Below are 275923 nucleotides of genomic sequence, written 5' to 3'. Positions count from 1 at the left end.
GCGAGCAAAGGTGCTCGCCCCACTGGTGCAGGACACCATCGGGGCTGATGGGAGGCAGCCTGCGGGAGGCTGGGCTACGAGTAGCTCATGAAACTGGGCAGGAGAAATACTGCAATCCTCATGGCAGCCGCTGTGAGCTGAGTCTGTGAGGTGTCAGGGCATGGCTAGGCTCCTAAGCAGCTTAGTTTCAGGAAAACAAAGTGAAATACAAAAACACCAGCCCTCACCCCAATCTCCACTTTTCGGGGTGGTGAGGGAATAAATGGACCATTTTCACAGTGCAGCAGGATTGTGGGAACAGCGTTGTTTTTTTTGTTTGTTTGGTTGGGTTTTTTTTTGCTTTTTTTTGTTTTTGTTTGTTTGTTTGTTTTTGAAACACAGCACCACCACGGCAGACATCCAGAAAGAGCAGCTGCGAGGACCAGAGGGGTAGAAAGCCACACTCCACCAGTTACAGCCCTGGCAGGGGTCAGATGTCCCCCAACTCCGTCCCTCAGTTTCCCCAGCTCTCAGAGAGGATTTAGGGGCAGACCATTGCTTTGCAAGGCTATGAGACCAGCACTGGGCACAAAGCGGTCTCCAGCAGGGGTTTAGGGCCTGCCCTACCTGGTCTCTGCTGCGGTTTACCCGCTCTGTCAGTAGCTCCACTGTGGTCCTCTCCTCGTCCAGCTCCACCTCCAGGCGCTTGGACTTTTCCTGCGAGCAGACAGGCCCAGGACAGGTCAGCACAAGCCTCGTGGTTACCCGTGGGCAAGGGGACAACGTGCTGGAGGGGGCTGGGCTGGCCAGGTACAGTGAGTGCTGCCTGTGAATAACACTGAGATACTGGAAGTAACAGTTTTGCACAAAGGGGCTGTTCAGCAGCCTCTGTTCCCAGCACCCTAAACTAGCCCAATTTTATATTCATAAATAGGAATATTAACAATAATACACACCTCTCAGTGCTGCCGCCCTGTGTCACATCTTTAGCAGCAGACCCCGGTTGGGCTTAGAGGGAGATTGCTGGGTGTGCTCTGCCCCTTGCTGTTAGCGCACAGCACTGCAGGTGCCAGGCTGAGTCGATGGCACAGTCACGGTGGGTACTGCGGCAGGTGTTGCACCAGGCGAAGGCTCTCGTCCACCCAGCTGGCCCCTCTCCCTCCCCAAGGGTCTCTTGTTGGCTTGTGCAAACCCGCTGCTTTTTTAGGGTACCACACTACGAACCTCCAGCATCTTGACCTGCCGCGAGCGGTCGTCCTGGGAGCGCTTCTTGGCGTCCACCTCCTGCTCGAGGTTGTGCAGGCGTTGGACCAGCACCTCCTTGTCCAGGAGTGCGCTCTCCCGCTCCGCCTGGCTGTCCTGCAGCGCTTGCTTCAGCCGGGCAACCTGGTGCATAGAGGGAAAGGGTGCCATGCTGTACATGGGGCTACAGGCTCCCTGGCCCTGTCTCTGAGCCACGGAGGGACAGAGAGGGAGGAAAGTTACCCCACAACCTGCCAGCCCCTTGATGGCCCTTGTGAGCGCCACACAGTACCTCATCCTGCAGCCGACCCATGCTGAACTGCATCTTCTCCACCTCAGCGCCCCGGTCCTTGGCCTGTTTCTGGGAGTCCGTGATCTCCTTTCGCGACTTCTCCTTGAACTCCTCCAGCTGTGACTTCAGCGTAGCTAGCGAGCTGTGTGACTCCTCTGTCATCTGCTCCAGCTAGGGTAGAGCAGGGAGAGCTCAGGAGCCCAGGACCAGCCCACATGCCCCGCCCTGAGCCACTGGGACCCAAGGCAGGAAAAGATGCCTGTGGGCATCGCGTTAAGGGGAATATTTCTGCCCCGTGTGTTCAGAAGCATCATGGCAAGGGGCATAAGCCCTGCCAGCACAGCCTGGATGATCCCCCTCTTCCTTTGAGCAAGCACTGGTGCCAGCTGGATGATGGCATTGGGTTTTTGCAAGATCCTGAGCCTCTAGGGGAGCAGAATTTGCCCTGCAGCTGCAGGACAACAGGTCCCTGGGATATCAGGTGATGCTGCCTGCAAAGGTTCCTGGGGACAAGGTGGTTTCATGGAGTTTGAGTGCAAAGAGAGAGCTCCCACGATATTGGGGAAGGATCTGTCCCAGCCGGCTCTGTAGGGAAATCAGATCCCTGCTCCATGCCCGAACTTGGAGGCAGAGCCCTGGAGTCCTGGTTCCCTCCCCTAATTTAGCTACCGGCGTCTCAGATAGATGTCTTGAGCCCGTGGCACAGAGACAGAGTGTCATGGTATGCAACACCCCATGGGATGGGGCCCCCTGGGGCACCCAGGCACCCCAACCTCTTTGCTCAGCTTCTCCGTGGTCCGGTCAAGCAGGCGCTTCTGCTCCTCCAGCTCATTCTTGGCGCGCTTCAGCTGCTCCTTCTGCCTCTGTTCGTCCTGGTAGGACACACTTAGCTCCTGGTGCTCCTGCGTCAGTCGGGCCAGGCTCCGCTGTGCCTCGTCCAAGCGGGTCTCCAGTGAGCGCTTGGCCATCAGCAGCTCCTGCTCCCGGTCTGTGGCTTCACCTAGCGACTCCTCCATTTGCCTGCGCTCGGTCTGCAAAGACAAGGTTCTTAAAACACGCAACTCCCTCCTCCCCAAAGCAGAGGAACAACTCTCAGGCCCCAGATGCCTTGGTCCTCCTCTGGCACTGGGCTGCTCCTGGCCTTCAGCCAAGAGGCGTGAGGGGGTGGCAAAGACAACTGCAGTCTCCATACCTCCAGTTTGGTGACCTTCTCCTTGAGCCGTGCCTGGGAACCCTCCCAGTTCTCGCCCAAGCGCTCATACTCCTTCAGCTGCGTCTCCAGGCCAAGGATCTTCCTCCGCAGGTCATCATTGTGTTCCTGCAGCTCCCGCAGGGTGGACTCCACCACCTTCCTTGCCTGCTCCACTGACTCCCTCTCACTCTCCAGGGAGGCCTTCGCCTGCAACACAGCCATGGCATGGGGTGGTCCTAGGGCCAGCTGAGGCACAGAGGGGCTCTGGGGGGCTTTTCGGGCTTGCATCCTTCAGCACAGCCTGGGAGCCACCTGTGGCAGGTGGATCTGGGGCTATGAGTCTGTCATATCACCCCACAGCTGCAAAACTTGTGGCTCCCACAAAGGTATGAAGAGTCCCATCAAAGCGAGCACAGGCCACAGTGGGGCTGGCTCCTTGGCTCATGGTTCAGTAGAGACAACCACCCTCCCCCAGCGCCATCACTCACCTTTGTAGCTTCATCACACTCCTCCTGGAGCTGTTGCAGGTCCTTCCGGTACTGCTCAAGTGCCTCGTCGTGGCTGGATGCCTCCTGCCGCATGGTGCCCTTCAGGGCTGCCAGCTCCTGCTCCTGCTGGCGCAGCAGCTCATCCTGAGCCTGCTTCTCCACTGTCAGCTCCTGCTGCATCTCCCGGGCCTGGTGCAGCTCCTGGATGGGAGAAGTGATGGGCAGGGACCCTTTGTATGGCCCAGGCTTGGGGCAAGAGACTGCATCCTCCTGGGTGTGATGTGGGATCGGCCCCCCAGGCTTTGCAGAGTGGGCAGGATTAGCCCAGGGTTAAGTAGGATGACTATGCTGGCTGTCTGGTTCGGGGTCTCCAGAGTTGTGTCTCCTCCCTCTGTCCGCTGTTACCTACCTTTCTAAGCGCCTCAAGCTCACTGGTGTCCACCGTGCTGCTCCGCACCTGGTCCACCTCCTCCCGCATGGCCAAGAAGCGCTCCCGAAGCTCCCGCAGCTCTTCCTCGAACTCCTCCCGCTCCAGTTTCACCTGCAACAGCCTGGAGGGGGCAGGATGAGGGCCATTTCCTCACAGGGGACACAGCTGACCCTTGGTCATCCCTGCCACCACCTTTGCACCCTGCACAAGCCGTTTGCCCACTGCCGTTCCCTGGGTCCCAGCATGCCACAACATGGGTGTTGCAATGCAATGTCTCTCCAGCCGTCTTCTTCCACCCCAGGTGCTCAGAGGAGGAAGAAGAGAGCCTGTCCCTTCCCAGCTGCTGACCCATTTCCACAGGGTTTGCAGGAAAGACGTTGGAGGGGCACAAGCCTCCTCCTCCTGCACTTACTCCTGCTTCGTAGTGCGAAGCTCGTCCTTGTTCTTCTGGAACATGTCCCGCCAGTGCCCCGTCTCCTCTGCACTCTCCTTCAGCTCCCGCTGCAAGTTCCTCACCACAGCATTGATTTTCTGCCTCTCTGTTTCCAGGTTGGCCTGATCCTGGCGGGCACGATCGAACGGTTGAGCGTTCGCCATCAGAGCAGAGGCGTTCGGGCAGGCTGTGCCTGGGGGCAGGAGCCCCAGAGCTCTGCATCTGCCCTCTAAGGATGCTCAGGTCCTGCCATGGTTAACACTGCCCAAACCAGCCCAGAGAAGCTGTGCAAGGACCTGGGGACCCTCCACACCTCCACAAACCTGTTGGAGAGCAATGCTTGCTTCTGTTCACCTCCCAGCTCCACTGCCTTGGGGCAGGGAGAGCCAGGGCAGATAGATGCTCCAAGGGACACTGGGGCAAGTTTGGGGCAGGAGGCAAAACCCATTTCCAGCTCAGGAACATTTAAAGGGGAGAATTTAGGGAAGGGTCTCCCTGGGCGCCCATCCCCGCAGCCGGACCTGCGACACGTCCTCCATGCTGCGCCTCAGCTGGTCCATGTCGCTCTGGTACTGCTGCCGCACGCGGTCGAGCTCTTTGTCATGACTGGCCACCTCTTCCTTGAGGGCTCCCTTCAGCGCCATCAGCTCCCGCTCCCGCAGCCGCAAGTGCTCCTCCTGCCGCTGCTTGGAGCTCAGCACCTCCTCCAGCTCCTCCCGGGTTTCCAGCAGCTCCTGGGTCACAGAGAGGCCCCCTGAGCTCAGCGTCGGAGCCCAGCGGAGACAGCGCAGCATGCATCCACTGCCTGGGATGTGGGGACAGTGCTCCAGTGCAAGCAGCATATACCTTGTATAAAGCCTCCCTGTCTGGAGATGTCCCAGAGCCCTTGTGCAGCTGGTCAAGCTCTGTGTGCATCATTATCAGCTGCTCTTCACAGTCCCCCAGACGGGTTTCCGCCTGCTCCTTGGCTATTTTCACGTCAGTCAACCTAAGGAAAGAGCGTGAAACTGTTCACAGTCCAGCAGGACCCCTTTTAAAAGGCAGGGAGACCCAGGCCACGTTTGTACCACAAAGGGCCAGGGCTCCAGCACCCACTTGTCACCATGCCCTGTCCCTGCAGCTTAGTATCTTCAAACATCCCCAGTGCCCTGACATCACCCTCCACCAGTGATTCCTGATCCCCCCCCCCCCCCCAGCATCTTGCTGTAAAGCCCCATCCTGGTAACCTGTAAGAGCACTTAGGGCAGTTTAGGTCCTCAGATCTGCCAAAAAAAAAAAAACCCTCACTGCAGAGTGATTACCATGTGGGGCCCCCTGCTGCATGATGCAGGTGAATATCCCCTGCCAGGCATGTTTGGTCCTGCAGATGCAGACCACAGCAGCAGATGAGCAAGCTGAGCATGTCCTGGCCCCAGAGCCCCCCCCCCAGGAGCAGCTCTTACTCTTGCAAACTGCTCTGCAGCTCCTGAGCTTTCTTCTCCAGGGCTGCCCGGAGCTGCTGGCTCTCCTCCTGTGCCTCCCGCAGCCGGGTCTCTAGTGCCCGAGCAGAGCCCATCCTTGCTGGATCCCTTGCCAGCTCAAGCTTCTGGCGGAGCTGTTGGAAGGGGGAAAGCAGTTATGTCCTTGCGGTGGAGGAAAGTGGCCAGTGACCCGTCCATCGCCCCAGCATCCTCGCCGGCTCCAGTGCAAAAGCCCCACTGCATGAGCTCCCCACGGGGATACAAACTGTCACCCTGAACACCCCAGTCACCTCGACCCTCTGCCTAGCCTCACCTTAGTTTCCTCATCGAGCTTCTCCTGCAGCTCCTCCACCTTCCTTGCCAGCTCGCTGTGCTGGGGCTGAGAGCAGGCCACATCCTTGGCAAGTGCCTGGAGAGACCCCTTGGGGAAAACAGGGCACATTCAGGGCACTGCCAGCCCCCCCAGCCATGGCTCAGCCGGGCTGGGATGGCGGTTCAATTCCCAGCTCTTTCTCGCTGAGGAGGGCTGGAGCAGCATGGGGATGCCCTAGCCATGTTTCCACCAGCGTCTCCAGTCCAACCCCTGCAAGACTATTCCTTCCCATGTTCAATCTCCAGCTAGTTTAAGAGAAGCACCTCGGCAGTGATGAGGTGCTCGGACAGCTCAGAGCACAGTGGCTCCCAGATTATGCAGCTCTGCACAGAGGGCTCGGGAGCATGCTGCCCTTCTCCTGCATCATTTCCCCCCTGCTAAGCCTGGCCAGGAAGCAGCTTCTGCCCAAATGCAGCTGCCTTCTCTGCCTGCTCCCCAGCCCCTTGAGACACTCTGGGAGATGCAGCACACAGAGGGGCAACGTGACCTCTAGAAAGGCCCCCACAGCCAGTAAGCTCCGCCAAGCATGCAGGGCAGCAGCACAGCTCCTGTGGGCTGCCAGGGGTTGAAGATCAGGAGGAAAAACCAGGCAGCAGCTCCACCCAGCAAAGCCTTGAGCCCAAGGCAGCTGGCAAGCTGTCACGTCGCAGCCCATCAAGGCTGGAGGGGAGCCGCAGCCGCCGAGAGCTCGGCGCAAGGAGCCCGCGAGGGCCTGCTCCACAGAGCAGCTGGCACATGGGGTCCCACAGCGGGGAAAGCCACAGGCGGAGCTCAGCTGTGGCAGGGAGCACCTTGCTGCAGGGCCCTGAGTTGAAGAACTCCTGGCCATGGCTTGTCCTTGGCCTGGCATGGCCAGGATCACTGTGTGTGGGGAGAGGGTGCCAGGAAGCCAGGGGAACAGAGAGTCCCCAGGAGGACTCAGGGACCAGCGTGCCCCAGAAGCAAGGTGCCACAGAGCGGATGAGGTGGGGATCAGCAGCGGGACTACTTCAACTCACTGCAAGTTCCTGGATCTTCTCAAACACCAGATTAGTTTTCCTCTTCAGGGATATTTCGCTGTCTCTGCTCCTGCAGACATCAGAGCAGAGGGAAAGTGCTGGGATAAGGCAGAGGGGATGGAACGGGAAGACAGAAAGGCCCAGGAAGGCAGGAACAACCCAACACTGCTACTGTCTTCCCCCAAACTCCTGGGCATCAACTGCCCTGCTCTGCACAGACGCTGGGACATGGGCAACCCGTATAGTGGCTACAAGAGCATCTCTGGTCCCTAACAGCCCTGCAACATCACAGCTTCAGCAGCTGATGCTTCCAGAAAAAAAAAGGGCAGGGAACGGTGGTGGTGGCCACTGGAGCCATAGGCCAGGGCGTTCAGCGGGACAGGCCGCTTGAGGGACAGGTCTAGGGGAGCTCACCCCTCCTTCAGGATGCCGTAGATGAGCTCCTTGGTGTGCTCACTGCTGCCAGGCTGGGCGACCTCCCGCTGGTCCCGCAGCAGGTCCGGGGTGGACTTGAACTACAGCAAGGAAAAAAAAGCTCAGCTGCAACAGCAGAACCAGGCTGAGCTCACCCTCCTCGCCCGGCTCTGGGGCCCCACCAGTCCCGGCACTCCGGAGGAGGTCGGCTCTTGGCTTAGCTGCTGGGGAGTCCCGTGGCTAAGGGCAAAGCGCCTTATCTGCCTGCTGGGAACGTAGTGCCAGAGGCTTTAGGTGTGTTTGTGAGGCCCCAAGTACCAGGGAGGGGAGACATTTGCCCAGAAACCCACTCTGGGGATGCAGAGGGCTTAGACAGCGGCCCGAGGGCTCACGGAACACAGATTTCAGGCCTGTGAGCAAGCCAAAAACCAGAGCAGGTGCCACCTTTGGCTGAGGAAGTGTCATGCCCCAGCATGAGCAAGGGACCCTGAACCCAGCCCACAGGCTGTGCACAGAGCCCTAATTAACAAGTGCACGACCCCCCCAGCAATGCCGATGGAGCGAAGGCCGCACGAATGCTGCTGAGGCCAGGGGGTGCCCAGCACCCAGCAGGAAGAGGCCATCCCCCCGCAGGATCTGTCCCCCAGCACCTGCAGTTTGCTTTGCAGCCGCTCAGTTGTGGGCTCCTCCACGCTCCGGCTCGCCTGCTGGCTCTGTGCCACGCCGTTCTCTGCCAGTCTGGCCCCGCTCGGCTGGCTCAGGCTGCCGGCGAGCGCCGAGGGCTGGGGGCGAACCTCCCTGCTGCTGGCCCGGCACTGGGCGCTGCTCAGCTCTCCGGCGTCTGGGGCGTCACGGTGGGAGACGCGGCCATCCAGGCTCTGCGAGCGCTTCCTCTCCTCTGAGGGGATCCGGCCCCTCCTGGCCATCCGGCCTCTCGGCTGCACCTTCCCATCGAATTTGCTGATAAGGGAGTCCACTGAGGACAGTGGCTTGGTGTCTATGTCGCTGCCGCTAGCGTCGCCTGGCCAGCAGGGCCCCGAGGCCTCCGAGTCCGAGGAGGGATGCTTGGCCACAGCCCTCAGACCGGAGACATTGCTCTGCTCCGGCCTCGGCCGGCCGGCAATGTTCAACATGCTGCTGCTCTTGGTGCCGGCCAGAGGCCGGGGCTGGCGGCTCCCATTGGCCTGCGCCCGCGGCGGCCCGGGGGCAAAGGGCTCCTCCGCCGTGCGGCTGAGCAGATTGCTGTGGGAGCGCGTCCTCCGCAGCTCCTCCCCGCGCGGCCGCTCGGGCTCATCACGGGAGAGCACCGGGGTGCCGCTCGGCTCCTCATCTGACGTGCTGTAGTGGGAGCCGGGTCGGGGCAGCCGGGCCGCATAGGGGTTCTCTGGCAAGTCCGAGTCGGAGCTGGCCGAGCCAGAGGGCAGGTCCAGGGGCCCCTGAGCAGCAGCAGGGTTTCCGTACATGCCCTCGCTCTTGATCTGCACCCCAAAGGAGTCGCCGCCCTTCTCGCCGCTGTTGAGGACCACGAAGGGCTGGCCGGCGATGCCCTGCACGCGCACCGCCACGCCATACGAGCCGGGCTTGCCCGCCTTGGCTCGCAGCTTGTGGGGTTTCTTGGGCTCCTGCAGGTCGTTTATGAAGCGGATCTGGACGCCGTAGTCCACAGGGCTCTGCTTCTCGGCCATGGCCGTGCTCGCGGGCCAGTCCATCTCCTGAGCTCAGTGCTGCCTTCCTACAGGGGAAGAGAGGGCAGAGTCTTCCTCAGCCCCGTGCTAGCACAAGGCAAGAGGCAGGAATTGAACCCAGGAGTGCTTAGCATGAACCCCCTTTAATTAACAGGGGTCTGCCCAAGGGCAAGATTTACTTTGCTGTGCACAGCTCGCAAGGGTTGGTCCCAAAGCCCTAAATTGCTCCCTTCCTGAGCTCAATCCAGCAGCACAGCAGCGTTTTCCCTCCCGTTCCTCTAGCAGCCGATCGCTGATGTGACCCTAGCAGAAGATGCAAGGAGAATGCCCAGGGTGGGGGGATGAGCAGCGTCTCCAGAACGGGCTGCGGGACCAGGGAGACTCGTTCTGCTGACAATGGCATCACTCAGCCGCTCCTCGCGGCGTCCTGGCATGGGGACGCTGGGGAGAGCAAAGCACACCACCCTGAGCAGAGCGACAGCAGACGCTTACCGGAGCGGCAGCGGAGCAGACGCTTCTCCTCCCACTCCCCCCTTGCGGTAGGATCCCGGTGAGACAGCGGATGAAGAGGTGGCACCCGGGCGAACTCTGCAGCTGGGATGCACTCCTGCCGCCTACAAGGCGCTGGCAGAGTGCTGCATCCTCACTGCAGCAAGAGCTCAGGAGTCCTCCGTCAGCATCACCCAGCACACCCAAAGCCCCCAGGAAAAGCCCTGCCAGAGCCAGTGTCCACAGCAACCCTCTGTTCCCATGGTGGGGTGGCCATGAGACTCCCACTGGGAGGGAATAGATATTAGCAGTGACATATTGAGAACAACGTGATGTAACACTCCCCCTCGGTCCCAGCGGCAGCCTGCACCCCGGGCTCTGCTTGTGCCGTGGACAAAAGGAGGCGGTGAGCTGAGCCAGTCCTGCAAGCCACCCGTGCGGCTCTGCCCCGAATTAACGGCAGTGGGGTGCAGAGCTGGCAGAGGCAGATGGGAGCAACAGCCTGCTGGGAACACCTCCAGCTCGCTACTGACTGCAGGTGGGATGTCGTTGGACAGAACCAGCCAGAGCAGCTATGCCGAGCAGGTACCGCGCTCCCTCAGTGCCCGCATGTACCTCCTGGCAAAAGGAGCCCCGAGAGCGGCATGGCAGCTCTTCACGCAGAAGGAAAGGGCTGCCAAGAGGCTCTTTTTGCAGCATGGAAGTGGCCACTGCCCAAGAGCTTTGTGCTTTGGGCAGCTCTGCAGTGCTCCTCTTCAAGAGCCAACAGGACAGTGATCTCTTCCCCCTAGGTGTCTTGAGGATTTAAGCGATAGAAAAGTGATAGGTCAGCCTTTGAGCCTCACGGCATTGTATTTCCAACCCCCCAAGACCACCAGGGAAAGGAGCTGGCACTCCTCTTCCTGTTTGAAATAAACAGGATCGCAGGAGCGGGCAATTCAAGATGCTGAGAGCCCAGCCTACGGCCACATCCCTGAGGGTGGCGCAAGGGACCCAGGGAGGGTAGCCCAGAACCAGGTAGGGTAATGTTTAAACATGTCTTGCATGTGGAAAAATAAAAAAATATTAAAAAAAAACAAAACATGCCCTCAGCTTTCAGTTCAGATCCTGATATCATTTCCAAAGTCATCATCCTGGCCCAAACCAGCAGAAATTGAGGGCCCATGCATGCCCAAGGTCCACAGGCTGCCAGAACGTGCATGGCAGGGCACACGGCCAAGCTCTCCTACAGCCTCATGTCAACCATGAGACCACATTTTCTCCCGCACTCACCCTGGGGAAGAGATTCCCCCCAGAGAAGAGAGGATGGGGAGAGCATCCCTGCTGCCAAGGATGCTGGCATGGGGCCAGGCTCCCCATGCCAAGGCCAAATCTCCCAGAGATCCCTAGCCCAGAGAAGATGCGTGGGCTGGAGGCAGGGTCAGATGCCATGCGGAGCATGCCAGGCATTGCCAGGAAGGACGAGCTCTTTTTGCGTCTCCCCTCTGCGCAGCATGCCCACCCGGCTCGTGCCAGCTCCCCATGGCCACCTTCTGCTCCCGTCCCCTGGCCAAGACCAGGCAGGAGCAATTCCTGCCAGGGCCGGCACCTCACCCCAGGGCCACAGGAGCACCCAGACCGTTCTCCAGCAGGAACACATCCCCGTTCAGCAATGCTGGGCTTAGGGGAAAGCTCGCCAGTGAGCGAAGCAAGGGTAATCTGTCTGCCTGCTCTAAGTGAGATGGAAAAAGTCTTAGCCGGAGATCTGCAGCACAGGGCAAAGAGGGAGCTGAAGACTTTTTACTGGGGTTATGATGAGCTTTTAGGTCTTTTGCATCCATCTCCGAGACCTAACAGTGAGCAGCAGCTCCCAGAAATTGTATAGAGCAGCAGGCAAGTGACAAGCGATTTGTTTCAAAGGCTGAAAAGCAGCCAGCTGGCACTTTCCTCTAATCAGAAGGGCAACACAGGCAAAGAATAAGGCCCCAAGCAGATGGCAGGTTATCACTGTCCTGCAGAGGGGTCATAAAACACACCTGACCCCACAAGGTGCCCCACACACCCGCTGGTCAGCCTTGCAGGAGCATCAACATAGGGAACAGACCAAGGGGATGGCCAAGGCGCCCAGGGGCAATTTGGCATAGAGAAGAGCCCCGGATGTGGCACAGAGCCTCAGCAGCCTGGAGGGACACAGTGGGCAGGGGTTCCCCAGGGTGACGCCCTGGAGACGCGGCCCCAAGCACCAGAGCGTGAGCTCCTTACCCCTGCCAAGCATCAAGATAATAAGATCAGCAACAGATATCAGTGTCTGTAAATACACCCTGAATGCAGCACCCACAGCAAGTTCGTAAACCAAATCCTATTATTCCAATGCTTCCTGGGGATGCCGGCACCAGCAAACCACTATCAGCAGAGCATCTCGCCAGCTGCCTGCCTTATCCCCTCTGAACTGTAGGGATGATCAATGGCTGGGGACTCTGGCTCGACTCTCAGGGAGTGCCTGCAAGAGCTGACAATAGCTCCTCTTGCTCGGGGATGGCCGGGCCAGGCACAGCCTTCGCGGGCACAGCAAGGGCTGATGCCTCAGAGCTCCACAGCTGCCCCGCTCGGTGGGGAACTGGAGCGGCTGGGAAGAGGACAGCCACCAGCGTGCAGCAGCAAGCCAGAGGGGGAAAGCCAGCTTTAGAAACAAACTTCAAATTTATCCACAGCAGCCAGTGTCCAAAGTGCAGCCAGCAACAAGCCACAGCCTGGGTGGGGAGCAGGTGTGTCCCTGACCTCTATCGGGGCAGTAACTGCAAACCCTGGGTGCAACACCCAGCTCAGCTTTGCAGGACCAACCTTCGGATGCAGAGGCAAGGGAGTACAGCCCATGCTGGCATGTGGGACAGCGTCATGGCATGGGTCCCGCTTGCTGGGGCATCGCTGGCAGTGACAAAGCCCACCAAAAGAAGCATTGGCTGTGCCACCAGTGCCACTGTCAGCAAAGGAAGGAGCTCCGCCCCACCTGTGGGTGGGCCATGCAAGGAATAAGGTGGCAGAAACCCATCTAGGTTACACAGTGCTGACAGTGCTTCTGGGCTCAGACCACTCGGCTCCCTGCACAGTCCCAGCTTGCAGCCAGGGAAAGAGGATTTGCTTTTTCCAAGGGAGCACCGGCATATTGGCATTTGCTGAGAGTGCATGCACTCGAGACGTGCAGAGTCCCCGGTTCGCACAGCTCCCGGCTCGGCACGGGTCTGTCCCAGGCTGCTGCCGGGTGCCCCTGCAGCTAGGGGCAGGGGAGGCTGGAGAAGCAGGTAAGTCACGACAAGCAGTTAATCTCCCAGGAATGCCTCATCCTGGAAGGGCTCCAGCTCACAGATAAAGGGACTTGGAGCCAGATTCCATTCCTGCAGGACAGCAATGCCAAGCCTGGGGCTATGTGCAGAGATTTCATTGGAAACCACAGAGAAGGAGCTTGGAGGCAAGAGGGACAAAGACTCAGAGCTAAAAATAGTCTGCTTGTTGTCCCTAGGCATGTGCTTTACTCCTTCGCCAAGCACGCAGGGACTTTGCTACACAAACACACCTTAACTCTGCCCTGGATCAGCCTCTCCCCTCCCCATGGGGGGCATTGCATCAAGCCAACGACAGCTGGGGTGGGGGCCCCGCTGCCAGGCTGGACCGTCCGCAAGCGGATGCGGCCGAGCGCTCCCACAGCAAGGGCTTTGGCGCAGGCGGGCGAGGCAGGAAAGGTCCCTCGGTGACGGTCACGCACCTCCAGCATCACGCTGTTTGCTGGCTGCTTTGGGGATGGCGGGCAGCCAGCTCCATTCGGGCTGATAGCAAGCACAATAGGCCCTTTGTGGACACATTAACCCAGAAAAGTTGTTTTGCAGTGTGCAGGCGGCACTGGGAAAACTCTCTCCTGCCAAGCAAGCATTGCTTTGGGTTCAAGGTGGCTCTCGGTCCCCTTGCTCTGCTAAAACAGCCCTATGGGAAAGGTGGTCCCTAGCACCACTTGTCCATCCCCTTCCCATCGAGGTCAGCCAGGTAACTCAAGTAAGGGCTGTTCAGTAGGAAATGCACCTCCTTCACCCAAATCCACAGCACCTTCACCCAAAGGGACCACGGTCACAGTGGGAATTGAGGGCTGCTCCAGGAAGGCAGGGGAAGTTGCATGCCGGGACCTCAGCAGGAAGCAATGCTGCTTCCCGGCAGCACAGAGCTTGTCTCAGAGTTATCTCTGTTTGAAGCAAGCAGGCTGCCATAAGCAGGTTAAATTTTGTAGCCTTTGCACCCCCTCCCCCTCGAGCATAACGAATTGCTTTAAGCAAAGCCTTGGGAGCTGCATTACCCCAAAGCACTCCACATCCAGACCAACATCACTGGAAAGGGGGCAGCAGAAATCAGACAAAAACAGTGTTCCCCTTGTCTCACCTATTTTCTTGGCTCCCACCACGTTTTAGGCTATTTCCACTGTAGGTTTCCCAAAAGCTTTGCTCTATCTGCAACACTGCTTCCTTAATCCTGTTTATATACAACTGCTTGTGTGACACAGGGACTGGTTCTGCTCAAGGCCAAAGTCTGCGGCCAATTTCAACAGGCACGGCACAAGGCCTGCACCCTGCCCACCGCCAGACGGCCCTGCCACAACACCAGAGGAGACCAGCTCCTCCTGCTGTGCCACCGTCACTCCTTCCTGGTGCAGCCTGAAAGCCCCAATAAATCCTCCGCCAAGCATGCCGACGGATGACATGACACCCGCTTGGAGAAACCTGAAACCAACACACCTGCATTTGCGTCACACGGCTGCTCCACAGGTGCGACCAGGAAAGAGTCTCTCCACACAACACCCAGCGGAGCCAGGCAAAGCCAGTGCCCCTGCAGCTACCCTGCAGCGCAATAAAACACCCCAGATTTAGGAAGAAGGGATTCACCCACACCAAGCATCTCTGCACTACCTTTGCACAGTCCTCAGGGGATACCTGCAGGGCAATTTTCTCCAGTTGTACCCACTAATTCATGCAGGATAAAGATCAGCCCGACAGGTCACAGCTCCAGGTTGGCATCCCCCTGCCCTGAATCAGCACGTAGCTCTCAGGGAGTCACCTCTCTCCCAGCCCCGCAGCCGCATGCCCCGCGTCTGCAGGCGCCAGCAGCTCTTAGCAGATCCCAAAGCAGCAGGTTCACTGATAAGAACCAGGCACAAGTTAGTTTCCAAATTCCTTTGCATCTAAAAGCCTCCCAACCCACCCACAAGGAGAGTCCTCAGGTTAAACATCAACCCAGATACTAGTAAATCCTGTTCTCTACCCTTTCGTCTCACTTGTAATATTCCCCTGTGTGCCAACACATCCCATACCAATTAATCATCCTTAATGTTCTTCCCCCGAGCAGGAGATAAACCAGAGGAGAGCCCACACTGAGCATGAACCGCTTCCTAATGCCATGGACGCAGGGGCCAGAGCGGCCGCTCCTTTGCAAGTCAACGGCTTTTAGTTGGGCAAAATATCCTCCTGCATTTGCATTGCCACTTCTCGGGCAGGCTGAACACCAGAGGCTTCTGCTGCAAGCCTGTCTCAGTTACCTGTGTATAATTTATGAAAGCAGAGGAAAAGGAGCAAACAGAGGTCAGATTTTTTTTCCCCCCCTTAGGTCAAATAAAACCCCTGGCAAAGGAGAGCTGAACAGACTTTACAGCAGAGATGATGGCTATAAGTCACTTGTTCCCATCCTCCCTCCTCACCCAGCTCCCTGAAACCGATGATGATAATAAGCCTTTAGCTGTCAGGATGAGGACGAAGCCCTCGGACACTGCCTGTCTAGGCAACACCTAGAAACTGCTTGAGATCTGTCCCGCTTGCCAGATCTTCCAAATAAAATAGTCAAATGGTTTAAAAAAAGCTACACCCTGAGACCACAAACACTGTGTGAGCAACACCACGATGCATTTATTACGGCCTCGATCAGATTAGACCCTGCTTACGGGTTTCCAAACAAATCACGCCCGTGAAAGCAGAATTATTCAGATTCACATGCTCACGTGGATAAATATTTCATGCAGGTTACTAATGGAGAGCAAGGAACAGCCCCTCAGGGCGTGAAAGGGATCTGCACCTGGATGTTGCTCTTGGTGAGGCTGCCAAGGGATTGCAGACACAAGTGAGTGCTCGGGCACGTGACATTCATTAGACCAAATTGCAAACAGGGACTTAACCCCTTCACCCTGCCATGACAGCAAACAGGGCAAAGATGAAGAGACACAGCTGGATGCATGTTGGGGTTGTGTCAGGGAATTCAGCCTCCCTCTCAGCCTTGTTTCCCGAGCCTTGGCCCATCTGAACGCACACATGGAAATCAGGGACCGCTGCCTCCCTGAGCACTCTCCCACCACTGTCCCGCTGCGATCCTCAGGGCCAGATTGGGCAGTGGGAGCACCAGTGTGGCAGGCAAAAACACAAATGTCAATGCTCTGGCATCTGGGGAAGAAGCCTGCTGGGGCACGGGCAAAGCCTCACAGCGTAATGCATCCTCTTTACTTGCTCCACTCTGCTCCAAGCAGCCAAGCATGGCACAGCACAGGAAAACCACCCACCCCAAGCACACCTGCCATCCCAGTGCAAACCCAGGGCAGCCAAAGCTGCAGCTCTCCCCCAGACCTCCTGCCCCCAAAGAGCCTCGAGGGAGATGCCACAAGGACCACAGCCACGCAGCTACCCATGTCCCCTGCAGCCAGGTGAGGAATTCCCATCAGCATGATCTCTCTGCAAACAGCACTTTATCGATGGGGACTGGAGGTAGAAACAGAAAGCCAGCCAACTCCAAACCCGCTCAACTGGTTGGGGTGGCAGTGAGAGGAAAGGGAGCCCAGAGCCATCTGCAAACATGCTCCGAAACAAAAGGTTGTGAGCACAGGCAGAGCTGCTGGATTATCGCTGGAGAAAGGTGCCCTGAGCCAGGCTACACAGAGAGGGGCAGAGGGACAGGAGAGCGTGCAAGGCCACCCAGCCCAGCTGCACCAGCCCAGAGGCGTCCCTGCAGGGCCGTACCCGCAAGGTGACAGCGGATGTGGAGGCCACGAAGAGAGAGCCAGGCCCAGGAGCCGCTCAGTGCCCCTGCACCCATGGGGAGGAGCCAATGTGCCCTTCAGCACACAAGGGGGCACAGCATGGCAGGAGTGGAGCTCAGCAGAGGCTCCGTGGTCAGTGGAGACAGGAGCAGCAACAGCCGCCGGCCTGGGGAAAAGCTCTTCTAAAGCAAGGCAAGGCAGTTTCTACAGCTGACATCAAAGGAAGACAACAACTTGTTGTCTCGGAAACAGGGAAACTGAGGCACGGCTCACGCAGACATACCTGCGGTCTCAGGCCAGGACACTCTCACTCAACCCAGCTTTAGTTTAAAGACAACGCCTTGAGCCTGGCTCTTGGGCTGGGACATGGGACTTGGGAGACATGGCCCGCAGCAAGTTTAGTGAAACCTGGCACAGCAGAGGAGGCAGTTCTCCATCACGCCGAGCATCCATCCACCACTCAGCCCACAGCAGCACGCCACCGAAACACCCTGTAGGCTCGGTTGACACAGCCCAAAAATCACCCAGAAGCCCCTCACCCATGCCAAGGGGGGAGCCAGCCTCCAGGCGAGTCCTTCTGGGAGGCAATGTTGTGTGGAGCGGCACAGCATGGGCAGATTGAGCAAGAGCAAGGCACGGAGCAACTCATCCTGCTGAAGGTCCCCAAGGGAGACCAATTGTTGGAGGAGTCCAAGACTTTCAGCCCAACATCCCAGCTCTGAGGTCCCCCCAGGGAGGGGGCAGGGCTGGGCTCCAAACCACTGGGTGGCTAAGACCGGCAGCTCCACGGCTGCCTTTTTATTTCACAGAGGAGATGAGGTATCTGCACCCCAGAGGGTCTTTTGAGAGAGAAATAAAACCACCACCAAAAAAAAAAAAACACAGCAGCACTCAATCTGCAAGACAAAGCGCTACACACGCTCACGACAAATAAATCAAACCGCAGCATCTTGCTCGTGTTTTAACCCCCTGCAGTTACCAGGGAAGACATCCAAGCCCTAGATTTTCTTTCCTATTTGAACCGGTGGCTAAAAATACCACCCTCGGAGCCCAATGTGAAGTAGGGCAGCTCCGCACCAGGCGTTGCACATTAAAGTTTCAGGAGGTGCTGTGTTACGGCCACTCCACAGCCAGAGGGGAAGGGTTTGAACCCATTCCACAGGCCTGAAGGAACACTTTTGCCCCAGGATAGAGTTTCCTGAGCATCCATGGGATCCAAGATGCTTTTTTTTTTTCCTCCCCCCTCCTGGATTTCACTCGTCCTTCTGCAATTTGAGGCCTTGGCTGAAACAAGACAGAGGCTGTGATTATCTCGATACTAGTAACAAGGTTCAGAGGGAAAAGACCCAGGATCTGGCTATTCCTCAAAGCAGGAGATTAAGTGGCTCCTATCTGCCTCTGTCCTGGCTACACATGGCCCCAACAGCTGGGCTGGGACTCAGCCTTTATCAGAGAGCTTCCTCAGCCAGAAATTAAGTCCAAGAGCCATAAACATACTAAATATTTACAGCGAGAGGAGCAAGGGAGTGACTGCACCAGCCTCTGCTCCGAGCAGAGCGAGAACTTCTCGGCAGCTTTTGCCAGCACCCCGGAAAAGCTTCTTTATACCCGAGATACCTCCCACAGAGGGCAAGGTACTCAGGAAGGAAAACATGCAGCAGGGTGTCATGTAGGGGGACCCCTACAGAGGGCCAGGCTCCACAGGGGAAAGGCAGCTCTCAGGGCAGAGGCCCTTTCCCAGAAGGGGTTCATAACATGGGAGGGCAGATCCCCACTGGAAAATGGCACCTGCTTTAGCAGGCCCAACAGAGGGATGCTTGCAGGGGGCAGGACCTACAGACTGCTCCTGTCAAAGAACAAGAACATCAGGGATGAGCTAAGGGAAGTGCAAATCCCCTACAGAAAGGGCAGTCTCAGTGGAGAGAGACCTTATAGGGGCAGGTAAAGGCAGCCCCTGGAGGCAGTATTGGGGAGAGGAGATCCCCAAGGGAGGAGAGTCTCTAGAGTAGGGCACATCCAGGCTAGAGGAGATCCCTTACAGGGGAGCAGCCTAGGCAGCTCCCTAGAAGATCTGCTATAGGGCAGGTCACACCCTGGGGAGAAAAGCCCCCATGGAGACTGCTATAGGACAGAGCACACCCCAAGGAGAAGGGTACCTGTAAAGCCAGCCCCTATAGGACCTGCTCTAGGGCAAGGTTCACCCCACAGAGGAAAGCACTTGCAGACCCAGCTCCTATAGGCTCTGCAAGAGATCAGGGAATGCTCAGGAAAGGACACCACCTCCAGCCCATGGGGCAGCACACATCCCAGGGATGACCACTTCTATGGTCCCAGCCCCTATGGGCTCTGCCACAGGGCAGGGCTCACCCGGGAGAGAACAGCTCCTATAGGACCCTCCATGGTATTTACCCAATGAAGGGGAGCCCTAGGGCCCATATAGGGCTGGCCGTGGGGCAGGGCTCACCCGGGGGAGGAGAGACCCTACGGCCCCATGGGATCTGCCATGGGGCAGGACCGGGAGCAGAGCCCCCGCAGCCGCCCGCCCGCCCGCCCGCCCGCACTCACCTCTCCTCTCCTCTCCTCTCCGCTCCGCTCCGCTCCACCCAGCCGCCGGCACCTCTCACCTCCGCTGCCCACCGCAACCTGTTACCTTCGCCGAGGCCCCGCCCCCGCCCCTGCCATTGGCCCGAGATCCGTACGGCCCCGCCCAGGCCCCGCCCCTTTCACCGCCCCTTTGGCTCGCGGCCAAAGTCACGTGAGAGCCGCCATTTTGGGGGAGCGGGGCGGGGCGGTGACGAGGGCGGTGTTTGGAGCAGGCGGAGCTCCCCGGCTCATGGGCGGCTCCGCAGGCTGCTCCACGGGCTGCCCCACAGGCAGCTCCCCCCCATAGGCTGCCCTACGGGCTGCCCTGCGCCCTCCTCCATGCCCCATAGGCTGCCCCACAGCCCCCCGTGCCCCACAGGCTGCCCTACGCCCTCCTCCATTCCAAGCAGGCTGCCACACACACCCCTCTGGGCTCCACGGGCTGCCCTACACTCTCCTCCATGCCCCACGGGCTGCCCCATGCCCCCCTGTGCCCTACAGGCTGCCCCACAGGCTGCCCTACACCCTCCTCCGTGCCTCACAGGCTGCCCTACACCCTCCTCCATGCCCCACGGGCTGCCCTACACCCTCCTCCGTGCCTCACGGGCTGCCCTACACCCTCCTCCATGCCCCACGGGCTGCCCTACACCCTCCTCCGTGCCTCACGGGCTGCCCTACACCCTCCTCCATGCCCCACGGGCTGCCCCATACCCCCCCGTGCCCCACAGGCTGCCCCACAGGCTGCCCTACACCCTCCTCCGTGCCTCACAGGCTGCCCTACACCCTCCTCCATGCCCCACAGGAGCTATGGGCTGTCCCCCACATGCTGTCTCCACACACTGCCACCCCACAGGCTGCCCCACGCACCCCCTGTCACTCCATGGGCTGTCACCCCATGCCCTGCCACTTGGACACCTTGCCAACCTGTCCCCGATGTCCCCAGGGACTGAACAATCTGCTCAACTAGCACCATCCATCTCCCAAATCCTTCCCAATGTAGCACCATCCGCCCCAGGAGCTTCACAGCTGCCCTGAAGTACAACCTCTCCAAGACTGGAGCGCTCTGCATCACTGGGAGGGATGGGATGTTCTGGGCAGTCACCTACACGCTCCTAAACCACCTCTCCGGCCCTGCTCCTCTCCTCACCCCATGCCCCAACAAGGACGTGGCATGGTGGGAATGGTCCCCGTTACACAGGTCAGTCCACCAAACAGTCTCTCCTGGCCTTAAAAATCTGTGAATGCAAAGTCTGAGGCCTTGCAGTTCTGTTTTTCAGTCCTTTCTTTTGCCGCCTCTTATTCCTAATCACCGCTCACACAATATTGGGGAGCTGCCCTGGTTCTTGGAGGCGAGGGTTTGAGCAAGATCATAGCTTTCATCTAAAGAGCACGCGTCTCACCTTGGGAATTGCAAGGAAAAGCTTTAAAATGTACCTTACCTTAAGCACTGAAAAAGCAGAACTGTAACTTAAAAGGCCACAAACACACATGGAAGGTGTGTGTTGTGCCTTAAATCTCTCTTTTTACCCATCCCGGTGGCACGATGGCCTGTGGTGTGGGGACAGATGTCACACAGTGTCAGAGATTGGCTGCGATTCATCCTCCCAACACTGACTTCTCTCCCACTCACAGGAAGGTTTCTCAGTGCTGTTAATGAGTGTTTTTTTTTTTTTGATCCTGCCATTTCAAAGTACTTTTCACACATTTTAGCAACACAATCAGATCAGCTAGTCCCCTCACTGGTACAGTGCTAAACAAACTGGGCCCTTGTGCCCTCCAAGCCCTGGGAGCAGCCAGGAGGATTCATCTCATTTTACAGGATCCAGATGGGGATCTGACAGTGGGATCTTGGCCAAGCCATTCAACCACTCTCCATGCCCTGTATTTTCAAGCCTGATGAGTAATTTGTGCTGCCACTTAACTCTGTGAAAACCAGCTTTTGAAGTCAAAGATGTCAATCAAAAATACCACTGCATCACCACACAAGCCCTGCAGCTCTGCATAGATGCTGATTTCGGAAACTGTACGTCTTTTTCAAGAGCTGTTCAAGCCCAGGCCCTGAGATGGTGGCTGTGCTGGGAGGCAGTCAGACGGCAGCATGTGATGAGCGTGCTGCGAAGATCCTGCAGCGAGCCGAACTGGGCAGTCCCTGGCTGATATGAAAGAGCAGCTCTGGGACAGCTTTGGGGCTGGGAAAGGTAGGCAGCAAATGTGACAATTAAGGGCTGCAAAAGTGCAGAGAAAACTGAAATGACCTCATAGAAATGAGGTGCTGAACCAGCAGGGCCAAACGTGGAAGCAGCAGGACTGCCCTTCTCTGCCTCTCCCCGGGTGTCTCAAAGTACTTTTTGAATTGAGGTTCCACGGCAGGGCTGGGGATGTGAGTCTCCTTTATCTCCTCTGCCGCTGATGTTTGCAAGCCATGAAGCCCCAGCATCACGGGTTGTGCAGAGGGAACCCTCTCCTTTCGCACGTGAAGCAGTCACAGCTCTGCACATGCAAAGGCTGGAGGGAGATGAGGAGCTCTGTGCACCTCTGAGCACCCAGCAGCGCAGGCAAAGCCGTTTCCTTCTGTTTGGTGATGGTCCTTGGAGGAAATGGAGGGGTGGGCAGGTAGAGTGGCTGGTTTAAGAATGAGGTGTCCAGACCTACTCCTGTTCCCTTTTCCAATGACGAGACTGATCTCCTCTGCACTGCCACAAGTCCCAGACCACAGAATGGATGTGGCTGTTATGAGTTCTGTAATGAGACCATTCCTTAATGAGCTGTTTTGTCTTCTCCTTGCTGTGTCTATCGCTCATTTGGCCAGCCTGGATGCTGCATCCAACAGCTCACATACTTCCGAAAGGACAGGGTGTTAGATCTGCTCTCCTCCACATGAAGTTCACTGCTTGTTCCCATAATGGAGGTCTGTAGGGACAAAGAATGTCTTTTATGAGACCAGCTGCTGCACCTGGGCACTCAAACCCTTCCCTGGGGTGAAAGAGGCTGGCTGTGCCCTGCTCCCCTGCGCTCTCCCTGCTCCGTGAGCCTGCGTGTGCTGAGGAAGTTGCTGCTTGGAAGAGTTGCCTGCTATCTGCCAAAAGATGCTCTCAGCTGCAGGGTGATGCCTCCCCCAGACACAAACAAGAAGTCACTTTTCACAGCTGAGTGTTACATTTTCCACACAACAGCAGCAGCCTAGCAAACTTTAGTGCATGCCTGGGGAACTGCAGGTTTTGCAACACCCAGATCCTGAGAAATTTCCCTCTGGCTTTACAAGAAAATCAGAATTTGCTCCGAGGACCCATACAGACAGGGAGGATCTTTCTTCCTGACTGCACCCAACTGTGCTGAGGCCGCCGCAGAGGTTTTTAGTCCAAGCTCCCCTGACTATCAGGGGAAGGAGCACGGATTAGTAGGTGCCACTGGAAGTGAAAACACAGCTGGAGAAGGAAGGGACAAGGAAAACCTGTATTTTAATTACCTAGCTGGAAATGTCTTATGCACCTGGCACATAGAGGCTGCTGGAGTTGCAGGAGCCATCCTCTTTCCAGCCCTTAATATGCTGCCAAAGTGGAAGAAAAACATCTGAAGGAGGCTGAGTCCAAAACAGGATTCTCAGTAGTGCACTTAGATTCTTCCCTCCTGACAGTGGAAACACCACTGTCTTCTGGTGCTCCGGGGAGGAGGCAACAGTGAACAGCAAAGCAAAGGTCGACCCTGCCTGGAAATATTTGTGTATTGTGCTGATATTGCAGCGATGACAACAGGCCAACCTGTGTGCTATTGCTCTGCGCGTGTTGGGAAGGTATTTTTGCTTTCCCCTGGTCTAAGCTGGGATCTCCAGAAGCTTTAGATCCGCTCCTGTTATCTGCTGTCTCCTGACCTCTCCTCACCTTGGGGATTCCAACGCAAGGCCACTGACCCTATCGTAGGACACAAGGACTCAAACAGTGGGCTGAGCTGGGGACTGCGTGGCCTTGCTGAAATCTGGGGAGAGGCCAACAGGAGATCCTAGGGCAGAAAGGTGAGGTTTAAATTCAATGCCTGCTACACTGTCATGTGGGTCCTCCCATGCAAGGGGGACAAATGCAAGCAGAGAGCTGCCCAAGTTGCGGCTGAGAAGAAGCATCTGCCATTGGGGACTGCTAAAACAACACCACACCTTCTCCCAAATCTTCCAGGAGGCACAGGTTGCTATCATACACCTCTCCCATCATGGGTGAGTTAGCTCCTGCTTTGCTGCCAATTTTCTTTCAAAGGTAAACCCTAGATGAGGGGTAGAAGCTTCATCTAGGGAGGATGCCTGCATAGGGGTATTGCTTTAATGGGGTACCAGCAAGATGGAGCTTTTAAATGAGCTCCATTCGTACAGGGATTTGCAGAGAGATTTTTGGACTTTAATCTAGGCCCCTGCTACAGCTCAAAGGTTGAAGAGCTCAAACTGAATCAATATCCTGCTCTTGCTGTGCTCTGGTTTCCCAACCCTCTGCATGTTTCCTTAACATAGCACTTGATTTCTTGTGGGGCAGGAACAAATGCATGCTCATATTTTGTACTGGAAAGAATTAAAGAAAAAAACCTCTAACTCTCCAAGTCCTCTTTCTTACTTAGGTGTAGGCCCTTTAATCCCACTGAATCCATCAGGCCTGCATGAAAAACCCACACTGTGATCCAGCAGGTGATCCAGAAACGCTCCCGGGAGCCACAGAAGTGATGTCGCTGCTCAGTCCACTGCGCAAGGGGAGCATTGCGTCTTGTATTGCTTTGGGAAGGCAAAAAATCCCACTGCAAAGGATTTTTTAGCCAGCTGGGGCAGGCCGGGCCCCCCGGGTCTCCACAGGGCAAGGGCGGACCCAGCGCGGCTCTCCCCGAGAACCAGCCAGCTGCCCGCACCGGGACTGGTGACGTGGGGAGGGTGACGGGGACACAGGTCCGAGCACAGCAGTTTTTAATTCGCTTGGCAGAGGGGCTCCTCCCACTCCGGGGCAGCCGGGGCCCTGCTAATGCCCCCGGGGCGCCTCACCCCGGCCCAGCGCCCCGGACAGCCCTGCTGCCACTCTTCCGCCACACACAAGATGGCGGCCCCGCCACCCCGCGTTGCTCCGGCCGCATCCGCCTCGCCTGGGCCTACGGCGGCCGAGAGCGGCCGCTCTTCCGGCGCGCCTAGGCAAGGCCGGCAGCACCGTGACTAAGATGGAGGTGTGGGAAGCGCGGGCGCCGCCGCCGTTCTGGGCCGGGGGCCCAGCCCCGGGGCAGATCTACAGCCCCGGCGGGCCCACGGCCGCCGCCGGCCTCCAGCCCCTCGCCAGGACGCTGTGAGTGCGGGGGGCTGAGGGTGGGAGGGCGCACGGGGATACTAGGAGTGGGGAGGCACTGGGAGGGGGGCGTAGGGGGCCCTGGGGAGGGGGATACAGGGGGAGTTGGAAGTGGGGGGCACTAGGGATGGGGTACAGCGGGGATGGGGGCTGAAGGCTTGGGGTGGGGAGCACTAAGAGAGCGGGGATGGGAGGTGAGGGCATGGGGGAGTGGGTGTAGGAACGCTGGGGATGGAGGACCGACTTGAGAGACACCGGGAATGGGGCCACGGGGTTTGGAGGAACTGGGGGACACTGGATTGTGAGGTACTGGAGGGACTGGGAGTGGGGGGGCTGGAACGGGCAAAGGGGCTGAGGATGCGGGGGAGAGGGGATAGGTCTGGGCCGAGGGAGTTTCAGGCCTCACTGGGTGCCAGAGCAGCACTGACATTTTATTGGTCTGCAGGACCCCCATGGTGACGGGCACCTCTGTGCTGGGAGTGAAGTTTGACGGGGGAGTGATCATTGCTGCAGACATGCTGGGCTCCTATGGCTCCCTCGCCCGCTTCCGCAACATTTCCAGGCTCCTGAAGGTGAATGACAACACCATGCTGGGGGCATCTGGGGACTATGCTGACTTCCAATACCTCAAGCAGATCATTGACCAGATGGTGTAAGTACCTCCTGCCCCAGGCTGCTGCAGTTGGGCCACAGGCTGGCTGGGCAAACCTCCACGGTGCCCTGCTTGATGCTAGGCCATCCTGCCAGGCCTCTCACTCTCCCCAGTCCTCAAACAATTAAAACACGTAATAAAAATGCATTCACTGAGCAAGAATAAAATGGGCCCAAACTGATCGTTGCACTTACGGACCAAATAATGTAGAATAAGTTAGTGTGGTTCAAGGAATGAGCTTCTATCCTTCAGAGTTTGTTTTACTGCTGCTGTGAATTGCTGCCAGTGAATCCCCTGCCATTAAGCCAGTTGAGGCAAATACAGTCTTTCCAATTCTTGAGCTGAAATCCTCCTTGTCCTCCAACTGAGTTCAGGCCCTTCAGTACAAGTGTATTTTCCACATTTTCTGCCGAACACGGTGAAGAACCAGTTTAAATGATCCGTTGTTTATCTGAGGCCTTTGGCTGATTCACCTCTTGCAAGTTCTTGCAGTTCTTCTGTTTCAAAACAGCCTTCAAGGAAGCTGCATGAGTGTATCCTGTCCTGTTCCTGGCCCAGCTGGAAGTGGGCTGCTGCTCTTGTATCCTGGTGATTTCCAGCCATTCTTAGTTGAGTGAAACTTCTCTCTAAATTAGAATCGATGAGGAGCTGTTGGGAGATGGTCACAGTTACAGTCCAAAAGCCATTCACTCCTGGCTGACAAGAGTCATGTACAACCGGAGGTCCAAGATAAATCCGCTCTGGAACACTGTTGTCATTGGAGGCTATTACAATGGTGAGAGGTAAGGACAAGCTACGTGGAATGTGCAATGGTTACTGCACATCCTCCCTAGAGCTGCTTCTGAAGATATTTTGTGCCATAAGAAGGGAACCTTACCAGTCCAGTTCCCTCTGGTCCAGCTTCCTAGATTGGATCTTAGGTCTTCTCCAAAAGGAGAAATATGTGATGGAACTGCTGGCCAGAGGGCGCTCTGGGCTTTCAGGTTCATCTGAGCAACAGACAAAAGTCCCCTTGGGTACTGTCCTTTATGGCTCGATAAAATAACGAGCCATTGAATCATCATTCATTTAATTCTTGTAGGCATATTCTCCTGCCCCTAGTCTCACACAGGGGCAGAAGGATACATCTGGCCTTTGTGGTCCCAGATGACCTGAAGGCCACATGAGCCTGTGTTTCCAGCAGGACAGCTGGACTCTCACTTTGTCAGCGTGAGTGTGTCTGCTCTGCTGACTTCTCTAGGGTTTTCAGAACTGCAAGCTGGATGTAGCTGCTCTGAAGCTGAGTCCCGCTACAATATGACACACTGCTGCTCGTGCAGTGGCTGCAGTAACAAGTCTGTCCCTTCAGTTTCCTAGGTTATGTTGACATGCTTGGTGTGGCCTATGAAGCCCCTACGCTTGCTACAGGTTATGGAGCATACCTAGCTCAGGTGAGTGTTTACAGGCAGGAGTGTAGAGTATGCACTTGATTAGCTGCTAAAGTGATCTCAGTGCTGAGTGACTGAGCTGATGGGGTTTTTTGCAGCCACTGATGAGAGAAGTCTTGGAGAAGAAACCCAGCCTTACAAAGGAGGAGGCCCGTGACCTGATTGAGCGGTGCATGAAAATCTTGTATTACAGAGATGCCCGCTCATTTAACAGAGTAAGTGCCCTGCTTTGGCTTGCCTTCACTGGAGAGCTGCTGTACCTGTTGTGCCCCTCAGACAGATGTTCCAGAGGCCAGTCTTCACCCCAGGTCATCTTAATATTTTTAGTCATTCTGTTTATGATCTCAGAAAAAAAACTCATAATACCTCTTGAGTTGGTGGAGGCAGGGTATATTAGGTTGTGTTAGCAAAGCTGTCAGACAAAGCAAGACTCTCCTTATCTCCTGCAGCCTCTGAACAGCAACGCGATTCTGAATGATGTTTGTCTTCAGCTGGCTGGTTAATACTTGTTCTTTCGTCTGATGCTACTTTTCCCCTCACCACAGCAGTCGTATCCAGAGGCTGCAGTCTGCTAGCTTTGAAAGTGTTTCTATTAACTATTAACTACTAAGGTTTATTATAGCTTGACTCGCTCACCAAGAAAGTAACGCACTACTGAACGCAAAGCCATGTTAAAACAAACATGTTTGAAGGACAGTACTTGTTATTGACTTATATTCATTAAAGCTTTCACAGGGGAGGGAGGGCCCATCTTGAATTCAAGTGTGGAAGTCAGGATTTACTGAAAAACTTTACGTGGTTCTTCTCCTTAGTATGAAGTTGCTATTGCCACGAAACAAGGAGTGGAAGTGGAAGGACCTCTGACCCTGGAAGCCAACTGGGACATAGCACACCTTGTCAGGTAATGCCTGTTAGAGTAAGTTCATTTTGAGCTCTTAATCTGTGAGTTGGCAGTTCAGCCTGAGGGCATAACATAAACTGTTGGAGGAGACCCAGAGGTGTAGATCTGGCTGGATGATACACAGCTCTACAGGTTACATCTCTGCCACATGCTTCAGTAGTAGCCACCTTGCTTCTCTCCTGGAACCAAATTTTATTGACTGGGGAGTGGTTCTGGCCAGCAGGAGAAAGCACTGGTTCCCTGCACCAAGGGAAGTGGCTTTTGGCTTGGTTCAGAACTGCTTGGCTGCTCTGCCCTTTAAAGTCAAGGTATGAAAGCATTTGGTGTGTGGTCCTTCTGGAACTGGAACGCTTTTTGTTCATCTACCTTCTTTGCTGCCTTTTGCTTGTTCAAAACAAGTGTCACTTACACGCAGTACCTGACAAAAGCTAACATGCCCTACTCTGATTTTCAGCAGTACAGATGTTGACCACATCCATGTTGTGTAATAGTCTGACTGTGTAAAACTGTCTTCTTGCAGTGGCTTTGAATGATCTCCGAAGAGCTGCTCCAGGCTGTTGTGTTCATGTTATCACCCTTTATATATGCTGTAACTCAGTTACTCCTTTTGAAGCGCTGATTTGTTATGGGAATTAAATAAACCTGTTAAGACAAGTGTGTGTGTGTGTGCTTGTGCTGATGGCTGGAAATTAGTTGGTGTGTTGCTCCAAAAGTATTTACTTCAGGAAGAGTCTCTTAGTTTGAAGCAGCGAGAAGCCAGAGCATTTCAGGAATTACTCTGAGCTGCCAGGTTGTCTTCTACAGAACAACCCACACTTCAAAAAAGTTGATAGCAGCTGCAAGCCCTCTTGGTGGAGAAAGACAGCAAAAGCATTTGCTTCTGTTGTTTTTTTTTGACTGGGGCTCTGGTAGGAACTATACTTCATTAAACATGTAAATACACTGCCCTCCTCCTTCCATATCTGAGTTGGCAGTTGTTTTAGCAGACAGGCATTGAAGTGGAACTGCGCGAACATGGGTCAAGGTGCTTCATAACTACCTCTAATTAGCACCCATGATCTCTTTTTCTACTTCTCCATTTTAGTAATGGTTTCTTAGTTGAAAGCTTGTGTTGCTATAAAGATTAGCAAGCAACTCAAGAGCAGTAGTTGAACTATTTACCTTGGGACTGCAGGATCAGTATTGGTTGGTACCTGTTTGCTTCCCATGTGCTGAGTCTAAAGCTAAACATGCAAGCCATTTCAAGATTGGGCCTATTTAAAGAGAAGGCTACTGGGCTTTGAAGTCTCTAATGGAAAGTGGAACATACTTTAACCCTGTACAGTATTTCAGCAACATAGACTTACATGCAGCATGTGCCATGTTCTGCCTGTGGTCATCCAAATCAACATGAATTCTGATCTGGACAAGTGAAAAGACTTAGGCAACCTGTAAAAACCACCTGTGGACAGAAGGAAAGCACATCTTTAAAGATGCTTTTGGTAAGAAGTATTTGCTAACAGTTCATGACTTAGAATTCAAAGGGGTCCTAGTGTAGTTTGAGATATTGATGGATCTCTCAGGCATCTTTAATTGGTGTATTATAGTGCTTCCTGGGTTTGTACAACCAAAGCACTGATGAATGCAGAAAAGGGCTGGAGTCTGTATGATGCACAGAGTGTTCAGTAGCCTTGTAAGGGACCAAACAAGAAGAAAGCGACACCATGAGGGTAAATAACATTTCTAGACTGAAATTTCAAACTTGTCTAGCTGTTGGTTCTGAAACTGCTCTCACACCACATGACAAAAACGCCTTTGACTGCTGTATTAACACCTCCAATCCCCTGTTGGTCTTCAGCTGATGGGATAGCTTTAAGATATAAAAAGATATTACCCCTAAGGTGCTATGTGCTAGGTCATTTTATTAACATGTAGATGTTTTTGAGAACATCTTGCTCACCCTACAGCTCTCAAAAGGCACTGTCAAAGCACTGAATAGTAAGTGTTTTGCTTGAAAGGACACAGGCAAAAACTGGAAGGAGAGGGAGTGACTGCATATTAGGATAATTAAGATCTCTGAATCTAGATCCCTATTGCTCTACTCTGCTGATGGTAGCTTTACTGGGATACAAAGACTCTGAAATTCAAAAACAAGACAATCGTCCTACAACACCGTGCAAGCAGTTAGAGATGCTGTGCTTCCTTTAAATCCCCCACTGGCTACCAGCCCAACAAGTGCTATAAGAGGATAGTAAAAAAATGGTGTTACATGTACTTCAGATGTTGATTGATGGCTGAACTGGGCATTTCTTAGCCTTATTATTTATGATTATTATTTCATTTAAGAGTATTTACTGCTACCTGAGATAAACAACTTGATCCATTAGGCTCTCAAGTAAGAGTAGGGAAGATCCCAAATAAAGATAAAATGCAATAAATATATTTATTCAGTAGAGTATTTTATTAATGACTTTTTCAGACTTTTTTTTTTTTTTAAATCTCAATCAGGAGAGTAGGTTGTTCCATTTAACCCACTATATAGTTAATAAAGGGCAATTAGGGTTGTAGAAATGTAAATTGGGCAGAATTCTACCTCAAGTGTTAATGACATGTAAACACATTTAATTACTATCCCATCTCTGGGTTTCTTCAGGACATGCTAAACAACTCTGTCTCCTCACAAACAGGATACAGATAATCCAGTCTGCAACCTAGCCACATCTCCAAAATATCGCTCCTGTGTCCAGTTCAGTTTCTTGCATGGTTCAGAGGAAGTCATTCTGCATTTTATATTAAGCATTAAGATATCACAAGAGTTAAATAGTTCTTCATAATAAAAACACATGTTTATAAATCCATTTCCCTGGTTTTATTAAATGTTCCACTTATGTACATTTTAAAGATGAACCATTTACAGGTCTGCACATGCTGCCTCCTGCTTTCCTTAGGTAATAGGGAAGGTTCACAAAACCTCTATGGAAACAGAAAGGTGCAGGTGCTTCTGATTTCTGTATGTCAAAATGCTTCCGTTTATACCATAATACATACAATTAAAAAACCCTCAAACATGCAAATTGTAGAAAAATTTAAGCTGGCAGTGAAAAATAAAAACAAATGTCTTCTTTTTGTGCACGTCACAGTTTGTTTCATTAAATCAGATTTCTAATTCTAAGGAACGTAGTGTCTGATGCCACTGGTTAAAGCATGTTTATCAACTACTAGTAGTTAAAAAGGTCAACGTTTAATGGTCCATACAGTTTTAACTGCCATCTACTGTACAGGAAGATCAAGACAGACTTGACTTTCCTCTTCCATCATGTACCCTCTGTCAGTAATTCTTTGGAGCAAGGTGGGTGTCAGATGGTTTCCTGGTTGGAGGAACAGAACCATCACACACTGTCAAGAAGGTCAACTCAAGAGGTTTGCTCTAGCACTGCACCTCACTCCCTAACTGTGGATCTCAGTTCAACCCCAGTTCAAATTCTAATGGCTCCCAAGAACCGCTGCTGGCATTGAACAGGCAAAATTCTTTCACTTGTGTTTCTATCCCGTGTCAAAATTCACAAGCAAAATAATTACTTGTTTAAAAACAAACAAACAAACAAAAAACCCCCAAGACTTAATGGCCAATTATAGAAGGTTCACACATTAAAGCAATAATTCGTATCTAAATTTACCACAGAAACCAAATCTGTGTCGTGTGTTTTAAAAAAAAAAAAAATTAATTACCTGTGTTAAGACAACCAAAAAGATTTATATACTGGTTCGTTAGCTACATATTTTTTTTCCTTTCTTTAGAAATGGTCACATTGACAATGTATAATTCAAAACATTTCTGCACAATAAAAACAGAAAACTATGATACAGTGAGGTAAAGAAAACGCAAAAATATTCACCCACAATATATTTTCAGAAAATACCAACACAGTGATTTTTCTTTTAAAAAAGCACAAAACTTATAAATGGAACAGCATAAATGGCTATTTATCTGAGTGATCGCCTACAAATTTCCTAAACCCACAAATCCACAGGGAAGTGTAATGGTCTCATCCAACATTTATTTAAAAAATAACCCTTTCTGGATCATGATTTGCAGATCAGTGCTCAGATTTCCATCAGATCCAAATCAGCATCTTCAAAGCCATAAAAGGATTCAGTCTCACTTTCCCCTTCAAAGAGCTGATGGAGGATTTCTGGGTCTGCTGATTCCTCGGCCTGGGTCCTGTCCTGGACCTCAGCCTCCTCATCCTGCTGCTCGTCACTCAGCTTCAGCTGCTCCTCCAGAGAGGCAATCAGCTCCTCCTGCATGTCAGCGTTGCGTGTGGGCGAGTTGGCTGTGCCATCTGGACCAGGCAGCACACTGGCCACGAGGAAGGATTGCTGCACAAGTTCAGGGGAATCACTAATGACTTCTAGGACCTCTGCCAGCCAGCATAAAACCAGCTGGAGAAGTATGTCCGAATCACACGTAGAGTCCGCCATTTCCTTGGCTTGCTCTTTCCACTTTTTATGCAAGAAATTTTTCACAGTCCTTTTTATACAAACATCTAGAGGTTGAATTTTGGAGCTGCAGCCAGCAGGGACAACAGCCGGCAGAGTGCTGGATGCACTCAGCAAAGAAAGTACTTCTTCTGATAGGTGGGTTCGGTGACAATCCAGCACTAGCATGCCCTTGCTGTTCTGACACTCTGTGTGCTTCTGCCACACTCTGGACGACCACAACTCCATGATTTCATCATCGCTGTATCCGTTTTCCTTTGCTTCCAACATGATAGATTCTGGCACATTGGCAGGCTGCTGTACATGACCCCTGTAAAAGACTAGTGTTGGGAGAACACTACCATCAGCAAGGATTGTGAGAACAACATCACACCAGGGTTCCCCAGTTCCCACTGTCTGCAAAGCATTCTCCTTTCTGTCATCACTGCTCAGCACCTCCACATCAAGGAAGAGAGAGATTTCATCAATGGCTGCAATCATGGAGAGAGGAAGGTCTTGAGTGTGGATTTGCCGCTGCACAAACTCAATGAAGCAACTGGCGTTTTCCTCTACATCTTTGGGGAGAGGGTGAGCTACTGCCCTTCGGGTATGTGTGCTGAGGTTATGCCGTAACATGAACCTCACTGCCCACTCATAAGAGATCTTGAAGCCACCTTCAAGGGATCGGCCAATCTTGGTCGCTTTCTGGAAGAGAGTCTCCTCATTTACAGGCAGCTGCTGCTCCCTCTGTGTTAGGACCCACTCTGCTAGTTTCTCTTCAGCCTCTAAACTGAGGTACTTGCCCTCTGACAGGGATGCTAAATTCTCTTCCTGGAAAGCTTGAAACCTTCGTAGCCAACGCTTGATCCGCCTCTGGGGATTTCGGAAGTGCTCTGCTGCCTGTTCAGTGTTGCAGCACAAAGCAAACAGTACAACTCTGAGCTTTTTCACTGACAGCTGCTCCTTTTTGCTTGCAGGTTCAGGCTCCTTTGTTGTCTGTTCATCCTCTTGAGCATCAATATTTAAGCACTCCTCTTCCTGGCAGACAAGAGGTCTGTTGTAGGCTGCTGGTGCCAGTTCAGGCTCCAGGTCATCTTTCGCAGGTAACATGGACTTTGTTTTCACAGTAGCAGCTTTACTTGGGGAATATGTGGGGCACGTATTCTTCATGTTTTTGTCCTGGGGCTGGATGTGCCTTGAAGGGAAAGAACACAACCTTCTTAAAAAAAGAAGGAAATAGAACTGTTGAGAAAAATAAAAAAAAATAGATGTTGACAGACAAGAGTGTTTACAAATAGTTTACCTGGAATGTGAAATCCAAGTAGGACCTGTTAAAAAAAAAAAAAAAAAAGAAAAGGGAAAAAAGAGAGAGAGAGAAAGAGATTTGGAGCTTAGCAAACAAACAAAAAGCACAAACAAAGAAAAAAAAGTCATCTTGGAGAGATGAGCCCAGTACCCTAGGCTGTCTGTTATTCAAAGTATCCCAATATGCTGCAAAAACAACCAATATTCATCCATCCGTTCAAACCCCCACCTCCTCCCATAGAGGACTTACACTTAAGTGAAGCCAAACTGGAAGTAGTACATGAAAACTTATCAGCGCAGAGCGGCACTAAACAGCAATCATTAGAGACAAATGGCAAAACTCCATGTGCCTTTGAAAACACACAAAGAGTTTAGGTAGGAAAGCTCAAGTTTGGCCAGATCATTGCAGGCAATGCCCCAAAGTTTTGCAAACTGCAGTAATGCACAAGAATGGCTGGAATGGCAGTTTTAGGCCCTATTCAAATCCCAATGTCAACAGCTGCTTAAGGCCTCTTAGTGTCGTGAAGGTACAATGATGTCTCAGAGAAACAGAGGAACTCACTGAAGCCCTCTCCCTGGGAGGATCTCATGAGAGTGAGGGACACAGCTGAACTCCAGAGTGAGTGTTATTTAAACCAAACTCTCAAATCTCCATAACAATTAAGACACATGGAGGCAGTTACAGAATGTCCATAGCACTACATTTTATAAACGTTCAGGATTCAGTAAGCACTCAGCCAAATGCTACACTTTGAAGTATTTGATTTGGAGTCTATGAACAGATGTATTATGTCCTACACTAATCTTAGATTTCAGATTATTTTAACTTTTCTGCTCCTTTTCAAACTCCTACCTCGGAAAATAATGTTACTAAACTCATGCGACGGATTGAAGACCAGATGTTTTGCCATTGCGTCACCTTCAGATGTCACAAAGAGGCAGGAGGAACAGGACAACTTTACACCACTGGAAAAAGGAAAAGAAGTGAGCTTAGTATAAGCGTCAGATATGAAAATATGTATAAACTCTGCCAACAATTACAAAAAAAATTCACCCTCCAGTGTATACAGGCAGTGCCCCCTCCCTGTAGGAACAAACTGGAAGGCAACGGGAGTCTCAGGCAATACATTGCTCTTAAATCAATGTATTTTCCTGTGTTGCAAAAATGAAGTGCAGCTTCTTAAGAAGCAGATCATGAAGGAAGATAACAGAACTGGGGGGGGGGAAGGGGGGAGCATATTAAATTCCCAGGTAATTAAAATAAGATGACAAGTTTTCCATTACCAGGCAGTATAGTTTTTAAACAAAGCCAAGTATTTTGGACTCTTCCGAGGAACATGATTACTGCAAGACAAAAGAGTTTATTAAATGTCAGAACTATTCTGCATATTTAAAGAGATACAAACACATGCAAAATATAGCACATCTACTCAAATAAACCCAGTGCTGGTTTTAATAATATTTTGTCTGCCAATTTTGCTTTCAGGGAAATGAAAAAATCTGTGCCTAAATGAAACTGCTCAGTATCATTTCAAAATGCACAGATTTTGGAGCAACTGTTCTGCTGTCCTGTTCTATGGTCTATGCGTGGTTCTGTACAGACACCACAGGCTTCTAAGAAGGAGGGCATGGTCACTTTTAATCTAAGATGAAAAATCTGCAAGACATCCTAGAAGCACTGAAAATGTCAGTTCTTTGCAGCAGCATAAAGTACACACATCATTAGCTATGATACTGGTAATTTAGAATGAGTGTTTCAGCTCTTGCACTCAGTTTTCCTCACCTCCTTTGAAAGCCGTGTCTGCTGTTAACAGAACACAACATGTCTATAGAGTGTCTTATAAGCCACTTGTAGTAAACTGGAATTTCACAATACTCCCTTCTTGTAGCATAGGGGACAGACATAGGGGTGCTGCTGCATTCAGGAAGGAGAAATTTCTACTATAGTGTTCAAAAAAATCTTTTTAAGACATACTTGATCATGTGGTTGGCGTAAGCTCTGGAGCAGCAAGTGCTATAACGACATAGCGAACAGTGAACGTAGGTGGGAAAATGGTTTGGGAAGTCAGGTATTTCGAAGCTGCACTCCAGACAAGTCTGCCTCCCCAAGACACTCCTGAAGATAAGAGGGGATATTTCCATCAGTGGCTGGACAGAGATCTTTGTAGTTAAAACAATTGTTAGCAAACAAAAAATAATTTAATAATACATATAAACTTCCAGAACAATCTTCAGTCAAACTGAAGAAGTCCCATCTTCAACCCTAGCTACCTGGGACACCTCAGTGCCAGACTTAACATTCCCTACTTGCTGCACTTGATTTAAGATTAGGTCAAAATTGCAGAGGGCCTCTAGATTGTGATTGAAGAAAAAAAAATTTTTTTTTAAGACAAGGTGGTAGAATATAGGGTGGGCAGAAAGCCCTTAAGGAGATTCCATTCTATCTATAAAAATATTTAGCTAAGTCTGTATTTCAGAATTTCATCTTAAGGGCTTTCATAACATGACTTAATCCTGTTTTTGTGGCAAGCTAAATTCTCCTAGCAAAAAGGCCGCTTGGCAACTGGCGAATTTGTCCAGTGCCAAGGAGTGAATTCCCCATCACTGTGGCATTTAAAAAAAAAAAAAAAAAAAAAAAAGATTAATGCGTTTCCTTTAACAACTTTTTGAAGCTTAGCAAAAAGTCCTGACATTTTCTTGACCGCTCTCTTCTGGATGTTCCTCTGGACAGGCGGGTACAAGAAGATGGGCTGGGGATCTGTAGAAGATGTCAGTGGAGTGGCTTCCTGCCCAGTACCCTGGGGCATATCATTTGAAGATATTGGCACTGTCCGTGGCTGTCCTCTAGATGCCCTGATTGTAACCTGCAGAGAACAGACACAGTCATGCCTCTTAACATAAGGGCAGAACTGATCCATCCAGATTCATACTCTTCCCTTTGAAGTAGTTGTTAAGAGTCTCAACTCTTAGAAGAGAATAAACAGGCACTCCTAGAACACAATTCATCACATCCAAGGAGAGCACAGGACACAACTTGAGCCCCAGAAGCGTCCATTTTTCCCTAGCAACTACAGAGGGAGTCCAGAGAACTAGTTCAGATGCAGATGCCTTCACCTGTAGACGTATTAGTTCAAAGAGTTTAATCTCTCTCTCTCATGTGCCACTTTCAGCTCCAGACTGTCTGGCTGACCCCTTCTGTGAAGAGACTGGTCAACTAAATGTATACCACATGGACAGAATACAAAGTGTTAACTTTGTCCTAGTGAGTGTGGCTTTTAAGTGAAGCAGATGCTGCAATCATCAGTTTTGCAGCTGTAGAAGCTGCTGGAGATTTTAGTAAATACACACTAATACTGAAGCCAAAGATGTTTCCCAAGGAAACAGAGGAGCACCACTGTTAATTTGGATTTCTTACCTTGGTTCCAGGTTTCAGTCCTTCTAGTTGTTTGGGCTTTCGGAAAGTTTTGTGGTGCTGCAGCTTGTGCTCAATTTTATCCTTGGCAAATAGGAACTGAAGTCTACACTTGTTGCAATGATAAACACTCTTCTTCTAAAGCAAATGCAAATGAAATATATTTCATTTTAGAAAAAGAGAAGTCACAACACAGCAGATTTGGGTGGAGATTTAAAAAAAAAAAAAAACCCACCCCAAAACCAAAAAAACCCCACTACTTTCCCCTCTTGAAACTAAATCCATCCCCGTTTCTTAAGCATCAGGAAAATTTTGTGTTAAAACAACTACAAGTTACACTAGTACCCAGTGATACTTCCAGTGTGGAAAGTGCTCCCATCACAACATCCCCCCATATCTTGATTTTTTGGATCAGCAGGCTCTGCAGAGACACCAAGACTGAAAGTGCCATAGAACAAGTCTTACCCAGCTTGTTTAAGCCAAAGTAAGGCATGCTAGCGGAGCAGTGTGTGGGGGCAGCATTCCTTCAAGTTGCCTTGCCTCTACCTCTTCTGGAAATCAATGAAGGACTTCAAGGGCAATCAATCCAGCACTTGCTAAGAGCGCTACATTTCTATATTCTGAAAGCATGCTCCAGCTACACCCACATAAAATATGTTGTCAATATAACCAACATATATGGTAACAGAACACTGAGCTATGAAAACACATTCATTTGTGTGCACATAGTATAATTTAATTTTTTGGAGATAGAAATTTTAAACCCCAAATTAACTCAGGACCCACTATTGGTTAATCATCACATGAAGCAAATGGTCCAGCAAAACATGCTTTTTTGTGCTAAGTAACAATAATCAGTGCTACTCCCAAATGGAGGTGGGGGAAGGGGCAATGCTTCTTTTCTTTAGCCCAATCCCTATGAAAAGTCTGGAATGAGAGCATGTAAATTGCATTTGTTATGGAGTGAATACAGCATCTATTTAAAATCCTCTTTCAGCCAAGTCTCCTACCTATCCCCCAGCACATGCTTAACTATAATCACGTGCTTAACATCCCCCGAATCTCTGTGGAAAGTGAACCACCTTAAAAAACAACAACAGCAAACACATACACAAAGAGACTGCAACCCTAACATAGTACCTGATGCCTCATGAAATGCTGTTGGAAGGCATTGCCATTTTTAAAGACTTTGAGACAGTAAGGACAAAGCAGGTGCCGCGTATCTTCATGGATCATTCGGAAATGGCTATCCACTTCAGAGTAGAGCGATGAACGATACTGACAGACCTATAGGAGCAGACAGAAACTATTAACAGTGAAGTAGCATAGGAATCTATCTCACATCTACTGTTTCAATATGAAGATCTTTACTGTTATGTCCAGATGCCCAAAGACACTTATCAATGGAATTTAGGAACCAGGTCCCAAAGAACCTGCTAGCTTATTCCAACGGTAAGATACCAAACCAAGCAGCACATATTCAAAGTAGTCTGGATTAAAAATTAAACAAACAAATAAACCTCCCAGAAACAACAACAAGAAAACAACCCTGACAGCACTCATACAAAAAAGAAAGAAGTAACAATTCAAATTCTGGATTCAAGGAGGAAAAAGAAAAAAAAAAAAAAAAAGGGAAGGAGGAAGTGGGGAATAGACCATCAATACAAAACAGTCAGAATATATTAAAGAACAATTTTTTCAAGCCCTATGTAAAATGCAGAATTTGAAACATAATCTGTATCAATATAACATATTTCAGAAGTTTACACTCTTCTGTGTTTTTTTTCTTTCAGTGGGACAGCACTAGGACATCTAGGTGGAAATGATATACTTAGAACCGATGCAAGCATAAATCTCCTGATAACAGAGTGACAAGAGAAGGTAAAAGACAAGCAGCATAATCTCATCTCCTCCAGAGTGACAACTTCTCTTTAAGGCACAGCAATTTGCTTGCAGGTCCCAGGAGAAGAACAAAAGAAAAAAAAGAGGTATTAGGTTCTGCTTCCAAAGCCTGGATGTCATTGGGACTACACAAAAGTTTATTGAGGTGATCCAGCTTCATGGTGCTGGGAACTGACAGCAAACACTCTGCTGCTCATGCTGCCCTAATAGCTGTTGGACTCCAAGACCATACTGGGGAGGGGAAGGAGAGAAAAAGCAGCAGGCTTCATAGCACTTTCCCATGGGCCAAGTCTATTATTTGGACCACTGTGAGCCACACAATTTGCTGAGAAGTGCCAGATTTCCTCTTACACTCTAGGATGCATTTATGAAGTCTAGCACTTTCAGTACCTGACAAACATAGGGCATCTCCCCAGGCTTGTGAGTGTCCTTCATGTGCTGTAGAAACATTGGTTCACTCTCAAAGGCCCATTCGCAAATCTTGCACTTCGCTGCAAGAGAAAGGGAAATCAAGTAACAACTGGAGGATGAGGAGTTAAGATGTATACTACAAGTTGCAACAAGTTGCTTTGATAACACAGTCCCTAGCATTACTAGCTCTCAGCACTTTGAACCGAGTATACAAAAAACCCACATTCCCTATGGATTTCCAGAAGGCAGCAAAAGTTCCACCTGTCATTTTATTTAAGAGAATAAGTAGCAAAAGGTCCTGCTGAGGCAACTGCAAGTGATTTTAAATTAGGTGTCAAATTTCACTTTTATCATCAGGTTCACCATAAAATTGTTATGGAGTTCATTCTTTAAAATATTCTTGACAATTAAAATTAATTTGAATAAATATTATAGAATAGATGGATCTTTCTACTGGCCTACAAAACAAATGCACTACAACAGCAAGACAGAACAGACATATCCTTTCTCTAAAGACTTAAAACAATACAGGATACCCTTAAATCTAAGCGCACAACAGCAAAATCAACTTACTTGTCGATTCATAGGGACTGTGAACATTCTCTAAATGACACTGTAGTTGGAATGGAGTGGAAAACTGTCTGTAACAATGCTGACAGATGGTATGGACATCTACTTCTCCATTCTGCTGATCCAGTTCAACATGGTGCTTCATATGATTCATAAACCTTAAGGAGGTGAATAGAACGTGTGTGAGCATACATCTAAACATTGTGCATCTGTAACCCTGAAAGCCTCATGAACGCTACACCAGAAACTTTTTAATCCATATTAGCGTTATTTTTATCTGCACAAAGGATTTAACAATAAAACTAAAGTAACCTGTGGTTCCAAAACAGTGTTAGCATCTGTTTCCTTCTTGGCTCTTCCTACCAAAACCAAACAAAAACTCCTTCTATGCAGAGACCTCCTGCTCTTCAGAAGAAGCTAGAGAAGAGATCTGTCAGTACAAGGGCTGTAATAGTTGCTTTGGAGCATTTCCAGCCCTAACAGGGAATGCTATTCACTATGATAAGGCATTTCAACTTAACAGAAAAATCACTATTCCAGTTATTGCAGTAAGAAAACAGAGCGGATGGCTGGGAAGAATACACTCTATTTTTACAAAGAGATTTTCTCATCAGCTCCCTCTATTGAAACTGTATTGAAGGAAGATGAGGAGAGCAGTTCTTCATAGGAAATAAAATTCCTTATCACCTAGTAAGACTAGTGGCAAGCAAATGAAACTTCTCTGCTGAAGAATATAAACGCTATTATTCTAACCATGCAAACTTCCTACAAATTTTACCCTGACTCAACTGCGTGATAATAGACAACTCATCTCACCTTTTTCTGCTTCAGTTCTGGGCTTAACCTACTGCATGGGGGAGCTGTAAGACTTGACAGACTGATGCTCACAACTCACTGTAACTTCTGCAGATTAGAGGCATTCAGAACACTGTAGACTGTTTTTGTGGCACATCACGTTCCTCTTACCGTATGTTGTTCTTTAGCCTTTTGGTGCAGTGTGGACACCTGAAGGAAGTTGGAACCTTGGGGAAGTTCAGTAGCTGACTCACTTTGCCACCATCTCTGCCATAGTAGAAATCATCCACTAACATAATGAGCTTACTTTGGGATGAGTCAACTACATTTTCACTTGGCTCTGGAGCTTTAGCTGGTGGGGACAGTGCAGGGATAGGAGTAGAAGAGGGTGGTGAAGCAACAGCCGTAGTTTTTTCTGGAGAGGAAGGCTTTGTAGATTGAATACTTGGTTCAGGTTCTAGAGATTTTCCTTTCTTGAGGAATTCAACCATTTCAGGGCAGCAGTACTGAAAGAAAGAAAAGCCACATGAAACATCAGACTGTATCTAGGAAGAACTACATATACTATTAAGGGTAAACAGGCAAAAACTAACCAGAACTAAGAGACAGAGCAACTCTATGAAACTCTTAAGGAAAAAAGTAATGCAGACACAATATCACAATATTCAATTTTCTGTTTTGATTCTTTACTAGTAAGGTTAGAAAATAAATGTATCTCCTGGCACTAAAAGGATATAAAACTGAGGTCCTGCCTACTTGCAGTGAGGGGTGCTGGGGAAGATCTTCCATAGGCCTCTCCTTTGCCTCTCACTTTCCCCTAACCATATTCTTCCTTTTAACAGAAGTCCCTGATCTAGGGAGAAGAACTAGTCTTTGCACTCCACAGTCACGAGCAATTATGAATTAACTGCTCATCTTAGAATGGTTACTTACACACATATGTCCTCTTAAAGCTTCAGTGACTCGAAACTGGGCATTGCATCTTGGGCAGACCTTCCTGCCACCATCTTGCAAATCAAATGTGGGAATAGGAGATGAGCTGACTGTAGCAGGAAAAAAAAAAACCAAAACAAAAAAAATAGAATCCTTACACTTCATCTTAATGCCAGGTAATCTTTTTGGCGTACTGAAATACTTTAGTTTCTAGAGCTATGCTTTAACTGCTAACTAGTCTGGAAGAAGAGTCATGAAAAAGCAAAAGTATGCAAACTCTCAATAATCCATACGATGACATACACCCCCACTAGCTAGAATAACAGGAGTATCTCAAAACTAATTTAAAAAAGGAAAATCAGCTTAATTCATCTCCCCTTCTTCTTCAATCATTTCTTTGGTTTCCTGTCCCCATCCACCAGTTTAAATGCCTCATCTTCACCTCCAGCAGTGAGTAGAAAAATCAGAATCTGGATGATACAAAAAGGCACCTTAAAGCAACTTTTGGACTCCCAAACACCTTAAGGAGGTGCTTTCTTTGGAAGAAGAGAAGCAAAGTTTTTATCCTTTTGCCTCCTTGTATAGAGCATCTCTGGTGTGTGTATATATAACTTCCATGATATCAGGATGTGCAGCAATAGTTTTGAATGCAAAATAATATAAGCAAAGATTCACAAACAAAATACAGTCACAGAATAAAATGTACAGAGAGCAAACATGCAGAAACTAACAGCATAGCTCCCTTTTTGTTATGAAATCTCAGTAGTTATAAGTTAGTATTTTTTACTCCAGAAAATAAATGTTTGGACACCTGTATGTTTCTGGATTCTCAGCAGAATCAATCAAGTTATAAAACAGCTGCTGCAGACCATACCTTTTAATGATGAAGATGATGACGACGACTCTGAAACACTGGATCTCTGGGACCCATGCACAGGGCTGTTGTTAGAAACCACAAGTGGGCCAGGGCTCTGGCCTAATGAAGGAATGGTATTCAGGGTATTCACTAGCTTAGCAACCTCATTGCTGTTCTCACCAGTCACTCCAGGTCTCTTTACAGTCACAAAGCTTGCAATACTCACTGCCAAGAGAATGGATAATAGAGAAACAAATTAGGAACAAGTAAGATCCGATGCACTAGGCGAGACCCAACCCCATCTAGCACACCTCATCTCCTGTTCTTCTACCTTCAGTCTTCACCAAAGATGATAGCTAAGCCATCCATTTTGCTATCCAGTGACTTGACTGCTGGTGAGAGGGGTAAAGAACATTTCCCTAACCTTCCAGGTTACACTCTAAGATATGAGCCACGTCCCAAGACGCAAGATATTGATGATCACAAAAATTTTAATTTCTTTTCTAAACGCAGTTTTATATGATTATGACCACTTAAAGCTAAAAATAGCCTGACTGCTGTGTGAAGAAGTATTTTTCTTTCTCAATTTTGTTGCTATTCTTGAGCAATCATTTCACTCATGAATTCAGAAAAAAACCCAACAAAACCAAACAGTAAAATGGCTAGTTTCTGTATTTTTTTTGAAAGATGAAAATAAACAGATGATGAACACAAGCAGATGATTAACAAACAGTATTTTGCACTATGGGGACTTTTAATTGATGATGTCAGAGTACCCTGCAGAGCAGAATTTAACTAGTTTTCAAACCAAACTGGACACTCTGGCAGAATTATTTTCATTTTCCATGTCGGTACGAGATGAAGGGTGAGTCAGTCAGAGGCAAAAATAGAACCCAGGAGTTCTGACTCAACTTCTGTATTCTAGCTGCTAAGCCATATGTTTGAAGATCAAATTATAGACAGTGTTATACGCTTGAGTTCCCTTGCTTTTCCATGGCAAATCTTACCTAATTTGGGGTTAGTAGCTTGACTGGACTGCCCTGGCTGCTGCACAGTTAACTGTCCAAGTGTTGTTGGCTGCGTTGAAGTAGGAGTTGTGGAGGTGCTGGGAGTGGACTTACTTTGCTGTTGTGCCTGGGACTGTGGTACAGTGCTCCTGATGGTAAGCGTGGCCGGAATGACTGTTGTGAAAGTGTTGGTGGTGGGTCGGACCGGCATGGTTGTACCTGGTCTCACCTGGGCCATTTGAGAGAACACTTGAGGAACGCCAACTGTTGGCTTAACAAACTGGGTACCTGGGGCTTTAAAAACAAACAAGGTAGATCAAGTAATCAAACTCCATTCCTTGCTCAAAAATTTTCGAGTACAGTCTATTTTCCATCACTGTTGACCTCCTAAAATTCCCAGTATTTTCAGTGGAAGCTGTAGAAGTTCAGCACCTTAATTTTCCTTCCCAAGTGGAGTAAAATTGAACATGGATGCAGATACACTGAAAACTGTATTTATGGTGATTATTAGGTGGAATTTTCCAACAGGCACAACTTTCACAGGGCTCACAAGTCCTGGTTCCGAGGCCTAATGGAAGCTCATGGCCTTTTATGACAGGACAAGAGTCCTATAGATAGAAATTAAAGCTTGTGATGCGAGGCTTTGGAGATTCATTTTGGGGAGACTGAAAGGTGACTCGATCACTATGCATGGTTGCTTTGTTACGAGACAAGTATCCAGTGACATATGGATTCTTGACCTTGCTGATGGTGCATGACAGGATCTGGTAGCAGAAGTTAACATTAGAAAAATCATCCTCAGGGCGAGGCTTGGTTTACAGGCAATAAGGGGACATGGCTTGGGGAGATTTGGAAAAGAAGAAATAAGGGTGGTTAGAAGCTTGTCATAGTCTGGGATTTTAGAAGCAAGTCAAATGGCTTTTTGAAGAGGCTAGATTATATGAAACTGAGGCAGATATTCCTTCCAATTGGAAGTCCCCTAATCTGCAAAGCACTTCATTACTATGATCGAAGTGCCTACTCTCAGCTGTAAAACGACTAGTAGAATTGGTACCAGAGGATAAAGAAAATCCCAATTACTACAGACTTGGAAAATCCCCTCCTTCAGAGCTACCAGATAACCAGGTGAAATACAGACTTCAAATACAATGAAAAAAAATAAAAATCTTTGCTATTCTAAAAAGAAATATGACAAAAAACACAGCTTTAGTTTGTTTCAGGCCTTACCTGGGACTAGTGTAATGGGTCTAACTGTTTGACCTTGCTGTACATTCAGAACAATTCCAACTTGATTCATTGTGTTTTGTACAGGCCGCACATTTCTCACAGGAAATCCCTGCATTTAAACAGTAGAGTTATCATTAACATATTGAACATATTTCACTTCCAGTATGAGCTTTCTACACCTTAAACATCCCCTCCCCCAAACAAACAAAAAAACCCATGCAGCACTATCCTCTACAGGATCAATTGAACTATGAGGCTATACTGTTCTCAGTCACTCAGCAGACCAGCAACTCAAACAGTAGGGCCACCTTCCTTACCATAGCCTATAGCATTCTGATACACATCCTCCACTCTTAACCCTTCCTTCCCTAAGGACCTACAGAAATCATCTTCCAGGTCTTAAACAACTTACAAAGCCATACATGAAGCAGAAGTGGTTTTCTGGGATAGAAGATAGATTTCAAACAACAAAATAGATAATTTACCTATTTCGTTAATGATATTACATCAACAGTTGCAATATGCTAAAACAGAATTTCAACTTTCATCTTTGTGTTCCCTTACCCCCCCCCTTTTTTTCTCCAAAGCAGAAGCTCTAGTAAACGTGTGCATTCCTTTTATGGGAGTGCTTCCCTAGGCAAATGCTCAAAAAAAGTCAGTGGGCATTTTAAAATTTATGCTTCCCAGGAAAATAAAACAGAGACATCTATAAATAGTAAGCATTTAGCAAGGTCAAAGCCGTACAGAGTGGACAGACCCATCTCACCAGTAGGGAGTCAAGCCCTACTGGTAACACATGAGCGTGCTACAAGTGAGAGACAACACAAAGTCCCATCAGACCTGTGCTGGCTGCACAGAACCTGCTGAGATGTAGAACATGGCCAGTTTTCTCAAGTGAGATTTAACTAAAAAATGGTTAGGAACCAATCTACAAGCTCTTTTAAAACAAAGCTATTATTAAATCTACATAGGTTTAAAAACACAAGCCGATTTCACCTCAAGTGTAACATCCACCACAGTGCACAAGACAAACTGAAACAGGCATTTGACTATTTCTAAAGAGAGAATTGTCTTCCTGCACCAGATATCCCTTCTCAGCAATTCCAATGCACAGAAGTGGGGACTGCAAGGGCACTCACCTGGGTTGTTATGAAGATCGGCTGGCTGGTCACTGGAGAATTCGTAACATGATTGGCATTCTGCATGACCTGCACAGGCCGTAATACTGGCTGCGTTACCATTGTGCCCAAGCCTGAGGTTGGGTTCTGGGTAAGGATTAGCGGCTGCCCACTTTGCTGAACAAGCGGATTGCCAGCTGGAAGAAACACAGAAATATAACCAAGAGTCATGTTTGTCAAGTAAAAATCTGCACTTTCCTCACATACTCGGCTGGCAATTTTAGTCTTCAGAAGTTCATCAACTTATCCAGAGCATGCTTCAGAAATAAATTTTTGATAATATACAGCCCTTCTATATATTGTTTTAATATTCATATTTAGATTAGGATTTTCAAAGCTGCCTAGGAACTAGGTGTTCAAATCCCTTAGCTCAGAGCTTGATCATTCCTGCTCCTGCATATGCCCTTTGAACACATCTGCAGCTGCTAAAAATATATATATATTTTTCCTAGTCCCATTAACTACTAAGTGAAAATTCACCTGCTGGCTGACACTGGGAAAACTTATGCTGAACCACTACAAGCCCCTGCATAGGACGCGTACCAGAGGTAGAGCAACTGTGAAAGTTTCTGAACAGCATTACCAATCACAGATGGTCGGGGACATCAGTCTGCTGAGGACATCAGTTAACCAGAAACCAAGAGGTAACAATAATTCTGTGGTAACTTAAAAGTTATCTTCGAAAAGCCAGACAAACTTCAACTTTAACATATGAAGGGGGGAAAAAAGACCCAACCAACCAACCCCCCAAAAAATTCACATCTGAATCATGTTGAAGTCATGATGTGCAGTCTCTGTCACAAGAATATTTTATAATGGTTCAAAGTGTTTGTTCTCTTGATTCAAGAGTGAAATGTCCTGCTTAAAAACCCAAAGTTAAGGTGGAGAGGAGACAGTACCTTGTAACTGCTAAAGTCAACAGCCTTGATGTTGCACAATATATGAATTATTTCAACACAATTCCTTTGGTCTGAGAGTTGTTCACATAATTGCTAACCACGTGGTTATTGCAGCTTAGCCAGTTACCACGCATCAGCTGAGAGCTGCTAACTAACGGTGCAGGTGCTCCTACCTGGCTTCACTCGCAAGTAAAACCTCTTAGTTTAAAACATCTTCATAGTATTTTATACTAAGAGATTTTATTTAGTATTTGCTCATTTGATAATAACTTGCCTTATACTAAGCAGCAGTACATTCACTTCTTGCAATTGCACTGACATACCTATAGAATTCTAGCACTAGTGACACCAATCAATCATCACATCCAGAAGGATTTTCCTTGTAGACTTCTATTATGGACCCACTGCTTATAGATACAATTGTCTAACCCTTCTGTTATGAGATACTGTCCTCAGCTGCATGTCATTTTGTGATATGTTAACTGCTCAACTTAAAGCACCCCACGACTACTGTTAAAGTTACCTAAAGCCTTCCATTTCAGGCAGTCAAAAAAGTATCCTATAATTCTGTAAACTGCCAACTGCTTAGATCAAGTTTTCTATGACAGAGATCTGCCTGAATGATTTTTTGTGGTAGGCTGCAGAATTGTTCAGTCATTAAAAAAAGCAAGCTTTACTTTTTCTAGCACTTTTCTTCTTATTTAACATTTTCCTTATAAGTTCTAGAAGTTTTGCATTGGATCAGAGAGTCGGCAGTTGCCCAAGGGGCTTTCATGACCACCAGAAGAGTATCAGTGGCTGCCCCCCATAAAAAAAAAAACAACAAAAACAAACTTGATCACTTCAATCAGCCTCTGATTATCTCTGTTTGCATCAACTCAGCAGACACTTACTAGTGATTGGCTGTGTCCTTCAGTCAATATCCCACTTGTCCCACACGTGCTCTCAGTACCACAGGTTTTTACTTGCAAATCAGAGTAGATTTGCAATATTTGCACAGAATGAGGAAACAAACCCAGGAACGTTGCCCAATTTCTTCTGGCAACCTGGGGGCTAATGTAGCTCTAGAACAAAGATCAGAAGAATCTCCTGTCTACTGTCAATATTTGCTGACATCCAAGAGATAGAGAAGGAATTGAAAAGGAAGAGAGAATGACAGGAGGAGACTGAAGACACATGCTAGTGAAAGATGGGGGGAAGTGGTCTACCACCACCAAAACACTACTACCAACAAATACTAGTGATGCTCAGCAGAACACACTCCACCTCATTCCTCTTCAGTGGCCAGTCCACTGAAGGATGGCCACAGATCTCTGCTACTGGTCACCACGTTAACTCAAATCTGTGCTGTGGATCAAGGTACGAAGTAACTTTAAAGGTTGCCTATTGCAGCTGTCATGCCCCTCCAACAACAATTAATTCCATGATCATGCACCATATTTTCCACTAAATCTCCACCCCAGTGCACAGAATAGAAAACAGTCGGGGAATAAATTAAAGGTATGTAGAAAATGAGGAGATGTCTGCACATGCCCAACTCTTTCATTGTAAATGATGGGACGCATGTAGCAAAGGAAGCAAGGGACCATGGAAAAGAGGGGAGATTTGGTGCTTAAGGCTGTTGACTATCACCCAGAAAAAAAACAAACAAACATCTGTTGTGCCTCCTACCAAGCAATTTACCAAAAACTTTACTTTTTCCACTGGTAGTTACTATATCTTCATTTCCCAAATGCCTAGCACAGATGACATGGGCCTGGTCTAAAAAAAGCCAGAAGTACACAACAGCAAGTGATCTACACTATGAAACGTGTTCCTTCTTTTAAGTACCATGGAAAAAAAATCAGATCAAGAACATTCCAAGCTGAACGCTAAAAATGAGCAGGATACTTTGCCTTCCTTCTTCCTCTATACCATTCTTCCTTACAAAGTTAAGCTCATTACGTATTTATGTTTATGCACCACTCGAACTGTAGTGAGGAATGTCACATAACATCTCATAAGGAATTATAATACCATATCCAGGTATGAATGGCATGCAATAAAAAAGGCCAAGGGCCACACAGTGAATGCTGAAGATAAGAAGTTTTGAATAACTACCTATTTGGTCAGCCACATTGATCCTATGTACTGAATGAGGCAGAGGTCCTGTGAAAAAAAACAGTATATGATCACGTAAAGACTTATGTTTACACAAAAGGGGCCAAATTACGGCTGTGTGGCAAGTGCATCAATATGAATTCTCCAACAAAACGGTGCCACCCTCATCACCCAAATAAGTATTTCATGCAGTCATGTTGACAAATCTCTAAAGGGTCATCTTCAAATCATTACTTAAGCAGCATGGAGAGGTCTGTGCTGAGAAAAACAGAATCCTGACTATGCATAGCCACTAGAGATCCCCACGTACTGTTCATGCAAGAAGAATTAACTTTAGTTTGATGGCCAAAACCAGCTGGGCTACAACAATTACTTATCCTATGAGAACCCTAGGTCTCTACAATGTTTTGTCCTATTTTTTTTTCCAAAGCATCTATGACATCTTACGCACAAGACCAGAAGGATGAAGTTGCATATGGCTCAAGGAACCGTAAAGAAAAAAAAATAAATTCCTCAGTCCTGCTACTAATATAATAAGTGTCTTGAGGGCAAAGGACTTCCAAATTAGCAGAGAGAGAAAAGATAAAAGAAGCTCCACAGGAGTCTTCCCATTGTAGATTCTTAGTGCAGTATGACACAAGACTGACAGAATATCCAGATTATTTCAGGGCTACGAAATGTCCAACATTACTGAAATTACTGATGTTAAAAATGAAAGAGGCGCTATACCCAAACAGCAAGTGTTTTCTATGCAACTGTGTAAGTCCAGGAAAAGACCTCATGCTGCATGCCAAAGTGTTCTGACCCAGAAGCAAACAGCTTCTTTTAATGAAAGATTCTTTACACTGACAGTCTGGATGCTGCCTGACTAGCAATCCTCAGGGTATATGATCCAAATATTTTCATGAAGATTGCCCCACTGTTCCTGCCTAATACAATGGAAGAATACATCAAAAAGTTCAGATCCAAGCAACACAACTGCTTGGCCCATACTGCATTTTGCAAAGTTTTTTCAAGTGCCTTAGCAAGGGAACTGGTAAAAAAAAGGATGCATCGGTTCTCACTTCAGTTCCCACTTTCAGAGCATGAAAAAAAACATCCATCCGCAAGCATAACCTCAAATTGAGGCAGAGGATGGAAACATCGAGATGTCATAAAGGCTGACACAGCCTATCTTGGACCATTTTCTTCTTTAGGATCAAAAATAACGAGCACAAACCCCTCTATGTCTGAACTGAGCATGCCTCCTCCAGTTTCCCAGTTGAAAAAGAGGACATGCTTCTTGCCTTTGCAGTCTTATAAAGGTCTCTGAAGATGGACAGCAAAAAGATGGAAGGAGTGAGTGGAAACTAGAGACAAACAGACTGAATTTGCAATCTTTAAAATTCATGGATGTAATCCCTTCACGATATTCCTGAAAATAAAAAGATGATTATCAGAGAGAAGAGACAGAGCAGTTGAAAAAAAGAGAACTTTGGATAGTTGTATCAGGTTCTGAATATTTACAGCCCACCCAGTATCTGATGAAGGCCCAAATCCAGGGCATCAGCAGATCATTTTCTCCTCCTCAGTGGCACCAGGGTGGTATTTGGCTGACAAGGAGCACAGAGTCATCCCCAAATCTCTCAAGGAATGGAGACCTTGCCAAACGCTGAAAGTCTGTAACTGCAAACGAGAGGTCTTTCATTGTCCCTTGAACTTCCATGAGAAATCCTGAAGACTGAAGCTATGATGACCTCGTGGTTAGTACAGAGGCCACTGTGCGGCCTCAAGTGGAGCGTGACATTCAGGTTTCCAACTCCTTCTGGCACTCCTTGGGAGTTTACAAATCAACTGGGAGGATTTGCATCAGCTTAACAAAAGATGACATTGGGTTTAAGTCCATTTTAAAGCAGAGACCAGCTGACAAAGATCTTCTGGTCAAGTCAGTCCAATGATTTTTGATTCTTTTCTCTCAGCGTGGGCTTGGCAGGTCCCTGCCGTGTTGATCTCTCCTGAAACGCTATCATTACTAGACAAAACAATAGCAGAAGCATATATAAATACGCTAATTCCTTACCAGAAACTGCAGGTTCTTTTCAATGTGGCCAGGATGGGCACAGTTGCATGCCAAATTTTTTTCGGGCTTTGGTAGACTTTCATTAGTGAGACTGTTAAGCCTTCTGGAGTAGCATGTCCAAGAGCGTGCAGTACTTCTCTTAGATTGTTTCCAAGGAGATTTGTAAGGTTTCCACAGGTCCTGGAACACTTTAAACTCACCAGCCAAGACAGATGTGCATAGATTCACTATTTCATCTAGGGAGAATGAGGAGACCATGGCACAAATCAGCTGCTGGGAAAGAACAAATTATGTTCTTCTCTCTTCTCCTCCTGCCTCTCAAGTGTATGACTTTTCCAAGTAGCTTGCTGGAAACTGCTTAATTTGCTTCTTTGAGGAGGGCGATTTAGACCTAAATGCCCGTTGATGAAGCAAGCTTCCTGAAGTATGCCTGAACATTTAGTCCTGGACAAAGTGATCCTTGTGAATCCTAGGCCTCTTCCTACACTTCTCGAACTCCTCTTTGACTTCCAGTATGCTACCAGGAAGGGAGAACGTAGACATGTAGAAGAGGAGTTTCCTTATCCTCTCTCTCAACTAAGCATAGCAAAGATTCTCTCCTCTAACGGAGATGCCACTCTCATCAGATGTGGCCTGTCTGTTCACAGGAAAGGTTGCAACTGGCAAAACTTCTTTAACCTGACACTCCAGAAACCCCCACGTGGATGATCTGAACTTCACCACTGCTGAACCTTCCAAGAGAAGAACACTAGTGCTAGGCCCATCAATAAGTTACTTTGCAGTGCAAACAACAGAGGTGCCGAGACAGAGATCTCAAAGCAGAACTTACCAGGCTATTACTACAGAGGCCATCAGTGCCAAGGCTCCCATCACTGAGACAAACACCAGAATCAGTGATAAACGGTTAGGACTGAAGTCGGCATGCCACGATTTAAGGTTACCATACCTTTGGATTTAGCATCTAGCAATAACTGAGCATCAACAGAGGCCTTCTCAGGCTTACCCAGGGTAGATAGTAAGCCAGGGATTACTCATTTGTTTGATAACTTCGGTCTCAGAAAAACGGCCCTCATCAGCAGCCAATACTGATAGCTGATAAGACAAAAAGGAGCAATGTAGGGACACAACATTAATGCTTTAACAGCAGGTGATTTGGGTATCAAGTGGCGTCAGCTCACCAGGACATTCTCAGAGAAGTAAACGCATTACTGGGGCCTGGTGACAGACACTTCTAGGTATCTGAGGAGCCTTTCATCAGTCTTTGGAGAAACAGCTTCAGATGGCTTCTACACACTCTGAATCAATTTTGAGAAAGTATGACAGGTACAACACTGCTCTGGGACATATCCTTTAAGATACCGTAAGCACAGGGAAAAACACTAAGAGAAGCTTCTGCTGTACCACTACTGCCTACATGAAAAGCTAGCTGAACTCAAGGCAAACAAACATAATTCTCCCAACAAGCGTAAGAAGAAAAATAATACTAAATGTTACCTGAAGTTTACAGAAAAGAGGGGTCACAGGGCAGTAAGCAGAGTAGGCATACTTTGCAAGCATCCTGTCACATTGATACAGGCAGTAATTTTAACTGGACAAAGTCTTCTCAGTTCCCATCCTAAACTGACTTAACTATATACTGTTAGGCATTTGCTGCATATGAAATAGAAGCACAGCATTTCCTTATATAATTTATATATTTGCAACACAAAAGGGGCTTTGTGATTCTTGTGGCAAAAAGAATTGCAGGAATGTAAGTTATATTTTTATCTGATGGTGGAATTATTAAAAAGGAGTCAAGCTGTCAGGCTGATGTGCAGTGTGGTACCTATCTCATTTTCTTGTCAACAAGAACAGGCTTTTTGGGGTAAGAGGATGCTGTTGAAACTGAAATGACATAAATAGTATAACCAGCTAGCTAGGTAGGTATACATAACCCATAAGAAAGGACCACTTTGAGCAGGGCACAGGTATAGCTAAAAGCCATCAAAGGAAATTAAAAAAAGAAAAAATTAGGCCAAATGTCACTCTGAATATATTTAGCTTTCAGTAATTTTTCCTTTTATGTCCCAGTAATTTGAGACAATTTAAAAGTAAACTGTAGGGACCAATTCAGTTCCAGGAGAAAGACAGAAAAAGATAAATTAGAAGATATTTCCATCTTTAGCTTTGAAATGCTATTTCTTGATTTTTGGATACAAGTTCATTTAAATCCAGTACACTATGCTGTTCTGCACTGTTTGTTCAAAGGAGAACTGTTGTTTTGTGTATTTCAGCATTAAGTAGTATAATACCCCGCACAAGAAATTCTGGCACATGGTTTGTTAGTGTATGGTCAATTAGCTTTAAGGTTAGATATTTACCAACATGGATGCTGTTGTTCAAGGAAAGGATAAATTTTAGGCCTGCAGGCTTGCACATGGCAAATTATATCCTAGAGGGAAAACAAAACAAAACAAAAACACAACAAAACCTTACACTGAGAGCCGGATATGGTTTTTTTCAGCACTAACTCGGAATTCTTTTTAATTAACCTAAAACAAAATGCAAGACGACAGCCATGAGCATAAAAAAAACAGATTGCTGAAAGTTGGGATGACTCCAGACATGGCTCATTTCATGAGCATTCTACATAGTCACAACTTAAAAACTGGGATCTGACCCTCAGTTACTAGGCCAGCAAAGACTGCAGGGACTGAAGAGGTGACAGATGTCCCTGTGGCACTTTGCCACTCAAAATCCTCACCGGCAACATGCCAAAAATGATTCCCCTGCAAGTCAAAGTCATGCTGCATGAGATGGCAATGGCTTAACAAATACAACTACTCCAAAAAGAAAAGCATATGTTGTAGGCTGAAGAGTTTTGTTTGTATTGGTCCTGAAGTTAATGGGCCAAGCTATCCTCTACTGCATCAGTGTAATCACAAGGAGAATTTACTCCACCATAAAAATTAAAATGCTCCAGAGGTAATAGCAAAAACACGTTTCATGGTTTTTTTTTTCCCTCTCACTTAAAGATACATCCCAAAGCACTTAACGTCTATCACTAAATTAAAGAGAAAGGCCATGTGGAAACAACCAGGAATACCTAACATTATCAAGAGCGTGTTCCTAATACCTATAAAAGATTTCATCTCCACTCCAGTAGACAGAAAAAAAACAAAAATAACCCACATCATCAAGCTTATGCAGTAACATACAACCGTAACTGATATTGAATGCTTTGTTTCAACAATAGTAACAGAACTGACCAAGCTATGAAGTCATAAACTCTGTGCATTTGGAGAGTAATTTTGTCTTGAGGCTGTAAAGGTCATTTCACTGCAATGAATATCAATGCACACCCGAGATTTTCAGATTTTTTCAGTAATCTAAGTATGGTTTTCTGACCAAACATTGCCTAAGAAATTCTACAAACCCTAAGATGCTCCAATATACAGAACTGCACTGTGGGGCAGACAGAGATCCCACCGTGCAATATTACGTCATGATCTGAGAAGAGGGTAAATTAAACACAGTTCCTACAGTCCTAGAAGATGTCAATGGCCTACCCAACAGGGCAAATCCTGCATAAGCAAGAAAGATCAGCAAAACTGCACTCACTGCTCAATTCACTTCCACATCGGTAACTTATGACTAAATAACATTCTACAAGGTACACACAGAAGAAAAAGGACTGTCGAAAGTGATAGATTGATTCACACCAAACAACAATCCCTACTTGACTGATGTTTTTAAATCTACAGAGCAGAAATCTGAAGGTAGTATTTCCCCAACAACTACCACTAATTCTGTTTGCAAATCAGAATTAGGAAAAAAGAGAATTGTAGTAGCTATGCCTATTATTCGATTCCTCTAGTACAGGCTACAGTGACAAACGCCTAGAAACATAGTACCAGCTTTTCAGGGCAGGGACGCTACTAAGCATGGCAAGGAACTGAGCCACTAGGAAAACAATTCTACATACTTCTCTGAACTGTAACACACACACAAAAGGAATTTCTAGCTAGTTTGTAGCAGCAGTATACCAGCAATCCTTCTAAACCTCTAATTTTCTTGAAGTCCAAAGAGAACGCTGGGCATAATCAGACTATGCAGCAAGGGACTGAGAAAGGAAGACAAAAACATTAGGTTTTGTCCTTTTTTTCTAACCTTCCTAACTTCCTTTTTCAAATCAGATGCTGCAACTCTGGTTCCCAAGTTAAGAGTTTACCATGACTCTTATTTTTAAGACAACTAAAAATAAACAAACAGAAAGGAACAAATAAGAAAATTTGTTAGACTGTTGTGATTCAGTGCAATTCTTTCAAATTTAAGACATGACAAACGCCTACTGAAATTAGATTCCTGTATGAATCTCACTGGTTCTGAGGGGATTTGGGAAGCATTTGGATAGAAGCTTCTAAAGAGACATATTTGAACCTGCCAGAAGAGTATCAAAATATTTTCCTGATTAAAAAAAATTAATTGCTATTAGATTTTTTAATAGCCATGCTCATGTTGCTTTTTTAACTGTTAATCTAATTAGCACACTGGTATCATAAAGCCTTTATTCATTTCTTCTAAGTGATTTAGAACATCTCTCCATTTACTTTTATTAGAAAAGCTATGAAATATTCCTCACAAGTGTTTTACGTAGTGTTATCTGCACAACACTTGGAGTTAAAGATATTTTTAAGACATTTCCCACAAAGGTTCTTTTTACATTATTTGAAATGATGATACATTTCTCGTTACTTGTGTTTCTGATCAAATTGTATAAAAACGGTACGTGGCAACTTTTTAGTGAGTTTGACAAACGTACCTGTACAGACCTGTACAGCTTCTTAATCCCAAAGGATCTTAAAACATTTTATATTTCACTGTATTAAACTAGTAAGCTACAGAGAGATTGCTTATGCTAACTCTGAAATGAAACAAGACAACTCTAATGACAAAAAAACCCCAAAAACTCAAGAAACCAAATTATTCACCTTGGCATTTGGCCAACACACCAGTTTAACACATTCACTCTTGCAAAACACATCACAGTGCACCACAGTGACCACGAGTGGCCAGGACCTTGATTTTACATCTTGCCTAAAGGGTGATACTGCCAGCGTTAGTTTCCAGTAATACGTAAGGACACTGGATTTAATCTTGAACAGAAAGAAACCAACTGCTGCTCCCCATAATCCCTACAAGTTTTTGCAGGACTCCCGTCCAAATACTGACCTCACACCTTCCTGTTCAGCTTGTGAAAAAAATCACATGCTCGCAGCACAGGATAGGGTGACTACAAGTGAGCCTCACGTTTCCCTTCTGCACCCCAAAGCATTCTAAATACTGAAGGTTTTTCTGCTTACTACTGTTGCTCACAAATAGCATTGCTCACTAGTGACTTAGCACTGTCACTGTTTTGAACCCTACTACTACTGACTGACATGGCTGTACGGAGATTACCTCCTATGGATGCATGGGCAACAACTGGCAGAGGGACAGAAATGGGCTGCAGACTCACTGAAACTGCCAGAAAGGAATTGCATAATCATATTTAGAGAAAGATGGAGAGAGCGCACAATTCGTTTGTAGAGACACCATAACAGCCTGCTGCTTGGCTATAGGCCATACGATCACACTAAGTAAAATTTTTAGCTTCAGACAATAGCCCATAGCCACATCCAGCTTCCTTAAGCCTGTATTTTATACAAACAGCCCAAGCAAGACAAGCTATTCAACTAACTCAAAGACCATTGTCAGTTTTCTGCCTATTCAAACTCATCTACGAGTCAATCTCTTTCTCCTTACTAATATCCTTCTACCTTGGCATGTCTACTAATTTATCAAAGCAAACTCCTCCTTAAAATCTTTTTCTGGTAGGAAGAGCAAGAGGAAGCACATGGCAACAGCAAAGGCATATCCTTCCCTAAACAGAAACAGTCAAATTCTGCTCGTATCCAATTATCAACTAGCTTTTTAAAGCCCCAGATGTTGAATACTTCCACAAATACCGTTTGTTTACCACAAGACATGCAGAACAGCTACTGCTAAAAAAGCTAAAAACACTGACTACCAAGAATGCTTCCGGAGCACTTCATGCAAGGATCGACAGTTAGGATCGCTGCTGACAGAAATGCAAGAGAGAAACTGAGTCACTAGTGTTATCCCTGGGCCTACAACAAGATACAGCCCCTTCTCTGTTCCAGATATTAAGCTGATGCTTTACTTGACCTTGACCAAAGAAAAAGCAATTCAAATGGCTAAACAAAAGCCTAATTTATTAAACATGCCAGTCTACTTCACCCACACACGTAACTAGGATAAGAACTGTTTTTTCCAAACACCAGACTCAAGTACTTGGGAAGAATCAAAGGGATAGTGAATAAAATTCCTTCTGATTATAGTGATCCTTCATTTACTCCTGAATTTTAAATGGTCATTCTGAAGTTTTGATTTGTATAACACAGGTATATGCCCAATGGCCTGACTCATTGGGTTGATACCAACTGAAACTAACAGTCAGAAAATACCATTTTTATGTCCTTATTAGTTAGGGGTTCCATTACACACTGAATGATTAAATATTATCTGAAAACCAAAAAACCTCCAATTTATAAATTATTTCCTTTTATGAATCCAAATTTCTCATAAAAAAGCTTGTGAATAAGATATGCAGATCTACACATTAAATACTAACTCTGAACATCAAAATTCTTTCCACTTGCAGAAAATGGTCAAAAATATCAACTAAAACTCATTACTTCTTTAACATATGATTTGGTGTAACAATAAACTAGTTGTAATCTCACTAGCTTGACTACGTAAACTAGAGTTAGGGGAAATACAATTCATCATTAAATACCTGACTTCCTCCTTCATTTCAAAACTGCTGGAAGAATCAAACTGTTCATCACCACTGAACATCAATACATATTAAAGCACTTGTAAAACAAAAAGCACTACACTTTTTCTTTTATGTGTATTATAAATTCTGTATTTTTAAGGAACTACTACTTTGGCTGTATAACATAAGTACCTGTTAACCAAAGATTCCTCCTCATTTCTTAATAGGACGCCCTTTCTAACACCTATGAAAATCTTACTTCTCATGTACAGAGAAAGAACTCCTTTTCCCACCTCTCAGGCTACTTGTTAGCAGGACAGCTAGCCCACTGCGGTATCACCATGTCAGCTCTACTCAGCACACACAAAAGCTCTGTTCACAAATACAGAGATCAAAATTTGTTAAATTAGTCATTAACAGGGTTTTTTGTTTGTTTGTTTGTTTCAAATAAAATTACTTACTGGTTAGGATATAAGCCATCACTGCAGTTTCCCTTAAATATAACACCCATAACTTGAATAATTCTAAACTAAAATAGTTAATTACCTGTAGCAGTTTTATCAACCGAATTATAATCCTCAACAACAGAATCTTCAATCACATCACTGATTTTCTGCCATGGTTCCAGCTCCTCCTCCTCACATTCCATAAAAAGGTCTGTATCCGCCATCCTGTAAAGGGAAAAGGAAAACTTTTATTGGAAAAAACTGTGCTTTGTCAGGCAGCAAAACTCTCGTTATATAAATAATTCTAATGCTAGTACTACTTACAATGTTTGTATTTCCCAATATTCCAAAGAACAAATTTGAGCTGTGTATTTTCCAGTTCCTGTCTATTCCTCAGGTTATAGAGCTGAATCCACATTCTACTTTGATCAGTTGCGTTTCCTTTTCAGAAAGGGATCTAAGTTCCCTCCTGCAAACCCTTGTTTTCACCTTAAAATGTCAGTCTTTGTGCCTCTCGTAAAGCCAAACCTGACAGCCTGAAATCAGAAGTCACTGCCCCCAAACCCATTACCTTTAAATAAACAAATAAATAAATAAATAAAATCAGGCTGAAAGAAGGGAGAATCATGCTTTTGCTCCAGCTTTGGTTTGGAATATTCTAGGCCAATTACTGCCAACATGCATATGACAGAGATTGAAAATTCAAGCTTAGATGAGTAAAAAATGTGCACGCAAACGTGTGGGCAGTTCTTGGCTAAGCTCAGACTCCTCCTCCAACCAAACTTGCATATATTTCACCTCCTGAATGTTTCTACAGCCCTGTCTCAACAAACAATTTTCACTAGTGTCAAGTGTCCTACAGGACACGTCTTCTCAGAACATAAGAGAATTATCAGAGGTCTCCAAAAAGCTGCTTTCATCAATATTACTGATATCTAATCAATATACACGCATTTCCGATTGCACTTGGACAACTTTTAAGCCATCAAGCCAAGTAAACTGAAAGAAGCTTTCTTACAGAACTAGTTTTGTACTGTTTCATTTAAACAGGATTTGACTGTTTCTGAACTTCAATTCTAAATGAAGCTTATGCAAAATTTTAATTCTGCTTAATAATACACTTAGGAGTCTTTAACCAACACCAGTAGTTCCAAAAGCTCAACTGCTTTTTTAAAGAAACTAGGGATTATAATAAGACACCACAAAACCTGAATTTCCTCATTTCCCATACGGGTTATAGCAAAAAGAGAATCATTCTTTCCAACTACTATAGAATCACTAGAAAGGACTGAGAACTGAACAAGTTCTGTATTCTAAGTGAATGGGAATTAACACGTCTAGGAGGGATTTTGCTCTTCTTGATCACATTTTGGTGGCAGAAAAGACTGTTATAGGATTGCATTTTGTCATCTCTACTACCATTTGACAGCCATAAAATCTGATAAGAAATGTTCTGAGACAAACTGGCCAAAATAAACAGCTCATAATAAAGGACAAGCAATAAAATAATCCAACTCATTTTCAGACAATCTGTGTTTTCAATAGCCACATAAAACAGTGCTGACCAGAAGGCTTAAACACAGAACAACATTAAACTCCTGAAAAATTTAAAGACAAATAGTTTTAAAATATAAACTGGATTAAATAATCACAGAGCAATTAAATTAGAAGTATTATATCATTAAGCTGTGTCCACCCTTCTTATGCTAACACAATTATAATTCTGGGTAAACAAAAGCAGAGCCTGCTATAAACATCAGTTTGTAAACTAGTCTAAAGCTGGATTTATAAGAGTAGCTGCTAAGACTGCGTGCTACCACTTTGTGCAAATGCAGTCTTCAATTTCCATTTGTCTGTTGTGCCACAATACCTGTAAAACACAAAGCCATGCTCATCATGAATTTCTTGCAATCCAACATAAGCAAAAAAAAAAACAAAAAAACCCCTGACAAATAGTGATCTAAGGTTACTGCCTTAGCCAAGAAAGTTTAAAAACAATAAGAATCCTAAGCATTTGTTACCATTTGCAAAATCCAAAATTGCTAGTAACTTTTAAAGCAACCATATACAGTTCTTTGTGCTCCCTTCAGAAAGGAACACTCTTACACTGCCATTTTTCTGTGCTTTGTTTGGCTAAAAAGGATTTGCAGAACTTACATTGTTATGCTGTAGTAGCATTATGATATTTTATCAATACTCATTTCAGGTTTATGCTTGATTATACTAACACACATAATTCTCACTTTCCATTATAATTTTGAAACAAATATTTGTTTTAAGAATAATATAAAGAATGTTATTTAAAGGAAGCCCATCATGCCACTTATGTTCAATAGCTGACCTTCTGTTCCCCAATTCCTTCCACATTCATATCAATAAAATAGTAAAAGGTCATTCATCTCATTCTGCATGCAGCTCTGAATGACTAGTACTGCAATTACTTCTATGAACTATTAAAATACAAAGCAGCAGTTCTTTTTACTAAACTGGTTTGCATCTATTCGCATACTACCAATCTGAAACAAATAATATAAATACAAAAAATTGAGGCGTAGGGATAGCTATATTTACTGTCTAATTTAAGATTCTGCCTTGAAAACATTTATGTACAATTTCACTTGTGATCTCTATGGACCTGGATTTACCCTTCCTTTCTGCAGGCCTTGGGGGTGAGGGAGGTGAGGCCCAACCCAACTACCAAATAACTGCTATTATCAAAAACAGCTCTTTTACTTCTTTCTTTTTTTTGGACCTGAACAGTTTGCTCAAATTGAGGGTACTTGGGGGCTCCTTCAGCTAGCAGGAGAAACTCTTGGTAGAGAAACACCTCTGGTGCAGTCCTATTAATTTACAAGGAAAGTATATAGAATCTTGTTTCTCTGAACACGGGTGCAACAAAGATGATTTCTTTACTCGGCTCCAAGTCCTCTTCAGTCAACTTTTAACTCCAAAAAGCACTCTTTTGCAGGGTTTTTAGATGACCATCCTTCTTCCAGCTGTCTCCCTAGCTCTCTGCTCTTCTATTCTATCGAGGGGTGCAGGCACATCTCTATGGCTGTCTTCACTTTGCTCTTATCACCCTTTTGCAGCTTTCATTATGAGTTGAGAAAAAACCTTTAAGTGATGCGCAGGCCAGTAACAGCTCCAGCTCGTCATGTTGGCCTGTGGCATCCACTGAGTTATCAGCAAACAAAGGGACATTTAATGGTTCCTCATTTTAAATGAGGAGAATATGCTTTCTATGCCATAACACTGCCTCAAGCATAACACTAAGGCAGACACAGACCAAGCAGAGAGTCCAGAAGAGAGCTACAAAAATAATCAGGTCTAGAAAATGTGATCTTCAAGAAAAGATGGAATGACCTGGAGTTGTTTAATCTACAGAAAGAGATTACTGAAGTGTAATAATTATCTTCAGATTCATAAAAGACTGCTGTAAAGTGGAAGGAAATGATCTGTTCTCCACATCTGTGATGGAAACAAGAAATAAAGGGCTCAAATTAAGAGTAGACGATTCCAAGTTAGACATCCAAAAAGCTTCTAGGAATAAAGAACTGCAACAGATTGCCAGGGCAACTGATGAAATTTCTGCCTCTGGATGCCTCTGAAAACAGTCAGAACTGTAAAAAATGGTACACATAATATTGGGGAGGATTAAATGACTTCTTGGGGAGAGTCTTCTGACTCCATTTTTCTACAGTATTGTGTACTACTACAACACAGCATTACTACAACACAGCATTACTACAACACAGCATTACTACAACACAGCATTACTACAACACAGCATTACTACAACACAGCATTACTACAACACAGCATTACTACAACACAGCATTACTACAACACAGCATTACTACAACACAGCATTACTACAACACAGCATTACTACAACACAGCATTACTACAACACAGCAGGGTATACTTAAGTTGTTGCCACTGAGGTTTACACTAGTGAAAACAGTTAAATACTCCTAACAGTTAACTCTCTTCATCTTGCTGAATCTACAAAACATTACTAATAAATATAACAATTAGGCCAAATTATCCCAACTGAACACATCCAAACTCCTGTTCATGAATACTGTATAAAACAATAATTGTTTAAAGGTGAACTTTTCATACAAACATCTGCCTAAAACTGCTCTGTTTAGTAAAGAAAATTCCTTGTCACCAGTAAGGGGGGAAAAATAGCTGACTGATTAAAAAAAAAAAAAAGTTAAGTCTCTTACTTGTCAAACCAAATTATATTGTAATTCTAATATACAATTAATCAAGTGTATTACATTAGGCCTCAATACTCCATTAAAATGGATTAGACCTGTGTTTTCATAAAGCTAAGCAAGAAGCTATGAATGAGAAACCTCCATTATTACTTATATGGAGAAGGAGCACATTTATGAAGTAAATTATTTTCTTGAGGTATGTTACTAATTCTGTTTCTTAAAAATAAAATAAAAATACACTTATATTTTTCACAGTACCCATTCTATACTACCTGAATCCTGAATGCTTCAAATACATTACTAGCTTATTTATTTACATAAAACCTGCAGTATGTTAAAAATGTTATTAACCTCATCTTAAAGGTGGGAAATTGAGTTCAACAAAATTAAGCAACTTGCCCAAGATTCTACTAGAAGTGGGTGGCTTAGTCAGAAATAAGACTCAAGATGCCCAGCCCTCGTTCACTTAATTAACACAAACTCAAACATCTTCCTGTTAAAATTAAACAAACAAATCCAGATGACAGATGATATGACAATAGATTCCAAGAAATAAGGCTCTGAAATATAGGTTCATGCTAGAGATCTGTTTAGCAGGGAAAAGTAAGAATCAAAGAGCCTTATATATTATTTTCTCTGCCTGTTAGCACAAACTTTTTTATAATTACATGACCTTACCAAAAACAATCAAGAACTCTGATCTTGAGAGGATGATCATCAGAACTCACTGGTAACTACATATTCCTGCTTTTCAATAGTCCTCCCTCACAGAAACATCCAGAAAAAAAAAAAAATCTATGTAAAGCTTCTAGGACAAAGCTTCTCTTAGCTGGCAAAAGAATGGTGACACTTACAACAGTAACTGTTTGTCTGGAATCATATTACTTCATGCCAAACAAGTAACAGTGCCTTAATACTATAGTGATGGATAGTCTATAAATAGTTGGGATAACCAACCTGATCTATTAATTAAAGCATGCACATATGGCTATGTAGGAAGGTTAAAACGACAGAGGAAGTCTTTGCACACATTGCAAAAATATATTATTCAACACCTCATAATTATTCAAGAGACAAAGACAAAATGCTAAAGAGACTGTAGTTACAAGCTTCTTTTGACACTAACTTACATTATGCACATAGCATTTCATCTGTTCATATCAACTGAACTAAGAAAATGTCTTCTCTCTTCTATAATGTAACAGCTTTGTTTTTCAAAGCTTTGATCTTGAATATTTTTGTATGTAAGAAGCCTTTGCTCAATAAAATGATTAATCCCAATGGTAAATACTCTACATTTAGCTTTTCAGCACATAGTTGGCAGATGCTTGGTTGAAAATATGGATGCCAAAAAATTCAGAAAAAAATTACAAAGCATTCTAGACATACTGCAAGAAATAAAGCCTTTCAATTTGAAAGGTGTTTTCTTCCTCCTCTAGCTAGAAAATGGGAAAAGACCTTCAAGGAGTGAGCCAATATATTTTAACTATAAACAGATAACTGGCACAACTGCAAGATAGAGAGCCTTTATTTTTTGTCAGCTGATGTGGTTCATGCTCATTGTTACACATAGAGGGAAAAAAAGTTAACAGTCATTAAACTGTATTAAAAGGTTGGCCATTTGATTACACGTTTTGATCATGTTCTGATCAAAGTGATTACCATTAGTGGGAGAAATTCAATAATAAAGCAGCTAGAAAGGATAAAACATTTTACTCTGGTTAAAACATCACTGGTACTTTCAATCTTCAAAAACATCTCAATAAACAAAATACATATTTATTCCAAGTTCTCCATCTAAATGAGGTGGCAAGCAAAGGACTCAGTTTTCACAATACAAATTTTAACTCAGTAAATTCACTGACTTACAGCGATATAACTGGAGAGAATCAGGTCCCAAATGTTTTCTATTATCTAAAGCACCTGTGGATAGCAGGTTTTACATGACAGCTGCAGAATAAGGCAGCTGTGCCTCACTGAAGTGATCTCTGAAAGATGTGTGGTTATATATTTACGATTTCATTCACAGCTTGATATTATTTGACACAAAGCAAACAAGTTATGACATACATTTGCTGTGTGTGCTTATATCTACACACACTTCTTTTTAAAAAGGACTTCAGATTAATGAGTCGTTCACGGTGTTCTTCAGAATTCACATGATGGGATGTGCTATTCTTGCTGTTTAAGCTTCACTTTCTAAGGCTTTTAATTAAAAAAATATAAATAAATCAGTACTTGTCAGGGCACTGCTGGTGGCCCAATTTCTGCCTACTGGGTGAAATCATCTGCAACACAATCAGTCTTAAGGATGTAATAGCAGGTCATAAATAAGTATGTACTCCATTATGCAGGTGACTTGACAAACAAAAAGATGAATTTTGTTTAAAGACAGAATAAACAGGAGGGATAGAGACTATTATCCCAGAATTTCACAACCTTCTTCCTACCACACCAATGTTACCTGCAGAGGTATGAATATAGCCACTTCACTAATAGAAAAAACAGAAGGAATAATCTAAGGGTCTTGCTCAGATCAAATACAAAAAGTTTTATCAGAGCTACCTCTTAACAACTACCTCTAGCTCCCTAGTCTAGACTTCAGGTAGTTATATTGCCTTTTTATAGATAGGTATGAACCCAAGATGCAAAAACATTTGTACTCTATCACACACTAACCAGGCTGCAAATTAAGTCATTCTAATCAACAGATACCACCAATCCGTCACAAATCCTAATTTAAATCAAAGCTTTATTCACAAATACAGCTTCAAAAAAAGAATACACATCTTCATGTGAATTTACAATGTAAAAACAAGAGAACGTACAGTGAGAATCAATCTAAGTACTAGCACGTCACATTAACATGATAGTAGTTTTTTTTAAAAGACAAAAGTCCCAATTGACTTCATGGGAAACCCACTCACAGTTGACTATTAGTCATGAAGAACTAAATGAAAGTTGAAGAAATAAAGGTAGGCCAGGAACATGGTTTATGAACTCTAACTTTAAAGATGGGACTTACATTTCCAAAAGTCTATAGCTGACTAATTTCAATTTTAAGACCAGGGTAACTCCCAGAAGTACCCATGCAAAGCTTCCACTAAAGTCAATGGACCTTAATCACCAATGCTTTATATCAATTTTGAACAGAGTTGGCACAAAGAAGCCAGAGAACAAAATACAAGTCCCTGCAATATAGAGGCATAGGGAATCTTTGCAACAGCTCCTAGACAGAAAATATTGTGGGTTGGGGATTACAGGGGAAGGGGGAAATATACCCAACACAAACTGCATCCTGCTGACTCCTTTCAAACACAGAAAATGTAGCTGCCCTATGCTGCAATAAGAAGGCAGAAATAAGTTGTGCACTACCTGTTTTCCCAATCCATAGCCTAGATTAGCTATTGACGATTTCATTGTAGCATGGTCATAACGCTATCAAGATATCAACCCTTTTCCCAAAATTTGCTAAGGAAAAAAAAAATCAGTGTGAAAAATCTGTATTAAAAAGTAACCCTTAACTGACCCTTCAATTTTCTTGCCCACTTACTAGAAATCATCCCCCATTCCCTCCCTCCAGGGAGGAAATCCCCAAGGATAGTCCAGAAAAGAAAACTTAAAAAATAAAATTGAGATCTCTTTAAAAAAGACACACAAACAAGCTTAAGGAGATGTTTCATTGTACTCTTTAAGACAGAAATTAATACATAAATCATCTTCTCTTGTCCAAATTCTCCTTCAGAACGTCAACTTCTCTCTATTATGTCTTACTTTTATGAATGTGCAAGCTCAACTGAACTGCTGTCTTGTTTCTTATTTTTTCACTTAGTTTTGATTATATGCACTTAAAGGCAAGGCAGGTATCTTAACTTTTTAAGAACTAAAAAGCCTAATGAGGTTTTGTTAAATGTGAATGCAAATTAATCCTATGATGAAGGCTTCTGCTGTCAAGACATGCTGCAGTCCCTTCTTTGAAAAAAGGATAATGCTCTTCCGTGGCTGTAATGACTAACTGGTACAGTTTAAAACTGATAAAAATCTAACTGATGAAAATACATATTGGATGATGATTTCATTATTGTTTATATGGCTATTCATCATCAGCAACATCTCTGATAGAAGAGGGTAGGTAAAAAGAACTATGCAAGTTGAATGCCAGAATTGAACAGTTATATCCTTCAGGCGACGGTAAATTTATTTTTGTTGACTGATGTGGTTGACTTGACTTTGCTGGCTACTGAAATTATTTTAAAAGGCTTATTAAACTTTCTATGAATACTATCATCTTAAGTCTTATATGTCTTATTAAAGGCTTTGAAGTGTGCAATGCCTACTAATTAAAATGTATTATTATTACACACCCAATTATCATGATTATTATCTACCTTCATGTTTGAATTGCAGAACAATAAAAATGTACTGCTTTCCGATATTTGCCTCTGCAGACTGGCTTAACACTTTGGCACCTTTTGTGACCCTAGGACTACCCATAAGCTGCAAGCCTGTGCTTCTAGAGTCCAAGAGCATGCCTATAGCTATGTTTGTGCAACTGGCTCTTTTGTGAGTAGACACTATACAGCACTCTACTAATTTCAATCTGGACACAGGCTCTACTTGCATGAAGACAGTTGTACCTTCTGTGACAGTATCTAAGCAGCTGTGGGGATCACGCATACTAACAATGTAACCATATATAACCATAAACACAAGACCAACCACAAGTAACACTTGCAGAACCCTACCCGCAGCTAGAGCTTAAAGTAGCAAGGCAGAGGAAGTTCTTTGGGTGGGAAGATCCACTGGACAATTTTACCTATGTTAATAATCCACTGGACAATTTTACGTATGTTAATAATTCTACAATAGAAAAAAAGATGCGCATACAGTAAGCTAGACCTTACATTCAAAGATAAAATTTAACATCTGACAACCTCAAACTACTATACTGTATACACTGAGATCTAGGAAAGAGAGGATGCAATTTGTATATCCTTGCAAAGTATTTCCTAAAAGAAGCAACAGATTCCCCTTCCTCTACCCCCCACTTCCAATCACTCACTTGTGCCCCATTTGGCATGTCTTGGTGACAGCTGCAACTGCTGCCAAGTTAATAAAAATAAAGCTGTGTGTGTTGTCATGTGTTGCATGTTTTCTGCAAGGGTTTTGGGCAGCAGAATTCATGCCTCTCCCACATCTCCACACGTTTTATGTCACAGCATAGACAAGGGGAAGAAGAAAGGATGGCCTAATAGCAGCAGTCTAGGTTTCCCACATACTAGGGAGAGCAGTAGCATGGTAAGGACCAGGTAAAAGGAAGCAAATGCATTGAGCAGTAGCATGGTAAGGACCAGGTAAAAGGAAGCAAATGCATTGATGATACCAAACATCTAATTTTTAATACCTGTAGCCTGAGGAATCAGCTATGGGGTGTTTCCATACAGTCTTTCAGTGGACCAAATCTTTTGAGAAATGCAGGAGCCCACTAAACTGACTCCCCGACCCGGCACACCAAACTGTGTTACTATAGCCTAGCAAGAGGCCAGGCAAGCAGGTAGATCAAGGCATGCTGCTGACCAGGGAAAAAGTGCTGGCCAAGGGCAGCAAGGAATCCAAGATTTCAAGTACAGCAAGCAAGTACAGTACAAGGACCTGCAGCCTAACGCCAAACAAAAACAAAAAACAAACCTCCCCCTCTTTACATACTTAGAAGCTGATGTGCTTGGGAAGAGCCTTTTCCACTGGACACTGGGGACAAGGTGAAGAAGTAACTAACAGTCTAAAGAAGGCATGCTTGTGGGAAGGGGGGGAGGGGTCCAACACTGATGTGGTGGCACCTGTCTTGTCCTGAGGACAGGAAAGATGACACTGAAGGCACAGGTGAGCAACAAGTCAAGCAGTTCCTGTTCCTGAGCGGTCAGCTCCTGCGGAGAGGGTTATTAGGCAGGCAAACCCAGATCCCCTCAGCCAGGAAGGTAATGGAGCGGTGGAGAACAGGCAGGCCAAAAAGGGGTTCTCTCACCCTCCAGAGTAGACAGAGACTATCCTCACTGCTAACTTCCCTTAAGAAAGGCAGAAAGGACATTTATCCACAGGAAGAAAGCAAAACCCGTCCTCAGTTTATTGTGGCTGCTAAGAAAGAGAGAGAAAAATAATCCCTGTGCCCAACATGGCCGCCCACCCAGCACCAGCCGCGGGAAAGGTGGGGGGGGAGGTAAGATAGGGAGGATGCAGCCGTCCCCTCCCCCGGCGGGGGGGGGAGTGGGGGCCCTGTGTGAGCCGGGAAAAGGCACCGCTCGGCGCCGAGGTGTTTTGTTTGCGCGGTGGGGGGGGGGGGGGGAGCGCGAAGGGGAGGGGGGGAAGCGGAGGGAGCCACCAAGGCCGCTTCACCGCCTCCCCCCCTCCAGGAGGGTGCGGGGAGGGGTGCGCGGATCACTCCGCCTCCCCCAGCCCGGGCGGGCGAGCGGCGGCATTCCGCCGCCCAGCGGGAGCCGCGGCGGCTCCTCCCCCTCCTCCGCCTCGGCAGCCCCGAGCCCTCCCTCCCGCCGCCGCGGCGCTCGCGCTCCCTCCTCCCCGCCGCCAGCGTCTCGCGGCCGCTTTGTGTACGGCGCGCTGGCCCCGCCGCCGCCGCCCCCCCAGCAGCTCCCCCCTCCCCCAGACCCGGGCGGTTCGAACCGGTTCCAACGGTCACCGACCGCCACCCGCGCGGCCCCCTGCCCTCCTCCCGCCGCCCTCCCGCCCCCACATAACGGACTGGCGCCAACTCACCTTCCTCGCTCGCTCCCTCTTTCTGCCGCCGCCGCCTCCTCCGCCGAGGCTGCTCGCACACGCTCTTAAAGTGACACACACACGCCCCCCCGCACGGCGCCGCTTTCAGGGCGAAGCGAGAGGCAGGGGAGGGCAGGTGGCATGAGCTCCCCAACCCCCCCTCCCCGCGGGAACCTCTATTGTGATGATGCTGAGGAGGATTATTAATTTCTCTCTTCTATATATATTTTTTTTTTCGCGAAGGGGGCGACTCCCCGCTTTTCTCCCCCCCCCGCTCTGTCAGAAGGAAAAAAAAAGAGCCCTGCGGGCTGATACACACAAGAAGGCACCCACAGACACACACACACACACACATACACACACATACACACACACACAAAAAAAGGGGACCTGGCCGGCGGAGGGATACGGTGACGTCATTTCCTCCTGGGCCCCGGGGCGGCGGGCGGATTGGCGCGCGGCGGGATGACGTCACCGGGAGGCCGGCGCACCCTAGCCTGCCCCTGGCCAAGTTTGCGTGAGGCGCAAAGGCGGCGGGGCGGGCTCGGCTCCCCCTCCCCTCCCTCCCCTCCCTCCCCTCCCTCCCCGCCCCGCCCCGCCCCGCCCCGCCGGCGGCCGCCGCTGCCCCTGCGCCCCCGCGCCCCCGCCCCCGGGGAGCCGCCGCCGCCGCCGCCGCCGCCGCCGCGCGGGGCGCCTCGGGGCCCGGGCTTCCCCCGCGCCGAGGCCTTGCCCCGAGGCCCGCGTGGCGCGCCCTGCCCCGCCGGCGACGCCTGGCCTCCGTGCTGCCGGGCGGGCGCCCGCGGCGGGGCTGCCTGCGGCGGCCCCCAGGCCTGGCCGGCGCCCCCGGCGCCCGACCGCCTCCCGGGGCCGCCGCCGGAGCCTGGGGAGCTCAGCTGCGTGTAGGCAGGCTCCGGGGCAGGTGCCCTCGCGGGCCCTCAGGCCCTCGCGCCTTCCTTGGCTGCGCTCAGCCCCGCTGCGGTTGCTGGCCTTCAGCTAGCCCGATGGTGACGGCTCGCCGTAGGCGCAGCGACAACCAGGTGGTTCATGTTATGATTAGGACTGAAAGTTACAATGCAGAGTTTTATTTTGGTGGTTTTGGTGTGGCCAAGAGTCAAGCCAGCCTAGTAGCTGTCTTGGGAAAGATGGGAAGAGCTGCTGATGTGGTTACAGGGCTGAAACCCATCGGCCGCAAAGGGTAACTGGTTCAGTGGCTGGTGGCGTTGCTGGGATTCAGCTCCGTAGCATGGCTAGTAATGCCTCTCAGGTGGCTGGGTCTCAAAACAACCACCTCCAGAAGATAACTCTCAGTGGTTAGAGATGTCCAGGGCCCACAAAATTTGAGGCCTTTTTGATAGAAAGTAGAGATAAATAGTTGCATAGCCCTTCAAAAAAACTCAGTCACATCAAAAGTTGGCAGTGATTTCATCCCTCAGTGACAGCCTCAAGGAGGAGACAAAGGATTAAATTGTCATAAACTTCTACAGCTTCTGTAGAGATTGCAAGGAAGTCAGAACTGAGGCGCGTAGATATAGCAGTACAGACCAACCTTAGGAGCTGTCCACAGAGATAAAAAGGCTTTGCTTAAGTGGATACTTAAACCCGTACCTAACTTTAAGTATATAAACAATCCAAATATAATCAAAGCAACTATGTAAATGCTTAAAATTATGCATTTGCTTAAGTACCTTGCTGGATCAGTGCCATGTAAGTGTCCTGGGCTGTCAAGCCAACAGATAAAATCAGTGACTGTGTTTCTCCCTAACATAAATTTAAATGGTTTATATCCTTAGTAATAAACATATTATTGTGAATAATTTAGTAATGCTAGGACATACAGCTTTTAACTGCGTTCAGTACAGGCAGAATATTGAAGAGAATATGGTGAGGATAATTGAAGAGAATTGAGAATAATGTGTGGTTAGTATTAATAGTTAACGTATTTAACAAAAATACGTGTATAGATTTTAGAATTCTTTTAACCTGTTTTCAACATCCTTGAAATGTTAGCTTATTCATTCTTGAAAAAACTATTTAGGAATTTGGTAGGTAGTATATTTCCCAAATGGACCCCCTTGCTGTGATATCCATGTGTTGCTAGAATGTGATTTATTATTCTGCAGTTCATTAAGCAAGCACATTAATTTTCTTCTGTTGCTCTTCATGAGTTACCAGTCATTCTTCCTAGTTTGTACAGTACACCAGGCAACTTCACGTCATACTGAAGGGGGGAAGCATTTTCATTTAACTGTGTGTCATCTCTAAATCATATATATATATATATATATATATATATATGTATGTATATGTATATATATATGCAACATGAAGGGCCACATTCTCTTCTGTGGTTATGCCACTGATAATAATAACAAATACTATTATCAGTAGTTATACATTTGTATTCCTGACTGCACTTTGGAGCCTCTGCCTTGGATGAAGTATTATTTAATTATTTCATATAGTACTAGCAACTTTCACTGGCTTTTTCCAAAAATGTCATCTGGAGACAGAAGCTATGCATAAAAAGTAATTTTTCATTGAATAAAAAGGAAAACAGCCACTAATACTGGCATTGCTAGTGATGGAAAAAGTTAGTTTGTAATCGGAATTCCGATGTCAATAGCAACTAGGATTTACTGATGAAGTTTTACAGTACTGACTGATGAATAATGTTTGTGTTCACCAATGAAAATATCACTTACTGATCCCAAATTTGATTTCTTCCATGTAAATGCAATATTTCTTATACCTAAAGTGAAAAAAAGAATTGACCATGGTGATTTTGTCTTTATCCAGTGTGTGTACTGCAGATACCAAATTCAAATGAAATTAATGACAGAATGTAGCTGTTTTAAATCATGTCAGAACTGATGAGTTTTTTTGTTTTTCATTCACAAGTGGAACAGAAGGAAAGTTCTCTATTTGGGGGAGTACAATAAAATGAGATTTTTTCATTTGCTGTTGAAATGCATAAATTCACTAGGACAGTTAGACAGGAGTCTGATATTCTTGCTCCAAAAAGAAAGTTCCTTTTTATTTAGGAAAAAATTATTAGTTACATATATTTTACAGTATATAGGTGAACATTTGCATTTCATCCAATAAATAGCAACTGTACCTGCACCCTGGACATTTTACTAGATTTGCTGCACTACAGGTGCTTACATTGATGATCTGCAGCTAAAAAGAAAAAAATCTTGAAGTGCAAAGAAAGTAAATATCTGTGGGAAAAAAAAAACTATTTTCCTTACTACTCATTCACAAGAAAAACCGACTGTGTTTAGGTCAGCATCCATGAACCAATCTAAGTATGATGGTAAAGCAGGTCCAGATATGCATCCCAACATAATCCTTACACGTTTTCCTAATGTAATTTAAATTTTAGTAAAAAGTTTGATTGACACAGGAAAACTCAGTTGATAAATTACATATCTCAAAGAGAGTAAATTAGAATATTTTGTTTTGCTTCTGCAGGTTGCCAGTGTTTTGGACGTTTGCTGTGTAAGGCTTTTGCCAGGGGTCTAAGATTATAACCACCTGCAGCCTCCTTGGTGTCAAAGCAAAAAGTCAAAAGGTTTCACAATATGGTATTAGAATAGCTGAGAAACTCTTTGCAAGGATGTACTTTAGCTCTGAAAGTGGAACGAGATGTAGACATTTTCCAATTCTTAACTATATTCAGAAAAATTTAGTGCGGGGCTGGCCAGAAGAACAAATAAAGATATCAAGGGAGCATAAATTTCCACTCGAATATGTTTGAAAGAAACAAATGTTGAGAATGCAACTTACAATATGAAAACAAAATTTTATATATAATATATATTTAATATATAGTGTGTGTGTATGTACATGTTTTATATATATATGAGACTTCTTTTTTTCTTGTGGCAGATAGGTTGAGCCACATATGTGAAGGCAGACAGATGCTTATGCAGTGAGTCATGCTGGTGGCCCAAAACACTCGAGCTTACTACTTAATTGTCAAATTGTCAAATTTTCTCTGATTTTTTCAATTCATTTGTCTGCACTTCAAGTGTAGGACGTTTCATTGTTTCCTTTTGGTTACAGAACTGTCTTTCCATTTCACTTATACCACTGTATTCAAACTTAAATTTAAGGTTTAATTATTATTCCTTAGATCTGAAAGTTTAAAGCATCCACATGTTTTAACTTACATATAAAGTTTTGAACTTTTCTTTTTTCTCAAAAAAAAATTGAAATAAATGTCTCTAGATCTTCCTAAAATGCTTTTACCAATCTCCCCTGGAAACATCCATGAAGCAGAAATCAAGTGTGGTGTTTTATTTCAAAAGACTGGATGTGGGGAATCCTCCATTAAATATTTTTCCTTAATATTTTGCACAAATGGGTCACTGTGATGCCTGAGGATACCTATTAATTAGTTCCATGTTCAATTTAATTCTTAAATACATTGTTTCTCATGCATATTGGCAAGGTGTAACACAGAGTACAACATTTTCAGCTAAAGTTATTTAGTTTATAGCTATAAATTCTCCCTTCTCTCCAGAATTTCTTAATGATAACTAAATTTGTAGAGCATTTTTTTTCTTGGTCACTGTTGTTTCTGTACAACCTAGCGGATACAGTGAGATAGGAATGAGTAACTAGGGTTTCACTTAAGCCATTTTAAACTACATAGCTCCTAAATGTGCACGTTTCAGTTACCATTTCTGTATCTTTGAAAAGGTTATTAAAATCATTTTTAAAAATTTAAATTTCTATGTCTAGGGTGAAAATCTGCCAGGCTGTTTTAACATCTTGTAGAGAAGCAAAGAGCACAATTTATTTTGTTCCTTTTTTGAGGATCCTTTAAAGTTTGTTTGTTGGTTTGTTCGTTTTTAGTTAAATAAGCTATTACAATATGAGGTCCTAGGGGAATTGATTAACAGTTAGAGCTTTGCATTTGGAGTTACATTTATAAAGATATTTCCTCTTGAAAACAAATGAGCCCATGAACAAAGGATATTTTTAGAGTTCTTACTGAAGTTTTGGATCCCATTTGCCAAGAAGATATATCACAATTACAAGCTATTATTTGAATGCATATTTGTGCAATAAGGGTAAATACTGAGGTTTCAGATCAAACCTTAGGAGTTCTTTTTAAAAGGCACCAAACATTTAATCTAACAAATATGGGCACTAAAGATCATTGGGGTCCAGTTCTTCAGCTCATACAGGTCTCTCTTCCTTATTTCTGAGAGAGCCTAACTGAGCAACAAAAGTATTAATAAGGAGCAGAATGCCGTCTTTAAAAAGCTGCTAAGACATTGCAGTATTTACTGACAGCTAATAATACTAGTCTTGAAAGAATGCGAACATTATGCACAAAGTATGAGCTAATTACTCAGGCAAGTAACCTACCACTGTAGAAGTAACCCACTCAAGGGAGGGATTAATGAAAAATAAGAGTTAAAGGCCTGTGGCCTACAGGACTCTGAGATTTGGCCCAAGATCAAGATATTTCTCTGCAGGAAGCTGTTGTGGCTATAAAAATGTCTGTCTTTTTAATCATTGGTTTTGTTTGTCTTGTCAAGTCTCAGCTGAGATTTCCCTTTATCGTTTCACTAAACAGGTGGTTGTTGTCATTTCATTATTAGCAACCTTGAAGTAAAAAAATCAGGATCTTAAAGAATATGTATCTTCTTTGAATATTATGAAATTATTTACAAATAGTAAATGTATGAGAATTTGTACTTGCTTCAGTTTTTCATCTCTATGCTTTCATCCAGGTCACACTCAAGCTATGAGCTCTCCATAAGCATAAGGCTTTTAGAATATTACTTCTGTATAAAGAATATTACTACCCTAACCCTTCCCTTCCAAATTTCTCAATTTTTTCATAATCCCCTTTTAATAATGGCTACTCTTCCTTTGTTATTGTTTGTAAATTTAATGTGCGTGTTCTGTATTTCATCATATGACACGGTATTGAAAGTACGTACTAACTATACGTCTGTAGTAGACTTCTACAGAACTGCAGTGCAAACATCCTTCCAATTTGACCGTGAGTCATTTCATAGCTATTTTTGATTATATAGTTTTCTAAGTTCTTTAATGTCAAACTTACTGTTGTTTTATATAAGCTATGTGGTCATAGTTTAGTTAGCAGGAAGGTATGTGGCACAACATCAGGCTTTTCACTGTATCAAGATACATGTTCTCTATTGCTCTTCCCCTTTTCATCCAAGTGTTCTCTTATCATACAAAGAAATTAGTGTATTGTGATTTGTTCTTGATAATGCCATGCCATTTCTCTCCAAGGTATTTTCAGATGTTTTGTTGAACAACTTTCGAGGAAGTGAAATGAAGCTAAATGTTATATGTTTCTCCTTTTAAAGGTAGGTCATGATTGACTCTTTTTTTGGTCTTATGGAAACTAATTTTTCCTCTACAAATTTTAAAGATAATTTCTAGTGTCTCCAATGACTCTGAAATTGTTGGGGTTGAGTTGCTTAAACTACATGCTTTGTGTTTGGCCAGTAATTAGATGGTCTTCATTTTTGATTTCTCAGAAGGAAACATTTGCAGCCAAATTTGCAGAAGGGGTAATTGAGTGGCACATGTTGCTATAAATAGGCTAAATGCTTTTACTCTTTTGAAAATGGGCATTCAAATTTAGTAACTGTTTTTGACCAAGGTTAGCTGTAATTTTCCCATCTCTCAATTCAGCGACAGTCAAATAAGCTAACTGATGGGTGTTGCACAGGTAAATTTAATAGTGTTTATGAAATACTTGTATAACAAGGTACATCTGCAGTAATTAACAATTTTGCATTTTGTGCTTTGTTGGAATGGGGATTTTTTGCTCAAGTTGGGGTAATGCACTAAATATTAATGGTTAAAAAGTGCATTAACTAATCATGAATTGAATTAGATAGGTACTGGATGAAAATATTATTGCTTGTTATTTCATAAATTAAGATTTACAGTGCACGTACAAAGAGGGATTGAATTTAATTTATATTGACATCGTTAATTCTAGCATTTAATAAGCAGCGCTCAACTTTGCAAACTCAATTGCCACGTAATGTAGTTTCCTAATCATAATTCTGTACTGGGTCTTATTCTGCCCTCATCTCTACAGTGTTTGAAGGTTTTTCCAGCTGTCCATTGAAGGACCTGACTGTTGCTTGTCATCTATGTTCTCTTTCTCTCTCATCATTTGCAGAGGTGTTTGAATCTGTCTCCTGTGGATTGCTCTGCTTTGCTGGGCTTTTTGTTTTAGAGATGTTATTTTGTGTTGCTTTTGTTTGGATTTCTTTGCTTTTGTCCTTTGCTTTAATACCGTTTGCACAATTAAGAGAAAAAAGAAATAACATTGCTGATCTAAATCCAATAGTTTTTACTAAAGCAACATTCTCAATGACGTTTGCCTGAGGTTTGCAATATTTTGCCTATTTTGTAAATGTTCATTTAAATCGACACAATGTTTTATAAACATTAAAAGGACAAAACCCTGTTATTAAACTGCCTATTTAGCCAAACACACAAGGAATTCTTATTTGTCTATTCTTTGGCAGTGTTTTTTTCCCCCCTCCACATAGTCTCATTTTGGAGAGAGGGACAAATTATTTTGTTTGTATTATAGTTATATGACTATAATGAAAAATATGAGTGCAATTTAAAAGTCATGACCCTACTCCGGAAGAAGTTTCATACTTCATACAATTGTGGGTCAACTTATACAAACAAAACACATAACTTTTGGTTGCTTAATTCCGTAAACATATTATTGAGTTCAACAAGTTATCAGTAATAAGATGGACAGAACACTTGACAGATGGCCAGTTTGAATCTTGTCTGGGGCAGTGAAGAACAAAAATCCTTTCTGAGACTGCAACTATTTCATATCTCATTATATGAAATTTTTGATACGTGTCCAATACAAATTGTAATGGCTAAAAACTATAATTCATTCTTTTTATTGTGGTAATATATAAGGACTTTCAACACAAGATGAGGGTCCCAAAATCCTATCTACTATGCATACATAGTATACAAGACATTAGATACATTAGAGAGCTTGCAGCTTATTATTTCTATTCCACTTATGTTGACATAATTTGCATAATTGGTGGTAGACCCGGTGTAGACTCTAAAGATTGAAAATAAAGAATTTACACATTATATCCCCCTTGGAAGAATTATAGAGCAAACATTAGAAGAATGTTAGAGCAGAATATAAGAACGTTCACCATGTCATGTCGGCTGAGAATGAACCATACAAAATCTCACCGAGACTCTAAATAAAAATAAGAGCATTTGAAGCACTGTGCTTAATACCCACTCTTATTCCATATTGTACATGAAATCAGGTAATCTGTCTTTAGTGAAAAGTTAAAGTAGGACAGGTATTGAGTAGTCTTCCATGCTTGTTTTAATTATGAAGAAAAAATTTCTGTCACATGCAGCACTTAATGGTACATGGAGTAGGGGAGATAAGCTTTTGGAGAATCTTCAGTAAGAAGTTAGACTGTGAAGGACTAGATGAAAGTAGTCATTGCTACTGTTGTATTTTTTTTAATACCATCCTATTTTGCTTCATGGGTTTGATCTCAAGAGCTGTTTGTAGAATTGTCACCATGCTGTTCTGGGTGTGCCCTTTCACATGCTGTTCTTTTAATCTTTAGCTGCTCTTTTACAACTTCTCTGCTCAAGGCTGTGTCTGAGTGTTGTTCCAAAGCCTCCATATGTGGACAAAGTAATCATGGCCTTCCTCTAGTTCTGCGTTTATGATAGACACATCCCAAGGTGTGCAATAGATCCCAGTTCTTCCACAGTGGCATGAGATGTAAGCTAGGAGTACTAATGATTTAATATAATGCTATTTTGATACTGAACAATAATGTGTGTCTTGTTGAGTCAAATAATTTAAACATGAGTATAAAAAAATTAAGAATATTTTTGTTCTGAAGCAGTTAGCCGAGGTCAGCTCATCAAACAAGGAGAGCAAAACATGATTTAGATGGCCCATCATGCAGTTGAAATATCTGAATACAACTGTGGCATGCTTAAAAGAATACTTAGAGAAAAGCATTTTTGAGCAATGTTAGGTTAGGTTAGAATTTGTTTGCACAAAATATTTAGCAAGCAATCCAAAGTGGCAAACAAGTTAACAGACTGCATTTATCTAGTTCGTGTCCAGGAAAAAATGCTAAATACACTAAATAAATGGTTGGTTATAAGTTGTTTGTCAGCTCTCTCTGACGCTCCCTTGGCTTAAGAAATTGCTAAAATAGCTGTAGTGTTTCAGAAGCATTTAGTCTTCCAGCTGTTATTAGTGGCTTATATAAAAGGAGAGAGGAAGTGGAACAGGGTAGTAAAATGTAGTATCTGCTCTTGAGAATATTTTGAGGGAATAGCAGGTTAAGTTGCCTGCATTCCGGGGGGGAGGGGGTAGAGGGAACCGCCCCTGTTCTCTAGCAAATAAATGGAAAATAATAGACTCATTCTTAATAGGGACAGTTTAGCAGAACCCCAAATGGAATAGAGAGTGAAATGTTGATTTTTCAGATGCTCCAAGGCAGCAGTCAGTCTTGAAAGAATCCTCCACAAAAAGTAATTCTGTGAAATTTTTGTCGGGCAAATTCTCTTTCTGTAGCTGCCTTGCGTAGAGGATCTAAGGGCCATGAAAATGTTAACACGTAACTGCCTGCCAAACTAGGCACAACCGAGAGCTCTGATCTGGTCTGGCGTGCATTGCTTCCTGGAGAACTTGAAATATTGCCCAAAATGAAGAGTTTTTAAACAGAACTGTTTCCCTCTTTACTGCTAGAAAGCATGCAGGTTTTTTCTACATACAGGCAGTTACTTGGGCACAGAGCGGGCAGATCAACAACTCTAGCGTATAAGCAGGAGTGTGTGGAAAGGCCACCGGAATCGGAACCAGGTGCAGCTCCCAGGGCTGAGGAAAGGGGCTCGGGCTCAGGCAGAGCTTCAGGGCTCCCGCTGCTATTTCCCGGGGAGCAAACGCAGAATATCTGTCCCCGTCCTCCCGCGCTCAGGGCTGGGCTGGAGCCTCCCCTTGGCAGCTTCTCTCCCTCGTCTTGCCCGCCCTCTCACTCTTGTATATATGACCCCCTCAGAGCAGCGTTTGCTTTGTTAAATTCAGTCCAGACTGCTGTGTTTCCTGTTGTGGACACCTGGCAACCCTGAACTTCGGACCCAGCATGGGTAAGAGATCCCGCCAGCGGATCTAGCCTGGATCTGTTGGGATCCTGCTCTTGTTTGCTCCAGTTCTGCACTTTGAAACCCCCAAACGGCTTGTAAGCAGGGTTCAGGGGGTTTGTTACTGTGGTGGACTGGTAAGGAGTGGGGCTGAAGTTCAGCAATTCCTCAGACTAGTAAAAGGTTTTCTTTCTTTAATCAATTTAAAACCAGTGTGGTTTTAAATGAATAGCTTTAATGCTTTCAAAAAACAGTTTTAATGCTGTCATTAATTGTCTCTTTTATACCTCAGCATTTAGCAACTGAAATAAACACTGGGACTCACTATTCTGGTTGATTGTGGACGTGAAAGGCACTCTCAAACAGACTGGCAGGGATAATTTAACTTTTTGCTTATGTTTTTATGATAGTATAACTTGCATAAACTTTATTTTTGGATAGATAGACAGGAAACGGGGGGGAGGGGCTAAAACAGAACTTCTTTGAATGTGAATATATTCTTACATAATTTGCAGGGCAGACACTGTTACATTGTGATTCCACAACACAGGATAAAATTCCTTGAAAAAATGCCTTAGTAAAAAGACCCTAATTACAAAGACAAAAACAACAGTATTGACTCAGCAAAAGTGACTAGTCTGGTTTATCTGCCCAGGGTGAATGATTACCTTTTTGTACTTTTGTAAGTACTAATAGCACAAAATAAACTATTTTGCTTTAGTTTCTAACAGCCTGTAAGTTTCAGTTTATAACCTGTGGTAGGGATAGTTTTGTCTAAATGGTCATGACAGTCTGCAAGAAGGAACTAGGGGTGCGTAAAGAATAAGTAAATACTGTATCTTAAATTGAGGACTGGATTTTTCAATTCCCTTTGCTCTCCTCAAATGAGACTTGCTGTAGACAAGGGTAACTGAAAGAAGAGTGATATTTTATCAGCTTTTGGGGTGTGTGTGCATGAAAAACAACCGCATAAGAGCGATGAGGCTTAATGAGACTTTGTGAAAGAAGGAAAATTGTACACTGAAGCAGTTAAAGCTAAGTGCATATGCTCTTTAATTTACATGCAAGCAATTGTGTTGGAGCAATGTTCTGTGATGTAGAAAGATAGGGAAGGTGGACTTTGTGGAAGAGGGCTATCCACATGACAATTTGTCTTTAGAAGTGTAAGATAAACTGCAGGAAAAACTCTCAATGCTTTTCACCTAGTTGGAGTTTGCAAACCACCTCTATGTGATACAGTGTCCCACTTCTTGGTATTCAAAACATTTGGTCAGCTGCCAGATTAATGGGGGATCTGGAACGTAATGATAATATTAACATGTTTAAGCATGGATTATTAACGTAGCAATGTAAATATTATTGTTAACATGTTGCTACAAGATGGTACAAATCAATTTCATGAAAAAAACACTTTTTTTGTATTCACAAATGAGCTTGGCATCGTGTAACAGGGAAAGATTTGCATCATCTTCAGATATCTTGAGGCAGTTAGATACAATGGTTTAGAATAAAAGAGTATTTGAACAAGATCAGACAAAAGGAGAAAAAAATGTGTTTGAGAATAAAGGAGAAGAAATGTTCATCATCTTGCTACATGTTTTTGCTAGAAAATAATTTGGCACAAATAATCTTTTTCTCAAAATAATCTGCAGAACACTATATTTGCAATGCTAATTTAAGTTGTGGTCTAATGCATAGTGAGCTCCTGGTAGTTTAGGTGATTGAGAAAATTAGAATAAAGTTTAAATTATGGCTTTTTGTGGAACTTGGATGCAAATGGAGCAAAGCAAACTTCCTTATCTCTATTTTCAGATAAAATATTTCATAATGAGTGTGGAACTAAACCTAAAGTACTAAATTACTCTTTTAGAGAAGATCCTGTTTTTAATGTTCACAGAATCAACTCACAGAATGCAGTGAGTTGATTGCATGAAGCAATGACCAAGTCGTCTTTGCCTCCAAAGAAAGTCTCTATAATTAAATGGGCCATGGAACTGTCACTACCCCTATATCTCTACTTGCTATAAACTTCTATTTTTAAATACAGTGGTATCAGAGAAAATAATTATCTAGTTTGCTTATTTTTACACTTGAGGCACTCAGTGAGGCAACTGTACTATGTTTTTGCTCCTGTCAAAATGTATTTCACTTCATGTCATATTGAAAAAATATACTGGCATCCTGGTGCACAGCACTGCTAAATTTTTATGTTTTAAACAGCTGATTATATACTAGTTTCATTTAGGAATTCCACCTCCTACATGGTGGAGTGGATTCAACAGGCCTGAAGCTTTGTGATTGTAGAAAAGTAAAGATTTATATGCTTCACTTAAGCCTATAAACTTACAACATGTTTTAAATGCCTTTTAAAGAAATATTTCAAGGTATTTTTTTAAATTCTAGATGGTGATTTATTGATACAAGCCTGAACATATACGTTACGTTGATTCTATTAGAGTAGAGATTGCTGTATATGAGGCTGTTTTAGTATTTTTACGTAGCTATTGTTTAGGATCCAAACTGGTACAAAGGGAACTAAAACTCTTTAGAAGTAAGCTGGAACAGTTATAAAAAAAAATGCCAAGTAGTAGTTCTAGATGAATTAATTAGGGGTCCTTCTTTTTTTTGGAGGTGAACAGGTTGCTTTTCAGATAGAGAAGGTATATATGACAGCTGCTGCAGTTCCTATTCTCCATCCACATTTTGAGGTTTTACACAAAGAAGCACCCAGATTTAGTGGTTAGTTTTGACTCTCCCAGCACAGAAGAGCACTGCTTCTCAGTCTTCTGGCACTTCAAAATGTCTTGTTCTTCCCACCTAACACAGACCCCAGCCTTTAAACAGATAACATCCTTCCTTCTGCTTTTTGTGGGGTTCCCCTCTCTAACGAAGTTTAGATTGCCTTTCAAGTTTCCTGAAATTATGGGTTCCCCACCGAGCTGTCTTCCTTCTGCTGATTCATGGTGTAGATGCTGTTTTGGAAGCAGTAAACGATGAATGCAAGCTGGAGTTCAAGGAGGGTTTCTGGCAACTGGAATGCTGATGAGAAGGCAGAGGTGGGGAGCTGAGTTTCTAATAGAGAGGAGGTGGAACGGTTCATAATTCCCTTTCCTTGTGTCCTTTCTGGTCGTCTGCAGTATTACCTCTCACCCAGGTTGTAAACCCTTAAGAATAACCACTTCAAGAGTTTATATGCAGGAGAAGACTGGAGGCTTTCCAGTAATAATAAAAAGTATTCAATTTGGGCAATCTATCTACTTAGTCATCTGACAGTGCTGCAGCAGCCATCTCTAAACATTTAACACGATCAGTTTTCTTTAAATCCCAGACCCTTTTCATATATGAACGTGATGTTAAATTGCAAGGCTGAAATCTTTGAAACTAAGGCACAAATTTTCCATCATTTTTGAGTGTGGAGTGTCACATCTGGATTTCCAGAAACTGAACCTCAGCACTGGCTGGAGTCAGCGAAACTTACAGGGATTTGGCGGAATAAAATTGGATCTGAGATTTCTCAATCTATGAATGCAACGTCAATGTCCTGTTAAGACAAATGTTTTCAAATAACTTTGAGATTAAAACTTTCTTCTTTTTTTCTTCTCAAATCAGCAAAATGTGGAGCCTGTGGTCCAGGATATGCAACTCCTTTGGATGCCATGAAAGGCAAGTACGGTAACATCTTCAGAAGTCCAGGACATCAGTAAAAGAGTTATTTTCAAATTAAATGAAGATTAACTACATGTCTTCCAGAGAGGCTTATTGACTAGCAAGGCTGAGAAAACTTTAACTATTAAAGAGATTTTATTTCATTTTGGGCCCAACTCTGGGCAAAGCATACAAGCTGTGTTATCATGAGTTAACTGAATCGCAGTACTAAAACAAAGTAGAGCTAGGTTTAGATAAATGCAATCGAATAGAATGCTAACATGCAACAAACTGTTCTATTTATCTATTTTGCAAAATACAGCTTTGCTTTAAGAATACTGGGGGCAACTTACTGTAATTTAACCTGAAAAAAATGTTCCATTGGTGTTTTTGGCTGGAGACCTTTGTAGACTACCCTCTGAATCCCTCATAAAACAAGTGATTTTTTAGGATAGAAGAAAGGGAAAAAGAGGGAAGGGACTATGGGATATTGTGTGTGACCTGTCAAACTTTCTATCCACTGGTAGCTATTAAAAAGTTGCAGTCTGTTTTTCCCGGAGGTGTAGTATTGCTGGGCTAAATTCTGAACCTCACCAAAGCCATTGAGGCATTTTACTGTAGTTCTTAGTAACGTCAGAATGTCACTGTGAGTCTTAATATATTTTAAAAGCCTCCATTTTAGAGGCCATAGTGAGTAGAATGTTGGCATAGGTGGGCCCAAATCTGAGCCCTGGCAGTAAGGAGTCGCTAGTGTAACTGGAGAAAGGAGAAGTTTGACATAGCCTCACAGGTGGGAAGGTGGTCCCCAGCACTGTCCTTCTTCAGGAAAACAGTTGCATTCCCAGGACCTCTCATGTCAGTAGGGCAAGGGGAATGGAGAAGCCCCATAGTTGAATAAGAACTGTCTCCTGGCAATTTCTGAACTCTTCACTGCTCAAACTATATACTACTTGGAGTTTCTCCATAGAATAGAAATACTGAGGTCTAGCTTCCTAGTTAGTAATGAGGAAGAATCCCAATTTACAGACAGAGAAAGTAAATTCTGGGACAGATTCTTGTCAGGTTTACCATGGCTTGCTGTGAAAATAATGTCTTTTGACTCATTAAACATTTCTGCCTTCAAAGGTCCCCGGGAAGAGATTTTGTACCTGCCTTGTATCTACAGGAACACTGGGATAGAGAAGCCTGACTACTTGGCCACAGTGGATGTTGACCCCAAATCTCCACACTACTGTCAGGTACCTTTGTGTTGAATGACTCTAATGCTCCATATCCTAGAGTAGTGAATATTTGGGTTTGCATTCTCAGCTTCTACTCTTACTTCTTGTCACCTGATTTGTGACCCTTTCAGCCATGAACTTTGGATCCCAAACAATGTTTTCTTCTCTGCTCTGTATTTGACTTCATAGTTTCTTCTTTTTTCATAATCATTTTCAAATGGAAATTTCAGTGTTGAGTATCAATCAAACCCTGTACTGTTTTTCTTAGCTTTGTTACTCAAAGCTAATATTTATCTTGTTAGTCTCGAGACACTTTCAGAGCATTTTTATGGTTAGTGTTTTAATAGTTCTCTTTGTAGCACTATTGTTGATTTATATTAAGCGTGAGTATTAAGCTCTTGAAGGTTTTATTTCCTCGGGATGTGTCAATAATTTAGACAGAGTTTATACTGGAGGAGCTCTGATACCCTAGGAAATTCTGTATATTAGGCACTATGAAACCAATCCGTTTACATCATAAATGGAAAGCTGTAGCTAGCTAGCTAGCTACCAGTAGTACCAGATCCCAGTTATTGGTAAGATCCTTTCTTTAAGATGATTAGTTCATTATTACAAAAAGTATACTCTCAGCTGCGTTTAAACATTAAGTACTTTACAACTCAAATAACTCAAGATATTTTGGATGCTGATCTCTAGCCCTGCAGTGTCTTTAAGGAGCAGCAACTTGGGTTTGTCAACAAAGTCTTTCATAATTTGTTCTAGCTACTGTTTAGGTTTTTATTGTGGGGGAGTTGAGGAAACAAATTTCTTAAAACTTTGACAAAACTTAGCTCTGATCTTTCCACTTTTCTTAGCTATACAGAGAGGAAGTAAAGATATGATGCAAGAGTGCATATTAACATATCAGTTTGCTACAGTCGGTCCCGTTTATAATCAGGTAAATCTTGTAAAGCCAGAGACTAGTAGCAAATGGCCAATTGATGTATTTTTTTTCCGTATCATTGTTCCATGTCTCCTTAATTAGATGGGGTCTTTTAAAGATTTGGATGAATTCAACAGCATACTGCATTTTACAAATCCTATGCAATCATTATGTCCAACTTTCTTTTCCCACTTTACTGTTTTGGCTCTTCAGGTCTCAGGCTGAATTAGCTTCCTAAATAACAAATAGTAGTTTCCTACTGCTCTTTACTAATTTATGCTTGGACATAAGACTCATTTCTTTGCATACAGGAAAAGCTATCTCGCACCTGAATCTTAAGTCTTGTCTTTGACTTTGTAGGTGATCCATCGCTTGCCCATGCCCAACCTTAAAGATGAGCTCCATCACTCAGGGTGGAATGCCTGTAGCAGCTGCTTTGGGGATGCCACAAAGAGAAGAAATCGTCTGATTCTCCCAAGTCTGATCTCTTCTCGCATTTATGTGGTGGATGTGGGAACAGACTTACGAGCTCCTAGAATCCATAAGGTATGTTTAAATGACTTTAAGATGTCTTTTTATGTTTTTATTTTGACCAAGAGATAGAGATTTTATGGACTATAACATCAAATTAGAATATGAGAATCAGAACAGTTTTGGAAGCTTTTGTCAAATGTTAGGAACCTGTGGGAGTTTTGAGACTCTTAAAATTTATTGATAAATTACACACAAAAAACCTTGCGCTCAAGAAATATGAGTAATTGCGAACACTGAAAATTTAGGAGGTTCCAGAACTCAGTCTGCCTGTGCAATTTGAATTTCAATCCAAGCGTTTGTGCGCTATAATACTGTTTTTGAATGAGATCACAAAGCAAACTCCTGCCTGACACAGTCAACACGTTCAACTGAGCGTTTATGGATTGTATTTTTTTTTCAGAGATGCTAATGCGTTCAAATTTGATCGGATTTTCAGTGAGCAAAACCAGATCTTTTCCATAAAGGACAATGCCTCCTTGATTTGTAATCCCTAAATATGGTATAGCTACATCTTTTTTAAAGAAAAATGTAAAAAAAAATTTTAATATGGGGAAGTTAACATTTTTTGTTTTATCTTGTTCTTGGAAACAACAAAAATTTTCCCAAAACAAAGCTGCCACTGCAGTAATTCATTTGGCATAAATTTAGCTCTAATATAGACTTATACTTTGTACGTGTCTAATTTTTTATGTTCCCTTTACAGTCAGTGAAAAAAGAATAGACGTTGCTGAATTGAGATTTGCTGAAGGAACTGTGCCCTAAAAGTGTTTATTTCTTTTCACTGGCTATAAAGTAAGCTAGAGGATTACCTTAGATGTAAACATATATACTGTCAGTGGCTGTATTTGGTCAGATGAATCCCACCGCAATGTGTAAAACTTCACTACAAAGTTACAAGTTTGGCAGAGACAAATTTAGTCTACTGATTGAAAAAGTCTTTTGAAGACAGGTCATAACGTGGAATGTAAGGTAATTTAAAGGGCTCCCTTGTCTTACCCCTCCTACCTGTAAGTACTCTCATTGATAATCTTGCAGTTTTGAGTGGCAATGGTAACTAAGCAGTTCTTTAGAACCTTGCCAGACTTTAACTATTGATGCAATGAAATAAGCCCCGCTTCCTGCCCCCATCTCTTCTTATGCAGTGAATTTTGTTTCAAACTGGTCTCTGGCAAGTCTCAAAGATTTGGTTTTTTTCCCCTCTTCTGAACTGCTACTATTGCAAATGAGAGCTAACATCTGAAAATTGCACAGTGGATTTTTCCAGTGATACTAATTAAAGCATATAAAAATTGGGCAGAGTAGAAAGAGGGAGGTGCAAATACTCAAAAATCAAAGTGACAAAAGAAACAATTCCCCTCACACCCACAGCCTTACTACTCCTTCACCACTCTTTGGAACTTGAACTCTTAGACAGGGGTGGGATTGACATTCTGTACTAATCTGAGCGAAGGTCTGACTATGCGTATACTCATTTTAGATTGTTGAGCCAGTGGAGTTATTCTGGAAGGGTAATGTGGCTAATCCTCACACCTCTCACTGTCTGGGCAGTGGTGAGATTGTAATCAGCTGTTTGGGAGACCCTTCCGGCAATGGAAAAGGTATGAATCCCCTCACGATTCAAGAAAAGTATCCGCGGTAAGGAAGTATCAAGCTCCCAAAGTATAGGCTGCAGAGCTAGAAACTCTAGCAGTTTCTAGCAGAGCTAGAACTCACAGTTCTTTTGTGCATGTAACTCTATAGCAGCTGGGAACCTAAATTGTTTATTTAACTCTAGAGTAAATACTTCAGGTAACAGGTAAGCTGCATGGACGTTGCTCCACCATAGCAATTCAAACCTGATGTGGAAGAACCCGTTTGAGCTGTTCAGCTTCCCTGTCTCGGCCTTTCCAATACATTACTAAAGGAGACTAGCTCTAGTGTTCATAACAGGAGCAAGAGACCCATTAACACTTCGCTTGAGCCCCTTCAGCGCATAGCTGGAAAGAATTGCTTTTGAACATAGTCTGCCATTGGCTCAATACTTGTTGTTGGCAATTCCTGTTTAAAATTTGCATGTAAAGTTTGTTACGTATTCAGATGTAAAACACCTGACATCTAATAAAGAGAAATATTAGCTATTAGGAGGAATATACTTTAGATGATTAAGTAGTGAACCCTGCTCCTTTTCAGAGGGTTTTCTCTTCTGCATCGTGGGCAAATATGTCCATAAGATGTGTATTATGTGCCTGATTCAAGGATGCCAGTTGCAAACAGAGAAAAATTGAGGTGAATCCTTCAGGATCTTCTCTAAGATACTCCTTAGTTGAAATGTACTGTAGGAGAGTCAGTGGATCTACTGAAATGAGTTAAGCAAAAATAGAGCAAAACTGGAGCTTAGAAAATTCATAAAAAAGATGGTAATGTTCATGGAATTCCCTTTATAAATCCAACTTTTATTTCATTTAGTCCACCAAAGCAATACCAAAGGAATCGCAAAATTTCCTTGGAGCATGGGATAGCAATTTACAGAATGTTTGGGAAATAGATGTTTCAATATTAATATATTACTGACATTATTTAAAGCTGAAAATCTGTGTGCGAATCTCTGTTTTAAAATCAGGTGGCTTTATTTTGCTGGATGGAGAGACCTTTGAAGTGAAGGGAAATTGGGAGAAGGGGGAAAAAGTACCCTCGATGGGTTACGACTTCTGGTATCAGCCACGGCATAACGTCCTGATGAGCACTGAGTGGGGAACCCCAAAAATCCTTGCAGGAGGGTTTGACCCAGCTGATTTAGAGAAAGGTGAGGAAGTGTTTGTTTAAACTTCAAAAGTAAAAGTGATTTTTCTTTAAAGTTATAATGATCTCTTCTTTGCTTATTTTTGTTTGGTCTGACCTATTAGGGCATTATGGCCGCCACATTAATGTGTGGGACTGGAACTCTCATACCTACATTCAGTCAATTGACTTAGGGAAGAATTCTATTCCTTTGGAAATTCGATTCCTCCACAATCCAGATGCTGCGGAAGGGTTTGTTGGATGTGCTCTGAGTAGTGCAGTGCATCGTTTCTACAAGACTGAGGTAAGTAATGAAAGCCATGACAGAAATAAAAACCTAGTTGTTTCAGAAATCCAAATTATGGGGCTGATCTGTCAGTCCTACTCCCAAATCTCCTGCCCTCTTCAATAACTTTGGAACGTGTTGACCAATTTAATCAAAATTGGTGAATCATGAAAGTCTCAAAGAGTGAAAGTTCTTGCCAATGATAGGGAACACTGATGTTCAGGTAAACATGAGACTCCCTGATTAGTACTCACATGGAGGAAATGGCTGCAGCGTTACCTCAAAAGCTTTCTTTTTGGCCTGCAAGCTGGCCGAAAATATGTGGACTGGACAGCTAATCAGAACATAGTGTATAGCTTGTTACCAGTGACAATGAGTACTGCCTCTTACTCAGCCGTTATTTGGGAGCATAGGGAGGACCTTAAGGTAGAAGAGGGAAGAGAAAGTGATGGGGTCATGGACAGGGGAGTAAGAGTTATTGCAGTTTTAGAGGAAATGTGGGAGAAAAATAGGACACAAATTTGTAAGAGACTAGCATTCTTTAATTCTGCTGCTGATAAAGCAGTCTGTTTGAGATGTAGTTTCACAGTGTAATCATTAACACAGTTCATTCTCACTGGCTGTATACCTACCATCCTCACCCCTTGTTAACGCTTAATTGTAGTGTATATATCACCTCTATACAGGGCCAGTTAAATACATGGTAGTAATTGCTTCCCCTACTTCTGTCACGCAAAATTGAGCCCTCTTGGCTAGCATCAAGGCAATAATAGTGCTGTGTTCTTTCCTGTGCCTTCTATAGAAAGGAGACTGGGCAGCAGAGAAGGTAATTGAAGTACCCAGCAAGAAAGTGAGGGGATGGCTTCTGCCTGACATGCCCGGTTAGTGTGAGAATGTTTGGGGAAGAAATGACGTGTTTTCCTCTTCAGTTCCCTGGGGCACTGTAGCTTTTTGGAAAATCTAATCGTTAAGTATCAAATGTTTCCTGTGTAAAAGAGTAAGTTTTTGTTTGGGTTCTCTGTGTACCACTTCTGATGTAACCAAACTAGCCAAGTAGGAGATCTTGGCAGGCCTCTGCTTCCACGCTGGCTGCTCAGTGCTTAAAGTCAGTCTCTCTAGTAAAATACTTTGAGTTTTGGGCTTTCAGCATGAGCTCACACTGCTCAGGAATGGTCCTGGGAATGCTGGTAGAGTCTGAACCTCCTTTGAGCAGGTGCTGGGTTTCCAAGGGTGACTGTGTTTGTCCAACCCATATCTTAATATACTTTTCTGAGACTACTATGATGAGAATTTTGAAAAATACAGCAGCTTGTTTGCCATTACTCCTGTCCATTTCCTGACTCTTCTACTGAATGTTTTCTTGAAGGTCTTATTACTGATATTCTCATCTCGCTGGATGACAGATTCCTGTATTTCAGCAATTGGCTGCATGGAGACATCCGTCAGTACAATATCACCAACACCCGCAAACCCAAGCTGGTAGGACAGGTAAGCCAGCATCAGAAAAGCTGTTATGCACAAGGGCAATACAGTGTTCTTTTTATTTCCTTCTTTTCTTAAAGGAGGAAATGTCTGACAGTTACTCCTGAGTGAGAGTTGTCACTATATTGCTTTCATGTTACTTTGACGTCCAGAGATCCTGAGTTATCATTTCCTTGGTAACAGGTATTTCTGGGAGGCAGTATCACAAAAGGTGGACCTGTAACAGTAGTGGAAGACCAGGAGTTGCAGTGTCAGCCAGAGCCATTTGTGATCAAAGTAAGTTTCCTGACACACGTTATAATTTGTCAGTGCTCTGCTAATTCCCATCTGTTTTGAAATATGCCTACACCTCAGCCAAAGGTGAGAGTATAGCATGCATAGCCATATCTGAGCTAGCTTATGTCTTGGCTTATAACTTGGGCTGCAGGTGTCACATTTTAGTGTGGACTTGCGCTAGTATACCCTTGTAAGTGCTCTGGGTCCCTGATGGAATTGTACAAGCTGTTCAACTGTACTGAAATCTGTGTAATTACATCTTCCCTGCTGTTGTTAGCTGGCAAATTTAAAGCTGATACAGTGTGCATTCATCACACTGCCATTGTTCCTTCTGATATATTTCAACGATTTGATAATTGAAGCACTAAACCTACAGAAAGTCTTATGGAACATGCAAGAACGGAATGTGGTCATGAGTAAGATTCATTGGCCGCCCAAGACAGCTCCAGGAGGTTCCATATACTCCTTTTTTATATAGTGCGGGTTGTTACCTAATTGCAGTATAGACATATCCTTGTTTGCAGCAATGTTATGCCACCCACCTTAAGCTTGATTTTTGAGTCTTCCATCCAAGTACAGTAACCTGATCCCCTCATTCCTTATTTTCTGGCATTACCAGTTCTGTGAATTAAGCAGAATTCATCTGAATTGGCTTTGAGGCTTCCTGTTAATAAGGGTAAGATTCCTAATAAAACCTGTTCCTCATCAAGATAGGGTATTTGGGGCTCCTGTACCAAGGATTTCAGAGAGCTGAATGTTCCTCTGAGTAGCAGGAGTGCCATGCTGTTTTGTTTTTCCTTGCTATTGCATTTCCTTTGTTTGACCTCTGCGGCAGCTTGTCTTGTACACCTTGTTACCAGTTATAATTTTAGGGGAAGAAGATGCCAGGTGGACCTCAGATGATTCAGCTTAGTTTGGATGGGAAGAGATTGTATGTCACCTCCTCTCTCTACAGCAGCTGGGACAAGCAGTTCTACCCAGATCTCATCAAGTAAGAAAACTTGATGGGCTGTACAAGCCCACGTTCAAGATTTCCTTGTTAGAAACAGTAATGTATGTATACCACCTGGCAGATATAGCCCAGTTCCCAGCCAGGGACAGTGATTCCAGTAACTTATTATACTCAGTTCACCAACCTAGAGGTATCACCTGCTGGCCAGAATCTATCCTTACTTAATAAGCACAGAAAACTCTGGGGCTGCACACACTATTTGGTATTGTTGGTTGAAATCATGATCTGTTTGGAGGCAGGTAAGAATAGGAAGAAACCATTAAGCATGATCTAGCTTCCTGGAGTCCACAGTGCTTCCAAACTGCCCTTGAGTGTATCAGCATGATGGTTTATTTTTTGGAATTAAAGAAAGCAGAAGATGATCTTCCAGATGGCCACAGGAGGGCATAGTGCAGCTTGCCCATTACTTGATAAGTAACAACATCTATTAATTTTCACTCATTCATTGCTGATTTGAGGTTGCAGATTTCACTGAGGTGGTATAACTCACTTCGGAGAGCTGCTAAGGCCTATTTCGAATCTGGCTTTCATTTCCCTTCTATATTCAAGAAGAGCAATCCTGCCCATATACGGAAGAGAAGAGCAACAAACAAATATGAGTTCTTTTCCCAATGTGTATTTTCTTGTCCCTTTTTCAGGGAAGGCTCTCTCTTGCTGCAGATTGATGTGGATACTGAAAGAGGTGGATTGAAAGTGAATAAAAACTTCCTGGTAGATTTTGGGAAGGAACCTGATGGGCCTGTTCTAGCTCATGAGATTCGTTACCCTGGTGGAGATAGTACCTCTGATATCTGGATGTAATTGTTGTGTGGAGCTGTTTTCTTTATTTCATCTTCTTTTTTTTCCCCTCTCTCTCTCTCTCTCTCTCCTTCCTCCTTACCCTCTGCTTTCATTCTGAATATGCGAATCAGTTCAGCTGGACTTTTGTCCACTCTCTAAATTTAGACTTCAATTAGGGTGAGCCACAGAAGATCTGCTTTGTTCTGATTCTCTGAGGCAACCAAGTGGGTCTTTCTGAATCATGATATCGATCTCATTTATTTCTCCACTACTTCCCCTTTCATAAGGTCTTGTATAATCACTATTGACTGCATGTTTCTAGGTAGAGGTTTCCAGTCTTTTAAGGATTGTTTGCTCATTGATGGTGGAGAAGCTGTTCCTAAATAACACCATAAGGGTATATTCCGTGGGCTTGTCCTGGAGCAAGAGTGTTTTTTTCCTGCAAAGCTTAGTTACTGATAAAGTAATCGATGCTTTACAACACGCACAGCATATCTAATCTGAAGCCACATGTTTCCATAGCTGGGTTACATTTTAACTCTTATGCAGTGATGTTATAAAAAAATCAACAATAAAATTGTTTTGCAATTCAGGTGGAGCTGCACTTTTTTTTTTCTTATTAACATTTCTGCTGTTTTTGTTACTTTCTGAAGGGATCTTACATTTTGTGCTCTTTAAAATAATGTCGTTTGTCTAAAAATTCTTAGGTGAGGAATTTATTTTCACTGAAGCCACCTTTGTTCCCATTATTGCAAGCAGAGCTTCCTTCTATCCTCTTTTTTAAGACTGGAGAAGACTGCAAAAAACTCTTCTGCGCAGTGTGTCTAAGCCAGATGATGTGAACAACAGGTGCCTTTTAGATCTCTTGCTTTATGATCACAAATTATTGAAGAGACAAGAACTCACAAACCTACTCCTCCTTCTGTTGCCAGTTCCTGATGCATCTTCCTGAGCTGTTTCTTGGATCTGATTCTCTTTCCTGTCTAGAGCTGTTGCTTTCCCATCTGTGTCCATTGCCAGTCTCTACTGTTTCCTGCTGAGCTTTAGTGTTGCCAGTTGTAACATTAGACTCACATCAGCAGTGTCTGAGAAGCAGCATGTTAATGGGACTTCCTGCTAGAGCCTTTTGGCTGTTTCTTCTCACTTTCCCTGTGCTGCTAGAATGAAACCCCATCTATCTGACAGATCTTACTTTATAATCCAGACTTCTGTACATAGCTGCTCACAGTCTTGCCTAATATTATTTGGAACCAGGCTTTGAGAGTTCTGTTTTGTGTGCTTTTAATGTGGGGCAGCTGGATTGCAGCTTTCCTGAATGACAAGGGGGTGTAGCTACCCGTGTTTGCAATAAAAGCCCCTTTTCAGCAGCCTCTTAGAAATGGAGGATGTTTAAATCATCCTTCTGCAAGGACCCAGCGTTTTCTTTGTGAAAGGACTGATTTAAATAATGGACTATACAGTGCTAACCCATGTAAATGCTACTAATAGATATTCCATACTGAATGGGTACAGTGGGTGCTTAGTTTCTAAACAATCTCTTGTTGTCCAGCAAAGTCATTTATTTGATTTGTTAGGAAGCAGATGGATGGAAGAATACGTTTGCTAACAGCCAAAAATACTGGAGGCCTTATTTCTTCCTCGAATATTTCCAGCTATACCACTGTGAGTTTTTAAAATGACAAAAAGTGCATGATCTTCCGCGTGGCCACGTGAGGGCAGACGGCAACCTGTCTTCATGCAATACAGAAATACAGAGCAATACGAAGACTTGGTGTAGAACGCTTCTGAGGGTGGCCCTTGGCCTCTTCTGGATCCAGCAGTGTACTGCAGGATGACTGAGGTCTCTCACTCCAACTACAGTGGGCACTCCAGGCAAGGTCCTAAACTGAAATCCAAAGTTGAAATGCCCCTGAATGCAGGTGGGTACAACTATTGAAAGCAGGGCTTCTATTCTTTGTTAAGGGCTAATGTTAAATGCAAAAAGTTGCCTAGATAAGGAAGAGAAAAGCAAAATGTGGGAATCACTTGAATTAGAATATTATCCCGCTTTCCTAACATCTGCTAATCCAGGCACTGGAAAAGGTAAGATATGAGTAGAAGTATTCTAGTGATTCTGGGAAGAAATCCAATGGGCCTTGGCATGTTCATGTGATCTGTGTCCATAGCAGAGATTCTGCTTTTAGCATGCGTGCCTGTTTGGGTCTACTATATTGCAAGATGAACTTTACTGTGGACTCACTTGACTGTACTGACACCACCTCCATTGGCTATGAGGATGTCTCTGAGGCGATACCCGCATGGCAAATACACACAGTCAGACAGAGAAATCCTGCTCCAGATAACCCACAAACTTCAGCTAGGAGCAGTGTGTCACTGGAAATGCACCTTTGAATTTCAGACATTAGCCAAACACCTGCTTTTTGGAACATCTCCAAAAACGTTGTGAAACAGGTCAGCCTGTTAGCTGACCATCCTCTCTCTGATGCCTGTCAAAGTGGAAGTGAAACGTGAAAAAGCATGCAGTGAAACAAAATAAGTTGGAGGATGCAGACTAGGCCCATATCTCTGGTGGATCAGAAAAGACGTTAGGTGTTCATTCACTATTAAAGAGGTTTCACCCACTGGCCAGAATCCATCCTTATTCCACAGGCACTGAAACCTCTGGGTCTGCACACACTATTTGATGTTATTGGTTGAAATCATGGTCTGTTTGGAAGTAGGTAAGAATGAGAAGAAACCACTAAACATGACCTAGCTTCCTGGACTCCGTATTACTTCCAAACTGCCTTTGAGTATATGCCTTTTGAATTAAAGAAAGCAGAAGATAATCTTCCAGATGACCACAAGAGGGCATAGTGCAGCTTGCCTATTACTTGGTAGGTAACAAAACTGGTTTTCACTCATTGGTAACTGGAAGTTGCAGATTTCATTTGTTTTCCTGCTGCCAAGACAAGTGAACCAACAGAAGTGAAAAACGACTCCTTGGAGTGGAACCTGAAATGTTTAGGTAGGCTGCTCAGCACAGGTATTCCTTGTTTGCAAGGTATTCCATCGCCACCAGTGGAGAAGAGTGAAACATTTTTGTTTTGATTTGTTATAAGCTAGGAGTCTGATTCGTAGGGCACGTAGGAACTCTTGAAGGAAAGTTGCTAGTGCTTGCCTTTAGGCAGAAGCACAGAAGAGATCATTTTCAGAGTGCATCTACTGCAGTGTAAGTTGGCTGCCAGCAGAGAAAGCAAGTCCCGCTTGTCCTCCTTCCCCAGCTGCACGTTCCTGCCACTCTGCGTGTGTCAGATCTAGTGATTGTGCAGTTGCAGGAGGGGTTAGATAAACGAGCTGATCCGACAGAAAACTACGCTGCCTGAAAAGTGACTCACCCTCCGTTGGCGTGGCCGATTTCCCTGTGGTGGCACATGGCAGGGCCATTTGGTGGCAGCCTGAAGTTACTTCTCATTACTCGGTGCATGAAATCACAACCTAAGGATGGGGGTTTGTCCAGTTGTAGCTGTGGGCTGTAGTGGGGAGGGGTGGTCATGCTTCTGGTCACACAGTTCTGCCCCCTGCCCAGTGTCTACTGCTCCAACAGAAAACAACTCACTGGAGGGGAGAGGGTGGCTGAAATACCTGTGGAGGTAAAAGGCAGAAGAATGCTATTGAGGAGGAGAAATGTGTTTGTGCGCTGCTGACATTCCCTCCAGCAAACCTAGAAGCCTGTACAGTGTGCTGTTTTTTGAAGACATGTGCTGAAGGACACAGCATCTGCAAGTGTGAGTCTAGTAGCACTCTCACATTTGGTTTGTGTCCACTAGATGAGGTGATCAAGACCAGCAGCGTGGATCTTAGCTTTGCATAGTTTACCTGCTTTTAATAATATTTGCCTCTGCCCTGCTGGGTGTTGCGTCCTGCTAGTACCAAAGTTTTGGGCACTCTCTCCTTCCATGTTCTGAGCATCCTGAGTGGGCTCTTCTCCTCAGCTGCCTCCTGAGGCATTCGTGTCTTGCCACAGCCTATGAGCCAACTCTCCATGCATTGTGCTGCCTCAGATCTGCTTGTTGCTGCTCCCCTAGGGATCCACACCAGGCTGGGAGGCTGTCTGCCAGGAATCTCACCTTCCTGCTCCCTTGCTGTTGTCCCCTCTGTGCTGACATACAGTGAGCTCAGCTGGCTTTGCTCTGTCTTCACCTGAACCTACTGCTTCTCTGTGACTGAGGCTGGGGACAGTGTCCATGGTGCATGGTTCATGCTGTGTAAAGACTCAGGTGGTTATGGCATCCAGCAGCTTTTGCAGAGGGCACCATGTCCTGTAACGTCCAAGCTGTTGTGTTATGCACTCTGCCAACCTATCTGATCTCATCATAAATGGGAAATCAGTTTTGATCTCCGTAATGACGCTGCAAATCCAGTTTCTCTAGTCAAACTGTGCGTCGCTGAACTGATGAGCCTGCTCTTGCAAAGGGTATGCTATAAACCAATGTGTCTGTGGCAGGCTTCACGTCGCCCATCCTTAGACCAGGACAATCTGGAGCTGGATGCATGTGTAGTTGTCTACATTGCCTTTCTGCCTATAAGGAGAAAAGGGCATTTGGGGAGTATGCTTCAAGTCACTCAAAGCTAGCCTTTTAAAATAGGTCAGATGAATTACACCTAGAAGACCCATCCTCTATTTTGTGCGAAGCAGGTGTCATTAGAGCGATAGTTTGGATGTAGACAGCTACGGTGTGGTTGCGTAAAGCTGGGGAATTTATTCTGTCCTGAGAGCTGTGTGTGTGAAATGCTTCAAGGCATTGTAAGCTTTTGGGTCAAGTGTTGAGGGCACTGGAGGAGTCCTACCTCTGGCCTCAAAAGGCACATTTCCAGAGCGTATTTATTTAGATAGCTGTGGTTAAGACTTTCAATGGCATGGGCTGAGGAATCCAGTTCCTGAAAGAATGCCAGACTTCAACTTTGAGCTCTCCATGCTTTTTTTCAGCAGAGCTATACGTTATGTCATATCACAGTTCTGCTAGTATGTTCTATGTTTGTCTTTCTTTCCATCAGAAGTATAATTTTGTATTTCCATGTTTTTATGCTTAATTTTAGCTCTCCTCTTCTGCTGACTTTTCAAGGGGTTCTGGAGAAATTACAGCTCAGTCGGTCAGTCTTCAAAAAATAATTCTGTTTTCCTAGCTGGTCCATGTTCACTGCAGCCTGATAGATGCTGCAAAGGCAGAAGTGGCTCCTTGCATTAAGATTCCTTTTTCTCTCTGCTTCCACAGGGGAAATAATTGTGCCTTTGACTGTCTCAGTGATCCACCACCCATTATGAAAGATGAGCATCATCACTCAGGGCGTTAATGGTGGCATCGCATGTTTTGAAGATGTGTCAACAAGGAAGAGGAACAAGCTGATTCTTCTGTGTTTAATTTCTTCCTGAATTTGTGTTGTAGATATGAGAATAAGCCTCTGGGATCCCAAATTGTGTAAGGTATGCATGAGGTGACACCAAGACACGTTTCTGGGAAGAACACAGGAGTTGGTGCTTTTGGAAAATGATCCAAGGAAGACAGGTTTTTTTTGATTAACCCTCCACACTTATGTAAGCCAATATTAAACTAGGACTAATTCCTAGGGATTTGCAGTGTCTCCAAGATAGACTGGCAGCTGCCTGTAGGTAGACTCCTTGCAGGTCAGGCTCTTTAGTCAGTAAACGCTGAGCTTCAAGCTGGCACTCTTTCAGTCACATCTTGGAGAAGCTAACAGTGAACTTTGTTAACGTTCCTGTACCACGTCACCAACTTGCACGTTAACCTCCAACTCTTGTCTTGCCCTTGCCATTTGAGGTGGAAAATTGTGCCTGTTTTGGCAGAAGAGTTGGACAGTGTGTTTTTCGTCCTGCTCCTGAGGAGGGGAATGGACAAGTGTGGAGTTAAGCTCAGGAGGGATCTGGAGCAAGGGAAGGACCTGGACAATGTGCCTCTGCTAGCATTTTTTGCTGGGGCACTGGTGCTGACTACCCTCTTTGCAAGCCGTGCTGTTCTTGTGGTGCTAGTGCCTAGCTGAACCATTTGACTCTGGTAGAAGGCTGCAGAGAGCGTATAGAGGCCAGGTCAAAAGTATAGAAAAGAGATTTTTAAGAATCCAAGCTTGTGAGCAACCCGTAGATGCCCTGGGGTACCTCCAGTGTTACATGGGAGGGTCAGATGGGAAGAGATGGAACCTCCATCCTGGAGAAGCGAGGGAAGGTTAGACACTGCTCCTGCAGTCGAGGGAGTTGTAGTTTGGGTGTTTAGAGAAGTCTTAATGTCCTTACTGAAGCAAGGTCTTCTCCTGATGCACTTACTGTGTTGTGCCAGTCTACACCGGATTGCATAATATGGTCCTGCCCATGATCAAAATTATAGCATGTTCTTCCCCATCAGAGTTGGAAGTGATGGGCAGGAGGAGGGGAGTAGGTTCCACGTTGGTGCAAGCTGTAACATCAAGCCTCTTGATTGCTTTTCCATGGCATGGCTTCCCCTCTCTGCCTGCAGTAGGGAGCTTTTATCAGGCTGGGGACACACAATACTGATTTTGTCCTCCACTAGCCCTCGTTTTCTTTCTTGCTAGTGGTGCTGAGCCTGCTCTTATCCTTCCTACTATCCGTTTTAATTAGAAAATATTACACCCCACAGCTTGGGTTTGTGATGATGGATGCCGAGGACATCACCAAGGACCAAATAGGATGACCAGCAAACTCAGTTAATGAGTAGAAGGCTACTGATCTTTTTAGTTAGCAGCTGTGCAGGTGCAAGAAGAAGGTGCAGTGAGACATGCACATTGTGACAGCAAAAGCATACACAGAGGCAGCAGCTGAGCACCTGATTTGCCCCTAATGAAGCATGTGCTTTTTGTCCTTCCTTGGGCCTGGCTGTGCTTCATGCCAACCAGGCAGAAAAGGTCCACGTGAAATCAGGTACAACATCTGAAACTATTTTTTATTTTCAAGTGGGGAAATACGGCCTGTTCTGCCTAGCTCAGACCACTATGGGAGAGCAGTGTTGAGCTCTTTCCAGTGAAGCAGGGAACAGGGAAAGGGCAACTCTAGGTGCTTGGGTGGGATCTACAGGCCCTGCAAGAGACAAGCCCCAGGCTGATGGGAGCCCTGGGTGGGCAATACTGAAGGTCTCTGTGCTGCCTTTTACTGAAAAGGTAGAACCAGCTGTTGCCACATCTCTCTGCAGCTGAGGGGTGTCTAGAAAGCTTCCTCAGACCCATCTCAAATGATAACCTTTCCCTGCCTTCAGCCCCTGTGTCCCCTGCACATGCCAAGGCAGAGGAAGAACCATGGTTGTCTCTCTGGTTGCGATTACTGCTGCTGGGCTTGTAATTCTCATTGCTGGCCCTGAACAGCAGCTGCACTGTCCCATCAGGGCCTGAGTGTCTTTCAGTGGGCACTGTCCTCTAGTCCAAAAGGACATTGCAGTGCAGGCTAGTGCTGTGATTTTAGCTCGCGTGCTGTCATATTTGCTTCCCCAGTGCTGCAGGATAACAGGCCATCCTTGACTTTGGGCGCTACGACTTTTCTTTACAACACTTTTCTTGACCTCTATTTGCAGAGGACATCATTTCTTTCACTGTAGTCCCTGTTGCCCCAGGATCTCAACTCCTGAAAATAAGCCAAGACAATAAGGTTTCAAACCATTCCCTTGCATTCTTTCCCCTCTCCCCCATGATATTTTAACATCTTCTCCTTGTTTTGTAGAGAAACTTGACATACCATGTTCTTCCTACCAGCCTATTAAACATGTACTGCCTGTATGGAAGAGTCTGGCTGTAGTAGTAACCATGCCTTTTCTGGCTGGCTTTGCCCCTTGCCCTGCAAGATGCTAGATGGATTTCTGCTAAACAAATTGCGAGTTCTTCCAAGAGCCTGTTGGCACCAGAAAAGACCAAGCGTTTGGCTGCTCCCTGCGTCTGCTCGTCACATGTTCAGAGAGTTCTTTGGAAACCAGACAGCCATTAATTACAGCCCCAGTGAGATGGGTTAAGCTTTCCTCTCTTCTGATAGAGATCTCCTGAGGGCTTCTTTAATGGCTCTGTCAGATGATTCTGCATTCCTACATGGAGCAATTAATTACTCATCCCATGTAGTTTGCCCACTGATTGAGTGAGTTCTTCCACAAGATATGGCACTAGTTGATGTTCCACGATGCTTGACGTTTTCTTCCTGCTTTAGTTTGGCATCCGGCAGCAGCAAGGCTTATGGAGGTCTCAAGGAAGGACCCTTCTTTCCAAAGCACTTCTCTCCCACCCTTGAACCCCTTTAACTGAGGTCTCTGCTATTCCCACAGGTATTTTGTGGCAGTTGGTCCAGTTTGCATGTCATCCACCTGCACTGGTGCCGTGCGGTGTTAGTGTTTGCCATGGGCTTTGGATTTTTGTTGACCAGAATGGATAGCTGTGCGCTGTTAATAATTTGTCTGCTAGCTCTCATTGTCTAGGTACTGAGGCGTTCACTGATCATCTTGGAGTTGATTTCCCAAATTGAGATTTTGATGCCTTTCCTCTCTTCCAACTATCTTCCAGAATGCAATCTGCCCTCCAAGGCAAACCCTGGGTGCAGTTTCCCAGTGGCCTGATGGGAAGCCCACTCTCTGGATCCAGCTGTTCCTTGTAGGGTGTTCTGGCACCCAGTCAGGTCCATCTTGCAAGTACCCACCGGAGCTGCGCTTTGGGGCAACGGGCAAAGAGGGAAGATTACTGTGGCCAGCGGTCCTGAAGCAGACTGGCCATGTTCCTGTCGCTCAGAGCTGTCCAAGCAGCTGGGCATGGCATCTCTGTCATTAGTTTTCCATGGCATTGTTCTACTTCAGTGAGAGTAAGTGGCATATGCTTAGGCAAAGTTTGGCAGTGCTGAACTGCCCCCGATCCTGCAGGTCCCTATTTTTCACAGATGGACTAACTTCCCTATATGCAGATGCAAACTTGAGAGGCAGCAGTCATATCTTGACCTTGTAAGTGCTGCATCAGTATGGCAGAGACTACATTTCCTGAGGTGCCTGTTTCTAGCCTAATGTGTTTCCTAGGAGTTGTTTAGGAGATGTTGGCAGCTCCTCAGAAGCTCCTGACTTCTGACTGCAGTACTGTAGGAGCAACTTGCTACCCTGAGCCCTGCATCTGAGTCCCTGGTCCTTTGAAAGCTCAGAGAGTTTTTTCTGTAGGGGGCAGAGGAAACTCTGGGCCTGGCTTCCTGAGTTGATGGCGGGGGGAGGGGGTGTCCATGTCTGCAGCTGAGCTCTCAGGCAGAGACGTGGCTTCCGTCAGGGTCCAGATGTTGGAGATACTTTGGTGGCCTCTGTGTGTGCAAGCCTCATAATTTCCAGGAGGCTTCTGGTGGGGCCCATTATCTAGCTGGTCTTCTCATCCCTAGTGTGGAATTTGCAGCCACTGCAGCCTGGGTTTGGAGGATGGCTTTAATTGGCTTGTGCCTCAGCTGGGAGGCCTCTAGAGCGTGAAGAGGTTCCCCTTGCAAATCATCAGAGCACTAGAATCAGATATGGGTGGCCTGTGTTTAAGGAAAGGACCTGCATGGACCAGCAGATTTTTCCTCTAGATTGATAGTTAGCAAAGCGGAAACAAGCCACAGCGCTGGTCTGGCACCTCCCAAACGCTTAGGAGTGTTTGTTCCTCCCTTGGCAGCTTGCTTTCTCCTCCCCACCCCTAACACTGGTACATAAGGCCCCCTCAGAGCAGCCTCTGCACAGCGCATCCCGTTCCAGTGAGGCAGACAACAAGCTGCACCTCCAGTTCCAGCACCTTTGCTCTTGGTGAGAGTGAACCTGAAGACCTTCAGCATGGGTAAGAAATACTCTGCAGCCTCCACTCAGCCTCCAGCAGCTCAAAGCCATGTAGCTTTGATTTATGGCTCCATGCTGGATCCTGCTCTAGCCACTGTCTCAGGGCTGTAGACATCGCATCTTGAAACTTAGTCCCACTTGCGGACTGGTAGGTTTGTTCCTCTCCAGCATTGCAGGGAGGGAATGCTCCCTGCGAAGGCGAAGGGGAGGCTGAAGTTTAGCATTGTGTCTGACTGGTACAGAAGGTTCATTTCTTCTAGTTACTACCCTGGTTCTGGGAGCTTGTATGTGCCTTGAAAAGCTCCTTCCGTTTGGCCATAGCGTCTGTGCTGAGGGGAGCCTCACTTTCTTCTGGGGAAATGCAGCTCCCTCTTCAGGGAGACGAGATCCAAAACTTACTTTCCAAAACTTAGTTTCCCAGCTTTGCTTTCCAAAACTTCCTTTCCAGGCTAGACCTTTAGACCTGGTTATTAGTGTAAACTCTCTGTCCCTCACAGTCGATGGGGAGGGGATCGCTGAGGAGCTCAGAAGATGCAGAATGGAGCTGAGAAGTGTTTTTATCTGTGATACCCCTGGTGACTCTTTAGGGAGGATTTCTGTCTTTTGTCACTACCAAAACAAAGGTAGATGCTGGTCACAGAGGGCCCCCTTGAGAGCCAGGGTGGGAGAAGGTCCATCTGGCGGGACAGAACCTTCTGAAAAGGTATCCTTAAAGGAGGTGGAAATCTCATTTTCTTCTTCTCTTCTTCTCAAATCAGACCGATGCAGAGTTCAGTGCAAGGCATACACAAGCTGCCCAGAAGTTGTGAAAGGCAAGTCCTCTCAAGCATGTTTGGAAGGGGAGGGCATTTGGGAAAGAGCTTTTCTTTTCCCTTCTGGCTGATTCATGGCATGTCTTGACACAATTTTTTTATACACAAAGGTCCCAGAGAGGAGCTTGCATATGTGACCTGTACCTACAGGGAAACAGGTATCGACCAACCTGACTTCCTGGCCACCATCGATCTTAACCCCAGATCTCCATATTATTGCCAGGTACCTGTGATTAGACTCTGTTCTTCCTAGGCTGAGCACTAGCTGCTGGCTCCGTGCTCCGTAATGTCTCTGGATCCAGCACATTTCTGCTTTCTGCTGTTCCCTGTGTGCTTGGCTCCAGTTGAATTGGCTCCATCTCTGTGTCCCAGTGGACATGTCAGCTGTGACTCACTTCCCAACTCACTTCCAGAGGATCTTTGTAGTAGTGAGCATTAGAGCTCATGCCCTGAACCGTCCTCTCAGAAGCTGTTCAGCATGGATGGCCTCTAGTGATACATGGGGTCCAGAGCAACCAGCACTTTTGCAGAGTTGAGCATGTTTCTGTTTCAGAGGTGTTCTGTTATGCACTGTACCAGCCTGTCTGCTCTTATCCTAAATGGGGAATCAGCACCTGCCTGATCAGCCTACAAAGGCTGCAAGTCCAGGTTATCCACATCAACAGTATATCTCTGAACTGATTAGTCACATATAGGCTTTGACCTCTCCACAAATCTGCAGTGGTGCAGGGAGCAGTGTTATCCTCACTAAGTAATTGCTTGCATTAAGGTCCCCTTTTCTCCCTGCCTCCCTGAGTGACCTCTGTTTCTGCCTTCGGCTACCTAGGTGATCCACCGCCTGCCTATGCCCAACCTCAAAGACGAGCTGCATTGCTCAGGGTGGAATGCTGGAAGCACCTGCTTTGACAGTATCACAACAAGAAGGAACAAGCTGATTCTTCCCTGTTTGATTTCTTCCCGCATTTATGTGGTGGATGTGGGTACACAGTGCCGGGCTCCCAAACTGTGTAAGGTATGCCTGAGGTGACTCCAAGACAAGTTTCTGGAAAGGAGTTGCGAACTGGTGCTTCTGGAATAAGATACAGGGAAGAAGGGTTCTCTTCACCTTCTCTTCCATTCTGATTTGAAAGACCTGAGTCATGTTTCCCTCTCAGCTGTCTCCTTTCTAGACAAAGGATGCCTTACACAGGATCTGGTCCGTGGTTCTGATGATCATTTTCTTCCCTTCTCCATGCCTGCTGCATGCAGGGAATGTCTTCTAGCTGGAAGTCATATCATGCCCCTGCCTGACCCTGACTCGAATAGTGAGGTGGACAAACAAGCTGCCACAAGTTAGGTGTCGCTGCATTCATGTTTGTGTAAAGGAGAGCTTGGAGGTGTCTCTGCTCCTCTCTGAGAAGGAGCAGAGCCTGTCAGGTGTGAGTTCCTGGGCAGAAAGCACCTCCTGCAAGTATCACAGATTTTTCAGAAATCTGAGGTGGCCAAAGGCTCTGCCAGGGAGTGTGAAATGAGCTGAGCAGTCAGGGACTTAAGTGCGTGTGTGTGTACACTTTTTTCAGGTGATTGAGCCAGTGGATGTCTTCTGGAAGTGTAACAAGGGCCATCTCTGTATAGTTCATAGCCTGCCTAATGGTGATATCCTGATTTCCAACATGGGAGATCCAGCTGGCAATGGAAAAGGTATTTTTCCCTGTACTCATTCCAAGAATGTGATTCCTATTAGAAAAATAGCAACCCTAAAAACTGCAGACTTTCAAAATTGTCAGATAGCAAACACAGAAGACTTGTTAAGAACTCCCAGTCCTTCTGTGCTGATATAAGAACAAAACCCACCCACAAGCCTGAGGTCCAGAGTGGGGACATGAAAACAAGTGATGGAGAAAAATCTGGTCTCCTCCACATGTTCAGCCATTTAATCTACCATTCAGCCATTTAATCTTAGGGGTTCATCCATGACTGCTTGAGAACAAGGCAGTGGGTTGAGTCCTGCCAACACAGGTAACTTGGGCCACTGAATGCACACTTAAGTGAATACTAAGTTGGGATCATTTTTGGTTCCAAACCCTTGTACGTAGCCCATATGGGAAGCTGTAATACACATCCTTTTGCCCAACTAAATCCACTTGGTAGAGCTTTTGCAGCTGAGTATCTCAAGGCAGAAAATCTGTTGAAGATCATACTTGACTCTTTAAGTGAGGCTAATGCACAAAGCATGATACCACTTTGGAAGTGGAGTATGTGACCTGTTGTGCTTCTCCTTCTGTGCCACAGGTGGTTTTATTGTCCTGGATGGAGAGACCTTTGAACTGAAGGGGAACTGGGAGAACGAGTGTGGGGTCCCCCCCACTGGACATGACTTCTGGTTCCAGCCACGCCACAATGTTCTGATAAGCTCTGCTGGATTAGTCCCAAAACGTGCCGGACTTGGATTTAATCCAGATGACCTGAAGAAGGGTGAGGGAATATGGATGTAAATGCGGAGCCAGGACTCACTGAGGTGTTGGAAGGATGCCTTTGTGGTCAGGGAAAAAAGGGTTAGTGCTGGAGAAAGGGGGAAAGCTGAATTCTCCCAGAAAGGCCCATTTTACCGGCACTGGTACAGTGTCTATCCTTAAGAGCAGCCGGTCCCTGTCTTCCCCTACTGTTCCCTGAACTACTCAAATTCTTCTGCTTCTCCTGGCTGCAGCTGCTGTGGCTGTCTCTGTCTGTTAGCGTTCTTGGGAGAGATGAGTCTACAGGGCTAGTCCCACCTCTTCTGACTTGGTTTTTCCTTTGACCTGAACTCAGGGGTCTTTGGGCGCCGCCTGAATGTGTGGAACTTGTCCTGCCATACCCTCATCCAGTGCTTTGACCTGGGGGAGGACTCTCTGCCCTTGAGTGTTAAATTCCTCCACAACCCCGATGCTGCTGAGGGATACGTCAGCTGTGCCCTGAGTGGCATCGTCTATCGCTTCTACAAGAATGAGGCAAGTATTGTCCCAGCAGCCACAGGAAGTAACGTGAGACCCAGCCATCACGAGCTACAGGGTGATTTAGAAACTTCCAGGAAAAATTCAGGGTCGCATTCCTCCTGCTGTGTGTATGCTCTCCATGTGGCAGCTACGCTTCTCCCATTGACTCTGAAGGACATTGGCTGGGGTTCCTCTCACCTGATTTAGATGCTTAACTATTAGACAGCTGAGAGTGAGCTAGGGACCCTGAGTTCTGTCTGTATTCAGTGGAGAGAAAGGAGGAGACGTGGAGAGGTCAATGTCCAGGCCCTGCCTTGGACAGGATGCCTTATCCTAGGGTGAGAGGGGTCTCCTCCTGGAGGAGCCTGTTTCTGTCCATGGAATGTAAATGTTGTGACCAGCTTGGGCTTCTTGGTTGAACCTCTCCGAGATTATTTAGAGCAGTGAATCCCAGCCTTGCTGTTGGTGTCAGAGGGTGCTGTCCCTAACTCTGTCTCCTCTTAGTAGGTGGGCCTTGTGTGGTGGTAGCCTTCCTAATGCAGATTTGCCCACCTTGTATGTGTGTGTGCAGTGAATGTTTTTGCACAGAAATGCTCACAGTGTAGTGTTCCTGTTTCTTGAACAGAGAGACTGCTGGGCAGTAGAGGAGGTGATTCAGATCCCAGCCAAGGAGGTGAGGGGATGGATTCTCCCCAAAATGCCAGGTTAGTGTCCCTTGTTTTGTAAGAATTTTTTCCTCCCAGAAGCTTGTGGGAAAGCCCCTGGCAAAGCCCACTTGCTGACCCTCAAAGCCTTGCTGCATAAACATCGCGGAAGGGTTGTCAGAGTGGCTGAGTGGCTGTGCACACCTCCAAAAACATGGGCAGGTTTCCTGTAGTGGACTCAGTGCATACAGAATGGCAGGGAGAGGTGTGAGCTGTGGCTCCATGCGACACATTTTCTGCTGGTCCTGCCTTATCCTTAGCTCTTTGCTTCTCTGCCCTAGCTCTCACAGCCAACATTGTCATCTCGCTGGATGACAGGTTCCTGTATCTCAGCAACTGGCTGCATGGAGACATCCGCCAGTATGACATCTCCAATTCCTGCAAGCCCAAGCTGGTGGGACAGGTAAGCCATCACCAGAGAGGCTTCCACTGTTGGGTTCCTTAGCAGTATTCAGTGGTGGTTAGAAGACAAGACAACATGTCTCCCTGTCCCTTGCTTACAGGTGTTTGTGGGAGGCAGTATCCTCAGAGGTGGGCCTGTGACTGTGTGTAGAGATGAAGAGCTGAAGTGGCAGCCGGAGCCCTTGGTGATCAAGGTGAGTTATGTGGCCTCTTTCCCCTGATGTGCCCTCTGCAAATTGTCTCTGCTCTGCTAATTCTTTTCTCAGGGTTCCCGGGGGCAGGTCTCCATTGCAGCTGCCAGTGTGTTTGCAGCATTTAAAAGCCTGACCCGGATGGTTTTAACCCAGCAAGCGTGGAAAGCGTAGGAGGGCAATGCGGTCGCACAAGATTCAGCCCAGTGCTTTCTGAGTAAATATGCAGGTGCCCTGGCATGTGGCACAGTCCATGGTGAATTCTCTGTGCCTTGCTCGGGCTGAGTGGGTTGGAGCTAGCTGGGCTGTGGCTGCCGACGCTGTGATCGCACTGCCGGACCACAGTGAAGAGTTCCCTTGTGTCCCATCCAAGCACAACAGGGGTTTTGCTGGAGCATGGAGGAAACTTGTTCTCTGTCTGCAGCTGAAAGAGTTAACTTAGAGGCTGCAGGTTCTGTCTGTCAGGTGAACATACTCCTTGACCAGAGGAAAAGTTCAGCTCTCCTTGCATCAAGGAGAGGCCTGCTCCAGTCCCTGCTAGGAGGAGAGCCACCCTTTCTGCTCTGCTTCTCTGCTCCTGCTTTTGCTTCTCTGCTCAAAGAAAGAAGCCAGTAGAGTCACTGCTCTCTGTTGTGCCTTCAGTGCAAGAGAGTGTATGGCGGTCCTTATAAAATGCAGCTTAGTGTGGATGGCAAGAGGCTGTACGTCACCAACTCCTTCTACAGCACATGGGACAAGCAGTTCTACCCGGATGTGGTCAAGTAAGAAATCTTTGGGAGGAGGGAAGTTGCAGCATTGTCCCTCTGCACGTGCAGTCAAGGTCCATTTGCAGGGCCCCCATGTTAGCAAAGGGAGAAGTGCCTCATCCAAGGGGCTACAAGGACCCATTTGTGGTTGCATGGAGAAAGATTTTCTTAACCTCATACCCACAGCTTATTCATGTTGAACTACAAAGGCAACTGACTTGCACATCTCTCTGGCGGGACGAGGTGAACCTGCTCCCTGAGTGGAGCTGTGGTGTCATGGTTTTGCTTGGGAGAGTGTATGTTTCAATCTCCTCTGTGGCATGAAGCCATCCGTGGATCTCCATCTCCTAGAGCCAGGCCATGACTGTGCTGTAGCATCTCCCAGTGTATCCACGAGAGATGTCTGTCTTAGCAAAGACGATGATAATCGCCAACACAAAGGCAAGCTCCAGCCTATCTTCACAGCATGTCTAGTGGTTTACTCACATCCATTGCGAATTCAGTAAAACCCCTAAACGCTGGTGCCTGCAACTGCTAGAACTGGGCCTCAGCTGTGTTCTCTGTAGAAGACAAGGTGTTAAAGAGAAGGCCCCTGCCTAGATAGGGAAGAGAAGAGTGAAGTGCAGGGATGTTCTGAACAGGAGCATGGTTTCCTTGTCCATAATCTCTGCTTGTTTGTCCCTTTGCAGGGAAGGCTCTGTCATGCTGCAGATTGATGTGGACACTGAGAATGGTGGCCTGACCGTGAACAAGAACTTCCTGGTGGATTTGGGGAAGGAACCCTGTGGGCCTTGCCTTGCTCGTGATATCCACTTCCCTTGCGGAGATTCCACCTCTGATATCTCAGCCTAGGCACCATGTGAAAGATTCCCTTCTTCTCTCTCTCCTTTAGTGCAGATGTTAGGAAAAGAGTGTTGGTAACTGGGTCGGGGATCCCCATTCACTACTGGAAATCAAATTGCTGTTAACATGACCTACAGACGCTATGCCTTGTTGTGAGGGTTTGGTTCGAGTAGACCAGTGAATAAAGTCACGAGGCCTGGGATTAATCTTGCTGGACTGTGTATCTAAGCAGTGAGCCCAGGCACCCTTTGCGTTCAGTGCAAGGAAATAATCCCTGGGCATGGTTTAGAGATCAGAGGCCAGGGCACTTGCTCAGATATAGAGCTCTGTGGCACACACTGCCTTTTGGCATATGCCTGCATACCCACCATGCCTGCATACCTTCCTTGCTACAGGCCTGTCACATGGCTGCCCTGATGTTTCCAGCTTGTTAGCTGTTGCTCTCTAGTACCAGAGCCTGGTGGGAAACTGTTGATCACACTCTGTTGTGATTCAGAGCTTTTTCACATTTGAAAGCGAAGGCAAAAGAAAGTGAAGTGCCCACTTCATTGGAGTTACTGTTCTTCAGCCAGGTCATACCTGGATAGTCTTCTCCTGGCATGAGAGTGTTTTTGGCTCATGTGTCGAGAGGTTGGGCTGGTATGCGTTAGAGCTGAAGGAGGGTGTGCATGTATTCTGAAAAGAGGTGCCTGTTTCCTGACAGTGGTTTGTATGATTGCTTTTGTATTCTCCCGCTTTAAACACTAATAAAATTGTTCTTGGCATCAGCTGCTTCTTCCCATGTCTTGTTTCACTGAACCTTTCTATATTGTTTTCAGCAATGGTTAGTGATGAGGTCAGGGTTTTGGAACTCCCTGAGATAGGAATACTGATTGTGCAAGGGTGCCTGTTAGCCTGAAAATTTCTGGTAGAAATTGTCTTTTGCTCCAAAGCATATTTTTTGTGCATTCCTGCAGGCACATGTTTCATGGGGGAACTTTGCCACTATTGTTATGGTTTTGCCCCAAAGGAAAGTACTTTTTCAACGCAATGTAGCATTGTTATCACCCAAACCAACCATTCAGTTTGCATAGGGCTTTCCTTAAAAGGTTTGAGAGAACACATTTACTGGACACACTTACTAGACACTCCAGTGCAACCCCTGGTGTTTGTTACGAGGATGACTTGCTCCTGGGGAGAGTTTTGCTTTCAGCTTGATCAGTTCAGATGGATTGCATAGTCCCATGCAGTGCAGACAAAGTGGAGTTAGAGCTTTCAGCTGAGGTACCCTGCATACACCTTACACAGTTTAGGCAAAATGAGCTTAGTCCCATGGTAATGCTCAGTAGTCAATCCCCTCTCATGCTGAGATACACCAGTACAAATGAGATTGAGATTTTTCTCAAAGATGTAGTTATTGGAGTTATAGATTCTCCTTCTCCTTGTCATGCGCTCTGTAGGTCTTTCTCTGTGGGTATCAAATCCCAATCACACAGTGTAAGCTTGTTTGTTACGCAGGACAGCAAGCATTGGCCTCCAGGGGCTCTGCAGGACAAACCCTACTGCACACCCACACATCTTCCTGCTAGTTCCATTTTCCTTGAGCTTCTCCACAAGGGTGCAATCTGCAGAGAAAACTAAAATTAGCTTGACAGTTGCAAAAATTAGGATATAAAGAGGATCCTTTTGCGATTGAGCCTTGCTATTTACCGTGGAAGAAAACATCTTCATTTACTTCTTTCACACTTCACATGGACAAGCATTCTGCTACAGCTCTCCTGTGCACACTTAATGCTCCCAGGAGGAAAACAGGCCCTTCTGGGGAACAGTTTCATAGCTTCCTAAACAAGGTGTCAAAGAGGTCTGGGGGAAATGGCCCTCCAGGGTGCTCTTTTTTCCCCGTTGACTAGAGAGGACAAAGTCAGACAAGAGTTTCAGGTGATGAACTTTGGTTGAGCAGGATCCCAGGGCCATTGCTCTCTCTGATCCCACTCACATGAGTGTGACACCCCATTCGGATCCTCCAGGGCTCTCAGCGACTTCCTTGTTGAGGGGCTTCTCAGCTGATGTCCCTGGTGTTGGGGTGGCTTTGGAATGAGCTTCATCTCCCCTTCCTTTGAATGTCTACAAAGCATGCATCTCACTAGAGTTGTTGCTTTCTCTTCGTTGGCTGGAGGGAGCGTCTGGACAACAGACATCCCTATGCTGGCCTGCAGTCCAGATGGCAGGAGTTAAATGAGGTCAATCCACTCTGTAAAACTCTCCTTGTGGTCAGGCCAGGCCCTACACAAGTCCATACAGGGAAGTACTCACTTGCCCAGTGGCTGTGTTTTGGAGGTTGATGCAGAAGGTCTGCTGTGCCTCATGCTATTGACTGACTACCGTCTCTGACTTGCAGGTGGTCACACAGCCTAGCCTTGAGCTGCGGCTGAGCCAAGAAAATCTTCAGGTGCTCCTTCAGCAACACTGCAAAGGCAACTCAGCGCCTCCTTCAACAACACACAGTCAGGCTGTGCTCTGCCCAGGTTGAGATGGATGAGGGCCCATTTCTTCTGGTATGAGCAAACGCTTTCATCCCCTCAGTGGCCTGTTCCCAGGCTTTTGGGTCCTGGTTTCAGTATACCAAGGAGCATGGGCCTTTCCTTCCCCTTGTGCGTGAGTTGTCCTGAGGAATGTGAAAGGCAGGTGCAGCTGTAGCAGCGTGAATGTGCCTCACCTTGATAGGCAGTGCCTTTGGGTGGCTGAAGCGAGGCGCTTCACCTGGTCCCTCTAGTGGTTACTTGGAAGATGTGTGTGTCTCCCTGCTGCCTGCACCCTTTGGGTCCTTCGCAACTTTCGACTTAACTATGGGAACAGATACTGTTGACCTCATCCCTCTTCACCAAGGGAATAGCCCCATTACAGTCATCTTGCCTGAACTGCTGCAGAGACGTGGACTCCCCTTTCCAGTGCTGTCATAGTGGGCAAAACTGTGACTTGGCCAACCACTGGAAAGGTTTGAATGGAAATCAACTGCTCTCCCACAGTGGAAGGGATTCAGTCAGTGGACTTGTCTAGTACTTGGGAGCTGTGGATAGAGTGTGGATAGGAATCCACCTGGATCACTGCAAGGTCCTGTGCAGGTCAGATAAAAGTCACTAAGTTTTAGATGCCTAATAGGAGCGTGAGTCTATGGTTATTGTTTAAGTTCTCTTCATAAGCAACAAAGAGAAATAAGTACCTCCTCAGAGCACCTTGTCTGCTTGTTTAGCAGAGGGTGAATTGCTCTCCAAGTGCTTTTTTCTGTCCAGTGGCCACCAAGGGACAAGCTCAGAGGCAGGATGGAGATTCATGGGTACCTGAGGGCAACCTAAGTGTCCACTGCTGATAAATGCATTAGGTCAAGATAAGGTTTGTATATGCAGGGCTGGAAAATGATGACCTGAAAAACTGTTTTGACCTTGCAGCCACTGTGAGTCCTCTGGGCCTCCTTTTCCAATGAGCCTTCTATTTTCCCTCCCCATCCAGACAGCAGCAGAGATACGAAATAATCCCAGTCTATAGTCAACTCTTAGCAGTGGAAGGATCACACATTTGATCTGCTCCTCTGTTGTCGGCAGGATGCAGCTGATAAATCTTGAAATCTCCTTACCCTCTCCAGCTTTCTGCTATTTGAAATGTATACTCACAGTGAGTGGGAATATGAACCTTGTTTTCTTAAAGAGACATTGCCAGGGAGGTGAGGATGCTCTGGTTACTACTGAGCTACAATGTTTCTTAAAGCATTTTGTAGAGGAAACACAGATATTCCTGAGGGTGGAGAAGGAGACTGAGCAAGATGTTTTACCATAGATAAAAACAGTCTCCTCTGAGAAGACAACCCAATCACTGATATATTTTTCCTTTAACATTAGCACCAGGATGAACAGAGACTGACCAGAAAGCTACTATATACAGTGAATGAAAAACAACTCCTTGGAGTGGAACCTGAAATGTTTAGGTAGGCTGCTCAGCACAGGTATTCCTTGTTTGCAAGGTATTCCATCGCCACCAGTGGAGAAGAGTGAAACATTTTTGTTTTGATTTGTTATAAGCTAGGAGTCTGATTCGTAGGGCACGTAGGAACTCTTGAAGGAAAGTTGCTAGTGCTTGCCTTTAGGCAGAAGCACAGAAGAGATCATTTTCAGAGTGCATCTACTGCAGTGTAAGTTGGCTGCCAGCAGAGAAAGCAAGTCCCGCTTGTCCTCCTTCCCCAGCTGCACGTTCCTGCCACTCTGCGTGTGTCAGATCTAGTGATTGTGCAGTTGCAGGAGGGGTTAGATAAACGAGCTGATCCGACAGAAAACTACGCTGCCTGAAAAGTGACTCACCCTCCGTTGGCGTGGCCGATTTCCCTGTGGTGGCACATGGCAGGGCCATTTGGTGGCAGCCTGAAGTTACTTCTCATTACTCGGTGCATGAAATCACAACCTAAGGATGGGGGTTTGTCCAGTTGTAGCTGTGGGCTGTAGTGGGGAGGGGTGGTCATGCTTCTGGTCACACAGTTCTGCCCCCTTAACTATGGGAACAGACACCACTGGCTTCATCCCTCTTTACCAAGGGAATAGCCCTGTTACAGCCATCTTGCTTGAATTACAGCAGAGACATTTCTATGGAGGATGACTGGAAGATGCATACAGGGTCTAGGTCCAGCTAGGCTGTTGTTTAGGCATGCCTTGGCCTTTGTATTTGTGTCCTGGGGTCCCCAAGAGAAGAAGCCTTCCCTGGTCAGAGGCAAGGTGCAATACAGAGGGATGTAGTGACCCCGCGTAATGTGAATCTGTGGTCAACTGAACTCTACTGCGCTTGGGATGGTGTCGTGCACTGAACACAAACAAAAGAGCTGAAGCAAATGTGTGCAGGGCAGAGGAGGTATTGAACAAATGTCATCACTTTGTTTGCTGTCCATCTTCAGGTCCTATGGGCACCCAGCCTCCTGTGGGAGAGGGATTTACTCTTTGATCTGGCTGATTTCTGAGTCTACTGCTGGGGTGAGCACTAGATAGGTCAAGGCAGCAACTTGCATGCAAAGATGTGCCTATGAAGGCCAAGCATCCACTGCATAGCCCTTACATGTCAAACCAGCTGACTCTCAACTTTACAGCCAGAAGCAGTAGCCGACACTCTGACTAAGTTTGATGTTTCATGGGGAAAACTCTTACATTGCTTCTGCCCTCCTCCTAGCGAGCAGATTAACATCCCACAGTAAACATTAATCATGCAGTTAAAAGAAACCCAGTCCTCAGTTTTCATTTTCACGTATGATTAACATCTGCAGCCTCATAAAATTATCTTTGTGGTTGGGAATGTAAGCACGTGCCCATTTCTCAATAGGGATACCCCATCAGACCTATGGGAAACTCAAGATAGTGCTTCTAGTAAGGAATTAGAGAAGCAGAAGAGCCTGCTTTCTCTTTATGGCTAAAAGCATGTGCAAGAATGTTTGCGTTATGTAGTGCAGCCACAGCCACATCCCTTACCCTTCTGGGAGGGGAGGAGGCTCTGACAGCACTGCAATAGCTTCCCTCAATGTTTTCAGCGCTGTAAGAAGCTAAAAGGCTGTGTGGTACTTCCCACACCCTTAAGCATGTGGCTCCTCCCCTTGGCATCCTTCTTCCTCTGTCTCCCCATCCAGCTCCCTATATATTTGAACCCCTGCAGAGCTGCATCTTCTTGCTTGACTTGCTCCTACTAGGCACAATGCAGGCGGGACCATCTCTTTCCGCTTCTCATCAGCTGCTGAGACCCAGCCCGACCTCCAGCACAGGTAAGAAATCTCTCCCTTGACTGCAACCTGCTCTCAAGAGGAGAAGGCTTGGGACTGATCAGTGACTTGCTGTCTACTGGCTGTGGGCTCTGCTCTGGAGTCCTCATAAACGCTTCCTGAGCTGGGTCTTGTGATTGTGTTACTGTGACACCTAGACTGCATAAAATTAAAAAAAAAAAAAAAAAGTGGGGCTGAACGTGCTATTTTCTCTAGCCAGAAAAGGGTTTCTTTTCTCAAGCTACTAAAAGTGCCAGGAAGTGTTTAGGTAGCCTGAATATTAAAAGCGTTCTGAGCTATTCTCTCATTTATTTATCTAAAACTTGTACTCATTGTACAAGCTGTACTTGTTATACTCAAAGGTACCATGGCAGGGAGTCTTTGGTGTAGTTTCATTTTGATGGGTTTTTTTTTTTTTGCAGGAGTCATTTAAGGGGAAAGGAGAAGAAAGCTGGAGGGATGGTTTCTCAGTGCTTCAGGTGGTACATTTCCTTGAAGGAACCCACACCCACTGGTGTCTTGTGCCTTTCACAGAACATACTGTCCTCAAACACTGTGGGAGAAAAACCTTAAAAAAAAAAGTCATACAGTTTAACTGGGAGTTTTACTCCCTTCCCTCAGGCCTGCCATCAAAAATGGGGGAAAGTTACCCTTTTGGTGGTGGGGGTTGTTTTTTTAAGAAGCTCTCCCTTTCTTCTGTATTAAGGACGGTTTTCTCAGCAGCTGTAAAGTCCTTTGGAGAATGAGCCAGGCAGGGCTCAAAGCACCCCAGAGACACCCACAGCAGCATGATGGGGGTTCAAGAGCTTAAGGGACCCCCAGGACAGTATTAGGGGCTGGCAAGGAGGCTGAGACCTTGAGCACTGAATTACTTGGGTGGAGTCAGGCCTCTTCTTATGGGTTTTCTATGGGAAAGCTTTGCATTAATGTCCCCAAACCAAAGCACAGCAAAGTGTGGCTGTCCCCAAGACAGTCAGGAGGCGCTACAGAGCAGAGCCCAGGAGCCAGTTCTCTCCCTCCAGGCCCCTCAGTGAGGGGATGCTGTCTCCCCACCACAATGTGAGCACCTCGAAATAGCTGCTTTACATGCTCTCACAACATGGCCCTTGAAGCATGAGGCAGGCATTGCAGGGGTAGGACCCAAATTTCAGCAGATGAAGGTCAGATATCTGCATCTGAGCTCGATTCCTCATCAGTCCTGGTGAAGCCCAGGAAGGACTTGCCTTCTCTGACCATCGTTTGCTTTGCGTCTGTCTGTAGAGGGTTGGTCATGTTATGGATGTGGTGTTGGACAGTGGGGTTGAGCACTCGCTGAGCTAATCCAGAGTTCTCTCCATTTGGGGGTGCTCCCCTTTGGGAAGGGGGCTCCTTTCCACAGACCGGGAGCGTGTGTAGCTCTTACTGCAGCTATTAGGATGTGGGGCTACCACCTGGGCCTGCAGTGTCTCCAGCAAGGCACCCAAGGCCGGTGTTTTCTTTGCAAAATGGGCATTAAAATAACTTGGTGTCATCTAATTTTTGCTTGGTTTTGTTTTTCTCCATGCAGAAAAATGTGGAGCATGTGGTCCGGGCTTTGCCTCCCCTCTGGAAGCTATGAAAGGCAAGTCTGAAATCCAGGGCACCCAGGGAAGAGCCCTGAGCTGTCTGCAATTTAGTCAAAGATTAAAATAATGCATTCAAGAGGGCATTATCAGTTAACTCCACTCTTGAGGGGGGCTCCCTGCAAGTGTTAGGAAAAGGATGGTTTTGCATCTGGCCTGTCCTGGGGCTGAACATCAATTGCATAATGACAGCTTGGTGTCAGAGCAAACCCTTTTAGGTTTCATGATGGCTTGGGACGGGTCACAACCCGCAGCAAACTCACTTGTGGCTTCACTGCGCAAAACCATTGGGATTTTAAGCTTCTCACAGGCAGTGGTACCGTAACAGCCCTTTGACACCACCACTGGGAGCTAAACCCACTTGGATGTCCAGGGAATAGGCAGGGCTGGAGAGGAAGCGGAGACCATCCTAATTTCTCTGAGGTCCCTCAGGAACATAGCATTACACTCTGCTCCTGATGGCTGGAATCACAACATGACAGAGTCTCCTTTTATATAAACCAGCCTCACAGGCTGCTTCCTCAACCATTTGGGCTCTTTGCCTGAAAATACCTCTTGCTGCATTGCCAGAATACTAGTGCTGTAATGTCAAGAGATCAATAACTGCAACATCTCCCGCTACCCATCCCTTAATGAACTTCTCTGGGGTTTAGCAAACATGCCCTTGAAACACTTGCCTCTGGTCTTAGAAAGCTCTGGAGTTTTCTTGGAACTACTCCCAAACTTGCGTGATGAAGCACCTTTAAACGGTCCCCCTGGGGTTGAGGATGATGGGGAAAGGCAGCTTCCCATGCCTGCCTGCACTGCAGAATGGGCAGCCCACTCTTTTTGTGGCCACGTTTTCCCAAGCTCTTTCAGCATGTTCTTTCAGATCGATTCCTTCTTCTCTGGGGACCAGTCTCTTATGACCCGATTAGGTGACTCTTGCTCTGGGAGACTTTGTGCCTGTCCCAGGCAGAAGTTGCCTGGGGCTGAGCCTGCCCTGACATCTCCTTTTGGTCTCCCAGTGGTAGCAATACCATCCATTAGTCAAGGAAGCACCTCACACAGTGCTGCCTCGGTCTCAGCCAGACACATCCCAAGGCTCTTCACTGATGATCTCTGTGTTCCCAGCTGGCTCTGTTTTACGTATTTCACTTCTCAGTGCAGTCCTTCTGGCAGGTCCTTGCTCTGTTTGGAGGGTAGGGACCTAGTTGTGACCATGTCCTTGGGGCGAGCTGCCCTCTGCCAAGCAAAGCCCATTGTATTCCCTCAAAACCTCTTTGCACTTGCCTGCTGAGCTCATCCTGAGACATCCTGGTCCATGGTTCCTGTTCCTGAAATGTCACGAAGCAGGCAAATGACAGTGAACAGCTGAGTCTTTAAAACATCCCTGGGTGTTGGCAGGGCTGGACCACAATTTAAATTAATAGCAAATAGCACAAATTCCACTGACTCTGCTACTCTGACAAATTCCCTCAAGACTTTTGAGGTTCAGCCTCTATCTGGTTGTTTTGTGGCGCTGAGTAACTCTGGCATCCGTAAAGCTCTACCGCGCAGCCAGCTGTGGGATCAGCTTCCCAAGCAGGCGATGACAAGCTCCTCGGTGTCTGTCGAACACCTTAGGAAGGGGTCTGGGATGAGAGCTTTTATAAAGGCATCACGTCGAAAAGCCAGCTAATGGCTTTGCTCTGCTTCAGATCATATCTGAAGGTTCCAGTTCACCTCTCTCCTCCTCAGCACTTTTTAAACCAGATCTTCCCCCCTAGTTCTTGCTTTGGCAGTACTTCATCCCACATACATACACCCACGAGCAAATACCACCTCCCCAATGGCAAGGCAACCGTGGGAGACTGAATGCCCTTGCTGGAGGGCTGGGCAGTGCTTGGAGCAAAGCTATTTTGTAATACAAACTGCTAATCGTCCCTTCTATGGTCACCCAAACGGGAGGAGCGTGTGCAACGCTGCAGTGGCCGCTGTTCAGAGATGAAGGGCTGTGGTCAAGCAGGATCACAAGCAGAGCTCTCCTGCACTGCTGCCTTGTGGTAGATTTGCACCACTCAGTACAACAGTGCTGGAGTTATTGGGACTTTTTGCCTTTGACTTCAGTGCTGGCAAGCCTTTACCTTAGCCCTTCTCATGTATCTTTAAGGCTTCTCCTGGACCTGTGTAGACATGATGGAAGTAAGACATGACATGGTTTCATTTGTGGAACCAATAGGCTGGCATGTCCTCACAGTCACAGGGCAATCCCAAAGCTGTGGCTTTCTTAGAGACTTGGAGGAGATCTGGAGATCCAGGATCCGGAGATCCCTTCCAAGGGCAAGAACATCCTAAACCGAATGAGTCCAAATCCCCATGGGGCAGCCCCCTCCAAAGCAAGCATAGCCCAGTGCCTCTGGCGCAGTGCAGACCTACACATCCAAATGCCTCATGTGTGCCCAAGGGAGCCCACTGGCTCCCCGCAGGGAGATCTGGTCTGGCCAGTGACTCCTGCAAGACTTTTTTTTTCCTGCTGGACTTGGTTTCTGCTGATGTTCAGAGTTTCTATGTTGACAGGTCCCCGGGAGGAGATTGTGTATGTGCCCTGTATCTACAGGAACACCGGGAGGAAGAAACCAGACTTTCTGGCCACTGTGGATGTCAACCCTAAATCTCTGCACTATTGCCAGGTACCGAACCTCTTATCTCATTGCTAAACTAGCCTGGTCAGATGGCAGCACACCAGCAAAGGGAAATATTTCAGTGCTCATCCCTCACGTTCCCCAAAGTTGCTGGCTCAGTCCTGAAGCTGATGCCTGCCTTCCTCTTCCCAAGACTCTGAGCCTTCCTGTGCTTTGGAAATGTATGTAAAATCCCCTTTACAGCCCAAAGAGCCCTTGCGCACCACTGCTTACCTCCATAGGGTCAGGCTTGCCTGAGGCATCCTGATGCTTTGGCAGATGCCCTGAGCCCCCTGGCCAAGCTGCAAGCCAGCACTGTGCAGGAGAAAGCCCAACGTGTTTCTGGTGTAACTAGGACTTGGACTTTGCAGGTGATCCACCGCCTGCCCATGCCCAACGTGGGCGATGAGCTGCACCACTCAGGCTGGAATGCCTGTAGCAGCTGTTTCGGTGATGCCACCAAGACACGCAATCGCCTGATCCTTCCCAGTCTCATTTCCTCCCGCATTTACATAGTGGACGTGGGAACCAACCTGCGAGCTCCCAGGCTTTATAAGGTACCTTGGAGGTGGCACCAATGTGTGTTAATGGCTAGAGGATGGGGATTGTGGCTTCCCGCTGGGGTAATGGCTTGAAGAGGCTTTGGGGTACACCTAAGAGCTTGGCAGCATGCTGACATCTAAATGGCAGTACGTGAAGACTGGGGAAGGTGGTTGCTCTCCTGCTGATGTGCAAATGATTGAGTTCTCCATCGAATTCCTGGGGATAGCCCAGGCTGTGACAGTGCGTGTGAACTTTCCTGCAGGTCATCAACTCCGAGGATGTGTTCTGGAAGTGTGACCTGGGTTACCCGCACACATCCCACTGCCTGGGCAGCGGGGAGATCATGATCAGCACCCTGGGGGACCCAGCAGGCCGCGGAAAAGGTACCCTTCTTCCTACAATCCCGCAGAAGAGGATGCCGAGGCAGGAAAAACACCTGCACCCAGTGGCTGTCCTGGAGACCTCATGCAGGACTCCTTCTCCTGTTTTTCAGACTGCTCTGAAATGAGTCAATCTGTTTGTCTTACAGCACTTAAACTGTTAGTCCGCATGATTTCCTCACTGCCAAAAATGTTTTTGTTTTTGCATCAGGTGGTTTTATTCTGCTGGATGGAGAGACCTTTGAGATCAAGGGGAAGTGGGAGAAAGGAGACAAGACACCCCCGATGGGTTATGACTTCTGGTACCAGCCACGCCATAATGTCCTGATAAGCACTGAATGGGGAGTCCCAAAATACCTGGGATATGGGTTTGACCCAAATGATCTGAAGAAAGGTGAGAAAATATTTGTTTAAATACTCCAAGAGACAGATGCTGAGCAGGACTTCAGTAAGGCCAAACTTCAATCCACGGCCTTTTCTGTTGCTAGTGAAAGCTGAAAAACTAAAGGGTATAGATAAAATTGTCCAAGACTGTTTGCAAAACCAATTTCACGCTAGTTCCTAGAGATCACATAGATTTAAAAAAGAGAAGCCCAGCCCATTTACCATGAATATTTCAGTTGCAAACTCCAGTTCAACTCAAGACAGCCCATAAATGCTGCCATCGAGTTGCACTTGGTGTTGAATTTTGGCTGTAGTGATGAAGAATGGAGCCCCATCAAAGCCCAGCTCACCCCCAAAGTTATACTGCCTTTCCCAGCCCAAAAGTAACTGACTGTGCCAAGATGACAACTCTGCAGATGGCCTGGCCCTGTCCCCCGCTTGAGACCCTTCACCTTGCAGATCCCCTCTGACCCCACTCTGTCTTCCTCCCTTGCAGGGCGCTATGGCTGCCGCCTCAATGTGTGGGATTGGACCACCCACACCTACATCCAGGCCATCGACGTGGGGGAGGATGCAGCGCCCCTGGAGATCCGCTTTCTCCACAACCCTGATGCGGCTGAGGGCTTTGTGGGCTGTACCATCAGCAGTGCCATCCATCGCTTCTACAAGACCGAGGTACATGCTGTACATGCTCCCACAGGGAGACAATGGAGTTGGTTGAAAAAATCAAAAAGATGAAAAGGCAGGTCCACGCGGCAGTGGCTCCCGGTTACATGAGCCACACACCTCTGCAGAGCACCATATGTCCCACATTAACGTCTTCCATAGCCCTGCTCCTGTGCATACAGCCTCTCCGTCCCTTACAACAACCCATTGGCAGGTTGTTGTAAATGCACACAACCTTCAAAACTTTAGCTGGCTTGGGATAATCTCACCAGAGAACTTGTTCTGGTTGGCAGTGATTCATGCTGCAATGATTTCCTTGGAAAGAGATTTATATATACCTTTGTAGTGGGTTTATAACAGCTTAAGCAGTGTTGAGCCACTATTCTTCTAAAAGTCTGTTGTGTGTAATGACAAATCGTGTAGGCAGAGAAAATACCTTTCACCATACCAGCTAGGCTAGCTGGAAAATCAAGTTTTCAGCCTCCAAAGCCCTTTGTCAGGTCCTGGAGCCTCTGTTCCTGATGGCTCTTAAGAGATTAGGATTTCTGCAGCCAGCAAAGCAGCTGAGCTACAGCCCTGGTCACAAGCGGTGCTGACCATGGGGCAAGCAGCGTCTGCGCTGAGCATCGCGCCTCGTCCGGCCTTCATCCCCTGCACTGAGCTCTGTCTCATGCCTTCTGCAGCAAGGAGACTGGGCAGCAGAGAAGGTGATCCAGGTCCCCAGCAAGAAGGTGGAGGGGTGGCTTCTCCCAGACATGCCAGGTGCGGTGAGATGCGGTCCCTACCATTGCGGGCTTCATTTGCTGCCAGCTTGTTTTGTGACTCTGCCATGCCCTCCCGCAGGCTTCATCACGGACATCCTCATCTCACTGGATGACAAGTTCCTGTATTTCAGCAACTGGCTGCATGGGGACATCCGCCAGTATGACATCTCTGACACCTGCAAGCCTCGGCTGGTGGGACAGGTAGGCCAGCATCAGGCTGTCTCCTATTGCTTTTCCTCTTGCAGGAGGGTGTGATGAGCCCCGCTCCAATCTTCTGGCTGTCCTTTTGGCTGCCCAAACCTTGGCTCTGCTTCCAGGTCTTTGTGGGAGGCAGCATCAGTAAAGGTGGGCCAGTGACTGTGCATGAAGATGAAGAGCTGCAGAGCCAGCCGGAGCCATTTCTGATCAAGGTGAGTTGAGTTGCCCCTCCTCCAACAGCATGTTGCCATCCATGCCCTCCGCTCAATCCTGTCTCCCCTCCGATACATGAGCACCAACTCCGAGCCAGCACGTTGGGTGGTGACAATGCACAACGAAGACACCCTGCTGGGGTTTCTGCTGTGCCAGGTCCCCCAGGAAGACCATGCAGGCAGGTAATTGCGTGCTGGCAGCACATCTCATTCTCTATGTACTTCCAGGGCAAGAAGGTGGCTGGAGGACCTCAGATGATCCAGCTCAGCTTGGATGGGAAGAGGCTGTATGTCACGACATCCCTCTACAGCGCCTGGGACAAGCAGTTCTACCCCGACCTTGTCAGGTAGGAGACAGCGTGGGGAGCCGATATTTGGACGCTCATTAGATACAACCATGAGCGTTGACTGCCCAGGGCTAGTGGACATCTGACTTCAGACACCAGCATTTGGGCCACCCACTCTACACAGCTCGTCCCAAATCTGGGCTGAGATGTGGCAAGAGGAGCCATGCGGCCCTGATGGACCCAATTCCCCCCTCCATATGCGCTCTCTCGTCCCCACACAGGGAGGGCTCTGTCATGCTGCAGCTAGATGTGGACACGGAGCAGGGTGGCCTGGCCATCAACAAGAACTTCCTGGTGGATTTTGGGAAGGAGCCCGAGGGACCCTGCCTTGCTCACGAAATCCGCTACCCCGGCGGGGACTGCACCTCCGACATCTGGGTATGAGCACCCCAAGGACCGTGCAGGAAGGGGTGCCGGAGCCCTTAGAGCAGCAGCGTCCCGTGTCTCAAAAAATCTGAGAATTTGCATAGGCGCCAGGCAGTGACTTCAGGTTTCAAAATAAAACAGCCAAGCTGTCCTCTGCACTCATAGTTCACCTCATCTCTAGTTTCACTCGGTCCTATGTATTCAGGAGTCACAAAGCAACTGCGTGGGAAAATCAGAGCCGCTAAAATGACCTCAAAGGAAAAAAACATGGGGGGATGGGGAAGGGCAGCGGGAAAGAGGCCAGAGAGAGGGCTGGTGGGCATGGAGATGCTTTCCTCTGGCTGCCAGTTTTCCTCAGGCCATTGCAAGAGGCCAGTGACCACAGAGCAGGAGCCAAGAGAATGGGGAGCTGGAAACGCCACCAACCCTGGTCTCTGGCTTTTGGGGTGCCAGCAAGGGAGAGGCAGTGGCCGTTCCCATAGAGCCCGGTAGCGCGTGGCTGGAGGGGCCACGGCAAGAAATGGCCTCCCCAGCTCCTTCCCCAAGGCTGCGTGCCTCACCCACGTACACTGTTTATGCACACACACACGCTGCGTGCATGCTGCATGCACACAAGGCACACGCATACACAGGCACTGCAGGCCCACTCCACATGTTGCATACTACATGCACACACTGCTCGTGCAAGCACTGTGCATATACACTGCACACACATGCACACACGACACTGCATGCACATGTGCACATAGCACCCACACATTGTGTGCACACACTCTGCACACAAATACACTGCATGCAGATGCACGTGCACACACATACTGGGTGCACACACACAACTCCCTGCACACAACCACCTTGTGACCCATGCGCACACATACTACTGGCATGCGCGCACATTGCACACAGTCTACGCACACACGCCTACACTGCGCACTCACTGCACGCACACTGCACGCACACTGCACGCGCACACAGCCGTTTACACTTGCGCTTCCTCTTCCAGCCCCACCAATCAGGAGCCTGTTACTAGGCAGAGTTCAGCTGCCGTACGGCCAATCAGAAGCCTAGCCCCGCTTGTATCCGGGTAGGAAAGCCAACAGCCGCCAATCGCGTTACAGAAGAGCGGAGTATCCGGGCTGATCGGCGGCGCCGCACCCAATCAGAACGAAGCGGCGAGCGGGCGCCGCGGGCGCGTCCCGCCGGGGCACGGCACTTTCGGTTCCTGTTGCGCGTGGGGCAGCGGCGCGGAGCGGAGCGGCCTGGCCCGGCATGAGAGCGCGGCGGGCCAGGCCCCGGCTGTAGCCGCCCGCAGGTGGGTGCGGGGCAGGTCGCCTCGGTTCCCTCCGGCATGGTCGGGAGGGGCCGGGCCGGTCGGGGGGAGGGGGTCCGGCGTGTCCACAGCCGCTCCAGGGACTGCGCCCGCCTCGGGCCAGGCCGTCCCGGTGCCCTCCTCACCCCCCCTCCCCTATCGTGGTGCCCCCCAGCGTCCCTGTGCCCATGTCTGCGTGGGGACCCGCTGTGTCGGTACTCTTCAGCATCCCTGTCCCCCTATCTGTGGGGACCTGTTGCCCCTCAGCGTCCTTGTCCCCCTGTCCCTGTGGGGACCTGCTGCCCCCCAGCATCCCTGTACTCCTGCCCTTGGGGACTTGCCCTTCTGGTCCCCTTCTCAGCATCCCTGCCATGACCATGCTAGGCCCCTAGGACCTACTCTGGTTCCCCCCCCCCCCCCCAGCATCCTTATCTCTCACTTCTGGACACATTTGTCCCTTAGGACCTATGAGAACCTCTTCTTGCCTCCTCCAGCATCCCCATCCCTCTGCCCTGGGCTTGCTGGACCAGGACCTGCTCTCTAAGCCCCCTCAGCATCCCTGTCCCCTCTGGGTCCTGTCTGGGAACATGGTACCCAGAGTGGATTGAAGTCTTTGTTGCTGGAAGCACCCCTCCTGGGACCACCAGGGTCTTTTCCACAGCCTTGTCCATCAATGACTTGTGTCTGGCTGATACCCCAGCCTCTTGCTGGGATTTCAATCCATTCAGACATGGGTGGCATTCAGACCAGAAGGGACGTGGTTGAGGACAAGCAAACCTCAGGGCCCAGCTGAGCCATGCAGCTGCCTTGCTCTACCTATGCTCCTGAATGCTTCATTTGTTTCTCCCAGAGCCCTGGCCTGGGCTGTGGCTGGGAGGGCAAGTGGCTAGAGGCCAGCACTGTGGGTGCCTATTGGTGCGTCTATGACTCTGAAGGGTTTGTCTTCCCTTTTTTGTTGAGTTTTTGGTTTCCATCCCCCAACAGCAACCAAATGTCATGGCTGACGAAGAATCAAGTGCCCGATCCATCAAAAAGGGAAGCTTGTTACCTGACGACTCCCAGAGCAGCACAACTGAGTCCAGCATGCTGCTGCAGAAGCTGAAGAACGCTATCTCGTGAGGGCAGCACTCACCTTTCTTGGGACGGCTTTTCTGGTTAACCTGAGCACTAACAAATGCAGGCTAATTTAATAAGGTTGATTAATTTGCACCCTCAGGGACCAACAGGATACATGTGGTCCTGTGCTTGCAACTTCCTGTTATTAGCATTGGCTCTGCAGAGTGGCATGACCTCAGGCATGCCTTGTTCAGTCCTGTGCTAGGTGCTGTACAGACTGAACAGAGCCCCATGCTGCACTGCTGGTAGCTTGCTGCCCATTTTGGGTGCAAAATCAGCTTAGGGCTTTGCTGTAGCACAGAGAGGTCTGCCACAACCCAGCAGGATGTAGTTTTATGCCCACTGTGCTTTCACTGCATTGAGGTAGAGCTTGCAGTAGTCCTTGCAGACAGACAACTGGACTGTTGGAGGGAGGTTGTGGGTGCACAGTGAAACCCAGAGCATCAGGAGAATAGGGTTAGCGCCCAGCAAGCCACACTTACACATATGCACAGGTAGCTCTTGGTACTCTGTTATCCTCCTCTCAGCACTTGCTTCTGAGGCTCAGCTGACAGGCAGTAGCCTCCCGGATGCTGCTAACTCTGATTGCGTGTGGGTGTCCAGAAAGACCTTGGGGTAGAGCTGCCACATGTGAGCGCGTTCCCTGTCCTGCTGAGGAACCTGCCACAGTGGCTGTCCCAGGACAGTGTCCTTTCTGTGGCAGAGGAGCTGGGCTAGAGCAGATAGGTTGAGAAATTGCCCGTGGCTCTGTCCTGGGCACTGAGGCATCATCCTTCTCTGTGTTAATGGCTTTTTTGTCTGTCTCACACAGCAAATCCGTGCAGAACAAAGTCGACTCTATCCTGGTGAGTGCCTCTGTAGCGTGTTGTGCTGAGGGTGAGGGAACAACATGTCTCCACTTCCCTGACATGCTCCCACCCCTCTTCCAGTTAAACTGGGTGCTGTTTTTTACCCAATCCCGTTTCCCATCAGGTAAGGATCTGGCTGCAAGAGTTAGCACCAAGTAAGCCCTAATTGTCCTGCCCGGGGGACAGCACCCACTTTTCCCCAGCCCTTTGTGGGGGCCAGAGGAATGATGATCCTTTCCAGCCCCCTTGAGGGGCAGTCCCTGCCCTGCTCCATGTGATTTCACTTACCCTGTTCCCTTGTGTGTGTGTTAATGCTTACAAAGCTGCTTTGGCTTAAATGTCCCATCATTTACTGCCATTAGGAAGGTAACAAGACCACTCACTCCCTACATCAGCTGTTTCTTCTTTTGGATCCTTAACCTTTCTTTGTCTCTGGTCCGTTCTCCCTCTCCCTGTGGACCCTTTGACCATAGCAAGATGTGCAGAAGTTCTCTGACAATGACAAGCTCTACCTCTACCTCCAGCTGCCATCAGGGCCGAGCCTGGGAGAGAAAAGGTGGGTGCTGGGGTAAAACAGAGCTGTGTTTGGGAGCTTGGCCAGGAGAGCAGAGGCTCTCCGCATGATGGGTGGGAGATGCGGATTGCAAGAGGCCAGGAGGGAAGACTGCCACAGCCCTGTCTTCTCCTGTCCTGTTTACACTGCCTCTCTGCTAATTAAATGTTTGTCTTTTATTGGATTACCTGGCTTCCCTCTGGAGCAGCAGCAGCCTGGATCTGAGTTCGCTGAGCACAGCCGAGTACATGCACGCATGCAACTGGATCCGGAACCACCTGGAGGAGCACACTGACACCTGCCTACCCAAGCAGGACGTCTATGATGCCTACAAGTGAGTGCAGGGGCAGGAGCATCTCTCCCCTAGGGCTGGGCTTGGAATGGCAAAGCCCTGCAGGGAGGTCAGCTCAAAGAGCAATGAGCACCTGGGTTTGTTTGGGAAGGCTTTGCCCACTGTTGGGTACCTAAAATGAGCCACGTCAGCAGGGATAACTGGGTGCATCTGGAGGGCAATGAGAAGGGCTTGATGGTTGTAAACTGCAACTCTCTCTCCAACTTTGGCTCTCTGGCAGGCGATACTGCGATAACCTCTGCTGTCGCCCTCTCAGCGCTGCCAATTTTGGGAAGATCATCCGTGAGATCTTCCCAAACATCAAAGCCAGAAGATTGGGAGGCCGAGGACAATCGAAATATCCTTCCGCCCACACTGCTGGCCTGGGAAGCCATGGGAGCCAGTCCCCAAGGCAGTTGGCAGTTGGACAGGCAGGCAAGAGCTGCTGTTTATGAGATGGTGTTTTGTAGCTACTGGAGGGGGACCAGTTCCTGTTTTTTCAGCTCCTGAACTTTCAGCTTGGTTGTCTGAGCGAGGTTGTGAGTTGCAGGGTGTAGGGAGAGGACATAGCTGGACTTACCAGCAGCCTGGGTTTAGCTCACAGATACTGGGAAATGCAACAAGCAGGGAACAGCCCAGGTTGGCTTGAGGCTGGCTGCTGTCACCATCTCAAAGACAAGTCCAAACCCTTTAGCTGTAGCAGGTGGCGGTGCTGTGAGCCCTGCAGCCGCATCCTTTCAAGTTTTAACCTGTTGCCTCTTGTGGCTGGAAAGCATTGGCCGTGTTCGTGTGGCGCTGAAACACCTTAACCCTGCCAAACGTACTGCTACAGTGGGATCCGGAGGAAGACGGTGGTCAGCTTGCCACCCCTGCCTAGCCTGGATCTCAAAGTGACAGAGACCGTAAGTCCTCTGGTGCCTTGGCCGCTTGAGTTTCACCAGCTCCTTGTGCTATTGTTTAGGCAGGATAGCAGACCTTGCTGCTATGGGAAAGGTTTTGCTCGTTATATCTAATGAAAGCCAAGGTTGGTAGTGGGGAGCCCTCTTCATTCGTGTGTGCTCCTGGAGGCTAGTGAGGCCGGGAGCAGGTTGTGCTCTGCCCCGCTAGCTTTCCAGAACAGTGGATGGGGACATGCCTGCCCATCACACCTTGTATCACTGAAGTGCCCAGGCTTATGACTTGCTGGGGATAGCAGGATCAGGCCCTGTTTGCATCCAGGGAGTCCTGGTGGGTGCCGTAAGGGCTCACAGCTTGTCCTGCCAGCAGCAGTCAGAGCTGACGGATCTGGTGCAGTCCTACAACAGCGAGGTGATGGAGGCAGCCTGCGCCCTGACCTGTGATTGGGCCGAGAAGATCCTCAAACGCTCGTTCAACAACATTGTGGAAGTGGCCCAGTTCCTTATCCAGCAGCACATCATCAGCTCCCGCTCGGCCCGGGCTGACCTGGTCATGGCCATGGTGGTCTCAGGTGGGTCACCGGGGTGGGATGGAGCTGCAGGCCCCACAGGACGTGGTAAGTGAAGGCCCAGAGAACTCCCCGCATTATGTTCACTCGCTGCAGAGCCCGTTCGGTGTTCCAGAGGAGCATGGAGGGTTTGGGGCTGCAGGTGGACCCAGGCTGATGCCAGGGGACGTGATATTCCCCATCAGCTGCCCACGGGATGACTGAGTTGCTCTGACCCCTGTTTGGCTGAGCACAGAGGGGCTCAGGAAGGGGTTGTCTCCACTTGGTCACCTCCTGTGCTTTGACAGAGAGTGCAGAGAAGACTCACCGGGACAGTCGGTCTCTGCTAACAGCAAAGAAGAACGGCCTGGAAACCTCGGAGAGCAGTGACGGGAGCCAGGGGCAGGTGAGAGATGGCTCTACCGCCCAGAGAGCCCTCAGTTGGCCTGGCTGGATGCATTGGTGGTTGTTCTTCTGAGCCAGGGCAGGGCCTGTTGCCTAGAGAGGTAGGTTGGGAGCCCCAGGACTCATGGGTTTCTACCTCAGGACGGAGGCACTTGATCTTTAAACACAAGTAGGGAAAGCTTCAGGAGCAGCCTGGCACAGTGTGAGGCTCTGCCGGGCTGGATGGAGCCCAAGTGACATCTCTCCTGCCAACACCTCTCTTTGCCCGCAGAGCAAGAAGGAAAGTGGCTCCAAGCCTTCTGTCTCGCCCCGGACTGAGAAGAAGAAGCCCCCTGAAGCCCCCAAGCCCATGAGCAGCCCCCAAGTGAACGCCCTGGTTGCCCGCCTGCCCCTGCTCCTGCCTCGCATCCAGCCAAGGGACAGACTCGTGGCGCCTGGGGCTCCAGCTGTGCGCTTGTCCCCTCCTGTCCTGGCCCCCAAAATCACAGCCACCCCCCTCGGGGGCACCGTCAAAGTGGCTGCCCTGCCGCTCCCGGTGGGCACGACGTCGCCATCGCTGCCCCTGGGCCTGGCCCCGGCCCCGGGGGTGAACGGGGCAGCAGGGCTGGTGAGCCAGCAGGCTGCTGTGCCTGTCATCAACATGCTGCTGCCCAACGTGCCACCTGGCGTGGGCCTCCCTGTGGCTGAGAGCCCTGCCAACCCCCGGAGTGCGGGTGGTGAGGGCCAGGGCCCTGGCCTGCAGGACTCGCAGCACCCCAAGGCCACCAAGCGTCCCTTGGAGCCGCCCAGCGACGCCATGCCGCTGAAGCGGAGGCGCGGGCGGCCGCGGAAGAAGCTGGATGAGGGGGGTGCCCAGTCCCCAGAGGAGGCTCCGTCAGGCACTGAGGAGGCAGCAGGAGGGAGCGAAGCGCTCTGGCTGGACTCCGTGGACAGGGCAGAGCAGGAGCAGACTGTGACGCGAGGCTCAGACATTTCCACAGGTGGCCGAGGGGTGCACAACCCCTTGTCCAGAGAGACAGGAGACCATTGCCATGGAGCATATCCAGGTGCTGAGTCTGGGAGCAGCACACCTGGCAAAGGCACTGCTGCCAGCCACGTTGGGGACAGCCCAGCAAAAGCCTCCCTGCCCTCCCAGGTGAGCGTCATCCAGGACGGCAGGTCCAGCATGAAGGTCCACGCCAGAGCTGGCACCCAGGAGCTGGAGGAAGACGTGCAGACAAGCCCAGGCAAGGCTGGGTCCCCCCTGAGTGGTGCCATGTCTGCAGTGGGGTCCTGTGTGCCCCAGGAGAGGAGGGACCCCTCTCCTACCCCCTCGCACAGCGACAGACAGACAGAGGCTGGGAGAAGTCCACTCTTGCTGCCCCCTCCTGCGTTGCTGCCTGGGAGCAGCGCTGCCGCTGGCTCCCAGTGCTTGGACAGGTCCCCGTGTGCTCCAGCGCCCCGGGGTGGCTCGCAGGGGCTGCCGGAGCTCTGCGCCCGTGATGCCAGTTAGGAGCCTAGCAGTGCTGCCCCTCTGCAGTCCGGGACACCCAGAGCCTGCTGCCAAACCCCAGGCAGCCCGTGCCTAGCAGGCTTGGCCCCCCGCCACCCACGCTTGGAGTTTGCGCATGCCTCAGTCACCTCCGCAGTCCGTCACAGGCCAAATTCAGTGCCTCATAGGGCGAGGGGAATTGTGGCATAAAACTGCCTCTGCCACTTCCCAGCTTGCAAACACTGTGCCCCCCCCCCCCCCGGCTCCCTGGAATTAAAAACCAAACCAACCATGCCATCTGTGTGTCCATCTGTGCCCCCTGCGGGGTCAGCAGCCTCCCTCGCCGCTCCAGCAGAGGCAGTGTTGGGGACCACGCGCCTGGCAAAGGGCTTGCCAGGAACCACGCAGCGTCAGCCGAGCCCCGCGTCCTGGGGATGGGCACCAGGGGAGCTGTGGGGACGCATGAGCGCATCCCTGTGCATGTCCAGGCTCATGCCATGCTCCCAGGCATTGTACTCTCCTGGCAGCTCCTGGCACAGCCGCCTGCTCAGCCGGTTTTTCAGCCCAGGCTGGGGTGTCTCAGCTGGGGCCTGTTGCTGCGTGTGTCGTCGCTGTTGCACACACACATGCTGCAAATGCGACCGTGCAGCTGAACCCTCAGCATGGGCCCTTGTGCCCTTCTACGTGACACTGGCGATTGCACGGCTGTGTCCCCCTTCTCCTCTCTGTCCCCTCCCTGCCGCAGCCTGTCTGGGGGACTGCCATGTCCCTGCTCCCCTGAACGGTCCCAGGGCCAAACCCTGCTTTGTTTTCTGGCTGTGAGGACCTAAGCCCACTGCTGGGACAGAGCAGGAAGGGTGCCTGCACAACTGACCGGCAGTGGGAGCAGGGTAAACACTCACCTGACAGAGCCCTGGGGAGGTGAGAGCCCCTCTGCCATGGCCCCTGGCTGTGCCGCCCCCTGCGCCCCACGCTGCGTGGGTGCGGGTGCACACGCAGATCCCCATGTACAGCGCGTGTGTGTGTGTGCACGTGTCCCCGTTTGCTGAGGGGGTGCACAGATCCCTGTGCACGTGGTGTGTGTGTGTGTGTGTGCACACTCGGGTGTGTACAGATCCCTGCACAGTGTGTGTGTGTGCGCGCACAAGTGCATGCACACTCGGGTGTGTACAGATCCCTGTGTAGTGTGTCTGTGTGTGCATGGAGGTGTGTTTATGGATCCCTGTGCAAAGTGTGCGTGCGTGCGTGCCAAACTCTGTGCACAGCGTGTGCGTGTGTTTGCGCGCGCCCATCCGCTGCTCCTCGGCCGCGGTGGATCCCGACAGATCTCGCTGCATCCTGTTCCCGGCGGGCCCCGGTGCCCCCCAGCCGAGCTGAGCCAAGTCCCGCCGGGCCGGGCCGAGCCGAGCCCCGCCGGGCCAGGCCAAGCCGAGCCGAGCTGAGCCGAGCCGAACCCCCCGGGCCCCACCGAACTGAGCCGGGCCGGGCCGAGCTGAGCCGAGCCCCGCCGGGCCCCGCCGAACTGAGCCGAGCCGAGCCCCGCTGGGCCAGGCCAAGCCGGGCCGAGCCGAACCCCGCTGGGCCCCGCCGAACTGAGCCGAGCCGAGCCGAGCCGAGCCGAGCCCCGCCGAACTGAACCGGGCCGGGCCGAGCCGAGCCCCGCCGGGCCAGGCCAAGCCGAGCCGAGCCGAACCCCGCTGGGCCCCGCCGAACTGAGCCGAGCCGGGCCCCGCCGGGCCGAGCCGGGCCGGGCCGGGCCGAGCCGAGCCGAGCCGAGCCCCGCCGAACTGAGCCGGGCCGGGCCGGGCCGAGCCGAGCCGAGCCGAGCCCCGCCGAACTGAGCCGGGCCGGGCGGTGCCGGGTCCCGCCGGGCCGGGCGGGGGCGCGCGCGGGCGGCGGCCCGGCCCCGCCAGGCCCCGTCAGGCGGCGCCGCGGGCAGCCCGGGCGGCTGCGGCCTGCGCCTGCCGCGCCGCTGCTCTGCGCGGGGCCGCCCCGCTCGGCTCGGCTCGGCTCGGCTCGGCTCGGCTCCGGCACCGGCACCGCGCAGGTGAGGGCAGCGCCGTGACCGCCCGGGCTCGCCCTCCCCCCCCGGCCCGGACCCCCGGGCCGCCCCCAGCGCCCTCGACCCTGCCCCGCCGGCCGCTGCCGGGGCCGGGGCCGCCCCGGGGCGCCGGCACCGTGCGCCCCCCCCGACCCCCCGGCGCTCTCTCCCCTCCCCTCCCCTCCCGGCGCCCCGCGGCCGCTGCTGCCGCGGCTTCTTGCCGGCGCCGGCTGCGGCGGCCGCGCTGCTCGGGCCGCAGCGGCCGCGAGGGCGAGACAGCCCGGGGCGGCGGAGCCTTTCCTCCGGCTTCCTCGGCTCCCGCAGTTTCGGTTGGGATGATGCAGACTTGCAAACATCACTATTAATCGCGCAAACAGCTGCGGGTCAGCGGCTGCCAAGCGGACGGGGCTTTTTTCGTCTAAATTGCACCGATTTTTTTTTTTAATGCACGAAAAGCATCCTTTTCATTTTTTTCCCCCTCCTCCTCCCTTCCTTCGAGTAGCTGATACGGATCATCTCTGAGCACCCAGCCGAGCCCGTGTCGCTGAAGATGAACAGCCCGCTCAGCTTCACGCGTGTGCGCCCGGGCGGGGAGACGCTGCCGCGCGCGGTGGGATTGCGCCAGGTATGCCGCAGCGGGGCTCTGCCCGTCCTACCCTGCTCAGCCGGACCTTTCGGGTCGAGCACAGAACAACCTCCCCGCAGCGCCAGCGGCGGCGGCGGACCGCGGGTGTTAGTGCCCCCTGTCAAGCCCTTGGCGCAATACAAACCTTTTTGGCTTCAGCGTTGACCTAAAAGCACATCCCCTTTTAGGGAAAGGTGCAGCTTTACTGTGAAACCGCTCAGTTCCGGGGGGTAGGCTGTTTGGATAAGTTTTTTTTTTTAAGCTCATTTTCTCTACAATGTTAGATAATAGTTTTTGACCAGGTTTTACCAACCCACTGAGCCAGCTGATGCCCCTCATACTTTGCAGTTGCCTAAAAAAAAACTAATTAAAAACTGAAGACATTATATAATGTACTCAGTCAATGGGCTACAGAGCAGTAATTCTTCAGGATACAGAGGTTTTATGGTGGATTAGTAATCAGCCAGTGCTTTTTTTTTTTTTCCCTCTAAAACTTCTGTTTCAAGTTGATAGTGAATTCAGTCAGATGATTGATAAATTATATTTATAGCCAATTCACCAGCCCCTACTTCCTGTTAACATGCAGTGAAACTTTGAGAAACAGCACGGTGAAGTAACTTGGTACAAATGTGGGTGGAAATGCCGATTTCCAGCTCTTTCACGCAACTCTCTTGCTTTCCTTCTCTCAGTATTGCCTGGAAGAGCAGGGGTTTTTCACTGCCTCTGGTGTTTTGAGTTCTCCTTGGCAACTTTGTCACTCGCTGTGCAAACCGGAGGCCGTGTCCCGCAATGACCGCTGTCCTTGGTGCATGTGGGTGCCAGAGGATCTGCTCCTGCAAAATCAGCCATGGGATTGGGACTTCATCTGCTTGGTGGAGATAGTAGTCTCTGACTCCTTTTCCGCCTGGAAATCTGAATATGGTTCCAGTCAGGATCTCCTTAAATCACAGCCGATTTGTCATCATGCGTGTTTGGAACAGCAACAGATGAGCTGCTGCTGTCATCTGCTGGCTGCAGTTAGAGCAGGGACCAGGGAGGTACACTTCCAGGTCTTCTTGCTTTCCCATTAACTCTAAACAGCCAATCGCCACTGTTGCTTTAGATAAAGGCCCAGACATTACTGTGGGTAGCAACAGCATCTTTGAATTAAAATTGCAGGTTTACATACATAAACGAGTGTGGGACCGTTCAGGTGCAAAGTACCTTATGATCACTGGGAGGAGGAGGAAACTTCCCATGGTGGCTGTGCCAGGATTGCTTGTTTCAGGGTTTCTTCCTCAGGAGGATTTGGTGCTACTCACTGTCAGGAACTGGGAGAGGCTGGGTTTGCCCTGACCCCTTGAGCTTCTCCATGCATTTTGCTGGATTGTGATTAGCGATCCTCAGGCACTAGAGGTGAGAGAGCCATGGACAAGCTCAAAAGGTTGGCTGTGTTTTTTTTTTTTTTTTGATGGAATAATTGTTTGCTAAATAGATCACTGGATTTAACTCTTTCCCATGGGGTTATGTAATTTGTGCAGGAGAAAGGAACTAGGGAAACGCATGTGATATCGTTTTGGGGCTTGCAGGTTGTGGCCTTCCCCTTTCCTTCTGTGCTTTGGTCTCCTCCTGCAATGTGGAAACTAATGCTTTGCAGTTGGGAAGGCTGAACAAAAATTCTTAGGAAAGAGGCCACAAAGACAAAAGTATAAATAGTTTGCCATGAACATTTGGAGAAGGGAGTTAGTGGTAGGCTCTCTCTGAAGGAGCTAATGGGCCAAGTTATCAGAACTCAGCCTTTCATGTCATGTAATTTGTCATGGTTCCTGCCACATTTCTGCAGCATCATATCTATTTTATACCAAATTTAGGAGTAAGTCATTGTCCTGTTTGTGTGAGCCGCAGAGCTGTTGCTATTTCAGTCATGCAGAGTCAGCTGAATCCAACCAAATTAAACGATGCTTTATGAAAGCATGGAGGGATGTGCAGTCCTTTGAACAAGAGCGTCTTGGCGGGGCCAAACCCCAGAGCAAAGCACTTGCGCCCACTTCCTGAAGTGCCTGCGCTGTCATCCTGGAGTGGCGCGTTCTCATCACAGAGCTGCTGAAACCAGTGGCAGTGCTGGGGACTGGGATGGATTTTGTGAGCTGCCTGTATTTGTTCCCAGTGATCACTCTCTGTCTCTTCCTATCTCTGGCGCAGGTCTTCCCTTAGCCTTTTTCCTTGCAACTTCGCATTTTTGCCTTCCCTCTGCTGACTATTATGCTTGCTCTGCAGAACATCCGTCTTTCAGGAGGAGAGGGAAGCTGTACTTTTCTTTGGGAGAAAAGTCCAGAAACAGTTTTGTTGTACAACAGGGGCAGAGTCTGTCCTCAGGGGATGTCTGGCGCCTGCATGTTTTGTTTTGTTTTGTTTTGGAGGTGGAGTGAGACGCATATACCGTGCATAGGCTGAGTCTGGTTCAGTCAAGTGTGAAAAATGGGTTGCGATCTAGCTGTGTCGGTGCTGAGCTTCCCTTGGAAGGGGATTTCAGATATAATTCTTACTGGAGGATGCTTCTTCCTCTTTCACTTGTCCTTTCCTTGTTTCAGTGGAGCTCGTAGCATCTGGCTAGGTGCCCTGTGTGATCTGAGTCAATCATAGTCCCTTTGTGCCTCAGTTTCCTGACCCTTTAAGATAAATATCACCCACTAAGGGGCATTGAGTCGCTCCATTTGCAGAGGGACATTGAGCAATGCAGTAGCTCTCCCGTTATTGGAGTGAAGGAGAGCTGCAAATAAGTCTTCTTTCAGTCTTCAACACTGCTATGATATATTTTCACCCAGCCCCATCCTAACTTATGTGATTTTTTCAAAGGCAGAGCAAGATGTAGTAGGCTGTCAGTGCTGAGCAACACAAAAAGTAATGCAGTATAATAGAGACCAGACGTCTTAGTGAGTCTTCATCCTGTATTTTTGGTTGTTTGCCAGGGCTAATGTTTCTTATTCAAGCCAGGCAGGAGTGAGACTTTTTTTTTTTTTTCTGTAAAGCCACAAATTTGTTCCAGTAGATCTCCCTTTGCTTTTGTGACTTCTTGAAAGAGATGTGCGCTTGGGTTGCTTCACTGACATGTCACTGCTTCATCGGTGGTTTCTGTGCTAATAGGGGCTTCCCTTGATTTTGTATTTAATCACCAATTGCAGTGCAGTTCCACCAGAGAGAGAGAGAGAGAGAGAGAGAGAAACTTGGCCCATTATGGTTGTGGGTGTAGGATGAACCTCATGAATTCAGCTCAGCCTGTTTTCCAGACTGTATTGCTTCATTGTGTGTAGCTGATGGGTTTTTTTTATCCCTGGTGAGACCAGTGATTTGGAGCAGGGGAGTTATGCTGAGCCTCGAAGCTGCAAAGAGAGGTAAATAGTACATTGCAATGTGTTTGACAAATGATGATGCGAATCACAGAAAAATGTAGAGGTGCAGGAAGCGGGGAATGAATTCCCTCGCCGGGAATTTAGGGAGCACTAGGAGTAGAGACGTTTCCCCAGCAGGCTCCGCGCTGGCCCCATTGCCAGGATGTCACTGAAAAAGCTGGGTGCACGAGCGTTTGAGGGGGGCTGAAGAGCAAAAGCAATGCAGCACGCTAATTTCAGAGCTGTGTCTGCAGTGGAGAGGTAACCCTGCAGGCCTGCGGGTGGATTTATCTTGCGCAGTTCCTTGATCTTGGTTTAACCCACTCAGCAGTTGCAGGTCTCGGACTGCCTCTTCCTTTGGTGCAGAGGTAGCACTGTCGTGCACAGAGCCTCCTAATGCATTGCTCCCAAGGAGTCCTCGCTTTCCAGAGGAATGTGTTGAAGGGATTCGGGAGTCCGGGTTGTCTGCGAGGAATCACTGGTTGCATGACTGTGTTCTGAAGCGCAGGTGCCTAGAAATAATCTAGATAATTTGTACAAATCTGATTTAGATGACAGGTCGGATCCAGGCTTTCCTATGGATGTTAAGGAGATTTAGCTGTCTAGGACCTGGAGCATGCGCTTTCTCGCTACGTGAACAGTTGAGAGAAGAACTGGAAATTCCACTGCATTTTGAATAAATAATAAGACTCTAAATATTTTTTTCTCCTGGAATCGGTGATCTGGCCACCCATGCACCTCTCTCATCACTTCTGTAGCCTAAGGAGAATCTAAGGGGATGGGTGCTGTTGGGAGAGGAGGGAGAACAACATGGGAAGTCATTCCCTTTCACGGGCCTTTCACTAGATGTTTTATTGCTCCTGTTTTGCTTCTGATAAACATGTTTCAGAGCTAGTCTAGAAAAAACACCAGTTACTTGGCTGAGCTGAATAGCAATCTTCACTGCAAAAAGAAAAAAAAAGATTTACATCCTCACTGGTGTGCTGGACAAGAAAGAAGAATAAAAGGGTAAAATTGGTGAGACAGAGGCACAATTAGCTTCTTTCTCTTCCTTGCTGAAAAATGAAGCTAGAAGTGCTGAAGCATTTTACCCCAGGCCTTGCAACAAGGCTGTAGGAGCTGGGAACTGGCTGGAGGTTTCTTAAATGAGGAGGTCATGTTTCCTTCCTCACTTTGGGTAGCTGTTTCAAATGGGTGTTTATGGGGAAAGAGATTTAATAGGAACTCCCATGCCTCCCTGCCACCTCCCCTCCCCCCCACCCAAGCTTAAAAGAGAAGGTTGTTGAAAGCATTTCCGTGCATCAGACAAAACAGACTGGGACATCAAAAGCCCTCCATGATTGCACTGTTAGACTCTGATATTAGTGAGGGATGACTGAGCAGCTGGGTATAAAAGGTACTTTTGCACCCGGCATGTGGCTGCTGGTCCATGGTGGTGACTCCAACAGATGTCACAGCTGTTTTGTTTTGTTTTGTTTTGGTATTAGTCAGCATTTGCCAGTTGCTTTGATGCAAATACTTTTAAGGATTCCAGAATTGCTCAGATGAGCAAAGACCTCTTGCAACTCCTTCCTTCCTTCTTTCCTTGTACCCAGTTTCATAGTGGATTTCTCTTCAAATCTTGCTTTGCCGAATTTTGCTGAAGAACGTCCTTTTTTTTTGCTGGCATGGTGTTAATTTAAAAATTGGTGCATTTGGGATTTTGTGGAGCAAAGCAGGACTCACTAAGGAGGAAAAACAGCTTCCTTATGTTGCAGGATCTTTAGGATCTAATGACCACAAATATTTGAGGCATGCAGGATTTGTACCAAAGGGAATGGCAAACACAGAGGAAAATGTGTATTACTGCTGTACAGACAGAGTGAAAGATGCTATTCATATTAATTCAAACTGCTGAACTTTGGTCAGGCTTTTTTTACCTAGTAGTTAGAGCTTAAGTGCTTTTAAAGCAAGAGGAGGAAATCAGTCTTCAGAAACTGGCAGTCACCTCTGGACCTACCTATGTTTTTAGTCAGCTGTAGTATTTAAAAAAAAATGTCATGGGTATTCTTTCTCCTGTCTCAAGCTTTAGTAGTTGCCTTCTCTTTCTGGCTGGCAGACCTAGGCCAGCGTGGCGCGAACTGAGTTGTTAGTGCTGACAAAAACCCATAATAATAATAATAATAATAACCTGGTGCCTGAGGGATGGGGAGTCAAATCCCTCCTGGCTCCACCGTGACCTTGGAAATGTCCCTGGCGCCCAGGGCAGTGCCGGGCATTGATTGATACCTGAACTGACCCAGATAGTGGAAGCGATACGGTCCATTTATCCTGGGACTCTGCCTGGCCCAGTTAGCCCTGCGGAGCGGCAGGATGCAGCGCGGACACCTCCGCTCCCCGTTTGCAGATCTTGCCTATCTCAGAACAGTTGTCAAGGTAATTGCAGGTAAAATAAAATACTTCAATCCCATGATGTCAGCAGGAGGGAACCTGCTGCAGAGAGAGAAAATCATCCCATCAAATTTGGGTAAATAACCAGCTATTAAGGCAGAGAAAATAGGTCTTTTCTCCCAGTGCAGAAGCTTTTAGCCTGTAAGACAGAATTGTACAGTAAATCTGCTATTTTAAAACCGTTTCAGAAGTGCCCCTCATTAGTTTGTTCCAAGATTATCTCTGGAATTTGCAACCAAGCACTGTTTTCTGTCTTAAGCATCTGCGTTCAGGTGGAGGGTGGGGAGCACGTGTCTTCTGGAGAGCTGTGACTGTAGCCATATGCATGCTTGTCCTCAAAAGGTTTATGTTACAGGCTAGCAGCTGAACGTAGTATTCGCTCAGAAAAATAGAGAGATAAAACAGGTAATTAAATTAGCTGGGTAGTGTCTTGCTGCAAGCCTCGCGACCTGCTGGCGCAGGTTCTGCGGATGAAACGTGGGCTTGGGGTCACACGGAGAACAGAGAGGCACAAAATTGTTCAGTGAACTTCTTCTCCAAAGACAGTAATTTTTTCCACTGTGCTGGACATGAAAAGCGGGAGGGAATTGGCAATCTGCTTGCAGTGCTTAATATTTGTGAAAGGCATTGTGCCCTTATGCTGATCACGAGCTGCCTTGTTGTATCGTATGAGCAATAAAGGAAAGCAGTCAGGACTGCAGTAATGATGTTAGATTGAATAGAGGGCCTTATTTTGTTTTTAGAGGACAATTTCATTTGGCACTGGCCAGCCATAGAGATGCGCTGCTGTGCTTTTTATTGAGCTGGGAAACTAGGAAGCGTTTTCAATCCTCGATTTATCTGACATTTAAAAAAAGTCATTAAGTGCTAATCGTCGGAGAGGGCTACATAATCTGGGTGTTAGCATCTGTGCTTTCAAAAAAAGGGTCCTTATCACGACAAATTTGGGTTTTGCTCCAGAGCAGCATGCCGTGGCTCTCCAGCAGGAGCGTGGGCCAGTGCTTGCCTGCCTCCTGGGACCGTTGGGAGAGTTCACCTTCAGAGCGCTAAGTATTGATATCAGCATCAGTCCCAAAGGAAAGTTAAATGTATAAAAGCTGAGCACAGGGTATACTCGAGCAAGAAATAGAGCCCGCTGGGTCCCCCCAACTGAGTCTGTGAACCTCTAATCCCATTAGCCACCCTGGCATCGATCCTTTGGGGCAGTGAGCGGAAAGCAGCCTGGTTATTTTGCTCACTCTCATTCTCATTTTGGCTTGCTCAAATTTTTTTTTATTGTCATGGTAACAGGGGGTGAGTGGAAATCTTGTATAATGGCTGAGAGATGCTTACAGCTCTCTTTCAAGTCTGAGTGGAAGGGGCACCGAGGAGACCTTTTAGAGCCCAACGTGGCCACCTTGGCTTTGTGCTGGCACAGCTCGCATTGCATGTATTGGTGCGGCTGTGTGGGTCCATTCCCTGTCTAGACAGTGGCCTTTGGAAAAGGTTCGCACCAAACATCATTTCAGCTCTGTATATCTCTTGAGGTGTATTCCAGAGTGAATTCCTGCTTTCCCAGCTTCATATCAGTGGCCGGCTAGAAGTGCTCTCCTTCTCAGACTATGCCTCTAACTCCTTTCTGTGTTGCTTGCTTTGCAGCCTTGAAACGTGCAGACCTGTCACTGCTATGGGAGACTCTGTTGCAGACCCAGCCCTAGGGACAGGCTTGGATCAGGCGCCCAGCTCGGTGTCACAGGGGAATGGCGGGACATCTCTCAGCGTCATCGCGGAAGGAGTTGGGGAGCTGGTGGTTATCGACCCCGAGGTGGCAAAGAAAGCCTGCGAAGAAGTCCTGGAGAAGGTCAAGTTGATGCATGGTGTTTCCTCGGACAGCTTAGCAAAATCAGCCAATAGCAACAAGGCAGAGTGCACCCTGCGGACTCCTGCAGATTTGGCGAATGGAGACATTGGAGAAGGCTGTGAAATCAAGTGCTTGGACGACTCACCTGACACAGCCTCGAGGATCCAGGAGGAGGATGAGACCACGGCCAACACGGTGAAAGTTGCCCGGAGGCGGCAGAAGAATAACTCTGCTAAGCAGTCCTGGCTCCTCCGCCTCTTTGAATCCAAACTCTTTGATATCTCCATGGCCATTTCATACTTGTACAATTCAAAGGAGCCTGGGGTGCAGGCTTACATTGGGAATAGGTTGTTCTGCTTTAGGAACGAGGACGTGGATTTCTATCTGCCACAGCTGCTGAACATGTACATCCATATGGACGAGGACGTGGGCGATGCGATCAAGCCCTACATTGTGCATCGCTGCCGGCAGAGTATCAACTTCTCCCTGCAGTGTGCTCTGCTGCTGGGTGCCTACTCCTCAGACATGCACATCTCCACTCAGCGACACTCCCGCGGGACCAAGCTGCGGAAACTCATCCTTTCAGACGAGTTGAAGCCAGCCCACAAGAAGAGGGAGCTGCCATCTCTGAGCTCAGCACCTGATATGGGGCTGTCCCCTTCCAAAAGGACTCACCAGAGGTCCAAGTCAGACGCCACCGTTACCATCAGCCTGAGCAGCAATCTGAAGCGCACAGCCAGCAATCCCAAAGTCGAGAGCGAGGAAGAGGTAAAGTTGGGGCTCTCCAAAACCAGCCTACCTGGGAAGGCATGCCTGTGGGGACATGCTTGTGTGGTTTGTTCTCATCTCATATTTCCTTTGCTACAGAATTGTTATGCTAGTTACTACAAAGGGTAGAAGTTTTGCTTCCTCTGTCTCTAAGCAAACTGGTGTTAAAATTCCCATGAAGGACATCACACTAAGGAGAACTGGTAGTTCAACTCTAGTGATGTCTAGGTATAGGCCTGTGGTTTATACTTATATGTTGTTCTGTGCGGTTGTGTAACATTCCCTGCAGCCCCTTCACCCCCACATCCAGGGCATTTCACCTCCCCAGCTACTTCTTCCATGAAGCTTGCAAACCTTGACTCTGCCCCTCTGAGATATCTCCAGGAGGTTTATCAGGGAGGGATGTGTGGATGGGTGCACGCCAGCAGGGTTTCTCTTAAATCTCATTTCCATGGAAAGTCAGGTTCAAGGATATGTTGCTCTTGTCTGAGGCTTTTATCTGAAGGTGCTTTTTGAATGTGGGTGTGCCAATCCTCTGATTTTACTTGAGGAAGTTGAGGCTCCAGAAGGGGAATTTTCTTGGTGTTGAGGGGAAGGGAGGATACTGGATGGCTTCGCCGATAAGGCAGAAAGCTGGATTAGGAGAACCGAGTCGGTTCCTAAGCTGCTGAATTCCCACAGGATTTGGGTAACTAAGTAGGTGTCTTGGTGTTGCAATCTGCAGCCATCTGATCATCTGATCAGTGTTGAAAATCTCATTTCCTCCTTGTCCTGACTTGTTCAGATTTAGCAATGGGGAGGCTTATTAGCAGGTGGAAAAGGCCCTTGGCAGTTGTTGAGAGCAGGTTGCAGGTTCCTTTTCTGACCCCCAGGGCTTGCTCTCGCAGGGGGCAGGTGCTCTGAACTGGAGTAAACACACACAGAGATGCTGGTACCTGTTGATAGCTGCAGAGAGGTTGCAGCTGTTGCTAACGCTGACGTGATAAATAGGTTAATAAATATGATGAGCATATCTGGGGAAGATGAGCAGGGGGTCTCATCCTCACTGGAAGTTCTCCTTGCTGCATGGGAAAGCTGTCAGAGGGGGTGCAGAGGTGCAGCACGTAGAGTGGATTGGGTCTCTGCCAAAATTTTTCCTCTTATTTACCTCAAGGAAGGAGCTGCAGAGCAGTTCAGAGCCCGGCGAGGCTAATACATAAGATAGCTGGAGGGCACGAACACAGAGGTGAGGGGCAAAGCAACCGTTGCGGTCGCTGCCAAGGAGGAGAGGTCCCTCTGGGCGGGTAAAACCATCAGCTCTGCCCTGTCCCAAAGGAGTCTCTGCTGCAAACGCCCTTCCAGCTGTTGAGACCAGAGCTGCGGCCATAGCGTTTGTCCGAGCCTGACACCCTTGTACTGTGATGACCTTGCTTTTCAATTTTGACTTTTTGCATAGCTCCAAAACGGTGCAAAGCCGAACTTTCCCTGCTGGAGGGGTTTGGCTGCGTGGAGGGGGGCTCTTCCAGTTTACAGTGTTGGGTGTTAATTTAATTTAATGCCAAAATAAACAGGATTAAATAGGTGAGCTTAGGCGTACCTATGTTACATGTCTCCCAAACCTGAATAATTGCTCCTGTAGGACTTGCAGCATTTATTTTTAAATACTGAGAAGCTAAAGCTTTGCCACTGAGCTGTGGTATCAGTGCATGCCATGAGACTGTGCATGTACTCGCTGGCTAGTGAATCATTTCTTTCTCACAAAGAAAATACAGATACATTAGTTTCATGTTTGCCGATAGACTTTGGGGACACGTATCACTTGTCTGGGCTGGAAACTTTTTGGCCGGTTAAAACCACCCTGCTCTTAGCACTGGTGCTGCTCTCCTGCTAATTTCCCCACTGTGGCCACCCATGAGCAGGTGGGTAAATGAATCTTTCATGTCACTGGCCCTCAACTCTTTGGTCAAAAACAACGAGCTGATAGAAAGCAGGACGCGCAGAGGTGTCTCATGCTCACGCTGGCTGCAGCTGCTGGAATAATGGAAACCGAAGCTTTACATAAATTATAGATGAAAGCAGCACCGAGGATAGTTTCTCTTGGCAAAGTTTTAAATGTATTTTGATCCAGCAGCCACGCAAGCTATTTAAATGTTGCACAGCAATGGAGATACTCAAGGTGCCTCAAGAACTTTCCTGGCCTCTAAATCTCCCTTAACCAACTTCCTGGACTTTTATTATTTTAAGTGCTTAATGTTATTGCCTAGGATTTGAAAGCAGCAATCCCTTCTGCAAAAGCTGGTCGCCGGGTTGGTTCTTAACGCTCAGGAAAAGGAGCTGGGCAAGTAAATCTGTGCTTGGGTAGCGCTGGAGCTAACTGTGAGCCCCCTTCCCATCCCAAAAGCTTATGTTGGGACTGTGCAGAACTTGCCCAGCCCTCAGCATCAATTCTAGCAAACTCAGGTCTGCTTTGAGCTCCGATTTGTTTTTCCTTTCTTCCAGGAAAGCAGGGAATAGCAGACATGCGTTGCACTAGGACCAGCCCTTATCTTGCTCCCCGCAACCTAAAGGTTTTGGAACAATAACCAAAGGGCAGCCCCCACTGCTCATCTGGGAGTTATTTTCATTCCCTTTCTGGCACTGTATTTCTGTTGCCAGTGTGTGAGTCGTCCTGCCACGGGTCAAGACCCCACCACGCAAGGCGCTGTATGCTTGGAGCAACGTAATCAACTTCTTGGTACCAAGAGCTGATGAGAAAGGCTGAGGATGTGCCTTGGAGGCTCCTCAAAGTGAAAAGCAGCATAAGAGATCATTTAGAGAAACAAATCAGCCCTCGAGGGTTTAGTAATAATTTGCTGCTTTTCTCAAGGAGGTTTTTTTCTGGCTGAAAGCAAGCGCCCAGTGAAGCAGCGGTCGTGCAAATGGACAGCGGCGTTGGTGAATCCCAGCCTGTCCCCCCCCCCCCCCCCCCCCCCAGTTGCTTGAATTTGGCCTCCAACTATGGTTTTCGTTGCGCTTTCAGGGAAACATCCGTTTCTCGCTTTGCAAAAACTGCAAAGCTTGAATGTAAAACTAATAGGTCATTTGTCTGGATTAAGGCAGGTTGCAACACCCGAGTCTCCTGATCAAGCGCTATCTGAAATGTCTGGCCTTACATTGGCCTCAGCCTGTTAATTCATTGAGTATTCAGCTATACCTCTTTCCAATCTGTAAAAAATGCTACATGCAACCCAGTCAAGGGTAAAATATTAAATTTCTTCAGCTGTCCTGTATTGCTAATGCAACATTTCAGCAGCACTGCAAACTCAGACCTGTTTTATGAACATAGATAATTCATATTCTGCTGCAGATCAATTCAGAATTCAAATAAGCCAGGCCTGGGGTGATGATCCAGAAAGAGGAAAGGCTCTGAGGATGGAAAGGAGTATCAGATCTTGCAGAGAAGGCAAACATTTCTAATCTATGGCTGGAGGCTGTTTAAAAGCAACAGAAGCTGAGGAAACTCTGTCCAAAAGAGCTGCAGACAGAAGTATCTGGCTAGCGATGTTGTATTTGGGGATGGATCTGAAATACAAAGGTATCTCTCTCTGTGCTCCGATACCTTCAGTGCCTGGATTAGGTGAGTCATACCCAAAGCAGGTATTAATGCTACTTAAAAAAAAAAAAAATCTACATTCCTTTTAGAGCATGCTATATTAGCACAATCCAATCAGTCACCAGGCAGGCTGCTGCCAGGGGATTTACAGGGCAGGTTGGCGCTTGCTGCAAAGGTGATGGGTAAGAAAGGACGGCATCCCTGGATGCGCTCTGCTTCACTCTGAGCAAATACAGTTCCAGACAGGGATCACAGAGACGAGTGCAACCTCTTTCTCTGTGGTGGGGAAACTCAGCGGTTGGGGGGAGTTTCTGTTGCAGCAATAGTACCTCATCTTTGTGTGATCTGCTTTCCTCCCCCCCGACCAGGGTGTTGGTTTATAATTCATTTATCCTACTCCTGTGGTGACCTCGTGGCTAGTTCTGTGTGTTCTCCTTCCTCCCTGGGGCGCTTGTCTCTCTCTGGCCCCCTCCTGTCCCATATTGCCTCGTTGCCCAGGAAAAGAGAGGCTTTTCCCAGCGTTTTCGATAATGCTTACTGTCTTTAAATCCAGTCTGCCTTGCATCTGGCATCGCTGGGTTGGACGGAGCCTTGTGAGACACCCTGATGCTGCTGTGGGAGGTTACAAGTGTTAGAGCAGTCCCTTGCTGTGGTTGCCATTGTGCCTGCGCCTTGTGGAGCTGTTTGCTTTAGGTTTGCCTATAAATATATTATGCAGACTGTGTTATTTTCTGATGGACCTATTCAAGGTGATCCAGCAGACTCTGGCCCGAAGCATTCAGCATGAGCGCAGGCAGTTCCTGCAAAGCCAAAGTTGCTCTGGGAATGAATTTGTCCTTTTCCCCGCAGTTACCTGCGAGTGTGGCATTTTGTTTCGAACATATAATTCTTTCTGTTGAGTTCTTTATGATCCAGTTGTCACTTCATGCTGCATAACTGCAGTAATCATGGGCAGGAGAGGTCTTATTTCAAGTGCAGGTGGCAGCATGGGCTTTGAATCATCATTGGGTTATGCGCCTGAAACACAGTTTCATGATATGGTTCTAATGTTGTGAATTTATTTTGCGTTTGTTACCTCTCAATTAGCACAAAGGCATACAAAGTGAGAGAAGAGCTCTTTGACTGGTGTCATCTTGCATTCCTCTGGCTCAAGAGATGGCTTTAGTGTTTCTTCCCCTCTTGACTGATTGTTCCTAGGGTGGTATTTTATTGCCATCCCTGCTGCAGAGTCCAGGTGCGTCCACTTCCCCAATGCATTTAATGTACCTTTTGTCTTTAAATGTGCTGAGGCTCCTGGTTGAATTTTCCACCTAAAAACCTGAGACCTGGATACGAGATAACTTGATGTAACCTGATGCTCAAAGCCAAGCTGTTAGAAACCAGCGGAGAAGTGCTGCTTCATCTGTGCCTTCTGCGTTACTTCTCTTTTTGTGCCTGGGCCGTTTGAGTTGTGAGCCTCCAGGACAGGCTTCCCTCCTGCAGCACAGCACAAGTCAGTTCTGTTTGCGGTTTCTGTCATGCCTGTAATAACGTTGTTACATATTGGCTTTTGGGGCATGTTAGTGGCTTGTGCACATGCGCAGAATGGGATTTGTCAGGGATGGGTAAATGCTTCTGATACACTAAATGCATGGCTGATTGTACAGGGTGCTAGTTTCTTTAGCGTTGCTTTGCCTGCTGATGGCTGACAAACCCATTTTCTTGTCCTCAGCTGTATAAAGCCGTGGGCAGCAGTGAAGTTCCTGTTTGTCAGGGGTTATTTTCCTGCTGCCTTGGCCATGAGGTTTCCGTGAGGAGCAGCAGGTGGGGCAGCCCTTAGCTGTGCATGAGAAGTCATGTCATGGTCCTGGGAGTTTCTGGACCGGCTGCAGGCAGTACTCACCTCCTGGAAGCAGAAACACATCCACCTCAGGGCAGCTGCTTAAATTTGGATAAAACCCTTCCTTTCGCACAGCTCAGCCAAACCACGTCTCCTGCTGACCCTGGCAGGCAGAGAGCGAGGGGTAGTTGCACTTGGAGCAGAGAAAGCTGGCTTGTTAACTCGTCACCTTCATTTCTGTCTGGGTTTACAAAACCCAAGTCTAGCTGTGGTGGGTTGTTTTTTTTTTAATCAAATCTCTGTACATCGAACAGGATTTACTGTAAAGTTGCAGAGGGTTCTCCCTGGCATCCGTGCCAAGGGATTTGTTACACAAATGAAAATTGCTTCCTTTGCAGCATGCAAATGCGTTTGCAGTGGTTCCTCCTCTAGGTCGGCTCTGAGCAGTGTCAGCAGCAGCGAGGCGTTAACCACTGACCCGTTCCCCGTCTTCAGCCTGCTCTTGTGACATGTCAGGGCTGCAGCCTTGCTCAGCCAGCAAGAGAGGGATCCCTCCCTGGCAGTCTGCACTCCTTAAGCCAAGTGAGGGCTGGCTGAATTTGCATTTTTGGGCATGAATTCTGCTGCAATGGTGCTATAAGAAAAGCTGAGAGATGCTTTTTGGAAACATTTTCTAAAGATTACTCCCCTTGGAGTTAAGCTGAGCTATTCCAGCCCTACCAATCCTCATTTTTCCTGTCTGGCAGGTTTGCGATCCCAAAATTTGCACTGTTCGCTGATACTTGAGCCTTTATCACCCACACGAGTTGTGCCAGGGCCCTGCAATTTGACCCCAGCCTTCCTGCCAGCATGGCAGGGTGCGGCGCTCATCGTGTCCACCGCAGGAGAAGTCCAGGGCCTTCATTTTGCAATCCTGGTCTTTAAATAATTTTAACATTAAGGCAGGTGTGCCAAAATTTATCATGAAAGTCCTGCACCTGGATGAATCTGTTTTTTAGTTTTAGGGTTTAAAACAATGTACAGAGTAGGGGAAAAGACCAAGTGAATTCAAACCAGCTATGCTAAATGGGAATATTTTTTCTTTAGGCGCTAGCCTGAACCTAGAGCCTGCAAGCACCTGCTCTGAACCAGGCTGATGGCACCGCGAGCTGGACAGACTTGCACCACCATGCAAACAGCAACATTTGGCCGAACTGGTTCAACTAGTCCAGGAAAAAAGTTTAATTAGAAAGCTGCTAATTGAATAATAGGTTGGGAATCTAGGCTGGCTGCTGGGAGGGAGCGCTACAAACAGCAGCTCCTTAAGCGTCAGCTTCTGGCTGTTAACTGCTTCGGGCCATTTTGGCTCAGGCAATGGAGGAGGAAAAGCAAAGCTCTCAAGTGATTGAGTGCTGCCCACAGTGCGGGGGTGAGAGCATTGCTTTTTTTTTTTTTTTTTTTTCCCTAGCCACATCAGCAATATTTTGAGAAATGGCAGCAAGGGTTTATATGCAAATCTGTTTACACACACGTTTCTGCACAAATTCATACATCAACGTGTACTTGCACACAATTTCTGAACGTGAAAGCTGTGGTTTTTAGAGTTTGAAAGCCTTTCCCTCACTCCTGCCCAGCACGAGCTACCTTGGACTTTTGCATATTAAAACATCTCTCAGGCCCCGCCTTTGCCAGTCAGGGTGTGGAGGTGCATGGCCTTTTACCTCTGTAATTGCACCTTTAGTGATGTTGGCAAAAGTGTTTTTTCTGGTAGGACTTGTTCCCCCGCTTTTCTCCTACAGCGATGATAAGAGCAGAGTGCGTTTCCCAGTGATTCGCCTTTTGGAGAGTGTTTGATCCGGTGGTGGCAGGTTGCAGCGAGGGCAGCACTGCCAGATGCGCTGCGGTCCGACAGACGGGGCAGAGCTTGGAGCATCTTTTCTGCATTGCTTGCTCGACTTTGGGTAAGACGTTCATCCGACTGCCTCAGTGTCCATGTGGACACTGTGACAACAGGCACAAATTTGGCAGCCCAAGCTGCAAAGTCTGGTGGTTGGAGTCTTTTGGGCATCCTGGACTCGTGTCTTTTAGCTAAAAGCCTTTAAGTCCCCTCATAATGCAGAGAGCAGTTGCCTCTCTGAAGACCTCCCTTCATTTTGGGTTTTTGTTTTTTTTTTGGGGAGGGGGAGATATTAAGTGCAATCCATAGTATTCAAAAAGGTTCATCTGCACTGGTTTTATAATAGGTGCAAAAGTCCTTCTGTGAAGCATTTGTAGAAGCAAAAATGTTGATATGAGGCAAGGCATGCAGAACTTGCCTTCAAACGCTTTACAAAGTTATTTTTAGCGATATGTTGGTATGTGTTTACCAGGTGGAAACTTGCACTGAATGGTCTTAAATCTTTAGAAGGACCAAGAATTTTAGCCATGAAAACCTAAAGCAGATCCTCCAGGAGATAAGTGGAGAACATGACTGCTTAGGAGGCTTGTCTTGAGTGCAGAACAGAGGGTTCAGTAAACAGGAGTGAGCAGTCGAAGGCCATAAGTGACCATAAAAACACTTTGCACTTCAGATTTGGCTGAGAGAGTCCAGAGTATTAAATATTCAAGGCTTCTTGTTGCCTGGGTGACAAATCAGGAAACTTGCCAGAGCCTGGTGAATGGCTGCTCCATATGTCAAGTTTGCAAGGGAGAGGAGTTGGGTTTTTGGCACACTTTGAATGTGTTTGTTTTCCCGCTCCTTCTAGCCTGCTTTTCTATGGAAACGAGTCTCATGCAATCCATGCCTCCTCCACCCCAGGGATTTTTTGAAATGTCGACCAAACACTGCAGAGAGGAAGGAGCCTGAAACGCGCTGTGTTTCTGCTGACTTCAGGAAAATTGGCGGCTATATGGAAAGAGGAGGTTTGTTTAGCCCATGCCGGCTGGTTGGCCAGTGCATGCCCAGGGCTGAAGCAGCCCAGCACCCGCTGTCACAGCCTGCGAGGGGCCATGTGAGATGGACAGAGTATGTGGAGGTCCTACGGAGATCATGGAGGTTCTACTTCCTCCTCTTCCAGGAGGTTGTGGGGGTTGTGGGGATGTAGGACACATCTGGAGGAAACCAAACCTTGCTACTTCTGCTCACAGAACAGCTCTTATATGTTCATCTTTTGGATACTGCACTGGTTTTATAATAGGTGCAGTAGGCCTTTGCCTGGCCTCGCTCTAGTCCGGAGGAGATCTTTGGATATCAAACAGAGAGCCCGAAACACATCTTTCCTTGGGTTGCCAAGCCAGAGTGTAGATGAATGGCCAAGTTCATCCCTCCCTGCTGGGCAGCTGGGTTTGGTGCCAGTCCCTGCACACTGCCCTATTGTGTCCAGGTTGTGATGACCTTGGGGGGAACATCAAATGTGCTTGGAGGGCTGCAACAGCATTGGTGCAGCTGACTCGAGTTTGGCCTCGTTTTTTGCTGGCCAAAGGGTTTAGGCTAAACTCTGCCCCAAATTTGCATGCACCCATAGCTTGCAATCCTTTGGAAGTGGAAGGAACAAAGCTGGCCATGCCCATGAAATGACATTACTGAGAGCAAAGGCAGGTGAGGAGGAACCCAGTCCAAGCATGTCCAGAATTGCTGAGATTATGCCAGAGGGTTAGAGGCTTTGTAAAAAAAAAAATGCACTTGATTCCCCCTCTCGGTTCATTATTCCTCTTTGCTAGGTCCTGACTCAGGCTGAGCAGGTTTTGTGTCGCTCGTGCCACAGGCGAGATCCAAGGTCGTTGGCCAAACTGCCTTTCTCCTCTTGCCTTTCGGTCACAGATCTACAGTTGCTTCCGCCTTGCTAAATGCAATGGTGGTATGTGTCACGTTAGATAACGTTTGCTGGGTGAGACATGTCATGTGGCACCAGCCGCTGCCACGGCCAATCTCTGGAGATAACCACCTCGCTGTGTCCTTGTTTCTGTGTCCAAAACGTCTCCAGGCTGCAGGGCTTGCAGCTGCCATGTCAAATTGGGCTGAAACCTCAGCCTTTTAACCTCTAGTTCTGGAAAGGCAGCAGAGTTGCCAGTGTCTGTCGCAGCTCAAATAACCTGCTCGCCCTCCTGGTATGTTCAATCAGTGGCTTAGTTAATACCGGACCAAGAGCTGAACCTTTGAGGAACTTGGTTTGCCCTGCTGAGTAGATATCCCTCCCCTTAGTCAGCACTGACTCATTTTCTGCACAGTAGTGCAAATGCAGGTTGCATCAGGGCAAGCGCGAGTGTGCTCTGACTTCCTGCTCCAGGCAATATCATGCAACCCATCCCTGGCCTTTAACAGTTGTGTGTGATGCCTGCCTGTGACAGCAGCTGGAAAAGCCAGTATCTGGTAACCTTTGGAGTGTGATAGCAGTATATGATTGCCATGGAGAAATCAGGTGCAGCTGGCATCACCTTTTATGACAGCCTCCTACACACATTCGCTGTGCTCTGGCAATGTGCTGTCATAGCCTCTCCTATGTGTGACTGATTCTGTGTCATGGTGATCCTTGGGCTGGAAAGAGAGCTTCTCTTGGCCCTCCAAGGAGATCTTTGTCTTCTTCAAGCCTCTCCTGAATTCTCTCTCCCATTAGATTTACTGCTGTCCCAGTTGTCTGTCCACTTGCTTCTCTCCATGATAGTTATTTTCATAAAATCCTTGGTGTTGGCATGACAGATGTCAAACTGAGGTGCAAATCTGCTTGTATGTGTATATGTATCCACTGCATGCTCTCCACACTCCTTGAGATGGGAATTCCCGTTGTCTTTGATGCAAAGCATTCAGAACCATGTTCAAGTGGCTGTTGGTAAGATCTGGCATCTCCATGGCCAGAGACTTCTGGCATTTCCCTTTCTGAAGGTCAGAGTCCATATTGGTACAAGTAGCTTTTAGTGTTTTATGTGGCTCACATGCTTAATGCAAGCTGGAAGCTGCCTGATACAACTTAAACTGCCAACATTGTAACATATCTTCAGAAAAAAAAAAAAATCAATGCCATGACCTTTCAAAGATGATTGAGAGTGGCCTAGCAATGATGTCCACCAGCTCCCTCAGCACTCATGGGTGCATCCTGTCAGGGCCCGTGGACTTGTGAGTGTCAAGTCTGTCTAAATGAACTCTAACGCAACCCTCCTCAACCAAGGGAAAGTCTTTCTCAATACTTTCTCCCTGATTCTCTCAATCATCTTTGAAAGGTCATAGCAATCAGGAGAGGTGCCTGAGGACTGGAAAAAAGCAAATGCTGGTCTCCAACCGGTCCCTCCTTGTTTGTTAGTACAAGGTCCAGCAGCACACCTCTTCTCATTGGCTTCTCTATCACCTATGTCAGAAAGTTATCAATACTCTGCAGGAACCTCCTGGGTTGTTTGTGCCTTGCTGTGTTTTTCCTCCAGCAGATGTCAGGGTGGTTGAAGTCTCCAATGAGAACCAGGGCCTGTGATCGTGAGGCTCCTTCCAGCTGTCTGTAGAAGGCCTCATCGATGACTTCTTTCTGATCAGGTGCCCTGTAGCAAACACCCCCAACAGTGTCACCTATGTTAGTCTGCCCTTTAATCCTTACCCATAGGCTCTCAACCCACTCATTATCCACCCCGAGGCAGAGCTCCAAACATTCCAGATGCTCTCTCACATAGAGGGCAACTCCACCACCTCGCCTTCCTGGCCTGTCTTTCCTAAAAAGCATGTAGCCATCCATGACAGCATTCCAGTCATGCAAGCTATCCCATCATGTCTCTGTAATTGCAATGAGATCATGGCCCTGTGACCGCACACAGACCTCTAATTCTTCCTGTTTATTCCCCATGCTGCGCGCATTGGTGTACAGGCACTTCAGAGAGGTATTCAAGCACACTGATTTCCCAGGAGGGGTGCAAGAGGATACCCTGTAGTCATGTCTTGTAGGCACTTCCTTGGCTGCATGCACTTGCTGGAGGTATCCACACTTGAGCCCTGTTTTGCTGACTGCATGAGTTCTATAACTCTCCCCTTCTCCCCTCATTCTTAGTTTAAAGCTCTCCTCATCAGGCTGGCCAGCCTGTTGGCAAAGAAATACATGTCCCTCTTGGTGAGGTGGATCCTATCTCTCCCATTCAGTTGTCACTCTTCAAACAGGGTCCCAAGGTCATAGAAACCAAAACCTTGTTGCTGACACCAGCAGCACAGCCAATTGTTTACTTAGAGAATCTGTCTACTCCTCCTCCCATCCTTCCCTCTAACTGGCAAGATTGAGGAGAAAATGACCTGGGCCCTCAGACCCTTGACCACCATCCCCAGAGCTCCGAAATCCTGTTCAGTAGTTTCCAAGTTGCCCTTGGTATTGTTGGTGCCCCTGTGGAAGAGCAGCAGGGGATGATAGTTGGACGTGTGGACAAGCCTCGGCAGTCTTTCCATGATATCTCAGATTCAAGCTCCCAGCAGGCAACAAACCTCTCTTGACAAGCGGGCGGGTCAGCAGATGGATGCCTCTGTTCCCTGCAGCAGAGAGTCACCCACAACAATCACTCACGGCTTCTTCCAGGTGTTCCTGTGTGGCACGGGTCCATCAGCTTGATTGTTTCCCTTGAAGCCATGCCCAGCTCCTCCTCAGCATGCAGGGTACTGAACCTCTTCCTCAACTGCAAGTCTTTAGGAGGAGCAAGAGCCTTTCTGCTCACATGAGAAGTGACCAGTTACCAGCCTTCATCTTCTACAGAGTTGTGACTTACTGTTTCACATGGCACAGAGTCCACCTGCATCTCTGCTGCTTGGGGGGGGGGGGGGGTTGAGACTCTTGAAGCTGTAGGGTCTCTGAGAATATCCTATCGCTTCTCAGATGCTACGCAGCCTGCTTACTTCCTCACATAGCTTCTTTACCTGGTGACGCAACTCATCAACAACAGCACACCTTCCATAGAAAGCTTGACTGTCAGCCCCAGCCTCACAGAGAGGCCCCAGGCACTCTCCCTGCAGCCTGAGACCTGCAGAGCTGCATCTGCTGTCAGAAGGTCTGTCTGGATGGAGGCCTCTGACGCAGCAACTCCAACAGCTACTGGGGAATGTGCTCTGGTGGCATCTCATAACCATCTCTGAAGAAGCATACACTAAGACTAGCAATGACAGGGCCTTCTTGCACCCTTCTGCACAAACTGCAGTATCTGTTCATTGCCTCTAGGAGCTGCGCTGTAGGCCTGGCTCTTATATAGGCCTCTGCCTAGCACTGACTCACAGGGTGCTTGACCCACCCTAATCAAGGGCCACCTTGATCAAAGGCCCCCAACTCCCTCTCATCAGGGGCAACCAAGAGAGCTCGTTAGCAGCAGGTACACCTAGCTAGAGCTTCCCAGGAGAAGTTAAGGCCTCCTGTAGTTGTCCTTGCCTAGCTCTCCTTTCCTGCTAGCAGCAAGCACCATCTAGTTCCTCGGGGGTCCCCAGAAAGCCTCCACAACTTCCAACAAGCTCCTCCAAAGGTCCAAGCAGAGCCCAGACACTGCTGCACAAACTGCTGCCTCTGTTTGCTGTGCTCAGTTTATATCTGTTTAAATAGTTAAAATGATCCTTGCTGTTTAATATTGGAAAGGATCTTGCCAAACATCGCCTTTCATCGCCCTAAAATTTGCCATGCCCCGTTGATGGCGACTCATCTCGGGGTAATTTCCAGCCTTTCGTTGCCTCATGCAGGCTCCAGGTCTGTCCTGAGCCATGATCGCTGGAGCCGACTTATTGTCTGAGTAGGAAGAGTCTAGTGTTAACCTCGGCAAAAAAAGTTATCCCTTGGACATGGAAGGAACACGTTTTATCATCCTGGTCCACAAATAGGCAGTGATTTATTTTTCCAGCCTGTCCTCCCTGCTTAGTGCAGAGGAACATATAATTAATGGCTAATGTAGTAATGTATAATAATTGTAGTTTAGTTGCTGCTGACTTTCAGGTGGCTACTGTGTTTAATAATAACGCTGGATAATAATGCTAGATTTACTTTGCAGCAAAGGAAAAATGAATGCTGTGAGATGATGAACTTCTAAAATCCTGCTTATTTTAATGGGCATTAAGAAAGGACTCAGCACTGTGGCTACAATGCATCTGGTGGGTGTATTTCAGAGGTGGAGAGACTTTTCTGCTCAAGAGTGAATGTGGCAAAATGGTATTTTTAAAAGCTTTTCTGCTTAATTCTTGAATTCAAGAATTAAGTTCCTCATCTTGTGTCCCCATCAGGCTCTCAGAAAAGGAGAGTGCTGGCTTTTTAAACCTGCCAGCTTTTTATGGCAGCAATTGGAGAGCATCAGTTGTTACTTGGTGCAAGTTTTAACCCCAAAGAGTGAGATTTTGACTTTGTGCTAGAGCTGAAGAGCAGCGCCGAAATGTTTCCGCGCTTCTGCCCTTCTAGTTCGTCCAGCGATTCTTTGCTCCAGGATAAAGCAACTTAAAAAAAAAAAACACACCTGAATTTTTCCTCCTTCCCAGAGCAACCACTTAACTTTGTCCTGTGGCGAAATCATTGTGTCAAATTTAAGGCTCCAGAATAGCTCTTAAGCCGCAAATGCAGGACTCCAATTCTCCCGGGGGATCCGAGGCCGGGAAAAACACCCGATAAAAGGAAACAAGCTCTTCATGTGAGTCGGGAACAGAAAAACTGGCTTTGGCAGCGTGGCTGGTTGCTTGGTTGCTGCTCCTTGATGCAGGCCCATATATGAAAAGCAATCTCTTATTAATATTCATACCTATGGAGTTTGCTTATTTTGAGCTCAGTTTGCAAGCAGATATTTCTTGCTCAATGAGCTGGGCTAGGTCTCAGTACTGTTAAGGTTTTTATGTGGTCACACAGAAGCTATTAATTTACATATTATTATTTCCTATAGTAGGCTTAAGCCTGGCAGAATTAGCATATCCCTGTAACTGACATGCTAAAAACAGCCCCGTGTGTTTGTTTCTTTTTGGGAAATGAATTATAAAACCAATTACACACCGATCTCCAGAGTATGATGCTTCATTATCATCTCTTTTTGTGTGAAAATAATGGATTTAGGGATTTTAAGTGAGGCACTCCAAAAAGACTGGTGTTGTTCTTCGGCTTTTGCTGAACATTTTGCGGGAAACCGCAATGGTGAATGGTCTGTGCTTGTGCCGTGTTGGACTTCTACAAAATACTTATCTGCTGGTTCAAAATCCATCTCATCACCTTGATTATGGAAATAATTGAATTATCAGATTTTTTTTTTTTTAGTCTTCAGGAAAATTGCCATTGGGGCAGATTTTATCCAAGGAAAACTGGATTAAATTGGAGTCCATGGGAGGAAAATAAGTGTTTCTGAGCATGGTCTTGGGACAGGGAGAGCACCACAGCAGAGCCCAGCACAAGAGTCCCTGTCCCCATCAGCAGATCCTGTCAAGACAGCTAAATAGAAACAGCTCGTTTGGGCTAAAAAGTCAGCTGAGATGAACTGTAACCTTAGTGACACTTCTGGGGCTAGAAAAATGCTTTAAGGGCTGGAAATGAGGAAAAAAATGTTGCTTTTTGGATATTTAATAATAGCAAATACTGACCTGCTGTGAACCCTCTGGACGTGGGAACCTGCTGGGTGTTTGGTAGCTCCAAGGATTTGTCTCAGGACGGAGAGATCCATCGGATCCATGAAATCCCAGTTGCTTTGTGGAAGCATCCCGTGCCGATGTAGTAAGCTGAGATTGCAGGATGTGCTGCTTCCCATCGAAGAGAAGAAGGTAGCAAAATTGCTGTGAAAAAAAAAAATCTAAAGCCGTTGTTAGGTACCTGGAGCCTTAAACTATTGCCTCCCCCCCCACACACACACATTCCTCTCCCTCCTTCCTCTCTGTCCCTTTAAAAAACAAAACAAAAAAACACACAAACCACCAACAAAAACCCTTTCATCCCTTTCCCAGGAGCTCTCCTCGAGTACAGAAAGTCTCGAGAAGTCATTCTGTTCCGTAAGTGGCCCGTTTCATGCTAGTGCCTGGGCTGCCTGCCTTCCCTGTTAAAGCAGCATTTCCTCTGTGCCCTCAACTACTAAACTCCCAGCACCTGGCAATGCCCCATGAGTAGCTCTGACATGAAGCCATCTCCCATAATGTACGATTTTTCTTCTTTTTTTGTTTTGTTTTTCTTTTTGCATTGCTTGAGCCTACTTTCCCAAAAGCAAGCCTCTGCCAGCGTTTTGCATCTGTTGCATGCGCCTCGGCTGCATCCTCCCAGCTCCGGTTCGCTCTGCCCCATGTGGAGCTGCTGGATTTGACCTGAACATTCATGGATTTTCCTTGGGCCAGTTTGGCTAAAATAAACCCAAAGCCCCAAAAGGTGCTTGAGGGTTTGACCTCATCCATAAAAGCCAGCTAGGGAGAGATATACCCTTGTGTTGAAAACCCAAAAGCAGAGGCAGCAGAGTCCCTTGGCTACTGCTGCTGGATTTTGTTTGAGCATTCCCTGACCTTTGTGTTGTGTCGGTGGCGGATGAAAGAGGAAATGCTGTTTCCTTGAATTTTTGACTTAAAAGTTCTCTGCCAGATGGGATTTAATTTGCTTTTTCCATCAATCTTTTTTTTTTTTTTCCCTCTGTCTGTCAAACTGAGTCTTTCAATCAAAAAGCCAATGTTTGCCTGTTAGAGTGTTTTGCTTTTGAAATGAACTTTTTTTTTCTGTTTTTAATCAATAGCATCTTTCTCATTTGTGTCATTTTCCCACCTCTGTGTGCACATGTGTATACTCGGTTTGGGATTTCCTATGGGCTTCCACATGTTGCATATGTAGTCCATGATCAAAACTGTTCACCCCAGGCAGCGAGGCTGAGAATTTAATGCGGTCCCTTTGCATGTCCTGCATCCTCCATGAAAGGGTTTGTCTGATGGTGAACCTCAGCATTTTTAAAGAGGCTCTCATCCCCCGACTCTCTCATCCCTCTGCAGTCCGTTTGTGTCCTCGGTTTAACACCAACATTTTAACACCTTTTGCACATGGCTTGGTAAGGGCAAAATGCAGACAGAAACTTTGACTCTGTAGTCACACACACACACACACACACACACACACACACACACACACACATGCATATTTATTTATATACACAGGACAGAGGCTTTTCCCACTAAATCCACTCTGATATAGGTTCATTTTTTTCTTTTTAATCTCCAATTCCACTTTTTTTAAGAGATGCCAAGGACAGTAAGGTGCTCTTCTCAAGAGCCAATGCGTGCTAGCAGTTGGAGCAGGGGGTGGGAGGTTGGATGCCTGGGTTGGCGTCCCGATTTGCTCCCTGACTTTAGGTAAGTCGCTTTTTTTTTTTTTTTTTTTTTTAAAGCCCTGCTCCACATAGCCTCATAAAAGGCAAACATCCCTCCCACCAGTGGTTTTCCGGGGCTTAGTATTTGCAAAATGCAGGCAGGCTCCGAGGAGATTGCAGGAGCCTTCTTGCAGCCTTTGTTTTTGCCATCGCAGCACCTTTGCCATTGCTCCACCTTTATGAGTTTGGGTCGGTGTCACCTGGACCTTGCTGCCTACTCAGCCTCACCCATATCTCCGTACCCCAAGGTTGTTTGGGTGGTAGCAGGAGAGTTTTTCTTCCAGGCTTTGCTAAACCTGGTTATTTATCCATTATTGCAGCAACTCAGGCTCTTTGCAAGCATGTATGCCAAATTTATAAATCTGCAGCAGGCACCTGCACCGAGCTGAATTGCCCCAGCATTGATAAACATGCCTGGTAATTATTATCGATGGTAACGCTGAAATCCCACTGGTTGGCAGCTAGTTAAAGGGACCTGGACGCCAGCTCTGCTCTGCCCCTTCCGGGGAGTTTCCAGCTCTGAGCATTTCACGTAGGTCCTGCTCCCCTGGTGGGATAGGAGTGAGCAAACACAGGCAGCAGAAGCTGGGTACAGCCAAAATTTTGCTGCATAAAGCTCTGAAATGAGAAATGCGGTTGTTTTCCCCCTCCAGTGCGCCCGAGCAGGACAGTCAGGTGGAAGAGACCTGGGGTCGCCTAGGAGGAAGGGACCAAAGGGACCGCAGCATGGCCTGCTGCGGTCGGCCATGGCTCCGGTGAACTCGCAACCCTCTCATGATGTTCAAAGGATGGGCAACAAGCAAAGAGGATCACTTTGCCAGTATGCCAGTATGGCCAGGCATGAGAGGAAGATGTTACAAAAATAGGTGGCACTGCATAAAAAAACACATCCCAAATGAGAGCCTCATTTGCAAGAGAGGGGATTTTTTTTTTCCAGACCCTGCTGGTTAAAAGTTTTGCTGTAGTAGAAAGTAAAAGTTTATATTGGCTCCGATCAATGAAGCAGTCCTTTGGGTGGTCAAGATGAGGGAAGTCCATCTCCTGTCCTCCGCTTCTAGCTTGGCTTCAGCCATCTGATATTAATGAGCCAGTGCAAAACCGGGTTTGTTGTGACAGGCTTTCTGCAGCTCCTAGAGGCCGAGCTTCCTGTGATTGCTCTGGTCCAGGACAACCTGTGTTGAGCTGAGGCCATTTTCCAAAGCCTCGTCTTTGCAACTGGGCGCGAGACAGTGAGAAAGTTTCCGTGCCGAGTGCTTGACAGCACCGAGGAGCTGCACCAAGCTCAGCGGGATGTATTTGGAGCCATGCAGGATGGGAAGGCCAGTTCCCAGCAGCGCCTTTCTGACTGGAAGAGCTGAGACCTGGCAGCTTTCATCTGGGATGTGAACTGCAGAGGCGCAAAAATGGGACGTGGATAGAGCAGGTAGCTGCTGGTGCCTAGGCAGCATCCCTCCTCTCACTTTAAAACAGGGAAGCCGATGCTTCAGAAAAAGCTTTGGAGAAGAAGAGATTGAAATGCCGAGTGTGCCATGGAAGTAGGATTGATTTCTGCTTGTGATGTAAAGATCAATACAGGTCTGACCCAAAAAGGAGGATTTTTGCTCTTGGTCTGCAATTGCAGACAGACCTCTTGAATTTATTGCCGCTCTCGTTGGGCACAATTCCAAATTCCCACCACATCTTGTATTAAGTTATTCTGTTGAGGCAAGCTGCATGTGGCAAACTCAGTGTGCAGTGAGGTGGCATGAGGCTATTTTTGTGACAAACATCCCAAAATGGCTTTTACCAGGGAGAAAAAGGCCCTTAGAGGAGCAGCTACATTGCATCCTCTGGCAAAAACGGTGGGAGAGGAAGTGTTAAAAAGAGCAGAGCATCCTTTGGAATATCGCTCTACTTTTTTGCAGCGAGTGCAATAAATGCAATGGTGCAAAGTGATCCTGGAGGCCATGGGCTGCCAGGGTGCAGGGGTGGACCAGGTCGCAGCAGAGGAAGGCAGCCTCTTTGAAGGGCAGGAGCTGGCGTCTCTGGTCTGCTTTTGGCTGCAGCTGAGGTCCTGGTGGGACCAGGTTCTTCTCAACCCATTGGAGGACATAGCATCAGCTGGTGCAAGGTTTTAAATATTCATCCTCTCCCTGATAGGTGCAGGAGATATCGCTGGCTTAGATGCTGTGCAAATCCTTCCCTGCATCCTGAGGACACCTCTGCCTCACTCGCTAGTGTCGAAAGGAGAGCAGTGCTGCCCAACAGAGCTGTGTCAGCCTGCTCTGGAGGAAAGGACAGTGCTTACACCTGAGTTCGGAAGGATTTTTGATGTGGACTACAGATCCAAATGAATGCCCACCTGCCCCTCTCCCAAAAGGGAACGACTAGACTGATCCTTCTCCTCTTTTACCATTCGTTTATTTTGCTGCGTGGCCTCTCATGGCTCCCCGACGTATTTCTTTGCTTCCTTTTCTTGCACTCCATTGCTTTTTGCATGTGTATTTTGAGCATGATTGTATGGTGAGCACTTTGCAAGTTTAATTCCACATCTTTAATGGCAAAATCAACCCACAATCATTAGTTGTTCCCATTTAAAAGGTTAAATGAGAGCAGAGCAGAGAGCCCAGCTTAACCCGCAGGATATGGGGCTCACACTTGCAGACTCTGGGTTAAAAGGGACTTCAACAGTTGCAGTCTGATCTCTGCAAAACACTCAGATTGAGGAATGTGCCAGGCTTTGCCTGGGGAAACAAGGCGGGGAGTACAGTAAATAAATAAATAATAAAAAAATAGGGCAGGGCTGGGGAAGAGGCTAATTCGTGCTCCCTCTGCTGGTTGTGGGCTCGCAGGAGCGCTGGGCTCTATCAGGGCTGGAAAAGCAGCCAAAAAGGGGGTCAGGCGTAGCAGGGGGATATGGCGAAGAGAGCGATCCTGAGCACTGGGGAGGAGGATCTTTGCCCAGCACAGTGGGAGCTAAAAAGTGCTTCAGCTCTACCTTCTGTTTCTGGACCTGTGGCTCCGGTCACAGGAACATCATCTGAGGACAGGAAGAGGGTGGGATAGGAAAAAGCTCTTCTTCTGAGCAGAATTTGTCCCAGTGGTTTTAGACTGGGGAGTCTAATGACAAAACTACCGGTGTCTTACCAAGCTGCTGCCTGTTTAACACTCTCCCTCGTTGCCCTCCTTCCTTCAAACTTTTTAGCCAGTCAGACTTGCCCCGGAGAGAGAGTTCATCAAATCCCTAATGGCCATTGGGAAGCGCCTGGCCACTTTGCCCACCAAAGAACAGAAGACCCAGCGGCTCATTTCTGAGCTGTCGCTGCTCAACCACAAGCTCCCGGCACGCGTCTGGCTGCCGACGGCTGGCTTTGACCATCATGTGGTGCGGGTTCCCCACACCCAGGCAGTCGTGCTAAACTCCAAGGACAAGGTAAGAGCCAGAGGCCAGGAATATTTTCCTAGAAAGGCAGATTTTGGCATTGGCAAAGGCTCCGTTTGCCCTTCCTGGATGCCTACCTAAAAAAATACTTTGCACACGTGCTCCGTGCATCTGGACCAGGTGCATTGTCACAGCCTGGCTGCTGCCACGTGTGCAGAGAGCAGAGCAGGACTACGTTGCTTGCTGCTTCCAGCTGGAAGTGATGGGAATCCATGGTTGCTAAGAAGGGGAGAGAAATACCCTTGAGAGTAAAGATTCCCTGAAATTTGTATTGTAGAAGCATCTGGGAGGTTAGCCCCTGCCCTGGCAGCTCTTCCAGATCTGCTGAAAAACACAGCCTTGCCCCCACTAGCATATCACACAATGGTTGAGGTTGGAAGGGACCTCTGGAGATCATCTGGCCCAACCCCCCCCCCTGCTCAAGCAGGGTCACCCCCAACAGGTTACCCGGGACCCTGTCCAGATGGCTTTTGACTATCTCCAAGGCCGGAGACTCCACAACCTCTCTGGGCAACCTGTTCCATGCAAAGCAGAAGGTGGCAGAGCACAGCCCAAGAGGCTGACGAATGCAAGGCCTGAGAGCATCACGCTGCCTCTTGTAGCCACTTGGTCCTTGCAGAGCCAGTGCCCCAGTAATGCTTGCTTTTCCTTCCTACAGGCTCCCTATTTAATCTATGTTGAAGTACTTGAATGTGACAATTTCGACACAGCGAATGTGCCAGCTCGCATCCCTGAGAACCGCATCCGGAGCACGCGGTCAGCCGAGAACCTCCCTGAGTGTGGGATCACACATGAGCAGAGGACCAGCAGCTTCACCACCGTCCCCAACTATGACAATGACGATGAGGCCTGGTCCGTGGATGACATCGTGGAGCTGCAGGTGGAGGTGAGGCTGGGGAGGTGCCGGGCAGGATTTGGCTCAGCACCGCATGGTGGTCCACAGCCCCCTCCGTGGGGCTCAGTCCCCTGCTGGGGCTGGGAGATGCTGTAAGGGTGTGGCACAGCGGCATCGTAGGATAGGCAGGTGCTTGCAGGCAGCAACGCAATCCTACCTGGGAAGGAGCATCCCTTTGGGATAGCAGATGAGTAGGAGCTGCATTTCATTAGCAGAAGGAATGTGCTGCTATATCGCCTCTCACACACCTCTCCCCTCCCAGCTGCCAGAGATGCACACCAATAGCTGTGACAACATCTCCCAGTTCTCTGTGGACAGCATCACCAGTCAAGAGAGCAGGGAACCCGTGTTCATAGCTGCTGGAGATATCAGGTGAGCTGCTTTGGGCTGGTACAACTGCCTCTGCTTGCTTAAGGTGCTGCTGGGAGCCACCTCACCTAAATGAGACTTGTGACTGTAGCTGTTCCCAGGCTCACAGGCTTTGCTGCCCTCATCCCGCCTCTGCATTTTTGCTCAGACACTGGCATCTTTCCTGCTGCTGGCGAAATGGTGGCTATGGGTCTGTTAAATGACCGTGGTTTGTGTTTTGCTCCAAGCAGGTCTGAGTCCATGAGCTTTGTAAAATGCTTTGAATCAGTCGTATGTGTATGTGGGGATGGTGCTTTCCAACCCAAACTTTCTCCTTGGGCAAGCTGGGTCCGCTGCTTAATGGCTCTGTCTTGCAGACGGCGGCTCTCAGAGCAGCTAGCGCATACCCCCACATCCTTCAAGAGGGACCCTGAGGACCCGTCTGCTGTTGCCCTGAAGGAGCCTTGGCAGGAGAAAGTCAGGTACAGTTGGAAGGGGTGTGTGAACACTGGGTTGGTCTCAATGCTATGAGGACTTTGCACGCCCTGGAAATCCCAGGAATGGGCCTCTGAGATTTGCTCAGTAAATAAACATGGCCTTGACTTTTGGCCCTGATCATCCCCAAGGGAGGGAATATTGACCTAGGACATAATGAATGGGGAAGCAGAGTGAAGCAGGCAGGCAGGTGAGAAAATCCACGTCTAGACTTGCTGGGTATTTACAGCCTTGTTTCATGTCAGAACAATTTGGCCTGTCCTAAGGTAAACTCATTCATGTTCCTGGCCGGTTGTATGTCCAGCTCCCAAATTTCTCCTTGAGCAAGAGGGAGAGCACCCTGGGCTTTTCCGGGCTCTGTAAGTTTGGGATTTGTCTTGTCTGGGTTAGTCTCATGGAGAGCCTGGGGATTCAAGGAGAGAACGGGATTAATTTCCTTCTCCTCTTCTGAGATGTCTTGTGGCTTAGGTGAGCTCTGATCCATAGTTTGATCAGGGACTCAGTGTGTAGTTGTTGCAGTCCTGGGCTTTCTTAGCCCTCAGATTCCTGACCGGAAACCTCCTGGCTGACTTGCTGCCACTGTCCCTTGTGCTCTCAATCTTACCCATTCCCTGCAGGAGGATCAGAGAAGGGTCACCCTATGGCCACCTGCCCTCCTGGCGTCTCCTCTCCGTCATTGTGAAGTGTGGGGACGACCTCCGGCAGGAGTTGCTGGCCTTCCAGGTCCTCAAGCAGCTGCAGGTGAGGCGAGGCGAGGTGCTGGCCATGGTGGCTCTGGCCCCGGAGAGCCTCCGTCGTGCCCCAGGCCCTGAGGGATTCTCTCGCTCTCTCCCGCAGTCCATCTGGGAGCAGGAGCGGGTGCCCCTGTGGATCAAGCCATACAAAATCCTCGTCATCTCTGCTGACAGCGGCATGATTGAGCCAGTCGTGAATGCTGTGTCCATCCACCAAGTCAAGAAGCAATCCCTGCTTTCGCTGCTGGATTATTTCCTGCAGGAACATGGCAATTACACTACCGAAGCCTTCCTGACAGCACAGAGGAACTTTGTGCAGAGCTGTGCCGGCTACTGCCTGGTATGCTACCTACTGCAGGTCAAGGACAGGTGAGTCCCTGTGCGCCTACATGGGAGCACTTGGCAGTATTGCTAGCGCTGTCTGCCCACTACCAGGATGCTTCATTTTGTCTCCTCTGGGATCCTGTGTGGGGCAAGGAAATCCTGGGAGCAGGTAGATGCTGGCTCAGCGCTTCCTGCTTCAGCTCCCAGGGTCAGGCGGGCATTTGCAAAGCTTAACAGAGGGTTTCTGCGTGTCTCGCTCAGGCACAACGGCAACATCTTGCTGGATGCAGATGGACACATCATCCACATTGATTTTGGGTTCATCCTCTCCAGTTCCCCAAGGAACCTGGGCTTTGAGACATCTGCCTTCAAACTCACCACTGAATTTGTGGATGTAAGTGAGCCAGGGATATAAGAGTGAGGGGCCGGGATGGGGGGAGTGTCATCATACAGTTTCGGCTGGCACACTTGGACTTTGGCAGCAGCGATGGAAAGGCTGGGGTAACACCAGTGAGGGTTCTTGGTCAGCTCTACATCTTCAGCCCTCCCTGCCCCCCCAGTTGAGCCATTCTTGGGATCCAGCTAATGAGATTAAAGCTGTAGAGGCTCTGTTTGCTGTTTAGATGCACTCAGAGAAGTGAAATTCCCTAAATAATCCCCTCGTGACCCTCAGGGTGATGAGCCTTCTGCTCGAGGCAGGCTGTTGTCCTGGCATTTCTGTCTGCTGTCCTCCACTCACGTCGCCTCTCCTTTGCCTTGCAGGTGATGGGAGGGCTGGACGGGGACATGTTCAACTACTACAAGATGCTGATGCTGCAGGGGCTCATCGCTGCCCGGAAGCACATGGATAAAGTCGTGCAGATTGTGGAGATAATGCAGCAAGGTAAGGGGAGCCTGTGGGCCCAGGGCTTGACTTTTTCCTGGGCATGTGCTCCCAGCGATGCTGCGTGCGAGTTGCATCGCTCTGGGTTTGGGCAGGGCTCGGATGTTCTCTGCAGAAAGCATCACCTAAAAGCAGCTCTGTGACACTTCAGGTCATTAAGGAAACCTCTGTTGACCTTGATGCCCTTTCAGCCTTGCGCAGAGAGGTCAGGAGCTGGTGAGCAACTGCATGCAGGTCAGTCTGTCCTCCAGGTTGGCAGAGATGAGGTGAAGGAGGTCAGCAGAGGTGGCCCCATAGGGTAGCACAGGTCAGCTGCTTCAGCACGCGGACTAGAGAGCGTGCAGACAAGTCTCAGATCACAAGAGACGCCGGGCAGCCTGTGTTAGGGTCTAGGAGCCACATGGGGAGCTCCTGGATGGGGACCTGCCATCGGGTCCCATGAGACAAAAGGGGAGTCAGGGTCCTGCCTGGCTGCATCAGCTTGTCCTTGGCTCAGTGCTTGGTTCAGATCCCAGAGGGTTTGACTCTGCTGAGATGGGAGCATGGCAAGCATCACAGCAGCAAGGAAAGCCAGTCTGTGTGCACGCCACCTTAAGCCAGGAGCCATCCAGAGCAGAGGGATGTGATGGTCTGGCATGTAGGTGCTGAGAGTGGAGGCCACTCTGTTCCTCCTCCTTCCTGCTCTGCTTTCCTGCCCTCAAAAGAGACCAGTTTGCTGCTTTTCCAGGAAGCAGAGTCATAGAGTCCTTTGCCAGGTCTGGCTGGGGCCGAGGGGCATGGAGAATGTGCAGACATGTCTCTGGTCGGAACCACATCCTTTTCTGGCATGAGGGAGTGCTGGATACCAGGAAGCCATTGCTGCAGAAGGGTGAGGGATCAGGGCACTGCAAACCTTTGCCGTACTCCCATGCCAGGGGATACCTTTTGGCCACCATGGTCCTGGCAGCCAAGGGGATACTAGTGATGAGCCTGGATCTGCCCAAGCTGGCTCATGCAAGTCAAGGCCACGGCTGCAACTGAAACACAAAATGCAGCTAACCCCAGCTGGGGAAGCCCTGTGCCGCAAACCAGAGTTGGAGCCGGCAACAATGGAAACAGGCCCACTCGAGGCCACAGAGCCCTTTGCACTGCATTGCTGCCAGCAGGGAGCCATGAGTAGCCCTGCCACTTTTTCCCTTCTTCCCCGGCAGGTTCGCAGCTGCCATGTTTCCATGGCTCCAGCACCATCCGCAACCTGAAGGAGCGTTTCCACATGAACATGACAGAAGAGCAGCTGCAGCTGCTCATTGAACAGATGGTGGACGGCAGCATGCGCTCCATCACCACCAAGCTCTATGACGGCTTCCAGTACCTCACCAATGGCATCATGTGATGGCCCTGGCCCTCCTGCTCTGAGAGCCGCTCTATGCCTGCCGTAGCGCCCCAGGCCTGAGCCTTGCCCCCAGGGACCAGCTCTGGCTCAACGGTTCAAGGACACTGAGTCTCAGCATCTCCCAGGGCTGCTTTCGCTGACATGGATGGACAGACGGACACGCACACCAAAAACAACAACAAAAAGGAAAAAAAAATGAAAAAAAATGTAAGCAAAAAAAAAAAAAGATCATGCGATAACTGTTGATTGTGTAACGTGCCCACTGGCGGTGGGGGTGGGGGGGATGTCAGCCAGTGAAGGGGCTCTGGACGGTGGCGCAGTGCCAGCCCCCACCTTGGCCTCCAGTCAGTATTATGCCTGTTGCTGGCCTGTGAATGCGCCTGCTGGCTCACGACCATTTTGGACTGTTTTGGGGGGGGGGGAGAACAGGGGGGAGCTGTCTGCTGGCTCCAATGTCCACAGCAGAGACGATACCTCCATTGACCCTTTCCCTGCATATTCCTCCACCATTGCCTTGGTATCATTCGCCTCCCACCATCGGCCCCTTTATTTCTTGCACCCTCTTGCCCACTGTCACCCCGGCACACCTTTTAATGTATGTTGAATTTCCTGTTGCACAAGTGAGCGGTTGCTGCACCCAGCTCCAGCACAGCCCCAGAGCACCATCTGCTCCCCCCCCCCTCCCCCAAGATGCAGTGTGGCTAGTGTTTGGAGGGTGCATTGCAGTGAGGCCCTCCTACCCCCCCCCCCCCAGCCCAGGGTGGCTGGGCAGCTGCATGCGCATGCCCACTGCCCTTGTGAGCGCCTTTTTGACTCTGTTCCAGGAATTCGGGACTGTGAAGCATTTTCCCCTTCTGTTTTGCAATAATTTCTGGCCTCGCTTTGCACCACAGTGAAAGTCTGGCCGCTGGCCCCACCCCCCCCCCAAAAAAAAAAAAAAAATTGCCCAGTGCAAGGGGCACATGGCCACGTGCTGGGCTAGCAGAGGTGGTTGCCCCTTACATCAAGGGAGCCCCAGGGCTGCTTTGATGGCCAAAGTGCCAGGGCTGGGGCTGTGCCAGCCACAAGTAGCCCCAGGGAGCAAGGAAAAGGAGCAGGGCAGTGCGTAGTGCCTTCAGCTTCCCGGCTCCCCTCCTGGGACGGAGCTCCTTGCAGCAGCCTCCTGGCATACAGCAAAGAGCAAGTTATTGCCCTGCTGGGGCCATGCAATTGCAGGAGCAATTCCAGTGCTGAACTGGGGCAATCCCCCCAAGGGTTCCTCTGCCTCTTCCCCTCCCCCCAAAAAAAGTTATCCTGTCCAGCCTCGGGGCTCAAGCAAGGGCTCTTGGGCTTTGATTTAAGTGCATCACCATTCTCCTCCCCAGCCAAAAATCTCAAGCCTGTCCTGCTGGTCAGATAGTGCTACCCCATAAGCAAGAGCAAGTGGATCCCACCGTGTCTGTAGCTCTCTCTCAATGTCCTCAGTCTGTTTGTTTAGCATTAATTATTTGTCCTGTTGATTATTTAGCATTAAAAACCAAACAAACAAACAAATCTCTTTTAAACCATTGGTATCCTGCACTTTGGAGGCAGGCTAGTGTTTACTGACCTCCCCCCCAACCAACTCCAAGGCTTGGGGGGGGGGAGGGGCACCAGCACCCAAAACCCATGCACTGGTAGTCACAAGGAATTAAGGGGGTGGTGCTGAGGCTAAAGCCTGCTCAGAGCACCCCCCCCCCATGCTGCCCCACAGGTGGGTGCAGCTGTAGTTGGGGGGACAGGGACCTGGTCTCAGCCCCTCCAGGGAGGGCCAACCACCGGGGCAGACGCAGAGCTGGGCAAGTAACACAGGGCACAGCAGGGGTTAAACCACTACAAGTTTAATTGCATTATTACTACAAGAATAAAGGATACCTGAGAGCCTCTTGCAGTGCCCATATTTGTAACGTAGCATAATCAGTTCACAACAGCCCCCCAACAAGTGTACAGACCCCCCCTCCACCCCCCCCAACAGAAGTCAATCTAAAGGCACTGAAGTGCTTGAAAAACCAGGAGATTACAAAGCAATTTGTTTTGTTTCCTTCCTCTAAAACCTCATAGAAACTTTAGGTGCTTCTCTGGTATGAAACATCATTTACATGTTCCCACCCCCCCCACGTGCGCACAGCTCCGCCAAGGGGGTTGGAGCGCCATCGTCAACGCAGCCCCACAGAGGGCAAAGGGGATGGGAGGACAGGGGCCCATGAGCCCCCTGCCCCCAGCAGGGCTGAAGCCAGCTGAGGTGCTGGGGGAACTCCTATTTCTTTTTTTTTTTTTTTTTGTCCTCCTTTTATTTTAAAATATAGCCCCCTCTGCCCCCATTTGTGCCTTGCAGCTGAACCCACCTGTGACAGGAGAGGATTAGCCCCCTCCCCCCACACTTAAAAAACAAGACCCAGCAAACCATCTCCCCCACATAAGAAAAAAAAAGAACAAAACCCAAATCACAACAGTAGTTGTTTTTTTTTTTTGTCACTTTTAGTGTATGTTACAACTTTACACAGCGTGTTAGAGGTTATTCACAAGGAAATAAGGAGGAGCCCGAAGTTAAGTTACTGAAATAGTTACTCACACAAATACCCTACCCCAAGCACAGGCGCTAAACAAACAAAACAAGTAGAAAGTTTCTTTTCTGGCTGTTTGTTCTCCTTCCCCAACCGCAATTGGGGGGGGGGGGGGAGGAGACAGCAACAGCCTCGTGCTGAGCCCTGCTGCCAGCTCTTCCATGGCCCCTGGCTGGGCACAGGCCGTGCAAGCTCCCACGCGCGCCTGCAGAGGACGTGTTTCACAGGAGCCGAGCAGGGAATAAGGCGCTGTACGTCCAAATGGCGAGGCCACAGCAAGCCTTTGCGCTCAGACGCCGTCACAGCCATTCTGGCCAGTGCCTGGGAGCTGCTTGCTGCCAGGCCGAGGGGATTTCCAAGGAAGAGGAGCAGCAAATAAGGCCAAGTCCTTCTACAGGCCGGGGGGGGGAGAGGGGGGAGGGTAGTAAAGCCCTTAACCCTGGGGAGAGAAGGGGGGGAGCAGCGTTGGGTGACAATATTTCCATTTCAGAAAAGCCACCTGAAATCTTGCTGTCCGTGTCACCGTTTCAGTTTGTAACGGGATTCGGCAGAGCCCTTCCCTCCTCACCTCCGTGTGGGGGGACCAGCCCTGGGACCGGCCCCAGCTGCGCAGCTCCTACGTGCCAGTGAGGATAGACAGACTCGTAGCTTTGCTGGGGGGGGGGGGGGGTGGCTGCACCACCACAGCTTGCACTGATCTTGTCGCCAAGTTATTGCTTCCATTTCCCATGGCCGACCAAACCCAGCCTCTTACTCCTCCCTGCGGGAAGGTCAGGGCCTGGCGCGCAGTTGTCTGAGGGTGCAAAGCAATGCCCATACCAATACTGGTGCTGTCTTGAGTTAGTGCAAGTAATGGCGATGAGAGCAGCCTCGCACACCTGGCCATCAACGGGAGCTGGGACCAAATCGAGGAGGGGCTGGGAGGACAGCACATCTCTCTGCAAAGCTGGGGACTAACCTTGAGTCCTCCCCGCAGCTCCAGCGAAATACAAAATAAGCAACAGTAAAAAGGGAAGGAAAGGAAAGAAAGAAAGAAAAAGAAAGAAAAAAAAAGGTGGTGGATCTTGCTGTGACACTATTGTCAGCACAGAAGTCTCTGTCCTGGGATGGAGAGGTCTCTCCCCTGGGCCCCCAGGCCCTGACCAGCTCCAGAAAGCTCCCAGAAAGGAGCTGTGAACCCTGACGAGTGCTGCCACCTCAGCAGGATTCCCAGCATAGTGAAATGCGGCCAGGGCCGATTCCCAGGACAGGGGAGATGTTCCTGGGGAAAGAGCAGACTCGGGAAGAGACCCGCCAAGCAGCGGTCTGAGGTCCAGGCGATGTAACAAGTCAAGACTGGAAGAGCCTGTGACTTGCGGTTACAAACACCAGCCCAGGGCTTGCAGGTTTCATTCTCCCATCCTCGTCCTCAGGTGAAAGAGGTCGCCTTCCCTCCTGGCAGATGTGAGCGACTGCAGGGCAGGCCGAGTCTCCGCATGATGACGGAGCAGCGAATAAACCGTTTGCCTCCACGTACAGTCTCCCCGAGGGCAAGGCAGCAAGTCTGGACTCTGCCCTTTGTCTGCTGTACAATAAGGCAGCTGAAATCCCACGTTTGCCCTGTTCTTGCTCACAAAACGGGGTGGGCCGAGTAACCAGTTTAGTGGGGATGTCAGACAAGCAGATCCAGTGAGCCTGGCACATGGAATCAACTGGATGGTGTAAGCCGGACTTTCATCTCTCTTCATGGCTACTTTATCTGACCCCATCTCAAAATGCAGCCCTAGAGGAGGGAAGGAAGAAGCGGGAGCCCACATGGGTGCCAGCAGCCTTCATCGCAGAGAGCTCTGTGCTGATTATATACACGTCTCATTCTCTGCCAGGGCCCTAGTTCTCGGGGCTTGCATTCTGCCTGGCACGGATGAAGGCCATGCCATGGGTGCGGAAGTGCGTTTTGAGGTTGAGCTGACTGTCAAAGCACCGGCCACACACCTTGCAGGAGAGTTTGCCGTCAGCTGTGTGCTGGGCACCTCCCTCAAGGGGGCTCCGGGGGCCCGGCTCCTCCATCTCACCTGCTCCCTTCTTCTTCTTGTGGGTGATGAAGCGGTGGCGGTTAAGGGAGACCTGGGAGGTGAAGCAGAGCCCGCACTCACGGCACTGGTGGGAACTCTCATCAGTCCGGTGTTGGGGGATGTGTTCTTGGAAATCGGCCGAGCTGCTGGCAAGGTAGCCACATTTCCGGCACCGAAACGGGGCCTTGCGGTCACCCTTGGGGTTTTTGGAGGGAGGGGTGGTGCTGTCAGGCTCTTCGCTGCACGAGTCACCCTCATCGGAGGACAGCTTCCGCTTCCGGCTGGACACCTATGGAAAAGGTTTGGAAAAGTTTAACTGGTGCCTGATTCAAGCAGCTCCTGGCATCCAGAGGTGGCAGAACCCCAAGCTGCTTGGAAATTTCTCAACAGGCTCCTACAGATGGTATTTCCTCTGTTAAAAGCTGAACGGGGCAAATTCCCAGGTCTTGGCCAGCCCCAAGGGCTATGACCCCCTCCGCCAAGGGGCTCCTACAAGTTGCCTTTGACTTGCCTGTGTCCCTCATGTCAGGCCCTTTGCCCCTTGCAGCCTGGGGAGAGCTCTGGGGCCACCCCAAGAAGACGATGCAAGTTTTGCATCTTTGCCTAGCATATAGTGAAACCGATCCAGCCAAATTCAACCCCAGTCACCCTCCCTCACTAAGCTGGCAGGGACAGGCAGGAGCTAAGCAAGTTATGCCTGGAACAGGGCCTGCACCCATCCAGTGGGTGCTGGGCCTCACAGCGGGAGAGAGCTGCCAGTCCCAGACACTGCAGGACACATGGAGGCAACAGCAAACCAGGATCAGGGCTCACAGGGATGTCTTCAACCCTGCCTGAAACCTCCACAAAGCTCCAGCTTGCAGACATCTCCCTCACAAGCATCGCAAAGGACCAGAGAGGCTCATACCTGCGTGGTGCCGGTCCCTATCCGGGCAATAACAACCTCCTGGCTCTTTGTCTGGTCGGTCACTTTGATCCCATGTCGCACCTGGATGTGTTTCTCCAGGATGAGCCGGCTGCTGAAGGTCCGTTTGCCTTCTGTGCAGTACCTGCAGGGCCAGAGCGGCAAGGTGGTGAAGCAATGCTCTGTGGGTTGGAGAGCCAAGCCCCAGGCCTGCTCCATCCAGCCTGCGCAGCCATCGAGCCCTGGCTCCCCTAGGAAAGTTGGCTCTGGCATCCTGACCCCTAATTTCCCGTTCTAACTGCAAGCGTGCTCATCCATCCTCCTCTATGGGACATAAAACCCTTCTTCCTGATATCTCCCTTCCCTCCTACCTTCCAAGACACTAGTTAAATCTCTCTTTGCAGAGGGGACCCAGGAGTTCTGCCCCTCCCCATTGTGACACATCATCTACCCCTTGATCCTCCCCCCAACAGCCTGGCTGAGGGAAAGCAAAGTCATCCCTAATAAACGAGATCCCCTTTTCCCAGCCAAACCCAGAAGGTGGTGTGGGTACCGGCAGGGATAGACGCGCTTGATCCCTTCATGATTCACTCGCACGTGTCTCCGGAGACTGGGAGCAGAGCAGAACGAACGCTCGCACAGGCGGCATGGGAACTTCTTCACTGACTGCAAGAAACAGAGAGGCAGTTGGGTGCTGCACAGGCAGCCAAGAGGCTGGGGAGTAGGGCTTTCCACTAGAGTGGAGAAGCTGGCTGCTCCAGAAAGGATGTGGAAATTCAGCAAAGCCTCAGATTTCCTCTCCTCGATGAGTATCAAGGAGACAGCCTTTGCTGTTCACCAGAACAGGTAACATCCCTGCTCCCTGCAGCCTAAATCCTCAATACGCTGGCAGGCCCTTGACTAAGTTCATAGTGGGGGAGAGGTAACAGCCAGATTAAGGCATACTGCTCCCACCCCAGCACACAGGCATCCTGCCCTGCTGCTCTGTGCCATAAGTATTCCCTTCCCATGTTCCTGAGAGTTTGGCAGAGCTGGAATCGTCATCCCAGCCTTCTCCTCACCTTGCCGTGATCCTTCTTCATGTGGGAGACGTATTCATCACGCTCCGGGAACCAGGAGTGGCAAACGCCACATGTCCACCCGCTGCCCTTTGACTTGCTGACAGTGTCCGTCTTGCGCTGGAAGCGGCTTCGCTTCGTCTTGCGCAGCTCCGGGGAGCTGGGGGGTTCATCCTCCTCTGTGGAGGACGATGACTCCTCCGAAATCTTGGACACAGGGGTTTCGACAGGCTCCTGCTTTGGAGTGAGCAGGACGGCCGCTTTCTTCACCAGGTCTTCCTTCGGCTTCTGGGGCTGATGAGTGTTCTGGAAAGTGAAGACAAGCGCGTTGGCGGTTGCTTGGGGCTGGGACTTTTCAGCTCAGGGCCTGCCCATCCCCAGGCCTCAGTCACACAGAGAGACTCCCATTCCCTTAGCCTTTGAGAGAGGGATATGGAGGTGACAAGGGATCAGATCTCAGCATCTGAGTGCCTCCAGCAGAGCGCAGGGCCCTGCTGTCAGTGACGAGCCATAATCCAGATTCAGAAATATCCCTGGTAAAGGAATGCTCCCACAGAGCTTGTTACAGGCTCCAGTTTCGTCCCTCAAGCCCCACTCTGTCACAAAGGTGGGAGCGGGGATCCCCTAACACCACAGGACCCCATCTCCAGCAGCAGTCAGGGCAGAACCACCACAGTGCAATCTCCCCCATTCATCCCTGACAGCCAGGGGGGCCGAGGGATTCCCCAAAAGCCCAAGGCATCACATTCATCAGGGGTGAAACAGGGCACTAAGATGGACCAGTGGGTTGTGCAAAAAGAGCGTTGAGCCTGGCCACAGCAATACCTTGAGGTGCTCCAACATGGTACGTTTCTGGGCAAAGAGCAGCGGGCAGTCTGGGCACTTGAAGACGCTGACCCGCTGGTTGAGCAGATGCTGGTCAAAGTGGGAGGAGAGCAGGGGCTTGTGGGTGAACACCGTGTCACACATGGCACACTTGTAAATCATCCTGCCAGAGGAGGGAAGAAAAAACACAGCAGTCAGCACAACCTGGGTTTGGATCAAGAAACCCTTGGAGGCAAGGGTGTTAAGAGCAGCCCCAGGCATAGTCTGACCCCTGCCAAGCGATGGGAAGGTACAAAGGAGACGGATGCAGCTTTCGTGCTGGTGCTGAGCATCCCCCCCCCCACACACTTCCCACCCACCCGATTTGCTCCCAGTTCTCCTGGTGAACTCTGTCTGTACCCTCAGCTCACAGGGGACATGGACCACTTACTTGGACTGCTGGTTGCTGAAGCCGGGGTGCTGCGTGTAGACGTGCGCGTGGGCACTGGGAGCTGACTTGAATGCCATGGGGCAGATGGGGCACTTGTGAAACACCTCGCAGTGGGAGGTCTGGATGTGGGACTTGATGGAGTTCACCCCGCCGAACACCACAGCGCAGCTGGGACACCTGGCAAGGAAGGAGAGCACAAGGCAAGGGGTGCAGGATCAGGGGGGCAGAACAGCACTGGTGAACTCGCCCTCTGCCAGCAGCTCACTGAGCAATTACATCCCTGCCAGGCTATGTGCTGGCACAGCCCTGGCAGAGCTCAGAGCAGCTACTGAGTCACCAGTAAATGTCTGGCTGGAATTCCCCGCATTTGCCAAAGAAAGTCGGGCAAAGTCGGGCGCTGCTCTTTCCAGTCTGCTGCTTCCCCCTGCCCCTCTCCTGGCCACAGCTCTGGCCTTTAGTGTCCATGTCACTACAAGCAGTGTGAGCCACTGCCTAAGTATTAACAGAGAAGCACAGCAGAGCATGAGGGCCATATCCGTTGCAGGGGGCAGGACTTTGGGGACACCTAGGGGCAGGACAGGGGACACAGGATTTGGGAAGAGTCTCTGCCCCCACAGACTCACAATCCAAACCACTTCTGGGCTTTGGAGGACTCGAGTCTGGAGCAACCAGTCCTGCCAATCTCTGGTGGAGCCAGGGCCAAGGCAGCTCATCAGGAAGAGGTTGTAGGGATCTGATGCTGCCACCCACAACTGAATTCAAACCAGTGGCCAGGAGGCCCCAGCAGTAGGAAAATTCCTCAGGGATTAAAGGGAAGAGAGCCAGAGAAGAGGGGCAAAGCAGAAAATTCATCCTCAGCTCTGCACTTCACACCACCAGGGAGAAGGAACGCAGATTTCTGCCTCTTCTGCTAAATGTCTAACATGGAAGCCTGCGTCAGATTTGGACCTTCTGCCCTTTTCTCTTGGGCATCTCTCCTGGTTCCCTCTGCCTCAGGCAGGACCTGAATGCCTGTCCTACCTGTAGCCCACTCGCCGGGAGAAGTGCAGGCAAGCCTCCTTCAGGTGGGTCTCAAAGTTTGCTAGCAGGAAGTTCCCACCGCACTCGGGGCAGACGTGGGGAGGCCGGTTCTTGTGCATCCGCTGATGGGCGTTGAAGCTGCAGCGGTTGGACATGATCATGGGACACGTTGTACAAACCTTGGGGGAAGAAGGGAATTGAGAGTTACAGCCTGGCATGCACCCATGCTCACAGAGCATGGTTTTTAAGCCTTTTTCAAGGCAAGTTGGGCTGTTGAACAGGCAGGCTAACCTACAACACTCCAAACAGCCCAAATTCACCTGCCTCCAAGGTGACAGGGGAAGGCTCAGGCCATGCTTGGGGGGCACTGGGCACAGCCCACTCGTCTGCAGGGCACATTTTAGGAGACAGCCACTTGCACCAATAATCACCAGTTTGCTGGGTGATGATCGGGGCACTTCGTGTACAGACAAGGTGCCTTTTCCAGGCTTTTCAGCACAGCTGGATCCCAGATGCCACATTGCCAAGGTTGGCCAGGGACCAGCGACCACTTTACAAGGGAGTTTTAGCAGAGGCAGTAGGGGGCTTATTCAATCCATCTTCCCAAAAACCTTTCAAAACTGCTTCCACCTCCGCATTAGATAGGATACAGACATGAAGTTGAGGGGAGAAGCTGAAGACACGGGCTCGAATAGGAGCTGCACTGACAGATTCGAGCAATAACCAGAACAAGGGTGGGGCAAGCAAGGAAGGGAGCTGGTCTATAAATATAGTGAGGGTTTTACAGCTGGGGACAAAAGCAGAGCCAGTGGGAGCAGCCAGATGGTGCCCACATAGGCGCTGCAAGCGCTTGGCTTGGAGGAGGGACACGGGAAAGGCCAGACTTGGATCCTGCAGCCACCTCTTTGGGGGCCAAGCATGGATCCTGCAGCACAGGGAGGTGCTAAGGTGGGCCAGGAGCTACCAAGGAGCCGAAGCTGGAAGGGAGAATTTTTTTTCAAGAAGCCAAGCCACCTTCAGAGGCCTGCATTCATTGTTCACAGTGCCAGCAGCTCCCTGAAACACTGTCCTGCGCTTGGAAAGCACCCACAACCAAAGCAGGGGTGGCATAACGCTGTCTAGAGCCAGCCACTGCATGAGGCAAGCTGTCCAAGCTCCTGCCACCTCTCCCCCCTAAGTCTTATCAAGACTTGGGTTCAAAGTGCTGCCAAGAGAGGCCAAGGGTGATTCCAGCAGTGGGGAACAGCAGGAAGCGAGGGATCAGACAAGATGCAGCAGCTAAAGCCAGTTATAGACAGCCCGGGAGGCAGAGCAGGGACAGGAAGACACTTAGGGAAGGGAGAGCGGCCAAAAGGTGGCTGATGGTGGGGAAGGGTCCAGCTGCAGGGATACAGAGGCATTTCAGAGCTCAGTAGATGTGAAGGGGTAACAGACAAGGAGGAGGAGGAGAAAGGCATCGTCACAGCATTGGGCAACCTCTGCCCTGGGCCCAGACCCCCCAGGCACTGCAAGGGAGTGAAGCCCAACGCCGGAGGAAGGTGGCCGCAACAGGCCCCTCCAGGGTAAACAGCACAAGGCTTCTTATGCAGGGGAAGCAATGTTTACAGCTCACAGCTTCAGCTATCCCCATCCCTAACTGTGCTGAGGAAAGTTTCTGGGTCTTTTTTCAAGGAACAGGAGGAAGAAAAGCTGTTTGTAGGCGGTGTTGGTTTAGGGAGGAGTCTGTCTCACGGGTAAGGAGACAATGTTACCGTGACTAGGCGAAAGCTGTTAATAGATTTTGCCCTGCCAGCAACTTCGCTGTCAAATTTCCAAGCTCAAGCACTCCCTGCGCCCAGGCTCCCTAGGTGTTAGAAGCATTATTCTGCCTGTATTCACAGGCAGCAGGTGCATGAGGGGAGGCACAGGTGTCTTTCCCCAGTGCTAACCTCCTCTTCGTCCTGTCTCGCTGCTCCTGCCGCAGACCTGAATGGAGCCAGGGCTCCAGGGGAAATGATCAGAGCAAATGTCCCATCGCGGACTACTTTGCTACGTCCCATGAACCCACTAGCCCCTAGCTTTGCAGCTCAAACCCTCCGTCGACACCAACATTAGGACAGAGGATGTGCCTAAGAGATCCTCCTGTCTTAAAAGGATGCTTCCCATGACCTGGTAACACCTTAAACCATCTCAATGACCTGCAGATGGGACATGAGGTTCTGGCAGTATAACTTTTTCCAGGTTGGTTCCTCCAAGGGGGCAGGAGGTCATGCCAGATATGCAGGATTTGGCAATGGTTTAGGTCTGATAGCGACTATCCTAGTTAACAGTGTTCCTTTCAGGGGATTGGGAGGTTCAGCTGCATCACAGAAATGTCTTTTGCCTGTTTCATCTGCTAACGCTGTCCCACATATCCCAAGGCACAGAAAGCTGGGGAAAATCCATATAAGCATGTGAATCTCAGTGCTCTCCATGACCTTCAAACAGAAAGCAGCCCTCCTCTGTAACAGCAGGCCCACAATAACTGCATTTGAACAGTGTCCTGGCTATAGCAGCGCCTCAAAGTAAACAGTTACCAGGAAACAGCAAATTCCTGCTATGCAAAGGAAGCTGGGGGTCTGAACATCACCTTTCCTTTTGTCTGTTGGGAAAGACAAATGGGGTGCTGTCATGCCTATGTGGGACAACAGGGCACCTCTGTGGATCTCGATTTTCTAGCCTTGCCTTTTAAAGATCATCTCTCTCCAGCATTAATCCTGTAAGTTTGCTGGATGCTGTCTGCCCAAACAAACCAGGATGTGTTGGTAATAGCAGGAAGCACACGGAGGTTTCAAGGTTGGCTCTTGAAGAGAGAGAAAAACAGTCTGGTTTCTCCAGACTCCATTTGTGCTGCAAGCCCACAAAGGGGGAAGAGGCACCCACAGCTCTGACATGGCTCTGTGAGGCCTCCTGCCTCTCTCCTTCCCATGGTTCTGCCCACAAGGCAGCTTTCACACCTACTGACAACCACCTCCATCCCAACGCCTCCTAGGCCTGAACTAAACAGGCTCTCATGTTTTCCTTCTTGCATGATTTTATGTTGCGGGGAGCAAGGCCTTGCCTAGCTCACATTTTGAGAGTCCTCCACGGCTGTCCCACAGTCCCCAGGGCCGGATTTAATATTTTAACTTCCTGCTGCCCTCCCACAAAGCACAGGTAGCCTCTGCCGCAAACAGGCCATGGGCTGCCACTCTTCACTGAGGTTTCCAGCCCAAAGCCAGCTCTGTCAAGCAGGTTTCCTGCAACACAGACCAGAAAACACCCAAACAGGGAAGGGACTCACCCTGAGGGTCATGCAGAGAAGCCCTAAGACAGCCAGGAGAGGATTCTCCTTGTAGCAACCCCATCTCCCTCACCACTGGGTCATACTACCTATTGCAGAGCTATGTGTCAGTGAGCTGAGACAGGATCCTGGCCAAGGCCACCTACATACCGTGCTGCTAGTTGTTCCTGTGGTCACTGCCTGCTGGAAATGTGCAGCCAGCCCGGCTTTGTCTTTGCACTGCTCTTTGCACTCCAGGCACCGGAAGCAGCTATAGTTGGTTTGCTCCGAGCTGCTGCTCAGAGGTAGGATAGGGAGGTCCTGAGCCCCGTTGGCTGTGGCTAAGGTGTCCTGAGTCACACTGGCCACCTTGCTAGCAGGGAAGGAGGTCACTGAGACCAGGGGGGTGATGTCTGGCTGTCCGATCATTTGATCCAAAGCAATAGGCCTCATGACCAGATGGGAGCACTGCATCACCAGGCCTTTGTCCTTGTGCTCCCGGGCGTGCAGGAGCAAACTACACTTGTTGAAGAAGACGAGGCGCTTGGTGCAGTGGTTGCAGGTTACCTCAATGCGCATGCTTCGCCGGTCATAGTGGCGAGCCAAGCTCTTCTCCAGGGCAAAGGAGTCCCCACACTCCAGGCAGCGGTAACCAAACGGAGGCAGGGTGAGGCTCGCATCGGCCGGAGGATTCAGGTTGGGTTTGTATGTTGGCAAGAGGTTTTTACTGTTGAGAATCTTGTTGAAGGCTTCCACGAGGCTGGACTGGCTCCTGGAAATGACTGTGCCCGCAATGGTTGGGGAAGGCTTCTGTGGCTGCACCATCACCACAGTGGTGCCATTGACTTTTTGGTTTGCTGTGGTGGTGATGGTGGTGGTCTGTGTCACTGTGCTGATGTTGGTCCTGGTGTCAGCTTTGGGAAGGGTCTGCGGCACCAGATTGATGATGTTCTTGGCCACAGCTTTGCCCGTCTTGGCCGGCAGTACCACAGATTTTTGCTGAGCCACACTGGCAGCGATCAGCATGGCGCTGCTAGCATTCTGGATGGTGGAGACTGGCAGGACAGTGCCTTTGATCTTTGTGCCATTGCCAAGCTGAACACTGACAATTTTTGGCCCCTCGACGGTTTTCAGGGGACTGGAGAGCTCCAACTTCTCTTTGGGCACATCCAGCCCAATTCCATCTTCTTTCTCTGCTGCAGCTGGATAGCCAACACCCTCAAGGGAGGTCTCTTGAGAGCTCTGCTCAGCAGGCCCCTTGGTGGAACCTGGCTCTGAATCTGAGGAGACCCTGGTCACCGTCCTGGTGATGCTGCCACAAGATGTCTTGATGGTTTTAATCCGCACTTTCAGGGGCCGGGAGGAATTGGAAGAAGGGGAATCATTATTGTCATCTTCCTCCTCCTCCTCTTCTTCCTCAGCACTGGACAAACTCTGTGGACTTCCCATTGACTTCTCCAGAGCTTCTTGCTCTTCTTTGAGGGGGATGTTGTCCAGCTGCTTCGGAGAAGTGGGGAGCCTGGGGCTTTGCATGCCTGGGGAGGAAGGCTTGAAGAACGGCTCCCGGGGGCTGGTGGGCGAGTGTTTCACTTCAGGAAGGTTGCTGGTGCTGCTGTCAAGGTTTGGGTCAGGCCAGGATGCGATGGGAGAATCATCCGCAGAGTAACGTACGGTGACCGATTTCAGGTGCTCCAAGGGACTGCTGCCCAAGGCTGCAGCTAGACCCTTTGGGCTGGCTTCACGGCCCACCTCTTCCGAGTCAGACTCCTCTTTCTTGATGCAGGGAACAGTAGGAGGGGAGTTGTTTGTATCCCCTGGCTGGCTGGTTTCGAAGGGCTGTGGGAAAGCTGGGGGCATGCTCTCTGTGTTGTCTCCCATGGGCTCTTTGCAGTCCAGCGATGGGGTGGGAGATGGGGAGAGGGAGGGCACCGAGAGGGATTTGTCTTTTGGCTTACACTCCCGCGGTCTGTCAATCAGGTTGGCAGTGTTGTCTTCATTGGGATCTGGGCTAAAATGGGAGAAGATATCCAGGGGTTTGGGGCCTTTTTCTTTCACCCAACACTCCCCATTGGAGGACGCCACAGCTTCCACAGACCTGGAGGTGGGGGACCTGGGCATCTCGGTGGCCCCAAAGCCATTCTGCAGCAAGCGGGGCCCAATGACATGCCCATCTTTACTGCGCCCATCCAGGGCATCAAGCTGCTCAGGGCAGACTGTGTTCTTCACAATCACACTGACAGCAGTGATGTCCGCGTGGGGAAGAACGTGGTCAGGGGCTCCCGGCTCCCCAGGGACCTGCTTGATGTGAGCGTCAGCCTCCTCATGGCTGGAATGAATGGCCTCATTTGTGTCGATGTCAGGAATATCAAAAGCTGCCAGGAGGTCATCAAAATCTGGAGTTTTCATGTCACCCATGGTGGGGAATATGGAAGAGCCTGCAACACAGCAGAGAGAGAAGTATTAGCACGGAGACCTGGGGATCAGATGAAGCTGTCACAGCATCTGCGTGTTGTAAACCTGCTTACACACTCTCTCAAGTGCCACAACTTCGCTACAGCCCTCTCTCCCTGCCCAGAGGGGACCGACATAGCCATGACGTACTCAACCTCACAGATCTGTGGCAGAGGCAAGGATCAGAACCTAGTCCTTCCAAGCTCCATACTAGCCTCAAAATCCCCATGTCTCCTTCCTTTTGAATCCCGGCCCTGATCCCCTGGGGCAAATTGCAACTCTTCTCCACCCACCATTTTCACTTTGTTTGCGTATCATCATCTGATCCCCAGTCAGGTGGGCAGAAAGTTCAAAAGGATCCCAATGCCCTGGGAGAGAAGTCTGAAACCAAGGGATGCAGCTCAAAAAGGACAGTGCTATCTTGAGGCAAGAGCAATCGGCTGCGTAAATACAAGGTGGGGAAGGGCCATTTGGACAACAGCTCTGCAGCAAAGTATCAGCGGGTTGCAATGAATCACCGAGTCACAACCAGACAGCTGCAGAAAGAGCGAACTCGCTAGGGGAATGCATGGTCAGGGGCATCCACCATGCAGGATCGTCCTTCCCCTCCGCACCAGCGAGGCCTTCCCAAGGCCAACCAGTCTGTCCAGTGCTGGGCTGGACCCAGAAGGAAGATACTGCTCACAAGGGAAGAGTCCAGACAGTAACGAGAAGACTTGAACAACATGGCCTGAGAGTAAAGGTCTGATATGCTAGGAGAGGTTGAGAGGAGATGTGGCAACAAGCTTCAAAATATGTCGGCGGATGCGCAAAGAAAGGGAATAACGTTCCTCCCATCACTGTAGGCTGGATAAGAAATCCTAGGATTATACTGCAGCCAGGGACCATGGGTCAGACAGCAGGAAAGACTCTTAATTTCTAAGGATAACCAGGCAATGGATCCAGCTGGCCAGGAGGATGGGGGATGTGCTGCATGCTGGAGAACAGTTGGACACGTATTGGTCACAGGGGGAGCAGACACAAGCAGCCTCTTGAGGATGGTGCTGGAGGTATGCTGCCCTGGGGGCAAGCAGGAAAGTTTTCAGCCGTTTACATGGAGAGTGGATGGTTACTCATAATTATCAATTAGCAAAAGAAAAGAAACCTTCTTCTCAAAGGCTTTAAGAGGGAGCCAACAGAAGGAAGGACAGATAGCAAGCAACATTCAATGAACAGTCGCACCAAAATCCTCCGGCAGTCACGACCCTAAGGGATATATCAGAACAGACCCTGTGGGATGGACGAGGAAGACGCATATCGCCTCGTGTGGCTAAATCAACTTTTTTGCAAAAGGGAGGGATTCTTTCCTGGGGAGTCCAATTCAGTCAAAACCCATCAACTTTGATGGAAAAGTTCAGCTTGTGTGTCCAACGCCTGGGACTTATAGCTCCACACAGATCTGGAAACCCTTGATTTTGCCACAGTTTATGCCAAAAACAAGTAACTGAAACCTGCCAAACCACCAACAGGCAAAAAACCTGCAGCTTTTGTCTCAGTAGATCAACCAAAGTGTCCTCATGGGCTGATGGCACATGAGAGGCAGACCTCTGATTCAGCTGTCAGACCTTCATATCATATCATCATAGTATGCTTGTACTACCAGTGGCTGTGGAAGGAACAGCTGCAAGTCTCTCCTGCTGGATGCTGCAGCTGGCTACTGCCCCAGAAACATGCTGCTGCTGCCTAGGAAGCTGCTGTTATATTATATATTCATTTAATAAAGATTTAATAATCAGCTTAGTCCCTCCCACTATCTGAGAGAGGTGGAACGGATGAATGGATCCGCACAGCATCTTGACATTTGCCAAATGGGCAGCAGCACTAATGAAGCTTGTTTCCTGATGACCTCTCATGTCTAATGAGGAATGAATGCCACCTGCAGCTTTCCCCTTGCAGCAACAGCGTCTCTCTCCAAACACCTGTGTCCATGTTACCTGTAAGAGCCTTGCATCTTTTGACACCGCAGCACATTCGCCCCCACCCCTACACAAACCAGTGCAGCTTGTTCAGCGTCTAGGCCCTCTGTCTTGGTCTAACTGTGATGCTGAACAGAAGGTGATGGTCCAACGTCCTGCTGGTTACAGAAAGGCTTGTGCTGATGGCTGCAGTCTGGCAGCGCACAGCATCCCTGGGAGAAAGCACAGCAGTGCAGGCCAGGAAAGCATTCCTCACATTCTCACGCCTGCGCCGTTCAGGGGAAGCAAGAGGGTCATGTCCTTGTGAGAGCTCCTCTTAGCCTCCACGGCCATCTCCATTTTGGATACCCCTGTGACATATGTCGTGGGCTGGACACTCTCCCATTTCAAGAGCTCCCTCCTCCAGCGTTTTCCTTTCCCAAATCAGAGGTGAATCCCAGCAGGCAGTAGAGGAAGAGAGTGGAGCTGGGAGATGCCAGACTGGCTCGCAGGGGAGCCAGATGGTGCCAGTAGTCTTCCCGGCAGCATCTGGCCTCCAGGGAACAACAGTTCCGAGCCTGGGTTTCGCATGGGATCACAGTTCACCTTTGCTTGCATCTGAAACAAGAACTACTTCATAGCACAATAAAACCAGGGGGACACCAGCCTCTGAAAACACACCAACATCTGGCTAACAAAAAACACAGCAGCCTGCCAGGCCACATAGGCAATTTCAGCCATAGCTATATCAGTACATCTTCAAACGCTGGATGTTAAAAGATTTTAGACATTGAAGGCGCCAGCTGGCTCAGATTGCCTTCACATAACTTTTCTTTCCTTATGCAATTCCTGTGCAATTAATTGCAAGTCTCCAAATCAGCTTTCATCCATGCTCTAACAACAGTAGCTGGCGACAAAGCATTTTGGAGGCCAAACTGGATTAAGAAACAGTCTTGGGACTATTCGCACATACGGTTTGGTTGTTTTTTTTCGTATCTGCCAAATACCCCCCTCATACTTCCATTTCAGCTATTCTTGGGCTTAAGCAGGGCTGTAGACACTCTGGTGGTTTTCCCTGCAGACAGCTTATCAAGGAGGCTTAGTCTAGCTTTATTTTTAACTCTTGCCATAGGTCACTCCAAGGGGATCTCCTCCACTGGGTGCAGCATGGGTCTGTGGGCCATCAAGGAATCTGCCCCTCCACTGACATTTAAAATGCTAAGTGGCATTTCTACTGACATCACTCCTCCAGCCAGTGCCGCTCTTAACATCTCACTCCTGCAACGGATTTGGCAAAGCTGACTCATTTCTGCAAGATTTTGAGAAATTTGCACCGCCTTATAGAAATCCCATACAGCTCCAGAGTGAGAAGAGCAGCTTTCTCCTCCAGCCAATGCAGGACTTCAGCAGTGATCTCAGAAGAGAGACACCACCAGTGTAAAGGAACAGAAGGAAAAGCACCAGGCTTTAAAATATGCGCCGGGGGGGGGGGGGGGGGGGAAGCAGATACCAAACACTGCAATCCTGTTCCAGTGCTGCCATCTGGTTCCTCAGCACAGGATCTCTGCCGGGAACAGGAACGGCATGGCAACCACGAGGACATTTGTTTTTCAAATGACTTTTCTAATCACCGTTTAGCAGGATACAAATATTTACAATAAAACAGAGAGGAGCAGGTTGCTGTGCTGGAAAAGGTTCCCCAGAAGAAAAAGAGAGAGCTCGGCAAAGTGAAGAAGCAAGGAAAATCTGTGTCTGAGAAGCCACCTGGATTGTCAACAGGAGAGCACTGCATGGAAGGACATACTACCAAGAAGGTAACATCTCCATCCTCAAAGCGACCTCGGGTTGGCAATGATGACAAATCCATCTTCAGCCTCGACATTTCTTCTTCCTGGACCAGGGGATGGCACACTAGTGCTCTGGAGGAGGAAGGCCATCCTCGCACAGCCCAGCACCTCTTGCCAGGCGATACCCTCTGCCATGCCTTCTCCAGCAAAAAGAGACTATAACTGAAAACACCCAGCTGCAAAGAAGAGCTGCTCACCTTGCGCAGAAAGATACATGAGTGAATGAACCCCACACGCCTGCACATGCAGAGTAATCACAGCTGGGACGTGCAGGTCGAGCAGAGCCCAGCGATGCTGGCAGAGGCAAGGCTACCCATAGCCACTCTGGTCCAGGCATGAAGAGGTTGCTCCTGTGTCTCCGCAGCACTGGCTTTCGTCAGCCCTGGCTCCTCTTGCCTTTGATTAAGCGAAACAGAGCACTCTCGCGTGCTAATGCCACAAAGGGCCTGCCCGATGTTTGGCTGGGTTTGCTGCTGTTATTTTGTGCGGACAAGTCACTTAGTGCCTGCTCTGTTGCAGACCGTTATTTAGTTTTGTCAGGGTCTCTGATGGAGGGGAGGAATGAACCAAGCCACAGCACTTGATTTCTCTGTGCTCACATACTGGTTTTAAAAATATCGTGTTGATCATGTTTGTTTTGTGTTTCCTTCCCAGCTCCTCACTAAAAAGTTTCTTGCTTTTTTGCACCCTGACTCTATCTTGGCCAACCTTTTAGTGTCCCTGCTTTTACAAGCAACATCAATTATGGATCTTCTCTCTTTTTTTAAAAAAAAAAAAAAAGCTCACAGCTTTAAGACAGGAATAAACTCATTTACAAGCCATTCATAGCTTCCATGCCCTCAGAGATGCTCTTTAACTCATCGCTTCCCATCGAAAAGGGAGGCTCCCCCTTGCAGGAGTCTCTGCACAGGACCGATTGCAAGGTATTTCCTCCCTGTTAGGTGTTAAAGGGAAGGTCTCCACCCCAGAGGGCTTTTTTTGTTGCTGTTCTTAGAAAACCTGAGTCTAAGATCCCCCATTCAGCCCTCTCTGAGGGCAGAGAAGGGTTGTGCTCTTGAGTCAGTAACTCCTAGGAAAGAGGAAAAAGTGGATACGGGAAGAGCCCAGCTTCATCTTAACCTCTACCAGGCTGACATAGGGAGTTATTTTGGTAGCTCAAAACACATTTATTTTCTTAGGTAAAAGAATTATTTTTCTTAGTTGAAACAAAGCCAGTGTGAGCAGGGTGGGGGAAAGGGAAGTGTATTTTTAACCTTACCAGCTTAAGTGGTGTTATTTGTGGTGCATTACAGAAAAATAAGTTTACATTGTGAATCAGCCTCACACAGAGACACCCAAGGCATCCCACTGTGTACAACCAAACACAGGCAGGGTGGACAGGACCTGCTCGTGGTTGTGTGGCTCACAGAGCCGGTCCGATCGTCCATCAGCATGGTGGTAACCAGTTCCCTTGCTGTACAGTGTGGGAAACTGAGGCATAGCAGAGAGAAAGAGTCAAAGATATAAATCCTTTTTTGGAAAAAAATCCATAAACCCTCTCTGGATTCAAAGAGGATGAGGTGCAGACTAGAAGGCTGTTGAACTTGTTTGCCAGCCTGCCCTGAACACCACAGCCCCAATTTTAAAATTAGAGGATGGCAGGCTCCCCATCTAGAAGTCCCCCGCTCCATTACCCTGGCTGCTACCAAAAACACATCTAAGGACATAGGTCACAGGCTCACCAGAGATGACCGATCCCAGCATTCCCTGAAAAATCATCCCACGAAGATGGTTACCCCGATGCAAAACACAACTGAGCGCCATCCACCTCTGTGGAGACACAGATCAACGCTGCACTTCTTCCCCAGGGCTGCCAGCTACCCCACGGGTAGAAATTGCGTCCCAGCGAGCCACACACCATTCGCGAGCGGCCTCAACGGGTCACCCCACATCACCCAGCCAGCAAGGGCTTGCACAGGAGCCACCGGCTAACCCAAATCCCCAGCTGGGGAACGAAAAAGTCCTAACGGGCTCCGGAGCCTGCCGCCACTGAGTCACCAGAATCCCCTTTCCACCCAAACCACCCTCTGACTCCCTGGCCATCTTGTGCCTTGGAGCCATAACCTTTCAGGAGATGACTCCTAAGGTCAAGAATGCCACACATCACTTCTCTACAAGCTACCCCAAGGTTACGCAGGGTTTCAAGCTGAAATCATCAACGCCATGCTGAAATGAGTCCTTTTGTCAGCAAAGGCACGAGGCTGGAGAGACAGGCCTAGAGCTGAAAAGCAGGGCAGCCACAGCCAGCTATTTGCATGATGAATATATACACACACAAAAACCTTAGCAGAAGCAAGTCACACCAACAATCATCAGGCTTTCAGTTTCAGGCAGAAGGATATGGTTTCTGGTTAACCTGCTGTTCACAAAACCATCCACGGCCAGCCCAGCTGCCCAGGGTCTGGATGCCCAGCGGAGACGCAGCTCACGGAGGATTGTTCTTGCTTCAGATCAGTTGTGTAACCACTGTTCGATCCTACAGTGGACATCCACCAGACACTTGGGTTGCTCTAACTGCAATAAACAGTCCAATATGCTTATTAAAGGCAATGCAGGCTCATGACAGCATAGACACCTAGTATATAACAGTGTTTGGCTGGCATGCAGTGGGGACACATTTGAGCTAGTCTCTTTCAGGAAGAGGAAGCAATTTTGATAATGCTCTGCTGCAAGATTCAAGTTTTTGCCCTTTTATGAGAGATGTCTGGAATGGCCTTCCCACACACTCAATGGTAGAAACGGCTGGGCAAGAAACAGGTTTTTGGGTGCTGGCCCCCACAGCACAGAGCAAAGATGGTAAAAATCCTTGAACTTTGAAAGAGCACCCATAAGGAAGGGTGATGCCTCCTTCCAGATCCAAGCCCACTGATCTTCAGCTCCAAGTCTGGAACAACCCAAACATTTCTCCACCATACCCAAATAACACAAGAGCCAAGGACAGATCAGCTAGTCCTGGATAGCCCAAAAGCCCTTTGCACCATCTCTAAAGGGGCCAGGAACATCATGCCCTGGCATGTAGAGAGATCTGCCTTCCCCCATCCGGCCCTGCCAGCCTGTTGCAGCCTGAATGAAGTTTAAAAGCATCAAGTGGAGAGCAGAGAGACATGTGGTGGTGGGAAAGGAGGTGCTTCAGGCCTACTTCTGGGCTCTGCAGGGATTTGGGGCCTCGCATGCATGTATTCAGGGCCCCAGATACCCCCCAGATGCAGCCACATGTGTCTATCCTCACAGTGCAGGGCCTGGAGCGAGCGTCAGAGAGCAACTCCATGAGTCTCAACGAGCAGATTAAGAGCCATGTTGCCAACCTACCTGCAGCTCCCACTACCACTTGGAGTTAAAGAACAAAAGCAGGTAAATACGGAGAGTCTGCTGCCTCCACCACCACCACATTATTCCCTGGCACACAAAGACTGTCACTGATGAGGCCCCAACAAACCAACCCTGAGCTCGTATTTACCGATTTGGAAAAGCTGGCCCACAACTTACAGCAGCCCTATAATAATTGCTGAAATTCAACTGTCATCTTTATGGCTCTCATCTACTTATTTAAACTACCACAAAAAGACAAAATAATATAAAAAAACTTCTCCTCTTCAGGCCTTGATTTCCCACTCGCATCGCCTGAAGGACAGGCAGAAACTGCTTTTGCGTCTCAGTATCGTGGGAAGCACCAGGCACTATCATCCCCTCCGGCTGGCGGGGCCAGCAGGGAGATGCCACCACGGGGCAGCCGCAACTGTATGCACGATTCAGCCAAAACGCATACTTCAACCCAAAGAGACCCAATGCAGAGACTATTTCAAGGGCTTGCTATTTTTAAAAGCTGCTTTTCCTGTTTCCCTTCCTGACCCTGGCAGGGGGACTTGTTTCCCTGAGAGCCAAGTTTGCACGAGAACGATGAGAGAAACTGCCCCTCGCCCTCCGAGAGACCATTTTTGAATCCAGTCATTCGGCCACATTCGCAAAACACCCCTGCACCACCGGGCTCCTATAGCCACACGCATGGCGGCCCTGTGGGCCGCTGAGGCCAACAGAAGCAGCAGCGCTCCCAGCATCATGTGACAGCAGATTAGCTTCCGAGGCACGGAGGAAACCTTCAACAAAGCCTATCCCAGTGCCCCTGCTCCCAGGCCTGGGGCTGGAAGGAGATCCGGGGGAAAAACAACAACAAATCGGTGGGGTGGTTATTTGCAGTTGGGGGGGGGGGGGGCGGCGGGGGGGGAAAGACAGGTTCATCCAGCCGGCAGGCTGGGGAGCAGGGGCGGAGCAAATTGCTCTCTCCGTGTTTTCCTAGGGCTGTTGGAGCTATTTTGAAATTGCTCCCCTGCTAAAAATCACCAGCCTTTGTGCAGAGGGGATGCCTGCGAGAACAACTGGTTTTAATGAGCCAAACAAGCACCGGGGGTTTTACAACCTCCCTCCCCAGCAGAGACCTTGGCACTTCCACAGCCAGTCTTCAGAAGAGAGGGAAAGGACAGGGGGGCAAATTCCCACAGCAACCAACTTGAAGCACCTAGCACAGCTTTTCTGCATTTCATTCCCTCCCTTCGCTCTCTAAATCCTGCCCAAGCCCTGCGCTCCTGGCAAGCGGAGAGAAGGAAAGCAAACCCTGCAGTAGCCCTGCTTTCTGTTATTTATGCAGCACCCAGCACTCATCTGCTCTGGTTCCCTTCTCTCCCAGGGCAGCTTCTCCCGCCACCGCGCTCCAGCAAAACAGCCACATTAATGGTCGACATGATCCCCAGCTGGTGCCAACAAGCGTCGCTGAGGGGAGGGACAGCATGGGCAGCGTCAGCCGGCTCTGCCCTGCCAAGGCGCAGGCCTTGTTCCCTGCAACACACACAGTTCCCTGCTCTAACCATCCAGCCACTGCCTCTCCCATTTGAGGAGACTGTCTTGCTCCTCAGTAGGGGAATCTCCCAAACAGAAAAATTTCCAGAAAATATCCAGATAGAGATCTTTCCCCTAACACTTTGCCTTTAGTTAGCACACAAAACCCAAGAAGCTGAAACCAACTTAATATTTTTTAAGTGATACAGAAGAGTACAAGTTTACTGTCCAAATTGAGCGAAGGCCAAAAAGTAAACAAGATTACAGAGATGGGAGGGTTTTAAGAGGATTTTATTAGTCTGACTGCAAGCTATTAAAAAAAATCACTCAGAAGGATTGCTTGCTCGGAAAATACAGGTTGCACTGCTGTCAACTGAGCAGAAAACTGTACACTTAACCTCCTGGAGTTGTTCCCAGGACTTTGTTTATCTATCTCTAAACAGCATCTCCTTCTCAGACAAGACCTGGCGTACAGAAAACATCCTTATGAGCTCACACTCTTGATGAAGTTGGGTTTTTAGCCCCTTTGCCCTGTTACGCATGAGGAAACTGAGGCGCAGAGCGATCGATCAGTAAAATGTTGGCGCGGGGGAGCAGACCTGAGAAGTCCAGTGACAGCTGACACATGTGCAAAGCCCCACGCTGGATTTTGAGAAGCGGCCAATGCACAATTCTCGAGGGCACACTTTCAAATCCAGGTTATCCAACTAGCAACAAGTCCCCGCTGTGCCTGTCCAGCCTCTCACAGAGCTATTAGCCCATTTGACCACTGCCCCAATAGAGCTGGACCAGTGGTAGTGTCTCTGATTGTTCTGGGCTCATTCGAGCACCAAGGGATCCCACCCTACCGAAGCACCGTACCTGTGCGAGCTACAGCCTTCCCCTCTCAGCCAATAGCAGCTTTCTTGGCTTCTGTGCAGGCCCCAACTAGGCTGGCTGCGCCGGGGACATGCTCCAGCATCTAGCACGGTGCCGGGCAGATCCTCCAACTTCAACATTCATTAGCCACCCTCACTACTTTCCAGAACTATAATTAGTTTTGCTAAAATAAAAGCCAGGAGGGGTTCAGGCAAGCTTCAGAAGAGATAACACAGGTCAGAAAAGAAACAGAGGTTAAAGTTAAAATTCCTCTCGCACCAAAAAAGCCTTTAATTTGCAGATCCACGGCTGTGGAATTAAATCTCCCACATCCCTTTTCTCCTCCCCAGAGGGAAGGAAATGTTACTTCCCCCTCTTAAGGATGGGGGAAGCAAGCAAAGAGGGAAAGTATCAAGGGCAGCAAAGCAATTTGAGGCACAGACTGCAGAGAGGACAGCATCCCCACGTCCCCAGCCCACAAGGGGCTCATAGGATTTCTGAAACTGCCAGCCCCTGCCCCATGCCCTCCCCCAGATGTCCACTCTTGCTCGTCCCACGGTTTTCAGCAAACCCAAAACACTTTTCCACCATTCCCCGTGCAGCATTTACACCTCTAACGATCCACTGAGTCCCTTGGTGATTACTCGGACGACACACCCCTGCTCCAGCTAGCATCCACTTCCTCCGTAAACGCAGTCCAAACCCACACAGCCTATTGCCAAATCGCATCACCCAACCTCTTTTCCAACACAAGAGGTTTCTCTCTCCTGCCTCCTTGATCTCCTGCAAATTTGCTTATCTAGTAAGCCTTTAGCGGCACAGTTTGCAAACGCAGTCCCCATTACATTTCCGGAGAGGCAGACACTCCATGCCAGGGACCCAAGCCCGGTACTAACCTTATGGAAAGGAGCTTCCCGATGGAGCAGAGAGGGAGGAAAAGCAAAAAAAAAAAAAAAAAAAAAAAAAAAAGGTGGGGGGGTGGAGGGAGGAAGGGACAGAGAGTGGTCTCAGGTTTCACATGTGCAGAGGGTGTGCAAGGAGGGGGAAAATGATAGGCAGGCTGGTTAAACAAGAACCAGCAACACGTCCTACTCCCAGCATGACATCATGAGGTCAGGGCTCAGCAGGGACGGCTGCAGTGGGAGGGGAGGCTCAGCAAAAAATAAATAAATAAATAAAGGGAGAGAAATAAATAAAAGAACCCAGCACCCAACTCCTCTATCTGCCAGCACCAGGATTCAGCATCTCAGCATGGCCAAGCTGGCAGCCCATGGCCAGGATCCGCACACATGGGGCACTGCAGGCAGGGGAAAAACAGGGCCAGCAATAACCCACGGTAACTACTGGGATGCCAGGGCTCTGCTTACATCAAACCAGGTTTTTCAACCTCCCTTGACAGCGTTTGCATCCTCCCCTCTACTTACAACCACAATCCTCAAGGATTTCTGGGGAGGACCATCTCTATTTCACCATGCAAACCCAGATGGGTGAGTGTCCCAGCCATTTCTGGAGAGCTTTTGGGCCAAGATGGGTTTGCATCTGTTGAAGCAGCAGCATCTGCAGTCTCCTAATTTTGGCTGCACTCGCATTCACCATGTAGGGGAAAAGGGGATGTCTAGTTTTAGGAATCTTAAGAGATTCCAGAAAGGGGGAAAAACTCCAAACCAAACCCCCCACTCATCCAAAGGCCTGAGTTGATCAGGTCCCCACCCCTCACCTTAATGGGAGTGTTGAAGCTTCAACAGCTCAGTTAAAAGCTGGCATTGTGAAGGTAAGCTTATGACAAAGCAATTCAGCTAGTGTCTGAGCACTTTCATAAGCCATTATCTCTACGCCAAATCCCCCAAGCTCTTCCTGCGGGGGGGGGGGGGGGGGGGGGGGAACGACGACACACAAAAGATCGGAGGTTCCTGACTTTGGGAGTTAACCTGCAATTTCCCTTTTTTCAGCAGGGAAGCTGCTGTCAGCAACTCAAGTCCACCCAGACCTACCAAGAAACCCTCCAATGGGTTCTTTGCCCTTTGTCCCCTTCTGGACCAAAACTCACAGCACGTGAAGGAAGAGAGCGACAATGTGAGGTCTAAAGTTGTCTCCAGCTTACAAGCCAGAGCACAGACTTAACCAAAAGCACCCAACACCGCAAGCAGCAAAGCAGGAATGAAGCCCAGGTGTCATTTCCACCGTTTTCTTCACACAACCATCCGAGGCACAGAGGCACCGGCAGCTCCTGCCGTGCCAAAGAGAGGTGTGACGCCCATTGCTCACTCAGGAGCAAACTTCCATCTCATTTTTCACCCGGCAATCTGGGCTGCTCTCCTGCCCAGCGGGCCTCCACCTGCCATGTCCAATTCTTTGTTCAGCTGTTTTGCAGGGTTATCGCTCGCCAACGGTATCATTTTTCTCCCCAGCACAAATGCCCAGCTCTGTTTGATTTACCGAGGATGCGGGGGAGAGACATTTGCTTCAGGCTTTCCAAAAAAAGAGCTCGCACCTCCCTCGTTCAGCCCAAACAAGGAAAAAGGAACACCCCCAAAAGCAACGTTTTTAAAACAGGCCTAGCACAGGAAAGAAGGGGAAACAGGGCTAGAGGAACTGGTTGGGACTACAGCAGCGTGAGCAAGCGAGGCCTCAGCAAAACAAAATCCTGCCTGCAGGTTTTGTGTCAAAACACAAAATCCTGCCTGCAGAAAATGTAGGTGCTCAGCACCTCCATGGACAAAGCCTGCCTCAAGAAACACCTTTGTGCTCAGTGCGTGACAACAGTCCCCTCCCCAGGGTTTTGCCTGATGTTAAGCAGCAAATAACACTTGGCCATGTCAGAAGGTCAAGGTTTATTTGCTTCCAAATGCTCCAGAAACGTATGTGTCCCTGACACGCATGGGCTTTGGCGCTCAGGTGGTATTTCCTGGAGTGGGAAACATAGCCAGCATGGCTCCCGCCGCATCTGGGTATTTCCCAAGTAATGCTGCAAAGCTCCAGACTCAAAAGCAACTATGGCTGCAGGAGAAAAAAGCCACGACGCCAAGACAATCCTGGCAGAGGTTGCTCCGATGCTTGCAGCTTTTTCTTCGTCTGTTGAAGGCAAATGTACGCAGATACCCACAATAATGACAAGCGCTGCTCCTGAAATAGCTCCCAACAGGGCGGTGAGCTGATAACCTGTCGCTCAATGGCCAGTCTGTGCAGAACAACCTGAGGCTGCACTTCATCACACAGTAAACCACCTCGTCAACAGGGCAAAAGCGCCACTGTGCTTGGAGCCTTTGCAAGCCAGATTTGATTTCAATCAATCCCAGCACCTGCTGCAACTCACCTCTGGGCACAGGGGTACATCCTTGCCACAGGGTTGCCTCAGCACGGCTGGATATGTCCCCAATAGCTTTTATCAAAGGTTTCCGTGGGGTCACTCCCTCCTCAGCTGCAGCAGGTCCCCCTCTCTCATCGAGATTTCAGCTGCTGAACCAGCTTTTCCACAGCAGCCAGTAGATAACCGGCACGCTCGCGGAGAAAGGCACAGCCAGAAACTTAAACAGAACTGGTTCATTCCACATTTTCCAGCAAAGCCCAGCTAACATGAAAGAAGAAGGTGTTTCACTGTGGCATGGTAGGATGCATAGCAGCTCTTGCCAAGCTGGGCTATTAGCTCACTGACAGACAGGAAAAGAACGGTCACTTTAAGGTGCTCCAAGAGTTTAATTATTAATTTATCCCAATGAAATCTACTGCCTCTTGGGGAAGCATGCTGCCTTGCCCAAAGTGCAGCCTGGCCCCTGCTGCTCACTCGCCTTGGAAAAGGCTCCTTCCTTCCTCCCTTTTCCACTTTGAGCGCGTGAAAAGACTCTCTGGGGGGACCAGGTAGAAAATAATACTCTGCCCCGGCACTCGATGGGCCACTTGAAACCCTCTGCATTGTTTGCCCTGCTCCAGGCAGCAGTAGGGGATTAAAACTTCAACCATTATGCACATGTTTTGTGCTCCATTGTGCTCCACTCAGCCGTCCCTCCACATTAACATCTAAACAGATCACCACTATTCAACCAGAGTGAGAGGTCGGGGGCTCAGAGAGGAGCCCCAGCACTCCCCACAGCTTAGCTCCCACCAGAGCTGCATGCCCTTCTTCTCCCCCCTCGGCAGCATAAACCAAATTTTGCGCTGAAGCAGCCGAGCAGAGCAAGCAGGATGTTTCCATCTGCCAGCCAGGAGCAGAGCAGAAATATGGGAGCTAGCAGGATTTTTTTTTAAATGGCCACACCAATCTGATTGCCTGGTAGCGGCCTCTAAAGCTGTCGTGTGCAGTGATCGGGCCTGTGTGACAAAGGCATCTCTGCTGGCCAGGAGCGTGGTGACAGTGGGACCTCTTCCCGTGGGAGAAATGCAAGGTGTCCTTCGTACACAGACACTATTTTGGAATAAGTGTGTCCACACAGGGCTCGCTACCTCTACAGCTTATCCCACTGTAGCTGTTCCTGCTAATTTCCCCTGGCAGAAGGGCCCCAAACCAAGCACTGCAAATGCCGTTGCTGATCTGGGTGGCAAGCAGCATGTCTGCACAAGCCAGCTAGCACTGTTTAAGTTCAGCTCAAGGAGGAGGAGCATTGTTTGCAAACCCCTTCCTGGCTCCATTTCCAACGGGAGAGTGAGCCTCAGAGAGCTAGGCACAGCACAAGGCCCAGCCTTCGCCCAGTCATTACACCAAGTCCGTAAGCAGGTGTGATAAAGCACTACAGCCTTAAATGCCATCGTGGCAATATGAACGTGCCCTGCTCCGCTGCCTGCCTCCAACTGTATCAACAAGGAGAAATTATCCCCCTAACAGAAATAGCTCTGATGATGCAAAAGCTGTGGCAAATCCCAGCCTCCAGACCCAGCATGGAGGCCATCCTTGTGACCAGACCCAGCCTGGACACACCTAGGAGTTTTGCTGGCAGAACTGGCTCCATGTGGGAATAAAAACTGTAGGAAGGGGAGCAAGGAGCAGGAAAATCATACTCAGATCAACAGATGAGGCCAGTAAAAACCTCAGGCAGCTGCAAAAAAACAGATTATTGCATTAGCATGACTTACTCCAGTCAGGCAATATATATATGTATGTGTATATACATATATATATATATATATACACACACACACGTGTGTGTGTGTATAAATGATATAAGCTGCGCCTGTGCAAAAGGGCTTGCCAGCTAGACTCCATCCCCACGAACAAGGAAGGCTCTTGTGTTCCCAGAGCACCCAGCACAACCCAGCCTGCTTCTGCCTGGGGAGCGTGGAGGCTTCATAGGACGAATGACCTGCACAGAGCAGAGATATTTTCCCCTCCTTTTTAAACACTTGCCTCCTGTTTCATGCATTCCCTGTTCTCCCTGCTTTAAGTGCTTTAAAATTTAATAAGGAAGAAACTAAATTTTCTTCCCAACAAACAATCAGCCATTTCAAAGCCCAATTAGCCCTGTCCCTGCTGGGAGGTTCACTACAAGAGGAAACAGTCAAATGGAGCAGCAAGACTAAAACCAGCCACATCAGGGCACTCTGAGTGGCCAGTCCATGTCAGGCTAAAGCCTATTAGCCAGGAAAACTCCTTGGAAACACCAAAAAACTCTTGCAGCTAAAAGAAAAGATTTGCAGCCATGCAGCATCCTTGGCTGCAAAGTCTCCCTGCTGCCTCAGATTTCAAGGAGGCTCTGGCTATGGAGGCCAAACGATTTGAGGGAGAATGGGCTTAAGCTGCTCTTATTTTCAGTCCTGCTCTCTTCCCATTTTCAGGCACAAGCTCTTGGTTCCTGCATACTACTTACACCAGTGCATCAACTCTCCTGACAGGGAAGAGATATCTGTCAAGTCTAGGCTATCCCATCATTTCAGGCATCTCAAAATGCTTCAGACAGAAGTTAGGTCTCACCATCCCCTGCAGAGGGAGGCGAGACAGCCCCAGTTGACATATGGGGAAGAAAACAGAATAATCCTCCAGCCATGCACCCTCTCAAACTGACAGGCATGCAGGGGTGAACCTGCTTTGAACAAGACATCAACCACTCACTCTGACCTGCAAAGAAGTTAAGTCAGCAGTGCCCGATATCCCAAAAAATAAGCCATCCTCCGAGGACAGCCCGGCAGTAGGAGCCCTCCCGGAGGCAGGGAAGATTGGTCCCATGTTCCCCCCCACCCCCAGCTCGCGGTTACACCTTCCCTACCTCAGCAAGCCTCATGGCCCTGCCGAGGAGCCGCCACCAGCGCCCAGGCACTGCCGCTCTCGGCACCACTTTCGCAACTGGAAAGCTACTCGTGGAAAAGCTCCTCAACATGACCGCGGGGTTTTCGAAAGCCAACGTGCCTCCTCAAATAATAGTAATACGTAAGCCAGCTTAGTGACTCAGACCCAGTGACAGGGCAGGGGACGTTTATACCTAAAAGACCGAAGATTTTGATTCTTTTTCATAGGACAGATTTTATGATTGTTCTAACTGAAGCATATTTTGTTACCCTTTTTCTACATACTTACTCTGTCTGTTTAACCTTGCTTCCTTACCCCTTGTTTGAATCACACAGGGTAAGATCAAAACTACACCAGATCTCCCCGTAGGCACTGGGGGAAAAGAAAAAATAAAAGAGGAGAGAGTAGCATTTACATAGAAGTAAAAAGGAAGTGCTGGTGTCAGACCCAGAGCCAGCAGAGAGACACAGGCGCATATAGTGACACTGGAACAAGCCGAGATCATTTTTAAACTTTTAGTGGGTTTTGCAACAGCAAGTGACTCTTTAAAATGACTGTGTAACTTAAAAGCAAGAGGTGAAACTCCACAGTGAAGGGGGGGGGGGAGGGCAGGGGAAGGACACAGTCTCTCACCAACACACAGATATCCTGTCCCTACCATCAGTTCCCCCCCCACCTAGATATTAATAGCTAACTCATAACTTTCACTGAGTTCAAAACATGCTTATTTGGGGAACCCAGCAGGAAACTCTATTCTTCCCCTCGCAATCTGGTGCAAATCCACCAAAACTACCATGAACAGGAGCCCTACAGCCCAGTGCCAGAGCCATGGCGCAGTCCCCAAGCAGAGCCCAGCTGCCATGCACAGCAATGACACACATCCCGACTGGAGGCTGCTCGAGGATTAGATTCCCATACGTTTAACAGAATTAAGTCTCTACCATCTGCTAACTTCTGGAGATATCAAAACAAACAAGTGGTGAATGAGATCCAGTAAGCCCAACAATTTGGCCAGCCTGAAAAATTAAGTTTTTAAACACTGGCAGGCATTCTTGTAGAGCTGATCAGCAGAAAGTAGCCTCAGCGTCAACATGGGGAGGTGGCGGAAGGGGGATGAGTCCCAGGCTCTGCGCTAACATCCAGTGTGAGGTGCCCAAAATTCCTCCAGGGCTGAACATTACTGTGCATGTTACTGTGTAACACAGTTTTTGTTCCCAGATTAAGCACTGTGAACTGGATCCACAGTAGACAAGGGCTTCCTTGGTTCAGCATGGACGTTTCATGGGAGAATCACCAAGCTCTCCCCAAGTGTTCTGCCAAACGACGCCCACCTCACCTAGGCTCATTTTCACGTCACGATTCAAAGCTACAGGCTGGAGGGTAGGAGCAACTTTCCCCAAGGTGATGCAGGACAAGGTCCTGTCCACAGGTAAGCACAGATGTTCCTAGCGCAGATGTCTACGTGGCTGCAGAGTGCCAGGTTCCCGCATCAGACAGGCTGCTCAGTTATAACATACTCAAGATGGTTTACCCTAGTGGCAAGTCACACACACACTCGTTGCGATTTAGCCTGGCAGAGCTGGAGAAGGCCAAGAGTGGTGGTGTACACATTCAGGGCAGAGAAGGGGCAAGCTCCAGGTGGGGAAAGGAAACACAGCTTAGCCTCCTTCCACTTGCAGCATAAATACCCTACCCCGACAACACCAAGAACAGCGAAGAACAACGCAAGCACCACGAGCTTCCTCAAATGAACACTGCCATTTTCTAAAACACAGAGAAGAGAAAAGACAGCCCCCAAAGGTCCACAGGTGGGAACAGAGGCGCAAAAGGGGCAGAGATTCACCCAGGATATCCATGTCCCCAAACTAGCTGACTCCTAACCTGATGCTTTTCCCAAGGTCATAAGGATATTTGGGACCTAGAGCAAGTAACAACCCCCATTATGATCTCTGGCAGCACTGCCCAGCCTTCGGAGCATCCTTGTCTCGCTTCAGACATAGCCTGCTGGGCTCGTCCTTCCTCCAGTGCTAAGTCACGGGAAAGACCTGCCTGCTTGGTGGAAGCGCTTAGAGATCTCGCAGGTAGTGCACGCTATTAGTAATTTCCAGCTAAGCCATCCCCAAGACAGACTGAGTGCTCTGAGATTGTCAGAGAACAGAAATAGAGTTATCTCCATTGTGATGCGATTCATGCTATTTCATCATACCGAGTTTTACAGGATTAAGTTTCCAAACTCAGCCAGGACACCCCATTTATTCTAGCAGTATAATTAGAAAATCTGCCATGCAGGATGCCAAAAGGAAGGGAACATAGAGTTCGCTCGCTCTCATCACACGCTACAACAGCCCCGTGCCATCACTGTGTTTGCTTGCTCTTAGTACATTATTATTTTTATAGCACCCAGATGCGTGCTTAGGTGTTTTATGGCACAAATAAATTAAAGCTCTACAAAACTTGTTGTAGGGGGCAATCCCACATTAGCAGAAGTACAGATTAGAATAGATGACCTAGAAGAACTTAATCAGAGGGGAATAAACCCAGAAAATTATAGACAGACTTGATTCCTGCAAGACGTTGAGCATCTCAGGCATTGTTACTACTACCGCTCTCAACACCAGGAGGATCTTCCTGGTCATCAGAGGAGTTTCCGAAATACCTCCACGCTCACATCACATCTCCAACAACCCACTTCTCACATTTCTGCAAGGTCCCATTGATTTAAATTGGTCTCTGCAGAGAAATCAGGGCCGTAACAAGTCTCAATTCCTAAATGAACTGCTTAAATCAAACACACTTAAAGGTCAAGGCTATCAAACTTTCTCTGCTCACTTTTTAAAGAAAGTTTCTTGCTTTGAATAAAACTCACTGTGGGGAGATAATCACAGCACCCAAGGACTGCCTGTTACACGATTACACGCAGACAGATCAGCAGCAAGGAATTAAGGGACTTTTTGGGGCAGAGATCAAGAAAGGGGAGGAGGAAGGAAAAGGGAGAAACTGGGTTTGAGAGAAAACAACAGTTACTACCAATTGAACCTCACTCTCACAAACAAAAAAACAAGAGGCCCTTAAGGAAGTGGCCAATACCCACAAGAAACGGCCACACCAAAATGCTTGACTTCTCTGCAACGGAAGTCCATCCCCCTGGCCTGTGACTCCTCTGCTTTCTCCTCCTCCTCCCCAGGCCTTCAGGAAGGAGCTCCCAGGGCAGGGTCACCTCACTGCCCACAGTCCCAAAGCAGCCCCCAAACCTGCACAGCCTCCCCCGAACCTCATAGAGCACCTCAAGTGTCTGCAAAGTGGCAGCCAGAAGCTCCTGGGAGACTTCACTGCTCCCAGTTATCCCCTGCTGGAAGTCAGGGTGGATGGAGACACAATGCCCACCTCTCTATAAGCCTTCTCCCAGCTCATTGCCCTCCCTTTCTTGCATCTGGATCCACGCCAAGCCCTCCTAGAGGGCTGGCCTGTGAGCCCAAATCCTCCCAACCATCCCAAGGTAGGGAGATAGCTAGCACAGGCCCTCCTGCCCTCCTCTTTCTTCCTAAAACACATGTGTTGCCATTATGAAGACTACAACAAGATCCTCCCCAAGCCTTCCTTATTCTCTCCAAAACTAAAACCAGGATAATAGCAAGATCCTTCCTCCCTAAAACCTACACAATAAGGGAGGCACAGCACCATCCTTCCAGGACATTGGAGGTGTGATAAGAGACCCACACATCTCATTCTCAACTGCCATCTTCAGGCACAGGTACCTAGAGAAACCAGAGTGGCTCTGCATGGTTCAAAACTGGACCAGCCTCTTATTCACATGGCCGCTCCTCAGAAACTGGAGGAGCAAGAACCCCTCCCAGGAAATGGGGCTCCAAACCAAGACGCCACCTTATTTGTAAGGTCCTTTCTGCCACATGCACTGGGTGAGGTCAGGACCCATCCCCTTATCCACCAAATCCACCTGGGAGGACAAAGTGATGCTTCTCTCCACATGGAGGAGGTGCATGCTTTAACCATCGCTGACACATGGGAGGTGGGGAGATGAAAGCTCCTCCTGGAGCTGGAGGTGAAGGATCCCATCTGTAAGCAGCCAGGAGCAGGAGAGCACAATGCCACCCCTCTTTTGGGCACGTGCTCCTCCCAAAAGAGATGCGAGGTGAGTATTACACCTGAAGAGCTGGGGGAGCCCACAGCCAGCCCCTCACAGAACCACATGCCAGTGGGGAAAGGCTCCCCCCACTCAGCCCCCAGGGCAGGAGGGAAGAAGGCCAAGACCAGCATGCCCCCAGAGCTCTGGTAGGGTGTGACAACACCTCAAGTCCCAGAGCGGAGAAGGAGAGGCAGGACTATGCTCTCCCAGGAGCTGGGGGGGGGGGGGTTGGAACACGACCAAACGCCCCAATATCCCAAACTGGAGTAGGGTAGGAACAGGATGAGATCCTCCCCCCCCCCCCCCCCAGGAAGTACAGGGGACCATGGCCAGCTCCCCTCCCATTTCCAAGGAGTCCCCAAGAGCTGCAAGGGGGAATGGACAAGTGCCCCCATCACCAGGGCTGGGGGAACATGGCCAGGCTACAAGAGATAGGGGGGAGGGGAGCCAAAATCAGCTCCCCAAAAGCCCCAAGGCTGGGGGAAGGTGTGTGACCAGGCCCCCAGGAAATACAGGGGCACATGACCATTTATATCCCCCACCCAAAAAACAAGGAGTGGCAGAGGATAACCTCCACCCACTCCACAAATCCCGAGGAGGGAAAGGGCATGAGCGCTATCCCTCCATAATGCTAGGAGGATGACCGTTATCCCCCCAAACCCCGAGGGGGAAGGGGAGGACCGTTACCCCCCCCCAACACACCCCAAGGGAGGAAGTGTGACTGTTACCTCCAAATTCTGAAGGGAGGTGACCATTACCCCCCAATCCTGGGGGACAGGGATGCCTAAGCCCAACCCCCTCGGGAGGGGATGAACTCTCCAGCCCGGGAGAGGGAGAAGTGGATGTCCCCCACCTCCCCCCAAGATCTCGGGGGAGGTAACGGACCCCCCCAAACCCCAGGATTTTGGGGGACCCGCGCCCAGCCCCGCTCAGACTGGGGTGGCCCGTCCCGCCCCCCCATAGGCCCGGGCGCCCCTTGGCCCTTCTTCGCGGTCCCCCCCCGGGCCGGGGGCCCCTCAGACCGGGCCCGGCGGCGGCGGTACCTGCTGCTTCAAGCGGGGGTCGGGGGAGGCGTGTGGCTCCCGCCCCAGGCCCCTCCGCGGCGACCGCTTCGCCTCAACCACTTCCTGCTTCGCTCGCGCCCCCTTCCCTCCGCCGGCGGCCGCTCGCGCGCCGCACGCCCGCCCCCACCCGCGCCGCGCCGTTGGCGGAGCCGCCCGTCACTCGCCGCCACGTGCCTTCCCATTTGCCGTCGTGGCCGTCGCTCTCAGGCGGCCTCGGCTTCTCGCACTCGCCATTGGGGTAGCGGGCGACTACTCCGCGGCTGGGGCCCGCCTCCCGTGGCGTGTGCTCATTGGGGGATGGAGATGCCATTCAAAGGCTGGTCTCCGCCCACTTCGGCTACCGCATTTCCCATTGGCCGCTGGCGATGCCACACCCACAGGGCAGCCTCGCTGTTTATTGGCTGACTGCTGGGCTCATCACGCCAGCCCTCCCGATGCAGCTCCCCATTGGCTAAAGGAGGCTGTCCTTCAAGTAGCGATTCTCGCAGCTATTGGTCATGAGCCGTGGCCGACTGGGCGTCTCCCTGCTATTGCATCTCTATTGACCGAGAGGTTCGTCGATCAACATGAGGGCCCGCCCATCGACCGGTCCAATTGGTTGAAGGCTCTCAGAGGAGGGCTGACCCCCATCTCCTATTTGCCAGGGATGCTGTCACTCAGGGACGGGGGCTGACTGCCCCCCCACCCACCCGTAGGCTGGCAGGGAACGACAGGGCCCAGCCCCACTAGCATAGAGCCCTGTCATGCACACGTGCTCCTCCCTCTCAATTTTCCAACTGGCTGTTCCCCCTGCCGCTCACAATGAAGCCCTGCCTCTCATGGAGCTGCATGGCCGCCACTCAATAAAAAAGTCCACCTCATCCCACCCTCCCCCCCACCTCAATCCCCCATTGGCCGCACCCAGAGCCCCATGAGCAACAACATCCACCTGCAAACCCCACTGATTGGCTGACTCCACTGCTCATCAACGGCTCATGCCGCCCCTAGGGCTGTGTAAACAGTCCCTCAGCGCTGGCGAGGGCTGGAGCAGGGCATGCCGGGAGGTGGTGCAAGGGGCGGGGCTTGGCACCGAGGCCTTAAGGGAGGTGGGGCCCCAGGGCCTAGTTCCCCCAGCACTGGGGACAACTGGGGAGCCCCTTCCCCCAGCTGGCCCAAAAGGGAGCGACAGCAACTTTAAATGCTTTTATTAACCTGTTACATCAAGAAAACCCAGACCTACCCTGTCCCCTCACACGCTTGGGGCTCCTCCACGCTTGCCCCAGGGGCAATGGCTACGCTGAAGCGATGAAGTGTGTGACCGACTCACTGCCCGCCCATCAGCGAGACCCAGCCCCAGCGCTGTCACTTTTTCTCCTCCTCCTTTTTGTCCTTGCTCTCCTTGGAGGCCTGTGAGGCCAGGGAGCCCATGGCGTTGCGGATGGCCTCGTTGTTGGGGTCCACGCCAGGCAGGTTCTCCAGCACGCTCTGCAGGAACTCGGGGTCCTGCATCACATCGTAGTCATCTTCCTCCTGCAGGGAGAGAGAGAGGAGTCAGGGATGGGCTGGGATGTGGTCATGGATGTGCCCCTCAGCAGGACAGACTCTGCCAGGGAAAGGGTGGGTCCTAGTGACCCAGGAAGCTGAAGCTCAAGGCAAGTCTGTAGGGTGAAGGGATGGAGGCAGCACATAACAAGGAACCTGGCCCCAGGGCTGAGCACAAGCAGAGAGGGGCTCAGGGATGCTGGGTCAGGCCTTTCCAGACAGACCAGGATGGCAAAGCATCACCTTAGCGGGTTCAGATGTGTCCATGGCTGTGCTGCTGTCCACTTCTGCCGCCTCTGCCTGGGCAAACTCTGTTGAGAGGAGAGAAACAGCTCAGAACAGAGGATTTACATACCTGCAGCCCCAGTCTGGACATGGTGGAGGACAGAGGTCACAGTTGAGCGGCCCAGGTACACACTTCACAGGCATTCAGGGAGATTCAGGCCCTGTCCAGGCGACAACTCCCCACTTCAGGGCATGTCAGTGTGTAGGGGACAGCGGTTCTAGTCCCAGATATGGAGGACTTGCCCCTTCACCCTTGTTCTGGGGCAAGTCAGCTGAGAATGAGATGAGCGCCGGCACCCAGCCACTCACCCGCTCCCTGCAGTGACATCTGCATGGCGTAGGCAATTTGTTCCTCCTCCGTCATGCTGCTGAGGTCAGGCAGCCCAGCTCGGCCAAACTCCTGCTGAGTTATCGTCATCTTCAGCAAAGCGTCGTCTGAATCTGCACGGACAAAACCCCGCACTCAGGAACCAGCCAGGAGAGCTGCTCTGAGTCGCTAGGTGACAAGGGCACTCCCATGGCATGACCAGCAGCACGAGAACCGCTTCCACTGTTGTAAATGCAGCTGTGCATTTACACACACAGCTATGGGGAAGGGGGCTAGAGCACAGCAGCTCCCTGCAGCATTCATGAGACAGGGGGATCTATCTCCATTTGGGAACAGAGGGGAGTTTCAGAAGAAGTAGGATGTAGCTCCCAGGCCTGGATCTGCATCAAATGCTGAGGCTAAACAGCCTGATTGGAGGCAAGTCCAATGATTCAGGCCAGAAAGCCCCTCACGTTTCACCGTGGTGGCTCTGGGAACAGCAAAATTGCACAGAAGAGCCCTGCCATGAACAGAGCCTACATGCCACGGTGTCGGGGCAGCCCCACACCTCTGAGCGCAGCTACAGGAGTCCGGGCACCCCTTCCCACTGGCTGGGTGTAGATGTGCTCCCTGGGGAGCATGCTGCCTCGCCCTACACACTTGCCTTGAGCAAGCTTATTCCCTGTCCAGTTCCTTACCGTCCCCACCAGTGGCTGCGATCCCAGCCTCAGCCGCAGAGGCGGCTGCAGCCCTCCTGGCCTCCTCCTCTTGCCGCTGCCTCTGCTCCTCCATGGAGACCCGCAGGGCCTGTGGAGACAGGGACAGTGCAAAGATGAGCTGGGCAGAGCTCTGACATCCCAAGCTCATGCTCACCATCACCCTCTGTCTCCTCATCGCTTACCAGAGCCAATTCTGGGTCTGCGCTCGGATCCACACCAAACTCGAAGTCGCTGGCCCCAAGGCCCAGCATGGCACCGCCCTCCCCAGCCAGAATGGGGGAGCTGATGAGGGCATCGGCTAGGCTCGGCCCCGGAGGCACTGTCACCAAGTGGGAGCCAGTCCCATCCTTGCCGTTTAAGGTGTTAATGAAGGCAGTGAGCTTGTCTGTATTGGCTTCCTACAGTCAAAGAGAAAAGCTGGGATTAGAGACTGATTTGACTCCCTCATCAGCTCTGTGAGGGACAGGCAGCAGGTCGCTCTACACACCCCAACGTCCTCCCAGTCCTTGGCTCACTCTCTACAGCTCTCACAGTACAGGGTAACCAAGAGCTGTACAAGCGGCTTGGGGTTATGCCACGCTTCATCCCTGGGGGCTGCCATCTGTCACAGAGGCCCAGTAGTGGGCGGCTGCGCAGCCCTCCCAGCAGGAAAGCCATGCCTTGGCTGTATTATCCTCTTGCAAGCTACTTTTCTCCCCGTGAACAAAAACCCCCAACAGTGCCCGGATCAGAGCAGAGCAACATGTGATGCTGATCCCAAGACAAGGAGTGAGGGGTCAGAAACGCCACTCAAAGGCACATGAGTGGCTCTGGTATTTCCTTTAAGGAGAAAAGCATTCAACAATGCTTGCAGTGAAATGGGAGAGGTCTCTTACTCCTGACATTAGCATTTTTATTGAGACAGCTGCTAAAGAGACTGAGGTTCAGAGAACTGTTCCTTTTTTTCACTCATGTGCCCAAGCAAGATCTACAGGCTGGAAAGGATACAAAACCCTGGCTTGGATCTGAATTAAAAGGAACAGGGGAGAAGTCTCACCTCTTCTCCAAAGTTGATTATGTCAACGTTGACTTTCTCTTTCTTAAGACGCTTTGCCAGTTTCACCAGCTGCAATAAGGAGAAACTGCAGCATTAGTCTTCCATGGCTTTGATTTCAGTTCTTATATATATTCAGCTCATCAGAAACCAGACAACAGCACTAAGGATTCACTCCTTGAGATGCAGAGCCCCAGTTTGGAGCTTCCCAGATTCTAGCCCTCACAAGCTCCAGAGCTATTTCCCAGCAGCAACACATTTGAGATAGTCCATATATGGGATAGGCACTACCAAACAATGCCTAAGTCACTTCAGGGTGGCACGAGTGAGAAAGTTCTTGCTGCCAGAGGAATTAACTGTCCCCATCACTTCTGCGAAAATGCCAGCGAGAGCCTGGAGCAGGGAACATCATCTCCCCCCTAAAAGCAGACATGTTTTTTACTTGCTCTTTCAGAGAGACCCAGAATGTCTGGATTAACTGTGTTTGCCTTATTTCAAGCGCAAAGAGAATAGCACCTTCCTAAAGTTCAGAGTTTGCTTTCTGCTAAGGGATCCAGATAGCTTCCCTTAGCTCCTCAGACTAAAAGCCCGCAGTGATCTAGGTGGCAGCAAGAAGTCAGGAGGCCCAGGACACAACACAGGCTTCCTCAATAGACAGAGCAGCCTGAACTGGCAAAAGGAAGCGATTCCACACGAAACAGCAAGAGATCTGGATCTCTGTCCTTGGCTCAGGTCTGACCGTGCCCATTCTGCCTGGCAGCTCTGGGCCTGCCTCAGAGGCTAAATGCTCAGCTGACCCTGAGCCCTTCATCAAACGATAAACATGGTTCTCTTCTGAGTGCAAGTGTATCACGTTTCCCTGGGAAAGGAGCCAGTGCTAACGCACTAGGTTCTTCAGAGAAAGCCAGCTGTTTCGTTGCATCAGCCTTCTTCCATACTTTGCAGAGATGCCTGAAGAACTGCACGGGTTGGGCTGCCTCTGTCTGCATTAGGTTTGCCCTCCAACACAGAAATACCCTTCACACCTGCCTGGCTCAAGCTCCCACACTCCAGACCCCAGCCCCAGTCTGGGTCCGTTCCCCCGGAGACAGGAACCCTGGCAATGCCTACAACAGCCCTTCCTCACTCTCTCTCTTCCTCCCCACTCAGAATCGCCCTGCTAGCAAGTGCGTCTGTCAGGTGGTCTCCTTGCTGGCATATAAAGCTTTATGTTTAATACAGAGCAGGGAACTATTCAAAGAAGCTGATTTACAGTTCAAGGCATTCAAGCAGGGTGAGGAACAGACCCAACATATTTTTATTTGACTTGTCATTACTCACATCTTTCTCATTATCTTCTACAGGGCTCCCAACAAAGGCAATGATTCGCATCTTGTGATTCTTGCCTTGACGATGTTTTAAAGCCAGCTACAAAATAAGAGTCATATGCTACTTACTGAGCAATTCCCAGGAAAGAAGAGATGGCCATTAATCACTTCTCTTACTTTCAGGAAGGTGCGTGCTACTTGCACACACAGGAGAATTTAGGCTAAATATCAGGGGAGACTTTTCAGTAGCAATTTTCATCAAACTGAGAGATAGCTGAACAGCAGAAGCCCTGAAGGAAGCTAAATCCACACCAACAGATCAGCAAAGAACCAACTGGGCTGAGAGCAACTCGCAATTTCTCCTCTTCCACCCCAAATCCAGAGTCAAATCAGCTCTGTGTTAGCAATTCAGGTCACAGCATTATGCTGTTTTTCAGTGCAGCTGCTGCTCATACAGAGAGTTTCAGGTAGAACAGCCCCTAATGATGAGGTTGTCAGCTGCTCCCAGTAGGGCAACCATTGCAGACTCAGTTTTGCACTAGTTTTAGGCCTGCAGCAGAACCGAAAGGTATGTTCATGTGATTGTAAGTCCACAAGCAAGCGTGCTTTAAGGACCTCCCCTTTGCTGGAAGCTATGGCTCAGCTGGCAGCAGGCATGTGCTGCCAGTTTGTTGCTACCCAGTCAAGTAAGCTCATTTAAAACTTCTTTTCCCACTGAAGAATGCTACTGTCTTAAAGTGCACTAACTAGATTGATTTGTAACAAAGCTTTCATTGTTTTGAGATCAGAGGAGCTCCAGATCAAAGCTCGGAACAAGCTCAAGAGGCCTGATACCATGTCTTTTCCCTCACTGCAAGGGCAGATGAGAAACATATTCCAGGACAGAGCAAACAACAGGAAAAAAGGGTGACCATGCCATGGTGAAGAGTCCTGAGTTAAGGAGGCTGCTCTCCTCAGTGGGAAGGGCTGGACTTGGCACATCAGCTCACTCAGCTCAAGGTGTGCCATAGTCAGAGTCTGGCTACAAATCAGAAGTCTGCCATCTCCCTCTAATGCATATTCCCCCCTTCACGAGATAGTCATGGGTTTCCCCCAACTCAAGCTCTAATAAATACAGTTATTTTTCAGAGTAGCAGGTGACAGCTGAGCAGGATTACATTAAATCCAGCACCTTGGCCTAATTCCAACAAGGGTAGTTTCAAGCCACCTTCCTAAATTCACTTTGCACGTCCAGATACTGATTCATCTTAAGCTGCTGTGCAGCATGGCTGGATTTCTACAAAGCAGCTGCCAAGACTGATCTACCTCTGAAGCAAACACTAGGACCAGACTATTAAACTACCAAGCTGTTATGTAGGATTTTCTAAAAGTTTCATCTGCATTTTGCATTTGGCAAAAACAAAATGATTTGCTTAGCACTGCTTAGCCATAGAGGCAGGAACCATATATCCCAGCCATCAGAAAGACAAATAATTTAGCAGGACTCAGTAAGACAAAAGGAGTTACAGAGAAAGGCAGAGACTGACTTGCAAGAAACCAACAAGACCACTTACGTGAGCAACTCTGATGCCTGTACAAAAGGTAATTTTCCCTTTGGGTTGCACCGTGTGTAGCTTTGAAAGGATCCGGCCTGTGTCTGGGGTGAGCGTGGTCAACACTTCACAGTTACTACAACAAAAATACATTTAAATTGGTGACCTTTTATTTGAGATTTTCTTTGCAAAATCCTTCATTTCCTGTGGGCGTAAGAGAACCCTCCCTGCAGTAAGCCTGTAGTTTGCGTGTACTGACAGTCTGCCAGCATTTGCCCTGGAAGGGTCAGTGCATACAGGGAGCAAGACTTTTAGCCTGGCTTCCTGAAAAAACAAAGCATGTAATCTGTCTGTGTGAAGGCCTGCAAGTGCCTGCCCCAGCAACCTTGAGCCCACTGGCCAATTTTAACCAGTTCTGGCTGAGAGGGGGCTCTCAAAGGCACTGAGTTCCCACAAGCTTCAGGAAAACAGAAGAAACACTCTCTCAAGGCTACCCACAAGCTGCAGTGACAGCTCAGCCCTTATTAGCCACCTTTTGGGACACAAGCCCCCAAGAGACAGGTCTGGAAGAGAGTTCCAGACTAGAGAGAAAAGCCTCTGAAATGCTTCAGCATCTTGATGCAGCAGTGAGCCCAAAAAGCCAGACACCTGTCAGAAACAGGCTTTCTCATACCAGTCCTCCTGGAACAACTGGTTTGGTTTTAGACTGTGCTACTCCTGCCCCATTTTGCAATAATCCCCTTGATCCTCGCCCCCACACTCTCCCACGCATCCCCCAGCCCCTCCTCAGCACTGGCACCCGCTTGTTGCGAGACCCTGCACTGGCCCCCTGAGGCTGGAGGCCTCCAGGCAGTCCTACTTGGCTAAGGTAATGAGCCCCACGTTGTTCTCGGGGTTGCTGCGGGTTTTTGAGTGGCACACAATGTTGACAGCATCTTGCTGGGCTTGCAGGCGAGTGGGTAAGAAGTCTCCATTTCTCATATACTCGCTGTTGTCCACACTGAAACACAGAGAAGGTATCAGCTTGGAAGGTGAGGCTTATCCCCAAAACATGCTTTTCAGGATGTGAAAGCTGAGGTCACAGAGCTGGGGACACACCACAGGACACAAACACTTCCCAGAGGCAAAGGGACCTGAGCCCAGGCTACCAAGAACACAGCAATTCCCCTCTAGCTTTCCACAAGTATTCAGATCACACCCATCTTTCAGGGAGGAGGGACATATCCCAGGGACTGTCTGTTGGGTCTCAGGACAAATGCTTGCAGCCCCACAACAGCCAAGGAGCCTGAGCCAAGCTGGAAGATCCTGCTGTTGCTGAAGAGCATGAGAGGTTGCTCTGGATGCTGCAATTGCACAAACTCAAGCCACGCTCCCCAGGATGTTCACAAGCCTTCTCCAGTCTCCACAGGGCCACAACAAAAACCTGCCAGGAGATACCGCTCCACCCTAACATACCAAGCCCTGCACTTGACACCGCTACGGAGAAGCTTTCCTCATGACAAAAAGCAGTTTTCCACTTGAGTGCAAATACATGCATGGGAGACTGCAGGGCTTTCAGGGCACGGGGAACAGACTGCAGAGCTCTTTGCAAAGCCTGCTTCCAAGAAAATCAGCATCTCTGCTCCACAGGACAGGGGTGCAGTGGTCTCCTCAAAGCGAAAGGGCAACACTGCAATGAGTCAATCCCCCTGAGTCACATAGTCCAGCTTACCCAGTCTAACTTACAACACATGATGGGCATCAGGGCCTGAACACCAGGAGAGGTCCCACGCACACAAAACTGCCCAGGTTTATCTCCATGCAGCGCACAGGCAACAGTGCCCCACAGCGTCTAACTGCAGCAGCCACAACAAAACAATGCCATAATTAAATCTCTACCTTCCAATCTGTTGGCTATTATAGATAGCACAGAGGAGGCAGAAAAAGCTGTGTTCTTACACTGGCCTTCAGGAAAGCAACTCAAAAGAGAAGGATTAATTTAAATAAAAGCTTGAAAGTTTATCTCCGCCTCAAATTAAGACTTCCCTAAACAGTACTGCCACACTTTTAGTTTTCACACCAGCAAAAATGTTTCTTTTTGAAACAACTGCTTGCTTGTGACTGTTTTCCTGACACTGCAGCCATGGGTTCCCAGTCAGGACCGGCACATGATGCTGACACTGGGCTGCTTCTCCTCCTGTCCCACGCCGAATATCCCAGCACAACCTGTGTACTGGCCTACATGGCTGCAGGGCAGCAAGAAGGCAGCAGCACAAACTTCATCTTATAACGTGGACAGTCTAGTTGGAGGCCTGTAGCTAGGTGTCCCCCAGGGGTCAGTGCTGGCTCCAGTCCTGTTCAATGTATTCATCGCTGACCTGGATGAAGGGACAGAGTGCACCCTCAGCAAGTTGGCTGAGGATACTAAACTGGGGGGAGTGGCTGGGGGGAGAAGACTGTGCTGCCTTTCAGAGGGACCTGGACAGGCTGGAGAGGTGGGTCAAGAGGAACCTCCTGAGGTTCAACAAAGGCAAGTGCAGGGTCCTGCACCTAGGGAGGAAGAACCCCATACACCAGTACAGGTTGGAGGCTGACCTGCTGGAAAGGAGCTCTGCAGAGAAGGACCTGGGAGTCCTGGTGGACAACAAGTTAAACATGAGCCAGCAGTGTGCCCTTGTGGCCAAGAAGGCCAAGGGGATCCTGGGCTGCATTAGGCAGAGTGTTGCCAGCAGGTCAAGAGAGGTGATCCTGCCCCTCTCCTCAGCCCTGGGGAGGCCACATCTGGAGTACTGCGTCCAGTTCTGGGCTCCCCAGTACAAGAGAGACACGGCACTACTGGAGAGAGTCCAGCGGAGGGCTACAAAAATGATGAGGGGGCTGGAGCACCTCTCTTATGAGGAAAGGCTGAAAGAGCTGGGCCTGTTCAGCCTGGGGAAGAGAAGACTGAGAGGCAATCTCATCAATGTGTACCAGTATCTGAAGGGAGGATGTCAAGAGGATGGGGCCAGCCTCTTCTCCGTGGTGCCCAGCAACAGGACAAGAGGCAACGGGCACAAACTGAAACACAGGAAGTTCCATCTGAACAGGAGGAAAAACTTCTTGACCGTGAGGGTGACAGAGCACTGGCACAGGTTGCCGAGAGAGGCAGCGGAGTCTCCTTCGCTGGAGATATTCAAAACCCGCCTGGATGCGATCCTGGGAAATATGCTCTAGAGGACCCTGCTAGAGCAGGGGGGTTGGACTAGATGATCTCCAGAGGTCCCTTCCAACCTCAACCATTCTGTGGTTCTGTGACAAAGGCACAAAGAAACAAAGCGACATATGCCCAAAGCTGTCTGAACTTCAGTTTACTGTTCACGAGGCTGATCACAACCTCCCACTCTCCAGGACAACACAAGGAATGGTGACACGTTTTAACACCCTTAAACATGAGTAAGAAGAGAGTTACCTAGAGAAAATATCAAGGACTTAAAATACAGTCAACAAATCAGACTACTGTAATATCTTTATGCAAACAATAGCAGGAATACGTAGAGAGATAAAGAAACAACAGAACCTGTGTGTATTCCAAGGATTTGCTCTATTGTGGCCTCTTTAACCATCAAAAACAAGAGGTGTCAGGTCTGAGAGGCTGTAGCTGTTGTGATAGTACTGACACATCAAAACAGTAGGTTTAGCATGTAATCTGAAAATCAAAGTTTCCTGCTTCCAGCCCTGGACTCAGCTTGTGTTCAGCACACAGGGCCCCTTTACCTTGAAACTGATGCTGAGCAACATTAAAAGCCACGTTATAGCTGTGCTAGGACGCAGCATCACCCAAGCATTAACCCCTTTGCTCCAGTCTCGGAGGCGTGGGGTACAGCCCAGAGCCCGGGCAGCTCTTCTCATTGGGGTAGCAGGTTACAGCCACACAAAGCTGTCCCAGCCCAGGCTGGCAGTGCTGGGGGCTGCAGGGGGCTGGGCCTGAAGCTCTACCAGGTCTGCACTCCAGCTCTTTGCTGTACCACTTTGATGTGGATTTTAGTCCAGCCAGGTTTACTGATGCCCGTTTGTTGTCCCAGCGTTTCCTGCCACCACATTACCCAAGCAGCAGCAGCTCTTCCCAGCCCCTTCCCCATCATCCAGCTCTCCTTGTGGCCATCAAGTGTCCTCTCGCACCCCCATTGCGTAGGGGACCTCCACTGTCCCCTACAAGAGCCTCTTCATCGTTGTCTCGCCTCCGTAATCCCCTTGCTTAGCCCAGAGCCTTCCCCATCAAAAGACCCCTCCTGACCCCAACCTGCTCCGTAACTACCCCCAGCAACAATCCTCCTTCCACACCTCACTTTCCTGGACAGCCCCCAATCTAACCTGCTCCCCATTTCACCCAGCCTCTCCCCCAAGCAGCCACCACCCAAAACCTTCCCTGCCACCTCGACCCTACCTCCATCCCAGCACCCATCCTCTCCTCAACCTAAACAACTACCACTGCTCCCATTCCCCCTCCCAGCCCTTCCCTCCCCACACGCCTCCTCCCATATATCCTCTACCCCAAACTTCTACTCAGACCCTGCCTTGCCCACTCCACACACCTCCCCCTGCATATCCCCCAGGCCAAATTCTCCCTGTCCCAAACCTCTCCCCACCCCAGCACTGCCTTCTCCACCCCACACACCTTCCCCTATATACTCCACACCTCTCCCCCTCCTTACAGGCCTTACCTTTTTCACCCCAGACACCTCCCCCTGCATATCTCTTGCCTCAAACTTCCCCTGCTCAGGCCCTGCCTTGTCCATCCTACACATTTTCACCCTGCCCCAAACCTTTCTGCCTCCATATGGGCCTTACCTTTCTCACTCGCCCCCCACCCTTTCCCTTATATATCCCCTACTCCAAACCTCTCCCCCCAGACATTGACTTCCCCAACCCCACACACATCCCTCTATGTCCCTCCACCCCAAACCTCACACACCTTCTCCTGTATGTCACCTACCTCAAACCTCTGCTTGGCCCCCCAGACCTCTCCCCGCCTCAGGCAGTGCCTCTCCACCCCACACACCTCCTCCTACCCCAACCCCCCCCCACCTGCCCCTGCCCCAGACCGTTCCCCACTCCCAGCCCTGGGCCTAGCCCTGTCCCCGCCCGGGATGACTCAGGGAAACCCGGCCGCGGCCTCCGGCCGGACGCACAGGTAGAAAGCCCTGCCGCGGTGCGGGGCAGGGGTGGACGGGAGATGAGGGCAGAGGAAGGGAGGGGAAGGCCACCACGGCCTGGCCCGGCCCGGCCCGCTCACCACACCATGGTGCTCTCCAGAACCATCTTGCCTCCTTCCCTCACACCGGCCCGGGCTCGGCCAACAAGGCGCTTACCGATTGGCTCGAGGCTTCCGGCCAATCCCCGCCGCCTATCTTCAGAGGCGGGGCACGGTCGCAGGGTGCGCCGGGAGTTGTAGTCCTGGACGGCTTAGAGAAGGGCGTGGGGACAGAAAGGAGCTGGGGGCGGGGGGAAGCTGGAGTCCTACTCCCCGGTGGCAAATAAACCCCGGGGCAGCTGGGGGGCTCCCCGGGGATGAGAACGACCCCAAGTCGCACTGAACATGTGCACGTTCCAGGCTTGGAGACCCTCCAGGACCATCCTGGTACTCACCCAGGGCTGGGACCTCCATCCAGGGCACAGAGAACCTCCTGGCCCAGATCCAACTTTCCACCCCCCCCCCCCCCAGCACTCTGTGGAAAACAGGACCGTTCTACCATCTCTAGTTACAGGCAGGAAATAACCCCTTTGGCACAAAGGAGCAGAAACATCCATGTCCTTCTCTATTTCAGCTTTCACCCTCCACCCAACCTCCTCCATCAACCAGAAGCTAAGCGGACGAGCCCCCTTTCTCCCTCCCACCATCTGCAGAAAAACCAAGCCTGGACACTTTTATGGGTTTAGTAGCATACTGTATATTGCATCTCTGTGCAAGATAGGCTGAGAAGAGACAGTGGGGTTTTTTTTGTTTTTTTTTTTTTTTTCCAATATCCATTTTAACAGCAGATGATGGCAAAAAACATTACAGTTAAAATGACAATATTCACGATACGGCACGAGTTGTTCCACATGGATGCGTTGGACAGGGCAGATCCCTCCCTGCCGAACCAAGAAAGCAACAGATCCTCCGATGTGGAATCAAAGTGCTGTCAACACGGAGCCGGGGAGGTAAAAAAAAAAAAAAAAAAAAAAAAAAAAAAAAAGTCTATCCGCCCTTGGCTCTCTATCCCTTCACCCAGCATTTCTGTCTGGAGGCGGTAGGGGCTGCAGCAGGAGATCGTCGCATCCAGGAGGCAGGCATGACATTTTGGCTGCTCCCTGCTCCTAGCTGACTCACCCTGACTCGCCAAGCCGTCGGTAAGAGAACTGAAGCCCCCCCGCGATGGAGAAAAGCCACTTGAGTTTTTAAAAAGACATTAAAACCAGTTGCCTGCCACTTTTAAACGCAAAAAAAAAAAATCGTTTTGAAAAACCATTATAAAGCAGAGGTCGATAGTTCTGATATATAAATGCCACCCCCTGCCCCCCCCCTATTTCCCTACTCACTGAATAACTATCCCCAGAATAAAACATTTAAATACAACTTCATAAATAGTAAATCATGAAAAAAAATGAGACTTGGTTTTCTTTCCTCCTGGTTAAAAAAAACAAAAAACAAAAAATATGAGTTAGGAGGGAAGATAAGAAACAGTGTCTAATATAGACAGTTACTTCAGCTATAAAGTGTAACCTGCTGGATAGAGTCAGAGGTAAAGGGGAGGGAGAAGGAAGATCCACCAGAGACATTTCCAGTTTCTAGTCCTCCAGAACTGATCTTCCTTCCAATCACAGGTCTTGTGATGTTAATTGGTGTTTAAAGGTTTTAGAGCCCTTGAGAACTAGATGGCCGATTACTCAGAGATTATTCTCTCACTCCAAACTCCTTTGGATCCGGACACCGGGAGTAAGGCCATTCCACTTGGTCTTTCAAAAACAAACAAACAAACAAACCACGCTTGTCACATCCACTTTAAAAGCTTAAAGTAGGAGGTGGGAAGAGACTTGGCTCTGAAACATGAACAAAAAAAAAAAAAAATCCCCTTCTACACCACTACATTCTGTTTCCTTAGCAATCATTGCTAATTAGTATAGAAACCCCTTGCACTACTGCAAGGGCAAACTTTAAAAAAAATTTTTATATATATATATATATATATAAAAAAGAGGATGGAAGATTCTAACCCACTGGGAACATGGGGAAGAGTCACTTCATTTCTTAAAAAAAGCATTTAGCGAAAATAAAGATCAGGCCAACATTTGCTCTGAGATCTCTAGATAAGTGTCTGCAAGGCATCACCCCAGCCTTCTGTGCAAACAACAGAACAATGCCTCCTTTCAGTGTTTTTTTTGTGTTTGTTTTTGTTTTTTTTTTTTTTTTTTTTTAATTAGACAGGAGCCCTCAGCATCCTCAGGCTCAAGGTGCACCATACTTTTGCAGAGGCAAAAGTCTGTCACAACACACAGAACCAGCAGCCAGTTATGTAGGAATCTCAATTTCAAGCCATTGAGAACACTGGTGTCAATCATGGCTCCACAACGCTGGCTAAGATACAAGTGGAGTTATCAAAAGGGAGCCAAGCTATAAAAACTGTGAGGTTTTTGCAAGTGGTGCCCACAAAAGGACGTAACAGCAGGGTGGAGGGCAGTGGAAGGGAGCTGAGCAGGCTAGGTTTGGTCCATTTGCTTAAGAAATACTGAAGGCTTAAAAAAAAGTGTGCCCGTTACAAAGATCTCCCTTCATGTTACTCCTTGCTTTGTGGGGAAGGGAACAGGTAAAGGTGAGCTTAAAAAAAAAAAACAGGGGACAGAGCAATCCAAAACCTCCCTGACATCTTAAAAGCTTTTGCACATTCAAAGTCCTCTGAGCAACACATTGCAATGAAGTGCCTAGCTCTCCATGTCACTGTCTCAGGATGATGCAAGGTTGAGAATCCTGCAACCAAGAATGGCTGGTGGGGAGCAGGGGGGAAACACACACACTCACAGCTTCCACTCCCCCTTTCTGCCTCTCTCACATGGGATACTTTTTTTAGTGGAACACTGAGAAGCCTATTTATAAAAAAAAGTGACTATATTGCAGGACTAAAAAAAAAGTTGATATGACTGAATTCAAAGGAACATTTAAATTGAAAAATTGTTTTAAAATACAAAATAAAACCACATTGCTCTGTCACAAACTGCCCCAACAAGGCTTTAACACCTGTTTCCCCCCAGTACTCTGACGAGTTGCCCGTTCTTGCCAGGTTTGTGATGTTGGCATCATAAGCAGCTAATTCCCTGAAAGTCAGATCAATCCCTTTTCCAGAGGTCTTGAGCCCATGCAGAGAATTTCCTCCTCCTCCTGACAACCTGCTCCGCTCCCGCCAGGCTTCAGAGAAAGGAGGACAGCACAGATACACAGTCAAACCTTGAGGGCTCTGCTATAAGGAGACTTCCAAGGCATCCAAGGCTCAGCTGTGCTGACTTGGTCTTTGTTAATACTATCCCACTCAGTGTAGCCCAGCCTTCCAGCTTCTAGGTTTCTGTCCAGATAAGATTTCTAAAAAAATAAAATAGATCAGCAACAAGGGCTGAACGTTTGTCAGACTCCACAGATCACGCAGAGCACAGAACAATTGGCTTCCATCGCAATCATCTCGGTGTTGCTTCACTGTGAAGAGAAAAGAGGGGAGACGCTGGAGAGGAGTCTGCCTTCCTCTGAGGAAGGGCAGCATGAGATCTCCTTTGCCTTCCCCACCCTAGGAGAGGCAAAGTGAAGGGAGCTGTTGAGTTCAGTTGTGTTCAGGCTTTTGTACCCTTTTCGGAACCATGCCCTTATATTAAAACAGGTGGGTCTGTGAGTATTTAATCATTCTCCACTGGGACAGCAAGATGAGTTTGGTCAGATTCACCCAGTTTTATCTCTGCCATCAGACCCGCTCTGGGACCTCAGGAAAGCGAACTGCCTCCGCTTTGCCTCTCAACTTATTTAATTTAAGGCTTTTGAGGGCAGCAGATCTCACTAAGCACCTGTGGGGAACAGCAGAACAAGAAGCCAAAGTAACCCTTGTAATCATCCATCCACCTAGAGAGCTGCTCATTTCCTCCCTAAAAGGGAAGTACTCACAAAGCTTATCTCTGTCTCTTGCAGATCTTCAAACTGTTCTCTCAGTTCTGAGGAGCACTCTGGTATGGAAGGCCCTGGGGAGCCACTGGGGAAACAGAAGGGGGAGACCTGTAAAGCAGTTTTTAAAATGAGCCATCAATAAGTCACACTTCTTGGCTACCCTGCTGTACCCAGCAAACTGGAACATTCAAGCACTGCACAAAGACTTTTGTTAGGCAGATTTATTACAGGGTCACAGGCAACGTTATCCCTACTGGCCCAGGCTTCTAAAACAATATCTAGAAAACTAGTAAACATTAGGAACAAGCACCTTTCGTCCAGCTAAGAAGCAACACCTCTTTACAGAAGTCTTCAAATACATTAACATGAAAAAGGTCCCAGGTGAAAACAGTCCAGGCACAAAGTATCCAATCCCTCTCCATTGCACTGATGACTAATCAGAAGTTTTATGACTGCCTACAGATGCATGCCCCTCTTTGAGGGCACTCGGCCCACCTGCAGCTAACACCCAGGGCTTGTCACAGCCTGCTGGAAGTGGTTTGGGGCCAGACTCTTCTCCGTGGTGCCCAGCAACAGGACAAGAGGCAACGGGCACAAACTGAAACACAGGAAGTTCCATCTGAACACGAGAAAAAGCTTCTTTACTGCAAGGGTGACAGAGCACTGGAACAGGTTGCCCTGAGAAGTTGCAAAGTCTCCTTCTCTGGAGATATTCAAAACCCACCCGGACGCAATCCTGTGCAACACGTTCTAGATGACCCTGCTTGAACAGAGGAGTTGAACTAGATGATCTCCAGAGATACCTTCCAACCTCAGCCGTTCTGTGATTCTGTTTAATTGGTAGTACTCAATCTCCTGTCGCCAGCATGCAGAAGGCATCAGGCTGTTCAGTCATGAGGTTACACAGCACTCCGCACAGAGACCCTTGGACCAACAGCATCTCTTTCACCCAAATGGAGACATGCGTGTCCTCATCAAGGGCACAAAACTCCATCCCTCTGCCTAGATTAAGCCTCACCTATTTGCCTGGTTACTCTCAGCTGCTCTGGCTACATCTTCTGTAGATTTTTCTGACTGGTAACTCCCTGATTCTCACCTATGCAGAAATTAAAGGCAAGGATGCTCAGTGCTGGTTACAGTACAAGAATTCCTCTCAAAGCTTGGCTTAATGTTAAGCAGCAGCGTCCTAACGCAGGGCCGGGTGATCAGGTATAATGCTTAAGAGAAAAATAAATGCCCCTCTAAAACAGAGATCAATCTCTGGAACTCCTTGCCCCAGGATGCTGGGCAGCACATAGGGCTACAAACTTACCTTCCCAGTGGCACACAGTGATGTCTAAGCATCTCAAACACCAGCACACTTCTGCCAGTGAGGTTAATGACAGAGCTGGTCTGCAAACCAGGGGAATCCCAACTGTTCTGTCCTTCCCATGACAAGGACAGGCTATTATCGGAGTCTTGCATACAGAGGGAAGTCTTCCTCACTTGTTCAGCATCACACCCACCTCTATAGCCTTAGGCTCTACTGCCACTAAGAAGCGATCAGACCTCTGAGATTTGCCATGCTGGATCAGTCACTAAATTGGGCCAAGTAACTCCCTACCTGGGTGACAGGACAGGGAGAGCCAGCTCTGTCAGTGCTAAACAGCAGGGCTTGGCTGTCCACCTTGCGAGGGCACCTGCACGGTATCGCTTACACCACCAGTAAGAGCACATCTTCAGCACGCAGCAAACAGGCGCATGGCAATGTTTCTGAGGAAATGGGGTTGTGCTGCAAAGCACAGGCTGAGGTTGTTGTAGCACAAAAAAGAAAAGGCTGAGCTCATGTTTCAAAGGCAGGCCTGGAGCAGGCCAAATCCTGTCCAGCCCCCACACCCATCCTCCTACAAGAGCAGGAGTCAAGAGTTGCTCCGGCTGGAGAGATTTCAAGTGAGATCGCTCCTCCTTGTACAGGGCTACACAGATTTAACAGGTTTTCTTTCCCAAAGGGTGGTAAATAACCCGCTAGAAAGGCTAATTCTGTAGAGAGGAAAAAAATTTATGTTTAAAATCATTCAACAAGTTATGATGTTAAAAACCAGTAATCTACAAACTGCTTTCATCCTTTGCTGGGTTTGTAGAGCTCTACATATCTTTCAGGGCCGCAAAAGTGGATTTAAGCCTCTGACAACAGGTTTGCTTTTGGCAGCTCAGAGTCCAAGGGCCCTAAAGACTCCATTTGAGAAAGCAATGGCCTGTTCAGTGTCCTCAATTTCAGTGCCACAGCCTGCTGGCACTTGTTTTTATGGGATGTCGGCAAAGAGTAACAACACACTCGAGTTCCTGCAGGGTATGGTAAGCGTTGTCCTCCCCTCTGTGGGTAGCACGCTGCCTCCGGAGGAAAACACAGCAGGCTTTGCATCTGGGGAACCAACCTCAGGAGTCAACTCAGTGGAGCAGGCAGGTTTAATCTTACATACCTGAGCAGAAAAGGATGCTCAGCACCATGTCATATAAGGAGGACACCTCATCTTGAAAGGTTTTAATCTTCAATCATTTTACCATACAGCAAGCAAACATGCTAAGGATTGCTAAGTCTTGGCATGGGGCCCACTGTGTTAGAGTACTGCATTTTGGGAGCAAACTGACTGTACAAGAACTCTGTAACCACCAGCCAGCAACAAGCACAAGGTCAAGTCTCAGGATAAGTCTCACTGAAAACACCCTCTAGACAGGAGAAGGTTTCAGGCAGAGTCTGGTTCCTCCCCTCACCTAGGCAAGAAGATGCCGGGAGCTGTTCTAGGCAAATCCTTTGCTGAGCTGTCAGCGTTATGCACTTGTACGCCCACTGACCTATGTAGAGATTGAAGGAGAGAGACCCGCAGTTAAGCAAATAGAAAGAAAGCCTCAGGCATGCTGACGTACTGGAAAGGAGCAGCTCTGGTTTAGGATCCCTACCAAGAAGTTTCTAGGTTTTAGAGGGGAAGTAAAAGGTGTTAACTATAATTGTATCTTGTTTTCCTGCAGCTTAGGCAGAGCAGACACTTCAATCAGTGACATTCTGCAGGAAATGGGTGAGGAGTGAGGAAAACTGTTTCCAATCACTTCTAGGAAGAGAAGTTAACAACTCAGAACAGCTTCTGTGAAAGGGACTGTCCTCTGACCATAGCTCCTCCTCATACCTGCTAGTCTTATCCCTCTGACAACAAATGAAACATTCAAAACATCAGCTCCCTCACAGCTCTCCATGCTCTTGTCTGAGACATTTTGAACTGCACCTGGACGCATCCCCGCAGCCTCCTTTCCCAAGGAGTTGTAGGAGCTCCTCACTTATGAAATCAATAAGGTGCAAGAGAGCCCAACCCTCCGAGAGGAGCAGCAAGCAGGTCACTTTCAGGATCATCCAACACATCAGTGCTCTTACATACATTTTGACAGCAACACTTTCACTAACTCAAAGAATTTGTGCTAATTAAAACAAGTCCAGAACAAAAGCATTAAATATAAAACAAAGAACCAAAAGCCACTGGGACCCCCCACACAGCCCAAGTAGAAGATGCAAGATCACCTAGTCTGTAAAGGACTGCATGGTGACACAACGCTCCCCCCTTGCACATGCTTAAGCTGACAGGACTGAACTTGCTCAACACAAAAGGCCACTCAAATAGATATTTCTGCAAGCATGTCAAAAACCCAAACATGTTGTAAAGCAACACAGAGCCCTCCCATGGCTCATGAACACAATCTGCAGAAGCTGTTGGCCTACCATGCACTGGAACAGTGAGAACCTTACCTATTCGCGGGCGAGTTGAGGCCTCCGCTGCCCAAGGAAGAGGTGGACAGGGTCGTTGCAACCGAGTCACTGTTAGCTTCATCTACTGGCAGCATCCTGGGCAGGAGATCTGGACGACCAAGGTGGGAACCTGGGTTAAAGCATACACTGTTCCATCATCGGGTGCAGCAAGTGAGATCATGTGGCACAAACTCCCACACTAGCCACAGGTCAAGATCTGTGCTGCATCCCATCTGAGACATCTAAAATGCCCAAGGATAGAAGAGAAGAACCAGCTCTACATTCCGTTCTCTGTTCTGAATCTAAGCCTCTACAGTACTATCCAGTCCAGCTTCTCCACTGACTCAAACCCCGAAGGCCTGAGCTGCTGGGAACAGACCACGCACACAGGGACTGCCGAACAGTCTCAGCCAGTTTCCCATGTGAGTGGGGGCCACTGGATGCTTGGAAGAAGCTGAAAGATCCCATGAAGACAGATGAAGCAGTACCTGCTTACAACCAGGATGAGACCAAAGACCGGCTTTTATGGAAACATGAGGTTCATCATCCTGTCCTGCATTTGATGCCACAGGATACTTGGAAACAGTCAAGCTCTCACCTGCCCCCCTTTTCTTTTTAAATCTTGCCAGTTTCTTTGCCTCAGCAGCTTCCTGAGGCAATTAGTTCAGCAAGATAATTATGCCACATGGAAAACCATCACCCTAAAGTTCTTTCTCCTCCTTACATCAGAGGAATCAGGTTAGAAGGATCCTCCCAAAAATGCACCAATGGGTGCACAAATGAAGGGCTCACTGCCCCTCTGGACCTCCTCAGTGCCCTCAAAACACACCTTGGTGTATAACAGGTTTTTGGCCCCATCTGCTTTCACACACCCACAATCCCAGAAAACAGGCCCTCTAGCAAGTCTGCAAAACAGGGAGGTGTCTTGCCCAGTTCAGGAGGCAGCAAGCCTTGATGAGACAAATACAAGCTTAAAAAGAGCTTCTTTTTTTTGTTTGTTTGTTTTAAGCTCAGGCACCAACCTTGCTCCACATCCACCTCTGTTGTTACTTGTGCTTTTGTCTCACATGACATGTGAGACAGAGAAGGCGCTCCTCCTTGACAGCTCCTCCGAGGAACTGCTGTGCCAGACCGGCTCTTCTTAGAAGGGGAAGGCTTTACTTAAAGACAAAAGCCAAGACAGCACTTTTAACACACTCCTCTCAAGAAGGAGTAAAAGACCTGATACAGTAACTTTTCATTGACAACCTGACATAAAGGCTGTGCTCTAAAGGAACATGCTAATTGATGAAACAGCTCCCGTAAGGTCACATCTGTGTGGCAAGAACAAACTGGGAGGAAGCAAGAGGTGACACAGCACAGACTTCCGAAAGCTCTCACATGTTGTCATTCATCTTCCCAAACCACAGCTGCCAAGCAGGGAGAAGCAGAAATGACAGCAATTGTGGGGGTGCACCTGCACAGAGGCACTTACATGGTATTTTCTTGAACGCTATGTTGCACATGAACCGTTGGAACCTTTCGGCATAGAAGCTGGGTCTGTGCACAGATACAGTGTCCTAAGAAAGTCCAAGAGATAAACATTAATGTGCAAATCTGAATTAACAGGTGGTCAAGGTTAATGTGAGCTTCTTCAGATTGTTAACCTTGCTGTGTTGGAGTAGGAACAGTCAGAGGTTCTTGTATCTAGTGACTAGTAGCTGTGAGAAGCAGGTTAGATACAAAAGTATGCATTTTATTTGGAGCAATCAAATACTTGTTAATGTAGATGAACAATACTATTGACACCTCTGTTTTTGAGGGTACCTAGAAAGTATTCCTTTTATGCAAAGGAGCAACCACAGACAAGCCTTTAAAATCCAGGGTCCTATGCCTAGAAGGACCGAGAACAGGAAATAGTTTAAAGGTATTACTACTGAAGGGTAGAAGGTCTCTTTTTCCTACTTACCCCGTCATGTACAAGAGCTTTCCAAGAGTGCTCCAACTTCTTGATAAATCTGACAAAGGAGAAGATTAAGAACAATTTTCACCCCAGGTCTCCATAATCCGCATTATATCATACTCACTCAGCACCGAGCCTGGCTTCTGACCAGTGGCAGACACACCTCAAACTACTAATTATTTTGCCTTTAGATTCTCTTAATCACCCCATTTTTCTAAGACTGTTCCACAGACATCTGGATCGATCTCTGGGCACACCTGGACACTCTCGCAAGGTGGGTGGTTTTGCCTTCCTGCCCCTGCTATACCGTCTCATGCTTCTCTTATACCAGCTTTCCTCATTGTACCCTTCTGAGAGCTGACTCAGCTCACTAATTCAGTTAAAAAAAAAAAACAACAACAAAAACAACAACAACAAAAACCGTTCTGTCTTTACTGGGTGAGTGAACCAAGTGACCCTAAAGGTGGGTCCAGAAAGCAATAGAGTCCGCATAAGATGGGAGAGAAGCACAGGCACAGAAGGACAGTTGGAACAGAATAAGACCTACCCCCTTACAGCTGTTGTATCAGCCCCTCACATCTCATGAAACCACAGCTTCAGTGTTTCAGGGCAAGATGCCTGTGAAATTCTCCCCTTGGATATCATGAACACGTAAAGTCACTGCAAGTTAACTGCCCGTATGTAACCTCGCATATTTTTGCATTTTAATAGAAATAGAAGTCTTGCAGCTATTTTTCATTTCACAGGGAGGAGTGGTTACAGCTGTTTTAAGCCATCACCTATTTTTTCCTTGCCACTTCCTGCACATTACCTGTGTGCAAAAACCACAGCATAGAAAAGAACTTTATGAGAAAAAATCCATTCTGGGAACATGAAGTAAACACTGTAAACAAGACCCACAAAGTGATCCCAAAACGCCAACGTCAAACCAAATCAAAAAAAAAAAAAAAAGGGAGTGGTTAATAAAAAGTGTTTATTTGTGTCTGAACTATTTCTTGAAAGTCAATCTTTATACCCACGCAAGGGCAAACAATGCTGTAGACTTCACCCTTGGGTGATACACAGATGTCACTGAAGGTTCCTTACCTGTAGGACTGCAATACATCAATAATGCCAATGTACAGAAGAAGTCTCTCCCCCTTTGCATTGCGGGCTGGAATGCCTCCCATCCTAGAAAAGGACAGGGCAAAAAACATGAAAGAGTGTTTTCACACACCACTGCCTCTCTCATGCAGCCTGGCATGGGCCGAGTACTATGTAAACTATTTAACAAGTATCAACATGCAGGAAGCACCTACTGTTGAGCTAACAAACTGGGGAAAACAAGTCAAGAAAAATGCTATTTTGGTAAGTTAGCTAAACCTCTAAAAATTGATCCCCCTTTTCCCTCTGCATGGCAATTTTATGGAAGATGAGGACTGATTAATCCCAACTCACCCATGAGAGGAGACCAAGAAGCAGTAAGTGCATCCACTACTGTCCATACTGATGATAGCAGCTGGACTTTCTGGACTGTTAGTCCAGCCAGGCAATCGCTATGCCTTAGAGACAGGTGAAAATAATTGTTTGAAGCTGCAAATAACCATTGGGCAGAGAAAAACTCAAAAGCTCCCTGGAAATCCAGAAAACCTTCTGTACATTAAGGAAGGGGAACTGAAGTCAAATACTTTGCACAAGAAGATTTGACACCAAGACTTCTCTGCCCAGTGCAACAGCAATCATATACAGCCCAGTTTGCATCTAAATTCAGTCTCCATTAGCCAAGCTTAGATTTTACCCCTCACTCCTCACAATACTTCAGTGGAGTGGCAACACTGACACAGACTTACTGGTCATCTGTTTCTATGGTGCCACCTCGCCGGGCCTCTCCTTGGATAGATTCCATGGCTGTGGAGTACAGGGCCTTCTGGGCAGCTGGTCGCCGCATATCACTCTGGGATGTCCCATCTGCCATCGCATGCTCTCTCTGTGCCTGATCAATGTTATGGATTGCCACAAGCAAACTGTAATCCATGATTTTAAAACTCTGCAGGACCTGGGCAGGAAGTCAACAAAGGCTCATTCAGTATTGCAAGCCCAGGGAAAATGTCAGAGTAGATGGTTTAATGAGCGTAGTCAGCATTTTTGCTGAGAGCCCTGAGTGTGCTGAGGGGATGGCTTTTAATCCACAGCTTGTGCACACTAATCTCATCTACAGGTGCCAAAAAGGGTTACAGGACAGCCATCATTACTCTTCTTGTGCAGACAGGGACCCAAGCTAGAAGACACTGACTTCTGCACAGCTACTCAAAGGCAATTCAGAACTTGAAACCAGACTCAGTCTAGCAATCCTGCCCCTCTCCCAGCATCTTGCCCTACTCCAGGGCGCAATCTTGGCAGAGGGAGGGAAGACACTGCTTCATCTCCCTCTAAAGGCTGTGCTGAGCTTAATTCAGATTGGAAGCATGGAAGGAAACTGTGCTCCAGGTCCTGTTTCCTGTCCACACTACCATACACACACAAGAGTTCTCTAGTCCACATCCCAGGCAGAGGCTGCAGGGATGGTGGCTGCTGCCTACTTTTCTTTGGAAGAAGCTCAGGAAAGGGAAAGAACTCTCCACACCGCCCCTCACCCTTCCACTTACCAAACAGTCTCTCTGTAATGTTTTGCACAAAGCATTATACATGTCAGAGTCTAAGAACAGGCCATCAGGGATGTCCTGCATAAAATCCAAGTCCTTGTAGGTTGGAAAGACCTTCTCTCGCTCCTTCTGGGACGCTCGGCGTTTGTAGGTGGAGCCCTTCAGGTCATACTTGAGATGCATTTTCACAGAGCGTGGCAGTAGGTTGTTCATCACGACAATGCGGATGTTCTTGCCCCCGGCCTGGACACAGTACAAGCCATAGAACTTTGGCAGCAGCGTCCTTGGGTTTTGGTTCAAGTTCTGAAACGCCAAAGACACAAACGTTTTCAAAGACATTCTTGTTATTCATGTGCCAGTTTGAGGAGTTATTTGCTCCTTCTTGTGCCTCTAAATTGAGACACAGCTGGCAAGGATTTGAAACAATTGTCAAATAAGCTAAGAGGCAAGGTGAACACAGTGAACAGACAGATGATGCCTACAGTTGTTAATAACCTCTTTGCAAAGCTGAATGGTTCAGATAAAGCTCATAAAGGCAGAAGTTGCTCACTCACGTAATCACCTGCCAGAGGCTAAGCCAGGGATTCTTCAGGGTAGAGGACAGTTTTGTGCTCAGCCTTTTTAAATTTGGCACTTGGGTCAAGCTAAGCATATCAGGATAGGGATTGATCTAAAACTGAGGGCTGCAGAAGACACTAGACAGAGTTCTGAAGAAAAATAGTGTGGTTCTGGGATATAATCAAAGCAAAAATACTTGTGGGTCCAGAAGCAGTTTACAGAATTCAGCTAGCAGCCCCAACAGCATTAAAAATTCCAAGGCACTTCTGTAAATCAGGGATATCTCCTGGCTAAATTCCCATTCAGAGGTGTCTTATAAGGGCCTGGATGGACATAAAAACAGAGCAGTCAGATCATACACATATCACATTTCAGGGTGAGATCTGATTTTGCTCCAGGACTGAAAAGGCTTTTTTCGCTATAACCACATTTATAAAATGAACATGCCTTTATTCCCAAAGCTGCTGCCTCTATATACAGAAACTTAAAATCAGAATTCATCAACAGAATGCTTCATCTCTGCAGACAAACCCAAGTATAGCCCTGAGAAGGGGAAGGGAAACGTCTGCAAGACAACGTACTACGGGCACGACCCTGTGTTGCAACTGCCTCGAGGCAGCAATAAGCAGCTCACAGCTGGTCAAAAAGCAACCCGCAAGCCTCCAAAACAGTCCAAGTTACAAAGCGTAGTGCAAGACTCCTGCGCAGCACGCAAGGTTTGTAATACCCAGGTACCCTGTCTTACTCAGTGACTGTCTTTGTCACTGTCATCACTAGGCAGTTGAGAGAGAAGAAGGATTGGCACCCAACTTTGTACAGCCACTCTCAGTCAGCTGAGGCACAGATCAAACCTCCACATGCATCTACCAGGCCACACGTAGCAACATCTGCCATGTTTGTGCCTTTGGGGACCTCTCTCCTAGCTTGCAGAGAAAGCCTCACCCAAGTGACTTACCATGTAGTAGCCAGGTAGCAGCTTCTGCAAGAATTCTGCCTCTTTGTGCTGAACTGTTTTGATGATAAACTCATCATCGCTGGATACATAGAAGAGGGATCCGCTGGCCCCAGAGTTTGAAAGTTCAATGAGCGGATCATTACAGAGCGAGTACTGAGGAAGATACGATGAAAAAAGCAGAGGTGGAAGAGAGATCAATAGGAAGCCTGAGTTCACGGGCTCCTCCTTTTAAACATTAAGGGAGGCAAACCCTAGGGATATATGCAGCATCCACCACTGTGCTTGCCATGGGGCCACACAGCGCTCCATGGCACTGACAGGGCAGAAGAGGACAAACCATCAATCACAGAACATGCAACAAAATGGAACTTAGTCCAACCACCAACGTACCAGATAGTCATCTGGTCGGATCCCAAACAGCTCCCGGAAATAGCGAAACGCCACTGGAGCATAGGTTTTGAACCGGAAGTCATTGTAGTGATGAGCTGGGGTCAGGTTACTCCCTTCACTGATCAAGGGAAGAAGCACACACACAAGTATTTGTATCTGAAAGGCTTCTTAAGAGACCGCCCTAAAAGCAATCACCCGCTGGCTGGCTCTAACATACCCAAGGGCTAGAAAGCACCCACACAAAAGGGACACATCTAGGCACATACAACAGCAAACCAGAATTTGGTCACATAACCAACGGTCTGTCATATACAGGGAAGAGCCAGGGTTCTTCAGAAACAGGAGACAGCAGATAGGAACCAGAGCTGTAAGCAGTATGCTGAGTAGCTCTGCTCAGAAGAGCTGTGCTCACACCTGCAGTCAAATGTTTGGGTTTGGTGTTGCTTTCTAACATGCAAGTAGGGTTAGGAACTAGTGTTGCTGCTGACTATCAAGTACAGCAGAGAGGAGAACACAAGGACTGACCTTGGGAAGAAAATACTTTCTACTACGTAGAAATCTTGCATGAGAACGTCTCTTTCAGGCTTGGTGCTCAAGCTTCCAACTGTGTGTGTAATGCCCAGCTGAATGGCACCTTTCAAGGCAGATGAGGTTGTCTGCAAAGGCAGAAAACAAATGAGTTAGAAGTGATGTGGAGCAGCATATTGCAGACGGAGATGAACAGAGTTTCAAGAGAAGAAAAAAGAGCCACAGGTTTAAATCAGCTAGGGTATTTTACACCTACTGGTTCCAGTTTCTTTCATTCTTCTCATTGACTAACATCACTTTGGCTGCCGTGTCTCATAGCAGTCTAAAAGGGTGCATGGATGACTAGACCTGAGTAAGCTGTGATGACAGGATGTTGAAGCTGCTGCCGAACTAGGGGATACCCTGTTCACCTGGGAACCTGTCTATATCCCTGACCACATACTACTTGATTCTTCTGCTCTGGGTAGCAGAGCTGTAAAGGACTGGAATCATCACTCAGCTGGTCCTCCAAAGACTGGATTTCCTCCTCCCACAGTGCTCATTTCAGCATGCTATAGTCGGAGGGAGAAGATATCCAAGGACAGGTTATCCTGTGCCTCATCTGTGAATAAATATGCTTCCTGTCACCTTGGTCTACCAGGTCTTGGGATGACATGGTTTGAAGTTTGACATTCAACAGCTTGGGCACAGACTCAGGTCTTCAACAGGGCCAGGCAGGCACAGCCGCATGGCCAGCACACAACACACTTCTGCTCCAGCACTATCTCATCCTTCTGTCTGACTCTTTTGCTAGATTGTGGCTCTTTAACACTAAACAGCTCAGTCATTTTAAAATAAGGAGCAGCAAAGACACAAATCCCACTCCTGCATCCTCTGCACAGACCAAGAACAATGTAGGACTGTGTTCTTGTAACAGTTACTTACATCAAGAGTCCCCTTCTGTTTATAAAGCACATGATCTCTTCTCAGACCAGGGACATAGCATGAGCTGGATCGAGGCATGGGCTGTCCTTCCCCGAACAGCCAGCTAAGATCTGCTCAACACCCTGATATTAATTCCCTGAGCACGGAGACATGAACTCTGCTGTAAAGCTTGCTGGAAATGTTGAGGCTGCAGAGCAGGTGCAAGTTGGATTTGTGTGCTGCAGCTTGTAGATATTTCACTTGGCTTATACATAAAGCAACTGAATCCAGAACAAGATCCAGGGCTCATGATCCAACTAGCTTGTGTTTTTCCTTAAGCTAAACAAAGCTCAGCCCCCGGCACATGCAAGAAATCACTGTAGATCAAAGCATTTGGCAACAGAGGTATCCCTCAGTATCTAAGACCAGATTGAGGGATAAATATTTCACACTTTTTTCCAGACACACATCCTCCATGAAGCCTTGTAAAACGGACAGGAACATTCCTCCCACTTAACTGTTTCTTTCCTATCAGAGCTACAAGATCTGGTTAGGGTTACCTGAAGAGAGAGCAACAAAAACTTGCTCAGCACGCTCAGCCCATCTAGTCCTACTCAAACCCCAAGAACAGTCCTACTGTTGAGAAACCAAAGTTACCAACACAGCACAGCATTGCTCCCTTGTTTGTGAACACAGAGCCACAGGGTCAGGTCGCCAAGGAACAAGTATTTCTCTCTTCTATTAGCCAGCAAGATCAGCTGAGCAGCTGGCTGCCTTTTTACAGTTGCTTTTACATGGCAAAGAATTATGAAAACAATTTAATGACCCCTGGAAAAGGGGAGGGTGAAAAAGGACTGACTGTCCATTAGCTTCATTGCCAAATAAACCCCATGTAGCGTCCCATCAGGTTTCTGGGATCCTTGCAAGCAAGCATTTCAGGCATTTACGTTGGCTTCTATCTTCTTTCTCCTAATACTGCTGTCAACTTTCTGCCTCTGAACTTGCTGGGAGACTGGAAGCCAACTCTCAAAGACACAAGCAATTTCAAAAGGCACTATAACAAAAAACAGCTTCTGTAAAAACACCACTTGAATTCCTCCCATTCACTCTGATTCCTTACCAAACGGACAAGTATATCTATATCCAGACAATCTCCCCTTTGTAAAGCAAATTCCAGAAATGCCACAAGATCTGTAGAAATTATTATGCCCGAAGAGCATAGAAAGCACCCAGTAAATCAGAAGGGGCCTAAGAAGCATTGCTAATGGGCAAAGCTTAAAAATAATCTCCTCTTTAGAAGGCTACCGATTTTTCAAGCTCGGAAGGCTGTGCTCCCTTTGAGATCATCTTCAGCGACTCACAGGCACCACCCACCACCTAACGTTGAACCTCACAAGACACATTTGACATTCTGGGCAGCCATGGTGTTGCAAACAGGAGAAGGATAACATTTAGATGAGCTGTGCAAGAGGCAACCCACCTTTTTATAGGTCGTCTCCCCTGTGGAATCCACTCCTCTATGCCCCTTCTTTATTGTCTGTGAGCCCGGCTGTCCAGAAGAACCTGGCATCTAGGATGGGAGAGGAAAAATAGTAAGAACTAAGAATTTTAAGAAACAGTTTCTTAGAGACCTATGTCTGCCCAGAACCACCTGGCATAACTTTGCCATTCTCAAAGATGGAAACTGTAAAGTGCGTACTACTGAAGCCCCAGGTCCCTAGGTGCATGTGAAAGGAGGATCCCATGTATGCTCATCTTCAGAAAAAGAGTGGCATTTAAAGGTTTTCAAAGAACTGACTGGCTCCTCGTGTATGATTCAGGCCTGGAAACTAAGTAGAGAAACACCTTCATGTAAGACCATCTGGGTTTGCTGTTATACGAGGAAGGAGCATGCGGTTTTGCTTTATTTTTTCCTCATCACCAGCACCACAAACAGACTGGCTCTGAGTTCACACCAACCACAGTCACTCACCATGCTTTCCTTCACCTCAATTTGCGCCCCATGCCGATTCATGCTTGACTCGCTGCCTTCTGTTTAACACATTGTTTTAACTGGTGTTTCTTGGTCCAAATTCTTGGTTTCGGCAGGGTGCCTATCCAGTGTTTGGTGGCACAGGAAGTGTTCAGTTTCAGGATGCACTGGATTTTTAAGTAGTGATTCTCCTTGTAAGGAAAGACCTTCTGATTTCCCAAACAAATATCTCCACTTTACTGCAGCCTTACCACTGCCTGGTCTGCTACTTGTGCTACATTCATATATAAGTATGAAAGGAGGCATTTGGAACCATCCCTTAGAGGGCATTCTCCTAGCTAGGGAACAAAAATCAGTTTGTCAATCAGAGACTTACCTCTGAGGTGAGTGATTTTTTGAAAGTAGATGATCCTGTCAAAACAATAAAGCCACACTTAGAAAGAGTTAATCATTATTATGCATCATCAAAAAGCTTGACATTCTGCTTTGATTCGAATGCTTTAAACCATCTAAAAAGCACTGACTCATGCTTGATTTCTTCCCAGCTTCTCCTCTTATAGCAGCAAGAATTTTTGTCAAGCCACAAGGAAATGTTATTCTGCTTAACGCTCACCCATCCAAACTCAATTTTGTGTCAATGCCACAGCACAACACTCTGGGCTACCATCTGCTCTCCCCAGCTCAGCTGGATTCCAGGAATTCTCTGACTGTGCATGAACATACAGGACCAAATTCAGAGGTGGTATCAGCTGAGGCAACTTTCCTGACTTCCATGGAGTTACCTAGCTTTGCAGAATTAATGCCATCTATTAATTAGAACCGCTTGCATCCAATGAGGGACGAATACTCTTCAGTCAAGCTCTGCAGTGCTACAGTAGAGGTGTCCACACTTTATACTGAACTTATCTCCAGGACCATTTAGTAAAAGGCTCAGATCATCAACCCTTCCACTTGAAACCAAGCCCAGGGACTTTCAAGACAACAGTGGTGCTAAATGACAGTGAGGTGATTTAATAACTTTTATCTTTTAAGCCTGGATTTCAGCCTTGGTTTCTTTTGGATCGGGGTGGGGAGCAATTACATGATGCTGACCCTTTACAGTGTTTGTCTGCACCACAAAAATCACCAGACAGATGGAGACCAACACTGGTGAGGCCAAGAACTTGCAGGACAGAGACCAGGCAGATCATAAGGCTTTTTGCCCTCAGTCCAAAAAAAGGCAGACAAGATCTTTTATTTTGTTTTTCTTATTTTTATTTTATTTTGTTTTTCTTTCTACTTCAGACACAGCAGCAGATTCTTTATGTGGTAGTCAAGACCACAGTCTTACAAAACAGCCCCCACCCACAGGGACACCCGCATTGTACTAAGGGGTAAGCGCAGGGCTTATTTCCCCACTGATTCAGTAATTGTTTTACCAGATTTAAGCATTACTCCATTACTTCATTATAGCAGCTCTGAACCCACCCACTACTCCTTTAGTAGAGAAGTGAGCCCCTTTGACTTGACTATTACAGGCAGTGTAAAGACTCATGCTGTGATTTCATCAAGTACCACAACTCTATGAAAATTGCATTTCAGCAAAAGGAACAGAGGTACTTAACAGCAAAATTCAGCAGCCTTCTGATCCCCTTATCAAATGATCAAAGTTCTCATTTCAATACATATTAAACAAGCAAACAAGAACAAAAAAAGTCTGTGACGAACGCTCTTTACTAAACAAAGCAAGCGTGGCTTTAACCCTCTTTCACTGCCTCTGATCTCCCTTTAAAGACAAGAAAGTTTGTCCTGACAAGCTCTAGTTTCTAGGATTGAAGTTTCTCTCATCAGGCTCTCCTTTCCCCTCCTCGCAAAGGCATTCTGCGCTCTGCAGAAAGAGCGAGCGCCGATGCCACGGCTTCATGCGCTTGCAACAGTTTGCGGCTATGCAGGCTTGGCAGGGCAACAGATTCTAACCAAGTTCTACACTTGGTCAGAACTGCCTGCACTGCCAAGGAGGCCTTGTCAGGCTCTTGCAAACTTTTGCCACTGCTCGGTTTGGACATTTGATGCTCCTAGAGTTTCTATGGGCTCAAATTTGGGGGAACTTTATTGTTAAGCTTAAGTGGTTGGCTCTGGGCTGGATGGGGATCTTGACAAGGCCTTAGGCCTGCTCGAAGTCCACTGCAGATGGTAGCTCAAAGCCATGAGTATTGCTAGCACCAGACCTACCATCCTCACACCAGGGAGTCCCGAACAGGGCCACCAGCCAGAGAAGAGCCCCACTAAATCACTTCTTCTCCTTCCCTCAGTTACAGAACAGATTTGGGAGCAGTGAGCATCTCCTCAAGCTTTCAAGAAGAAAGCTTCTGCACCGTTTAGTACTGCTCATGGAAGTCAGCACCCCGTTTTCGTGTATTAATAAGACACCAATAAAGCCTGACTCCATCACCTTCCAGCACAGGAGACTGCTCTGCCACAAGGCTTTTGAACTTGCTGAGATCTGTCAGGACACAGAGAGGGAGGAAATGTCCCAGGCATTACAATGTAACACCTGTTTAAAAGCATTTAAATCCTGTTTCCTTTTCAAGCAAGTAATTACGTAAATCAGAACCTCCAAAAGCCCCAAGATTCAAGCAATCCTGAAGTAGCACCACCAGCCTCATCACCTTGGAGATTAGCTGTGTTAATATTCAATGTTCCATACAAAATTGTATTTATTAGGATTCGACTATGGCGCTCTCGTCGGTGGACCCAGCAGCAAGTCTTTTCTATACTGCCTTAATCACATGCAACAAACATTAAAAGAATATAAAACAAGCCTCAGCTGAAAGAACTAGCATCCCAAAGCACAGAGGATTCAACAGAAGACGCCAATTTGAACAAAAACATACAGCATATCAGCACAGTGCCGAGAGCCTCTGCTTCACCCACCCTTCTTTCCTCCCCTCCCTGCTAGAAGGACCACTTTCGTTCTGGAGAAAACTCCTCTTTCACATAATTATTTGGGAAATGACTCCAAAGAGCCTCTAAATCAGATGATGAGAAAAAAGTTAGTCAACAAAGGAAAGTCGCTGCACGCAGGTCACAAGCACTGGTCCTGGTCCCAATACACCCTGTTTCCGAGGCAGGAAGCACCCCTCCCTCCCACTGCTTTCCAGACGACTTGGCTGCTGATTGGGAAATAGGTAATTCCTGTTTGCCCATGACAAAAGCACTTATTCACACTCAGAGCAGAGGAACGAAAGTGCAGCTGATGGAGGCCTGGGCGGCTCCAAGACCCGACCAACCACAGCTATAGCCACGGTCTCTCTGCAAACACTGGAACTGCCTGCAAACACAAGCTTTCTCAGTTACTGAAAGTCTTACTAGCTGAGGTCAGAGAATAAAACTCAGAGGTTTCCATATGAAAAGCTGTCAGTTAGTGTCTCCACCTTTTTTCCTCTTTTTATTATTGAAGACCGATGATAATTTTTTTCCATACTGCTTGGAGAAGTGGTGTTAAATTCAGTGGCATAAAAGCAAAAGAAATGAAATAATCTCAAAAATGCTTAACCTAATACATCTAGATCCATTCATATGCATCTTTAAGATAAAATTAAAATATTCCTTTGACATAATTCTGACCCAGACTGGCCACTGAAAAGTGGGTTAAGAGATCCAAACAGTTAATTCTGGCTGGTCTCTTTAGGATAAAGGAAGCAGATCGGGGTTAGAAACTCATTATGTCCAAAAATGAATTCATTATGTCCCAAAAAGTTTCCTTTTTCTTTCTTTCATGATTCTGGGACCAATCCCTAATGACAATTTCAGAGCATTCCTCCAAGCTGCTTACTGGAAGTTGAATCAAGCTAAGTAAATAGCTGTCTGCCTTCCTCTGCCCTTAGCTGTCCTGGATTATCTTCAGCCAGCAACAGATAGTATATTCTTACCATCCATGAAATAAATACTAGAATAAAAGCTAAACAGAAGTTGTGGCGACGGCACCTAGCCAAATAGTTTGGGCAAACATTTCATTGAAAGGAGCATGTAACAGGACATTCTCACTTGACTCATTTTCTCTAGCAATTGTACTAATTTGATTTAGCCAGGACAAATACCCGCTTCACTATTTTTAAATAGAGCTGCTCCAACAAATTTTAGCTGCACCTCATGTTTGAGATAAAAATAAAAAGTGAAAATATTAGCACACCCAAACACATCATCAGCTCAACTCTCCAGCAGCTGAGCACGACAAGCCGAGCACCAGAACATATCACACTGCCATGCACCTCCCTTTCTTCCTCAATCTTCCTCCTGAATTCGGGGTTTCATCTTGCCCAAATGAATGGCCAGCACAAGAGGCACTGCATCCTCTGCAGATACAAGGCAACTGGGTTTCCCCCAAACAGGTCCTCTTTTAACACTCAAAAATTAGAGGATTCTCTCTCCTGGACTCTCCACGCATTTCATAGCGCCGTTTAGGAGCACTTCTGCACACATACAGAAGACTAATAACCTCAAAATATTAGGTCCACTGAACAGTAACTGGCAGACTGCAGTAAGTTGGAGGCTTTCCAGAAACATCCAACTCTGTCCGCACACAAATCCTATCACACATTTTTCTGCCTGCGAATTCCCCAAACAGTCTGTTGGGATCAGTCCCCCAAATCCAAGACTGTCACTGTGAATGGAAATAGCAGAGATACTTCTTTTTGTCATAGTGCAAATTAGACAGAAATGAAAGCAAAAAGCCCCACTGGAATAATCCTGCTGGCACACACACACAGACAGAGCTGTTTAGATGTCAGGAGAGCGCTTACACAACACACTCAATAAAACAGTAGCTTTCATTGAGAGCAGTAGCAGTCTTCCACTAAGCTTATTTAGAAAAAGACATCAAGTTTTGTCAGTCATCAAAAGCCAAGACAGTTACATTATATGGCATTTTACTACTGGTTACTGGAGAGGAAGAAACCATGCTTTTTAGGCATATATATGCAATGCATCTACCTCTTCGAAATGATACCACTGAGCAGCACAAAAAGCTGAAATCTATACAAGGAAAAAACAAAAAGGTTAAACAGTTGTTGCAAGTGAATTGATACTTCAGCTACTTGAAGAAACAGGAGACATTTTTGTCAAGAAAGTTACACAAACATAAAAAGAAATCCTATTTCCACTAGTTAAGAAAACAAAGGTCCAAAATCCACAAGCACAACGCTTTGCTTCTGAACATGACACCTCTGCATGGCAGAGGTCATGCACAATAAAAACCTCTTCCACAGCTCTAGACGGCAAGAGCCTAAGGATTTCTTATGCTTCTCTGAGGAAGCTCTTATGGAAAACTGTACGAGTCTGGCCGGAACTAAAAGTCTAAGCCTACGCTCTTAAGCATAGCAGCTGGAGATGGAAGAAAACCCATTAGATCATTCAGTCCACCCCGCCAATGCAGAATACAGCCCTGCAGAGAAAGATAAAACACTTAAAAACACTTGATCTTGGCCAGAAGGCCAAGCAGTGAGTAATATTTTGAAGTTCTCTGCAGCAATAGATTTATTCCAATAAATTAAGAACATTAAACCAAACACAAAGTTGCTCTGAGAGAGCTTGAGGATTCAGTTTCTAGACAGAGTTCCTATGTTTTGCAGATTCCTTTTCAGAGTTATCTTTCCTATCATCATTTGATAGTTATCAACAGCCACAGTTGATGCATGCATGACTGATTTTACTGCCCTGGATTAATGCATCTCTCTCATACACTTGTTTTATGAGCTTGTTGACGAAGGCATGAGACGATACATTTCCAAAAGTTACTAGATACTGCTGACGTGTCCACGACAGCAAGCAACTTACTGGGAAGAGGCCCAGAGAAAGATATGGAAGATGGAACCTTTGTAATTTTATCTAGACACCTCTTGCTGCTTTGCAGAAATAGTAAATCCTTCCTCAAGCTCACTTCACCAGCAAATTGCCAAATGCTTTCTGAGGAGGTCAGCATACCTAGCTACAGAAAAAGCAATTTGTTATCCAACAGGCCGGGGCAAAATAATAATTTAAAAAGATATCATTTCTAAAATATTCAGTCTAGCACGTTCCCCCTTCATCACACTGCCCTACTATACAAGGTTACCAGCACTTTGTCAATACCCAAAACAGAGCTGGGGCCAGGTGTGACAACATCTAGAAACTGATGAAAGCAGAGAGAGCCCCTCTGCCTTCTGTACAACCAAAGATGAGCAGAAGAGAAGAAGATATACCAAAGAGACGGGTTTTGAGCTTTTGTCTTCATCACCTAGAGGTCTGTGAACATGATTAAATGCTTATGTTATCAGACAAGCATTGTAAACTCAGTGGAATCCTGGAGTCATAGTTTTGGGGCTGGAACAGTTATCCCAGTAATTCCAGGAAGAGACACGCTTCTTGGCAACCAGCTATTTGGGAGCTCTAATCCAAAACCAACATAAGTCACTAAGGTTGGGAAGAAACCCATTTTACTTCATTTCTGGCCAGCACAGCAAAGTCCTTGACCAAAACCAGTTACTCAGTTGAAAGATGACCTCAGTAATCAAGGCTTCATGAATAATTAGATATCACAGAATCACAGAATGGCTGAGGTTGGAAGAGACTTCTGGAGATCATCTAAGTCCAATCCCCCTGCTCAAGCAGGGTCATTTAGAGCACGTTGCACAGGATTGCGTCCAGGTGGGTTTTGAATATCTCCAGAGAAGGAGATTCCACAGCCTCTCTGGACAACCTGTTCCAGTGCTCTGTCACTCTCCTAATAAAGAAGTTTTTCCTCATATTCAGATGGAACTTCCTGTGTTTCAGTTTGTGCCCGTTGCCTCTTGTCCTGTCGCTGGGCAACACTGAAAATAGCCTGGCCTCATCCTCTTGACACCTTCCCTTTAGATATTTGTATATATTGATAAGATCCCCTCTCAGTCTTGTCTTCTCCAGATATAATTAACCTCCTGTATGTACCCCAAGGAAGGTAGCAACTCAAACTCAATATCTCCATCTGCTCTCAAGACAGCTTTGAAAGAAAGAAGAGCGATATAATTCCAAGATCCCCCTATCGCACAGCTAGTCAAATAAATGAGACTTGTATCTGTGATGGCTTCAGCAGCAGGGAAGGATGGAAACAACCCACAGACATGGAGTAGGCAGACTGTAGGACTGAACAGTGGAAACTGAACATGACAGAAGTGGGCATAAGGCCTGAGAAAAGGACAGTGAGCTAGAAATATCTAGCATCTGCTCCTGACTCTCTTCCATATTTCTTCCTCCACCATCCCTCTCATAATACCAACACTTTGGCCTGAGCCATGCCTTTCTCCTCCCCTAGTTCAAAATATCGACTTCAAGATAGACTGGGCATGCAAATTCCTCATTATCAAAATGCTTGGGAGTCAAAGAACACCCTGGAACTGCAAAAATTACAATAACAATTAAAAAAACAAAGCAAAACTACCTTTACCTCAGTGCAAAGGCTGGAAAAAAAGGGTGCAAGAACAACGGCTAAGCATTGCTAACAAAACTGAGCAAAATGCTGGCCTGCGCTGTATTCATTCTATTGCTTTTCCTTATGCTTCAGAGCAAAAACATTGGGGGGGGGGGGGGGGGGAGAGAGAGGAATGAGGCTATCTCAAGTTTCCCAATAGAGGACAGTGGCAGACTGCAATATCTGTTGAAAGTGTTTAGCACTTCTGAATCAATGAGTTCTCAGATGAGAACACTCTCTAGAACATTTTATAGAAAATTCTTCTCCTATAACCTACAAAAAAGCTGGAGACCCCCTTATTCCCTTACAGCAGGCTCTTCTGGCACGATTGCTTTGCACAAGATTCTGCCATTTGAAAATTGATCCTGCAGTTGGCCTAAGATCATAGATTTTATAGATCTGCATTACTACAGCTTTCCACAAAAACATCTCAATGATTTAAAATTTAAACTGATCCCTGCACCCAAACAGCAATAGCTGTTCAAGAAATACAAAATTGCTAATTTTGCTGATGCATTTGAAACGCAGGTTTATGGCTACCAGAGCTACTTAAGGGATACAAATCTTTACAATAGATGCTTAAAGCACTCCTTTTCCAGCTTGCTCTACAAACATTAACAAGCCCTCATGGCAGCCCTGGGAAGAGAGCATGTAAACAGCCTGTATTCTACGGAAGAGCTGAAGCTGAGAGGTTAAGGGACTTGCTAAAATCAACCCCAGAGGGACCTGGTGACATAGAAACCAGAATTCGCACTCAGCCTGTTGCACTGCATTCTTAATTTTGAGGAAGATAAACAATCATTTTCCAGAAGAATAAAATTTAGGTTAGATGTAAGGTATCTTTCTGTCCTGGGAGTGCTCTGCTTTTTAAACAAGGCAGAGTCCATGGGGATGCGGCAAGATAACATTTAATCACCACTACTACATAGTAATCAAGGAAGAACAAGAACAACTTATGCCTGTCATCATACTTCTTATTTGGGGGAAAAATGAAGCACCAATCCTGGAGAACAAAGTTTTGTATGAGTAAAGAGAAGCAGCAAACACAACAGCATTAATACGCCTCCATCTCCAGTTGGAGACCCACGGCCTAGAGCAGGGAAAGAATTCAGCCCTCAGCCCCCAGCTCAAACAGTCCTCAGAGACAGAAGTTTCTGAAGATAACCATCAAAAAAAGGGTCTGCAAGGAGAGCAGCAGACAGACTAAGCAGAGACAACTCTTAGCTCCTACCCTGAAGGATGGAGTTGAGGCAGTTGCCAAAAAAGGCTTTTCAACCCTTCATTTCCCATAGGACTAACTGGGGTGGCAGGGAGGGGAAAAACAATGAGCAAGCCTTGTAACAACACATGATGAAGCTGGAGAGAGGGAGGAGTGGCTTTTACTTTCCAAAGGGAAATTCAGTTATAATTCAGGAAATGGTACTATGGGTCATCAGTGCTCCCCCAAAACCACATGATTTTCACTTGCTTTCTAGCTACTACTTTTCTAGATAAGCTTCCCTCTGACAGATGTCTTGTCATTTATTTAGACAAGCTAGCTCATATCTTTGTTCTTTCAAATATAATCTTTCGTCTCCATCTTAAAGAAAAGGGAGCTTTGCCCAGTGCCAGGATGATTACCACAAACAAGCACAATTCTCACATCACCATCATATTGCCAAAAGAGACTGTGACAGTCTAGACAACAGGACCTGGTTTACAATACCAATCCACAAAACCCAAAGAGATTGTTTTAGATTTCATAATTGATATTCGGGAAGACCGCAAGAGAGACTTTTATAACCGAGAGACAGAATTTGAGAAGTCATTTGATGTCTTATTTTAAGCTTAAAGATAATGAGCCATTCAGATGTTTGTTTAATATGATCTTTCCTCCTTCCACTAGGTTGGATCCAGAAAGCAATGCCCCTCCTGCAGGAATATGACAGTGGGGTGGATGAGACTTCCTAGAGGTTTTACACCTATATTTACAGCCTAGCAGTTCAGAGGCCTGCTCTTAGCTCATTTCAGATGTATCGGGATAATTCTTCTGCCCCTAGAAGCAACTGAGCCATTTGGAGAGCAATTCTTTTGTCTGTGGACTTCAGGGAGGGGCCCGAAGCCAGGGTGACAATGAACTCTCAATTCGCTCAGATCTGTAATTATAAAACGGTCACTGAACCAGAGGCACAAAGAATCAAACAACTGAAATCCCACATTAGCATTTTTGGTGCATGCTGCTTGAAAGTGAAAGCAGCAAAATGAGAAATCCTCTTGGGTGTTTCCCTAGCGAGTTAAACACATGCTGAGGCAGGGCTCCAGAGCAGTCAAGGAAAACTGCCTGCTTGGCCTGGGAAGAGGAAAGGGAGGGAGTTTCAGAATCATTCAGTAATCAGCCCCAGAGTGAACTGCAGCATGTGCACTGAGGGTAGACACTGCCTCAACAAGCCATGGCAGGACTGGAGATGGTTTAAGGTTTACCATGGAGAAAATTTAAAACCTCATGTCCAAAATAACAGGCTTCCACCAACAACCACTGGCCTCCTTTTGTCTGCTGGCAGTCCTCTGCCTTTTGTAGAGCTGCTCCGTTGGCATTTGAAGGGGTTGCTGGGTGGGTAAGCAAGTCGTACCTGAAGCCTTCACACAGTCAAGCTGAAGCAACAAGCTGCCATGTTCTGGCCCAAGACTGATTTTGGTGCCCTACCAGCCTCTGCCCAGGGCAAAAACAAAAGCACTAGTTATTGCTCTAACCTGGTGTTTGCTCCTGGCCTTGTTATTACAATGCAAGAATGGGAAAACGCGTTTGCCAAGACAGTGAAATGCCTCTGCCTGGCAGGACTGCAAGGTAATGATAAACACAGGCGCTGCAAGCCAGGTCTCTCTGTGCGATACCTTTTAGGAGAGGGATAGGCACAGTGGGATCCCTCTAGAGACAGCTCTTTTACAGCCACGTTACCCAACACATGGCTGATGAGCCCATTTAGCAGTGGCAGCCAGATTCCCACTTCAGGATCCCTCTCCTTAGCCATGCAAGGACAGCAGCTCACAGCTCTCATTATCTCCAGTTCTACCTGTTCTCTCAGGAAGCTGCAGACCAGTTCCTACTCAAAGCCCAAAGCCTGCCTAGAGCAGTCCCAGTCAGGGACTTCCTCCCAGAGGGAGGTGATGCTCAGCACGCACAAGATATTCCTCTGTGCTACCGACTAGAGAGGACCCAAGTCTCCCAGAGATGGGACCAACAACAGAAAGCAGAGATTTAAAGCCTGTGCCAGCAGGGATCAACCAAGGTGAACATACCTCACACAGTTGAGGCTCTGCAATAATTAGGATTCAAATTCAGTGGGAAATGTGTGCTAGCCAACACCTAGCTACCCTGAGAAGCAAACAATGGCAATTATTCCAACAGGAAGAGAGAAGAGATTTACCTGTGCATTTGCATATTTTCTCTTAGGGCTTGAAGGGTTTCAAGAGCTTAAGAGCCTTCTGAAGCAAGCTCCTCCTTTCCAAAATAGGAAACAGGCAAGCACAGGAAAGGATCAAGATCTCAAAGGAAGCCTCAAAGCAGGGCAAGGAAAAGACCCCAAGGGTCCAGCCCCTGAATGCTCCGCCTATGCCGAGCTCAGTGGGCAAGAGCTATGCTATGCTCTATGCTGAGACAGTATGACTGTCGTAGCCAAAAAAGACCTAAGTAATCTCTTCCTCGCAAAACTGGCTCCATCAGACCAACAGGTACTACTTCTCCCATGCCTAGTCATAAGGTGAACAAATACGAAGTGAACATGTCAGAGATCCATTTGCAAAACCATCCAATGATCACATCCAAGAACCCAGGAAGTCTAATACCCTCACACAGCCTTCCCAGGTGACACCCGGACAACATTGCCTCATCGACTCCACTGCAACGATTAAAATAATCCCTTTTACAGTGGTGTCCAGGATCCAGGGATTCACATACATAGCCTGCTAGCTACAAAGGGGAGTCCTAGGGATGGTTCTCATTGGGATCCGTCCCTAAAGGCTTCTACAAGACACCCCGGGTAGCAGACAGTGGGGCTTAAGGTATAAAACACGTGGTGCTTTCAGTGTGTCAATGAGGCTGAGGTTCAGCTGGAAGCCTTCCTTCGTGTTTTGTTTCCTTGCTGCAATTCAAGTCACAAGAGATTTCTTGCTGACCAGAAAGTTTCAGCATATTGCATTATAACAAATAAAAACCCTCCTTGCTCTCCAACAGAGCAACTCAGGAAGGTTGGATGGATTTTACCAAATGCAAGTTAAAAGGCTTTTAGATAGTCATTGCTGTTTCTAGCCTTGAACTAGCATGAGAAAGCTGCTTTCTGCAAGAACATTAGCCATGAAATTCTGGAGGAAGAAGAGTTGCAGGTTCAAGAACCAAGAAGTACCTTATTTTATCCCAGGCATGGTTTCCACACATCCCTATTTTATCATTACTGGATTCTTCTGGATGAGAACTGTGTCCAGTTTGAATCCAGCATATTTCTGCTTCAGCTAAAATTAGCTGATACCCTCTGACTGCAGATCCAATGCAATTTAAATCAGTGGAGCAAGAGAAACCTTCAGGTCTTCTACCAGACCTAGTTCTAGTCATTAAAACCAATCTAACCAGAAGATGTTTACATTCCCATATCATCTTGCATCTCACAGGTGCTAAATAGCTTTGATGAGCTACCTTCACATTACCCAACACCAGACACAGCAAAGAGGGTGCCTCTGCCAGGGAGATGCTATCCTCCCCCTTCCCCAGCACCGCACAGTCCTGCCTGAAGGAAGACATTCTAGCTCCCCACCACCACCCTCTAGCAGCTGAGTAAGTGAAGCCAGCACCCACTGCCCCCACCTGTGAAGGCAACCTGACTTGGGGGGGTCAGGCTTTAGCAATATAAGGGAAAATAGAGTCAACTTTCCCTCACAACAACCCCTTGGGTTCCCACTGTAGGGGGCTCAGCCACCCTCCCTGCCCCATCAGGACACCCCTTAAATGTAACTCAATCCCACCTCCCCAGGAGTCTCTGTGAACCCCCCCACTACCTATCTGTGGGAAGACTTCAAGCCCCCCTACCTGCCACCATTCATGCCCACAGGACCCTCACCACACACCTATGAACGCCTTGCAGGAAAAGGGTCAGCCCTTCAGAGACCTCACTCCCAACACCCACAGAAATTCCCACCCCAGCTCACTCCATGGAGCCAGCTGCTCAGCCCACTCAGAGCTTGCCCCATAACCCTCCTGCTCTCGCTCCCCTATGCCTTGCAGGGAGTTCATCCGCAACTCACCCTCCCCCCTCCCAACACACTCCCCCACACCTCACTTCATCCCACAGCACCAGAGACCAGACTGCCCCAAAGTCCTGCCTCACATCCTGAGCCCCAGGCAGCACCCCCAGAGCCTTGCCCCAGCTTTCCCCCTCCCACCCCACACCGGGCAGAGCCCAAGACCCAAGTGCCTTCCTGTATACACCCAGCCTCACAGCCCCCAAGGTCCTCCCCTTCCCCCGAGCCCCTCCCAAACCCACGCACCCCACAGCCCTCGCTCCCCCAGAAATCCCCACAGCGTTCCAACCCCCTAAGTCCTCTCAGCCCCACACACCCCACGGCCCTAAGTACCCCTCAGAGCCTGCTCCATCCCACGGCCCTCATCCCCACAACCCTCTGCCCCTCAAAGTTCACCTCAGCCACACAAAGCCCGCGGGCCTCATTCCCCCACAGAGCTCACCTCAGCCCCACAGACCCATCACTCCCCTCCAGAACCCACTCCAGCCCCACACACCTCAAGGCCATCACCCCCCTCCATCTCATCACAGCCCCACACGCTCCACGGCCTTCATCCCCTCCAGAGCCAAGTCCAGCCCAGCCTAGCCCCACATACCCACCGCCCTCACCCCTCTCAGAGCCCAAATCGGCCCCATACATCCACGGCCCTCTCCCCATATCCCCCACTCAAGCCCCCTACCTGCCAAGCCGCCGCTGCTCCCGCTGCTGCCCCCCGACTCGGGCCCGGCCGACGCCATCTTGGTGCGCGCCCTCCTCCTGCGGCGGCTCGCGCACTCCCCCCGCCCCCTCCCCAGCCTGCGTTCAGCCCGCGCCGCCCCTCCTGATTGGTACCGCCCGCCCGCCCGCCCTGCTCCGCCCCGCCCCGCCGCTCAGGACCGCACCATCCGGCAGCGGGCGGGAGGGACAGCGGCGCCCACACGCAGAGCCCGCGCGGCTGACCACTTCCCTCACCCCCCCCCCACTTGGACGCTCCTCCACCCCCGGACGCAACCACTCGGCGCGGGGCAGGAGGGGGGGAGAGTCCTCCCAGGGCGGCGGCCCCACCTGTTTCAGTGCTTGGCGGAGGTGGCGGGAGGGGCCTGCGTAGGGCGCATGCGCGTCAGTGGGGGGGAGGGGGTGAATGAAGCAGGCATGGAGGCTGCCATGAGTCACGTGATGGGACGAGCGGGCCAAAACAATGCCGCGGGGGGAGGGTCACGAACCGCGGGTGACGTCACGCCAGGGTGCGGCGGTGACGTCACACTCCTGACACCACAGAAGAGCCCCCGCAGGGCACATACCCTACACAGAAGCCTACTCCAGGCCCTATACCTAAGAGGGGAGCCCTCCCGCCGCAGACCCGCACCCTGCAGTGCCCTCCTTCTAGCCCCTAGGGGGAGCGCGAGCACCATCGACCTCTCGGCGCTCGCTCGGCCCGGCCTGCCCATGGCGCGCGGGCGGGGCAGGGCGAGCAGCGGCGCGCCGAGCGCGGCGGCGGCGGGATGAGCTTGGTGGAGGGTCGGGCTCCGCGGCGCACGGCTGGGAACCGCCTCTCGGGGTTGCTGGAGGCCGAGGAGGAGGATGAGTTTTACCAGACCACATACGGCGGCTTCACCGAGGTGTGGGGGTGAGGGGAGCCTTTGAGGGGGCACTGGAGTGGTCTAGGGGGGCTCGAGAGGGCTCTTAAGGCTTTGGGGGGCTCTGAAGGACCCCTATGAGGGTATTTTAGAGGTCCTGAGGGGTTCTGAGTGTGCTGGGAGACTCTGGGAGGTCCTGGGAGGGTATTTGGGGGGATTTGACGTGTTGCAGGGCAGTAGGGATCCTGGGAGAATATTTGGGGGTGTCTGAGGGGGCCCTCAGATATTGGGGACCTTTAGAATAGCACTGGGGGGACAGAAGGCCCTGAGAGGGTGTTTGGGGGGGTCTGAGAGGATCCCGAGGGCATTGGGGGGACCTGGAAGCCTTTGTGGGAGACCTGGTAAGGTTGGGGGGGCCAAGGGAGGGTATTTGGGGGGGGATGACAGGTCTCTGAGGTTGTTGCGGGAGTTCTTTATGGGGGCACTGGCTGGGGTGGGAGGCCCTGGGAGTGTATTTGAGAGAGTCTGAGATGGTCCTGGAAGGGTATTAAAGGCCTTTAGGGGGCCCTGGGAGGAATGGGTGGCCCTGGAGCTGTGGAAAGAGGGCTTATGAACTGCTGAGTGTTTTGGGGGGCTCTGAGTGGGTATTGAGAGTCCTTAGGGGAAGGCACATGGGGCTTGGGGGCAGGTGAGGGGCTTGGGGATCCCAGTGCTTTAAGTGGTATGGGGGTCACAGAGAGACCCTCAGGGATAGTAAGAAGTCTGGGGAAGGGGATGGGGGCTAGCAGGGAGGTGCGAGGAGCAGGAGGGTCTCTTGCCTGGGGGGGCACTGAGAGAAGCTGCCCCCACAGAGACAGGGTTACTTCCCCCGTGGGGCAGGAGGGCACTGGGACTCAGGGCCACATGGGGTGGGGAGCAAAGCCCTGCGGGGGTGACGCGGCCTCTCTGTTCCCGCAGGAGTCAGGCGATGATGAGTACAAGGGTGATCAGTCAGAGAGCGATGATGAGGTGGACTCGGACTTCGACATCGATGAGGGCGAGGAGCCGACCAGTGACCAGGACGAGAGCGAGCCCAAGCGGCGGTGCCGCGTCGTCACCAAGGCCTACAGGGTGAGGGGCGTGCGGGGCTGTCTGGATGGGACTAGGCTCAGGACTCCTGGGTCCCCATCCCAGTCCCGGGAGGCACCAACCCATACCAGGACATCACTGCTCTGTCCTTGAGAAAGGGCAGAGGTGTTGGGAGGACCTGAGCTACCTCCAAACTACTCGGAGAAGATACAGGCATTCCTGGAAAGATGGGATAATTAAGAAAAGCTAACAAAGCTGCTGCTATTAACAATGTCATTCGTCGTGAGGGGGGGATGTTCCTCTCTGGGGCTGTTGGTGCTTCAGCAGGGACCACTGTGTGGTCCCTGAACAGGTTCTTGTTTAAACAAGGCCGAAACCTTAGCGGGGAGGGAAGTTTTCTCTTTTTTTCATGTCACCTCATGTCTGATCCCTGTAGGAGCCCATCAAGAGCCTGCGACCCAAGAAGCCGGACACTCCCAGCAGTAGCTCCCAAAAGGCCCGAGAGGTGAAATCCACCCCCTTGGAGCTCCAGGATGAAGTGGGAGACAGTGAATGTATGTGGGCTGGGATGTATCCACCTGGGTGGGCCGGAAATGGGTCCTTCTGAAGCCTCTCTCAAAGCTGGGCTGTGCACTGGGGTCTGGCTCAGGCTGTACAGGGTGGCTTGGGCCCAGCAGGTGTCCCCAGTTGACTCCTGTCCACCCACGGCAGGTCGGAAGCACATGCGGCAGTCAACGACAGAACACACGCGCCAGACCTTCCTCCGCATCCAGGAGCGGCAGGTGCAGTCCAAGCGCAAGAAGGGTGGCCCCAACTATGACCGCCCGCTGACGCAGGAGGAGTTGCTGGAGGAGGCCAAGATCACAGAGGAGATCAACCTCCGTTCCCTGGGTGAGCGGGGCAGAGTGCCAAGGGGCTGCCCTGAAGTGGTGTGGGCTGGTGAGTGAGGGCATCAGTGAGGTGCTGAGACCCCATTTGTCCCCACCTCTGCAGAGAATTATGAGCGCCTGGAGGCCGACAAGAAGAAGCAGGTTCAGAAGAAGCGGAAGTGCGTGGGGCCTGTCATCCGCTACTGCTCCGTCACCATGCCCCTCATCACAGAGTTGGGCAAGGAGGAGAATGTGGATGTAGAGGGGTAGGTTGCCTCACAGCATGCAGCTAGGCCCCTCCGGTGTCAGGTCCTACTCCAGATTGCTCCCCAGGCTCTGTCCCGTCACACTGAGGGGGAAGTGGGTTTCGAAAGGCACATTCGACTCCCTAACTCTGCACTCCAGTCCTGTGGAGGGGATTGAGGAGGGGATTTGGTGGCTTTGACTCATCCAGGAGTTGCCTCAGGGTTTTCCCAAGCCCTTAGTGTCCTATCGGAGCTAATTGCAGCCTTTCCAGGTTGGATCAAGACCTGCAGCAGGCAGAAGCAGTGCCAGCTGTGGCTCCGTCCTCTGCTGGGAAGTGTTCCCGTACCTTCATCACCTTCAGCGACGATGAGACCTTTGAGCACTTCTTCCCCAAGGCGAAGCAGCCCCGGCTGCCTGTGCGTGAGATCTGCCCTGTCACCCACAAGCCGGCCGTCTACCGCGACCCCATCACCGACATTCCCTACTCCAACATCCGTGCCTTCAAAATCATCCGCGAGGCCTACAAGAAATACATCACAGCGCATGGGCTGCCCAGCGCTGCTGCCTCTGCTGCCCTGGGGACTGGTTCCCCTGGCCCTGACCCCAATGTGCGTGCTACCCGCCAGAAGATCATCATCAAGCAGAGCGTCCCGGCAACCTGAGTGCCAGTGCGGGGCTGGCAGGGCTCACAGCCATGTTTGGGTGGCTCTGAGTTGAGGCCTCTCCTCTCTGTGTTTTGACTCCTGGGTGATGGTTCATTGTTCTATTTATCTACTTTATACTGTTTTTTATATTAAAAAGAAATAAATCCTAGGAGCAGCTGTATAATAAAGCCAGTATCTGCTGACTGTCTTTTCTGCCAGTAAGCAAGCAGCGTCTGCAATGGAAGCAGGCCCTATGGTAAACAAACGCTGTGTACAGCCTCTTGTTTTCTGGGAGACCCTACAATAAACAAGCAGTAGCTGTTCCTATTCCCTGCAGTGTGGCATTGCTGCAGGAGTGCCTGTTCCTTGACTGTTCTGGTCTCACACCTTCTGCCTCTGATCCTGGTGGATTAGGGGCTGGGGGAGGGGGGAGCAGAGACACCCTGGGCAGTCTCAGAGCAAAGCAGGGGGAGACTTCCTCACAGGGGAGAAGGGGGAAGTTAGGGGCATCTGCAGGGCCCGAGGGCATGAGACTCAGCCTTTCCATGTGTCCCTGCAGCATTGGGAACTGGCTCGAGCCTTGTCCCTGGAGAGCACAGCCCTAGGAAACCCTCCACCAGTCCCCAAACTTCTTTCTCCCCTGGCTAGGGTGGACGCAAATGGCAGTGAGCCCCTTCCCGGTGCCCTGAGGGGTGCTCAGAGCCACTGGTACAGGCACAAGGGGCCCCCTGATGGCCTGGGGCACCGGGGTGGAGCTGGTGTGGGGGGTCTGGCAGGGCTCGATAACGCACGAGGATATCTGATCTTGCCCCTCCCCACTGCCGGCTCACAGAATAAAACGCTGATCTCATGCCCTGCGCGGCTGGAGCCCTTGGCTCGGCACTGGGGCTCGCGCTTAGGCAGGCTCAGCGGCCCCGGCCAGCGGTGAGGTAGGGCCCTGGGCTGGGGGGGGACCCCAGGGTGGGGTGGGGGGGCCAGGCCACCCCTGGGGACACCGGCTCAGCGTCGCTCAGTAGGGGAGCAGGGATGGGCAAATCCCCAGCCCTCTCCCATGGGTGTCTGTCCCTGCTGGGAGACCTGGGTGCTCCCAGTGCCCCCCAGCCCTTGGGACCCAGGCATCTGGGGGCAAATCTCTACTCAAGCTCCTTTCCTTAAGGAAGAGAAAGCCTGAGTGGCTGGGGAGTCGTGTCCCAAGTGTCAACCTGTGCTTTCCTCGGGGGGGGGCCCAGGTGTTCGGGGCAGAGGGGCATTGGGCATAGATGGTGTGTGTGGGGGGGGGGTGTTGGGTGCTTCCCCCCCAACTGGGGCTGCCTAACTGGGAACAGTGGGGTTGATGGGGTGGGGGTGGGGGGGCAGGATGTGTGGGTCCCAGCCCTGTGGAGCACCCTGGAGCCATGCCTCAGTTTCCCCAAGAGAGATCACAGACTGGGGGGGGTGGTCTCTCCTTGCACCCACACTACCACCTGGACCCCCCCCAACCCAGAGAGGGTTCACCCTAATATGGGGGTGTCTTCCTGCTGTGGGGACCATCCCACTGGCCACTCAGCCCCCCCCCCACCGGTTCCCCCCCAGGCCACTCCCTGCCCCCTCTGCCCCAGCCATGACGTCCTACCGGCAGGAGCTGGAGAAGTACCGGGACATCGATGAGGACAAGATCCTGCAGGAACTCTCAGCTGAAGAGCTGGCACAGCTCGACCTGGAGCTGCTGGAGATGGACCCCGAGGTGGGCACCCATGGGTGGGGGAGCCCAGTGGTTAGAGCATGATATGGCCCTGGATGCCCAGGTTCTGCCACTGGTGCTGCTGCTGGGGGGGAGACTTGGGGGGGGGGTGGTGACAGCCCAGGGCAGCCAGACACCAGCACCCATGGGTGTCATGAGGCCATCCCCAGAACGTGCTGCTGCCGGCCGGGCTGCGGCAGCGGGACCAGACACAGAAGAGTCCCACCGGGCCACTGGACCGAGCAGCCCTGCTGCAGCACCTGGAGAAGCAGGCGCTGGAGGCAGGCGAACGCGACGACCTGGTGCCCTTCACCGGCGAGAAGAGAGGTATGGGGACACGGGGGGCCAGGGCCCCGCAGCACTGGGTATATTTAGCCTGGCAGAATGGCCCTCGCCAGAGGCTCAGATGTCCTGGGCAAGCTGGGTTGCCGCCAGGCTGGGCACAGCCACCCCTACCCCCCCACACATATGTCACCCCCCCCCTTCCCCCCCAGGCAGTGCCCCTCTCCCAGCAATTTCACCCCCCAAGCACTGTCCCAGCACAGGGGCATGAGGTCCCCAGACCCAAGGCTGGCATCATCCAGCTTGCTGGGCCCTTCTGAGGCAGCAGGAGGTGGTGTGAGGCTGCTTGAGGCTGTACAAGGCCGTGCAGCATGGCATGGGCCTGTGCACTGCGGTCTGAGGCAGCATGAGGCCGTACAACATGGTACAAGGCTGTGCAATGTGGTATGAGTCCATGCAATGTGGTACAAGGCAGCATGTTGTGGTGCCAGGCATTGTAAGGCAGCACAACGCAGCACAAGAGCCCAATACGGCACGAGGCAGTATAATGCAGGACAAGGCAGTGTGAGGACGAAGTGGTGTAATGGGGACAAGGTGGTGCAATGCAAGACGAGGTGGTATGAGGCAGGGCAATGCAGGACGAGGCAGTGCAGTGCAGGACAAGGCAGTGCAATGGGGCACAAGGCAGCACAATGTGGTACAAGGCAGTGCGATGCAGGACAAGGCAATACAAGCAGTGCAATGTGGGATGAGGTGATGCAAGGTGGTGCAAAGAGGGACAAGGCAGGACAAGGTGGTGCAATGTAGCATGAGACAGTGCTAGGCCATGCAACGCAGTATGAGGTGGTGCAATGCAGTATGAGCCAGTATGAAACAGTGCAACACAGCATGAAGTGATGCAACACGGCATGAGGTGGCATGCCCCCCCCCCCCAGTGACCCCGTAACCCCATGCCCAGGGAAGCCCTTCGTGCCCAAGAACCCCACGCGGGAGATCCCACGTGAGGAGCAGATCACACTGGAGCCGGAGCTAGAAGAGGCGCTGGCCAACGCCACCGAGGCTGAGATGTGCGACATTGCAGGTGGGCCTGGCACCATGCTGGTGTGACACACAGGGGCCATTTGGGACATGGGGGAGAGTGCATTGCATGTGGAGGGGGTGCACAGCTGCGTCTCACTAGGGCCATGCACATGTCCCTGGCTCTGCTGGGGCAAGCTGCCAGGCGTATGCCGTGGCTCCCCGCCCCCACCCATCCCTGTGCTGGGTCCCGGCCAGGGCCCAGCTAAAAGCGGCACCCAGCCCTGCACTCAGCTTTCAGCACTGGCCCCTGGCCACCCCGCACTGCACCGGGCCCCAGTGTCCCTACAGGCAGGAAGTCCTGGGGACAGTTGAGGCAGTTCTGGGGGGTCCTGGGGGCAATTGGAGCTGCCCTGGGGGGGGTCCTGAGGGCAATTAGGGCTGCTCTGGGGGGTCCTGGGGGCAATTGGGGCCAGTTTGGGGTGACCTGGGGTCCTGGCTGACTGTGGCCCTGCAGCCATCCTGGGCATGTACACGCTGATGAGCAACAAGCAGTACTACGATGCACTCTGCACCGGGACCATCTCCAACACGGAGGGCATCAACAGTGAGTGTCTGCATGCAGGACATGGGACACAGCATATGGCCACAGTGCCAGGCTGGTGTTGGGGGGAGGGCAGGATTTGGGGAGCACAGGACTGGCAGGGGTATTGGGGCCAGGGATCCCTCCTGGGATGTGGTAGTGTGGCCGTGTGCACCCGCATGTCCCATGTGCACTTGTATGCATATGCTTATGTACACAGATGTTCATGCAGGAATGCATGTGCAGCTACGCCTCTGTGTGCACATTGGGGGTGTGCGTGTCCACGTTTGACCGTTTATGTCCCCATGCACATGTCCATGCTTGGCTATGTGGCCCTGCGTGCACATGTTTATGTCTGGACATGGGGGAGTCCTGTGCACCTGGGTTCGTGCACACACATGTCCTGCCCAGGTGTGGTGAAGCCAGACAGGTACAAGCCAGTGCCAGACGAGCCTCCAAACCCCACCAACGTGGAGGAGACACTGCGGCAGATCCAGGCCAACGACGGGGCCCTGGAGGACGTCAACCTCAACAACATCAAGGTGAGAAGCCTGGCATGTGTGTCCCTGAGGTGTCCCATCCAGGGGTGTCCCTGGGGCATCCCTGGGGTGCTGATCCCATCTGGGGGCATCCCCAGGAGGCTGCTCACTGTCCCAGGGTGCTCCTAGGGCACCCTAGGGTGCTGATCCATGTCCTGGGGCATTCCCAGGGGGCTGGTCCCTGTCTTGGAGTGTCCCTGGGATGTTCCCAGAGTGCTGGTACAGTCCTGGAGCGTCCCTGTTGTGCTGGTCCCCATCCTAGCATGTCCACAGGGCATTCCCAGGAGCTGATCACCATCTTGGCGCATTCTCATGGGGCAGGTCCCTGTCCCACAGTGTCCCAAGAGCACCCAAGGGTGCTGGTTCCTGTCCAGAGCATCCCTGAGGCACATGTCCCTATTCTGGGTGCCTCTGGGGTGCTGGTCCCCGTCCAGGGGTGTCTATGGCATATCTCCAGGATACTGGTCCCCATCTTGGGGTTTCCCCAGGGCATTTTCAGAGTGCTAGTCCCCATCCCAGGGTGTCCCTGGACTGTCCTCAGGGTGCTGGTCCCTGTCTCAGGGGCCACAGGGTGTCCCTGTGGAGCAGCCAGCCAAGGATAGCACAGTTCTTTCCTGGGGTCAACTGGTTTCTGCCCCCTGCTCGTCTGTCCCTCTATCCACACCTCTATGTCACCCCTCCCCTACACATGCCCCTAGTCTTTGGTAAGACCCCTCCAGCTGCTTGGTGATACCCATATTCCGTCAGGGATGCTTATGTCCCCTTGGTGACATCCCACATCCCCTCAGTGACACTTACATCCCCTTGGGACATCCTGCATCCCCTCGGAAATGCCTCCATCCCTTGGGTGATATCCACATCCCCTCGGTGACATCCTTGTCCCCCCACCACAGGACATTCCCATCTCCACGTTGAAGGCCATCTGCGAGGCCATGAAAACCAACACCCATGTCAAGAAGCTCAGCCTGGTAGCAACCCGCAGCAATGACCCTGTGGCCAGCGTGAGTCCCAGGTCTCCTCCACTGTGTCCTAGACACAGAGGGGACACGGTCCTCTTCCCCTGGCTCCATATGGGAGGCACGGAACTGCCAAGACCACGCAGCAGTGGCTTTTCCGCAGTTCCCCAGCACCATGGAGGTGTTGGCAGTCCAGAATGTGCCAGTGGGAGAAGTGTTGGCCCCTGATGACACCCCAAGGTGACACTCAGCTCTTACAGGCCGTGGCAGAGATGCTGATGGAGAACAAGACCCTGCAGAGCCTCAACATCGAGTCCAACTTCATCACTAGTGCCGGCATGATGAGCATCATCAAGGCCATGTACCACAACAGCACCCTGAGGGAGCTCAAGGTGGACAACCAGGTAGGGATGGGTAGCCATGGGTGGCCTAGGGTGATCATGGGGGGGGGTGTCTAATATCCCACTGGTGCAGGGTAGAGGGGTGCGTACTGGTCCCAGCTTACTCAGTTGGGTCTGTGCCCCGCAGTGCCAGCGGCTGGGTGACACAGTGGAGATGGAGATGGCCACGATGCTGGAGCAGTGCCCTTCTGTCATCCGCTTCGGCTACCATTTCACACAGCAGGGACCACGGGCCCGTGCTGCCAGTGCCATCACCAAGAACAACGAGCTCCGTGAGTGCCTTGGCTGCACCTGCTCTGGGGCAGAGCGGCCTAAAGCAGATTGATCCCCTGCAGCTCCAGGGAAGGAATCAGGGAAGGGGGTCCCATTGCCAATCCATTTTTCCCTCTGCCCTGCAGGTCGTAAGCAGAAGAAAACATAATCTGCTGTGGCTCCACATCCCCATGGCTGCTGTGGCGCCCCAGACACCGTGTCTCAAGGCAGCCGCCTGGAGCTACAGTGCATGCTCAGCTACCGACCCTGCTGCAGAAACAAGCTCCCTGGGAGCCGAAACCTCTGTAAATAAAGAGCATGGAGGGACGCAGACTCGGGGCTCTGCTCGTGGCTGTGGGGGATGAGGTCGGACACTGGTCCAGGGTGCGATTTGGGGGGTGCAGGGAACCCTGCAGATTAGCTGAGCAAGGGTGAGAGTCCCAGAGAGGTGCAGATTCTGGGCTACCCTGCTTTTCAGGACCCTCACTAGCCTCGAGCCATTAATCCAGGGCTCGTTAGGGTGGGGAAAGGGGCTGAGATGGACACCTAGGTCCCTGTGACGCAGGGTGTGACGAGTTGGGAGCCAGCAGGCCCTGTGGCTGGTGTATTTATACCCAGGGGATTGGGTTACGGGCTGGGGTGAGCAGGGGGAGTGGGGCACCCCCATGGTGAGGAGCTGGGTGCCCCCATGGCACAGAGCCACGCACCTGGGTTTGTGGAGGCCAGTGAGGTGGGGGGGGGCACAGGGACCTGGGAACAGCCCCCAGGCATGTACCAGGCTTGGCCTGGCTCCTGTCAGGGCTCTGGCACCCAGTCCATCACCTATTTATAGGCAAGGGTAGATCCCAGTGCCCAGGTGTAACATCACCCTGGGCGGTGCTACCAGGGAGCCCACAGCCCTCCTTGGGGTCAGGGTCTGGCCCCATGCTGGACCCTTCAGCAGGTGCTTCTCCAGGGCTGCGGTTGCCAGCTCAGGGTGCTGGGAGGGAACAGGCTCTTAAACAACAGTCCCATGGGTGCCATCCCGATGTGGGGGTACCTGCAGGACCTAAGTGCTGGCAGGCAAAGGAGGGGTGGGGAAACTGAGGCAGGGGGAGCAGAGGGCAACAGGGCCAGGTACTTTCCAAAGGACTAGGACAGCTGCTGGGAAGGAGGAGGAGGGAGCCCAGTGCTGCCACCCCAAAAGGTCATGACCTGGAGACACCTGCCAGCAGGCAAAAAAGAGAGCGTGACTTGGGTCAGGGACAGGATGGAATGGGGTGGAGAGGAGCCGAAGCCAGAGTCGAGGTTGACAGTATCCCCTGCTGCTCTCAGCGCTCTGGACACAGTGAGGACACCCCAAAAAACATACAGTGCTGAGCACCTCATGGTGCCTGAATGATGGGATCCCTGAACACCACCCGACTCCTCCCCACGCCACTCACACCAGCACATCCTGGGGCCTCCCCGTAAAGAGATTCCCAACAGCTCAGACACTTCCTTCACCTCCAGCTGCCTCTATTAACATGGAAAGTGGGGAGGGCTGGGTGCATCCCCGGGGCACCATCCCTGCGAGGACCGGCAGGACAGAGAGAGGCCTCAGGCCGGCAGCAACACGGGCGGCTCATCCTCATCGGAGTCAAACTCGGCATTCTCGTCCTTCACCCACTTGCCAGAGTGGTCCTGGATCCAGCCGGCACTGGGGACGGATAGATGGAGAGTGAGATGTGGCTCATTACAGGGGTCCCCACTGACGCAGGGAGTGGCTCACCTCCGGAGCTGCAGGTACCGCTCCAGGGCCTGGCGCCTCTTGGGGTTGAGGGCTTCAGGCTGGCTTGCAGGCGATGGCGAGGCTTTTCCTTTGCCACCTTGCTGGGTCTGGGTGGTAGCTGCCTTTGGTACGTCTGGGAGAATGGAGAGGAGCATGAGCTGGCGAGACCCGCAGAAAAGAGAGAAACCAAGGCAGGGCCAGGGCTGCAAACAAGCCGAAACCCGGTGGGCTTTCTCATTGGCACCAGTGCTGACCCAGAGCCACTGGCCCACTTTTACCTGCTCGCCCGCTACAGCACCCTGGCAGCAGGGCCACTGGGGTGGTGCCCACAGCCTCCTTGATCTTCTGCGAGGGGACTCTGGGCTCTGGAGAGGCCGTGGCAGCGATTCGCACAGGGGCGGTGCTCAGCTCCGTCTGGGTCATACCTGCTCTTGAGCCATTTCCATTCACCCTAGGATGGGAGAGGCGTGACGCCCAGCTCCAGCCATCACCGCCTAAATGTCATCCCACGAGTGCCTGTTACCAGCTGGGGGATGGCAGCCAAGGAAGGGGCATTCCACAGAGTGCGAGTCGGTAATGACAAAGCTGCACAAGGTGGAAAGGTGATGCCCACTCACTTCATTCACCCCTGAGAGGGCAGGAACCCCCAAGATCTTACCCCATCCTCCGGCAGCAGCTGCTGTAGGGAGCAGCTTTCAGCAGAGCGCTCTGGGCTATCCTCCTTGTTCGCACCAGCAAAGGGGCTGGAGAGCCCTGGGGGGAAGGGGCAGAGCTCAAGCCAGTCTGGTCGAGGGTCTAGTGGGGAGGGGAAGGGGCATCTGCACCCACCTGTGTGCCTGCCTCCTCCGCCCGCACGAATTTCTCGTGCTGTCGCTTTTGCACCTCGTTCTCAAGTGAGTGCTTCCTGCCGTAGAAGCTCTGCAGGCCTAGAAGAGAGTGAGAGGGTCGTGGGCCGGCCTGGTGCAGCAGCGGCCTCCCCCTGCCAAGCCTGTGCACTTACTGGCAACGTGTTTCTTGCCAGCCCTGTGGACCGCCAGCACATCCAGAGTATCGAAGATGGGGCGGTGGGCACACACGGTGCAGGTATACCTGTGTAGGGGAGGAGACGCCGTCAGGCTCGCCCATCTCCGCACTCGGAGACTGGCAGAGCAGTCCCTGGTGGCAAGAGAGGTTTGAGTCGTTCCAGCTGCCCAGGCCCACGGAAGCTCAGGGTTTGCCCACCCACATGGATCCCATTCACCTCCCACTCCTCAGCAGCACTGCCTCGTCCTCAGGGATATAGTTGGCGAGCAGGTCCGCGACGCGTCGTTTCTGAGAGGGACAAACAAGGTCACGTTAGCTGCTGCCGGAGGCGGTTTCTGCCTATGATTCACCCTGCACTCTCACCAGTCCAAGTGGGACAGACCAGGGGATCAATCCTCACCCATAGCCCAGCCACACCACGGACCCATCCACCCTTCAGCCAGGAAACCTGGGCACCCGGGGGACCCCTAAAGGGGGCAGCAATGATGAGGAGCCAGCTGGGAAGGGGGTGCAGGTGGGGGAAACGGGGGGGGGGGGTTGAGGTGGGGGAGAGAGGGGGCAGCTAGGGGAGATTTTCAGGGGGAGATTGGAGAACAGCACAAGCTGAGGTGAAGGAAGGGAGTATTTGGGGGGTCAGGTTGGGAGTCAGAGCGAGGGAAGGGAATATTTGGGGGAGAAGGGGTATTTTCAGAGAGAGCTCTGAGGGAAGGGGGTGTGGATAGGGCCATATTTGGCAAGGAAGAATAAGGAGGGGGGTCAGGGCAGGGGGTATTTGAAGGGCTGGTTTGGGGGCAGGAGAGTATTTGTGTGCAGGGGGATTTGAGGGCTGGGAGGGATTTGGGGGCAGGTCTGGGAGAAGTCTGGGAGTAGGGGGATGTTGAAGGGGTCAAGTCAGGACAGAGGATAACTGGGGGGCAGGTCTAGGGTGGAGGGCATTAAGGGGGGGCAGGGGGTAATTGAAGGCAGGAAGAAGGAGGAGAAAGTTAAGGTGGGGAATATTTGGGAACAGGGAGAAGGGGGAAGAGGTCTGGGACTATTTGTAGGGCAGAGGGGTATCTGGGAACAGGGAGAATGGGAGGGGGGCCTGGGGAGGATCTGGGGGGCAGGGAGGACAGGGGGCGGGTCTAGGGGGTCATTGGGGGGCAGGGAGGACGGCGGGCGGGATCCTGAACTGTTGGGGGCCTCGAGGGTGCTGGACCAGGGATCCTAGGTGTGGGAGGCTTGAGCTGTTGGGGGGTCCCGGGGGCACTGGAGGTCCTACCTGCAGCACACCGAGCTGGCCGGGATCGTCTCCCTCCCGCTTGAAGGACATAGCGGCCGCTGGCGCAGCCCGCGGTTACCGTAGGAACCGCCGTCCCCTCCCCACTTCCAGGCCGCCTTTCCCGGCGGGCCACGGGCCGGCGCGGCGACCAACAGGGAAGGGAGAGGGCGGGGTTGGTACTCCCACAGTGCCTTGCGGCAGCAGGACCCTACCCCCGCGCGCACGACATGCTGGGAGCTGTAGTTCTCTACCCCCAAGCTGGGCTGCTAGGGGGAGAGGTCGGGGGGGATGAGACCCGGGGCGGGACAGGGAGGACTATTGGGCGAAGGTGGGGGGGGTTCATGGGGCAGCGCCTAAGGGGGACAAGAAAGGATCCTGGGGGACAGGAACATTTAGGGGGATCAGGGGTCGGCGGTGGCCCTTGATGGGGGCAGAAAGGGCCCCTGGTGGGGGGCAGGAACCCTTGGAGGAGGCAGGACCCTGGGGGCAGGGACCTTGGGGGTCACAGAGGGACATGGGGAATGAATGAGGGCCCTGACGGGGAGTAGGTGCCCTGGAGGGCAAGGAGGACCCTTGGGGAGGAGTCCTGGGCGGGGCAGGGAGCACCCAGAGGGAGCAGAGAGGACCCTTTGGGGGGCGGGACCCTGGGGGGGGACAGAGACCCTAGGGGAATAAGGAGGGGCGGGGGGGTGCAGAAAGCCCCTGGGGGGGCAGCCCCACGGCAGGGATGGTCCCATGTGGGGGGCACAGGCTGAGGCCAGGGCTGCGAGGGGACGCCCGACTGCAGGCCATGGCGTGGGGGGGAACACCCCCGCTGCCCTCTGCCCCCGAGACTACGTCTCCCAGAGACCTTCGCGAGGGCCGGCCGGGCCTGGCATCTCCCTACCCAGTCCGCAGCCAGACTGGGTTTACTGGAGGCGGGGGGGGGGCGGGCCTGGCAGGCTGGTAGCAGTACTGAGGGGGGGCCGGAGAGGCGGCCAAAGGCCCCCCCCCGCCCTTAGCATCACCCCCACGGGCGGCACGCCAGAACGCCTGGGCCCTCCGGGAAGTGGGGGTCCCGTCCCTCCGAGCCCCAGTGTAGGGGTATCGGGGTGCAGGGTGGCCCCCGGGAGTGGGTTGGGTGGGTGGAGTGTTAACATGAGCCCCCCCGGCATGTGCCAGGGCGTCGGCAGGGGCCAGGGGTGAGTGGGGCCGTCCCGCCATGGCGGCACCCCTGGGGCGGGAGGTGGTGGGGGACGGTGGTGGGCCAGGGCCGGGGGGGCTGCTGGGCCGCGAGCATCGCCTGGAGCCCGGGGACACGCTGGCAGGCCTGGCGCTGCGCTATGGCGTCACGGTGAGCGGGGCTGGAGGCTGCTGGGGTGCAGGGGGCAGCCATGGGGCAGGGGGGCTGCTGGGGGATTGCTGGGGGCTGCCACGGGGCAGGGGGGCTGCTGGAGGGTTGCTGGGGGGCTAGGAGCTGCCATGGGGCAGGGGGCTGCTGGGGGGGACTGGACAGCTGGGGCAGGGGGGGACCAGGGGCTGCTGGGGCACTGGGGGCTGCCATGGGGCAGGACATCCAGACTATGGGATCTGGGGGCTGCTGTGGGGCAGGGGGAGCCTGGGGCAGGGTCCTGGGGCTATCCGCAGGGCCCAGGGACAGGATGCTGGGGTCAGAGGATGAGGCTGGCCAGGGGATGTGGGGGCCCCATTCCCATCCCCACCCTATCCCTGTCCCCATCCCTGTCCACCCTGTCCCCATCCCATCCCCATCCTGTCCCTATCGCTGTCCCTGTCCCCATACTTGTCCCATCCCATCCCATCCCATCTTTGTCCCCATCCCATCCCTGTCCAATCCCATCCCATCCCTCATCCCTGTCCCATTTCTATTCCATCTCATCCGTGTCCCATCCTATCCGCATGTCTGTCCTCATCCTGTCCCATTTCTGTCCCATCCCTGTCCCCATCCAATACTATCCCCATCCCTCTCCCTCTCCCTGTGCCTGTCCCAATTCCATCCCCATCCCTGTCCCCATCCCTGTTCCTGTCCGGATCCCATGTCATCCCTGTCCCATGCCTGTCCCATCCCATCCCCATCCTTGTCCCCATCCCCATCCCTGTTCCATCCTTATCACTATCCCTGTCCCATCCCTGTCCCCATCCTTGTCCTTATCCTATATTGTCCCCATCCCTGTCCCATCCCTGTCCCGACCCCATCTCATCCTGTCCCATCCCTGGCCCTGGCCCATCCCCAGCCCATCCCTATCCCCATCCCCATCCCGTCTCATCTGATCCCCACAGATGGAGCAGATCAAGCGTGCCAACCGCCTCTACACCTCTGACACCATCTTCCTCAAGCCGACACTCCTCATCCCCAGGCGGCTCGGCCCCGAGGAGGAGGAAAAGGAGGAGGAGGAGGAAGGAGATGCGGGCCCAGGGGCCGTCCTGGTCAGCCCCGCCACATCCCGCCATGAGCTCTCGGCTGCCGATTTCCTCCGGCAGATCGACGCTGAGATCTGCCTCTCCAAGGCTGCAGCGACCCGCCGGCTCTGCGAGAGCAACACAAGGTGAGTGCCATCCCTTGCCCCGACTTTTGGGGCAAAACCCAAGGGTTTTGGAGGGTGCGTTCAGCCCAAGGATGGGTGATTTCGGTGGGTGCCCACAGTCACCCTGTGTTGCCACCCTGCTGTCTTCCCCCACAGCAGCGTCGCTGAGGCCGAAGGCACCCAGGCACCTGACACCAGGGCCCACCCAGCACCTCAGGGTGCCCGGCATGCCCTGCTCGGCCCCCGGCCCCTCACCAGGACGCCCCGGGTGGCTGCCCTGCGCGACACCGAGGATGAGATCTTCACACTGTGATGGGGCACCCTGGAGACGCCCTGACGGCTCATAGACACCTCCCCCACCACCCAGCCCTGGGTGCCTTGGTTCACAGCCAGGGGGCTGGGGGCACTGGGAGGTACTGGGAGGTGCTGAGGCAAGACCATGCAGGGCCAGATTTACTAGCTGACATTTTTCCTCTGACTATATTTATTTGTATATTTTTGTTCTTGGGGTTTTTGGGGGGGGAGCAGCACCTGGATCTCGGCGGGGTTGGGGCCTTCTGGGGATTGAGATGGGGTCAGTCACCCCCTTTGCCTCCCCTCTTCCCAAGAGCCTGTAAATAAAATGGAGCACTGTCACCTGGCTCTGCCTGCTCTGCCACCTCCCCCGGGGACATGGTCACCCCCTTGAGGATACAGTTATCCTCCTGGGGACATGGTCACAGCCCTGGGGACATCAGCACTCCTCTGGGGATGTGGCCACCCCTGGGGATAAGGTCACCCCACCCCCTGGGGATATGTCACCCCTGGGGACATGTCATAGCCCTGGGGATGTGGTCACCCCCTGGAGACATGGTCATTCCCTTGGGGACACAGTCATTCCTCTGGGGACACAGTCACCCCCCTGGGGACATGGTCATTCCCTTGGGGACACAATCATCTCCCTGGGGACACAGTCACCCCCCCCCCCCGCCAGGGACATGGTCACAGCCCTGGGGATGAAGTCACACCCCCAGGGACACAATCAGTCCTCTGGGGACACCATCACCCCCCAGTGGCATGGTCGCAGCCTTGGGGACATAGTCACCTCCCAGGGACATGGTCACCTTGCCAGGGATGTGGTTATTCCCCTGGGGACATGGTCACCCCAATGACATGGTCACAGACCTGGAGACACAGTCTCTCCCCCAGGGACACGGTCATCCCCGGATGACACCCCCGAGGGACCCAGGTGTCCTGTCCCCACCACTGCTCTGTGCCACCAGGTGTTGCCCTGCAGCCACACCACAGGGATCTCTGGACTCCCTAGCCCCCCCAGGATGTCCCCAAGGACCCTCTCCCTCAGAGACACCCTGTCCCCAAGGAGGCCCCAGTGTCACCCTGTCCCTCAGCCTCTCCAGGATGTCCACAGAATCACCCTTGTCCCCAAGGACCTCCAGGGTCAACGCATCACCCAGGGCCCCTGGAATGTCCCCAGGGCTGCCACATCCCCAAGGACCACTGGAATGTCCCCAGGGCCAGCCCATCCCGCAGGCATCCCAGCCCCCAGTGGTTCCAGTTCTCCCAGTAGCTCCTAGTCCCCAATGGGACACAGCCCCAGTACACACACATGTCCACACACAGATACACGTGCATTCACATGTGCAGGCACAGCCATGCACATACACACAACCATGCACACATGCTCATGTACCTACACATACACATGCCTGTGCAACCACACCTGCGCATACACATACATTTATGCAGGCACAAATATGCACGCACAGGCACAGCTGCACGTGCAAACACACGCACATGCACACAAATAGGCATGCACAAACACACATGCTCACACCTGGGCAGGCACAAGTATGCATGCACACCTGTACCTATGCACACACACCTGCAAGCACTCATACACAGACACATGCACACACAGACATGCATGCACACACGTGGTTACACACAGATGCATGGACACACACACAGACATGCACACAGCCACCAGCGCAGGAAAGGCCACCTGGTCCCCACCCAGCACCCAACACAATATAGTGCCAAGGTGAGTCCTAGTCCCAACGCGCTGCATGGGTGTGTGTGTGGGTCCTTGCACATGTGCGTGCCTGCATTTGCATGCATGTTCACATGCTGCATGTGTATCTGCCCATGTGTGTTTCTATCCATGCATTTTTACAGGTGTTTGTGCAGGCGTGCGTGCATGCCGTACACATTTGCATGCATGTGCATGCATATGTGTACATGCCTGCACATGAGTGTATGTTTCCATTTGGATGCATATGTATGTGTGCACGTGCTGGTGTGTTAGCATGTGTGTGTATTTGCACACGTATATTTTCACATCTGCTTTTGCATGCATGTGTTCCCGTGCAAACGTGTATGGCCTGGCACAGGCTCATACGAGCCTGTAGAGCCTGGCAGGATCCTATAGGAGCCTGTAGAGCCCTGCACAGGCCCATACGAGCCCATGAAGCCTGGCACAGCCCCACAGAAGCACAGAAAGCATAGCACCAGCCCCTGCAAGCCCATAGAGCCCGGCACAAGCCTCTACAAGCCCATAGAGCCTGGCACAGGCATGCATGAGCCCACAGAGCCCAGCTCAAGCCAGTACAAGCCCTTAGAGTCAATCATGGCCCCATAGGAGCCCACAGAGTCCAGCACAGGCCCATTCACACCTGTAGAGGCCAGCATGAGCCTGTATGAGCCCATAGAGCCTGGCACAGGCATGTATGCACCCATAGAGCCTGGCACGAGCCCTTATGAAACCTTAGAGCCCAGCACAGGTGCGAACAAGCCCATAGAGCCTGGCACAAGCACATATGAGCCCATAGAACTTGTCACAAGCGTGTATGAGCCTGTAGAGACCAGCACGAGCCTGTACAAGTTTGTAGACTGAATTACAGGCCCATACAGCCTCCAGAGCCTGGCATGAGCCTGTACAAGCCCTTAGAGCCTGGCAGGAGCCCAAAGAGCCTGGCATGGGCCTGTACAAGCCTGTTGAGACTGGCACAAGCCTGTAGGAGCCTGTAGAGCCTGGCACAAGCCTGAATAAGCCCGTAGAGCCTGGCAAAGGACAGTAGAGCCCAGCACAAGCCTGTATAAGACCATAGGGTCCAGAATGAGCCCAGATGAGCCTGTAGAACCTGGCACAGGCCCATACAAGCCTGTAGAGCTTTGCACAGGTCTGTACCCACTACAGGTCTGTACAAGCTCGTAGAGGCTGGCACAAAGCCCTGTGAGCCCATAGAGCTCTATGGGCTAGTACGGCCAGCTTCTACCAGCTCGTATGGGCCTGTGCCAGGCTCGACAGGCTCATACAAGCCTGTGCCAAGCTCTGTGGGCTCTTTGGGCTTGTATGGACCTGTGCCAGGCTCTTCAGGCTCATATGGGCTTGTGCCGGGCTCTAAAGGCTCATATGGCCCTGTGTCAGGCTCTATGGGCTCCTATGGGACTGTGATGGACTCTATGGGCTCCTATGGGCTCGTGCCGACTCTATTGACTCTTATGCTCCTGTACTGGGCTCATGCCATGCTCTATGGGTTCATAAGGGCTCATGCCAGGCCCTACAGGCTTGTACGCTCCAGTCCTGGTCTCTACGTGCTCATATGGGCTTGTGTTGGGCTCTATGGGCTTGCACGGGCTCATATCAGGCTCTTATGGGACTGTGCTGGGCTCTACAGGCTCACATAGGCTTGTACCATGGTCTTCATTATCATATGGCCTCGTTCCAGGCTCTGTGGGCTCACACAGGCTCATGCCAGGCTCTACGGGCTCGTATGGGCCTGTGCCCCACTCTGTGGGCCTGTACAGGCTCATACTGGGCTCTATGGGTTTGTACGGTCCTGTGCTGGGCTCTACAGCCTTGCACGAGCTCATGCCAGGCTCTACAGGCTCATATGGGCTGTGCTGGGCTCTGCAGATTTGTATGGGCTTGTGCTGGGCTCTAGGGGCTCGTATGGTCCTTTGCCTGGCTCTACAGGCTTATGCCAGGCTCTACAGGCTTATACAGGCTCATGCTGGCTCTGCAGGCTCATACGGATTTGTGCTGGGCTCTATGGGATCGTACAGGCCTGTGCTTGGCTCTAAGGGTTCTTCCAGGCCCGTGCCAGGCTCTACAGGCTCATATGGGCTTGTGCCAAGTTTTATAGGCTTTTACAGGCTCATGCTGGGCTCTACAGGTTCGTTGGGGTCCTTGCTGGGCTCTGCAGGTGTGTACAGGTTCGTGCTGGGCTCTACAGGCTCGTATGGGGCTGTGCCAGGCTCAACGGGCTTGTATGGGCCTGTGCCGATCTCTACGGGCTTGTACAGGCTTATGTCAGGCTCTACAGGTTCGTATGGGCCTCTGCCTGGCTCTACGGGCTCCTATGGGTCTGTCCTGGGCTCTACAGGCTCATACGAGCTTGTAAGGCCCATGTACGTTTGTTTGTGTCTGATACTTGTATGTATGTGTGTTTGGGGCTGGAGTTGTCTTGCCTGTGGGTTTTAGCAGTTGTAATGTGCAGAGTGGAGTAGTGATGGAGTGGAATGGTGATTGGTCAGCCTCTGGGTGCTCCACTTTCTGCTGTTTTTTGCAGATGTGGAGCAACGTTCCAGGTGCCTGAGGGAGATGGTGGAAGAAAGGGGACTGCCCTAAGAAGGTGAGCTAGTGACTGTTATTGGCAGGAGTGTGTTGTGGGCATCAGTTCACTGATTAATTTTTGCTTTGTGCTTGTTGGTGTGAAGCAATGCGCAGGAGGCGCAATGCGTCTGTGCCCAGGAGGAGCTTGGCAAGGTGAGTGTTGGTCTGAGAGATGAAGTAGAGCATAGTGTGGGGCTGTTATGTGGTTGGTGCTGTGCCCATTGCCCAGTGCTGTTCTGGTTTTGCAGGTGCGTGTCAGAGCTTGGCGTGACACCCAAAGGCTGGTGGTGGGGATGGGCGAGCGGAGCAGGTAAAGGTAAACTTGTCCTTAATCATCCCAGCTTTCACTTTGTAGCACTAGCACAGTAGCCATCTCGACATTTTTTGATGGGCTTGAGTCATCATCGATGTGCTGTCTGAGCGCATCTCATCTTGTGCTGCTGACTATGAGGAGCGGTCTGTCTTGCTGCATTCATGCTGTAGGTGGTGTGGCCGATCATCTTTGCGGTGATCCTCGAGGCCTTATTGGCTGCTCTTGTTTTGCATCTTCCTGTGTCTTGCTGGCATCCTTTCAGAGTTTTCTTCCCTGGGTTGCTGCAGCCGTGGGTCTTTCCAGCCGGCTTCTTCTGCATCAGTTGTCCTGGCTTTGCTGGCTGCTTTCTGTTGTGGGCTGTGGTGTTTGACTCTTGTGGGCCACTCTGTAGCACCCGAGCCACAGGGCTGTGGCATTGTATGGCTTTCTGGGTGGCAGTGTCTTCTGTGCTGCGATTGTTCTGGTGTAGGGTGTGTGTACATGTGTGTGCATATGTGTCTGTGTGTATGTGTCTGTGTGTGTTAGGGGCTGGAGCTGCCTTGCTTGTGGATGTAGTAATGGTCATGGCCAGAGGAGAGTAATGTATCCATGAAACCTCTTTTGGATTTCAGTAAGAGTTAAGAGTTAAAGAAAAGCATACTTTAAGATTTAAAGAAAAACACTGTGTAGCTGTCCCTCCCCCAGCTGTTTTTTCTTTCCTCCCAGTCCCAGACACTCTGCAAGGTGACAATCGTCACCAATGTTGCTGTGGCGCTTTGGCTTGGGACTGGGGTTTTCTAGGCAGGGTGGTTTTTGGAGGTGCTTGGTAAACCTTGTTACTGAGAGATGTCCAAAAAAATGGAGGCAGTTGCCTGTTACTGCAGGGTTGTGTCTCAGTTGTTTTGTAATAATATACTGTGTAACTGAAAAGTCACTTTTTAGGGTTAGGGTTAGAGTTAGGGTTAGGGTTAGCACTAGGTTTAGGGTTAGGTTTTGAGGGTTAGGGTTAGGGTTACAGGTTAGGGTTATGGGTTAGGGTTAGGGTGCTTTCTGGCATGCTATCATGTCACAGGGCTTTCCAGTATGGTCTATCTGACTTGAGCCACACGCTAGGCAGCTTGAGCAAGTGAAGCAAAATCCTTCTTCTGTCATTGTCTAGGCCAGAGTCAGCTTCCCAGCAGCTCAGTCTCTCCAGAGTTTGGAGTTCTTGGAGGCCTTAGTTTTTATCCTGCCTTGGCTGGACAGTGCTTTCTGAGAGTGCCTGTCAGCGGCACAGTTTCCCTGAGGAGGACCATCTACTGAAGGCTGGAGGTGGCCGGGTGCCTGAGTGAGCCTGACTGTACGTGAGGGCTGCTGTGATATCCTTGCCATGAAATGCAGCCAGAGAGAGTGACTGAAGCAGTGTAGAGGGTCAGTCATAATTGTGGGAATAATTACAGGCCTTGCACTAGGGAGTAGTTCTAGGAGGGCTGTGCAGTTGCCTGGCCTCTCAGTAACTGTTCTGGCCTCTTTGCAGGTGCTGAAGCATGGTCTGGCAGTCGAAGGAGCATTGTCACAGCTGGGAGCTCTGTGGAGACCTGTGGCTGGCCATGGAGGATGGGCTCTGACTTGCAGTGTGGACACAGCTAAGTCCTGGGGCTGCCATTGTATGTGAGCAGGGCTGGGAGGTGGAAGGTGGTTGTCCCCTAGGTGCTTACTGGTATCACTGGCTCTGGATGTTGGCCCATGGAGCTGAGGGACCAAAAATATTAATTATAATGGACATGAATTAGTGTGTGTGGTGTTTCAGGTAGGTTCAGTGGAAGTGCAGCTTAGTGCAGTCCTGTGGAGCAATTCTTGCACGTGCTCACATTTGAATGGTGGTTAAAACCAAGCTTATAAACAGCAACTGTAGCTTGATTCTGGTGTGTGTCTTCCTGTTCAGCTGTGCTTCTAAATGAAGGGGAAACTTCTTAAGCTGTGGGCAAAACTCCTTGGCTTCTCTTTACTGTTCTCATGCTTATGTGTGCTTTGGGTTTCTTGCTTAAAGCTGAGGGTTAGGAGTTTTCACTTAAGGTTTATTGTTTAGTTTGTTGTTGAGGGTCTCTCACTCAGGTTATGGTTTATTACTTTATTTTGTGCGGCTCAGTCTTTATCATGCAGCATTTACAGTTTGCTGACTTAGGGATCAGGATGCAGGATTTAAAATCCAAGCTCATCCATAAATTTTGAAGTCTCGGCAACCATTTGGGTTCCAAATTTGCAGTTTGTCACTTAGCGTTCAGGGCTTATGCCTCACTGATAAATGACAGGGGCTAAATCCTTAGATAATAAAGTGTAAGCCCTGAAGCCTAAGCAGCAGGCTGTGAACTCTTCTTTGGGGTTTGTAACCTTCCCCTGTCCCCAGCGTTCAGCTCTGTGCACTGACCCAACATCAGCATTTGATATGGTGCAGGCCCATCACACTGAGAGTGGCGATGTGACAGGTGAGCTGAGAGCTGTGGAAGTGTCTTGCAGAGCTGTAGTTTGGGGTAGGGCAGAAGTGCAGACAGGCAAGATCAGAGATTAGACATTTTCCTCTCACCTGTCAGAGCTGAATCTTATCCCTGGAGGAAAAAGCAGAGGGGGTGGGCTGTCGGCTACTCAGACACCTGCCACATCAAGGGCAGCAGCAGGAGCTGACCCTTCTCCAACAGACTGACAAATGCTGGTGTGGTGACGACTCTTCAGGTGTCACGGGGTAAGGGGAAGCATGCTGGCACTGAGCTCCATGGCAGACTCACTCGCAGTTGTTGCTTCTGTGTAGTAAAACAATAAACAGTTGCTTTATCCTTTGCACTCACATCTGTGGTTCCTGCTGTTGCTTTGCCTGAAGATAATGCCCAAGGGAAGAGGTTGGACATTGCATCTGGGGTTGGGAGCTGGTTCCCAAGTCCCTTGTACTTTTGAGTCCTTGCAATTCCTGGGGAGCCCAGTGCTGTTCATGGGGCTGTGGGAAATTTTCCTTGCATTGCCTGGACCCTCGAGGCTCTTGGTAGTGTTTCCAATTAACCTTGGGGCTGCCAGGGCCCCTCCAGGGCTGTGTGAGGTCCCCAGACTGCTCCCAGATTTGCTTTCAGTGCTCCGCAGTGTCCCTCGTGTGTCGGGGGCTGGGGCCTGTGTGCCTGGTGCTGGGAGATGGAGTTTCTGTGGGGATGAGGGAGCCTGCAGGCACCTTCCCATCAGGTGCATTGAGCCCTGTGACATGTCTTGGCACCCTTTTGGTGTGCAGGAAGGCTATTCATTTGCATTTTGGTTTGCCCCAGAGCCCTGCATTTGCCCTCTGATGTCCTCAGGATCCTTCAATTCACAGTTTGAGGTGCCCCCAAGCCCTCTGAGTGCCTTTCGGTGTGCCAGGGCCCTGTGTTTGTTTTGCAGCACGCCACTAAGTTCTCTGTTTAGCTTTCTCCTCTGTCCCAGAGTTTTCTGGGTGATTTTTGGTGTGCCTCCCTGAGTCACTCTTTGCTCTATCATTGCCTGGTAATTTTCTTTTTACAAAAATGTTTGTTGCACCCAGAGCTCTTGTTTTGTTCTCTTGTCCCCTGAATACTCCCTTTTCCTCTCTGTACACCCCAAGGCTCTCCCTTCAGCTTTCAGCAAGCACCTCTCAGGAGCTGGGGTGCCTCTGCTGCCCTGGCAGCCCCAGCTGTCCCTGATGGGGCTGATGGCCATTCCCTGCCTCTGGTTATTGATGGACTGCAGCTGTGGGGCCTGGGACTGGAACAAGCCCCAGGTGACTGGGGGGGGGGGGGGGGCGCATGGTACAAAGCCCAGGTGGGGCTGGGGGCATTGATAGCAACAGCAGGAGTCCTCAGGGAAGCTCATGCAGGGACTGGTCTGGGACAACAGAGCTGCCACTGAGAACCACATGCTGTGACTGGCACTGCAGCTGCACCATGGAGGAGGTGAGCAGGGCCATGGGGGATCTGCGCTCGGGGCTGCGGGTCCCCCATGCGCCGGGGGTCCTGGCAGACAGGAGCATCCTGGGCAACGTGCCACAACCAGGATGCCCCGGGCCGAGGGAAACTACACCGGGGGCGGAGATGGCAGTGCAGGGGCCAAGGACGCGGTGCACAGGGGCCATAGCAGGTTGGTGAGGAAGGGGGTGCGCCGGAGCTGGGGGGGGAGAGGAAGGGGAGGAAAGGGGTTCGACGGGGATGGGGGGGTGGTGTTTATTGCGCGGTCGGAGTAGCGCGGAGGGTCCTGGGTCAGACCGAGACCTGGCTCAAACCTCACCGAGCGCTGCGGCCCGCGGCATGCCGGGAGCAGGAGTCTTCCGGCACTGGGCTTCCGGGCAGCCTTTTTTATTTTTTTTAGGTCTATACACCGTCCTGGGAGGTGTTCTGGCACTGAGCCTCCGGGCGGCCATTTTAGTTGCAAGGCATGCTGGGAGGTATAGTCTTCCGGTAGTGGCTTGCCCAGAAGCCATTTTAATCTGCAGGGCATGCGGGGAGGTGTTACCTTCCCATACTGGGCTTCTGGGAGACCACGTTGTTCCTCTCGAGGTGGTGGGAAGTGCAGTTCTCTATCAGCGGGGTTCCCACCAGGTGGCCACGTTATGCTCTGTGGCAGGCTGGGAGCTGTAGATCCAAGTGCCTATGCCTTCTCAGCCCTGCAGCAGTGGCCCGGTGTGTCTGTTCCTTACTGGACACACGCTGCTCACATGAGAGTCCCCATAGGTTGTCAGGGACAGTGGAATTTATTCCCCTCCCCCTCCCAGACCTCTGTTGGCCCTCTAGGCCACTTAACCATCCCTCTAGTGTGCTCTGGACACCTCTTCCAGCCCTCTTTGTTCCCTAGAGCTGTCTTTTGGACCTGCAGCCCCTTTGGCCCCATCTAGTCCCTTCCAAAGCCCTTGAGGCCTTTGTTGGGCCTTGGTTGTTCTGCTCGGAACCCCTCCTCAGGTCTTCCTTGTTTCCCCAGTCATTTTTTGGCCACCTGGACCCCTTACCCCCCTCTAGTGTGCTCTGCACTCCTCTTTCAGTCTCCCTTCTGCCCCAGAGGTGTATCTTGGCCCTCTAGACCCCCAAGGACCCCTCTCGTGCACTCAGAAGCCCTCCAGAGGCCTTTGTTGGGCCCCTGAGCCCTCCTTTGGCCCTCCAGCCCTCTTTGTGGCCCTCTAGTCTACTCTAGATTACTCTTTTGGCCTTCCTTGTTTCCCAGAGCTGTATCTTGGCCCTCTAGACTGATTCAGGACCCCTGTAGTGCCCTCAGAATGCCTCGGGAGCCTTTTGTCACACCTTGGAGCTCTGTGTTGGCCCTCCAGCCCCTTTAGCAGCCCTCAGTTTTGCTTTTAGCCCCCTCTTTTGGCCTTCTGTCTTCCCCCACAGACCTCTGATGGTCTTGTAGACTTTTTAGCACCCTTCTAGCGTGCTCTGGACTCCTTTTTCAGCTTTTCTTTTTCCCCGGAGCTGTCTTTTGACTCTCTTAATCCTTAAGGATTTTTGTAGTGTCCTCAGAACCACTACTGAGGCCTTTCTTATGCCCCAGTGTTCTCTGTTCATCATCTAGTAGTGTTAGCAGCCTTGTTTTCCCCCTGGATCCCTTGGGAGGCTTTAATTGTTCCCCACTGGCTTGTTTTTATTGCTATCTAGCCTTCATTGGAAATGTCTAATCTGGTCTGGGTTCCTCTGTTTTGTTGTGTTGCATAGACTTCTGTTGGTCCTGCAGACCTCTGAGGAGCCCCTGCATTTTATTCTAGACTATTCTTTGTTGGGCCCCAGAGTGTTCTGTTGGTCCTTCAGCCCTCTTATCATCCCTCTTGTGCCCTCAGGAGCCATCCTGAAGTTTCCCTGTGTCAGTCCTGCAGTTAGTGATACAGAGATAGTATTCTACTGGGGAACTAGCCACTCCATCCACCGACCCCTTTTTGTAATCATTCTAGGTACTATACAGGAAACATCCCTCTTGGGAAGTACTCCTATTACTGAAAAGGACTTGTTCCAGGAGTTCATTTTGATAACCTGGTTTGCCCTACAGGAAATGCTGCTCTGAGGCCTGTGGTATAGTGTTCCCTTTATAGGCTATGTGAATTGTTGTAGCTTTGTTTCTAAGTATAAGCAGAACCAATTTCTAGCTTTTAATGTAAAGGCTTGTGCTAGTTAGGGCAAAAAGAAGTTTAATAACCTACCTCTTGATACTGTAGGCAGAATATGAAGTCCCAGTAACAAAATGGCTGTTCTGTTTCCTAGCAGAGGTCTCGTTATCCTTTCTGTGCTCTCCATTCTAGATGCTGAGTGGAAGAAGAAGACTCGCTTCTGCCTAGCGCTATGTGTTTATGGCTGCCATTGGTTTGCCCCTTCCCACCAAAGGGCTTGTGGGTAGGGCAGTGGGTGAGGCCTAGGGTTGCATAAAACAGAGGTCTCACCTCCTTGAGTTCATTTTGCCTTTGATTTCCTGTGGGAGTAGTGCTCTGGAATTGCCTTGGCCAAAAACAGCATTTGAGGATGTAAAGCTACCCTGGAAGATCTATTTGTGTACTTGGAGAAGCAAAGGCCATTCATGAATGTAAGAGCAGTAAGATGGCTTGAGGTGGAGTTGTGAGCATGACAGAAAACTGCTTGTAGCGGGCAGGTTTTTTTCTTGGGTAGTATCTTGGTGTGGGGTGTTCGGGGTGGAAGAAGGCTTCAAAGTATGCAGTTGTATCTTTTGTTAACTATTGCTATTGTTTTCTGGTGTTTCTGTGTTTATCGTGGAATGGATGTAGCTTCATCACTGGGCTTTTCCAAGATGGTCAGAGTTGGGGAATTGTTTGTTCCTCTCCCAAACTGCAGAAAAGAGGAGACAGCAGGGGCTCTGGGAAAATGTTTCTTCCTGCTTTTGTACCTTAGATGTTTTTTGTGGTAGCATCTGCAGTAGTTGGGATGTATGTGAGGTATTGTCCTCCTCAGGGTTTGGGCAGTCTCAGCTGGTTTCTGGCTGCCTTGCTGGATGTTTGGTTGCTCCTCAGCACTACTGTCAGCCTTGTTCAGGGAGAAACTGTGTGGAGTTTCTGTAGCGTGTAGATTTGTAGATGAGCCCTGACCTCATATGAAGAGGGAAAGAAGCATGTAGTCCCAAAAGCTAGGGTAGGGGTCAGAAGAAGAACCACAAAAGAGGAGGTGGCTGAGGCTTCAGGGGCTTGGAAATAAGAAAGGGGTGGGCAGACAGGCGTACAAACTGGTTCCTGGCAGTCCAGAGAAGTCCAGCAGTTTCTTCCCTCAGCACTGAGGCCTGCACAGGAAAAGGAGGTGAGTTCATGGGCTGTGTGTAGGTTGGTTTTTGAGCCCTTGCAGTACATGGGCTTAGTCACAGCTGGGTTTGGTTTCCAACGAGGTGACTTCCTTTCTCCTCATGCTGCAGTAGCAAGGAGGGAATATGAAGTTGTTCTCAGAAATGCAGTGCAAACTACCTAGCTGTCCATGTCCTTGTTGGTTATTCAGCTGCATTTTTACCAGTTGGAATAGATCTGGGCAGGAGCTGCTGTGTTGAGAGCTTTGAACAAACTTGGTATGTGGTGGGAAGGAGGGGATGCTTTTTTGGGAGGTTTCCTCTTTGCTAGAGATTCCTGTTCCTAGCCAGGCCTAGTTAATGGGTTTAATGCTGCAGGGAGGAGGCTGTTGTCTGTCATGTCCCAATGAAGCTTTTGCTGCTTGTCCACAGTCCAGAATGTAAGTCTGGAGAGGGGAGGGGTAGCCTGCAGAGCTGATTTGGTCCCAGCATCAGACTAGATGGAGCATGTGGTGTTTTGAGGGTGTAAATTCTTTTGTTGCAATGTTGCTGCAGGTGGTGGCTCCTGCACCCAGGAAGAATCATGGATTGTGTCTGTTCCAATTAGTTTTCATGGCAATCAAGGACACATCTCAAAAACCATGTGGGTGGATTAGGGTAAACAGAGGAAATAGCTGTTGTGTGGGAGGCCGTGGTCTGAATTCAGCATCATGTGGATAATGGTACTGTAGAGCTGGGAATGCAGACAGCCCTGAGACTCTCTGGGATCAAGGGTGAGTGTGTGAGTCATGGGGCTGAGCATCTGCCGGAGATATTTTTGCAAATGTTGGAGACGTTTGGGGGGTGGGGGGAGGGATCGGATGGGAGGAGATAAGTTGTGATCTCTGTATTTTCCTTTCCTATAGGAGGAGGTGTGCTATGGAAACATTACTGCTTTGATGCAGTGATGGTGACAGTACTGGTCTTCTGTTTAGGTTTATTGGAGACTGAATGATGGAGCCAGAGTACTGGAGGCTTGTGTTTTCTGTCTTCTGTTACAGGTGCCAGAGTGCAGATCTGCCCTCAGGGGAGTTCAGTTGTGACTGTCAGTGGGTGGAGGCGAGTCCTTTGGAGGCTAAGACGAAGCAGAAAAATGACTTGCTAACCCTTTTTTTAGTATTGGTGCACGGATACAGAATGACTAGCACAAACGGGTGAAATGTGTTTCTCGGTGGGGGACCAGGTGATAGCCCTGAAGCCGTAGGGGATGTTGCAAAGGCAGACGCGAGTGCAGTGTCCAAATTGCCAGGTAAGAGAATGGGGAGGTAGAGTCAGGCATGGCAGAGCGGTTTTCTTTAGTAAGTCGATTTGGAGCACTTGGCCGGCATTGCCTTCAGCTCCCATGCATCAAGCTTCTCCTTTGATGACTGAGCCATCTCTTACCAAGTCGTTGCATATGAGGAAAACTTGTTGCATCTGCCTCTTTTTCTCTCACTGAGTTCACTCTTGTAATCATGTACTCATCTTACGTGTTAGTTTTTGCTTGGGTCAGCTTCTATCCCACTACTGTTGTGCAATTTCTTGTGCTGTGTTGTTTGTTCATAGCCACTTTTATGTAATTGTTTTTCAGCTGCTTGATCTCGTGTCCTGTTTCTATTGCTGCTCTTCTATCATACAACTCTATTAGAGGTGTTCTGAGCCCTGCTGGTTCCATTCTCCTTTAAGTGATCTTCATTCATAAAGGCCAAGTCTTTGTCATCATGCTAGCCACAGTGGTTCTCCTTGATCTGTCCATATCTGTATTTGTACTTCTGGGCCAGGGTTTTTCCAGGGCTGTCAATCTCCCTGTTTCTTTGAGAGGCATGGAAGCAACTGTAAGGTTTGTATGCCAGTGGGTGCCAACAAGGTGGCAGAGGTGAGAGGGGGAACTTGGAGCTTTATGGTGTGGCAGTGTGATGTTGGGCTACGTCTTGGTGATGTCTTTTACTTTGCTTTTATAGGTCCTGTGCGGGTCTCTTCCAGGAATCACTGAGGATTTCAGGTGAGCAAATCAGTGTCAGGTGTGGTAGGGCTGGTGAGAACTGCCTAGCAGAATAGTAACTTTATCTCCTTTCCCCCCCCCCCCCCCCCAGTGTTGTGGGAAACTCTGCACTCTGGTTTGGCAGGTGATGACTGCAAACGTGGTGACCAAAGAAAGATCAGAGAGGATGTGTCTGCCTATTGAGGATGGATCTTGAGGACAGACAGTGACCCAGAGCACTGCAAAAGCTAAGTGGAGGGGCCAAGGATGTTGGTGTGTTTTGGGAGTGTGTGTGTGTGCTGATAATCAGTGTATTGTGGAGGGCTCTTCAGGATGAGTGCTCTGTGTGAGGCAGAGGCAGTGGGGTCCATATGGCAGGATGGGAGAGTGTGCTAGGCTGGGCAGTTCCAGCCTGTGTCTGGTGTTTTGCAGTCTGTGGTGTATGTTGTAGCTGTCCTGTTTTTTTGCTCAGGTCTTGATGTTGCTCTGCTCCTTTGTGCTCATGGAGTATGGTGCAGACTTTGTAGCGTTAGAGCAGTAGGCATCAGCAGGCTTTTGACTGACCTGAATGCTCAGCATCACACCAATGGATCGGGTCTCCTTCTTTTGCCACCTGCCAAAAGGGCTGATGTGTCATGCTGGATTTGCATCACAGCTGTCTGTTGCTGCTTTTCTTCTGCAACAATTCTCAAGGGGTCCTCCACTGCTCTTCTGAGGCCACTCTTCTGTGGCGATTCTTGAGGGCTCCTTGGATGCTCTTCTGTGACTGCTCTTCTGTGGGTTCATGACGTCCTTTCAGGGTTTTCTTCCCTGTGTGGTTGTGTCCTTGCATCTTTCTGATTGGCCTTTCTTGTGTTGACGGTCCTGGCTTTGCCGGCCTCTTTCCATCATGGGCTGTGGCGTTTGACTCTTTCCTGGGCTTTTCCCAAGGCCCTGAACTGCACAGTTGTGGTGTCATAGGGCTTTCTGGCTGGCAGGGTCTTCTGTTCTGCAGTTGTACTTATATCTGTGTGTTTGTGTCTTTTTGTCCAGAGCCAGAGCTGCCTTTCCTGTGGGTGTAGTAGTGGTTGTGGCCAGAGTAAAGTAATGTATCAATGGGACCTTTTTGGGGTTTTAGTAAGAGTTAAGCTTTAAGGGAAAACATACTTTTATTGTTTGTGTAATTGTTTATTGATAGGAACAGCCTTTTTTTGTGGGACCCTGTTCATGACAGTCCAGTGTTCCCTTAAAAATGAATGGAATTAGGTTATAATATTAGTCAGGATGAGGAATGGCTGTGGTGGGAGCGAGTGGGCAGTTGTGTGGTTGTTGGGTGGGTTTGGTATTGAATGTGTCTAACTCTGTATGCATATTTTTTTGTTTCCAGGTTGTAGTTAGCATTTAGAGTTTTTAAACTAGTTGTGGGTTTTTTAAGGAAAAAAAAAAAAAAAGATCCAGCTGGGGCATTTTTTTTTTCCCCCAGTCCCAGTCACTCTGTGAGGTGATGATCATCACCAGTGTCGGTGCATAGCTTCAGCTCAAGGCTGGTGTTTTC

General features: G+C 49.2%; 14 protein-coding genes across 45 annotated transcripts in view; 9 read left to right on the top strand and 5 right to left on the bottom strand.

The window, feature by feature from the left end:
- CGN (cingulin) overlaps nt 1-20550 on the bottom strand; it is a 25884-nt gene extending 5334 nt beyond the window's left edge. Inside the window, exons 1-17 of one of the 7 annotated variants that reach the window (XM_068921928.1) lie at nt 14425-14641; nt 14230-14331; nt 7952-9033; nt 7302-7402; nt 6888-6957; nt 5830-5937; nt 5499-5650; nt 4903-5044; nt 4578-4790; nt 4036-4184; nt 3603-3744; nt 3194-3394; nt 2706-2912; nt 2287-2544; nt 1514-1684; nt 1204-1365; nt 607-696 (exon numbers count right to left, since the gene is read on the bottom strand). In XM_068921928.1, coding sequence (XP_068778029.1) covers nt 607-696; nt 1204-1365; nt 1514-1684; nt 2287-2544; nt 2706-2912; nt 3194-3394; nt 3603-3744; nt 4036-4184; nt 4578-4790; nt 4903-5044; nt 5499-5650; nt 5830-5937; nt 6888-6957; nt 7302-7402; nt 7952-9010 — 3225 coding nt within the window. In that variant the 5' untranslated portion in view covers nt 9011-9033; nt 14230-14331; nt 14425-14641. Of the gene's footprint in view, nt 1-606; nt 697-1203; nt 1366-1513; nt 1685-2286; nt 2545-2705; nt 2913-3193; nt 3395-3602; nt 3745-4035; nt 4185-4577; nt 4791-4902; nt 5045-5498; nt 5651-5829; nt 5938-6887; nt 6958-7301; nt 7403-7951; nt 9034-13876; nt 14020-14229; nt 14642-19073; nt 19163-20530 lie in introns of those variants that run through there. The other 6 variants (XM_068921926.1, XM_068921927.1, XM_068921923.1 and 3 more) reach the window with 6 other exon arrangements.
- A 1831-nt stretch (nt 20551-22381) lies between these two features.
- Nucleotides 22382-28025, top strand: PSMB4 (proteasome 20S subunit beta 4). The gene is made up of 7 exons (XM_068921930.1): nt 22382-24391; nt 24837-25043; nt 25679-25825; nt 26392-26473; nt 26569-26685; nt 27283-27371; nt 27892-28025. Exons 1-7 carry the CDS (start codon nt 24270-24272, stop codon nt 27902-27904), a joined length of 777 nt encoding a protein of 258 aa, XP_068778031.1. The 5' UTR covers nt 22382-24269; the 3' UTR covers nt 27905-28025.
- A 2179-nt stretch (nt 28026-30204) lies between these two features.
- Nucleotides 30205-69150, bottom strand: POGZ (pogo transposable element derived with ZNF domain). Of its 5 annotated transcripts, none has more exons than XM_068921919.1 (18): nt 68744-69150; nt 57850-57974; nt 45387-45562; nt 44248-44356; nt 43021-43314; nt 42032-42238; nt 41158-41267; nt 40396-40730; nt 39433-39587; nt 38839-38939; nt 37687-37833; nt 36550-36684; nt 35826-35998; nt 35110-35250; nt 34419-34478; nt 33988-34100; nt 33133-33157; nt 30205-33024 (listed from the first exon to the last, which is right to left on the bottom strand). In XM_068921919.1, exons 2-18 carry the CDS (start codon nt 57971-57973, stop codon nt 31455-31457), a joined length of 3975 nt encoding a protein of 1324 aa, XP_068778020.1. In that variant the 5' UTR covers nt 57974; nt 68744-69150; the 3' UTR covers nt 30205-31454. The 5 variants fall into 5 exon arrangements, with proteins under 5 accessions (XP_068778020.1, XP_068778021.1, XP_068778022.1 ...); XM_068921920.1 differs by having other exon boundaries at nt 36550-36681; XM_068921921.1 differs by having other exon boundaries at nt 43135-43314.
- A 9438-nt stretch (nt 69151-78588) lies between these two features.
- On the top strand, nt 78589-92437 carry LOC104139485 (methanethiol oxidase). Its single transcript, XM_009667651.2, has 12 exons — nt 78589-78937; nt 82541-82594; nt 83702-83814; nt 85079-85264; nt 86730-86850; nt 87852-88034; nt 88135-88313; nt 89098-89176; nt 89662-89783; nt 89961-90053; nt 90926-91044; nt 91704-92437. Exons 1-12 carry the CDS (start codon nt 78934-78936, stop codon nt 91864-91866), a joined length of 1416 nt encoding a protein of 471 aa, XP_009665946.1. The 5' UTR covers nt 78589-78933; the 3' UTR covers nt 91867-92437.
- Nucleotides 92438-92604: 167 nt separating this feature from the next.
- LOC104139436 (methanethiol oxidase) lies at nt 92605-109076 on the top strand. 4 transcript variants are annotated; one of them, XM_068921916.1, is made up of 18 exons: nt 92605-92694; nt 93420-93507; nt 93592-93764; nt 96925-96978; nt 97101-97309; nt 100390-100681; nt 101503-101661; nt 102419-102472; nt 102583-102695; nt 103299-103484; nt 104032-104152; nt 104744-104926; nt 105260-105438; nt 106049-106127; nt 106409-106530; nt 106631-106723; nt 107363-107481; nt 108156-109076. In XM_068921916.1, the coding sequence occupies exons 7-18, from the start codon at nt 101658-101660 to the stop codon at nt 108316-108318; spliced, it is 1416 nt and encodes a 471-aa protein (XP_068778017.1). In that variant the 5' UTR covers nt 92605-92694; nt 93420-93507; nt 93592-93764; nt 96925-96978; nt 97101-97309; nt 100390-100681; nt 101503-101657; the 3' UTR covers nt 108319-109076. The 4 variants fall into 4 exon arrangements, with proteins under 4 accessions (XP_068778017.1, XP_068778018.1, XP_068778019.1 ...); XM_068921917.1 differs by lacking the exons at nt 92605-92694; nt 93420-93507; nt 100390-100681; ... (1 more) ...; nt 102419-102472; nt 102583-102695 and having other exon boundaries at nt 93626-93764; XM_068921918.1 differs by lacking the exons at nt 92605-92694; nt 93420-93507; nt 93592-93764; ... (2 more) ...; nt 102419-102472; nt 102583-102695 and adding an exon at nt 95563-95612.
- A 4832-nt stretch (nt 109077-113908) lies between these two features.
- LOC104139496 (methanethiol oxidase) lies at nt 113909-122328 on the top strand. The gene is made up of 12 exons (XM_009667662.2): nt 113909-114073; nt 115617-115670; nt 118210-118322; nt 118685-118870; nt 119119-119239; nt 119448-119630; nt 120117-120295; nt 120970-121048; nt 121130-121251; nt 121368-121460; nt 121689-121807; nt 122029-122328. The coding sequence occupies exons 1-12, from the start codon at nt 114007-114009 to the stop codon at nt 122189-122191; spliced, it is 1479 nt and encodes a 492-aa protein (XP_009665957.2). The 5' UTR covers nt 113909-114006; the 3' UTR covers nt 122192-122328.
- Nucleotides 122329-123245: 917 nt separating this feature from the next.
- Nucleotides 123246-129946, top strand: RFX5 (regulatory factor X5). 4 transcript variants are annotated; one of them, XM_068922199.1, is made up of 10 exons: nt 123246-123485; nt 124467-124597; nt 125410-125443; nt 125920-126002; nt 126208-126333; nt 126572-126688; nt 127151-127232; nt 127597-127798; nt 128083-128180; nt 128451-129946. In XM_068922199.1, the coding sequence occupies exons 2-10, from the start codon at nt 124479-124481 to the stop codon at nt 129669-129671; spliced, it is 2082 nt and encodes a 693-aa protein (XP_068778300.1). In that variant the 5' UTR covers nt 123246-123485; nt 124467-124478; the 3' UTR covers nt 129672-129946. The 4 variants fall into 4 exon arrangements, with proteins under 4 accessions (XP_068778300.1, XP_068778299.1, XP_068778302.1 ...); XM_068922198.1 differs by having other exon boundaries at nt 127597-127843; XM_068922201.1 differs by having other exon boundaries at nt 123331-123485; nt 125924-126002.
- Nucleotides 129947-131555: 1609 nt separating this feature from the next.
- Nucleotides 131556-167361, top strand: PI4KB (phosphatidylinositol 4-kinase beta). 4 transcript variants are annotated; one of them, XM_068921910.1, is made up of 13 exons: nt 131562-131697; nt 132194-132316; nt 139753-140722; nt 155966-156010; nt 160541-160768; nt 161436-161663; nt 161935-162044; nt 162398-162502; nt 163133-163256; nt 163353-163618; nt 163835-163967; nt 164336-164456; nt 165647-167361. In XM_068921910.1, the coding sequence occupies exons 3-13, from the start codon at nt 139781-139783 to the stop codon at nt 165826-165828; spliced, it is 2484 nt and encodes an 827-aa protein (XP_068778011.1). In that variant the 5' UTR covers nt 131562-131697; nt 132194-132316; nt 139753-139780; the 3' UTR covers nt 165829-167361. The 4 variants fall into 4 exon arrangements, with proteins under 4 accessions (XP_068778013.1, XP_068778011.1, XP_068778014.1 ...); XM_068921912.1 differs by lacking the exon at nt 155966-156010 and having other exon boundaries at nt 131556-131697; XM_068921911.1 differs by lacking the exon at nt 132194-132316 and having other exon boundaries at nt 131578-131697.
- Nucleotides 167362-167673: 312 nt separating this feature from the next.
- ZNF687 (zinc finger protein 687) lies at nt 167674-201631 on the bottom strand. Of its 3 annotated transcripts, none has more exons than XM_068921909.1 (9): nt 201531-201631; nt 178150-180413; nt 174699-174877; nt 173679-173855; nt 173249-173411; nt 172427-172729; nt 171919-172031; nt 171369-171510; nt 167674-170750 (listed from the first exon to the last, which is right to left on the bottom strand). In XM_068921909.1, exons 2-9 carry the CDS (start codon nt 180391-180393, stop codon nt 170277-170279), a joined length of 3795 nt encoding a protein of 1264 aa, XP_068778010.1. In that variant the 5' UTR covers nt 180394-180413; nt 201531-201631; the 3' UTR covers nt 167674-170276. The 3 variants fall into 3 exon arrangements, with proteins under 3 accessions (XP_068778010.1, XP_068778009.1, XP_009665986.1); XM_068921908.1 differs by lacking the exon at nt 201531-201631 and adding an exon at nt 201336-201471; XM_009667691.2 differs by lacking the exon at nt 201531-201631 and adding an exon at nt 190834-190880.
- Nucleotides 201632-202525: 894 nt separating this feature from the next.
- Nucleotides 202526-244353, bottom strand: LOC104139543 (putative PIP5K1A and PSMD4-like protein). The gene is made up of 26 exons (XM_068921935.1): nt 244247-244353; nt 231214-231248; nt 230346-230435; nt 227960-228090; nt 227435-227552; nt 227045-227197; nt 225535-225834; nt 224740-224945; nt 223997-224080; nt 222917-222965; nt 222443-222527; nt 221991-222128; nt 220969-221098; nt 219948-220028; nt 217181-217281; nt 216291-216458; nt 213208-213382; nt 208920-209060; nt 208082-208196; nt 206542-206628; nt 205225-205293; nt 204371-204586; nt 204168-204276; nt 203472-203603; nt 203121-203188; nt 202526-202865 (listed from the first exon to the last, which is right to left on the bottom strand). Exons 1-26 carry the CDS (start codon nt 244302-244304, stop codon nt 202698-202700), a joined length of 3207 nt encoding a protein of 1068 aa, XP_068778036.1. The 5' UTR covers nt 244305-244353; the 3' UTR covers nt 202526-202697.
- An 81-nt stretch (nt 244354-244434) lies between these two features.
- On the top strand, nt 244435-248138 carry VPS72 (vacuolar protein sorting 72 homolog). The gene is made up of 6 exons (XM_068922036.1): nt 244435-245165; nt 246081-246233; nt 246628-246745; nt 246903-247082; nt 247185-247326; nt 247578-248138. Exons 1-6 carry the CDS (start codon nt 245049-245051, stop codon nt 247966-247968), a joined length of 1101 nt encoding a protein of 366 aa, XP_068778137.1. The 5' UTR covers nt 244435-245048; the 3' UTR covers nt 247969-248138.
- Nucleotides 248139-248763: 625 nt separating this feature from the next.
- TMOD4 (tropomodulin 4) lies at nt 248764-254037 on the top strand. Of its 10 annotated transcripts, none has more exons than XM_068922018.1 (10): nt 248764-248879; nt 249569-249673; nt 249841-249997; nt 250911-251033; nt 251487-251576; nt 251964-252094; nt 252985-253092; nt 253308-253451; nt 253576-253720; nt 253847-254037. In XM_068922018.1, the coding sequence occupies exons 2-10, from the start codon at nt 249662-249664 to the stop codon at nt 253867-253869; spliced, it is 933 nt and encodes a 310-aa protein (XP_068778119.1). In that variant the 5' UTR covers nt 248764-248879; nt 249569-249661; the 3' UTR covers nt 253870-254037. The 10 variants fall into 10 exon arrangements, with proteins under 10 accessions (XP_068778119.1, XP_068778113.1, XP_068778109.1 ...); XM_068922012.1 differs by having other exon boundaries at nt 248771-248879; nt 249523-249673; nt 253847-254034; XM_068922010.1 differs by having other exon boundaries at nt 248779-248874; nt 253847-254034.
- A 1139-nt stretch (nt 254038-255176) lies between these two features.
- SCNM1 (sodium channel modifier 1) lies at nt 255177-257914 on the bottom strand. 2 transcript variants are annotated; one of them, XM_068922019.1, is made up of 8 exons: nt 257735-257914; nt 256691-256761; nt 256451-256539; nt 256279-256376; nt 256109-256203; nt 255729-255901; nt 255451-255583; nt 255177-255378 (listed from the first exon to the last, which is right to left on the bottom strand). In XM_068922019.1, the coding sequence occupies exons 1-8, from the start codon at nt 257783-257785 to the stop codon at nt 255279-255281; spliced, it is 810 nt and encodes a 269-aa protein (XP_068778120.1). In that variant the 5' UTR covers nt 257786-257914; the 3' UTR covers nt 255177-255278. The 2 variants fall into 2 exon arrangements, with proteins under 2 accessions (XP_068778120.1, XP_068778122.1); XM_068922021.1 differs by having other exon boundaries at nt 256676-256761; nt 257735-257857.
- Nucleotides 257915-258484: 570 nt separating this feature from the next.
- Nucleotides 258485-267986, top strand: LYSMD1 (LysM domain containing 1). The gene is made up of 7 exons (XM_068922218.1): nt 258485-259067; nt 260012-260277; nt 260413-262297; nt 264828-264890; nt 264976-265024; nt 265120-265181; nt 266680-267986. The coding sequence occupies exons 1-3, from the start codon at nt 258936-258938 to the stop codon at nt 260567-260569; spliced, it is 555 nt and encodes a 184-aa protein (XP_068778319.1). The 5' UTR covers nt 258485-258935; the 3' UTR covers nt 260570-262297; nt 264828-264890; nt 264976-265024; nt 265120-265181; nt 266680-267986.
- The last annotated feature ends 7937 nt before the right edge of the window (nt 267987-275923 follow it).

This window comes from Struthio camelus, chromosome 30 (assembly GCF_040807025.1).
Source record: "Struthio camelus isolate bStrCam1 chromosome 30, bStrCam1.hap1, whole genome shotgun sequence".
Lineage (NCBI taxonomy): Eukaryota > Metazoa > Chordata > Aves > Struthioniformes > Struthionidae > Struthio > Struthio camelus.
Note: the sequence above shows the minus strand (reverse complement) of the source record. Positions and strands in the feature narration are given on the sequence as shown.

What these genes read in the sequence shown, in the direction of transcription:
- LOC104139485 (XM_009667651.2), top strand. An exon ending in GAGCTCCTAGAATCCATAAG is followed by an intron (nt 85,265 to 86,729) that starts GTATGTTTAAAT and finishes TACTCATTTTAG; the next exon opens with ATTGTTGAGCCAGTGGAGTT. An exon ending in GCTTCTGCCTGACATGCCCG is followed by an intron (nt 89,177 to 89,661) that starts GTTAGTGTGAGA and finishes GTTTTCTTGAAG; the next exon opens with GTCTTATTACTGATATTCTC.
- PSMB4 (XM_068921930.1), top strand. Translation starts at nt 24,270, where the DNA reads ATGGAGGTGTGGGAAGCGCGGGCGCCGCCGCCGTTCTGGGCCGGGGGC. An exon ending in CAGCCCCTCGCCAGGACGCT is followed by an intron (nt 24,392 to 24,836) that starts GTGAGTGCGGGG and finishes ATTGGTCTGCAG; the next exon opens with GACCCCCATGGTGACGGGCA. An exon ending in GGCTATTACAATGGTGAGAG is followed by an intron (nt 25,826 to 26,391) that starts GTAAGGACAAGC and finishes CTGTCCCTTCAG; the next exon opens with TTTCCTAGGTTATGTTGACA.
- SCNM1 (XM_068922019.1), bottom strand. Translation starts at nt 257,785, where the DNA reads ATGTCCTTCAAGCGGGAGGGAGACGATCCCGGCCAGCTCGGTGTGCTG. An exon ending in GCCAGCTCGGTGTGCTGCAG is followed by an intron (nt 256,762 to 257,734) that starts GTAGGACCTCCA and finishes TGTCCCTCTCAG; the next exon opens with AAACGACGCGTCGCGGACCT. An exon ending in TGGCAAGAAACACGTTGCCA is followed by an intron (nt 256,377 to 256,450) that starts GTAAGTGCACAG and finishes ACTCTCTTCTAG; the next exon opens with GCCTGCAGAGCTTCTACGGC.
- ZNF687 (XM_068921909.1), bottom strand. Translation starts at nt 180,393, where the DNA reads ATGGGTGACATGAAAACTCCAGATTTTGATGACCTCCTGGCAGCTTTT. An exon ending in TCCCGGCGAGTGGGCTACAG is followed by an intron (nt 173,856 to 174,698) that starts GTAGGACAGGCA and finishes CTTCCTTGCCAG; the next exon opens with GTGTCCCAGCTGCGCTGTGG. An exon ending in TTCAGCAACCAGCAGTCCAA is followed by an intron (nt 173,412 to 173,678) that starts GTAAGTGGTCCA and finishes CTCCTCTGGCAG; the next exon opens with GATGATTTACAAGTGTGCCA.
- LOC104139436 (XM_068921914.1), top strand. Translation starts at nt 101,947, where the DNA reads ATGTGCCTTGAAAAGCTCCTTCCGTTTGGCCATAGCGTCTGTGCTGAG. An exon ending in CTGCCCAGAAGTTGTGAAAG is followed by an intron (nt 102,473 to 102,582) that starts GCAAGTCCTCTC and finishes TTATACACAAAG; the next exon opens with GTCCCAGAGAGGAGCTTGCA. An exon ending in ATCGCTTCTACAAGAATGAG is followed by an intron (nt 105,439 to 106,048) that starts GCAAGTATTGTC and finishes TTTCTTGAACAG; the next exon opens with AGAGACTGCTGGGCAGTAGA.
- POGZ (XM_068921919.1), bottom strand. Translation starts at nt 57,973, where the DNA reads ATGGCGGATACAGACCTTTTTATGGAATGTGAGGAGGAGGAGCTGGAA. An exon ending in CAGTCCCTATGAATCGACAA is followed by an intron (nt 38,940 to 39,432) that starts GTAAGTTGATTT and finishes TTTCTCTTGCAG; the next exon opens with CGAAGTGCAAGATTTGCGAA. An exon ending in TACGCCAACCACATGATCAA is followed by an intron (nt 34,479 to 35,109) that starts GTATGTCTTAAA and finishes TTTGTCTTGCAG; the next exon opens with TAATCATGTTCCTCGGAAGA.
- TMOD4 (XM_068922008.1), top strand. Translation starts at nt 248,800, where the DNA reads ATGCCCTGCGCGGCTGGAGCCCTTGGCTCGGCACTGGGGCTCGCGCTT. An exon ending in CTTCACCGGCGAGAAGAGAG is followed by an intron (nt 249,998 to 250,910) that starts GTATGGGGACAC and finishes CCCCATGCCCAG; the next exon opens with GGAAGCCCTTCGTGCCCAAG. An exon ending in GCAATGACCCTGTGGCCAGC is followed by an intron (nt 253,093 to 253,307) that starts GTGAGTCCCAGG and finishes CAGCTCTTACAG; the next exon opens with GCCGTGGCAGAGATGCTGAT.
- LOC104139496 (XM_009667662.2), top strand. Translation starts at nt 114,007, where the DNA reads ATGCAGGCGGGACCATCTCTTTCCGCTTCTCATCAGCTGCTGAGACCC. An exon ending in CAGCCCGACCTCCAGCACAG is followed by an intron (nt 114,074 to 115,616) that starts GTAAGAAATCTC and finishes TTCTCCATGCAG; the next exon opens with AAAAATGTGGAGCATGTGGT. An exon ending in AGCCTCGGCTGGTGGGACAG is followed by an intron (nt 121,252 to 121,367) that starts GTAGGCCAGCAT and finishes CTCTGCTTCCAG; the next exon opens with GTCTTTGTGGGAGGCAGCAT.
- LYSMD1 (XM_068922218.1), top strand. Translation starts at nt 258,936, where the DNA reads ATGGCGGCACCCCTGGGGCGGGAGGTGGTGGGGGACGGTGGTGGGCCA. An exon ending in CGCTGCGCTATGGCGTCACG is followed by an intron (nt 259,068 to 260,011) that starts GTGAGCGGGGCT and finishes TGATCCCCACAG; the next exon opens with ATGGAGCAGATCAAGCGTGC. An exon ending in CTCTGCGAGAGCAACACAAG is followed by an intron (nt 260,278 to 260,412) that starts GTGAGTGCCATC and finishes CTTCCCCCACAG; the next exon opens with CAGCGTCGCTGAGGCCGAAG.
- RFX5 (XM_068922198.1), top strand. Translation starts at nt 124,479, where the DNA reads ATGGCTGACGAAGAATCAAGTGCCCGATCCATCAAAAAGGGAAGCTTG. An exon ending in GGAGGCCGAGGACAATCGAA is followed by an intron (nt 126,689 to 127,150) that starts ATATCCTTCCGC and finishes ACCCTGCCAAAC; the next exon opens with GTACTGCTACAGTGGGATCC. An exon ending in ATCTCAAAGTGACAGAGACC is followed by an intron (nt 127,233 to 127,596) that starts GTAAGTCCTCTG and finishes TCCTGCCAGCAG; the next exon opens with CAGTCAGAGCTGACGGATCT.
- PI4KB (XM_068921910.1), top strand. Translation starts at nt 139,781, where the DNA reads ATGGGAGACTCTGTTGCAGACCCAGCCCTAGGGACAGGCTTGGATCAG. An exon ending in TCGAGAAGTCATTCTGTTCC is followed by an intron (nt 156,011 to 160,540) that starts GTAAGTGGCCCG and finishes CAAACTTTTTAG; the next exon opens with CCAGTCAGACTTGCCCCGGA. An exon ending in TCACCACTGAATTTGTGGAT is followed by an intron (nt 163,968 to 164,335) that starts GTAAGTGAGCCA and finishes TTTGCCTTGCAG; the next exon opens with GTGATGGGAGGGCTGGACGG.
- VPS72 (XM_068922036.1), top strand. Translation starts at nt 245,049, where the DNA reads ATGAGCTTGGTGGAGGGTCGGGCTCCGCGGCGCACGGCTGGGAACCGC. An exon ending in TGAAGTGGGAGACAGTGAAT is followed by an intron (nt 246,746 to 246,902) that starts GTATGTGGGCTG and finishes CACCCACGGCAG; the next exon opens with GTCGGAAGCACATGCGGCAG. An exon ending in GATCAACCTCCGTTCCCTGG is followed by an intron (nt 247,083 to 247,184) that starts GTGAGCGGGGCA and finishes CCACCTCTGCAG; the next exon opens with AGAATTATGAGCGCCTGGAG.
- LOC104139543 (XM_068921935.1), bottom strand. Translation starts at nt 244,304, where the DNA reads ATGGCGTCGGCCGGGCCCGAGTCGGGGGGCAGCAGCGGGAGCAGCGGC. An exon ending in CATTACAGAGAGACTGTTTG is followed by an intron (nt 224,946 to 225,534) that starts GTAAGTGGAAGG and finishes CTTCCTGCCCAG; the next exon opens with GTCCTGCAGAGTTTTAAAAT. An exon ending in GATGTCACTGCAGGGAGCGG is followed by an intron (nt 203,189 to 203,471) that starts GTGAGTGGCTGG and finishes TCCTCTCAACAG; the next exon opens with AGTTTGCCCAGGCAGAGGCG.